The following is a 282,500-nucleotide window of genomic DNA, read 5'->3' on the forward strand; positions in this document are numbered from 1 at the left end:
CTGATTTCATACTTTATGCATTTTATTCCCCAAAACATGAGGACATTTTTCTGGGTTTTGACAGTATTTTCTGATTTAAGGATTATATGAAGATATCCAAAATCTCCTCTGTAAAATCCTTTAAATGTATAACCTAAAGACTCAAATATGAACTGAAAATATACAACATCAGAAACGCAAAATATCATAACAAATGTCATACAGGAGAACAACTGACAAATGCGTTCAAATCAAAAGGGAACACATACTAAAAGCATGTTTTCTTCCAGTTATTGTTTTCTAATAACTATTTCGAGTATGTAATTAATTATAATTTATTTAGTTTAGCTTGCACTTCTAGTTCAGTAGACGCAAAAACAAACAAACCGTATGAATATCTTTTTAAGTGTCTTAAGAATTTTTAGTAACACTATTTCACAGTGTCCTTGTTACACATGTAGTTACTGTAGCAATAACTATAAATTATGCATAATTACATGATGCAACTAACCCCAATCCTAACCCTATAAGTACATTTAGTTCATTATTATTCCTCGGTACTAAAATGCATAATTATACACTGTAACAGGGACACATTAAAATTAAGTGTAACCGACTTTTTAAAAACGCCTGCATTATGACTGAGTGTCACTTGCAGAAAGTTTGTATCACATTTTGCAACATCTATATCCTCAATACTTCACCCATATCCACACCTCGAGCTCTGCCAGAGAGAAGCTCATGTATATCGCTAATAATTCAAGTTTGTAACGTTTCCCTAAATGCACGAAGAACGGAAGCCCGTTTGCCTGAAGTAGTTTCGCAGTTATTTTTACCTGTTGTTGTGAGAAGCGTTCACGTCCACCGCCGCAGAAGCCGCTCCATGATCCGCACAGCTCGGACTCTTTAAAGAGCTCCTCATCCACTCCTGAGCACCATTAGTATCACCCAGATGAGAGCTGGTTCTGTCGCCGAGGCTGTGCTGCAGTAACGCGGACTGGACCGAGCCGCTCTCGCATTTATCCAGATCCACACTCCTCACCTTGCGCCTCCACTGAGAGCTCTCGCCCGCGCTCCTCTTCGCCTTCCCGCTGCTGGTCGACACACTGGTCCCGCTGGAGCCACTGGGACTGTCCTGGGCTCCGGTCCCGGTTCCTGAGCCGCTACTGGGGTCCAATAATCCGCCTAACGACGACGTCCGGCTCCCCGCCGTCGCCATTTTCTGACCTGAATATTTGCCACTTAATAGATTCTATGTGAGAGGGAGTGGCGGGAATTTGGGGGAGGATGAAAGGGAGGCGCTTCCGATAGATGGGAGGGGTCAAATACAATGTGGGAGGGGCCAATGGACCTCTTTTGGGAACCTACGTGCACGGTGTCATACAACTTCAAGGGGCCATGTCATAATAATTCGAATTTGTGTGTGTATATACTGTATATCATTTATGTAATTTTTATATTTTTGCTATGTAGGTCTACTTATATTTTTGATACCTTGGTATTAATAAAATAATAATAATAATTCGAATTTTCTTGATCTTTAAAGATGAAAGTTGAAAACTACACTGACTTTTTTTTTTTTACTTTAAAAAAAATTCACTCAGATATTGCTAGTAAATTTAAGCAATAATTTCAAAGAAATGGCAAGTAACACATTGAATTAAACATGACATTTTGAAGTCGAAGGACTAAATTTGCATTTTCTTGTAAAATAAAGGTTTTTTTATTGGCATTGATGGTTCCGTGAAGAACATTTAACCATTTCGAGGTCCTTGGGATCAGGTTGACCCCATTTGAATTTTCCTTCTTTGAAGAACATGGTTTCCTTCATCTCCGTGGCATGAGAGTTTGTTTTTTGCGACATACCTATCTATAAACACACGAAATATCTGGGTTTGATTTGGTTGTTCTGAAGCTCCCACATCAAAATGACCCCACATTTAAAATGAATGGGAAAGATGAAAAAAATGAGTTTTTTATTTTTCATTTGTCAGAAAAACACAAAAATAAAGCCAGCATAAATCAGAAAATTTCCACAACGAAATAAAGGCCTGTTATTAGAGCATAAATGCAATGTGGAAAGAACATGTTCACTCACACTGCACAGTCACACACAGTCACACACAAACACACGCACACATACAGACACACACACACACACATATGCACACACACACATTCAGACACACACTCAAACACACATGCACACACAGAGACTCACACACACATGCACATACGCACACGTGTGTGTTCACTCTTCACTCCTATTCAGATATGTTCATATCTTCTTATTCATATCTTCATTTCTTTAAAAAAAATTTTTTGCTGATTGTTGGTTTTATTTACTTTTTTATGATTAATTTCTTATTCTAAAATTAATGATTTTTTTACATTTGAATTATTGAAATAAATAATATGTGATTACAATCAAGTCTTGTCTTTTACTGGCAACTTATGTGGTATTTCTGCAAATTTATGTGGCATTATTGCACTGTAAAAAAAAAAATTACATCCCCAAGTCATAAATTTCTAGTGACTGATAACATCTAAATTTTTCAATAAGTCTGACGTATTATTTCTCATTGAGCCAATCTTAACAGACTATTGCAACAAGAATTGCACTTGGGCCAATTTAAAAATGTAGATGTGACCAGTCACTAGAAAATTTTGACTTGGAGAGGTTAGAAATGTTTTACAGTGTGCAAAAACAGACACTTCAGAAGACCTCAAACAACAACAACAACTAATTCTAATCTTTGAAAAAAATACAGATTTTAACCGATTTTAAATGTTGAAATGTATATTCACAAAATATATTACAAAAGTTGTGAGAGGAGCAGTTGGCCACATCCAGATAAGTGCATGGATCTCTATGCGCCTCTGCTGGATATACGTATATGGTCATTTGTTCTACAACTGTAGTTCCTATACAGGTTTTCCTCTAATCAGCAGATGCAGAATTCTGCCCCTGGATCAATATCCAGAAATAACTCATATTTGCTCATAACAATCGGTTTGACACATTTCTCTAAACTCAGATGTTCTCAAAGCAGTTACAGGTTTTTTTTATTCGCTTTGGTACTATTTTCACAAGTAAGGTGTACATTTTCAAAACTCTTAGTACAAAAATCCAAACTGATCACACTTGTAACACAGCAAGTCATTCTTTCAAAACCTGATCTCATGCTTTCATTACAGTTATACACTTTTCAGTCCACATAATCATTGTTTCAAACACAAGATTATTGTAATATGTAATGAGAACATTTGGTTTAATCCCAGAAACACAACAGCATGATCTTCTTTCAATTTACTTTAACAATCAGTTCATTCAACAGCAAACAATGCAAGAGACATGTTTCAAATCACCGTTGTTGCTGAAATAATTACAGTAATACAGGCTATAGTTGCCACATCAGAAGGAATTGAATCCATAATATTTGTAATAGTATCTATCCAGTGTCTTATCAAAAGGTGTGATGAAGTACAGCCATGAGGTTCTGTGCTAACAGAGTTTGCTGGCAATACAGTAAATGATTTCACTCTATACCATTTGACTGAATCTATACAGTAGTGGACCTTTACAGATGAAGGTTGAGTTACAGTAATTCGGCAGTCTCTACCATGATAATCTGTTTACAGTATTGCATACATACTGTAATGTAAAATGCTGTATTTGATGCCATCTGTCTCCCTTCTACTGATGCATCTCTGATCAATGTGATGTTTTACAGTTGTTACAGTATTTTCTCTCTCTCTCTCTCTCTCTCTCTCTCTCTCTCTCTCTCTCACACACACACACACACACACACACACACACACACACACACACACACACACACACACACACACACACACACACACACACACACACACACACACACACACACACACACACACACACACACACACACACACACACACACACACACACACACACACACACACACACACACACACACACACACACACACACACTTTGAACATCATGGTGGTTATTATCTATAAATCACTTATGTAAAAATAATTCATTACATTTGGTTATCCATATCAGAAATTGCAAACAAGTTCTATAGAAACTGTATATAGAATCAATATCTATAGAAATCTATAGGTGTACCAAATGATTCATTGATTAACCATTAAGATCAGTTGGATTAAATAGTTTAAATATCAAAAGTTTGATAGTAAGAGCTTTATGAAAGGCAGTGACTGTGAATGAAACATGTAGATGAAACACTTATGTTTTGTTGTGAAAAGGATACTTTGTGATTTTGTGTATTGTACTTACACAATTGAAAACATGATGAAATGTTTGAAAAAAGTGCACTTTTGATGATCTGTTGTGATATTAGCACTAAGAGTTTTGAAAATGTACACCTAACTTGTGAAAATAGTACCAAAGCGAATAAAAAAAAACTGTAACACACTAACCTGAACACTTGTAATTGTCCTAAACAGGTTATAAATTGTCCTCCATTTCATGCATATTACAGATCACATGCATCATTTTCTCAAAACACTGCACCAGATTGTTTTCACAGTAGATCATACAACCAGTCAAAACTTTAATGTATCAGGAAAAACAATTGCAGCTTTTTTTCATTGGTTTCACAAGAATCATTTGTGCACCATTTTTACAAACACAAGAAACAAAACTCTGTTATTTGTTAAATTCTCAGTTGCACTAGGATGTCCTCACTTAGCCCCAAATAAATCTCTGAGTTCCTATAAAAGAGGAAAAGAAAAAGAAAAGGAGAAGAATGGGAAATGAAGAAATGTAAGAGTAAGATATTTTGGAGAGAATAGAGGAAGAGGTAGAAAGAGATGATGGGAAAGGAACAGATGGTATAGGAAGAGGAGATGGAGCAAGAAGAGCTGAGATGTAGAAAGAGGAGAAGAGGAGAAAGTAGAGGGAGAATAGATGGTAGAGAGGGGGCAGGGGAGGTTAAGGATAGGGTACAAACTGCACTGTAAAATAAAAATCGGTTAAATTTACGGTAAAATATCGGCAGCTGTGGTTGCCAGAAATTTACCGTAAAAAACACGGTAGCAACATTTTAGATTTTACAGACTTTACTTAAATTAACAGTACTAAACCATATTTAATGATCTGATATAATGTTAATTTACTGACCTATTGAAGTATTTATATCGGTTTTGTACCGCAGTAATACACTGATAACCACCAATCACAGTGGAGATGATTATCACATGATAATTTAAAAATCTTCACAAGCAGCTCTTTCACTAGAAAGTGAATACTAATATATAGAAGCTGCACAGTGTCATTCACACAAACACTAAACATGGTAACACATGTGAAATTTTAAAAATGCAATTACCGTAACATGAATTTAACAACATTAAATGTAACATAAAAGCCTTATATCATAACTGATTAGAAAAAAACTAAGAAAACTATGAAGAAACATAGTTATTTCATCAATAATACATCAAATGTGAAGTGTCACGCAGGGAATTGTGGGAATGTCAATTTACGTTTTTTTCACAGTAAATTATACAATGACTTGTTCTTTTTCACTTCCAAAAACTGTAAATTTAATGGTATTTTACAGTAAAATTACATAAAATGTACCGTTAGATCTATCACAGTTGTTTACCGTATATAGTAAGGAAACTTTCTCTTATCCAACCATGTCATTAATGATGGTCTTTCCTTGAGAGAAAAGAGAGGAGAGAGAGTTCAGCCCAATATAAACATCGGCTCACAGTCAATGTCCCTGTACAGATGCTGCAGTCCAGAAAGGCTCCTCAATGTTTTAAACTCTCTCAATAAAATCCACTTTTAGCAGGGTGATCAGGAGCAAAAAATTGTGTAGTTGTTTGGGACAATGTCCAATTTCACCATTCAGCACTGGTGCATCACTCACGTTTCAGCATGGTGTTCCTCCCGCATATTCTCCTCGTGGAGATGGAAAGAATACGATCATACCAAGTAAGTCTTCAAGTGATGAAGAGGTCTGTGGAGAAGTGGAGAAACAAAATGAGAGTCAAGATCTGTAAAGTTCATTGATTCAATGATCGCAGTACATTTATTTAATTACTTATTTTCTTTGGGGGGGGGGTCGAAAACTCATCGTTATACAACTAAACTCGTCATTACAGAACTTTGAAGAACACGATTAAATAACACGAAAAACATGTATTTTCTTTCTTGTATTGCAGCTGAATTTGTTATTAAACCAACAGAGAGCACTTGTAGTTTTGATGTTAGTATTTATTTTTGATAAACGCATTACTAGAATAAAATGCAGTGCTTCATTTATGAATACTGAACTGTTTTGCCAACATAAGAGTGTTTAGTTTGCTGCACTAATTGTTTTGAGAGCAACTACATTCATTTGGAGAAATGCATCAAATCGATTGCGAAAAACTGTTATTTTAAATCAACATTAAAGTGCTTTATGGATAAAAATTATATATTTCATAAGATAATGGTTTAGTTGAGTAATTTTGCGGTAAATAGGTAAAAACAAAACAAAAAAACAGCACAAACGTATAGTTAAGAAGTAAATAAAAGATTTGATATTTCATTTGTATTATTAAATTTTATCGCTCTGTAAAAGTTTGAGGTCTAAATGACCCCAAAGACCCTAAGTGTTGACTATCTACGAGGACCGCTACTAACATTCATGGACCCTTTCCATTCCACAAAGCTTCTTATAGAGGAAAAGGGTTCTCAAGTTTTTTCGAATATTCTTCACACTAAGGCAAAAAAAAATGGTTCTTTTAAGAACTGTTAACTGAAAGGTTCTTTGGGGAACCGAAAATGGTTCTTCTACGGCACTGATGCTAAAACACCCATTTGGAAGCTTTATTTTTAAGAGTGTACTTCAATAATCTGTGTTTATGATTTGGATCTGCGCTTCTCGTCCGGTGTGCGACCCCCTTTTAGCTCCAACTTGCCTCAACACACCTGCCTGGAGCAGACGGGACTGAAGAGCCCCACGGCGGAGCAGAGGACCACCACAGCAGAGCAGACGGGACTGAAGAGCCCCACGGCGGAGCAGAGGACCACCACAGCAGAGCAGACGGGACTGAAGAGCCCCACGGCGGAGCAGAGGACCACCACAGCAGAGCAGACGGGACTGAAGAGCCCCACGGCGGAGCAGAGGACCACCACAGCAGAGCAGACGGGACTGAAGAGCCCCACGGCGGAGCAGAGGACCACCACAGCAGAGTAGACGGGACTGAAGAGCCCCACGGCGGAGCAGAGGACCACCACAGCAGAGCAGACGGGGCTGAAGAGCCCCACGGCGGAGCAGAGGACCACCACAGCAGAGCAGACGGGACTGAAGAGCCCCACGGCGGAGCAGAGGACCACCACAGCAGAGCAGACGGGACTGAAGAGCCCCACGGCGGAGCAGAGGACCACCACAGCAGAGCAGACGGGACTGAAGAGCCCCACGGCGGAGCAGAGGACCACCACAGCAGAGCAGACGGGACTGAAGAGCCCCACGGCGGAGCAGAGGACCACCACAGCAGAGCAGACGGGACTGAAGAGCCCCACGGCGGAGCAGAGGACCACCACAGCAGAGCAGACGGGACTGAAGAGCCCCACGGCGGAGCAGAGGACCACCACAGCAGAGCAGACGGGACTGAAGAGCCCCACGGCGGAGCAGAAGACCACCACAGCAGAGCAGACGGGGCTGAAGAGCCCCCTGGGCGGAGCAGAGGACCACCACAGCAGAGCAGACGGGACTGAAGAGCCCCACGGCGGAGCAGAGGACCACCACAGCAGAGCAGACGGGGCTGAAGAGCCCCACGGCGGAGCAGAGGACCACCACAGCAGAGCAGACGGGACTGAAGAGCCCCACGGCGGAGCAGAGGACCACCACAGCAGAGCAGACGGGACTGAAGAGCCCCACGGCGGAGCAGAGGACCACCACAGCAGAGTAAACGGGACCGGTGACCACAAAGGCGTTACTGAGGACCTTCACGGTGGAGCTGAAGACCATCACGGTGGAGCTGAAGACTGAATTGGTCCATAACAGGGCAGGAGAATCAGGAGTGATGTCTGTGGCAAGGCAAGCAGAGTCTTTAATCTCGGCTTCCTTGGCCAAGACTGGGGAGTTAGGTTAAGTCAAGTCAAGTCACCTTCATTTAAATAGCGCTTTTAACAATATAGATTGTTTCAAAGCAGCTTTACAGTGATAATAGGAAATTAAAGAGATTGTTTTGGCTTTACAGCAGCTCTAGAATAAAGTTATTGTCCAGCTAAAGTTAGCTTTGATTGATTCAAAGTTGCAAAGATCATTAGTTATTAATGATCGGAGATCACTAATAGATCGTTTTAGGGCCGCTCACACGACACCGTTCTAACAGAAAACTCTTAATGCGCTCCAGCCGTTCATTTACACAACAACAGTGCCTGGTGGCTTGAGAACGCAAACCTTGAAACAGGTTCCAAGGTGCAAGTCTTGAAAAAAAAACAAAAAAAACTCTGCGCAAACTTTAAAAAATGCAAACCTGTGAGTCCGCTGACGTAGTGCACATGCGTATTAGGTGTTTAATCTATAGGTATGCGCATTTTAAATATATATGTGTGCAGGGCGCAGGCATGTAGTCTCTTTACAAATTGACCTCAACAAAATTACTTGTCTGGCCTTAAAAATTTATAATACAGAATTTTTGTATTGCTTCCACGTAACCATGTGAACCGGAATTATTTTGACAACATTTTATCTGTGCAGAGTTAAAGGGAAGGAGGTCTTCACAGGGGAGATGTCCGAGGCGAAACAGGCAGGGCGTTCAGTAACTGTCTCCGTGGCCATAACAGGGCAGGGTGCTCCAGACTGACCTCTGTGGTCATAATAGAACAGGCTACAAGTTCCAGGGTGACCTCTGTGGTCATTTCATAGTAGACCGAGTTCATGAGCGGGTACCGCCGCCTCGGAAGGAGTAGATAAAGTGTGTCCACACACACGAGATGGCGGTTGCCATCACAGGAAGCACATCTTAGCTACTACTTGAGCTGCCAGTTTGCTAAGTATCAAGTAATAATTAAACAGCAAGCACAAACAATGCGAAAGCATTGCACTCAGTATCCGAATTCGTTTTCATTCACTGCTTCAAGTGGACTACATTAGTTGAGTAATGTAGGGGATAGTGAATGTGGGTATAGGGGGCCAACCTGGCTAACGTCAGACCTCTTCTCATTGAGACGTGGTCTGGGAACCACATGTTCATTTTCTCGTATTTGAGGCGTGGTTTACGAATGCCCAGAGCCGTTTATTGGGCGCTACGAATGTCTATCAAATGCGCCTGTACGTAGCTCATAGCCAATCGTTTCAATTATACCAGATGACGTATGTAGAGCGACAGAAATTAGACGAGGAAGACGACGAAATAAACTTGCGTTCTAAACTACTTAGAACACTATCTAAGGCTGCATCGAAAGGTAACTTCGCGTCTGATGCCATGTTGGATCCATAGATATAAACAAACTGCCTCGGTGTGTTGCATAGACGTCGTCATCGATTGGTTCCCTTTTTGAGGGGAAAATCTGGTCCATGGTGTCCAGGCTGCCTAGCAGCGTGAATAAAATCACGCTGCGCCCAAGGCAACATGGGGAAACCCAGGCTAATAGGGGGCGATGTCGAACACAGCTTAGGCAAGACAGGAACAGAAACATACACAAAGAACAAAACATATTCCTGACAATTATCTACAAGTACAGTTTTATATATTTGAAGTACACGACAAATGCACATTCAATAATTTAATAAGACATCTTTTTCACACAAGTATATATAATGTAGCATTATTTTAATGACAAATACATTTTAATGACAGTTCCACCTCATGAAATAGACCACATTTTGAAGATAAATGTATAGGTATTAAACCTAAAATGGAATCCCTGCTTTTCTTCTGGGTTTAAAATTGATTGTACGTGTTTGAATTGCAAGCAGTCCAGATCGAGAGAGAGGAAAATCACTTTAACTGCAATCAGCAAGTCCCTGAATCAGCAAAAAATAAGCCTTTTAAAGCAGAAGTCCAGTGGTTCAGCCTTCTGTTGGATGAACACAAGTAAGCAGAGCATTGGTTTAGGGGAGGGCTGCCAGAGGAAGCAATTTCCTGTTAAAGTAGATCCACTTCATCAGTAAGTGTTATTCTTAGCCAGTCAGGCTTCCTGCAGCTTCTGTGTTTTCCTGTTCACGCTGACCACGATACAAAATATTTTTGCCTCAACTTGCAATGCAGTTTAATCTCAAATTAGAGTTTAACAAAATGAGTAAGACAAATGATGGAAGAAAAAATTAAGCATAAATTATGCATAACAGTTCTTTTTTAGAGATTTGTTTGCACTGAATTACTGAGAAAACTGCCAGAAATGATTAGGCCCGTTCTAAAAGGTTACACTAAACATATTTCAACCTTTCTGATTTTTTTTTTCTTTAATGCAGAGATAGAGATTAAAGAAAATTTTGCTTCGATTTCTACATTTCTGTGACTGTCCAAGTAAAATACAATGCCATTTCAGCAAAAAGAAAACAAGACAAAAGACTTCCTGGACTTCCCACAGTAAACGACTCGACTGCAAACAAAGAGCTGGCTTGACTGCCATGGTAATCAAATGGTTTGAAGCAAATGTTCCTTAACAGGATCTATGCAAGATTTCTGCAGTCATGCACAGTAATACACATACTGAAATCAACTACATATTCCATATTCTGAAGACATACTATAGCTTCATTTGACGAAAAGAACAATATTGTTCTTCCCCTCTACGGTAGCTCTCAAACCAAATTTGTATTTAGGCTAATCAGAAATGCTGGTACACTTACAATGTGAATATGCAGAAGTACAAATGACATTTGAATGCTACTGCGGAGGGAAAGATGCAATGGGCTCAAATTTACTTGCATATTGGTGTCAGTTTGTATTGTAACTCTGCATGAAATAAAAACGGACATTATTTTCTTAATGCGTCAATCTTATTATGAGCAATTCATCTTTTCATTTATTATTTTATTAGCCTATTATTATTTTTGGACAGCGCAACTTGTAATCAAAGTGTAATAACTAGCTCTTCCTGTGATATGACACTATACGGGGCTCACTGAATTCAGCCAATCACATTGAAATCTGCCTCAGTTTCAATATGCAACACTCACTTTTCACAATCCAATCAAAAACTAATGTATAATAACAAATACTCCCCTAGATTTCCCCCCTCTTCAATATCCGTTTCACTTGATTAGCTTGTAATAAAGAGTTTTCTTAGTATAATTTTAGAGTGTACAATATTTTCATAATGCTTTTCAAAAGTACAACTTATTTCTTTAGGGTTACATCTTTTTCATACTGAGTGCACCTAAAAATATAGGTTGCAAATTCGGTTTCGTGATGACTTTAAGTTGCATCCAGTATGACTGAAAAAGTTTTACTCTACGACCACAACAAAATTAACAATTCTTTTGACTCACACGCTTTTTAAAACTTTTCCTCTCTCCTTTGTCCTCCTCCTTCATGAACTCGTAACAGCTGATGACTTTGCCACATTCTTCATAAATAAAACAACAACAATAACCATCAGCTGCCAATTCTCCACAACACAGACTGACAAACACAAATCTTAACAGCAAACACACACACTCCCGCACTCACTCATATCATCAACACCTCTCTGGAGCAACACCCACAGCATTTAAGCTCGGGTAACCCCACTGCTAAAGAAACACACTCTAAATCCAACACTTTTAGAAAATTACAAACTAGTATCCCTTCTTCCATTCATTGCTAAAGCACTTGAACAAGTCGTGTTCAAACAAATCTCTGCCTTTCTCACACAGAACAGTCTGGTTTCAGAGAGATCACTCAACTGAGACGGCCCTGCTCTCAGTTACTGAAGCCCTGAGACGGCAAGAGCAGCTTCCACATCTTCAGTACTCATCCTTCAGGATCTGTCTGCTGCTTGTAACAGTTAACCAGCAGATCCTCCTGTCAACACTCATGACGAAGGGCATAAGACACAACATCTAGCTACTGGGGTGCCTCAGGGCTCAGTGCTGGGACCACTTCTCTTCTCCATCTACATGTGCCCTTCAGAGCCATGCATTCTGCAAGTGAAGTGTGGTATCATCCCAAATATAACAGAAATCAGGTAACATAGCCTAGACATTAACAGGAACACATATACGTCGACAGACACTAAACAGGACTAAACACGGGGCTTAAATACACAGCAAACAAGAGACACACCCGAACCGAACTAACTCAATCAGTAACCAAGGATACAAACAGACAGGGTACTGAGGAAGACTGAACTAATTAACACACAGACAGCAAAACACTAGAACAGAACTACACACATGAATCAAAACACTAGAGCAAGCAACAGTACTGTGCTAAACTAACTGGGACTTAGAAGCCAGGTCTGGAACTCTCTGTTTTAATTATTATTATGCAGCAGTTTACAGCATTTGACTGATCACAGAGTATCCTCCAAGTATATCCACCTGTTATTATTTGATGTGAAAGTGAATTTCACATGAAAAAAAAAACTGGAAATAAAAAAATGGAAATCTTCCTGTGGAATATAACTTAAATAGTGCACCAATACACAAAAGCATTCAAAGGAATAGGAGGCCAGTTTGGTCAAAGGCAGGAAACAGCTTTGTGGATAGATGTTATTGTTTCCAACTAATGAAAGGAAAAGTGTGACGCAAAGAGCTGTGATGTGAATCGGAGTGGGTGGTTGTACATTCATGAAGAATTGTGGGATAGTTTTGCTTGGATAATCTTCATAAATTGGAAGGTTAAACTGGACCCCTGATGGGTGAAATGTATCTGTAATATCAGAGTAATGAGACATCAGACTGGTAGCATAACTAAGTGATTCAAACTAAGGCCAATTTAAGTGCAGTATACTAAAAATATAAAGTAAAACGGTTTCATTAGTAAGAAATTAATATCATATCAAGGTTGTCAAGATAATGTTTTGTCAGATAATCATGTTGGTTGAAATACCAATATCACCTGGACTGTAATTCTTACTAATATCTATTATCTTGATTGTAATATGAATGATTCATATTATTGTGAGAATTTATATTTTATATTATTGCCTGTAATTACGTAACGGAGCATTGTCAGGAAAAAAGGCTTGTCTTATTTTGAATCGCTGCATGAAGGTCCAGACACAAATATCTTCTCACATTCCTCTACAGACAGTGACCTCTGAGCACCTTATGACTCGCATATCAGCATTTCGTGAGTTCACACTTACAAATCATCAGATAGATTAGGCGATAAAAGAGTAGGCGTATTTGGCATGCTGTCCGAGGGGAGGCTCCAAGCTGGGAATGTGACCCAAACCCAGAGTACTCCCCCGTATACCTGGCTGGGATAGGAACCAGCCGAGAGTGAGGAGTCGGGGGGGAGGAGGGATGCAGAGAAAACTGTCGAGGATTGTAAGCGAGTCAGCTATTTATATAGGACTCCAATCGTACTGATTGGGTACAGTAGATCATTTGAACGTGCCCCTCCCGAACTTTGTTAATGAAACACCATGTCTATGGCTGCACTTGGTCTTGATGCCCACTGTAAAAAGTGATCAGTTGACTCAACTAAAACATTATGATTAGTTCACTTCAGAATAAACATTTCCTGATAATTTACTCACCCCCCATGTCATCCAATATGTTTATGTCTTTCTTTCTTCAGTCGAAAAGAAATTAAGGTTTTTGAGGAAAACATTCCAGAATTTTTCTCCATAATAATCGTCCCCTTGGAATTATAAGGTTCTATCTGCGTTCTGAGCAGTTTTGAGATAGTAAGCTTTAAAGTTTTTGCATTCCATTCGACTGTTTAGAAAGAACCTTTTTATTTTCTAAATAAAATGTTCCAAAATGTACACAACTTAAAAAACAACATCACATAATGTAAAGAAGTGGTCACAGAATAAGAATAATAATGTGAATAACTAAATTTTGACAAAAATGTCAGATAGAACCTTATAATTCCAAGGGGACAATATAGTGACTTCAATGGGGTCCAACGGGTTGTAGGTCCAAATGTGAGTTTCAGTGCAGCTTCAAAGTCTCTACTACACGATCCCAGCCGACGAATAAGGGTCTTATCTAGAGAAACGATAGGTCATTTTCTAAAAAATTATAAAATTTGATATACATTTTAACCACAAATGCTCATCTCTCTGCGATGCGCCCTGCATTACGTAATCACGTTGGAAAGGTCACGCGTGACGTATGCAGAAGTACCGCGGCAGGGCGAAAAACTATAACCCATATAATTTTCTCCTCCAACTTCAAAATCGTCCGACATTGTTGTTTTACCTTTTTTGTAAAGGGCATTTGACTTGGTCTTTGCATGTTCGCTTTGTAAATATTGGATGGTACTTTCGTCTACGTCGCAATTGACCTTTACAACGTAATTACATAATGCGTGGTGCATCGCAGAGTTCTGCAAGACGAGCATTTGTGGATAAAAAGTATATACATTTTTATTTTATTTTTAGAAAATGGCCGACTGTTTTTCTAGATATGACCCTTATTCCTCGGCTGGGATTGTGTAATTTGGACCTTCAACCCGTTGGACGCCATTGAGAACCACTATATGGAGGAAAATCCTGGAATGTTTTCCTCAAAAAACGTAATTTCTTTTCGATTGAAGAAAGAAATACATAAACATCTTGAATGACATGGGGTTGAGTAAATTATCAGAAAATTTTAATTCTAAAGTGAGCTAATCCTTTAATTGGGAAAAAAATAAGTAATGTGGAATTCTCAATTTCACATAACTTAATTTTTTCAATTAAGCATTAAGTTTATTTACTTTATAATTTTAAGGCAATGGGTTTACAAAAAAATTTGAAGTAAGTAAACTGAACACTTTTTACTGTCGACTATATCCGGAAGGAAGTATTTGCAATGCGATTTGCAATGGACGCAGACGAAATGATAATACAAGCTTTTGCTTTTTCAACGACGTACGACTCGCATTGACGGAAATATCAGATCTGTCTGCTTACTTGGCAGAAGCAAATGCACGTCTTCGATTCATATCAGTTGTATTTCCACATGCCTGTATGACAGAGGCCTGAAACCGCATGAATGAGCTAAACTCTGCAGGACAGTGGATTTTGAGGGCCAGAGTTGAGAACCCTTGCAATACATATTATTAAAAATGTGACATTTAGTTCATAGCACAAAAGATTAATTTAAGATAATTCTATAAAATTGTATTTTGTTAGTTAATTATTTAATTTGACTTATTTCAGTTTGGTTTTCAGATGTGAGTTGAGGTTAATGTTAAAGAGGTCCATGTGTCGAGGAGGGCAGGCTGAGAGCCGTGGGAAGTAATGAGCGTCAGCTGAGCCCCACACCGGCCTCGAGTCTCACAGAGGAGCTCCTGAAGGAGAAAAAGAGGAGTGACAACAGTAGCCAGTTTCCACTACCCTTCAAATTGCGCAAATTGGAATTGAAAATTGAAAATACGCCCAATGGAAACATGTCAATTTCGCAAAAACTCCCATTTATCGCAAAACATTTTTTTACGCTCGCATGAGGTGTTTTTTCAGGCAATTCGAAAAAGAAATATTTCGCAAAACTGCAATGGAAACAGTTTTTGCGCATTTACAGTCACCTGACGTAGATGAAGCGGTGTGTTTGGACAGAATACGAGACAGAGTTCTTTACATACAGAAGAATTGCTGTTAATACAGAAGAATTACAGGAATAATGGATTCTAAACCTCAAATAAATGCCACAATCAAGACCTCGGAGCAGATCTGAGGGAGAAACACCCAGAAACACCTCATATGTGCCGCTCACAAGTATAATAAGGGTCGTTCCTTACAATTAATGCTTTGAAAACACACATACATCTTCTTCGATTAATAATAATGGCTAGTGCAGTGGCTGGGATATAGTACATAAACCTACCAACGTCCGTTGCCATGGTTTTTGGAATGATTTTACTTATAGCTAAGTTTTAGTCACATAACATCGGTTAATGGAAACGGTGTCATTTCACAATCGTTTTTTGTCGACATTTAGAAAAAAATCGCAAAAGTTTTGCGCAAATCTGTAATGGAAACGCGCCTATTGAAGGATGAGAGAGGACCAGGTCTGGACTTCATGTTGTGTTTTACAGTTTTTCAAAAATGATTACACACTTTTTTTTATTTATTATGGCACCATTTCTCAAAACTCTACACACAAAACCACAAAACACACACACAAGATGCAAAACGCCACTCATCTCTTGCAAAAGTAAACACTTCATTCAAAACTATGTTAACTCTTCTAAAAATGCTATTTTGTGTAGTAACTTTACACAAACATAAAATGATTAGCCACATACACATACAAACTTTACGTTGATTGTTCACCTGTACAACTACTTTAAAGACTTGGGGTTGGGCTCATCTGTTAGCAGCCGCCCACAACACCCGAGCAGGATGACAAGTGTAGCATCGCAATTTACCATTAGGATTCTCTTCAGAAAATTGCATAATTTGCAGTTCTGTATAATCAAAGAATTCACTGTTTTGATTAAAACGCACCTGATGTCGTAATTATGAATTCCCAACTCGTAAATATGAGCTTCCCAGGAAGACTTAAACACACTCTGTTACTGCCGTTTCGGTTTCATCCGCAAATTACTAATCTAAATGGACAACTGCACTATATTGTCTGAGCAGGACAGCCTGTATTGGAAGCAAAAAGTTCATTTCATGCTCATTTCATATCAGAAAAGCTTCTGAGGACATGAGAGACTCTGGCATTTTATATAATAACAGCAGTTGCTCTTTTACTGCTCGTGGAAATAAGGCCATGATGACAGATGGGGGAAGATGAACCGAACTCCCCTACGCCAGTGAGTGCAACAGTGGATTTCCAGTGCTTGATTGTGTTTAATCCATTACCGTGAACAAAGAGAAACAAGAATGTTGTCAGAAAAATATACTTTCTACAGTTTTGTGACAAACCAACCATATGGAAAAAAATATATATTTTTTGTCCAAAATATATATTTAAAAACATGCTAAATATATGCAGTAAACAGCAAAAAAAAAAATTTTTTTTAAATATATTTAGTTTAAACCAAATATCAAAATATACTACAAACTTCTATGGGCATGTAAATACATTTATAATCTTAATACACATTTTGGGTAAATATATTTTCCCCCTAAATATATTAATATTTAAACAAACAAACAAGCAACAACAACAAAACACTTATTTGTATTGACAATATATAAAAATGTCCATAAAATAGGCAGAAATATAAGTAACTAAAACTTATTGAAAATATGTTTGAATGTTTTTACTTTGGCAATTTTTTAATATGTATATTTTGAAATCTATGTGAAAATCTATGTATATTGTTTGCCGTATGGGACTGCAGGGGAGGTTAATATCAAAGCAGTGGTATGCATCCCCCCCAGCTCAGTGCCTGGTACAGCCGAGCCTCGTCTACACACTCCTCTGTCCTCCACCAGAGCCCCGTCTACACACTCCTCTGTCCTCCACCAGAGCCTCATCTACACACTCCTCTGTCCTCCACCAGAGCCTGTTACCAGAACAACCAGTGGAGCATGTCAAGCGGCATCACACACATTATACAGTGGCTACACAGCAGTGTGCTATAGCTCTGCTTTTACAGCTCTCGACAATGGCCAAGGCGTGATTTCTAGAACTTCTTTAAACTCTACACACAAAACCCCAAAACAAACACACGGGGTGGGGGCTCCTATTATGCATTACATTCACTCATTGTCCTATTCTCACACACAACATGCAAAACATTACATATCTTTTCAACAAGATTGTGAGTCAGGAGGTCCTCTGTGTGAAGTTTGCATGCTTTCCCCGAGTCTGCGTTGGTTTCCTCTGGGTGCTCCGGTTTCTCCCACAGTCCAAAAACATGCAGGTTAGGTGAATTTGAGATGCTAAATTGTCTGTATGTGTGAGTGTGAGTGTGAGTGTGTGTGTGTGTGTGTGTGTGTGTGTGTGTGTGTGTGTGTGTGTGTGTGTGTGTGTGTGTGTGTATGTATATGTGTGTGTGTGTGTGTGTGTGTGTGCGTGTGTGCGTGTGTGCGTGTGTGTGTGTGTGTGTGTGTGTGTGTGTGTGTGTGTGTGTGTGTGTGTGTGTGTGTGTGTGTGTGTGTGTGTCAAGCCATGTAACCTACCCTAGAAAAAATCATAGCCTAAACATTTCATGGAGTCTCTCGCTTTTGGCAAGATGGTCATAGAATCACCAAGAGTCAGACATGACTGAAAAGGTAAAAAATAAATAAAACTATTATTGTAACGAGGAGAGCAAGGAAGGCTTGTGGAAAAGTGAATTTAATTGCAGGAGATTTTAATAAATGGAAGAAGAAGAAGAAGAAGAAGAAGAAAACAAGAAAAGAAACAAAGAAAAAAAACAACCAGGAACACAGAAGCACTTTCTGAGAACTTAATGATTTTAGATTTGTGGAGTTTATAAGTTGGCAAATGAGCATTGTGTAATTGGTAAATGAATGTGTCATTTTGAAAGCCAGCATTTTCCAAATAAAACAAATGAGCTGTTTTGTAATGTTGGGAATACCTTAACCACACACACACACTTAATTTTCGAAAAAAAATTTTGTATGTACAGGATGTTTTTTTGTTTTTTTATCACAGTAATAAGAATGATATTTTTTCACAGATTGATCATTTTGGAAGAAATGCCACTAAGCAAAAAACAAACCAACAAACAACTCTAATATTTTGAGAAAAACTGACTCTCAAAACCTAAAATGTAACTGATTGTCTCCTGAACTGTTCAGTATTTCTGTGAAACTTAACTCAAGCGCAGTTTCAGTCCGTCTCTAGATGTTGTGTAATTGGACGGGATCAGTGAGGACAGAATGAATCGGCTCAAGGGCTGCCTGGGTTTAGGTGGGAACTGCAATTAATCAGCTTTAATCACAGCGGTGGGGAGATTCAAACTCATACCCCACGGACAGCGTGTTCTTTTGGCTCGGCCAATTAGTCGACAAACTAATCTTATCCAACTGGTCCAGACAGATTTTCTCCCAAAACAAGGGCCATATATGTCGGGCAGGTTTTAATTCCACAGCAGTCGTCAATGACATCATTGTTTGATGCAATAAAAGGAGTATTATTTGTCAAGTTGTGCACTGTTGATAGAGGAACTCTGCTGATACATGTTTGAACAGGCTGAGATATTGGGCAGTCGGAAAAAAGTTTTACGATCAGGAGATACAGCAAATTAGCTATATTTCTGCATCTGTAAAAGTTGTATCTATTCCTGAGGAGTTGGTCTGGCCTCATATTGACACAGCAATGTGTTTTGAGCTAACTATGATGGTGCTAATGGTTTAATATTAAAGTGTACCCTCTTTAAGTACACTTAAGTTGCTTTTTATTTCATTAATATTATATCATCTACATGTCAAGTTTAAAAAAAATAATAATATCATTTTTAGATTTAATATTTAAAGTACACTACTTAGGACTTCCTTGTCCTTCTTTTCTGAGTCCTAACAGAACCAGAGCGGGAACTTTGAGACAGAAGGCAGTTGTCACAGTCATGTTTAGTTGCATTGTCTTGTTCTGAGTCTGAAATCGCCTCTCATTTGTAGTGGTGTCCAAAACCATAGTGGACGTTATCGAGTGCACTCTTTCAATCCCACAATGCACTGCAATAATACATTTTAATTTTACTCATTGTGCACTTGTAGTGTACTTTAAATCTTAAACTTATATATATTTTTTTAACTTGACTTGTAGGTAATATAATGTTAATAACATAAAAGACAACTTAAGTGTACTTAAAAGACAGTCTGACTTCCACTATACTTATACACATTGATGGAAAACACCAAGATTTGAATAAAATGCACATAAAAAAAAAAAAACTTACATTCACTTGAGGTGGATATGGTTTTTGTTTGATAAGAAGAAATGCACATAAACTATGATAAAATACTACATTCATATTCAAAAACTTTATGTGACTGAATAATTTTCTCAGAATAAGAGAAAATTCGTGTTCGACAGAGCTCCATCAATTCATGTGAAGTGACATGATCTTGTTAAAATTTCACTATAGTGCGTGCACATGTACGTATTGTGTGGTTATGCAGTTTGTCTATTTATTAAATTACGTTTACTGTATCATTTGGCAGACACTTAAAAGTGACTCACTGTGGCTGGTATGCATTGTTTACAAGCTGTTTGGATTGATGTACTTCTCGAAAACTTGAAAGTAAACTTAGCATGCTGATTTAAATCTTGCCATTAAAGACATGACATCAGACTGTGGTGGTACTGGTGGTTAAAGATGATGACTGGTTGGTCCAGTTGTGCCTGCAGAAAGGGAGCTGTAGATTGATAGCATTTGTTTTATTGGTTTGCTGAATGCAAACATAACAGCTGCTTCAGTGTCAATGCATGTGAATCAGTATGATAGTTTACAAAATGTTTAGTACAGAGATCATGGGCTCAGGAAGTTTTGAAATAGTTGTCCTGGGAGGTTAAGTTACAACATGCATCAGTCTACAGCCTAAGTTTGAGGTTTTGAATTTAAAGACCTTTTTATTTTTGATCTTAGCAAAGACGTCAAAACTTTGGAATGCCACAAAGTGGAAAAACTCACACAAAAGAAACCTGACAAAGGCAGTTTGCTTCTGAACAACTACCTGTTGATACCCTCATTACATTAGATTATTTCATGATCTGCAATCCCAAGGTGAAACAGTTTTGAAAAAGAACAAATACAGTTGCTTCTATGGTTTTAGTTAAGGGTGAAGTGTGTCGTTTTCGATGCACCTAAACTTTCTGACTAGTTTTCTAAACAATGTTTGAGTTACAATTGTTATTCTTGTTGATTACAGAGGTGGGAGTGTGTGTTCCCTTTCGAAGTGTAACTCAACACTGCGTCTTGGATCGACTCTATAGGGATGCCATCAGCGTGACCAGTGTCTGAAGCATGTGTGTAACGATAAGTATACTCAGAGAAGAGATGCACAGATGACGTTTAGCCATTTATAGAAAGCAGAGCACAAACAAACATGTAAATGACTGTGACTTTGAGCAGGTTGAATGGTGCATTCAAATGGATTAATCAGTCTCTTATTTTTGCAGGTTGGTTTGGAGATCGTGACAGCTGGATGGAAGCACAAACACCTCAGTTGCTGTTGGTAGGTGAAATCCAGGTGAGTGACTGAGTGAATGGTGCCCTGGAGAAGTAACAATGGAGATGGAGAATAACGAGGAACACTTGGATCTGGAAATGCTGGAGGAAATACACAAGGTCATTCAGGTAAAATGAGTGCAACTGAGGTGTGTGCTTAAATGCTGTGGTTGATGGCAGTGCTGATGAGGGACAGGTGCATGTGATTAGTATTCAGGAGTTGGTGGACGTGTGCTGAAGTGAGGGTGGAGCCTGGTGAATCAGTGACAACTTGTGCCAACACAACAATTTTACTGGCCAACGATTTTACTTTTTGAAACCGGAGGACACACACAACCTGTCTATTATGTGTTTTGGTGAGGAGAACACATTCAGTTCTCGAGGGATCTGAATGTACCCGTTGTGAAAGATTCATAATGAGTAAGCTCTGTTTGTGCATGGCCCTATTCTCAAGAGATGGGGGACAGGGGGTCACAGAAAAACTTGGGGACCTTCGAGAAAGGAATGACTCTCTCTCGTTCCTCAGTCACTGGCTGGAGCGATCCGCTGGATCAGGTTGTACTCTCTCTTGAGTCCTCTGATCCAGCAGGTAACATGTTACTGGCACCATCCAGTCAGGATGAGGCAGACGTGGTTGAAGAGGGCGAAGATATTGCTTGCATTGAGCCCTCTCAACCTGTCAGCCCTGCATGCGAGGAGTTGCTAGAGATAATGGCCTGCGCCATGGCTAGATTGGATCTAACTCGTGGCAGACTCGACGAGTGGTTCCTGTCAAGCCATAACCATCCCGCTCCAATGAGCCATCCTTATCTTCCTTGCCTTCCTTAAGTCGTGGAAGAGCCCATTTTCAGCTCACATCTATCCCTTTCAGCATTCAGATTATTAGATTCTGGAGGGATCGTGTGAATGGGGTTGTGTAAGGATGCCTCCTATTGAAGAGACGCTTACAGGCTATCTCTCTCAAGGTGATGCATCCTCATCACAATCAATCAATACAATCAATGTATGGTTTTATGTGAACGATAAAGCAAGACTATTTTCACATAATTTTGAAGAAAAAACTATAGGCGACGACATCCATAAGTCAAAAGTCTTATTGCCACATATTTAGTATGTGTTTTGTGGTCTTATTTCAAAATTTTTAATTTTTAGTTTTTTCGATAACCACGCATAAACATTATTCTCTCAAAAATGAAAACATGTACATACATGTGGCTCACATATTATTGTAGTCCTGTTTGTGCTATATAGAGTGAATTTACACCTTTGCCATTAATATGTTTATAAGCAACTGAAAAAAGCACAAATGTCAGAGCATGTCAGAACACCCCCAGGGCCCAAAAAAACGCTCAGACTCCAGAGGGTTAAAGGAGTTGAGCTGATTGAATCAAGTATTGGCCCTAGATGAGTGTGTTAAGAGGGTTGAGCTGCCTCCCCCAGGATTCTGGGGTCTTTAAGTAGGGTAGCTCCCCGGTGGCTCTCTTTTAAAAGGGCAGCAGTATCGAAGGAGGTAATTTGCCTTATGGCATCCCTTCTTGTTATCAGGTACCTTTGCAGGTGATTGGAGTCTTGGGATCCTTGATGGTCCAGGCAGGGTTTGAGCGTTTCCCCCCCGATTGTTCTGTGGTAGAAGAGCTGAAGCTTCCATGCAGTTCCTTAGTGGTTGGAGTTCTATGTGACGAGGATGGTAAATAATGATTCTAAATGCAACCCTTGTATTTGCTCCACCTAGAGGTAGTTATTGGCCAAGGTCACAGTCTAAAATGTTCTCCCTGGGCCAGTATTCCTGATGATCTGTATCAAGCAAGAGAAGTTGACATAGCTAAACCTTCAAGTTCTGCTCTTGGGCCACATGTGGCTAATGCCTGACCCACACAAGGAAGGGAGGAAGGCTGTAAAGGCTGGAACTTTCCTTGTCAGGGTGACGGAGTATAGGAGCTTGGGTGATGGCAAAGGGAATATTACCTCCTGACAGCTATGAGCCTTAGGACGTGCACTACAGGTGCGAAAGGGAACGTCTCAGGTCACGACTGTAACCACTGTTCCCTGAGAAGGGGAATGAGACACTGCGTCTGGAAGATGCTATGGGGAATGCCCCCAGTGTCTGAAGAGCATGTTTAAACTCGACAATTACATTGGCCGGCAACAACCCATGGCGTCACTACCGGTGCAACCTGAGTATAAAAAGGAGCCTGAAGTACACGTCATTCACTTCTTTGACTTAAGGTGACGTGAGCAGACAGACGTGAAGCATGGCAACGAGACGCAGTGTCTCATTCTCGATCTCAGTGAACCAGGGTTACACTTGTAACCGGGACGTTCCCTTTGTTCCCTTTCAGCCAAAGACTTGGACTTTTTTGACGGCCAAATCGCGGCCAAAATTGCGCAGTGTGCACCCGGCTTAAGACCAGAAGAGCTCTGAGCCTTCTTTTGTCAGAAGATGATACAGGGGCCAGACAAAGTACTGACCACGCCATTTATAATGAATTAGCAAAATGGGGCAAAAGACCACTTCTTGTCGGGTTCTCAAGATCAATCAAAGTACTTATCCCAGGGACTGGAGGACCCTACTTTAAAGCTACACTGTGTAACTTTTTACAAATTGGAAATTCAAGCTTCGCCTTTCGCGTTTTACACTCAGTGACACCGTGACGAATGCGAGGGGGAGATTACTCGCGACTGCCGGCAGATTTGAAAGATTGCTGAAGATAGAGGATCACGCCTATTTTCGAGGACATGTAGCAAGGAAGCGAAAGAGAGAATTAAAACGTCAACGCGACAGTCAATCTCAAATTGACTGTCCAAATCAGCAAGACCAAAGTCAATATTGGAGTAACTTTTCACAGATGGAAAGAGCTCATGAGGAGCAAAGATTTTAAAAAAACGGACGTCGAGGTTGCCTGCTTTCTTCTCGACAGGTAATTCAGCCTATTTGTGTAAATTCAAAGTTTTATAGTTGCTCGTCTAACCAAACAAGTAACCTCATCACTTGAAGGAACACTCATGGACGAAGTCGAACTGGAAGCCATGTTAATCTTGGAATAATATCACACAGTGTAGCTTTAAGACCTGACGAAAGGGGAGGGTTCAGCTCTACAGTCAAACCCGAGGAAATTGGGCTCTCTAAAGTCCATCACTCCCGAAGGTGCCTCCAACTAGGAAGGGTTCGCAAACTAGGGTGAAAAGAGCTGCCATCACTGAGCTCTTTCTCGAGGAGTGGAGAACCCTACTATTAAGAGTTCTACGACACAAAAGTTTCTCTCTTTCTCCCCCATGTTGGCCAGGTTCACCCACAGATGCCTCTCCATGGCCACCATCACTGCCATCTATCGACTGATCTGTGGTCTGTTTAGTGTTTCCGGAGAGCAATATCTGTAGTGCGGCGCAGCTTGGCCACCACCTCAGGGGAAAGACCCTGGTCTTGGTCCTTCAGCAGGTTGGCCTGGTAAGCTTGCAACATGGTCATCTTGTACATGGCAGTCCCAGCCTGACCCACTGCCACGTATGCTCTGCCATTCAAATGCGATGTAACACGCAGAGGCTTGGATGGCAGAGCCGGAGTCTTCAATGTCGATGCCTCGCCTACTGAGAGATAGCTAGCCAGCGTCTTTTCCACGGAGGGCAATGATACATATCCATGCTCATGCATCCCCTCTACATTTGCGTAATTCCCGTGCTGAAAGAGGTGGATGTGGGATGAATATGGTTTCCTCCATGACCTCAGCGTGGAGATCCAGAAGAAACTGAAGACTCAAGGGAGCGGGACGATTATGTCCAGACAGAAATATCGAGGAGCAAACCCATCTAATCTTTCAATCAACAGCCAGAGTATGTAAGCAGCCGCTTACCTCTCTCTAGCTTCAGCTGTTCCAGCATCCCTCCACCTCCCCAAACTCCACCTTCATCTTAGGTACCTTGCCCTTCATAGTCATATCCCACATTTAGCCACTCTGGGGGGTATATCAGCGCTCGAGTTGAAGCTGCTTCATCGAGCCCCTCATCAGGGGACAGCAATCAAAAAAGTTTAACCCTAATATCTTAAAGGAACACTTCGACTTTTTGGGACTTTAGCTTATTCACCGTATCCCCCAGAGTTAGATAAGTCCATACATGCCTTTTTCATCTCCGTGCGTGCTGTAAGTCTGTTTGACGCACCCACCGCTAGCCTAGCTTAGCACAAAGACTGGATGTAAATGGCTACAGCTAGCATACTAATCCCAATAAGTGACAAAATAACACCAACATTTTCCTATTTACATGTTGTGATTTGTATAGTCACAGTGTATACAAATAACAAGGTCATATGAGACACAGCCATTTTTTAAACGTTTAAATACTGGGAACTATTTTCTCAGAAGGCGAAGCACTGCTACTTGTGCGGAGTGATTAGCGCAGCACCCGAGAAGCGCCGTTCTGTCAACAAAACCAACGTGACTAACTAGCTAGTAGCGAACGTGATTCGTGATCATGGCTGGCTTTGAGGAATTGTCAGAGGATTTTTATTTGGTATCAAACCAAGATCCAGAACCATATCGTTTTGAGCCAGAATACACAGACGAGGAGTTACAAACTTTGGAAGCTGATAGACAAGATGCTACTATTTCACAAACAAGGTCACTGTTTCTCAAAAATTAAAACTGCCCATCCCCCCCTCCAATTCATTAGCAAGTTGAAGGCTACAGTCCTGAAAGTTACCTTTAGCGCCGCTTATTTGTTACTGTGGCAATAGCAATAGTTTGTGTGACAACACAATACTAACATTACAGGGGATACATGGAGCCCCATGAACAACTATAATAGTAGTGAGCACCCTATTCATGTGTCACTAAGGTTACATTACATCTAGCTAATGGCACTGTAACAGTAGGCTAGTCATCTAAAAACATAACGGAACACTTACCGCAGCCGCAAGTGATCCACTTTTGTCCTGTCTTTACTATCGATGGGATGGCCGTATCCTTCAGCACACGTTTCATGGTCCGTGTGGCAAATTCCATTTTTTCTAAATAGTCGTCCTCAGTGAAATGTTCTGAGCAAACGCGATAGTCCTTGATGATGTCTACAGGTGTGTTTAGATCTACATGCAGAGTAGCCATTGATTCATCAGGTCAGTGTTTTTGTTTGGAATTCTATGAAACATCATGGTATTACCTGGTCTCCCCTGTTTATTGTCGCAGCTCTTTACAATACAGTGAACGCACATGATTGTAAACTTTGCATTTACTATCTAGTAATTGCTGACTCTATTACTCCAACTCTGAGCGAACTCTCTGCTCCTCACCACGGCGCTTCTCGGGTGCTGCGATAATCACTCCGCCCAAGTAGCAGTGCTTCGCCTTCTGAGAAAATAGTTCCCAGTATTTAAACGTTTAAAAAATGGCTGTGTCTCATATGGCCTTGTTATTTGTACACACTGTGACTATACAAATCACAACATGTAAATAGGAAAATGTTGGCGTTATTTTGTCACTTATTGGGATTAGTATGCTAGCTGTATCCATTTACATCCAGTCTTTGTGCTAAACTAGGCTAGCGGTGGGTGCGTCAAACAGACTTACAGCACGCACGGAGATGAAAAAGGTATGTATGGACTTATCTAACTCTGGGGGATACGGTGAATAAGCTAAAGTCCCAAAAAGTCGAAGTGTTCCTTTAAGGATTTTATGGGCAAACAAACTCGTTAACTGAACTGTGTGTGAATGTAACCGTATTAAGACTCAAATGCTGGACTGACAACAATATTCTGTAGCTGTGTAAATCTGGTCAAAGTACACCTGTGAAACACAAATTTCTCTAACATCCTCTATGAAACCTAGTCCCATCTGAATAGGGCTCAGACAGCTTTAAGTATGACATTCATAGGATTTTCCTGAAAAGTGTAAACACTGTGGCTCGGTGATGCTTTATTGAAATTTTATTGTTTTTGCAATGGTAATGGTGAAATTACTTCTGAAATCGTGGAATACTGGTCAAGAGCAGCACTGGATGCCTGATATATAGCCTAATTATATTGGCAGAATGAACTGCATTTGTGTGCAACAATCATAGACCTATTAGTTTTCAAAGTGTATTTCATGTCACCTTCATATGATAACAGATTATTTCAACTCCCCCTGTTTCATTGATTTTCACTAAATAGCCTATACATAGTTATCATGATAAAATTCTGTGTTTTGCATATGATGAGTCACTCTTGCTATACAGCGCTGAATCCCTCAATTTTATCATAATCATGAGTGACAGCAGAGGTCAAGAGACCTTTATAAGGCTGTTATCACCTATTCATTCTGGCCCATACAACACTGTAACATGCTGAATTATTGCTATGCCAAGATATGTGCTCAAACTCTGCTTTCTGCTTAAGCAAACTGCTCTGGCCTTCTGTTGCTAAGATAACACCTGTGCTGGTTTTATGGGATGTTGATGAAAAACTGGAAAATACAGTGTTCTCACTAGCACAAAAAACAGCTTTTATTTGTTCAGCTGTGAAATAAGCCACTGCTACAGAAAGACACTATGGGAGAAAAAGCTATAACATTCTGTGTGTGTGTGTGTGTGTGTGTGTGTGTGTTTGTGTGTGTGTGTGTGAGAGAGAGAGTTTCATATTTAAAAATAAAAAAGTAGTAGATGAGAGGCTGTCATGATTTAATAAACTTCGGAGTTAGTGGCGCTTCTCAAAGATGCAGGTCATTTGCATGACAACTGAAGTAAAAAGTTACAGCTTTATTTAAGATGTAAGCAATTTTGGAATAACAATAATAACTAGATGTACCGCATCGCGGTACAAAATATGACCGCCGCTCTATGGAAGCAGATTAGTCTCAAATATAATTCACGCAAAAAACATGATTCACAAATGCGTAGACAATTTCACATGCATGAAACCTAATTCACGTGCACACAAAAAAAATCCACGTGCGTGAAAAAAAATATATATTCACAAAAAGCAATTCACATGCGCAAAATAAAATTATATACTCATAAAATACATTTCACAAATGCAAAACACAATTCGTAGATATACAACTGTGCACAAAAACCTTTGAATGTTTAAAATGTACGAGTGTATCCTTGCATTTGAATGTGCAAATCGTCATTCACGTACGGACCAAACGGAATTTTTCCGTAAAAGTCTAGTAGACGAACATACCATAAAAATTTCTTCATCCTCGGTGCCACGGTTCAGGTAGTTATTTAGGAAAAACTGAATTTTTTTGGGTTAGGGGGGGCCCAGCGCGGGGGGGGGGAGTGGCCCCCGGGGACCAAACGAAATTTTTCCGTAGAAGTCTAGTGGGGCTACATGCCCACCAAATTTCATGTTCCCCGGTGTTTCGGTGTCCCTGGTATCGTTGACGAAAAATTTACGAAGTGGCCTCCGGGGACCAAGCGAAATTTTTCCGTAAAAGTCTAGTAGACCAACATACCATAAAAATTTCTTCATCCTCGGTGCCACGGTTCAGGTAGTTATTTAGGAAAAACTGCATTTTTTTGGGTTTGGGGGGGCCCAGCGCGGGGGGGGAGTGGCCCCCGGGGACCAAACGAAATTTTTCCTTAGAAGTCTAGTGGGGCTACATGCCCACCAAATTTCATGTTCCACGGTGTTTCGGTGTCCCTGGTATCGTTGACGAAAAATTTAAGGGGGCCCCAGGGCGGGGGGGGAAGTGGCCCCCGGGGACCAAACGAAATTTTTCCGTAAAAGTCTAGTAGACCAACATACCATAAAAATTTCTTCATCCTCGGTGCCACGGTTCAGGTAGTTATTTAGGAAAAACGGCATTTTTTTGGGTTTGGGGGGGCCCAGCGCGGGGGGGGAGTGGCCCCCGGGGACCAAACGAAATTTTTCCTTAGAAGTCTAGTGGGGCTACATGCCCACCAAATTTCCTGTTCCCCGGTGTTTCGGTGTCCCTGGTATCGTTGACGAAAAATTTAAGGGGGCCCCAGCGCGGGGGGGGAAGTGGCCCCCGGGGACCAAACGAAATTTTTCCGTAAAAGTCTAGTAGACCAACATACCATAAAAATGTCTTCATCCTCGGTGCCACGGTTCAGGTAGTTATTTAGGAAAAACGGCATTTTTTGGGGTTTGGGGGGGCCCAGCGCGGGGGGGGGGAGTGGCCCCCGGGGACCAAACGAAAATTTTCCTTAGAAGTCTAGTGGGGCTACATGCCCACCAAATTTCATGTTCCCCGGTGTTTCGGTGTCCCTGGTATGGTTGACGAAAAATTTACGGGGGCCCCAGCGCGGGGGGGGGGGAAGTGGCCCCCGGGGACCAAATGAAATTTTTCCGTAAAAGTCTAGTAGACCAACATACCACAAAAATTTCTTCATCCTCGGTGCCACGGTTCAGGTAGTTATTTAGGAAAAACTGCATTTTTTGGGGTTTGGGGGGGCCCAGCGCGGGGGTGGAGTGGCCCCCGGGGACCAAACGAAATTTTTCCTTAGAAGTCTAGTGGGGCTACATGCCCACCAAATTTCATGTTCCCCGGTGCTTCGGTGTCCCTGGTATCGTTGACGAAAAATTTACGGGGGCCCCAGCGCAGGGGGGGGGAAGTGGCCCCCGCGGACCAAACGAAATTTTTCCGTAAAAGTCTAGTAGACCAACATACCATAAAAATTTCTTCATCCTCGGTGCCACGGTTCAGGTAGTTATTTAGGAAAAACTGCATTTTTTGGGGTTTGGGGGGGCCCAGCGCGGGGGGGGAGTGGCCCCCGGGGACCAAACGAAATTTTTCCTTAGAAGTCTAGTGGGGCTACATGCCCACCAAATTTCATGTTCCCCGGTGCTTCGGTGTCCCTGGTATCGTTGACGAAAAATTCAGTAAGGTGACAAAAAAAAAAAAAAAAAAAAACTTTGACAATCCCTATATGACCGGCTAGCTACGCTAGCGGCGGTCATAATAATGGGTTAATGGATTAACGGTAAAGGAACAAAAGTGTACATGAACACTCAATGGCAGGTCTTTTTTATGTATTTACAATACAATGTCAACAAATACATCACCATGTATGTTTATTTGTGAATGGTCTACTATAAGAATGGAAGATTTAAAGGGATACTTCACCGTTTTTTCATATTAAACTATGTTATTCCCTTAACTAAGACGAGTTGATACATACCTCTCTCGTCTCAGTGCGTGCACTAAATCCCTCTGTCTTGCGGCGAAACTTTGTTAGCCCAGTTCATTTAATATGGGCCAAGCAGAGAAGATACCAAACACCTCCACGTTTTCCCTATTTAAATACAGTTACTCGCGAAGTGTAACTCGACCTAGGACGGTGACACAAAACAAAACGTTGCGCTTTTCTAAGCGTGTAAAATGGATAACTATTTTGTATGGCGGAATACCATAGCAAGTGCTTGTAAGCACTTCGACTTGGCGCAGTAATATCTTCACTAGAGGGAGCGGGGGCCGGTGAGAGGATTTTTCACGAGTGAAGATATTACTACGCCAAGTCGAAGTGCTTACAAGCACTTGCTATGGTATTCCGCCATACAAAATAGTTATCCATTTTACACGCTTAGAAAAGCGCAACGTTTTGTTTTGTGTCACCGTCCTAGGTCGAGTTACACTTCGCGAGTAACTGTATTTAAATAGGGAAAACGTGGAGGTGTTTGGTAGCTTCTCTGCTTGGCCCATATTAAATGAACTGGGCTAACAAAGTTTCGCCGCAAGACAGAGGGATTTAGTGCACGCACTGAGACGAGAGAGGTATGTATCAACTCGTCTTAGTTAAGGGAATAACATAGTTTAATATGAAAAAACGGTGAAGTATCCCTTTAATCACTTGCAACGACTATTACATTCACTGTAAAAAACAACAACTATTGCTTCCACTGGAACAAAACAGTTTAGAAGATTTCCAGAGCACACTGCTGTAGGATTACATTTACATTTCCCTTATAAAAAACTACATTTCTGGTAAATTTCCTGCAAGCTCATATTTTCACATGCTAATGAGATTTGTGGTAAAAGTTTGCAGTGGCAAACAGTAGCCTAGTAGCAAAGCTTTGATGATCACAAGTGCAATACAGGTGGGCAATTGCATTGAATGTGCACTTGTGCACTACAGTCTTAAAAGTATATATTAAAAATCTGTACTTGCAGAAAATACATTAATTAAATAGAAGGCCACCTATGTACTTAAAATACACTATAATACATTTTCATTTAATTGTAAAAAATGTGCAATTTAGTGTCCAAAGGCATTACATTCAATTCTTGATTCTTTTAAAGTAGGCCTTTATTATTTCTGCAGTCACCTTTATTTATATACAGCTTTATACAATAGAGATTGTTTCAAAGCTTTACAGTGATAAACAGGAAAATAATGATTCAATGTTGCAAACAAGTTCAATTCTGCTGTAAAGCAGCTCTAAATAGACAATAGTGTCATTGTTCAGTTCAGTGTTGATTCAGTTCAGTTCAATAACTGTAAAGATCATCAATTATGAAATGAGTTTAAAGGGATATTTCACCGCTGGAAAGATAATTTATGTAGTAGAAATGTGAAATTATTTTAGAAGTTGGTGCCTTCTAGACTGAGAAAATGTATTTTTTGCTCATGTGGATGAAAGACAACAACTCCCAGAATGCACTTGCTTCGCTGCCCTACGAGGCCACTCCCAAACCACGCCTACTGGTTACAGAGGGCAGTATCGGGAGAAATGATATAACTAGGCTACTAGTCGACTCGAAACTGAAAAGACGCCGTTTTATCATGAGATCCTCCTATGGGCGGGTTGAAAACATGCGGGCTCTTTTTATTATAAGACAAACGTATGCCATTTTACTGGTATTACTTGTTGGACATGAAGAAAACTTTTTAGTGGTGTTAGGTCTCTAGTGGTGTTTAGTGGTGTTAGGCTCTAGCAATGTTAATTAAGGTCATGGGTTTGATTCCCAGGAAATTAATGTTCTGATAAAATGTATATTTTAGGGGAGACTGTTATGGACTTCATCAGATGTATGTGATTTGTGCTTCAAACTGATCTGTGGTGAAATGGTAACCAGCCACTTCTTTCTCAGATTGTCTTGGGTTGGTTTAAAACTTCATGTTTTAATGACTTGTTGGACACAGTAATGTTCAGAGAATTCAGAGTAATCTTACGGACACACATTTTAAGTGGTGTTCATGAAACTAGGCAACTACAGCACATCCAAAACATACATAACTAGAAATTATCAAGTCGCATTACTTGAAGTCGGAAGCCAGTGACAGAGCTCAGTGCAGACCACTGGAATTACAGTGATTGGTATAAATGCCCAATATCATGGCTTTAGTAAAGTACCAGTAAGTCCCACCTTCAAAATAAAAGAGCTAATTACCATTTGATGTGATATTGCTTATTTGAAATATGTTTATAGCTTTTGAAATGTCAGTGTTTCCCCATTCAATTAGTTAGAAGTTGTACTTTTATGACTGAAAATTGCTGCCCAAGTGCGTTTCCAAGATGGCCTCCAAGTGAACTGACTTGTCTTGAAGGGGACTTTGGTTCTAGTAGTCCATTAGTGGGGCTGTGTCTGTATATTGTAAATTACCTTTCAATCAAGTGGCAGCTTTTGTAGCAACACAACCAGACCTGACCAAACGTCTCAACCAGCCAACAACCCATTGGTCCATTCGACCACTGAAAGTGTCTGGCAATGTCTGGTTGTATAATGAACTGTCTGTAAGTAAACAAGCATGCCAATGTGTACTTCTGACGGCATCTGCTTTCTATAATCTCTGTTTTTCTTTTACTCTGGCCACAGGCAATGTTTTCATGCTGATATACCTTCACAATATGTGTGCAGCTACTGCAATGATTATTAGAAAAGAATTGGTTATACATTTTATGTTCCACTTTATACACTCTACTAACTAAGTAACTTTGCAACTGCATGTCAACTTATTCTACTTACACCTAACCCTATATAACATAACAGTTCACTAACAGTCTACTACTGTCTAATACCGTAATGAGAGATATAGTTGACAAGTTACTTACAGCTAGAAGAATGTCTAAAGTGGACCATCAAAATAAAGTGTAACCAAGCATTCACCCAGCAAACCATTCAGAAATGATAGCCTTTCCTGCATCGATATGACCACTCGTTAAATCTCTGTCTTTCATTGCAGGATTTTGTGCTGCCCTAAGCAGCCTTTGTACTCTGTTGACTGCAAATCATCTAGAGGTTGGCAAAGTTTACTGCAGGGGAAAAGGGCCCTTTTCAAAGCCTCCTTTTGTCTTTTCCTTTCTTTCTCCTCCACGCCCAGCCTACGCTCTCTCCTCCCTCCCCTTGCCTTTCTTTCTCTGAAACACAAATCACAAAAAAGTGGCAGCTTCAGGTCAGGTCATGTAAAACGAGCAGACATCAGTTTCTTCTTTGTCTTGAGGGAGAATACCACAGGTTGAGGGTACGGCTGCATTTGTGAGATAATGACCCTTCATTGGCCTGAGGGTGATGCTATTGAACTACAGCAACTATACAGTGCCTTAGAGTTGAGATCCTCCCTGAGGAAACTTTTATGGCTCAGAAGCTTAGACTTATTGGAGACCTTGACTTAGTTTTAGATGTTTCTCTTCAAATTTCTTATGGGAAATAAAAATGGACATGAATTAGTCACTTGTTGACATATAGTAAGTGCAGTGCAAGGGTGTCTGATCCTGCTCCTACGGGTCACCTTCCTGCAGAGATTAGCTCCAACATGCCTGGATGTTTCTGATCCTGAAGACCTTGATTAGCTGGTTCAAGAGCGTTTAATTAACTAAACTCTGCAGGACAGTGGCCCTCTAGGAGCAGGACCGCCTTTAGTAAGGGTATAGTCATGGAAGAAATATGCCAAAACCAATTATACAGTGGTTCTCAAACAGAGAGTAGGGACCCCCGCTTAAATCATTTAAAATCTGACAAAAGACACCTTTTTAAATTCTAAAAGGCTACACTGTAAAAAATGGTAATTATTTCTACCTGACTTAGGCTACTCAAAAAAAAATCTGTTTTGTTGGTATTAATTTGATTGGTTCTGTGATTATTTTGGATTTTAATACAACCAGTTAATTCAGATGTGACCATTTTTTCAGTGTAAAACAGCAAAAAATTAAGAATCAGAAGCATTATTCTTATTTTAACGTGTTCCCTCAACATCTGTCATTTAGTTCCCACGGTCTTGGAAAAGTTTGATATGTGAGGGAAATTTAAAAGTGTGATTTCTAGACCTGAAAATGTCATGGACATTAATATAAAGGAATACTACAGTAGAATTTTCTGTATTAATTTTTTCTAGTTACGTCAAGCTTTAAAATATTTTAGCAGGTAGAAACTGCTATTTTTGAGTAAACTATTATTAATTAAATGTAAAATGTAAACCCGCTCTCAGTGCTGGGTTGCGTAAGGAAGGGCATCTGGCATAAATCCAGTGCCAAATCCAACATATTTGCAGATAATTCCAATGAAGCGGACCCTGCAAATGAACGGGACCAACGCTAGGAAAATATATGTATTTAATTAATGAATCATAATTATTTAATTTTATTGTTTTGCTTAAGTATTGACAGTCATAGTTTCTGTAAATACAAAAGGTTGAAAATGAGCAGCTTTGTCTTCACAGCAGGAGTACCAGAATATCTTTGGAGGCTTTTGAATGTTGTTTTGGACAGCGTAGGACCATGGAGTCAAGAAAGTTGGGAATCACTGCAATAAAATATCCAATGAATACTGCACATTTCATATAGTGTTTTCATGTGAGAACAAACAAATGTATATGGAATCTGCTTATTATCAGGCCATTCACGTATGTACTATGGTAGTGGGTCTACAAGCAAGTGGAGTTGGGATATAACAATCACACAAAAGAAGCACACCTTGTCAATGAAAAGCTTGGCTCAGTTAGCCATCAGTTAGCTATTGAAAAGGGAACAAGGACCAGGTGAAGCAAGTTGATTGAGGGGGTTCAAAAGGGTTACAAGGTGAGTGAACAGCACAAAGGTGCCTTGTTTTGTTCACCCAGATCAAAAGATGGGTTCAGCCAAATAATAAGCAACTCCATTAACTTGAACCCCAGAGTGTCTCCAACTGAATTAAAGTGGAAGAAAGGAGGGATTGGAAGAAACACACAGATATATTTGGTGGTGGGCTAATACCTGGGACACATGAGACTCTTACAAACAACCTAACAATGGCCTAACAATTACCAACACTGCAGAAACTCCTGTGACTCCACTGGGCTTCTCCAGCGGTGGAACAACAGTTTGCGGTTGAACCCCACCAGACAATGCTGTCGGTTGATTGTTGTCTCACACCGTCATATTCAGCCACTGACATAACAGAATCACTGGGAGTTTCTGATGTCTGGTATACCCCTAGTGGTCATAAGGGGCTTTTAAACCAGGTAGTTCTAGGAAATTAAGCGTAGCGTCAGTTCTGGCAGGTCACGTTAGTCAACTCGCATCAGCTGACTCTCAGCTGATCCACGTCTACCTATAGGAATACGACACCTATCACTGTATATTGTATATATATATAAGCTCCTTCAGTATTATCAGCAGCTATCGTGTTTTTCAGGAGCCAATTACCCTTCTCCATCCCCAGCTCCTCCTCTCGTCAGTCAGGATTTGGCATTCTGGTTCCCCCTGAATCAGGCTAAAATTCTCTAATTATGTTGTACCATACCGGCAATCCTAAGTGTATGTAATTCTCAATCGTATTTGACGATTGTGGTCCTGACAGAACTTTGTTCTAGAAACTAGCCACCAGTTCCCCGAGAACTAAAGGTTCCCTCAGAAACATTTTCCTGGTTGCATTCGCACCGCCAGTAGGAACTCTGAAGGGACGTAAGCCGCACTTGTTTTTGTGACTTTTATTTTGACAGTGCTGAGAATGTCAGAGCCTGAGCACACAAACAGCACTCACATTCTCCGAGTTCATTAGTTTACGATCTGTCTAACAGTCCTGTCTAATACATTACTAGATAGAACTGTTATACATATAAAGTAGACATCTAACACTGTTTTCCATGTTCGTAGAGTTAGTTTCTGGAGTAAATATATAGGCTATAATCTGTGTGTTTACACAGCCTTTTTTTAAATGGCGGGTGCTGGTGTTTCACGTGCGTTCGGCCAGTCAGCGTCACTATTGTCACTGTAGTTCCTATAGCGCTGGTTTAGACCGACTCTGAACTAGGAGTAAATTAGTTCCTCCAAAAGGAGTTCCTAGAGCTAAAATCTTTCACAGTTCCTGCGGTGCGAACACGACAAAATCCGGGTACTTCCGCCAATAGTTCTAGGAATGATGAAAAGGTTCCTCCGGTGCGAAAGCCCCTATTGAGAGGTGGTCACAACAAACGCTTTTCTCCTTGGGTGGATTCACAGGGGTGTTTGTGGCCATTTGTCTCCAGTTCAGTCCATGGACCACATAAACCTACTGGAGTTGAGTGTGGTTTTCCCAGCCCTTCATTATTTCTTGCTGTCATGTGCTCATTCAGTCTGACAAAACCACTGTTTAACCTGAACCATTAAGGTAGCACAAAGTTGCTCAGGTCCCTGCATTTCAATCACAAGATTCTCACTTAATCTCTTCCTCGACTAGCATTGCTGAAGGCTCCCAGTTCACCTCCCAGGGTCGAGCAACTCACTGTCACTTGTGGTTTGTGAGAACAGAGACAATCGGCCCGATGCTGAGGCCATCCAGGCCTTGGTTTCTCATGCGTCTGAGACTATTGGTGGACAGGCCATGGTTTCTTCTGCTCTGGAAGCATTTGTTGTCACAGATGGACGGCGCTGTTTGATACCCGGATCTAGCCTGCCTGCAGCTTTGGGTGCAAAACTCTCTTTTAACTGATTGTGAACCTGCCGTTGTTCATACCATCACTAGTGTTAGAGCTGCATCTGCACGTCTGCTCTATGCAGTACATTGGATTTTCTTCTCTTCATGGTGCAAGGATGATGAGCTGGATCCTATTACACTGTGAAGTTCCAAGAGTTCGGAGTCTTTTGCAGCAACTTTTGGATTCGGGCAAAGCAGCCTCCACATTAAAGGTATATGTTGTGGGCATTTCTGCGTATCGTACCAATTAATTGTTCTTTTCTTTGTGCTCATACTCCTTATTGTATTTTTTTTTTAAAGGGAGTGAAGCAGTTAAGGCCAGCTTGTAACCCCCATTTTCCTGGGTGGGATTTACCTTTTGTACTTGACTTTGTCACCATTTGAGCATTTGCATACAGCTGGTCTTAAGTGTATAAAGTGTATAGCTTTGAAAACTGTTTTTGTTGTTGTTATTGTTGTTGTTGGCCATCACTTCTGCTAAGCATGTTATTGATGTTCTGTCTTTTAGTGAATTATGCATCCATTGGTTGATGGATGATTCTGGAGGTTTTCTTCGACTAAATTCATATTTTCTTCCTAAAGCTCTGCTTCCTCGGTTTATAAATCAGTTGATCAATTTGGCTGCTTTTTAATCTCAATCAGATCAGATCAAAGGATAACCTCTTGCATCCTGTGAGAGCCTTTAAGAGTAATGTGGCTGCTGCCATTCGCCTTAGACAAACATATAAGCTTTTTGTTCGTTAATTGTTGGTGTCTGGAAAGGGGCCGCTATATCAAAGCAGAGATTATCCAGTTGGATTGTGGAGGTGATCACTATGGCATGCAAGAAAGCTCAAAAGCCTTTGCCAGAAGGAATCTCTTGTCTTTCCAATAGGGCTATATATACATCGTAGTCTCTATGGCGGATATCTGTGCAGCTGCATCTTAGGCTCCCTGTACTTTTATCCGCTTCTCTGAGGCCCTGTTTACAGCTGATATTAAGATGAGTTTTGGTCGATCGGATCACAAGTGGTCGAGGCTAATACAGGTGTAAACGGGATCTAAAATGTTTTGAGCTTGTCCACTTTTGACCACTTCCAGAGGTAGTCGAAAACAACACCCCAACAACTCCTCCTACTGACCAAAAGCGTAAAGATTATGGGAAGGGCACTAGCCAGGCGGGATTTAAACTTTATCGACTGGAGACACAAGTTTTACCAAGCACAATGTTCTCTCACCATTCCTGATTTCTAACACACACTCACAGTGTTCGTCTGGTCTTGTAATTATCGGAGCAGAAACGAAAGCTGATGTGCTCCAACTGTCTCTCCATGTGTTTCTCCGTGCGCATTCATATGTTAATTGTGCAAGCTCATTTTGTCCATTAAATTGAAAGATCTGAAAAAACCCATAGACCCTCCCCTTTGAAGAAATCAGGACAGAAGTGGTCTAAAGTGGACAAAAGAGACGGATTAAAACACCAGGTGTATACGGGAATGTTTCTCCCTCGTCCACTTGTGATCCGATCGACCAAAACACATCTAAATACCAGGTATAAACAGGGACTAAGTTCAACATTGCAATCCTTCTTCCTGTCAGTTCAACGGTTCTTCAGGAGCAACCTAATCCAGTCCAGTCCACTTTTAGATACACACTTGCAAAATTCCCTAAGCACTTCCCCTCGGGGGAATCCCTGCCGCCATTTTGAAGTGCATTCGACTTCGTGAAGTGGACGAGGGAAGTTTATATGGACAGACCCTCGCTCCCTCGAATTTTGACTGAGGGAGCGAGTCTTCATTTGTACACTTCAGGCAGCTCCATATACCACAATGCAACACGATTGTGACATCAACGCATATTGCGTTTAATTTACCCCACCACAAACAACTCTATGATTTATTTATATAAAAAAAAAAAATTTAAACAACTCAAACACACCTATATACATATAGAAATCTGCATTAAACAATTTCGTAAGGGACATTTTTTAATATTAAATCAACCCCATAGTGGATTCTAAGTGATCAAGGGCTTAGCTCATTCGAGTTCAGCCTATTGCAAAGGTTCTGCCAGTAGTGGGCACTCATGCAACGTAAGCAATGACGCACATCCGAGTGATCGAGACGGAGGGAAGTTAGCGAGTGAAGGGCATGGAACGCAGCCCTTGACTTTTTCAGGTGAGTGGTGTTCCTCACCACGTGGTAAGAGTCCTCCACTAGTGCTTACACACTGCCTCTGGTGGTCAGGAGGAATGAAACAGAACACTGTGAATGACTGTGAAACAGGTTCTGTGAATGACCACCAGATTTACTTGTTACTCTGAATGCGCATAGACATACCAAGACTGAATGCTGAGCTAATTTGGCTATGAATATTTAGTATTCTGTTAGCAGATAGAAACTCCCTCTCAAATATGACTTGATGAACAGTTAGTGAGGCAAGTTCAAATTCACTTGAGAGATCACAGTTCTTGTTCAACCTCAGATTCGAAACTCATATACAGCATAAACATTCCCCTGATATAGTGACCGTGGATGTGCATGTCCTTGTGCAGATAAGAGTGGGGTGTGTATTAATGAGAAGAGGATGTGTGCTGCTACATCCACCAGCAGGACGCCCCTCCACACACTTCCTGATCAAGAGTTTTCCCCATTTCACTTGGCAGACACTTTGGAAGCTTTTTTGTGAAGTGCATCCAAAATCGTCCCAGTGGTGCTGGCACTGCCATTTCAAAAAAAATGCTTAGAGAGGGAATATCAAAGGCATTTCTGAAAAACAACTCTGGTCAGATGCAAAACACTGGAACATTCCTTCCTTGTTCAACTCTCATGTTCTGGTTTGCATCTGAGAGACCCCAAGGCCCTTTAAGAGCTTAAAAATATACTTTATATTTGAAGAATCAGGCAGATGAGCACTGATTAGATACAAATTTTGTAAAAATACTGTATTATGTAAAATTATTTTAAAAACGAAATAATTTGGAATGCTTATGATACCCCAGACAAAACATGAATAAATGCAATTACATTTATTTTTTTTATTTGATGAGTTGATTAACATTTGAACTGTATAATGTGTTATTCGTTGGTACCTTTAGGGTTAATATATTTTAAATGTACTAAATTGCAACTTCATCACTACAAATGCATAATTACCAATATATTTAAATGCATGACATACATGTTTCAATGGAAATTACATCAAAGTATATTTTACTTTACCATGAAATTAATTACATAAAAAAATGTAGTTTACTATAAATTAAATAATTATAAAATTACTTATGAAAATGCACTAAAGGGCTTTTTAAGTAGCTCTTTGTTGAACTAGTTGAATTTAATATATCTAATATTCAATATTTTAATATTTAATATATTTAATTTTCATTTCAGTTTGAACAAAAGCATTTTCTTTTATATTATATAGCATATTCTTATAGCATTTCTAATATTATTTTTTAAAGTATACATTTTAAAAGTATGCTAAAGTGCACTTTGTCACTAGGGACAGTTGTATATTTTCATTTATCTTTATTATTTATTTATTATTATTTAGAAAGCCAGTTTCAGAATCTCATCATGTAAATATTTCTATGAATGTCCAGGAGAATGGGGAAAGGCATATACAGTAAGTTTAATCACATAATGGAGTTTTATCACTATTGCTGTAAAAACATACTGAATGTGCACAAATGCATGTACTGTAAACCCACGTAGCGTCTGTGCTGCTCCCATCCCCCTAAAACACACCCACCCTGCTCCGTCTGGCATCTGGGACAAGCCAGACATCTCCCACACAACTGACGTTCCCATTTCAAATTCCAAGGAACAAAAGCTGCTGCCCACAGCCGGCACAGACGTGCAGCCGGCCCGCAGTGCTCCAGTGGACACCGGCCCTGGCAGAGAGCCACTCACTGTACAGACCCAACATGAAGAGACCCCCACCTCTGTAGAGGAATGTGTTAATAATTCACTTCATAAAGATGAAAGGGCCTTTGATATGACAAGGAAGGGGAAAAACATTAACATATCTCAAAGTCTCTTTCCAGTGCGCATACTTATGCAGTGTTTTGAAGACTTCTAGTTACTGTTTGCTAAAAAATGCTCACAATAGCGCCTTGTTCACACTCATCAAAGTGTAATTCTCACAGTTTATACAATTTACAGATTATTCAAGACCTAGCTGTTGTGATATTGGATCTTTGTTGGATTTGTAAAACAATTTGTAATATTTTTATTTTTTTTTGGATTTAGGATTTCAGCCAGCGTATCTCCATGAAAAAATTGCTAAATTATATGTTTACTGATTGTTGATATCAGTCTTCTCTTCTCTTCTCTTCTCTTCTCTTCTCTTCTCTTCTCTTCTCTTCTCTTCTCTTCTCTTCTCGTCTCGTCTCTTCTCGTCTCTTCTCTTTTTTTTCTTTTTACAATGACATCATTTCCCGAACTTTCTGGTGTTCTTTGATTTCATCTGTTTATATAGCAATGTTTATTCACCATAATTGCTCAAACTTCCAGTGTGCTCATAAAGGCGGGATGAAGCAACTTCAGCCATGAGTTTTGCAAAGAACCTCGAGCTCATTTACATACAGACAAATGCTGATATGGTGAGTACAAGACTGAATAATACGTTTTATTTACGGCTGCATAGCCATGTCAGAATATATCATCTATTGACATTTGACATGATTGGCCTATATTTATTTGCTTGTGTTATTGCGCCAGCTGCTGGCCCAAAGGGGATCATGCGGTTTCTACACTAAAGCGTTCGGTGTCGTTAAATGGCAGCTAAAATGCCAATAACCTTTGCGTAGGCCTAATGAATTCATTTGTTGACTTTTTTTTTTCTTTTTTTTTTTTGAGGAGCTGTATTAAGAGTAGCTTATTATAATGGTAGCAAGATGCTGCAAGGTCAACTTAGTTTCTTATTAAACGAAAAAAAAAAAAAAAAAAAATACGGACTAAATCTGCACACACACACACACACACACACACACACACACACACACACACACACACACACACACACACACACACACACACACACACACACACACAAACTAATTTGAAAGAAATCACACACACGCACACAACACACACAAACAAACAAACAAACAAACAAACAAACAAACAAACAAACAAACAGCACACACGTTTACTTAACTTAACTTATATAAATAGGGACATTCCATAGACGTAAACTGTATTCTCTCCCCTTGCACTAACCCTACCCCTAAATCTACCCATCACAGAAAACTTACTGCATTTAAAAAAAAAAAAAATCTTTTTTTTTTGGATTTACAAATGAGGACGTCCCAAAAGGGAGTTTTTTGGAGATTTTGGTCACTTCTGGGTACACATTTGTCCCAAAAATATAGGAACACACACACACACACACACACACACAAACGGGGGCGCGCGCGCGCACCTCTGGAACGCCCCCTTCCACTGGCAGAATGCAGCTGCTGCTGTTATGAATGAAACATTTCATTCTATTCATTGACGTCACGTCACTGTCACAGAGTGTAATTAGAATCACAATTGGATTGAATTGGAACCCTGTCAGAAACGGGCTTTATTCTACACGTGACTGATTCCTACAGAGAACTGTGATGTGGAGGTCGTGAGATATTTGAGTTAATCTGTGGAATCAGTGTGTGAGGACATGGACTCTGCTGCTCAGTGACTGCCTCTCGTGATGTCCTCGAGGGTTCCCATGGCGACAGGCTGCATGATACATATGAATGAAATGAAAATATGAGTGAAGGACTGGTGCTGGAGATTCTGTTTTGACAAGATCGTAACAGGTTTAATCTTGACATTAAAACCTGACAATTCATGAAATTACTATAATGACACAATAGAACAGAATGACAGAAGAATGTAAAAATTAAGATAGGACATAATAAAATAATATAGAATAGAATATAGAACAACAGAATAGAACAGAAGAATGTAAAAAATGATGTTGAGCATATAATAAAAAGTTGTTGATTAATACTTCAGTCCCCTGGAACTTGCTTGAGTTCGCCTGGGTTGTACTTGTTAAAGGAATCACTGGTTAAAGGGTTAGTTCACCCAAAAATGACAATTCTGTCATTAATTCCTCACCCTCATGTCGTTCCAAACCCGTAAGACCTTCGATCATCTTCAAAACACAAGTGAAGATCTATTTAATGAAATCTGAGAGATTTCTGTCCCTCCATTGACAGTCTAACCACTTTCAAGCCCCAGAAAGGTGAAGACTTCATTAAAGTAATCCATGTGACTAGGTGTTTAACCTCAATTTATGAAGCGACGTAAGTGCTTAATTTGTGCAAAAAACAAACAAACATAATTTACCACTTTATTTACAAAATATGAATCTCCAATGCCCATTCACAAGAGCCCGACGCATGCGTGCTGTGATGATGCGAAAACAGCGTGAGCGCGCGTTGGAGGTTAATATTTATAGAGTCACATTGATTACTTTAATGATGTGTTTACTACCTTTCTGGTGCTTGAAAGTGTTAGTTGCGTAACTGTCAATGGAGGGACAGCTAAGCGCTCAGATTTCATCAAAAAGATCTTCATTTGTGTTCCGAGGATGAATGAAAGTCTTAAGGAACTACGTGAGTGTGAGTAATTAATGACAGTTTTCATTTTTGGATAAACTACCCTATAAAATAATAACTGCTAGAGTGAAGAACACACAGAAACAGTCCTGTCTCTGCGTGTTGTGAAGTGATCACACACACACACACACACACACACACACACACACACACACACACACACACACACACACACACTAGTGATGCCAGCAGGCTTCTGCACATGCTCAGTGTGTTCCCCATCATCACATCCCGCAAAATCAAACGGATCCGCTGCTCGCGCATCTGCGACACCTGAAGACGCGCTCTCGCCTCCCGCGTCCCCGCAGCGTCTTCTGCGCGTCCGTGCTGTCGCGTCGCGGTTCTCCACGCGAGCGGGTCGAGTCGCGGTGTGTGTGTAAGCGGACAGTGCTGGAATCAGGAGCCGAGGGACATCATCATGTCGTGGGCACTGGATGGATTTCTCTGAAAGCTGCTTTTGATTATGGAGTTCAACACCTCATCCGTATTTGAGCAGCACAAAGGTAAAGCACTGCACACACACGCACACGCACGCACACGCACGAGCTGATAACAAGAAGGTGTTGCCATGGTAATGCTTATCAGTGGGGTTTGCCATAGCCCATCATTTGTTTATCTTGCCATCTGTTTGTGTGTAGGTATAACCCACCAGAATGAAGAATACAGGCGACTATGATTATGTTGATTAGTAAAACATGAGAGTGATGGTCAACATCCAAAAGCTTCACGAGAAACCCCAGGGGTTTCTGCTGTAGTCTGATGAGGTCTCTGTCAGCGGATCCTCCTTTGCAATATACCCAACAAGCTCCCTAGACAATATATATAAGCTCAGAGGAACATGATTGGATTTCTCTGTGGTTGTTAAAGCCGTAATGATTTCTCAGTATATTCCTCAACGTTGTCTCCATATCTCCTTAGGAGTTAATTAATTTTCCAGTAGTTGACAACAGTAAGAGTACTGTGCTATAAAAGCTTAATAAATAACATTTTATTTAGGAAAAATTTGGAGAGAAACGTTTGAATTCATATTGAGATTTCTCTACTTTTGATTGCAGGAAAACGGAAAAAATCTCCAGTCTATTTAATCTCATTGGTTTTTAGAAGAAACATCTGAGAGATCTAAATTCTTTTCAATAGGAAAGCCCATGGCGTCAAACACCTGCTTCTCTCGACCTGTTCATATATTAGGAGTGGAAATATAATTGTAGCGTACGTTGATTAATGTGAAGCTGTGACAACTTCCCCTTATTCTTCTGTAACTCAGTCCTGAAATGTTCAAGCTCAAATGTGTCAGTACACCGCATTTTATTTACACCCAACAGATGTTGTTGAGTGATCCGTTTGATCCGTTTCCCTCTCAGAAGCTGCGGAGGAGGTTGATCTGAATGTGGTGTACCAGGCGGCAGCGAACGGAGACGTCAACACGCTGACCGCCACCATCCGAGAAGACCCCTCCATCCTCGAGTGCTGCGATGGGGAAGGTGTTCTCTCACACCACACACTGCACTTCTGTCAGATACTCAAACTGTTCTACCCTTGTGAAAAGATGCACACTTAATCGTATTGAATGTGCCCTTGTAGGGTACTTTAAATCTTAAAAGTATATTGTATATACTAAAGTATTTTTTATATCACAGAAGACATGTATATTAATGACATAAAAGGCCACTTAAGTGTACTTAAAGATGCCCCTTTTGACAAGATGTAATATAAGTCTCAGGTGTCCCCAGAATGTGTCTGTGAAGTTTCAGCTCAAAATACCCTACAGATCATTTATTATACCATGTTATAAATGTTAACTCATTTTTGAGTGGAAGGAAAATTACTGATATTAGATCTGTGTATCAAATTGAAATAATACAGTGTAATATACAGTACCTACTGCTATATGCTGTAAATATGAATCAAAGAACAAAAGAAAAACTGAAAATCACTCACTGCTCTTGACTGAATAACTTTAGTAGCTTTAATAAGACTATATTTCTTATGTGAATGCTGCTGTTAAATACTCTGGTGAGGAGATAAACATGGCTGACTGTGTACAGCTCACTGAGGGCGGGGTTTATGCTAATTGGGCGGAGCCTGAGCAATGTGACGTCACAAAAGCCAGAATCTGCAAACGGCTTATTCCGAGCCACTGCACGATTTATAGGGATTAAAAAAGTGGATTTTTACCATTATAAGGGGGTTGTGTACACACACTGTTTTTTTTGTTTTTTTGGACACACATTTATATGTTCAAACATCATGTAAAAGTGAATGTTTAAATCATTATGTTTTAATAATCTTTTGTCATGCTGTAAAGAAGTACACTTATTTTGATGGGTTGACTAACTAAACTTTAGCTATCATACTAAAATATGTATTTGATTAAAAGTATTTGATTATAATTTAACTATGTTATTCAGTATTACATTTTAAGTTAATATATTTTAAATCTACTAAATTGCAACTTCATCATTGCAAATATACAATTACAAAAATATTTTCAAAAGAAATGACAGAGAAGTAATTATGAAATTACATGAATATGTATTCTTAAGCAGGTCAAAAAAGCACTCTAAAGTTAGTTTAATATAAATGTAAACTATAATACATTTTCATTTAATTACAATTCCAACATGCAGTTGTGTCCGAAAACATGCAGTTGAGTAGGCTACTGTATATATTTTAAAGTTTATTATTACAGTAGTAAGTTCTCTTTTAAAGGTATGATAAAGTGGTTTTTTTCACAAGGGTTGATACAACACTGTCCTGAAACTAAAGGCTGTGGTATTTGCAGATGCAAGTTGACCATTGTGATTGTGTTATTGGTGGTGTTTGACAAGGCAACTATCATGTTGCTTATAGTTAGAGTTACCAATTTGAACAAACCCCTCAGCCCAAGTATTGAACTTTGATGCATAATTTGTTAATGCTGCTCACATGAGATACGTCAGATTATGCAGAATGTTGAGGAGAGCTGTGCTTTTACATTTGTGCAATATTTAGAAATGCGTGATTGAGGGTGGGATGTTTTGCTATGCCAAGCAACCACCAGCTGGCAGACACCCACCCACAACCCTAATTAGGAAAAAATATTTCATGAGAGCATTCATCATTCAGAATCTGAAAACCTCTGATCATTGTCATACAATCATTCACAAATATTTCTGAGACAGAAATAATCCACAGATTACAGTAGGGCTAACCTTGAAGTTTTGATGAGAACTGCTGTTAAGGTGTGTGTTTCTGACTGTGTGTGTGTTGACGACAGGCTCCACGCCGCTGATGCATGCTGTGTCTGGGAGACAGCTGGATACGGTCAAACTGCTGCTGAAGATGGGAGCCTCTATCAATACACAAGACGCCTGTGGACGGACCTCCCTCTCTCTAGCCACATACCTTGTATGAAAACACTCTCAGGATCCACTTCCTTTAACACGGCCATATTATGCCCTTTTATAAAGTTTTGATTTTGTTTTTAGGCTCTACTAGAGTATGTTTTCATGCTTGAATGTTCAAAAAACACATTCTTTTCCCCATGTCTGACATTGTTGCAGCTCCTCTCTTCCCAGTCTGTCAGTAATGCTCTGGGATGTGTTTCCCGAAAGCGTTGTTAGCCAAATATGTTCCGTTGTTATCAGCATAGTTCAACGAGTCAGTGTTTCCCGAACGAATATTCGCAAGCAGCATCGCACAGTTGTGTGTTTGGAACGGCAGATCTCGAGCTGTGGTTAGAAGCAGAGTTTCTTGTTTGCATGACATGTGGACTCAATAAATCCTTATCTTGAGCCAAATAAGCAAGCTGACATTCAGTACAATCTATTTATTTTATTTCGAATACATACAAATGCCATTTATGTCTTTTAGTTTGTCAAGAGACTTAAAGCTGCATTTTTGAAGAGTGTGCATGTGCGAACGTGCTCTAGTGCGTAAGAACGAGCCTATGATTGAATCTGGAAATAAAGCAAGATAACTGAGAAAAATTTGAAATAGTCTTCAGATGCCATATCCATAATTATAGCAAAAAAATATAGTATTAATTCAATCTCTAACAGATTCATTAAAGTCCCCCTGTAGTCAATAATTGTATCCCTTAAAACTCATCTTTGATCACCAAAATGACATATAAAAAACACACCCTTGAAAAAATTTTCTTTATGTCTTAAAATATCTTGAATGTAACTCGACACCCTTGCCTTATTTAGTATGCACAGTTCTATAAATATGCAAATGAGCCCCGCCTCCACTCACTCACTCAGCTGAGAGATCCACTTGTTGACGATCACACGTTGATCTGATTGGTTACAAGGTAGTTTGTGACGTCAGAAACACCAGTGATTTCAAAGCGTGTTTTTGAGACTGTCTTTGGTTCAATGCTAGTCTGGCTATCACCAGACCAAGCTCAATCTTTTAAGACTGAACATTAGTCTGGGATTCTGTTCTGTATTTTCTACCGCACAAGAGGCGTGATCGACGGGCAGAGTTCAAATGACTCTGTACGCAATTGGATAGTCCTTCAACCAATCAGACCAGCGATCCGGGTGACGTACTTTGCAGAGCGACACTAAAACTCCAGGCAGGAAATGTGTAACTAAACGTGTTGATCAGCGGTTTGCAGAAGCAGTGATGGAGTCAAGCGATTTTTGCAGGTTATGCAAAAAAAAACATGAAAGTTAGTGGTATTTACACCCACTCGAGTGAGTTGTTTGCTAAAAAGAAGCCATTGAGCATCGTCGAGAGGTTAAAAGGAATTGGACAGAGCCGTAACAGCTCTGGATTTGGATTGGATTAAACCCGCCAATAGTGCGCCAAGTGGATGAGCCAGTTTGTGATTGGTTCCCGCAAATTTGTAAAGGAAGCAGCAGAGATAAATGAACAGGTGTCCAGCCTGAGCTGCAGGGCGAAATCAAATCACCGCTAGATCAGGCTGGGTTTACCCAGTCTAGTTCACTGCAGTTTTAAGGAGAAAATACTCAGCAATGGTGTCGACTTATGAATTTACACATGGTTTGTCTTAAAGCATATTAAAAACACCACATAGACATAATAACAACATTAAAACCTTGATTTTCACCACAGCAGGACTTTAAAAGACGTTATTACTTGAACGACAAATTTGCGACAATACAGTTTCGGGGAAACAGTCGCAACTATCTAGTGAATTCTTCAACGATGCTTTGTACTATGGTAATTAAGCAGCGAGTAACGTCATTGTACGGGAAACGCACCCCTGTTTAGTTCCTGTCTCTATGAAGCCCCTCCTCCTGAAAAGCACACTGTGCTCTGATTGGTCGGCTGGATCAGTGTGTTGTTATTGGTCGAGCGCTTCGAGTGTGTTTGGGATATGTCCCGCCCCTTACCATAACCGCCAGTTTGAACACACTACTAACTAACTCAACCAGGCCCCGCCCCTTTATTCTGCGTATGAATTATTTAAATGAGGAATATTGTGACGTGTTCGTTCCCGGAAGAAACTCAAGACTACATTAGAGGCGTTAGAGTTCAGAAACACTGACACTGATATAGAGAATAACTCCCGCTGGAGGGACTTTGTGCTTTAGAATTTAACAGAGCTTTTTCATGCTCAAACAGCAACATTACACAGACTATAGAAAGATGAACATGGAAAAAACATCTTTAAAAATTCACATTTCTGCCTTGTTTGTGTGCACTGTTGTCAGTGAATTGTGATTCTTCAGCATGTTTATGAGCTGTCATGTACAAAGTTGCAGTGACCTTCATTTCTTTGACTGAATGAAGTGGTTGCTTATTGTTGTGTCGGACTTGTACTGTAATCTGTTGTTTTAACTTCTGCAGGGTTGGCTGGAAGGCTGTGTGTGTTTGCTTCGGAACGGGGCAAAGCAGAACATTCCCGATAAGAACGGACGCTTGCCAATTCATGCTGCTACTGCTGAAACTGACTTCAGGTAACAAGGAAAATAAACAGAAGTTGTTATTGCAAATAGGTTAATGAAACAAGAGGTAGCGAGGAGTACAGTCAAATTACTTGCTGTGCATTTGACAAGATGAAGAGATGGTAATTAGAAAACAGGAGGAAATCAAATCTCAGCCAACAAAAAATTGGATTTTTACACTCATTTTTTTTATTATTATGTTCTTGTTATAAACATCCATCAGTAGATAACGTACTGGAAATAATGAGTTAAGACAAGATATGTTGTTAAAGTCAACATGAGATAAAACATTTATTTTCTTAATGTACATTCCTTGATTCATCAGTGCACGTCATTCTGATTTTTTTGTAATTTTCTTCAAAATAATAATAATTGTCACAATCATGTTGTGTTTAGGTTCATTGTCATGTTCTGTTTATAGTTTTCACTTCCAGTTCTTGTTGATTGTTGGTTGTCATGGTTTCTGATTAGTTCACACCTGTTCCTGGTTCCATTGATTATCATTCATTGTGTATTTAATCAGCTTTTCAGCTGCCATTGTTCTGCACTGTCAATCTTTAATGTGCATTGTTTATTGGTCTTGGTGTTCAGTTTAAAGTATCTTTATCGTTCTGTCTTCATCACACATCGTTTTGGGGATTTTAAACTACATGCATCGTGAGAATAATGTGCTCTTCCTCTGAAATGAATGCTCGATTCCAGCTGATGTCACCAGTCACTTTTAATTTTCAACCCCTCCCAACCACCATCCAAATCATTTCCTGACTTTTAGAAAATCAGGGCCTACATTTTTTTTCCATTGATTATCTGGTTCGCATTGTATGATGGAATTAAAATGGTGTATTTATGGAGTTATAAACATGATTTGTTTGTTTGTTTGTTGAAGGCTCATGGCTGTGCTGCTACAGCAGTCAACACTGTGTGAAATCAATCATCAAGACAATGAGGTGAGTCACAGCACTACGACTAGTGTACTTCAAATCTTAAAAATATATATTATTTAAAGAAACGAATTGCAGGTAATATACTTTAATAACACTTTTTAAAAACATAATTAAGAACACTTTTAACCCTCTGGTGGCCCTATCGTGGCAGTCAATAATGGCTGAATTCTTTTTTTTATTTCAAAGAAATTAATGTACTATATTTTAGTTCAATAATGGGTTTTTTTATTCAATATTTGGTATTTTTAGGGGATTTTATGGTACTAAATGATATTTATGCAGTAGTTATACTCCATTTATAACCACTTTTTGAGCATGGACCTGCAAATTAAATTTCCAACTTAAACTGTCAAACCGGCGAAGTACACTTTGGGCTTTGAGCTTGGTCTCTTTTTAAAGACAGCATACTGGCTGAAGCGGCGTTGTTCAGACCGATTGGTGTATGATATTAAAGTACCGCTAGAGCATTTAGAGAACAGACGGCTCTGTGTGCTGTCCAATCCCTCTCGTGGTACTTTGATGTCATACAACGATCGGTAAGTTAGTAGTTTGTTGAAACTGACAGTTATGGTAAGGGGTGGGACATTTCCCAAACACTCTGGAATAGGTGTATTTAAGGCAAACACACCTATTTTCATAAAGGCAAAAAATCTTAATGTCTATAATAAGCTTCTATTACTTTATTTTGATTGTAAGGTGACAAATATTGATGACCTGGATGCACATTGCTGGGATTTGGTGAGAATCACCCTTGCAGCAATAAAAATGCTTCCTTTCACTGTGGTCATACTTATAAGTTTTCATACACTTTCATCTATTTGTAAAAAGCATGGTCATCATTGTATCATGCGGTACTGTCATTTTGGCCTTTAGATAACAGTAGGATTGTTGTATTTTTGCGGTTTGTACTAGGATATTTGCTATCCAGGATCAGATAATCCATTTTACTTTTGTGCCGGTTTTTCAAAGCAAAATTGGATTGGATCACCTTGATCCAGATACACACTTACATATTTCGATGCTTTTCAGAAAAGTGGTAAAAAAATTTTTTTTGAATTAAATATAATTTTTTGTTTGATATTTATAGCTGTTTAGGGATTATTTTATGGTGCCAAAATCAATTTTTTTACTTTACATTTAGGCTACTGAAAGGCTTAATATGTACCCTAATGTCTACTTCTAATTTATTACTTCAACAGTTAAAATAATCACGAGGAAAATAAAACAATGTGTGTGTGTATATATATATATATTACATGATACAAATGTTGTATTTTTTTTTACCAGTTATAAAGTTTTATAAAATTTTTGTTCCTGAAATCCACCTTTCTGCTGGGATCTGTATAATCCTGATGTTGTTGTTTTTTGGATCAAAGGTCTCCCGATCTTACTAAAAAGTTTTGAACAACACAAACTGATGATTTGATCCAGATCAAAACCAAGATTGGATTTTTTGATCTAATCTGATTTCCAGAATGCAGAATTTTCAAGATTTTATCCAATCTGATCAGATTAATTTTGAACAACTCATTCTCCATTTGCTACTATAAATGAACAGCCATGAGCACTTGTGTAACCCGTGTAACGCTCTGATTGTTGTTGGGCAGGGAATGACAGCTCTTCACTGGGCTTCTTTCCACAACCGACCGGAGCATGTGCAGGCCCTGCTGCAGAAAGGAGCCGACCCGACACTAGTGGACAAAGACTTTAAAACAGCGCTCCACTGGGCTGTGCAGGTACAAATCATAAACATTACATTGTAATGGTATATTATAGCAAACTAATTCATACTCTATGTTATAAATAATGTACTGAGATCTATATTTATACATAATTATATTTATAATTGTAATATCAGAAATTTCATTTCCTTGTGAGGTAGAAAAATGTAATTTTTCATCATGCAATTTAATACTATTTATGTCTTAAAAATTCATTGTAAACAATGTACATTTTATATGTGCAAGTTGATTATTAATTTACATGTCTCATTGTTTTATAACTATGTGGCAGAGTGGCAGCCAGTTAATGTGTTCCATCATTCTTGACCATAATCTGGGCTCCTCTGTGATCAATTATGATGACGAGAATGGGAAGACCTGCGTTCACATCGCCGCCGCTGCAGGATTCAGCGACATCATCTATGAACTGTCTCGAATTCCTGAGACCAACTTGCAAGCTTTAGATGTGGATGAACGGTACAGTAAACATGTTGTGTGATATGTGAGTGGCGTTGTGTGAGTCAGTCTGCGTTCAAGTGCTATCTTGCTCACCATAGGAACAACTAAGACAAAACTTGGTTTGAAGGAGTGTTTAACAGAGAATTTTTGTCACTGGTTTGGAGGACATCATTTCACTTTTATTTGTAATGAAACTCTAGTATCACCATAGAAGCATTGTGGCAGAAATTGTATTAAAATGTCAAATTTCTTAAAGGGGACATATTAAGCCCTTTTTCAGTTCATTTCATTTCAGTTCATTTCTAAAGCACATTTAATAACAGCAGCAAGGCTGACCAGAGTGCTGTACAACACAAAATAAAAAGGCCATAAGATAACAGATAAAACAAGACATTACAATGTATTAAAAGCCAACGGAAAGAGGTGTTTTAAGACTAGATTTGAATGCAGATAAAGTTGAATCAGTCCTAATGTGGTTTGGAAGGCTGTTCCCTAAAGTGGGACCGGCCACAGAAAAATCTCACTTTAAGCAAGTTCTTGTAATTTGGAGTAAGTTTTGATCTTCAGATCTTAGGCTTCATGAGGGATTATAGGGTAAATTAGACAGATAGCTCGCCGTTTGATTATGTGAAGGTTTATAGATAAGCAATATGATTTTAAACTTGATTCTGTAATTAACTGGCAGCCAATGGTCTTCCAGAAGGGGAATTTTTTACATCCTTTCAGAAATCGCGCTGCTGCATTTTCAAAGTCTTGATTTTGTTCCTGGGGTCTATGCTTGAATGAATGCTAATACATATTTGACTTTGTTGCAGCTCGTCTCTTCCCAGGCTGTCAGTAACGCTCTGGGGTGTGTTTCCCGAACAACGGCGTAACTCGCTGCTTCACTACCATAGTACGAAGCATCGTTGAAGAAATCAACTAGAGTCACGACTGTTTCCCGAAACCTTATTGTCGCAAATTGGTCGTTCAACCATGTTGGTTAATGATGTCACGCAGGTGGTGGAGTAATAACTACTTTTAATAAATAGTTTGAGATCGAATTAATGCTAGATGTTTTGCTATAAATTTCAGACATGGCACCTGAGGACTATTTCTCATTTTTCTTAGTTATTTTGATTTATTTCCAGATTCAATCATAGGCTCGTTCTTACGCACTAGACTCTAGAGCACGTTTGGACATGCGCAGTCTTCAAAAACAGCTATTTTAATCTTTTGAGAAACTAAAAGACGTAAATGACATTTGTATGCATTCTAAATAAAAGATATAGATTGTACTGAATGTCAGCTTGCTTATTTTACTCAAGATAAGGATTTATTGAGTCCACATGTCATGCAAACTAGAAACTCTGCTTCTAACCACAGCTCGAGATCTGCCGTTCCAAACACACAACTTTTACGATGCGGTTTTCAAATGTTCATTAGAACTGTAGTTTCGGGAAACACAGATTGGTTGAACTATGCTGATAACGACAGAACTTGCGAACATAGATGGCTAACGATGCTTTCGGGAAACACACCCCTGTTTAGTTCTTGTCTCTATGAAGCCCCTCCTCCTGAAAAGCACACTGTGATCTGATTGGTCGGCTGGATCAGTGTGTTGTGATTGGTCGAGCACTTTGATCGTGTTTGGGAAATGTCCCGTCCCTTACCATAACCGCTGGTTTGAACACACTATTAACTAACTGAACCAGGCCCCGCCCCTTTATTCTGCGTATGCCTTGGTCGGGAATTATTATAATGAGGAATATTGTGACGTGTTCGAAAAAGCGAGACTACAATGGAGGCGTTTCAGGGAGTTCAGAAACAGTGACACTGATATACAGAATAACTCCCGCGGGAGGGACTTTGTGCTTCTGAACTTTGCAGAGCTTTTTCCTGCTCAAAAAGCAACATTACAGACTTTAGCCCTTTAAAATGAACCTAAAAATTTGTAAGCATAGTGCATTTTTACGTCTGAACACTTTTTTCCAAGTTACTTACAGTACAGTATACTTTGTTGATAATACTTCACTTTTAGAGCACATTACTGATGGGTAACAGCTGCAGTTCCTGAGTGTACTTATCATAATGATGTCACATTCTTAACCATGAGCCCAACACGCCCATGTTCTTTATAATCATACAGCATGATTTCTGTTTTTGTGTCAGGACCCCGCTCCACTGGGCCGCCGCGGCAGGTAAAGATGACTGTGTGCAGGTGTTGCTGGAGCTGGGAGTGGAGCCCAACCCTCGAGATATTAACGAGAATACGCCACTCACATACGCCATGTACTGCGGTCATACTGCATGCATCAAACTCCTCTCCACTGAAAACAGGTTTGTCATTTAGTTTTTTTGTTCAAATGTTCTATTTTGTTGGCAATAAAAAAATGAAAAATAAATGTTGAGTACATACTGACATATCTGTGACTGTTTAAAGGAAGCAATGCCCCCTTATAGTGTCAATAACTGCCCCCCCCCCCCCCCCCCCCCCCCCCCCATTAGCATCAATAACCGCTGTAGTTGAGGAATTTTGGCGAAACTATTTAGCAAAACTTCCCCCAATAGTTTATTGAAAAGTTAGGCAAAAACGCACAGAAGGCAGATCCCCAGGCATAGAGACCGAAACAAAACCGGAGGTTGGCGGAGAGGAATGGGATTCTGAGAAACAACTGAGAGCCAAGAGAATAGTCCATTAAGACATCAAGAGAATGGCAGTGTGTCATAACCAGAGAGAGCACTCTGAATACCGGGCAGAGCTGGAGAGCGAGAGCAGGGCGGGAGAGAGGACGGCTCCCACCACACAAGGCAAAATGGTATCAGGAAGTGAGAGAGAGAATCTGGATTGGTATTTTTGCAGCCGGACGATAAGACAACACAAGTCAAAGTGCCCATCAATCCGGCCTCAAATTTAGTCTTTTGGCTGACCTGATGTATTTGAGGTTCCTGTGATTGGTCCACACCACAGATGGGACCACAGACCCTTCCAACTAGTGATGTCACTCACCCGGAGCCAGCCAAAAACTCCGTTCTGTGGGGGGTGGGGCTGTCAAAATGGCTGAAAAGCTAAATTTGAATTTCTTTCTTATATATTAGCAAAATTTGAATTATACTCGAATTCTAAAGGCAATACTTAATGTTAGTCCTATGCCCACAAGAGGGTGCAAGCGAGCCCAATAAGCAAATATAAGTCAAATCATGCATTGCATCTTTTATTGAAATGAAATGACATTTGCTTTTTAAAGTGCATTAACCTTTCAAACTATTTTTCTTAAATGAAATGTAATTTCCTTAATGTGCATGCAAGGAAAATTAGGTAACGAAAGTGCATAAAGCAGCGTGACAGCGTAAAACTGTGACTCTGACAGCGTAATGAACTACATGAACACAAAATGGCAAACTGCCATTCAGAAACAATCCACTTCCACTCACTACATCTACATATTGTTCATCAAAAACACCAGACGCTCAACTTGATCTGCAGTGAGTGCTGAGCGTTTTCTGTTGACAATGTTTCCAGCGGATGAAACACGCTCAGCTCTAACTGATATGGCAGGTATGGTCAAATATGTCTTTGCCAGCTGCGCAATACCTGAGAGGGTTTTCGTCAGCAGGAAGCCTTTTCCCACCATTTTTCAAATTAACAAGGCAGCCGCACTGCACTGGATAAGCTAACATAAGCTAACATAAACCGCTTCAGTTACGTCATCATCATGTCTCGTGCTTCTTGACACACCAAAAATTCGAATGCAACATTTTTTTATTGTTTACATTTTTTTATTTGATGAAAATTCAAAATTTTTATTTTTATTTGACAGCCTTACTGGGGAGACAGGCATTGGGAGAAGTAGGGGCATTGGTGACCTTACCATCCTCCGGGAAACTCTGGCAGAAAACCGGCCCAACTCCTACCTCTAACTGCCTAACAGACTCGGTAGTCCTCAAGACCGGGGCCAAAGTAAATGTGCCTTAAGACCACTGGAAGGAAACTGGTGGTTATCATTTCTAATAAAGCGACGATAAAAGTTATGGTTTCACTTTATTTTGATGGTACTTTTAACACATTCTGTTGACTATGTATAAGTAATGTCACGCCTACTTGTCTAACTCTCATTAGAGTATTAGTAGACTGTTAGGGTTAGAATAAGTTGACATGTTCTTGCAAAGTTACTGATGTCTGTTGAGGAGCATCAAAATAAAGAGTTAGCAGATATTAAGCAGACAGTCTACTAATACTCTAATGAGAGTTAGTTCACATGTAGTTGAAAAGTTACTAATAGTTAACAGAATGTTCAAAAGGGACCATCAAAATAAAGTGAAACCAAAGTTATCAAAGCCAAAGCCATATTCAAAATCCCTGTGGAGGTGTTAAATACAATATTCCAATTTTTGCCTTCCGTAATCAAGACCAGATCGTAAGCATTGTGAAAGGGCAGTTTCATGAATTACCTTGCCCACTGCAAGATCTTGAAGGCTGATTACATAAGAGGTTTTAATGGTTTTTAATGGTTCAGTCCTGCATTGTCATTGAGTCCCCAATAATCCGCTCAGGGCCGCGAGGAGCCACCCTTCTTCTTCACGAAAAAGAAACTTCCCCACCAGAGAAGATGACTTATGGATAATGCCTGAGACTGATAAAGATGGCAAATTGTTGATGAAATTCTTTGCCCAGTTGATGTGGGGGTTATGGAGGGATAGCCAAGGATTGCCTTCAACTATAGAAGTGAATGTGGAGTCCAACACATAAAACACCAGTTCCTCAGTGTGGTTGTCATTTGTGAGACTCACTGGAGCAGCGACCTGTGAGACACTGGCCAATGGATGAGCATTTAGTGCATGAGCTGTAAGTGGGGCAGTCAAAACCTGAAGCGGAAGCCCCCTTTCCTTAACCCATGAAGCGTCAATAAAACTCCTTGTCCAACCGCAGAATAGCCGGTATGCAATGGTTAGTAGTACTTACCAAAAGTGGTGGAAGGAAGGACAACTGGTCATGGGTGCTCAAGGCTTATTGATGTACGTATGGAGCAACGGCTAGCCCATCTGGTCCAATCACACAGAAGAGTTCCTGTGGCCCAAATTGCTGAAAAACGTAATGCTGCCAATGATAGATAGGTGTCAGAACACACAGACTGGTCAGTGCCATGTTGAACCCAGCCGAAAGCACATACAATGGGCATGTGAGCGCCAGAACTGGACCATGGAGCAATGGAAGAAGGTTACCTGGTCTGATCATGTTTCTTTTAGATCAGGTGGATGGCCAGGTGTGTACACATTTTACCTGGGGAAGAGATGCACTATGGGTAGACGGCAGGTCAGCGGAGCCAGTGTTATGCTCTAGACATAAACATTGCTGGTAATCATCTGGATGTTACTTTGACACGTACCACATACCTAAAGATTGTTGTAGACCACGTACACCCCTTCATGGCAATGGTGTTCCCTGATGACTGTGGCCTCTTTTAGCAGGATAAGGATAAAAATATAAAAATGGTTCGGGAATGATTTGAGGAACATGACAAAGAGTTCAAGGTGTTGCCTTGGCCTTCATATTCCACAGATCTCAATCCGCTTGAGTATCTATGGGATTTTCTGAATCCATAAATCCGATCCATGGAGGATCCGCCTCGCAGCTTGCAGGAGTTGAAGGATCTGCTGCTAATGTTTAGGTGCCAGAAACCACAGAACGCGTTCAGAGTCCATGCCTCGACACATCAGAGCTCTTACACAATATTATGCTGGTGGATTTAATGTTGTGGCTGATCAGTGTTTAATGATACTTAAATATATGAAAGAAAAGTGGTCATAGATGTATTGACATGCCTGGATTGCCTCTTGAGGGACAGTGACAGTAGGCCATCATTTCACTGACACTTTATTAAAAATGGAACAAAAATGTGAGTTCAAGCTTGTTTGCATGAAATGCTTCCTTCTCAGTTTAATGATATAGTGCAGTCAACACTTTTTTTGTTTGTTTATTTCTCATGAAATATGCAGCATAAAATAAGAAATATACAACTAAAAGTGACATGTGAAGGCAATTTGTCTTCTACATTAAACCAATCCAAGTTAGTGCACACACGAGTAGTGAATAGTGAACACACACACACACACACACACACACACACACACACACACACACACACACACACACACACTGCAAACCATACTTTGTTCTTGTATCATTCAGATGTAAAATGCAGGAAGAGTTTCATAAGTATTTATGAACTAAACTAAAGATGGCCATATTTTTTCACAGGTCTGACTCAGCAAGGCCACTGCATGCCCAAAACAGTGACTCTTCTATGCGCAAGGAGGGGAAATTTCGCATGCTAAATCACATCTTCTGCAAGAAGAAGAAAGACCTGCATCCTTCTCAGCAGACAGACTTGAGTCAAGAATGCCAGCTCAAAGAAGAGACGTCTGAGGTGGACGACATCATCACAATGTTCGATTGTGTTGTTGAGCCGTTAGCCAGAGATGAGAGTGAAAACAGCTCTACTGTCAGAAAGCGAAATAACGAGTCTGAGAAAGCCCACCTCATTGAGGACACATCCAGCAAAGACTTGCTAAGTCTCCCACCCATACGCACACAGAGTCTTCCTCCAATCACTCTCGGTAAGTCTTTGCTGGCAGACTCTCAGGCTTTGGCCCACAGGACCGGCGGAGGTCACGCGGTAGGACATTTAGCGCACAGGTCGCAGAAGAGCAAGAGCGAGCATGACCTGTTTGATGGTAAAAATAAAGATGAAAAAGCTGTGGGACTTGCATGGAAGACTGAATCCAGTCAGATACTGACTCACAAAGCCTGGATCTCGACTCCATCTGAACGACTGCTTGATAAGCTGCTGCAGGGAACTTCAAGCCCTTTAGATGTGCTGTGCTCAAATCACTCACCATACATACAAAGAAATGACCAAGGTAAGATATTCCATATTGGTAGTTAGATGATTCTTCAATTAGGTGAACATTTTAGACTCTTTTACTTTATTTATTTAAAAATTATTTACGTTTTGAAAGCTGAAAATTTTTCCTAGTTTTTAGACATTTGGCAGACTTGCCAGAGCCTTGCCCCTTACACATACTTTTTAAAGAATACTTATTATGTAATATGTATGCACTTCACCTACTTAAGTGTGACTGTACATTTATAACTGTACATTTTATCTATTGTCTTCACTGCTAATTGAATGCACTGATAAGGATTTATGGTAATCTAAAATATATGTTTAAATATATATGTGTCATTACTGTACATATTTGTAATGATGAAGTTGCAATTTAGTACATTTTAAAATATATTAACTGTGTAATACTGAACAATACACTACAAATTATAATCAAGTACTTTACATGTGCTTTAGTATGTTAGTAAACGCATTAAAATACTTCTTTAAAGCAGGAAAAATAATTATAATTGTATAAAATGTGCTTTAAAGTAAACTTTTAATTTGACTATTTCAAAGTGCACTTTTAAAAGTGTTAAGCATAATTGAACTCTCTTTAAGTGGCCTTTTATGTCATTGACATTTTTAGAGTTTTAAGTTTTGACGTGCATTACAAGTGCATGCTTTATCGTATGAAACATTATTTTGATAATTTTTTTAAGACTTCATGACTAAATTTTCAAGATTTCAAGTAGTCAAGTGTCTTTCAAGCAGATATAAATGAGTGAATTAGTCTATAAAATGTACACTTACAGAATTTCTGCAGTGTTTTTTTTTTTTTGTGTGTGTGTCTTCTCCTCTAAACAGCTCAAAATCATCTTTTCCCTCTGAGGGTTCGAGAAACTGCTCTCACACGAAACAGTCTTGCTCCCATCCGTGACCACTGCACTCACAGATGTAAGTCTAATCCTTGTGTCCTAACGTCATGTTTTCATGGTTCATCCAATACCCTGTTCATGATGCTAAAGAAAAACAGGTTTATTAGATTATTGCATTTTTATTGGTTTGTTCAGAAATCTACAGTAGATAGACACATAATTGCACACAAAAAGTCTCTGTGTAAAAATGTAAAAGATTTGTGACAACAAACAAAAACAAGATGTTTGAAAGTAAAACATCTGGTTAACATCCACACAAGCTTTTCATCTAAATGTTTGAAATAAAAATATAAAAATATCATCATAACATACCCTTTTCTTACTTCATTTAACCCCAGAAAGATTGCAGAGAATGCAACAGTATATAGGGCTACATTTGCAACAATTGAGAGAGAGCTTAATTCGCCTATGTTGATTTTATTTATTCCATATTTACCAGGTATTTGCTTTTTTGCTGTCTATATGTTTCGTTATTACAATGGTCCATATTTGATGAAGTTTAAACAAAATGTGTTAAACACTTCCCAATCTTCCCTGCATGGAAAACATACAGTTGTAATCAAAATTATTCAATCACCATTGCAAATCAGTGTTAATGGCAAAATGTACAGACTTTCAGCTGTTTGCAATAAACAAATCAAACAAAAGTAATTGAAATAGCTCGACACAACAAATGTTTCAAGTGGTTTCCCCAAATTCAACTGAAAATGCAACTTTTAATGACTTCTGCAGTCTCAAAATTATTCAACCAAGGCAAGCATCTTTAGTACTTAGTAAAACACCCTTTTGTTGTTATGACCTTCTGCAAACGAGATGTATAACCAGACACTCAGCGTTTCTGAGGAATCTTAGCCTATTCCTCAAGAGCAATGGCCTCCAGTTCAGTAATATTCTGGGTTTGCGTGCTGCAACTGGCTTCTTCAAATCCCACCAGAGGTTTTCTATGGAGTTTAAGTCAGGTGACTGTGATGCCACTGTAGACTCTTCCATGACTTCATCTGCAACCAAGCCTTGGTGGAATTTGAGGTATGCTTGGGATCATTGTCCTGTTGGAAGGTCCAATGACTCCCAAGCTCAAGCTTTCTCATTGACGGCATGATACTTCAATGAATCCATCTTGCCTTCCACACGTTGCAGGTTTCCAGTGCCAGAGGATGTAAAGCAGCCGCAGAGCATCACCTGGCCACAACACGCTGAACTCTAGGGAGAGTGTTATTTTCAGCATTTGCTTCATTCTTCTTCCTCCAGTCATACCGCTGATCCATAGGGCTGAAAAGTTCCACAGAACAGACTCCCAAAACTTCTGTGGCTTATTTATATGATTTTGAGCACTTTTCTTGTGCTTTTGGGTCAGTAGTGGTGTACGTCTTGGAGTTCTGGCACTGCATGCGTTTAGTAAACGCCTCACTGTGCAGCTGAACCCTCAGTGCCTATTGCTACCAATCTTGCTGGAGGTCTTTTGCAGTCACTCAAGGGTTTTTCTGAACCTGCCTTCTCAGAAATCTGGTTGCAGCCATCGATAGCTTCCTTTTTCTGCCCCGTCCAGGTAGGGTAACCACTGTTCCTTTAACTTTGAACTTGCGAACTAAGCTTCCAACGGTGTCTCTTGGAACATTTAGGGCCCTATCTTGCACCCAGCGCAATTGACTTTGCACACCGACACATGTATCATTCCTATTTTGCACCCGCGCCAAGCGGGCTTTTCCCTCCACAGAAGCACGTCGGTTAACTAAGAAATACACTTGCGCTCCCGGGGGCGGTTCAGCGCAAAGTGTTCTGGCGCAAATGTTCCTTCATGCTATTTTGCAGGTTTAGAAAACAATTGCGCCACTAACCAGGAAAAAATAGTTTAAAATCAGTGGCGCGTTATTATTCATGTTATTCATATGCTATTTTAAGGGCGCATGCTTGGCCATAATCAATGTAGCGTGTGCACAACGCGCACTTTGATTCTCTCATCTACACAGAAGCAGCAGTTTTCATTTTTGCAAATCATACATTATTACGATAGATAGATAGATAGATAGATAGATAGATAGATAGATAGATAGATAGATAGACAGACAATTTATTATAAAAGCATACATCTAGCTTACACATTTACCCAAATTATCATACGCCTGTTTAACCGAAGTTAATTTGGGTGGGTTTCTCCATCCCCAATGTCCCTGATGAGAACGTCGGTCTCCTCGGCTGTGAACCGCTCCTGGCGCGCGCCTGGCAAATCCGCCGTTATAATAGGAATCCGCTTTAGAACAAGCACGCCTGCTCTTAAAGGGAATGTGAGATGTCGCTCTGATTGGTTTATTTCACATTACGCCCAAACCACACCTATGAATAATGAAGCTACTTCAGACCAACCCCTTAGATTTGCGCCGGGCGCAAGAGGCATTTATCCTGCCGGGAAAATAGCAACAGCGCCGGAGATCCGCCCACAAAGTTACTTGACCTTGACACTTGCGTTTCAGATCGTTAAAATAGGGCCCATAGTGTCTTCGCTATCTTTTTGTATCCTGTTCCTTGTTTGTGAAGGGCAATGATATCTTCTCTTAACTTTTTGGACCATTCTTTTGACTTCATATTTCATATTTCTAACATGCAGTCAAACGTGACACTCAACAAACCTAGCCAGTTGAGATATTTTGTGTGTTCTAGCTCAAGCACACCTGGTGACACTAATGAAGCCCTTGATTAGTTGCATCAGGTGTGCTTGAGACCTGTTTTGCAGATGTGTGCTGTTGTGAGGGATTCTATTCAGGTGGTGAATCATTTTGAGACTGCAGAACTCATTAAAAGTTGCATTTTCAGTTGAATTTGGGGAATCAACTTGAAACATTTGTTGTGTTGAGCTATTTCAATTACTTTTGTTTAATTTGCTCATTGCAAACAGCTGAATGTCTGTAAATGTTGCCGATAAACCTGATTTGCAATGGGGGTTGAATAATTTAGATTACAACTGTATATTGGAACCAATCAAATATTCAGTTTAACAAACCCAGCTTTCATGTTGTCCACAGTTTCTTTACCACCTGACCAGGTCTCCCAGGGAGTGAAGAAGTCCAAATCCTCTCTAGGAGCGAGTCTGACTGTACTTCCACCCCCGTTTGCATCCAAACTGCACCGATCCGGCATTCCCCAAAGCCAGTCGCTCGGCTCCTTCCCGACTCCACTGACAGGAGAACCTTTACGCAACATTCAAGTTCTTCCAGCCATTCCTCCGCAGAGAAAACGCAGCCCATCTCCTCTCGCGACCCCGAGACCGCAGAATCACTCTGACAGCAGAAACTGATGGAAATCTGCCTGAAATGAGAGACCAATTGAAAACTGTAATTCTGTTCAGCTTTTCATGGTCATCTGGATTCATTTCAATCATGAGGACACTGAAGAATCACTGTTTGATAAAGTTACTTAACAACAGGCTATTTTTTCATACAATTTTACAACTTTGATCTTTTTCTATGGTATGCATATGGTTGAACTTTTAACTGTAACATTTAAAGATACTTTAAGCTTATCGTTTACTGTTCTTATTAATAAAGGAAATTGTTGAAGTATAGAATAGTAATAACTTACAAAATAATACTCTGCCCAGCCAAAAGATAAAAGTCGCTGTTTGGATTTAAATATGCAAATGCTTAAGAGTCTATGATTGGATTATTATTGCAGTGATTATTATGTTTCTAGCATGTTATAAGTTTGGCAATACCCTAATTGATGGGTTGCCATCTATTTAACCATCATTTGTTTTGTTTTTCTAACCAAACATCAATGCACCTTTTGATGGAAATAACATCACAATATTTATTTCCAATAATAAATGACTATTGACTATTGACAGTGCAAGAGTCCAGCACTCTGTAAAGTCTCCTCCAGCACATCCCAAAGACTTTCAGTGAATTTAAGATCATATGTGAAAATGATTCTTCATGCTCCTCAAAACTATCAACTCTTTCACAATCTGAGCTTGATGAATCTTGGCATTGTCATCCTGGAATATGGCCATGATGTGTTTCCTACATAGTTGTTTAAGATATTAAAAGCCACACACTCCATTAGAAGAACTGTTGCCAAACATATAACATGCTAGAAACATAATAATCACTGCAATAATGATCCAGTCATAGACTCTTAAGCATTTGCCTAATTTAAATCTGAACAGAAACCTTTTTTGGGGGACCGGGCATAATCAGTATGATAAATGGTCTTAATTTGATTCTTTTAAAATCTAGGCCTTGAAATATTAGATGAAATGTTGTAAGAGGGTATACAGCTCTCTTTGGCATACAATAACTTTAAGGTAGTTTCCAGATAGTCCCGCCCCCAAACTCAGTCCATTGGCTGAATCAGAAGATGACCCTGCACAAAATTAGAAATGGTTTAATTAAAGCAACACTATGGAACTTTTCCTCTTTGCAATGAACGATGTCCACAGACAAGAGTATGATGCATTGCGAAGAAATGAAGAATAACTAAATAATGACTATTGTAACGCTTGCCATAAAGCTAGTCAAATTTGTAGTTTTCTCATGTCTCATTAGAACTACAGAAACACGACCCGATCTGGCAATCTTACATAGTGTGGTTATAGCAGATAAAGGATCGCAAAGCGGAGGCATAAGTGCCTTTCACCCTGTTACGACTTGATGAACCACTGAAACGATTTTGGAAACATTATTTTAAGGTAAAAATGTTTACATAGTGTTGCTTTAATCTCATTTATAAAGGTTAATGCATTCAGTTCCTTTAGCTGGCTTGCCCCATCCCACCAGTAACCCTAACCTTACTGAGCCTACACCACCAACCAAAAAGGCCTAAATAAAACAAGAATCAGAATCTCTTAATGATTGTTCAAGAGATATAGATTTATTTTGTCAGTCTCGGTTTTTTTTGTTTTTTTGGTCTGCATTTTAACCCACACAATTAAAGGCCTATTGATTTGTGTTTATTTGGAACCACTTTGACTGATATTTTGCATTTCTCTGCCAAGCAACTTATATGTCACGGTTAGTTCAGATGAAGATGATGAAAAAGGTTTCTACAAACAAAAGTTCTTTAATACATCAAAATCACGTAATACAAAGGCAAGCATGCGACATAACTGAGTGTCTATACAAACAATACCAGACAACAAGTGAATGAAAAGGAGTAACTTAAATAGACAGGGTGATTGAATTCAAATGATGAACAGGTGGTGACTCTTTTCAGAAACCATATTTACAAGTGAGGAGCGGGAACCTGGAACAAAGGAAAACGGGTGACTGATAAAAACAAACAGAAAGTTCATGAAAATGAAACAAAAACAGGCAGTTTGTGACAATATTCAGGTTCACATTTGATCAGTTTATGCATTTTCTGAGAATCAAACACATGACTTTAGCTTGGTGGCGCCAGCGAGCTATTTTAAGCACACACACACACACACACACACACACAGCCACACACACACACATATACTTCTATAATTAATTACTTGTTTTCCCTGATTCAGAGCATAGCTGAGCCAAAACCCATCTGTCACAGGACAGATCATAGTTATATTTGGGATCTTCAAATTTCACTGTGATATCCATGGTTCTCTTAAACTGTCATTATTCATGTGCCAATGCACTGCAGGCATTTACTGGTGATGAGGGCTATTTGGAAAAGTGATGTTTTCGTTTAAGCTTGTCATAACACGTCCTAAACAAAAGCACCTTCATACTATTAAATGTCCGTGGATTGCACAATACTGTGACAGCTAGAGCACCAATAAAGTTGGTAAACTGAAGTTAATCATTCGAAAACGTTTTTTTATAACGAGAATAGGCCCCCAAAATAGCATTAATGTGTCTGTCAAGCATTTTCATGTTTTTTTTGTTTTGTTTTTTTATTTATGTAAATACCCTCAGGAAGCAAGATCGTTTTACAGGGGTTTCGGGCAGTGGGCGAGGACTAACTGGAAATCTAATAGATTATGAATCACGAGGCTTATTTAAATGACCGACCGCTCTGCTGACCAATCACGAGAAGAGTTTCGGTACCGAAGAAGTCTTGGTTCTGCGCATGCTCAGAATGCTTCGATCTATAGAACACAGTAACGTCTCCAGTGAACGTGAGCGTGCTTGCAGGTCTTTCCGGATGAAGTAATCCTCTGTTCAGATGAAACCGGAAATAACTGACACAGGACGGGCAGAACAGACATGTTGACTTAATCCTCCGCGATGACTTCCAAGTATTAAATTCACTGTAAACCGTATAATGTGAACACCTCGAAAGGTAGGAAACCATTACAATGTCTCCAATTTGGTTTTATTATTATTATTCTCTCATTTATGATCCTATAATGTCGTTCAGTCTGTTACGTTTTATTTTCAACGTCCGTGTAACGTTAGTTGACAGGGATCGTGTTACTGGGATATTTCAGTTACGTAAAGATAAACCTTTTGTGTTTGTTAATTCTAGCTCATTAAATAAAATATACTTACTATATGAATTATTTTCTGGAGCTTGTACATGTACAGACATAATGCTGGTTTCCTTCCCTCTGAAATAAGTGTAATGGAATATAATTGGAATAAAAACCATATATACTATATTATTATAATCGTGTGTAGGTTTAAGGAGGCCAAAATTGTGATCTGTGGTTTAAAAAATGTTGTATTATGTATTGGATTATTATTTATGGATTATTTATTTTATAAACTTAAAATTAAATCAAGTAGCAAAACAGTATGATCTGCAATAGAAAATACTATAAAAGATAACTTTATTACTTATGGAATCTCAACATTAGGCTATATTTAAATTTATTGGTAAAAAATAATGATTATATTCTGTTTGCAATATTTGTATATTTATATAACAAAATATTGTATATATATTGTATATTGTATATTACAACCAGACACAGTTTAAAAAAATAAAAAAATAATTTTAGTTCTTTACAAAGTGCACGTATTGCGCTCTAGTCCTCTCAAGCTTCAAGCAGCAGTGTTTTCTCTTGCTGTGTACATGTGTTTAAAGGGTTAGTTCACCCAAAAATGTAAATTCTGTCAGTAATTACTCACCCTCATGTTGTTTCAACCCCATAAGACTTTCGTTCATCTTCAGAACACAAATTAAGATATTTTTGATGACATCTGAGAGCTGGCTCACTGCTTCATAGGCTGCGAGGTAATTCTGCCGGCCCAGAAAAGTTAGTAAAGATATCGTTAAAATAGTCCAAGTGACTACAGTGGCTCAACCTTAAGTTTATCAAGCGACTAGAATACTTTTTGTGCGCAGAAAAAACTAAAATATCGACATTATTCAATTATTGATTTTCTTCTGTGTGGGGCTCTGAGTGAGTTCACGAGAGACACGACGCATGCGAGAGAACTGAGGAGATGACGCAGATGGGTCTCGATGTAGTGTTTACAATGGTTCTAAAGTGTGTATTTCCTGGATGTCCAAATCGTGAGTAACCAACAAGAAAACGTAAAAGTGCCTTACCAATGCCGCAAAATGAATGGCTTACCTTTCACACTTTCCCATCATATGATCGTGAGTGTCATCTCCTCAGTTCTCGCGCATGCGTCGTGTCTCTAGTTTTTTTTGCACACAAAAAGTATTCTCGTTCATTTTTGTGTGAACTAACTCTTTAAATTCTTCATATAGTAGCACTTTATTTTACAGTCCTTAAAAGGTTAAACTAATATATTACATAGACTCGTTATATGCAAAGTGAGATATTTCAAGCCTTCATTTGGTATAATTTTGACGATTATGGCTTACAGCTTATGAAAACCCCAAATTCAAAATCTCAGAAAATTAGAATATTACATGAAAAAAAAAAAAAAAAAAGGATTTTACATACAGAAATGTCGGCCCTCTGAAAGTATAATCATGCATATGTACTCAGTACTAGGTTTGGGGCCCTTTTGCATGAATTACTGCCTCTGGTGTTATGAAGACCAGGATGCTTCAATAGAGGCCTTCAGCTCTTCTGCATTGTTCTGTCTCATGTCTCTCATCTTTCTCTTGGCAATGCCCCAAAGAGTCTCTCTATGGGGTTAAGGTCAGGCGAGTTTGCTGGCCAATCAAGCACAGTAATCCCATGGTCATTGAACCAGGTTTGGGTTCTTTTGGCAGATGCCAAGTCCTGCTGGAAATGAAGTCAGCATCTCCATAAAGCTTGTCTGCTGAAGGAAGCATGAAATGCTCTAAAATGTCCTGGTAGACGGTTGCGTTGACTCTGGACTTAATAAAGCACAAAGTCCTCTTTTCTGATGAGAAACCAAGGTCCCAGAGTCTGGAGGAAGAAAGGAGAGGCACACAATCCAACATGCTTGAAGTCCAGTGTGAAGTTTCCACAGTCTGTGTTGGTTTGGGGAGCCATGTCATCGGCTGGTGTTGGTCCACTGTGCTGTCCACTCAACGCAGCCGTCTACCAGGACATTTTAGAGCACCTCATGCTTCCTTCAGAAGACAAGCTTTATGGAGATGCTGACTTCAGTTCCAGCAGGACTTGGCATCTTCCCACACTGCCAAAAGAACCCAAACCTGGTTCAATGACCATGGGATTACTGTGCTTGATTGGCCAGCAAACTCGCCTGACCTTAACCTCATAGAGAATCTATAGGGCATTGCCAAGAGAAAGATGAGAGACATGAGACAGAACAATGCAGAAGAGCTGAAGGCCGCTATTGAAGCATCCTGGTCTTCATAACACCTCAGCAATGCCACAGGCCGAGAGCATCCATGCCACGCCGCACTGAGGCAGTAATTCATGCAAAAGGGCCCCAAACCAAGTACTGAGTACATATGCATGATTATACTTTTCAGAGGGCCGACATTTGTGTATGTAAAATCCTTTTTTTTAATTGATTTCATGTAATATTTAAATTTTCTGAGATGTTGAATTTGGGGTTTTCATAAGCTGTAAGCCATAATCATCAAAATTATAACAAATAAAAGCTTGAAATATCTCACTTTGCATGAAATGAGTCTTTATAATATATTAGTTTCACCTTTTAAGTTGAATTACTGAAATAAATTAACTTTTGCGCGATATTCAAATTTTTCGAGTTTCACCTGTACATACTATGTACTTACTATAGTATAGGGCTGGACCCGAATATTCGTTGGGTGGGTTGGTATTCGATGTGAAAATTTGACATTTGAAGAATTTTTTTTTTTTTTTTTTTTTTTCACACCTGGGTTCTCATTCGCGCTTGAATAAGGCCGGCGACACACTGGCTGCGTGGCGTGTCCGTTTTTATTTCGGCTCCCATGTTAACAGGTTGGAGTTTGCACACTGCCTGCGTGAGACACTTATATTAAAGGAGACTCAGGCGCGACTCGAGCCACGCGGAAAACGCGTGCATGCTAGAAATAGAACCAACGCTATAGTGTTCCAGCAACGCAGAACAGTGGAGTTTGTATGGACCGAAGTGCATGCCTGAGCTTGTGTTTTGGGTTAAGCTGCGTTGCTTTGACATTGTGGAAAATAGAATAATAGAAACAAAATGTATTAGCCTTTTTAACTGTTATTATCAATCTAAATTAATCTCGGTTTTAATGTAACTTAATTTCGTTTTTCTTTATTTAAATGTAGTTTTTTCTTTATTTAAATTTAGTTTTTCTTTATTTAAATTATGTCAGTAATTTGTTAGTCAGAAAAATATTAGACTACCTTAAAAGTATTGTTTAATTTAACAGACCTGTGTGTGTGTGCGTTTTATATAGGCTTGGGTATCGAGTATCGAGTATCGATTGGAACCGGAATCCGTGTATCATTCGTTCAGTCCTTTTTTGAATTAATATTGAATATAGAAAAATGAGAAAACGGTTCCTTTTTCGTTTTTTCATTTTTTACAAAAAAACGAAAAACAAGAATTCAGCTGGATTTCTCGTTTTTCGTTCCCATTTAGAAAAATTAATAAACAGCTTGAATATTCGATTTCTACACGTGGACGGAAATTAAACTCCCCTTTCCTCTGATTTGTCAGCCATAGATCAAACTGTTCCGTCATCAGTTCTGCACAGCAGAATAAGAGTCCTCCGTTGTGCGGATTCTTAACGTATTTATTGCAACTACATTTAATATTTTTCTCATCAAACCACCAGACTAACGAATGTCTCGACACAACCCGTACCGGGGAATAGACTAGATAGGGCTTTCTTCTGTGTAAATATAAATTCACCTACGCTTTGCATCAGCTGGCTATATGGGCAGGGTAAATGACGGCTGTTAGCCTATCATTGTCGCCCTCGCCCAGTAATTAAAAAAAATATATATATATAATATATATATATATATAAATTAAGATATAAATCAATATAATTAGTTGTAAATTAAATCTTTTTAACTCTATTACAAAAAGAAAAGAATAATGCATTGACTATATAATTGGCCTATATTAACGTTAACGTATAAACTGTCATTCAGACTGACTAGCCTATCTAACAACTGGAGAAGTTTTATGATGTAGGCCTTGTGTTTTATTAAAATGTATTATAATTTATATCTCTAGGATGCACGCTTGTGCGTGGCGCGCCGGGTCATGTTGAGAGGGAAACGCGCGCGTCACATCGTTGTAAAAAAAAGCATATTCATAAATAGTGTAAAAGACCGGTAAATAAAATACAACATTAACATTATAAACACTATTAATAACATAATATGCGTATTTTAACGAGAAACTGAAACTGTACAGAGCAGACGTTGGTTTCGGGCATCTCTCATTCGTCCAGTAGCCTATCCATATTTGCAATGTAACATTTGGATGCTAATTAATAATGTAAAGAAGGCTTCGTACTTCATTTGAGTCCCAATATAGGCCTACACGTAAATCAGCATCTTCATAGCAAGGGAAATTAGTTTGGAATGTCAACAGACCAATTAAGCAGAATAACGTTTTATATGTTTGGTTGACTGTGTTTTATTTTAATAACGAACAGGCTGCGACAGTCCCGACATCACTTGGATGTGTTGCTCAACAGGGGATTACTGTCGTTTAATACTCTCATTCGAAACAGTAACATTTATATGTCTATTTGTGTACTTTCAAAATGACTACAACATATCATGCCTTTGAAATGATTATATAAGAATAATTATTATTATAAATGATTAGGCTATTATATTCTTTCTGGCGCACACCAAAAATTAACCAAAATAGCCTACAGCCAATAGCCTTCTTGGCGCGCCTATATATTTTTGAAGGTCAACATTAAGATTAATCACAGCGTGCTTCATGTTAACCCCCCCCCCCCCGTGACTTGACTTTACAATCCGGAAAATTGCTAATTATTTCACGGACCCCCTGGCACTTGAGAACTCCTGGTCTACACAGAAGAAAGCCCCATCTAGTCTATTCCCCGGTAAATGTAGTTGCAATAAATGCGATCCGCACAACGGAGGACTCTTATTCTGCTGTGCAGAACTGATGACTGAACCGTTTAATCTTCGGCTGACAAATCGGAGGAAATGGGCGTTTAATTCCCGCCCACGTGTAGAAATCGAATATTCAAGCTGTTTATTCATTTTTCTAACTGAGAACGAAAAACGAAAAATCCAGCTGAATTCTTGTTTTTCGTTTTTTTGCAAAAAATGAAAAAACGAAAAAGGAACCGTTTTCAAAATGTTCTACTTTCAGTATTAATTCAAAAAACGACTGAACGAATGATACACGGATTAACCGGGACTAGCTTTGCGATTTTCCCGGAATCGTTCAAAAGTTTAAATTTCGATTCCTAGTTTCGATTCACAGTCCGCCAACCGGAAGAAGAAACTGCTGTCTAAGTCATTTCTAGCCCTATTCTGAACTGAAGTAACTACATAATCGATTTCAAACTGCCAAATGTTAACTCGCTGACACTTTAGTTAAACATTTGTAACGTACAAACGGCATGGTAAATGCGTGTACTAGCACAGGTGTAAGCGTATATTGATTGTTATGCTAAACTGCGAACCGACACATTTTATGAGACGCTGTGTGAGTTGCCTTATTAACTCACACAGCGTCTCATAAAATGTATTCAGAGCAAACAACCCTGACGTTAAACCTTAAAAACGTACATATGATGTTTTCTTATTCTTCGGTATCTTGCAAGTTGCAACCATATTCTCTCGTCCTCTGCTCGTCCGTTTGAAAACTGCGCGCGATGCCGGCGAACGTAAAAAAATATATATTCATGAAAACACATTTACGAGCTGCCAACTCTCACGCATTTACCGTGAGACACACGCAATTGACACTTCTCACACCACACATCCATTTTCTCACGCACAATAAAATCGTGAAGCAAAGAGGACACGGAGACCGACAGACTAGACAGAGCAGTTACTTTATGATATACAAAAAAATCTCAGCTCTCAGATTCTGTCAATTTTATTTCGAAATTCAAACAATAAATACCGTTTTGGCGCTTGTAAATGTGACGCGACAGATCCCTAGCGCACGTGAACCGATCATCTCGACTAGCTAATAGTAAATAAACACGAACACTGTTGAAAGATACAGTAGACTACAACTTACCTAACTGTATATTCCTCATACATAATATCGATCAATCAGTGTTTTTTATCAGCGTGAAGAGGTCAATAACATAGCTGGAGAACAATTATGTCATATTTACCTCAGGAAAGAAATTTAATGAACATATAGGCTGTAGCACATAGTTGGCAAGAAAAAAAAGAGCTATAGAGAGTATTTTGCTAAATATGTGTACTATATTACATATTTATTATATTTGTCATTAAATAAAGTTGTTATTATAATTGAAAAAAAAACCGCATTATATTTATTATTAACCTTAAATAATACTGCCAGCTGATAGGGCTCTCTGTATGTTTACAGCATTAGGTGAGTTGTTTTTTTCTTGAGAAAAATTAAAGCCTATCTTGAGTACCTAATATTTATCCAAATGAGTCAATATTAAATCAAATCACAATAACTGAATTGAAATGAAATAATAAAAAAGCGTAGCTTACCAGAAATTGTACCATGTAAACATTGTAACATGTTGTCACTAAACCTAATAAAATTCAGTTTAGTTACTAAAATGTTAGTGACAATCACATACAATACAATACACTTATTGTGATGCAATTTTTTTTATATTTCAATTGATGGAGAAGGTCAGACTATTTCCTTCAGAAAGACCGTTGGTTAGCTAGCTCATTTAAAATGTCAAAAAAGTTGTTTAAAATAGATTTGATATTTATATTGTAAACAGCCCTGTGAGAAATTCATAGTAAATTTCATAAAAAGTAAAAAGTTCATAGAATTAAAATTGATCTAAACTTTTTTGCCCCTGCCCCTTAAAAGAATCGGAATCGAGAATCGTTAGGAACCGGAATCGAAACAAGGAATCGGAATCGGAATCGTTCAAATTCAAACGATACCCAACCCTAGTTTTATATCACTAGTGCAGTGTCCGTTCTCGGAGCATAAGCCCTGTCCGTGTGAGGTGCTCCGCTTCCCGCTCGCGCTGTTCTGTAGTTTACTAAAAGTTTATTAATTCTGAATGTGTCACGTCTCGCGTGTCCATCTATATTGCACCAAATGCTGCACTTGTGAAGTCGATTGGATGAACGGTTCTCGAAATAATCTAAATGCCGTTTTACCCGACATACAGACACATAGATTCCTGCCTTTATTAGAGAGAAGAATATGTTCAGCACCCTCTCTCCGAAGCTTCGAATATTCGATGTTCATTACTACCGAAGCTTCGAAGCTCAAAAAATGGTATTCGGACCAGCCCTACTATAGTAATTGCAATATTTGTGTAATAACTAGGTTCTAACCCTGAACCTAATCCTAACCCATGTAGTTGCCTTATATTACCCAGTATGTTCTTAAGTACACTGTAAGTGCACATACTGTAAAATAAAGTGCAACCCTTCATATTGTTCACAATGGTCTCTTCATCATCAGCTAAGTGTTAACTCTCAGCAATTGCACGTTTCAGATGATTGGTTGTTCGCTTCTGATGTCACTTTCCTGTGAACAAATCACAAACTGAGGATCAAAATCAGTCAAAAGTTCAAATAGGCGCTATCTTTATTAATAAACTGCATGTATGAAGTTTAAACAACTATATTTTCTTCTGAAAAACTCTCAAAACTACATTCTGTGACAACAATTTTGAAACAATCGTTTCAAAACTGATAGTGTGTTTTCGCCTGTCCAGAACACACAGAGACGGACCGACATTTAAGAAAAATAAGAAAAAACAGAAAAGGGGTTCGATGTAGATTTTTTTTGTATTAAATAATTGGTTCAAATACTGTATGTAAGGCGACAATTGTATGGAGGTTTGAGGACCAAACCTGCAGAAAGTAAAAATATAAATAAATATATAGATAGATAAAGAAATGTAATAAAAGGAAAATAAACAATGGAATAAATTACTTGATAAAAAAAAAAAAAAAAAATTTAATCCAAGCTTTCGGAATTATCTCGAAATTGTCTTGCTGTCATTTTGGTTCTTTTGTTTTATATATTGTTATTTTAATTATTGATTTATTTAGTTTAACATCTTTGGATGTTCAGTTTTTGTAGTGGCTGTGTTGGTGTATTCTCTGGTTTGTGGGTGAAATAAGTTCAAAATAAAATAAAAAGTTGAATGAAAATAAATAAATAAAATGTAATCCTGCAGTTCTGGGCTTGATGACGATGCAGCTTCGTGCTTCTGCTTCTGGACAACCGTTTTTGAATCATTCAAAAAAACAACAACTCTGATCTCTATCACTGTGGCTTCTATTCGGTAATTGAGCTCTCAACCAATGATGCACTGGAGCTACACAAGCACCGCCTCCCTCATTTACATGTTGCACATGGAAAAGTAAATAAATACTAAATAAATACATGTAGGAATAAATAAATATATACACATAAATGAACGCATAAATACATAAATGAAAGAATAAATATATAAAAGTTAATAAAACATAAAAATACATTTAAAAATAAATACAGAAAATAATATATGGTAATATATTCCATATATTCAAATAGGAAAAAATGTGTTCTTTATTAGAAGATATAAATTCAAAGATTACACTTTATTAAAAATGATTTATATTTGTTTAGTCAAGTCATTTATTCCTTTATTGATTGTTCTATTATTACATTTATTATTTTCTCTATATATTTACTTATTTTTTTATTTCTGCAGGTTTGGTCCTCCATAAATGAGTTGTACTTGTTATTAAATATGGTTGTCATATATAAGACTGTGTTGAAGAACAACATTTTGGTCGCTATGAGCTAATAAATAATACTAAATTATGGTTTTTTGTAAATGTAAAATCCATTGCAGAATGTTTTCTATTGGTTTAGGGTTATGGTGTAGAATGTAAAGATTGTAAAATCATTATATCTAAGGAGAGTCCTCATAAAACACAAAATCCCAATGTGTGTGTGAGTGTGTGTGCAAAATGCATTTATGCTTTGTCCAGATCTATTCATTTATCCAAAAATACGTTAACAATGTTGTTCATGCAATGTTTTGAATACACATCTTCTATGATAATATTGCTTTTAATTTCTAATTGAAAATAAATTTTGATATTTTTGGTAGACATAAAGAGAAAAAAGATCAAATGATACAAATATCCAAAATTTCTGGTAATTTTACCATTTTGTAAAATCGATTTTCAGAGGAATTTATCTTTTCTTTATTGTGGAAAAACTGAAAATGCTTGTGTTGGAATTTAAGGAAGTATTAAAGGAAGTATTAAAGGAACTATAACTTCCCTCATTATTCTAACTCTATTATTTGAATAATGGTATGAAAATGAACATACCGGATGCCTGTCAGGAGGGAAATAAGGGGCTCGAGTTAGCCGTTGCTCAGTGAGAGATTGACAGTTAGCTTTCATGTCTTAGTTTATTTAGATTTTTTTTTTTAACCTTATTTTAAAATTTTCATATCATGTTGATTTCTTTAAATCAAACAAATTAATCTCAAAAACGCGGTTTGAAATCGCTGGTGTTTCTGACGTCACAAACTACCTTGTAACCAATCAGATCAACGTGATCGTCAACCAGTGGATCTCTGAGCTGAGTGAGTGAGTGGAGGCGGGGCTCATTTGCATATTCATAGAACCGCGCATACTAAATGAGGCAAGGGTGTCGAGTTTCATTCAAGCTATTTTAAGACATGTAGAAAAACGCTTAAATATGTCACTTTGGTGATCAAAGATGAGTTTTAAAGGATAAAATTATTGACTGCAGGGGGACTTTAAATAAAACTTGGCTGTCTATTCAGTATAAAGGTGAAAACATTTTTTGAAACGATGCTACATTAATAGAAAAGAGCTGTAGAGTTTGTTTGCCAAAAACTTTCACTTTTGATTTTGGTGCCGCTCCTCTGTTGATCCGATAAAATGAATACAAAAATGTGCAAGTTTGATCTGGAGCTTTTACATACACTACCAACATTGTAACAATACAAAGCTGGTTGAAAATTGGCAAACTTTTAAATGTAGATGAGATTAGATGCTTGCAGTAAAGGGGATGACCTGAGAAAGCCTGAAAAGTCTGATGTTCGGGTATAAGCTGGAAGAAAGTAATTCAAAGTTTTAGATAATGGTGGGTTTAGTTGTAAGCCAGAGTAAACAATTGTCATAAAAAGGGTAATTAAAATTTAAGAGACTCAAGTTGCTTCAAGTGAAAATAGCTGATTGTCAAAAATGTTGCCTGACGCACTACACACTTCTACTCTATGTACTTATGCACTGTATACTCATCTGTGTAGTGTTTGAATTTTATAAGCAGGGTTCCCACGGGTCCTTGAAATCCTTGAAAGTTTGTGAATCTGAAAAAATAAATAAATCAAGGCTCTGGAAAGTTTTTGAAAATAAACATGCATAGATACAGGTCCTTATAACTGCTTGAATTTATTTTGTGCGAGAAGTTTTCTGGAAAAAATTCCATATTATTCCCTCAAGTCCACTAATGTGTTATTTCGCCAACACTTGGTGGCCTATGCATACTAGCTAGCTTGATTTACGTTAGTTACACGCATTTACGCGTTACGTTAAGTGTTTCCCGTAAACTACAACGATGGTACCTCAACGTTTCATGCAAAAGTTAATATCAGATCATTTTAGAATACAGTATAGGATGGACCGAATATTCTTCAGTTTTATGCAAATCAGAAATACGACAAATAGAATATCTTGATCTCTGTCATATGGCCAAAAATCAATGCAAAAAAATGTTTTTTTTTTCATAGTTGTGTTTGACACAAAAAACTGTAACAATGTATCTTACAAGGTAACACGATGTAACCTTGCTCTCACTTGAAATGTGTCCCCACATAAATTTGAGGATATTGGACCTGGAAAGTTCTTGAAAGGTCCTTGAATTTGAAGTTAGCCAAGGTGTGGGAACCCTGTATAAGATTATAACAGTTTTCCCCCAGTTAATTATATGCATCATCCGGGTATTTAAAGTGGTCTTTTTCTTTTTGTAATTTTCAGTGTGAACACACTACAACAAAACGGCATAGAATAGTGCATATGTTTGCGAGTCGGGACGAACACAGTCTGAAGTGAGACTAGACAAAAGGGAACTGGAGCGCTGCTGGTATCCCTTGTATCCTCTGGTGCTCTTGGAAGGGTTAAATGTTCAAAAAAAAAAATTGGAAAAAATCCAAGTCCAGGCACTCAGTAGGTTACAAAAAAGTAAAAAAAACTTTATTGATTAGTAGAGGGCTAAAACATTGAAGATAAAACACCAACGCGTATCGGCCCACTGGCCTTCATCAGGGTGTTGAGCCCTCTACTAATCAATAAAGGCTTTTTTACTTTTTTGTAACCTACTGAGTGCCTGGACTTGGATTTTTTCAAAAAAAAATTTGAACAGTCTGAAGTGAGTTTAACATTTTCCAAATTGAATTAGCAGTGATTGAACCGACAGTGATGTCCTTAATATTAACCTGAAAATTAATCAAGAAACCATTTATTTCAGTGTTCTTTATTACTAATTTCTTGGATAAAAACTTTACTTCATTGAAAAATTGGTGGTCCAGTGACAGGTACATTTGCAGTTTTTTTTTTTCTGACAGTGGAGCGTTATTTAAAAACATGGCAGTTTTCACTTGTAGAGGTTTTTGATTACAGCATATAGGAGCTATCCTCTCGACCCACAGCAGGGAAATCATGTAGTTTAATCTAAAGACATACATTACAGGGATATGAAATGTTCTGAGTGGGAATTACCACTATCTGTGTTCACTATATCTATATCTTTTGATGTCCATATTTCATTTTTTCCAGATATATCCAGTTTTGATGTGACAATGGACGCTTCACATCATTTCTTCTTACTCTTGATGTTTTTGCACTATACAATAGGTAAGCCATGTCACAAGTCATTTACTCCCATTTAACAGTTTCTTAATTGTTCTTTAGTGATACTCAATTTTATTGTTTTGTCCACACAGGAACCAATACAACCTGTGTAAAAATTCTTCCAGACTCCAACAGTAGTATTCCTGTTGAGGTGGGAAAGAACTTCACAGCGACATGTCACCTGCGGGAGGGATCTGAGTACACCTCAAATGACATTGAATGGTTTTTGGAGGATAACCGCAGAATTGAAAAGCAGCATTATCATAAAATAAATGAAACGGCCGTCAGTGTTACTGTTAACGCCAACATAAGCATGAAAGGCTGGTTGAAGTGCAAAGCAACCAGGAAGTCCTTGTCATACATACAACCATGTTCCTATGGAATCTCACTTTTTCCAGGATGTGAGTGTCTTCTTGCTGCAATCACATCATGTGTTACTTTCTAATTAAAAGGCTGGAATTCTTCCACACTCCAGTTGTGTTTTAGTTTTGTACGTATTGTAGGGATAGTCCCCCTAAAGGGACATGGTGAAGGAAAAAAAGATGAGATGGGAGGAAAAATTATATGTCAATGCTTTTGCATTCTCTCGTAAATGTTTTGCTTTCCCCTTAGAAACTTTTGAGTTTTTTGGAGGAACACAAAAGTTTTGCGAGCGAACGCAGTGTCTCTCAGGGAACGAAAAACGTTTGCGAGAGAACCTCAAAAGCAATGCATAATTTATTCTTTTATGTACAGGTATTCTGTTTACATTCAATGTTTTTCTGTTTATGACCTCCAGATCCTCCGTTGAAACCAAAGAATCTGACGTGCATTGCTGAGCAGAAGGGCAATACTATTTCCCCTCTCTTACAATGTTTCTGGGATCCAGGATTGCCGGATCCGCTGCTCGACACCACTTACACCATTCATGTTAAAATGTATGTGTAAGAGTAGCTGTTGTACCTAATAACACTGCATCAGTTGTTACACCTTTAATTCAAGATGAAAGACTAGAGTATCATTTACTTCCTCTTCTTTTTCTTTTTATAGAGGTGATTTAAGCTTTTCCAGCAGCTGTAAACAGCATCTTGCAAAAAGTTGCACCGTCGACCTGAGCTCTTTTCCGTTTTACTCGACTGTGACTCTGTGGGTTGAAGTGAAGAACGGGTTGGGGTCTGTACGGTCAGACGAAATTCAATGCTATGCTTCGAAGTTTGGTAAGATATGGGCTTTTTGCATTAGGAAAGAGTTATTATACACTCTATGGATGCGTAACTTCAGCTATCTTCTTCACTTTTTAATAATTTTTTGGTTTTTATTTGTTTTGTAGCGAAACCCAATCCACCATTGGATGTCAAACTTCTTGCTGAAGCTAACTTCTCCACATCTCTCATGGTTACTTGGAAACGTCCCATTGAAAAGTTAACTTTGCAACTCTCCTATTTCATCAGATACTGCCAAGTAGACTCCGATGTTTGGACCGAGGTACGAGAAAGCCAAAAGCAATTCAGATTTTAAAATGGTCAAGACAAATTATTTTATTTTTTTATGTGAATAGTGATTGCTAGTGAAAAATGTGATGTGATCTTTAGTTTTGACCGATCAAACATTTTATTTACCTACCAAAGCATTTCATTATGGTTCAGAGGGGGTTTCTTATTTCAAACAATGCAGTACAAGCTTGAATTATGTTAATCTTGCATTCCATGTAGTCCTCACATCAAAAAAAGTCACAGTGTTTTATTCATGAATTGAATCCCTCTTTCAGGTGCCTGAGAATTACACCCAAGCGCACACGGAGTCGTTTAGACTGCAGTCGCTGAAGCCTTACACTGAATACGTGGTACAGATGCGATGCATTGAAGATCAGGATGGAGTGACAAGCTACTGGAGTGAATGGAGCGCCAATGCTACAGTTCGCACTGTAGAAGCCAGTATGACCTGTATTATTCCCAAAGTTATAAAATTTTTCTGAAAGGGTTGTTTTTATTTGGACAGCTGATGGAAGGATCCTAGAATTGCAAAATAAAATAAATATTCCTAAACACTGAGGATGACTTCAGAACAATGTTGCGGGGAAACTACTTTGAAGCTGTAGATTTGAAAAGTAGTTAAAGTTACGAAGGTTCATGCGATTTTCAAATAGCGTTTTTATTGCCAATTTATGAACGGCTTGTAAGTAGACCTTCCCCGACTTCCTGGGTTGTCTATGAAAGCCTGTGGGCTGATTTTTATGTGAAGGACTCTGGAAGTTTTTTCCGGGACAATCCAGAAAATGTGATGTTTATCTGTCTTCCGTTCAATGACACATGAAACGAATGCTTCTACAATGTTGAGGGTAATGTCGAAAGAGCCATTTTGTGTTGTAATGTCAATGTGTCATGCAAAGAAAATGGATTAATTCAAACTATAGTCTCATAAAAAGCCAGATCTAAAACTATCAGAACAGTGTAATTTTACTGAACTCATCTGTCGACATGATGCCGGTGAACTGCAGAGGTCATGGATCGCTAAGATCAGATGCTTTCTGAACTGCTGTTTTCTCACCGTTGTCATTTTTTTGTATTTATTTTGTTATTGAGAGGAAAGCGCACAGCACATATTTACGTTCATCTAAACGTCGCTCTCAGCGGTTTTAAATACAGGAATACGCGGAGAATGAATCAGAACGTACCATTTTACTTGAATTGGAGAAGATCATTTACAGGTGCAATGTGAGACTAACCACTTCAATAGAATGAATCTGACTTTCCAATGCAATAAATAAGAGAGTGAGTTTGATTATTCTCTGGACTTGCTTGACAGTAAAGTGTGTAGAAACAGTAAAGCATGCACAAACAACATGACATTAAAAAAGTGATGTAAAAAAGCAGCTGAATTGCTGTCAAGCTGCTAAAATGCATATTTAAGTTAGCAGAATCACTGCTTAATTACTTCCCAACATTCAAAAATATTATTGAACTTGCATCTGCGTTAATATTTATCAGTAAAAATTTTTTAACCATCTATTTTTCCTCAGAGCCAGCAAGCGCACCAGATCTGTGGAGAATCATCGAGCCCACTCGTGATAATAGAAATGTCAAATTACTATGGAAGGTAAATTCCTTTCTTTTCTTTTTTTTTTTTTTTACCTGGCAAACAATAAAATATCTTACAGTGTTTGTACTGGGTGGAAGTCTCTGTTAGTGTAATATTCAATTTCTGTTGACAAAGTTTAATATTAAACATTTTATTATTGTCTCCTATAACAGCCTCCTGTGAAAGCTAATGGAGTAATAACTAAATATGAGCTGTATATCAACGGGAAGCTTGAAATAGCACATAATCAGATGCATCAGATGCAGTTGCCACCACGAAAAGAGGCAACCATTGAAATAACTGCAGCCAATTCAGTTGGAGCGTCTCCTAATGCAACTTTATTCATTCCAAGATCAGATCAAGGTATATTAAAGACTTCAGTATTTTTCATTAGTTATTTTAAACAATTTATTACTTTTTTCATTTCATTATACATGTAACATTTTAACCCTTCTGTTGTCGCCTTCAGAACGCCAGATAGTCAAGTCACTTTCATTTATATAGCGCTTTTAACAATATAGATTGTTTCAAAGCAGCTTTACAGTGATAATAAGATATTAAAGGGGTGGTTGATCATGATTTCACTTTTCTAACTTTAGTTAGTGTGCAATGTTGCTGTTTGAGCATAAACAACATCTGCAAAGTTACAACGCTCAAAGTTCAAAGCAAAGGAAGATATTTACTTTTAAAGAAATTGTTTTTAAGGACTTCAACAAATGGCTGGTAGGGACTACAGGACATTCTTCCCGGGTTAGTGACATCACTAACCCTAAAATTTACTAACCTTAAAAATAACCCCGGGAACATGCAAGCAATGTTGAGAAGAGGAAGAGTTGTAGTCGAGCACATTTGTGAGTCTGCTCAAGCTGTCGCATCCGTCTTTTCACATGCAATACAGTGCATAACACAAATGCAATAGCATATCACTCTGTAGACATCTTACAACAGTTCCCACACGAGCAATTTTATAGATTATCATGACAGAATATGCTAATCAAAGACTTGAAGATAGTTAACTCCTCATCAGCAACATAAATTCGTCAACTAACCATTCGGAAACGTCCTGTTGCTTTCTACATGTTGTCACTTCTTCTTGAGTGTCTTCATCATTGTCTTCAGTTTAAAAAAATTTTTTTTAAATGTGAACATTTTAGTGTTTGTCTGCGTGAGGTCATCGGAGCTGTTAACACACACACACACACACACACACACACACACACACACACACACACACACACACACACACACACACACACACACACACACACACACAAAAGCTCTTGAAGCCCCGCCCCCTGTGCCAGGAGCAGCAGCTCATTTGCTTTTAAAGGGACACACACGAAACTACGCGTTTTTGCTCACCGTCAAAAAGGGACAATTTAAACATGCTGTAAAAAATGATCTGTGGCATATTTTGAGCTAAAACTTCACACACACACTCTGGGGACAACAGAGACTTATTTGACATCTTGTAAAAAGTGTCATTATACGACCCCTTTAAAGTGACAGACTTTTTTGGGTTTACAGCAGCTCTAGAATAAAGTTATTGTCCAGCTAAAGTTAGTTTTTGATTGATTCACTTCCATTGCAAAGATCATAAGTCATTAACTTAGGGGCCGCTATCACGACTCCGTTTTAACTGAAAACAGAAAACATTTCATTTGTAAAGATAGTGTAATATAAATGGTAATAAATTAATTTGTTATAGATGTGAAAAGTCAGCCATATTGATATCATAATGGCCATGTGTATGTGATATACATGAATTAAAATTCTAGCTCTAAGATACACAATAAAATATGAAATTCCAAAAGAACTGAAATTAATTTGGAAAAGGGACACAAAATTTTAACCGATTATACGATTATAGGACAATAGAATGGTTAAATGTAAGAGCATATATATATATATACATGATTTGGTATGTATCTGTCTATCTATCTATCTATCTATCTATCTATCTATCTATCTATCTATCTATCTATCTATCTATCTATCTATCTATCTATCTATCTATCTATCTATCTATCTATCTATCTATCTATCTGTCTGTCTGTCTGTCCATCCAATAGTGCTGTATTGTAGAAGGTTAGATAAGAGAATAGGGCATATGAAAGGTGTAATGTGTGTTTGTGGTTCATCAGAGCTTCCTGGCGTGGGGAGTGTGAGCTGGTCGGTGCGTGATGAAGAGCTGCAGGTGGAGTGGACTCATCCTGGAAACGCTCATCTCTCTGAATTCCTGGTGGAGTGGGTGAATCTGCATGAGGAAGAGCCTCAGCCACACTGGCAGAGAGTTCCTCGCAACGTCAACACCACCACACTAACCGGTACCTGTGCTATATTTTCTAAAGCTCGACTGGCTTATAAGCTGGCCTTCATGGAATCTGTGCTTTTTTATTTACATTTGAATCCACTGATTGTCGGAGGCACAGCTGAATGAATAAAAATGCTAAATATGTTGACTTAAGCTGTGCATATTACTTTGTTCAGTTTGTCCCTCTTATTTAAACAACATTAATTCAGTCCTTAAAATGCAAATATTGTGTGTAGAAGTTGTGAGATATAATATTGTCAGTAAACACTGTAAATTTGCTTTGTACTTATTAGACCTGTTTCGTGCATCTTGTGTCTGTAGCGGGTTTGCTTGCAGTTATTGCTGTTACAGCAGTGTTGGTGGTAGCAAGCAAGGGGAAGTCACTGTTTCACACTGTGATACGGGGTGTTATGAAACCTTCTAGAGCTGCACGGTTTCGGATAAATTGAGAATCACGTTGTTTTGTTGTTGCTTCAAACATAATCACGATTTTCCCACGATTCTGAACGGACAACTAAACAAAATAACATATGATTTACTAGAGGTTTGGACAAAATGTTAATTGCGGTAATCTATTTAAAATGTTTAATTAATCTGAATAATTAAAAAAAAATCAGTTTGAATGAATGATTCAATGGCAAATACATTTTTAACACATTGATGTAAATGATACAATCATTATCATTATTATTCTGTGATCATTTGAATATTTGTTACACAGAAATAATGATACTGTGTGGTTGAAAAGACTGTTTGTGAAGCTGTTTCATGCCTGTACATGACAACTGCTCTCTCTGGTTTAAAGCGCAGATCTGAATGTTCGCTGTGATTTTGTCAAAGGTTTGATAGACACAGCCGAATCCCTGTTGTTTAGGAATGAGATCTGAATCAAGATCGCGATCTTTTAACAATTAATCTTGCAGCTCTACAAATTTCTCAAATACATGAAAGATATTCAACAATACAGAAAATCAGTCAGGGCAAACTATTTTTCACAGCACCGTTTAAGCTGAAGTTTTGCGGAAGAAACACTTCAAGTTTTGGTTTTGACTCTGTTCTTGTCTCAATGCCCCAAAAAATTGAATATTATGTTTGTATAAAAATATTATAGTAGTGCCAACTATATATATATATATATATATATATCACAATGCACACACACATATAGTTGCAGTTTCAGTGTTTGAGAGCAATGTAGCTGGCATTTAAAGGTGACCAAAGTCTTTTCCCCTTTCCAAAGGTTTAGTAGAACTGAAGCGGTACAACATATCAGTGTATCCAATTTACCAGCAGCGCTTTCACACCGCAGCAGGAAGACAAGTAAAGCGCATCCAAGCGGGAAGAGCAGTGACCAAAGCAGCCTACATTAAACAAGGAGGTATGTAATGTATCTCAGATGTGTCACACATTCAAATGGCACCGTCAAGTTAAGTTGTTAATGTGAAGTTAATACAGTTTTCTCATAAAGGACAAGTTACTGAAGTACACTCTTGTAACAGCTTTGTGGTGTGGTGTTTTTTTTTTTTATAGCTCCAGAAAAGGGCCCTACTCTCAAAGTTACAAAATCCAAGAAAAATGGTGCTGAGCTGACATGGGAGGAGATACCCCTGGACAGTCGGCGTGGGTTCATCACCAACTACACCTTATTCTATAGGGCCGGGAACACCGAGCACTGGCAATGTATGTTCAACACATGATGGTTTTGTAATGTGTGATGAAATGAGTGTGATGATTTCACTAGCAGATCTTTATCAAATGTTTTTGGCAGCTGTGACGGTGGGTCCTAATGTCCGCTCGTATGTACTGACTGATCTGGCCAGTGAAATGGATTATGTGGTTCACGGCATGGCATCAACAGTGGCAGGCTCCAAAAACGGATCAGACTTTAATTTCAAAACAATGAAGTATGGTATGTCTTTCAGCCTCATTTTATACATTTCTTATTAAATTCTTAATGATGCCAGATTTTATTGTGATTTTTAAACAAGCTTAAGCTACAAAAGGATGTGACATGCGTTGACGCTTTTAATGTGCATTTGTTTCTTGACTGTAGGTGATGGAGAGGTGGAGGTGATAGTAGTCGTGGTTTGCCTCGGCTTCCTGTTCCTGACCGTCTTTATCATAATGCTCTGCCTTCGGAAAAGAGAAGTGTGAGTCACTACTTTTCACCACTCAAAATGAAACTTCAACTTTAACTCGTCACTTCAGTTTAGTTTGGAGAACCCTTGCTCTGGAAATGCTAATACAAGATTGCTTTAAAAGTGCCTAATTGCCTAAACAGTCTTTGTAAACTTTGTGCACACTGTACACAGTTCAAAAGTATATTTAATATGATTAATTCAAGAAGTAAATACAGTAAAAAAAAGAATTCACACATTTAAAATTTTCACTAAATGAAAACAAGAGAAAATGATGAAAATATTTTATTTATATTACACAATATAACAATACATGCAGTTTAAATAATATACAATTGAAACATTTCTTTATTAAAGGTAAATTATGTTGTTACTTACTCCCATCATTATGATGCCATTACTGACTCTTATGTTGTTTCATGCATTTGACAAATATCTTTATGCAGCTTTTATTCACTACAACGGCCGTTCATGGTGTTGTTCATAGTGTTTCATCTGTTGAGTTCCAAAAATCTTTTTTTCTATATAATGAAAGTAAATTATGACCAAGTGCTGTTAGGCACTCAAAAAAGACAAAAGGCACCAAAAAGCACCATAAACGTCCGTGTACCTTTGGATAATTTGTTTTCTCATTGTTGTCTTCAAAACGGGAAAACTATGAAACCGTTCATTTATCACATATTTGGCCCTTCTCATGAACATAAAAAACTGATCTTGTTTGTTTTTGGGGGGTTTATTTTAGTTAGTGTAGCAAAACCATGGTTAATTTGTGGTTACTATAGTTCAACACCATGTTTTTTGGTTTTACTGCCCGATCCACTGCCGTGTAAGCTTTGCCTCACAAACACTAACTTTTATAGTTGGTCAGCTAAATACACAGGCAGTGTGCCAAATATGTAAGCTGGGAGTAGTTGTGTGTGGAGATGCGAAGTAAATGAATATTTATGAGATAAATTAATATTTCACGGCGCGTAGGTGAATTTATGTCTAGACAGAAGAAAGCCCTGTCTAGGCTCTGCCCCGGTACAGTTTGTGCCAAGCCATTAGTTAGTCTGGTTGTTTAATGAGAAAGATGAAATGTAGTTGCAATAAATGCTTTAATAATCCGTACAACTTGCAGCAGATCGTAGGACTATTATTCTGTTGGCACACGGTTTGATGTTGACCAATCAGCGGAAAGGGGCGTTTCATTCCCGCCCATGTAGAGTTCAAATATTCAAGCTGTTTATTCATTTTGGTTTTATTGTGTTTCCATTTGGTGAATTAGAACAAAGTATGATGAATCCGAAAATAAAAATATGAACAAACCCACATGAGATTAGTTTTTTATGTTCATGAGAAGGGTCGAATAAGTGATAAATGAAGAAAAAAGTTTTGAAGAAAAAAACCCCCAGAGAAAACAAATTATCCAAAGGTGCACGGACCCATAAAGCTAGTACATTTTATTCATTTTATATATTCCAAACCTTCTTTGAGTCATGTGACTTATGTGGGGAAACAACTGAAATTGAAGTTGTTATTCATTGATAATCTTCTCTGGCACAGCTCGTAATTCTCATTCTTGTGTGTATTTAAGTAAGGCAAGTCGAACCATGTCAGGTTTGCACCAGGTTTGATGTTAATGATGCCATACATGATTGATTGCGACTTTATGTGTCTTGTAACGGATCACAATGCACCAATTTTTATATGTGCTTATTCAGATAGCTTGAATGAGACTTTAGAGTTATGCCATAGAGGTATATTTTAGGGCAAGTGTCCTGCAAACTATATTATGTTATATTATTTACCCAAAAAATCCCACATAGAAGGATTGTAAAACTAGTCTAATAATATGCTCTTTGGGTAACTTAAAAAAGCACCAAATAAAAAATATCATGATGGCATTTATGATATTGTTTATCGCCATAAATCATTCTAAATATATTGTGAATTCTGGATATATCACCTAGCCCTGCTTATAATAGAAGTAAATGGTGCTGTGTGGTGTTGAATTATTTTCTTTCTCCTCTGTTCAGGATTAAGCAGCTGTTGTGGCCACAGGTCCCAGACCCGTCTGACAGCTCTATTGCCCACTGGTCACCTGATTTCCCTGTAAAGGTCAGTGAGCTACTGTATAAAGCATCAAAATAACTTATGGGTGAATCTCACAAAAACATGTCCAGAAAAGAAATTATATTTTGCATATGGAAAATGAAACCTTTTAAGACCTTAAAGTTTTAGTTTCATTATGACATTGACGTGTCAGTTATGCTTTGAGTTTAAACCCTCACATTTTTGGGTAATGTGTCCGGAAGTTGTACTTCAGTAAACCCCTTTAGGCATTAATGTGTTTTATATGTGTAATGTATTATGTTTGTCATTGATGCTATGACTCAAAAGACTCTGCTTCTTACCAAGTTCTCACTCAGAAATGTTCATGCTTGGGCTCCAAGTTAAAAATACAGGTGTAAATGTAAATAAAAATGCAGCCATGTCATGTGTCTTTTGACATATGCAGATGTGCCCCATTAAATAGTATGTGAAATGTACAGTGATGTACATTTGCCACTATGCCATACTGAAAAATTCCCGTCCTAGTATGAATCATGGTGAGCACAAGCTTAGGACATCAGAGTCCAAGTCCAGGCTATACATTTTTTTAACTGTGTGCGGAGAGGCCCAGCTCGCTGCATCACACACTTCTTGAAAGGAAACCCCCGATAACAAAGTCTTAGAGGCCGCACACTCCTAACTGAGGCGAAGGAAGGCCACGTGCCTCATAAGCCACATACACCTTCAGAGTGGAAGGAGATGGCCCAAGAGATAAACAATCCTGACGGATCTCCGACACTGAACCGACCAGGCAGTTAACTGGATCCAACCGGCATTCTCTGCACCATGAACTGAAGAGTTTCCACTTTAAGGTGTAAAGGTTCCTCGTAAAGGGAGCTCTAGAATTTAAGATGGTCTCAACAACCTCAGTCGAGAGACCAGAGTTCACGAGTTGGTCTCCCTCAGGTGCCAAACCGACAGTTTCCATAACTCCGGGGGAGGGGGAAAGATTGTGCCCTGGGAAAGGAGATCTCTCCTGACAGGAATCTCCCAAGGGGAGCCGTCGAGGAGAGACATTAGATACGAGAACCATACTAATAACAGCAGACAAACCCTGTAATGAAAGCTCTCTCTAGAATTACCAGTAGCAGAGCGATTGTGGGAAATGCGTACAGATGCAGCCTTGGCCATGTCTGCAAACCCCAGTGGAGCTGGATGCATTAGAGAAAACCAAACCAAATAGATCCACTTCCGCTTATCCGGACCTCTCCCAAATAAACTCCACTGTCTTGGGGTGGAGTCTCCATTCCTGTCTTGACAGAATGTCTGCTCCCTGATTTAGGTGCCATGGGATGTACACTGCCCTCACCGAGAGCAACTTGCCCTGGGCCACTTAGTGTGCCGGTCTGCTAAAAATGCACGACCACAGAGCCCCCTGATGATTTATGTATGAGACTACTGATGTCTTTTTCTTTTCCGGATAAGCAACCATGTGCCTCTGAGGTCTGGGAGGAAGTACCTCAGTGTTAGAAATCCAACCATCATCTCCAGGCAATTTATATGCCATGAAAGATGATGGCCTCTCCACCGACCCAGAATTGAGTGTTCATCTAGAATCGCTCCCCAGTCTGCCATAAGGGTTCTGTGACGACAAGGCACCCCCAACACAGGTCCCTGAAACAAGAACCAAGGCTTCTTCCACATCACTAGAGTACGAAGGCCCTGATGATGTGAAATAGGTTGCCCCTCAGGGAAAACCCCTTGGTCTTGAACCACCACTGTAATGGTCTCATGTACAGAAGGCCAAAAGGAGTCATGTTGGACCATAGGCGTAATTTGCGGGTGGGACGGGTGGGACATGTCCCCACCACTTTTTGCTAAGGTCGAAATTGTCCCCACCACTTTTGAAACATCTCGCTGCACGAATGTACCAATACAAATAAATAAAATATCTCCAGTTAACTAGCAGAGCATTCATTTATTTCGTTTGTTAAATAAGAGGCGATCTAGCACTGAAATGTGTTGTTTTTGAAATCAAGTGATCAAAGTGGTCGTTGCCGCTGCGATCAGTGGTGCGGAGACTGTGTTCTCTTGTGGCTCGCGACCAGTCTTCACTCGGACCCGCGCTTCAATCCATTGTGGAGACTCTCTATTCGTTCCGGTGAAATATTACAAAACAAAATGCACACAAACGTGTCCCTGCCTGATATACAACCACTGATAAACATAATCGGTTTTGATGAGGAAAAAAAAAACCTATTCGGTTGTTAAGTCGTGACGTAACCAATACTCTTTCCGGGTCCAAAGTCCAGGTCCTCTCTACCTACCTACCGCTTTCGCTGGTGTTTTGGTTTTTATTGAGTGTTTTTACAATGCCGCAGTGCTGTGTCCCATGTCCCGAGCTAACTCACTTCAACCTCGTAAATCTTCTTTTTCATTGATGCCTGGACTCTACCCTTAATTATGCCACCTGAGTGATGAGCTACACTAACCGCCAAGGGTGCCTCACTAAGAAGGACGTGATCGTAAATAAATGTACAGGTTCCACCGTTGTTATTTCTGGACGAGAGGAGCGCTTGGACCCAAAACGTCACGCGTGACGTCAGACTTAACAATCGGATACGAGTGCGGATTAGAACCCAGAACCTCTGACACGCTTGGCAAAAGTTCTGCCACTGGACCATTTAAATACATGCTTGATGTTGTCGGATCTATGTATTTATTCACGTGAAACTTCTCACCACTAACAACATATATTAGACCTCATTAAACGACAAATTAAACCCAATGTACTATTTAAATCGATTGCTGGACATCGTAATGTTATTGTACATACATCTGATTTATGATTAGCATTGTGTTAGCCCCCATCTATGGCCCCATCTACCCCCCATCCCCCCGTCCCACCCACTTTTTAAAACAAAACTCGCTCGTAACCGCTTCGCCCCAAAACATCAGAGGTGGCAGTATGGGCCATTTCTCAGATTTAACCAAGGGTGCCTCTCTGTAGCCACCAGGGATGCCATAGTCTGTCCAATAGCTCTGGCTCTTTAATAGTATCTGGGCCCACCCCTCGCCTTCATCTAAGTCTCTGAGAAGGCCTGCCTCGTATGCCTGCAATATTGACATTGTATGCAGACATGCACCAGCCTGATCCACTGCCATGTAAGCTTTACCCACCAAATCCAAAGTTGTTCTGCACAGCTTGGTGTGTAATGTCGGGGACGATGCTTCCTCAGGGGAGAGGTAGATCACAAGCATCTCTTCCACCCATAAATGTGTTCATTAAGCCTCATAATTGACTATTAGTTAGACACTTGAGTGCTGAGAAAAAGAGCAGGAAACGGTTCGCTCCAAGACCTTGACACCTTCGTGCCCAGCTAACTTATATTTAATTTGGCAACGGCATGAGTCACAACCTCCACTAGCTCCTCATAGGGCGGAGAGGGAGGTAGCGAGTCTCTGGTCTTCCCTGCCTTGATGCTGAGCAAATCCACCTCCTTAGAGCTGGATACATCAGCACCGGGCCTTCCCTCGGGGCAGAAGAAACCACAGAGCATTCCGGTTCCCGAATGAAAGGGCTAGGTCCAACGGGTGAGAGCTGAGAAAGGGCAGAGCCCATCTCAAACTCCTCTGCTAGATCAATCTACGAACCCCGTGATCTAAGCCGCCGCTCTGCCTCGGCAGAAACCACAGAGCTGACTGTGCAGTTTTTTATGATTAACTACTGCTGTTGTGTGGAGTCTGAAATGAGCTCATCTCATGCAATTTAAAGAGTTTCTTAAACGTTAAATTACAAATTTTCATCATTTACTCACCCTCTTGTAATTCCAAACCCTTTCAAACCCATCATCTTCAAAACATAAATGAAGATGTTTTAAATTGAAGATTTCTGTCCCTCTATTGAAAGTCAATTTACCCAAAACTCTGATGCTTCAAAAAGACATTATAAAAGTAATGTAGACATATAAACCAGAACACACATATAGAGCTCACCAAACATGTTAAACGGAAATTCAAACTTGCTTGACGTGTGAGAACAAACCTCACTGGTTCCTGGATCAAACAAGCATGTTTGATGAGCTCTATGTGTGTCTGCTGGTCAATATTTATAAGGGAATAGAAGTTTAAATTAGACCTGTTCATCATATAAAGCAATCCTCTCTTCAGGAGATTTAAAGAGTCTCTCTGTTTATAAGGATTATTTTATCATGCCTTTTATGATCTTTTTAAAGCAGCAACATTTTGGTTGCATGGACTTTGAGTGGAGGGACATACATTTATCAGGTTTCATCAAAACATATCTTAATTTGTTTTCAAAGATGAAAAAAGGCTGATGGTTTTGGAACAACATGAGAGTGAGTAAACGATTTTATAGTAATTTATAAACTATTCCTTTAAGGCAATAAATGCAATAAGAATTGATTTTCAAACGTTTGTCACAGCTGCAAAGCTTAGAAATTAAGTTTTAAATCACTAAATTATAGATAATAAAAACAGTGCCTACATTTACGGGAAAAATAAATGACAATCTACTACATTTTTAAGATCCCATTACAGTTACTCTTCTTTTTATTAGGTACATTATTTTTATGATACATGAAAATGCATTCCTATTTTAGTGGAAATTGGTTTGCATATTTCTCTGTTGCAATACAAATGCGTTTTTCAATACTGTAAGTGATTTTACTGACAGTGCTTGTATTCAACTAATTCACAGAGAATTTCTCACCCTCCTTAGTGGTCTGGGAAAAATAGACCAGTATCTGCCCTGGTTTGGGGGCACAAACATCCATCTCACATCAGTTTCTTAATTTTCTCTGACTGTCTGGTGCTTGTGGGAAAGTCCTGTGAGCATATTTATTTTGCTTTGTCTCGTTGTTTGGCATGAGATTTAGTTGGGTGGAGTGTGAGAGAGCCTGAAAACATGTTTCTCATGCCAAATAATTGAGAGTTGGCAACCCTGCTAATACAATTATTTTAATTAATACAAGTATAAAGGCAGAGTACAACCAGTTGAACAGTTATATGACTTTTTTGACTTTGTGGTCAATTATGACCTACTAATTATGAACATGTACATGCCACATGTTCAGTTTTGTGAGATTCACCCTTATATAAAGGTCGTCTGTAAACCATGTATATTGTAACACAAATAATGGCATACTGCTCAAAACTGCATTATGGTGTGTGGGGTAATACTGAAGTAGTCTGGTACTAGGGTTGGGAATCGTTTGAATTTGAACGATTCTGATTCCAATTTTGATTCTGCTTATCGATTCCGATTCTTGTTGATTCCTAATTTCGATTCCAATTAGGTAAAAAAAAAAAAACTTAGAACATCATGAACAAAAATCAACAGACTAAAGAACACTTACACAAGGAATGTTTGCCAGTGGTTTTAAAATACCATAGAAAAACAACTAGCCTCAAACAAATAAAAAAGAACAAAAATAGCAATAGCAACAAATAGATACTGAACAATACGATTGAAATAAACAGTGTTTTAAGATTTTTAGGTTGCAGCAACTGTAATCAAATGTAAAATAACACTGCACTTTATAAATAAAATATACATTACCAATATAGTTACAAAAGTTGTCAAGAACGAGTGAATTTTCTGTTTGTCTTTTGTTACATATGCCTACAGCACTGAAGACAGCGCGCAAGTCATCTCGCGCTCGAGTGGTTTAAAATCGCTTTGAAATCACTTTTGATCTGTGCACATCACAGAAAATGGTTTGCGCGTGAATGGTTTGAAATCACTTTTTCTGTAAGCGCGCTTGAATTGTTTAAAGTCATATTGAAATGTTCACAAAGGAATCGATAAGAGGAATTTAAATTTTAGTTTTATAGCAAGTATCCAATTCCTGACTGCAAGTATTCGATTCCAAAATTGGAATCGTTTTTCGATTCCCAGCACTACCTGGTAAACAAACGAATGCCTTGTAAACCTCTCAACAGGCCGATATGCCCAAAGAAGACGTTAGCGTGGTGGAAGTGGACGTGTTTGATGGGAAGTCTTTGTGTGAGGAAGACAAAACGATGCTGCCTCTGAAGAAGGACAAGTATCTCTCTGAGGAGCACAGCAGTGGCATCGGAGGCTCGTCCTGCATGTCGTCGCCCCGCCACAGCGTGTCGGACAGCGACGAGAGCGACTCGGGCCAGACCACGGCCAGCACCGTGCAGTACTCCTCAGTGGTGGCAAGCGGGTACAAGGGCCAAACGCCCAACCATCCGCCCCCTGTGTTCGCACGCTCCGAGTCCACCCAGCCGCTTCTGGACTGCGAGGAACATCCGGACCATCTCAACGAGAGCGGCGGCCACTCCAAGAACTCTTACTTCAGACGAGGCAGAGAACTTGAGCCGGGCGTCCTCACTCAGGACTGCGACGAGTCCAATGGAGGCTCTCTTATTTTCTGTCCCGTGCAGGAGGAAGAGGTGTCTCCCACCGTGGAGGATCCGCCTGCCTCTGGTGTGAGTTACATGCCGCAGCAGAGCGGCTATCGACCTCAGTAAAGCTAAACTCATGAACGTTAATTTGAATGGGATTTGTAGATGAACTTTCACATTTTAATGGGATTGCAAGCTTACGCCAGAAATGTATGGTAACACTAGACCGCTCCCCAGTGAAGCTGTCTGCACTTCAAGACGTCACACTGCCATGTGCCTTCTGTGGACTAATGTTTGTTGCTATTTGTTGCTTCCTTGTTTAACTGAAATGAAATGTTGCTGTTGTTTTGAGGCACATGCATAGTTGTAGCATTGCCTTAAATTGTTTTGCTATAAATTTATCAAAGTCTGTTTTTATACCAATGGATTTCCTTTTGATTTGACTGTTAATGGCAGCTTACTAAGGGTCAAGTTGCGATTGTAATTTTCCTTGCTCACGATATAGACACAGTGTTGTTCAGAAAAAAAATGAACACTTTGTGCCATGGTGAATTATGTTACTGACATGTATTATGGATTGTGGTATTGCAAATATTCATATTTTCAATAACATGCTACAGAATGTCAACCCTAGCTTGAGTTAACCTTGCTTCCAAGTTCCTCGTGATAATTTTCTCCAGGATAAAACTAACACTACACAAATGTCAGTTATGAAATGCAAATATTTCATTGTATGCCTTATCAAATGTATCCATGTATCTCTGTGTGATTTATGTGTTTATATCATTGCATCACTTGTATGACTGATACTAGGTTAAATAATGACTTTATTCAAATGTTTTGTAGTCTTATGGTTCACTGGTGGCACCAAACAATCACTTCTATCTACCATCTTTAGACACCTTTACTTCCATCTCAGGCTTTGCTTACACCTTCAATCTATGGATGTTGCTTGGATGCATTTCCATTGTAACAGCAGCTTCTCTTGATTGGTGAGTCCCACTTCAGGATTGTGGGTAACTTTGCCTGTAATTTGGCAAGGTTCTAGGTTTGTTACTTAGTACAACAAAGTTTTGAGAAACTATGTTGTATAATAAGCAATGAGAAATTGAACCATTGTAAAACGAATATGCATGATTTGAATATACACCAAATCTTATTAAAGTTACAAAAGTTCAGGCAAGAGTAGTATGTGATTTTCTATATATATATATATATATATATATATATTATACTGTATATCACTGGTGGATCCAGCTGAAACCTGATTGGCCCATGAAGTCAAGTCACATTTATTTATATAGCACTTTTTACAATACAGATTGTTTCAATCTGCCTCTGCCCTGTCACTTATGATCACTGATCTGCATCAATTCAACCCGCGTAAACATCGCTCATTCAAGGACTTGCATTTATTTATTGCATGGACGCCCTAATGAAAAAGAAATGTATTCAAGTGTGCTATTAATATACTTCTTTTAAACAAAAAAATAAGAAAGTATACTTTCACTCTACTTTTTATGTTTTTCTAAGAAATATACTCTGTAATATTCAGAAATATATTTTAAATTGCGCTTAAGTACACTTGACTTGTACTGACAAAAAAGTATAAGTATATTTGGCCTTAACTTGTACTCAATTATACTTTTAAATATATCTCGATCAAAAGATTAAGGATTCTAATTATATTTGGCTTGTAGTTGTGTTTACTCTTTTGATTGAGTAGCCTATAAAAAAAATTCACATAGTTTTACATTCTGTCTTATAAACTTACATTGTTTGCAAATATTGATTTATAAAGAAAACATGTGTTCCTAATTCTGAGTATCTGAATTTCTGTTTAGGTTAGTCCACTGGTAGTGTGCATAGGAATTTACTTCAAATCTACTCTTTCCCCGCCAATCTTCCGGCTATCTGTGTTTTCACTGTTCTCAGCGTTTTCTTTAAAATGTTGCTTTTTTATGAAACTTACCCACATTCAAGTGTTGATCAAAAAGCATGAAGCTAGAATAAAATGTTTTTAAAATAGAAAGAGTTGAAGCACAGCTAAAGTTATACTTAAAGACAGTATAAAAAAATTAACACCTAAATAGGAATATAGTAATATAGTTAGTGCAAAAATAATTTATAAATAAATAGTAAACTACAAGTATGATGTTCACTTAAAGAAAACTTACAAGAATATTTGCAGCATAAAACTACTAAACTAGTAGTTACTGAGAGTATACTTCAAAGTGGACTTTCATAAACTAAACAAATGTGCTGCAAGTGTTAAAATAGTAAACTATTAGTAAACTTATAAGTTCACTTGTATTACAGATGCAGTACAAATGAAAAACGTGAACTAGTTGTGCACTTAAAGTTTACTATTGTTACACTTATAGTACACTTTAACGTATACTTTATACACTAAAAAATAGTGCACTTACAATTATACTACTAGTAAATATTAGTATGCTCACCACATAAAGTGTATATATACTTGAACATTAAGTATTCTTAAAGGTGCTCTAAGTGATGTCACGCGTTTTTTAGGCCAAAACATTTGTCACATACAGCAAACATCTCCTCACCATCCGCTAGCTGCCTGTCCCCTGAACACACTGTAACAAAACGCGGTCTCTGTAGACAGCCCAGGCTCCACAAACGGCAACAAAAACAAACTGGCCCAGCCTGGACCACGAAACATAACAAACTGTTCCAGCCAATAACCGACAAGAAGGATTTGGGAGTGGGGTTTGGGGGGTTAGTGCGCGGATGTGATTTACATTGTAATAAGATTTTACTGTTTTTACTGCATTTTTGGTCAAATAAATGCAGCTTTGGTGAGCAGGATGAGGAGGAGGGAGGGTCTAGCTAGCCTCCATTTTGTTTGACAATACTTTAAACGTCAACAAGAAGTGACGTCACCCAACATCACTTAAAGCACCATGCGGAACGAATGACTGGAGAAGTGGTCAGCTGGAATGCCGGATTGAATCAAGATGTTTTTAAGGTGTTTTTGGAACCAAAAACGTGTGACAGGGCGGTTGGAGTCATCGACGAAGAGTGGGCCAGATGGCGATTCAGCCTGTGCGTTTCGTAAGTGTAGATAGGCTGAGAAGGGTTTGGTACGGCTGAATTGGTGCGGGCAGATTAAAGATATAAATTAAATGGCCTTTTTTCCATTTTGTCTGTTTTACTTTGTTTAATGAGGTAAGAGATGGTGTCGCCGTCTAGCACTGATCGATCTGTCATTGTCGGGTGGATTTTTGGATTGAAGCTGGACGTGATGGTGAGTTCTGAACATCTGAGAAAAACCAAAGAAAGCCAGAATGAACATAGCGTCAAGAGTGCGTGCTGTATTGATGGAGTAGTGGCCTCGGCGGAGAGTGGAGATACATTTGGTGAGGAGGTGTAGCGTTATGGGTTTCCTGGTGTCCTGGCGGGTGGGTTGGGTTCTTTGGATGCCTTTGATGAGAAGAGATGTTTGTGAATTGGCTATTTCAGAAGATGGTGAGCCGAAAATAAGTTTATGGAAGAACTGTATTTCGCTTAGGTAGCCCTTAATGGAGCTGGCTTGGAGATTTTTAAAGCCGTTTAGATAAGATATGAATAAAGTAATGGTGAGGAGAGAGAAATTGGGAAAAGGCAGACTGTAAGTGAGATGGAATGACTTAAAACATCTCAATGCGGTCAAATATGATTGTAAGGTTCTGGGCGAGACAGCTTGAAGAATGTAGTTGAGGGAGGTGTCATGGAGCATTTTCAGTTGGTGGTTTACGGGAATATCAGCTCTGAATAACGAGGTACTGGGGTTGGGAATGGGTCCGCCTCTGGTGCCAATAGCTTGAATTTCTGAGAGGATCTGTGTTCTGATGTTGTTGGCTACTGGGGCTGGATCCAAGGCTGTAGTGTTTGGTGGGATGGGCATCGGTGTTGCGGAGTATAGAGAGAACGGTGTCTTTGCTTGTGGGGCAGTGTTATTTTTCAGTGTTTGAGAAAAATAACACTAAGGGCAGTGTTTTTGGCATGTTTTTGTCGCTTAACAAAGAATTCACCGAAGCCATCTTGATGAAGTTGGACAAGGAGTTCAATGCTGGTGACATCATCATTCATCAGAATGCTCAACCTGACAATATGTTCTTCATTGACTGTGGACGGGTGCTGGTGAAGAACGAGGCTTTTCAAATGGAGCTGTGTGATGGAGATAACTTTGGAGGTGATGTATGAGAAACTTACTGTTGTGTGATTCAGTTGAGAAGTAGTCTTGTGTAGAGAAGTTGGCACCCCACCCAACGCAAAACGTCATCAAAATAGGCTCAATCGTTTGTGCTGTAAAAAGTTTCGTTTGTGCTGCTTCGGTTTTTTAGATATTAAAATAATATTTTTAGGTTATTCTGAGGTCACCTACCCAAATTCACCCAAAATAGTGTTGTTCGTTTTTGCTCCGTTTGTGCCGGTAAAAGTTTCGTTTGTGCTGTGTCGGGTTGGCTAACTTCACGCAGGTGTGCTACCCAAGTCAAATTTTGCGCTTTTCAAATTCACATTGTTTCAAAGCAGCTTTACAGAAAATCATGTTAATGTTTATAATATCTGAATTTCTGCATGTCACATTTATCAGATTAGAGCTGGGTGATAATATAGTTTACATTTTGCAACAATACAGGCAATTAAGCAGTTGAGATCTGCTATATACATTATGCTGATACTGTATGAATGCGAATAAAGATGGGCATGCTTAAATATCCAACCTTATATAAAGAGCTGGGCAAATTTTTATTTTTATTTTATATGTTAAAAAATATCCTATTTTTAAGAAATGTTTAAGAATAAGAACATTTGGACATCAAAACATGCACACTTAGAGCGGGTGTTTAAACTTTTGCTTTAAATACAATTTGTTTCATATGAAAAGGAACTTCTTGTCTGTCGCCACGTTGTCAGTGTCCTCTTTACTTCCGCAATGTTTTTCACTGCATGAGAAAACAGACGTGTGGTGTGAGAGCGTGAGAACAGCGTCAATCACATGAGTTTCACACTCAAAAATGCTCAAAATTAGATTACAGAGCTTGCCAGATCAAGAAAATGTTTTCCCAGATTTGTGTGCAGTATTGATCAGATGGTCAGTCAGATAATCGTTGCTGTGAAACTCCAATGTGTTTTAGACAACCAGCCTCATCCTCACCATTTGAAGAGGTTTTGTGTTTCTGCAGAGATCAGCTTCCTGTTTGGTGGAAGGAAGTTGGCCACAGTTTCTGCGCTGACCACCTGCAGCCTTTTCACCCTGTCATTATAAGAGTTTCAGGAGATTGAGGAAGAGTTCCCACATGTTGTGAATGAACTGAGGGGAGCAGCTCAACAGCTCAAAAATGATCTAGAAAGTAAGTCTTGCATTATGAGTTGCTTTGCACGGTCATCGGGAGGGGACATGTTCGGTTCACTTAGTTTTGTCATGGCCATGACACATTAAAGGAACCGTATGTAAGATTGTGGCCAAAACTGGTACTGCAATCACTTTCAAATTACTGTAGAGCGGTGTATCCCCTCCCCCTCCCCCCTGACTTGAGGTTGCCAGTTAGGCTGCAGGATCCAGCAGGAACGTCGGCTGCTACAAGGAGCTTCCAATGGCAAGTGACGAGTCCTACACAGTACGTTTTTTTTTCGGACTTTGTCACAACGTATTTCGGATTCATAACGAGGTCTTTTAGGATTCGTAACATTAGACATTTTTTATCCAACACGTTTGTATCTGCAGCTGTGGTAACTAGAGCAGAGCTGGCAACCCGGATGCCGAAACACTTCTGACTTCGTGATTGGTAGATAGGTGGAGGGTGAAGCATCAGGCCAAAACACAACATGACAACATCAACATCAGTTGAGGGCTGCAACTTCACTTTTACATGACAATATCCTGGCCGAACTACTGTTGTCAGTGATATAAGTATTTGAAATGAACATGATTTCTTAATGTCTAGTGACATATCAGGGCCATTTTATGATCAATTGAAATACATTTCTTACATACGGTTCCTTTAACTTGTGGGAACGTGATAAGTTGTTGCTACGAGATAATTTTGTCGAGTGTAAGAAAAAATGATGTGGACGTCGAAGATCTCAAAAATGAAGTTTATTACAGCATAGCAGTGACAAGGTACACGAAGCACCTTGGGTTCACCGGCGTCAGAATGAACCCAGAACATCCAAATCTTAAACCTTTTATCCTGTTCTTAATATAAATTAAGTTGCTCTTGTTGCAACAGCTGTGGTCTGTATGTTAATGAAGTTGTGACGCCTCATTGTCTGAGAAGGTTCTCTGTGTCCCTCACCCATTCTCATTCTACAATTGATGAATGATGAACACTTGCTCAGGATGTGATCAGCCCAAATGACTTGACTTCCTTCATCTCTATGATAATTAAGCCATTTTGGGGATGAGCTCATTCTAAAATATATTTTGGAGTGGAATCTGGGTCGAGGCAGACTACAATTTCGCCTCTCTGATGCTCTTGGCCCAAAAGAAGCATCACATCCACTCCCTTCTTACAGATTAGATTACACCTCCCTTCTCTATCGGGCAGATGCCCAGTGGTGGTGAAGCCCTGGCTTAGGTTATCCTCCTCTGGCCACCGGAGAATCTGACCCGTCTTTGGGTCGACACCTCATGCACACTGGGTTACAGCTCCATCAGATTGGGCAGAATTATCAAAGATACTCTTCTAAAATTTGGCAATATGATATACAAACAATCCTGAGATGATCAGCAATCCTGATCGATTGCTCCTGTCTGCCTCGCTGCCTGCTGTGAGTGTGTCTGCTTCGATGCTGTAAGCTCCTTCTTAGCCTCGTATTTCCTTGTTTTAAACCATCATTTACTACAATTTCTAGTTGTTTATACTACTACTACTAAATACAGCTTACCCAACATCTCAGATTAACCTGACATCGCTAGCTTCCGTTACTACTAGCACAACACGCTAGTAATTCGCTAGCCTGTTAACGCGCCACCCGTGCGCTCAGCTATTTTTTTTTATTTTTTTTTCTCTCGCGCCTTTGAGTTCATAAAAGCTCAGGTGAGTAAGAATCACTCAACAAACACGGTGAGTAATGTCTTGTCCTGTTATTGTCACCTGCACTTCATGTCACATGTTTAGCATAGCCTTCTCTGTTGGCAATATAGGATTTATCTGTGATAAATGCAAGGAGACAGTTAGGCTGACAGAGAAGATTTCAGAACTAGAAACACGCATCCAAACTATAATTGAGGATAGTAAGAGTGCTAGAGCTTCAGATACTATTTTGGATGCGCCTAGCATAGTGAACTCTTTACATGATGCGGTTCCAGCTGAACTAGTGCCTGCGCAGCCGGGCAAATGGGTGACAGTGAGGGATCGCTCTAGTCGCGGATCAAAAAACCACTCTTCCGTTCCGATTACCATAACAAATCGATTTGCCCCGCTCAGTGAAACACCCACTGAGAATGATTGTGCCCTAGTTATTGGCGATTCTATTACACGGAACGTGAAAATAGAGACACCAACCACCATAGTCACATGTTTGCCGGGAGCCAGAGCGCCTGACATCAAAGCAAATGTAAAAGTGCTGGCTAATGCTAATCGTAAATTCTCTAAGATCATTATTCACGTCGGCACTAATGATGTTCGACTCCGCCAGTCGTAGATCACCAAAATTAATATTAAAGAGGTGTGTGAACTCGCAAGTACGATGTCCAACACTGTAATTTGCTCTGGCCCCCTTCCTGTTCGCAGGAGTGATGAGATAGTTAGTAGATTGTGTTCTCTTAACGGTTGGCTGTCTAAGTGGTGTCCGCAACATAATATAGAATTTATAGACAATTGGAAAAGTTTTTGGGGCAGACCTGACCTGTTGAAAAGAGATGGTATTCATCCCTCCTGGGATGGTGCTGCTCTTCTCTCTAGTAATATGGCACATAGTCTTAGAGCTCAAACATGACAATCTGGGGCTCAGGTCAGGAAGCAGACAGACTGGCTAAACCAACCGTCTGCTAGCGGCCTCACGTCACCAAGGTCAGAAAAATCCCATCACATAGAGCCTCTTTCACCTAGCTATCATCATATAGAGACTGTGTCTGTTCCCCGAATTTGGAAATCCAAAAAACGTTTAAACCCATCTAAGGTTAAAAATGTAATTGATGTTCAACAAATAAAAAACAGCTATAATACAGATGAGCAAATGCTAAAGCTCGGGTTGCTGAATATTCGATCGCTTACTTCAAAAGCACTCATTGTTAATGATATGATTTCAGATAATAATCTACATGTGCTGTGTTTGACAGAAACCTGGCTAAAACCAAACGATTACATTACTTTAAATGAGTCCACCCCGCAAGATTACTGTTATAAACATGAGCCTCGTCTGAAACGCAAAGGGGGAGGTGTTGCTGTAATTTATTGTAATATTTTCAAAACCACTAAGAAATCAAGTTTTAAATATAATTCTTTTGAAGTGTTAGTACTTAATGTAAAAATATATAGTATAAATGATAAATCACGCTTGAGATTTATGCTGGCTACTGTATACAGGCCACCAGGGCATCATAAAGATTTTATCAAAGAATTTGTGGACTTTCTATCAGAATTAATATTGACTGCAGATAAAGTACTAATTGTTGGTGATTTTAATATACACATCGATAATTTTAGTGTCTTTGTTTATCCCGAGGTTTTCCCGCAGCCTGCCGGATCCAGGCCGTATCCAGATCTGATGAAGGACCTTCGCCTGGACCCGATGACAACGCAGTGCTGAAGTGCCAACTAGTCTCTCCCTATGGAGGATCCCTTTACCACTCTACAGATAAAGCGTTGTCGGGAAACTCAATTCGCGTATCTACCCCGAATTGATAAAATAAAATAAATTCTGTATCAAAAATTATAAGGAAACACCAGTACTTTGTTTAGGCTTGGTTTGTGGGGAATTACAAACCTGCGTACATATATTCAAACGCACATAACTATAGAACCAATTCTTAATGCGCATGTGAACGCCATCAGCGTTTCTCACAGGTTCGCGTTTAAAGTCTATGTAGAGAGAATTGTGTCGTCTTAGCGGCTCCTAATTTAATAACAAATGATTGTTGCGACGGAAGCGAATCAATCATAACTAACCTTAGCTGGAAAATAACTTTACTAAAGAACCGATATAAAGCCAAAACAATCTCTGTTACCATAAATTATACGTTTATCTCTGTAAAGCTGCTTTGAAACAATCTACATTGTTAAAAGCGCTATATAAATGAAGATGACTTGACTTGACAAACAGTTTCGTGGGTGTGGGTGAGAAGACATTCAAGAGCCATCACAGCCAGTAGGAGTGTCCTAAAGCGATCCTTACGTTATCTGCAATTCGACGTTTAAACAGAACTCTTAACATAATGCATTGGCATATAATAAGAAAGATACATACACATACACATACACATACACATACAGCCGTTTAAAAAGGTTACATTCCAAATTAAACCAAAACAGGCCAGATATAAGTCTCCATCATGCATTTGTTTTGCAAAAATCTTGTCTTCTTCAAGGCCTTGTTGGGCTCTCACAGTGTGTATCAGTGATGTCAGCATATTGTTTGGTTTTGATAACTCAAACAATCAACAATCAATAGACAATATAGTGTGTGTGTGTGTGTGTGTGTGTGTGTGTGTGTGTGTGTGTGTGTGTGTGTGTGTGTGTGTGTGGTTTTTCATTTTGTCATGGGTTTTGTGTCCATTTTCTCAGTGTGGACATCCTTAATCCACTTGTTTGCCCTCTATGTGGAAAGACTGCTGTCCGTAGTCTCTGAAATGGTTTGTTTCTGAAATCTCTTTTTTCTCTTCTCATTGTCCATTCTTTTCCACTTGGAGCGTAAGTCCTTCTGGAAGAAGCAGTCACTGGTGTTGTTCGAGTCTGTGCCTCTTCATCAGTTCCACCCATCCCATGGTGGGTCTCAGGGTTTCAAGGTCTTTTAGGCCTGGGGTTCTGGATCTTGCAGGTCTGGAAATCTCTGTATTCTGTTCTTTTTCTGGAGAAAATCCCCTGGCTCTCGACCTGATCATCTTTCTCCAGGAGGTTACACATTTCAGACAAACATCTCGATGCTTATATCTGAAACTATAATCAAAAGAAGAGGTTACCCCCCCCCTTTCCCCACAATAATCTTTTCACATTCAAAACATTAAAGTCACAAGATTCATCTCAAAATATCAAACATCGGTAATGTTTTTTAAAAATGATTTCTCAACATAATGCCATTAAAACATTTATTATAAATCATAAAGAATCACCCCCCTTTTGATAGTAAACCTTTTTATAAAATGTGTTACTATCGTAAAACTACCGGTAATTCTAATTTGCATCCGCATTTGCTTTTGACTGAGCTACAGTCATGTTGCTGGTGCAGTGATATGTTTGACAAGGTGTAAATGGCTTCTTCTTTATTTCCTTTCAACAGTGCCAACTGGGTTTCTAAATGGCCTGTTTTCTTAAGCAAATAACGATAGCCCATCTTTCTTTTGTGTGAAAAGTGGCACTGTCTTGCCTTGTGTCCCATCTGATCTTTTCTTCTTTCCATATCATTTCACAAGGTGAATAACCTGGTAGTTATTATTATTATTATTGTTTTAATTATTCTAAAACTGAGATGCTCATTTTCAGCCTCTAACTCTAACTCTAACTCTCCTCCTAAGCACAAACAGCTTGAAGCGCATTAGCGATTTTTCCTTTTTTTGTTCCTAGGCAATTTGGGATAATTTTCAAACTTTGCCCAATTATATGGTTAATCAACAATATTCTCTATTCCATCAAATATTTCCTGAGAACCATGTTTAGCGATGTATTTCACAAGCATTTCTTAATTTTTCAAAAGTCTTAAAAAGTATCTCATGATCTAATAGTTATTCACAAAGTCTGATTTAGATGACTACACGTTATCTAGTTCCTTTTAAGATATCCGCTAGTCTAATTATTCACAGCTCCAGTTCTTCGGATGCAAATGGACAAAATAGCCACACTACCCGAGGCTTCTAAACTTAACCACGGCCACAATCCATTGGGCCTTAAATTTCATTACACAAAACAGTTAAGAAATGTAACACTGTCACTGTACGTCAGACGAAACCACACTACATCGGGTTTTATGTTATTTTCTTAAAACAACTTACTTAGCCACAGTACTTCGGGCTTAAACAATATTTATCAAATTTAAAACACTGCCACAGTACGTCAGGCAAAACCACACTGCTTTGAGTTCTTGTTTTAAACTTCAGAGTCACGGCGAGTCAGACTGACTAATCTACACTAGAACACACAATAGTTGTGAAATAAATCTGTGGCCACACTGCGTCTGGTCTATTCAATTACTTTAGAATTTCCTCAGAATTATTACAACTTCACAATCGGTTTCAAGTACGTTAGAAACATAGCCTACACATTTGTTTCAGTTACTTTAGAAACAACCAATGCAATACAACTCTGCCACCACACTACTTCGGGCTGATTCGGTTCTGTTAGAATCTTAAACAAAATCGTACGGAATAGGCTTAACAACTCCTCTAATAACACAATAGTTGTGAAATAATTGTGGAAATTATTTGTGGGGGTCGCCCAGAGGGGGAACCATGCACATGGAGGCACCTAGCCAAGCGCGAATGCTGCCTCTAATACACAATAGTTGTGAAATAATTCTGTGACCGCGTCTGGTCTATTCAATTACTTTAGAATTTCCTCAGAATTATTACAACTTCACAATCAGTTTCAAGTACGTTAGAAACACACATTGGTTTCAGTTACTTTAGAAATAACCAATGCAATATAACTCTGCCACCACACTACTTCGGGTTAATTCAATTACTTTAGAATCTTGTCAGAATTATAAGAGACCACACCAAGTTTCAGTTACTTTAGGAACTTTACACTTAAGCACTTTGTTTCAGTTACTTTAGAAACAACAATTCCAATACAACTCTGCCACCACACTACTTCGGGCTGATTCAGTTCCGTTAGAATCTTAAACAAAATCGTACGGAATAGGCTTAACAACTCCTCCTGCTAATACTGAATAAACCAAATTCTCTTCTGTCCTTAAAATTTTCCTTTCTAGAATTTTTTTAAACGAGGGGGTTTCCTGACAAAAACCAGCATAAATGAAAGAAAACGTCTCGGTTACGTATGTAACCCTCGTTCCCTGAGTAGGCTGACGTTACGTCAGTGATGACGAAATGGGGTTTCGCATTGAAAGCCTATCACCTTCGAGATTTAGAAAACGAGCCAATGGCAGTGGAAATTGGAGGACTCTCCCTCGAATGAGATCATTGAGTCTCGACCGTAATGTTGCGATGGTCATGTTCCCACAGTGAGAACATGACTCATCCACAAACGCTGCCTTAGCGTGATCAACGGCCAAACACGTAAGGCAGCGATTGTGCCCATCAGAGTCAGCGACAGTCCGACCGCAACCAGAAGTGCACGGGCGAGGCATCTTTAAAAAGACGTGCCGCGTGCAAGCTTTTTTTGTGAGAGGAAAACTCTGCGGATGTTGAAGCGGCCAGGGAGAACACACTTAGGCTACGTTCACACTGCAGGCTGAAACGACCCAATTCCGATTTTTTTGCCCCTATGCGACCTGTATCTGATCTTTTCATGACAGTCTGAACGACACAGATCCGATCTTTTCAAATGCGACCCAGGCCACTTGGGTATGTGGTCCCAAATCCGATACATATCCGATCTTTTCAAATGCGACTTCAGTCTGAACGGCCAGGTCGCATGTATCCGACCCGCACGTCACTGATACGCGAAAAACGTCATAATCCTGCGTTGAAGTAGTCGTCGTTTTGAAAACGGACTGCATATTCGTCGAGCTGAGGTAAATCTGCCGAACGGGTCGACCTCGACGAGCCCGTTAATAAAAAAAATAAATAAAAAAAAGCCCACGGCCATTATATATACGTTATGTTAACTTATTTGTGCTGAATCTGATATTAGATAGGTCAGCGGCTGCTGTCTGGCTCTTGTGTAACGGTCGCTGCGCGCGATCGTGTGTGTGTGTGTGTGTGTGTGTGTGTGTGTGTGTGAAGCCCCTTTCACACAGAGATTCCGGAAAATACACGGATAAAGTGACCCGGGATTTGACCCGGGTTCGTTTGATTTTGGTTCATTCACACTGCCAGTGATTTTCCGGAATCAGAGAGTGCGTTCACACACAACCCGTAAAAATGCCGTAAAGACACGTGACATCGATGTGACTTGTAATCTCAGCAGCGTCTTAAGTTTGCTTATGAGCTGCGATCTCTCTCTCGAGAAACCACGCCTGTGCATTTGTTTCTCTGATTCGATCATAAACTTGCGCATTACGTGCCGGGTTCAAAGCGCTGTGTGAAAGGGGCTTGAGAGAATCACAGTTAAAGTTTAGCTACTTCCGCAAACAACAAGTGACGTCGTTGACCGTTGAGTACTCTTCTGCGCATGCGGGTCACTTCTGGGTCATTTCACGTTCACACAGGAGATCACAAAAGGTCGCATTTAATTGGAAATGTGAACGGCCTTGCAAAAAAATCGAATTTTTTCAAAAAATCGGAATTGAGCATTAAGCCCTGCAGTGTGAACGTAGCCTTACTGGCAGATCGCTGGAATCGGAGTCACACTAACACCGGAGAGTTGCTCGTCTCGAAGAGGTGAAGAGAAAAAGAATGAAAACTCAGGATTGGCTTGTGGAGTGAAGAGATGCTCTTGGCTCTGAAGCGAAAACATACTGCACTATGCCAGCGTACTTCCTTATATACCCATGAGGTGGGGCGGAGTTACGCATGCAAAATCTGCAGACCCAAGGCATTTCCATTGCCATTGGCTCGTTTTCTAAATCTTGAAGGTGATAGGCTTTCTATGCGAAACCCCATTTCATCGTCACTGACGTAACTCGTAGTGACGACGAAAGGGAACAGCTTTTTCTTACATTTCCCCACTTTTTGTTGGAAACTCCTCCTGGCTGGCTCGCCAATGTAAGTAAAAATGATGTGGACATCGAAGATCTCAAAAATGAAGTTTATTACAGCATAGCAGTGGCAAGGTACACGAAGCACCTTGGGTTCACCGGCGTCAGGAACCTTTTATCCTGTTCTTAATGTAAATGAAGTTGCTCTTGTTGCAACAGCTGTGGTCTGTATGTTAAAGAAGTTGTGACACCCCATTGTCTGAGAAGGTTCTCTGTGTCCCAAATTACAATTGATGATGACCATTTGCTCAGGATGTGATCAGCCCAAATGGTGAAGAAACAATATAACTTGACTTCCTTCATCTCTATGATAATTAAGCCATTTTGGGGATGAGCTCATTCTAAAATATATTTTGGAGTGGAATCTGGGTCGAGGCAGACTACAATTTCTTACACAAGGTAACGCATCCTTATTTCGTGTAGTAGTGGGAAGTTCGGATCATTTTACTAACTCGGATATTTGAATCTGGTTCATCAAAATGAACAAATCTTTTTTTCGAGTCATTTCGTTCATTTCAGCAGAATGTATTTAAAATGTTACATGTTAGCCAAATTCCCCAAACACATCAAATGTTGATCGCATTTAGAATAAGAATAAAATTGCAATGCAAGGAAAAGGCCAAATTATGAGAAACAGAAACGATTAATTCATTGATCTTGGTCTTCAGGCAGTTGAGTCTGTTAGTTTACCTCACCTCCCGAAGCTGTTCGTTCATCCCGTGACATCCTCATAAACTGAGCTTTGCAGTCTGTAGTACCGGATACAGAATTGATTAGTTCATGTTTCGAGTCTATCGACTATGGGTTCGAGTCATTCGTTCATCATGTGACAGAAGAACGAATGACTCAGAATAATCAGACCCGAAGACTCGAGAGGTGAACTAATCATTTCTCTTTCCGGTACCGACAGCAAAGCCTCTAACACAAATTGAACAAATCACTCTCTGAGACAACTCGGTAGTCCCGAGTCATATTACACAATGTCCTAACTACATGCGATGCCGCGATAAAAGGTATCTTTTCCATGTTAATCAGAGATCTTGTCCTAACCAGCCGCGACGGTGACATGCGATGATTCTATTTTAGAAACGGTTTCTATTTTTCTGCGACATCGCGCTGGAACAACAAACACAAAGTGTGGCAATGATAATCACAGGTACTATTTATGTGTATTTATATATTATTTAATGTTAAAAGCATGCAATGTGACTTTGAATACCATTTAGTGCTCCAGCTTTGTAAAAGCAACAATGAATCTGGAAATGAAACAAATGGAAACAAGAACGTTTAAACTGTGAACAAACATATATTCTTTGTTACGGCCTAAGCCTTATGAGTGTCGTATTTGTATTTTGTGTGTATCTGTTTCTGTGCTCTGATTGGTTTCTTTCTCTTCTTTCTCTTGTTAGGCTCCGCCCCTGCACACCTGTGCCCGGTTGCTCTAATGGCTCCTGTTGAGTATAGAAGAAGAGTGTGAAACAGAATGAGGCACGCAGCGGTGAAACCCGGCTTTAATTAGCCTTGAAATAAATGTTTAAACTGCACTTTGCCTCGCGTGTCCTTTTATGTTGCTTACCCCTTTTTCAACGAGCATTTTAAAAACAGGGGTTCATAACATCTTTGACAAAAATTGTTTTAGTAACTCAGTAGCCTATGTATTTTTAATAATGTTTAAATGGTGTAATATTTGTGAATTTGATTATGTAGCTACTTATCCATTTTCTTGTGAGTGCCGTCAAGATTACTCTCTGGTGCTGTGAACCTAATTCTATTCTCAGGATATTTTTATACCCTACAATTTTTAATCGTTTAAATATTGATTGCAAAGGATGGAGATCGACCCAAACAATCTCTGTCATACCCTAGATCTAATATTATTATCACACAGAATCAATGTTGATGGCGTTGAAATTCTGCAGCAGAGCGATGACATCTCAGATCATTATCTAGTGTCGTGTAAACTTCATTTAGCCAAGGCTAGTAGGGAGGCATCGAAACACGAGAATGATTCTGATTTTATTACATTCAGTGAGGGGTTACCTCTCTTTTTTTGTGGCTTATTTTATCTCTAAAAGAAAACTTGCCTAATAATTATGCATACCTGAATACACAGCGTTTTTCATTTCCAGCTTTCATGAACAATTATATATCACTTATAAATAATTCAATACAAAATGAATAGTAGTTATTAAGATTAATGTGGTTTGGAATTGGTAAAATGTGCCTGGAGAAATAAAATATGATCAGAAAATCAACGTGCCTAATTATTCTGCTCTGTATTTTTTTTTTTTTACGCATGTGACTTGAGGCTGAGCTCTAATTGGTTTGTTTCATATTGGCCTTGTTTATTTCAGCGAATCAAAGTTTTTTTTATATATATTTTGGCCTTGTGTGATTGGACCATTCTCGACTTTCAAGGTAAAGCCAGCTGCAATATCTCTTTCAAGATGAATTTAAAATCGGTTTGTAAAGACAAAATCCTTTCCCAGGGCGTTCAAACGAAGAAAAAATAAGGATGATGGAGCTTGGACGGAGTCGGCTAGCTGGATGCGATGTAAGTCATGCCTTTTATTGTTTTAGCTGTTTGCTGTTTCACAGTCCTGTCACGTAAGCGTTGTGGGCAATGACACAGAAGGTAAATGAAACAATGCAGTTTAACTTGAGGCGATCGTCGGTGTTCAAGCACAATGGCTTGTGTTCATGATATATAGTTATACAATGGACATGTCTCTTTTCAAATAAAATATGATTTTTTAATTGTCTCTTTATGGAAGTATTAATATGTACTATATAAAAGTAGACAATTAATATAGTGCCTCTTCTTCAATTGGACGTAAATGTTGTCAATATAATTAAAATTATAAAAAATAAATAAAAAATCATGGTCTGTAAGTTTTTGCAAACTCATTATTTGGCTTTATTCAATTATAATGAAACTATAATGAATGTATCTGCTATTTTGACTACAAGTTATTGTACCGTTTTCATAGTATTTTAATTTGCTGTTCTGTGGCTCCCTCTGGTGGACAACATTAGTATTCGTCTCTGAATCGCATTGACATAAATGTCTAATACTTTTTTGAACATTACAATTTTTTTAAATATTTGTTTTATTACTGATATAATAATATACACACATCAAACTCAAATTCACTGATTCGTGGTACCTTATTTCATGCTTTAACATATACAATTTTTAGCTAAGCAGTAATTATGCATTATTATATCACTTGTTAAATGGTTATTTAACAATAACATTCAGTCCTGATTCAGTTTGTTTCCAGATTCGATGTGCGCTCACGCTCTCTGCTCACGCGCGCGACTTCCGGTATTTCGAATAATGCTGTAACTGTAATGCTTCGAATTTATGTTGCTAAAGAGATGCGTGTTTTGAATTCGTTATTGCGACGAGTGTTATGAATTCTGTCTGCAAATATCAACTGGCCAGATCGCTTTCTGCTTGTTGAGACGAGGCGAATTCAGAGACTGTTGCTGAATATTTCTGTGCTGATCTTGCGATTTTGAAGCTGTTCGGAGGATTTCAGAGAGGAGACTTTTATTCTAGAAGGATATCGGAGGATATAAGCATTTACATCGTTTGTATTTATAGTTTTATCATATTATTTCTGAGGACACTTCTATTTGATTGTTCTTTTCTAATTATAGAGGGAGTTTGGAGTTTTAATTAATTTTTGTTTTGTTTTGGGGAGGGGTATTTCTGAGAATTGTATTTTATTTTATTGTTTTGTATTTTGTATAGTTTTTATTACAGTTTGAAGGAGGATGCCAGGCCCGAGCCAGGAGCTTATTCCTGCAGATTTAACACCTCTGTCTTGTGAGTTTGTTTCTGTGTCCACAGGTCCGGCTCAGAGGAAGAGAGAGTTGCAGAGGCCAGATGATGGACGTCCGTCCACTTCATCCAAATGCTCTCCTAGAGGTCAGAATAGGCTTTTATTAAACGTCATAAATTATTTGTCATTGAAAATAGAAAGTTGCATTTTTTTGGGTGTAACCACTGACATTGATTATTAATATTATTAAAAATGTCTGGTATATTCCAGCCTCAGGCAGATCCAGTGGAGATGCTCCCACAGATTCTCCACCGGGCATCATGTCCACACCATCTTTGTCCGACTGCGTGAGGGATGTGGTGCGGCGGTATTGTGGGTCGTCGTCGAGTTTGTCCAGTTCCGACAGCTTCCAAGAGTGGATGTGTCCTCCACTGCCAGGTCAAGTTCCCGTCGAGCCAATGAAGACTTCAGACGTCCCGACTGCTCCGGCTGCCATGGAGGATGTGAACAAGAGCTCCACAGGTGAGACTGAAATAAGGCAGAATGGTGACTGCTTAAAATGTTTGATAAGTTAAGGTCTGGTCACATTTACTGTTTCTTAGTAGCCTGGGAAAACCCAGACAACTTCCGGCAAATTTAGATTTGCTCTGCATGTAGTCTGGCAAAGAGCCCATTCAAGCCCATTTCTAATCCGTTGAAATCGCGGCACCAATCAGAAACGTTGGGGCGGGCTTTACACAATGACGATCTGCTCTGATTGGTTTTAGGTCTATCCAATTGCGCCCAGAGGCATTTGAGTGACGTCCGTTGGTGACGCCCCTTTGGAAATGAGTTATTAATGAAGCTTTGCCAGACCATAACTCAGTTACTTCTGAGAATGGTCTGGTTTTAACCAGGCTAGTTTCTTAGCGACATTTTTCTGAAATATTTTAGTTGGACAAAACGTTCTTTGAATATATTTTTGTTAAGCCAATTAGCCATGAACTCACTTGCGCTGTCTGACACACACCCGAAAACACACACACGATCCTAAATAGAGTTCTGTATTGCGTTTGCATGGTCAAATACTGACAAAATTGTGTCAAAATGGCTGTTGTGACCAGTATTCATGTAAACAGAGTCGGTTAAGTTATGTCTTTAATAAGACATTGCTGTATTTAATAAAATCAATGTTTATTTAAATATATTTTATTTCATAAAAAATAAATGTGAAATATATTTTAAGACATGATGGCTCATATGACCTTTACCATTGCCAGAACTGTGCCAAATGAGGCCTGGAAATGTATGCTCTCTTTTTAATAAAAGATCAAGTAAAATAACAAAAAAATCATTATCGTGAAATAAAATGATTATTACTTAATATTGTGAAAAAAATGTTGGTCACCGCTAAGGGACATTTATGCAGGTATTATGCAGAAACATGGAGTCGTCAGGCGGATAGCTTGGAAATATTTGCATTACTTTGGATTTGTGACATTAAAGATAAGAATTTAACAGTAAAATGGAAGTTATATCATTGTTAAATGTGAGGTCAGAGATGTTTCTAATTTATTTTATAATTTTTTTCAGGAAAACCTACAAAACAGAAGAAGATGGAAAGAATTCGTTTGTTCATCAGGAACTTGTGGAGGAGTCTGTCCCGCTGCTGTTCTGGCAGTAAATCTGTGGATGTTGTGGAGCGTTTCGTTCCTCCACTAGATCTGGACTCAAATCATGGTAAATCTGCAGTCATTATTGTTTTAAACAGTATTATCGTCTTGTTTTCCACTAAAGATATCTTGAGGCTTGTTTTCAGAGAATATTAATATTATTTTTTCGACCTGCACTGATATTTCTAATATAAAACAAAGGATCTAGCAAGCTCATATATTTCTCATATTTTCCTGTTTGTTTTTCAGACTCCTTTGAGTGTCGGGAGAGATGATTGGAGCCGGAGGATTCGGAAGAGTGTTCGAGGGAACAAGGTTTTTGCTGATTTTGTCATCAGGTTGTCATCAAGCGGATGCGCAAGACTTGCAACAATCTTTATCTTGCTATTGTAAGTTGGCCAAAAGCTGAATGTGTATTTAGTTGTTTAAGTGCTGATTACTGTAGTTAATACACCTGTAGGAAGCATTAGGTGTAAATGTAATAGACAAATAAGCCTGGAAAGGCTCTGTTGAGCGTATCTACAAAGATCAAAGAAAAGTACCTTTAAAAATGAAGTTTTCTTCAGATTTTTACCCAGCTAATCTTCTGTCTTCTTTTCTTTTCTCTAGCCTGGGCGTCCCGAACCTCTCATTACAGAAGTGGCTCTGTTGCTAATGATGAGGCAAGAACCCATAAGCCCCTACGTCATACAACTACACGATTGGTTTGAGCAGCCTTGAAAATTCCCCCTGGTGATGGAGTATCCCGAACCCTGCGAGAGCTTGCTGGACTTTATCAATCTGAATCCTCAACTGGACGAAACAACCGCACGGGTCATCATGCGACAGGCTGTGCTGGCAGTGCAACACTGCATTGATCATGACGTTTTTCACAATGATGTTCATGCACACAATTTCCTGTTGAAGAAGGATGTAATGACACTTTGAAAAAATTGCTCAACAATGCACAAATGTCTTTCTTACAGGAGTCCTGGATTACTGCCCTCCTGAAGTCTTCACAGAACCTCGATTTCACGCCGTCCCAGCAAATGTCTGGGCTCTAGGAGTGTTGCTGTACGAGATGGTGAACGCATGTCCTCCTTTTCACAATCCAACGGAAATCAAAGAAGCCAAAGTTACATTTCAGAACACCAGCTTATCCAACGGTGAGTGAATGATATTGATAACATTAATAAACACACACATAAAGCAAAAGGCTCAGTACAGACACAGTTAAAGGTGAAGTATGTACAATTTTTGATATATAGTTAAATACTATAAGAAATGTAGCTTTAGTCACAGAAGTGAAAGACAAAATTCACTGCATTTCTACTTTCGGAGATTAAACAGGTCATGAACTCGTCAAAGTGAACAGATTGTGATGCTACACGCTATAAAGCATGCTTTAATACCATACAGCATCATCATGCATCCGTTCAGAAAGACCAATGTTCATAAAGACAAATGCAACACAGTGTCACGGTTTGTGTCTCGTGTTTTCCTCTCCTTGTGATGACGTCATGACTCTGTGTTTTTTTCCTGTGTCTGAGTTTATAATTAGGTCCGCACCTGTGTATCATTATACACCTGCGTCTCGTTGGAGTCGTTTCTGATTCACTATAATAAGGACGCTGAAGCGGAGCATGGCAGGAGAGAGGAGAACCAGCAAACAAGCTTTTCTTTTTCTTTTTGTTTAGTTAAATTACTTTGCTGTTCGTCTTGTTAATATTTGTTACCTTCATATTATTTGAAGTTTATTATGTTTCTTTATCTGTGATACGTGTTTCTTGAGTTTTTACATGTTTGTGAGTATAATAAACGTTAACGCAGCGCACTCGTGTTTCACGTGTCCTCCTTTATGTTGTGAAACCCTTACGTAGCCACTTTTAATAAAAGGGTTCGTAACATAAATTGGGGGCTCGTCGAGATTTCGGATTACTTTAATTTTGTTTGATGAGCAGATAAAGTTAGTGGTGCTGGGCGATCTCCGGGTAGGTAGAGTAAACCAGGGGGGCCGTGCTTAGCGCCGGTTCTCACTAGGGTTTACTATTTATTGTTTTCTTTATTATTTTAGTTTGTTGTTTTTGGAGGTACTCTGGGGGAGAGGCTTGCCTCTTAACTGGTACCCTCTGAAGACTAGAGAGGTCTTAGTTAGGTCTCGGTTAGGTAGGTTTAGGTCCGGAGTCGTTCGTAGCCTACTAATTTACTATGTTTGTTTTTTTGCTCATCAATTTATTATGGCGACGTTTGATTTAAATGAGTTTGTAAGTCAACCTAGCATTGCAGTGTTGGAAACATGTAGAAAGGACGATTTGTTCCTTATTGCTCGACATTTTGAAATACCTGTTTCTAAAACATTGCTTAAGAAAGACTTGAAAGCTTGTTTGTTAACTGGTTTAATTAATGATGGGGTGTTGTCTTTATTGGAGGATGTTCCTGAATCAGCAGAATCAGTTGCAGCTGTTATGGATGAGGAACAACTCCCACTGCATTCTTTTACCTCACTGCGTTCTCTCGCTGGCAATCCAGTTACGCCGGGTGCCGGTGGTGGGGCGAAGGTAGGACCACCACCTCTTTCTTTGTCTAAATTTGAGCCTTTATCCCTCTCTACCGAAGAATCACCTGTACATCAGGGAGGTTTGCGTTTAAAAGTACGATTAGCTCGTTTACAGCTTGAGACGCAAGACAGAGCTCAAGCACGGGGTGGTGGTGGCGCAATGGATAAGACACATGCCTTTGGTGTGAGAGACCCGGGTTCGAATCCACTGTGAGACACCAATGTGTCCCTGAGCAAGACACTTAACCCCTAGTTGCTCCAGAGGCGTGCGACCTCTGACATATATAGCAATTGTAAGTCGCTTCGGATAAAAGCGTCAGCTAAATGAATAAATGTAAATGTAAGCACGGAAGGATGATTTGCAGCATCAGCTTGAATTGCAACGTATTGATGCGGAGATGAAAATTAAAATGCACCAGTTAGAGTTTGGTCGAGATGATCCAAAAAGATAAAAAAAATTAGCTTTCAAAGATAGACCTAGTTCTGAGGTTGAAGCTGCTGAATTAGTGCCAAATATTCCTGCGATACCTATAGTTAACTCTTTACCTGTGTTAACGGATTCTCTTGATCATTCGACTTCGTAAAATATTGTAATTGTTCCACCTTTTCGGGAGAAAGAGGTTGAAGCTTATTTTCAGGCATTTGAAAGAATAGCATCTGCTTTGAAGTGGCCAACAGAGGTCTGGTCATTAATGTTACAATGTAAGTTAACAGGGAAAGCGCAAGAAGTTTGTGCATCTCTTCCGTTAGAGGAAAGTGTTCAATATGAGACAGTAAAAAATGCGATTCTCCGTGCCTATGAGTTAGTACCTGAACATTACCGACAACGTTTTCACTCAACGAAAAAATCTGCCTCTCAGACATATGTCGAATTTGCCCGTGAGAAGGGTATACTTTTTGATCGATGGATAAAGGCGTGTAAAGTCGCGGATTATCAATCTTTGTGTGAACTTTTGCTCATTGAAGAGTTTAAGAATTGTGTTCCTGAGCGTACTGCTTTATATTTAAACGAACAAAAGGTTACTACTGTGCAGCAAGCAGCTGTTTCAGCAGACGAGTATGCACTCATTCATAAACCTGTGTTTGTAAAGCGTGCGAGTGATTTAGGATACACGTCACAAAGAGAGAATGAAGTTAATTCTTCTGACTTTAAAGTCAGGCCTAGTCCATCTAGCCCGAAAATGCGTAAAGAGTGTGGCTATTGTCACAAGGTTGGACATATTATTGCTTATATGCAAAATTCACTTTTACATAGTGTTTGAACATAAATGTGTGTTGGCAGTGTGTGAGCAAAACCACCCTAGAATGATAAAAATCCAATCTCAATAAATCACAAGCACTGTCTCAGAACGCCCTGTTCTAGATTTCCCTCACTGTGATGTAGAAATGTGCTAAGCCCCACCGACGCGGTTTGATTGACAGTCTGGTTTTGGCATAGACCCCGCCCTCGGTGATCTGCATCCTCCATTGTTTCAACGACAGCCGGTGTAATGTCTCATAAGAAGTGTAACTTAGCTGTTCTGTTGAGGAATTTAAGAATGGACATAGTAGTCTTCACTGACATCAGAGCCACTGAAAACGCAGCGGATGGATTTTATTTATGAAGAAACGGCGCCACTTAAACTTCCTTCATTTTCTGACTGACTGTTTAGTGAACGAGGGTCAAAGTTAATCAAGTGTGGATCATTGCCTACAGTTCGCGATTCAACGTCACCTCCAGAAGTAAGTGTATTTTATGATTTTTGAGCAAATAGTCATTTCAATCGATGTCAGCCAGTTCAACAACAAATGCGTCTAAAGCTATTTATTGTCGTCGTCATAGATGTCTCAACAAACAACGTCAGACAGTTTTATGTCACGTAGGCTATCATTTTTGCAGCAATTACAAATGTAAATAAATTAAGGTCTGCTCTATCTCCATAGACAGTATATAAACGTCTATCTCCCTCCCCTTAAGAAAAAAATAAATAAATCGTTTGTACTTAGCAAACGTTATCACGGTATTTGTGTGTGTGTGTGTGTGTGTAGTTTCAAAAAATTGCGCGAACGTTATCACAGTTCGTGTGTGTGTGTGTGTGTGTGTTGCACATCCATAATTGCAAAGGGGACGCGATTAAAACTTTGTAAGTACATAAATGTATCAAATAACCATTCCGAGACGTTTAGTCCATTCTCATTCGTGTCTCTTCATCATCTGGGTCCAGCAGCAGGGCGGGGATATGCAGCTCATTAACATTTAAGGTGGTACACTCCAAAACAGCTCTTTTTAAAACACGCCCCAAAAATGACATTTTCAAATGGTTATAATAAATTAACTGGGGGGTATTTTGTGCTGAAACTTCACAAATGCATTCTGGGGACACCCAAGACCAATATTACATCTTGTAAAAAGGGGCATAATAGGTGCCCTTTAAAACGAAAGCATGAACATCAGAATTTTTCAGCTCAACCTCGCGGTTCAGTTTTAGTAAAAATTGTGTCTCCACAGACCATGATTTCAGTAGCTCCTGATGAGTGTTTTCAGCCTTTCATGTTTGACGGTTATGTATCATTGACTGGTTGTGTTGAGGATCAGAAAGCTGTGAAGATCTTACGTGATACGGGAGGATCTCAGTCTTTTATACTGTCTGACACTTTGCCTTTTTGTGCAAGCTCCGAATGTGATACTAGCACTATCGTGCAGGGTATAGAAATGGGTTTCATCACTGTCCCTCTTCATCGCGTCTGGGTGACGTCTGAATTAGTTTCTGGATGTTTTAATGTAGCGGCTCGTTCTTCCCTACCTGTGAAAGGTATTGATTTTATCATGGGAAATGATCTTGCTGGAGGAAAAGTGATGCCAGTTGTGCATGTTACCAAAATCCCAGTTACTGATCAGCAACCAGATGCGCTCGCACAACATTTCCCAAATGTTTTTGCTTCTAGTGCAGTTACGACACGCGCTCAGGCGAAAAGTCTCGGTAAGGAGAATGAAGTGAATTTAGGTGAGTCTATCTTTGCAGAGATTTTTGAGAAAAATGCTGTGACAGAGCATGTGGATGTTAATTCGATCCAAAAATCTGTTTGTCCCGATCCTGACGTATTTTTGCCTATTTCGTGCGATGTTCTTACTGCAGCACAGAAAAGTGATCATACGTTAGAGAAATGTCGTTTGAGTGCTGACTAGAGCCCGACCAATAAAGGATGTTGAAGGCCAATACCGATACAAATATTTGTTGGTTTTAAAATCCGATATTCCGATATATCGGCCAATATTATTATAATTTTTTTACATTTCAGAAACGCGCAACAAAACATTAACAGATTTCCCTAACATTAGTTATTTGTAGTTATTTATGAGTTTTAACTAAAATAATATGATAATGCATTTTAAAAAGAAACTTGTTTCTTTTATTGTCACAACAGAACATCAAAATATATTAAAGTTCTGATAAATAAAATGTATAAAAATACAGACTTAAGATACGAAACGTAAAGTCCTTTGAACAAAAACAACAACAACCAAATCAAAGTTACCAGTTTTAAAAGACTTGGTTCATAAATATAACATTGAATAGGACTGGAGACAAATTCTGTTAAGTTCTGATAAATAACAACAACAGCAAAATATAAATTGCTAACAGTATATGAGGTAGTGTACTGAATCAGTCAATCCTCAATAGCTCCAGTCCAGCAGAGGCAGGTTGTAGTACAAGAAGCAAAGTTTCTCTGCATTCTCTCCTTTCAAAGAGCTTCGCCTGTCCTCATAAATATTCCCTATGGTGCTGAACACTCTTTCGCTCGCCACAGAGGAGGGTGGACAGGAGAGGTAATGCCTTGCCAAAGCTGACAGTCTGGTGAAACGGCTGGTGTTGTGTTTCCACCAATCATATGGATTCCCACTCTTTCTGTCAATGACAGGCTCTCTGAAGTACTGTTCTAGCTCTTCGATGATCCCCTCTGGTTCCACTGCCTCACTGGTGGATGGAAGGAGCACAGTGTCATACAGCAAGTCTAAGAGACTGGGTACTTGGTCCTCTGTTCTCTGCCTTTTGGGATCGGTCTCCTCAGATGGAGTTTCCGTGGCAGAATCTGGTGGACTGGTCTCCATAGCCTCTTTTAGCCAGGTTTTCACTTTTACCAGAATTTCTGGTACCAAAGGCCGCTCTTTGTAGCGTGGGTCCAGGACACAGGCAAGCACCACCTCTTTAGCGTCTTTAACTTTAGCAAATCTTTTTTGCAAACTGTCCAGCATGAATTTTCTTGTGGTTTGAATACCCCTGGTGGTTGGTCCCTCTGACTCCAGTAAACATTGTAACACTGCTAAACATGGTATAATGCAGGATGTGGATGAGTCCTCTCTGCTGAATTCCAGTGTCACCTCCTCCAGTGGTCCAAGGGTCTCTGCCAGGTTCGACGCAATGGACCATTCCTCTGCTGACAGACATGAGAAATGTCCATAGTCGCTAGCATACGCAGTGATGGCTCTTTTCTGTTCAGTCATCCTCACCAACATGTGCAGTGTCGAGTTCCACCTTGTCTGTACTGCCTGTATGATCGAATGCTGTGGGACACCTAGCTCCTCCTGAATTTTAGATAGGTGTTGCTGTGCCGTAACAGAGTGGTTGAAGTGAGTTGCAATTTTCTTCAGCTTTGCCAGAATGTCCACCACCACTCTCTGGGAACTGAGGCCATCATTGATAACAAGGTGCAGTATGTGAGCACTGCAGCTCAGGTCTGGCATCTCAACAAGGCGCATGCCTTTCACGATATTTGCCCCACTGTCCCTGAGTACAAGCATGACCCGCTCCTCATCAATTTCCCATTCTTCAAGCATGGACAGGAATGTCTCTCCAATGTACTGTCCTGTGTGGGACTGTGACAAGGATTTCACGTTCAAGACAAGTTGGACCTTTTTCCAATTCTTGTCAATGAAATGAGCAGTCAGGCTCATGAGTGCCTCATTTGACCCTGACCAACAGTCGGTGGTAAAAGAAATGCTGTTTCCTGCATTTTCAACTGACAGCAGTTTCTTTATTTTGTTTACAACTCCTGTGTAAATCTCATCCATCTTCTTTGTACGGAAAAATGTCTCTGTCTTTAATGGGTATCTGGGCTCTGCCTTGGCCAAAACCCTTTTAAACCCTGCACCCTCAACAACTGCAAAAGGCAGGATGTCTCTGGCTATCATCTCCATCAGGAGTTTGTCCATTTCTTCAGTTCTTGGATCATTTAGAGTCCATTTTGTGGTTTTCTCTAGCACTTGTTTTAGGGTTGGCTGTGTCAATGATGTGGTTGGAACTTGAGGCTGTGCTTCTTTTTGCGTCTTCTCGTAGATCTCTTTGTGTTTTGATCTAAGGTGTGCCCACAAGTTGGATGTATTTTTAAATTTGAGGCTGCCAGATCCCTGGCTCACAGAGGCTGTACAGATGTTGCATGTGACTGTACCTGATGGGCCTTTTGTGAAATGCTCCCATACTTCACTTCGTCCACCACTTGCCATCTGTCCAAATAAAAAGTAAACAAGCCAGGTGAGATATACAAAAAACAACATAACATAAAACGTAACATAAACATACAAATAAAATGATTGCTGCTACAGCCACAACTATTACTACCAGCATTATTATTATTATTATTATTATTATTGACAGTAATAATTACAAAAAATAATGATGACATTATTACTATCATCATCATTTATATTATCATTAAACAAGATAAAGGTCACTCCTAAATGTTTATGTGCGTGTGTGTAATAATTAGTCCCTACATTGCCTTATAAGCTACCTTATAATTACCGTATACCCGAATATAAGACGACCCCCCCCCATTTTCCAGACTTATTTTTGGGACAACTTGTTTTGGGGTTTTCAAGAGAAAATATATATTTTTTTTTTTTTCTCTCTCTCTCTGCGTCTCACGCACACACATCCATCTCTCTCTCTCTCTCTCTCTCTCTCTCTCTCTCTCTCTCTCTCTCGTTTTAATTCAGTTAAACACAGATATTATGTTGCTTCTCTAATTTTAAATGCATATTGGAAGGGAGAGCTGGTTTTGTCTTAATGGGTCGCTTTTCAGACACTATTTCAGATTAATTCCGTTGTTCTTTCTCCCTTTCCCCCCGTGATTTTGTCTATATCGCGAATATAAGACGACCCCCCATTTTTCAACCTATTTTTAGGACAAAAAACCTCGTCTTATATTTCGGTATATACTACAATGTCAGCTTACTTATCCCTTTACCTGCACTTTTTTAATTCTTTCCATCAAGCTACATCAAACCATTTTCAATCATCAGTTGCTGCCTGCCTTCTAAAACCTACTATTTAGCGATCTAAATCCATTATGTGACTCGTTAATGCTGCGGCTGAACGACAGTCTGCAACGCACACTTGGCGTCATTGGATTTCACACACGTGTAAAAGAAAAGCTAACTTTTATGCACAAGCTACCTTTGATACTTTTTCTCTATGTCTATGTTCACTCCTCGCAAGTCTAACTTACATTTTACAATGCAGGGACTGTAACTAGAGATATGCTAGTTATAAATACAGTAATCATTACTTTATTTAGGCAGAATAAGTTCGTTGTGGTTTCCAAGCTCGTTAACGTTAGCGGTCTTCCACTGATAGTGGCATTAGCTAGTCTATGATGAGCCATAATTTAGCAATGGATAACGTCATACTGCAAATTGTAAAACATACATTTTCAATATAACAGGCCAAGGAGAGATGATACGTCTCATTGCTATAACTGTCACGCTATTAAAGAAATACTTCAGTCACATTATCAAAAGTTAAAAGGACAGTCAGTCAACTACACTTAAAATGTTTGGAAAATGCCTAATATCGGCCCACCGATATATCGGTCGGGCTCTAGTGCTGACACTAAAAAGTCACCTTCGTATAACCATCAGTTCTATTGGAACAACACTGTGTTAATGCGTAGCTGGAATGCTCGATTATGATGAAAATTCGGATGATTGTACGTGGTCCATCAGATTGTGGTACCCTCGAAATTTCTACAGCATATTTTAAGCTTGGCACATGATCATCCTTGGTCTGGACACCTTGGTATAAATAAAACTTACCATCGGGTGCTCCAGCATTTCTTTTGGCCTGGGTTGAAAGCTGATGTGTCTCGATATTGTAAGTCTTGTCATGTATGTCAAGTAGTAGGAAAGCCCAATCAGATTGTGCCATCTTCTCCACTTCGCCCTATTCCGGCTGTAGGTGAACCGTTTGAACGCGTCTTGGTAGATTGCGTCGGGCCGCTGCCGCAAACTAAATCCGGTTCTCAGTATATTTTAACAATTATGTGCGCTGTCACACGGTTTCCAGAAGCAATTCCGTTACGGAATATAACTGCCAAAAGCGTCACTAAAACTCGAATAAAATTTTTCACAACATTCGGATTGCGGAGAACTGTTCAAACAGACCAAGGAACTAATTTCTTGTCAAAAATATTCCGAAATGTGTTGAAAGATTTGAGCGTGTCACATCCAGTGCCTACCATCCTGAATCGCAGGGGGCACTGGAGAGGTGGCACCAGACGCTGAAGTCCAGTTTGCGAAAATATTGCCTGGAGGCAGGGAATGAGTGGAATGAGGGAGTCCCTTTGGTTTTATTTGCACTGCGTGAAGCGCGACAAGAGTCACTTGGTTTTAGTCCGTCGGAATTGGTCTTTGGACATAATGTACGGGGTCCTTTAAAAGTACTGAAAGATGAATTTTTCTCTACTGGTGTGACATAACATAATGTGCTTGATTTCGTTTCTCGTACCCGTGAACGATTGTGAAATGCTTGTGCTGTCGCGAAAGAAGCTCTTTCTCTTTCGCAGAAGAAAATGAAGCGTCATTTTGACAAGATCGCGGTTGTGCGTAATTTTATGACTGGAGAAAAAGTACTAGGGCCCTATTTTAACGATCTGAAACGTAAGTGTCAAGCGCAAAGGGCGCTGTTGCTATTTTCCCGGCGGGATAAATGCCTCTTGCGCCCGGCGCAAATCTAAAAGGGGTTGGTCTGAAGTAGCTTCATTATTCATAGGTGTGGTTTGGGCGTAACGTGAAATAAACCAATCAGAGCAACATCTCACATTCCCTTTAAGAGCAGCCGAGGAGACTTACGTTCTCATCAGGGACATTGGGGATGGAGAAACGCACCCAAATTAACTTCGGTTAAACAGGCGTATGATAATTTGGGTAAATGTGTAAGCTAGATGTATGCTTTTATAATAAATTATCTATCTATCTATCTATCTATGATTTGCAAAAATGAAAACTGCTGCTTCTGTGTAGATGAGAGAATCAAAGTGCGTGTTGTGCACACGCTACATTGATTATGGCCAAGCATGCGCCCTTAAAATAGCATATGAATAACATGCGCAACGCGCCACTGACTTTAAACTATTTTTTCCTGGTAAGTGGCGCAATTGTTTTCTAAACCTGCAAAATAGCATGAAGGAACGTTTGCGCCGGAACACGCCTCCTCTTTGCGCTGAACCGCCCCGGGAGCTCAAGTGTATTTCCTAACTTACCGACGTGCGTCTGAGGAGGGAAAAGTCCGCTTTGCGCGGGTGCAAAATAGGAATGATACATGCGTCGGTGTACAAAGTCAATTGCGCTGGGTGCAAGATAGGGCCCCTAGTGTTGCTTCCTTTGCCTGGTTCTGCTTTAGCTGCGCGATTTGCAGGTCCGTATGAGAACTGAGAAGACTGATGAGGTGAATGATTTGTCCCAGAGTGAGGTACAGTCGGTGTCAAATGTAGAACGAGTATCTTTGCTGTCCAGGACCATGGGTGCTGAAGATGTAGATGATGGGTTGAAAATGTCAACGGAGATGTTCAGTGGTGGTCATCTAAAGAATTCAGAGATTTTAAGAGTTTTACCATCTCATTTGTCTTATTTATCTAGTGAACAGCGCCAGGATGTGATTGACTTAGTAGAAGATTATCCTAACTTGTTTAGTGATGTTCCGTCTGGTACCTCTGTCATCCAGCATGATATTGAGGTGGGTAACGCAGTTCCCATCAAACAGCATGCGTATCGTTGTCCAGTAGGTAAACGGGAGATCATGAAATGTGAAGTGAACTATCTGGTTCAAAATGGTTTCGCCAAAAAGAGTAATAGCCCGTGGAGTTCACCGTGCATTTTAGTACCTAAAGCTGACGGTTCATTCCGTTTCTGTACTGATTTCCGCAAGGTGAATTCTGTGACTGTGCCGGATGCATTTCCGTTGCCTCGAATAGAGGATTGTATTGACAACCTTGGCACTGCTCGGTACATTACGAAATTAGATCTTTTAAAAGGCTATTGGCAGGTGCCATTGACTGAACGTGCTTCTGAGATCTCCGCATTTGTGACTCCCGATTCTTTCTTTCAATATACGCGTATGGCGTTCGGTCTTCGGAACGCGCCTGCTACCTTTCAAAGGTTAATGTCTACAGTATTAGGTGACGTTCCAAACTGTAATATTTATCTTGATGATGTTATTTATTCTTCTACGTGGACTGAACACATCTCTTCCTTGCACAATGTTTTTAGCCGATTAACAGCCGCCTCTTTAACTTTAAATTTGACTAAATGCGATTTTGCGAAAGCCTCCGTTACATACTTGGGGAAACAGGTTGGAAACGGTCAAGTACGTCCGGTTGACGCAAAAGTGACCGCTATTCTTGCATACCCTGTGCCCACTACGAGGAGAGAGTTGCGACGATTTTTAGGCATGGCTGGCTAGTACAGGTGTTTTTGTAAAAATTTCTCGACTGTGGTCGCTCCCTTAACGAAGATGTGCAGCTCTAAAGTTGTTTTTAATTGGACTGATGAATGTCAAAGTGCCTTTCTGTGTGCAAAGTCTCTCCTTTGCAGTGCTCCGGTGTTGTCTGCTCCTGACCTGGCTCGTCCGTTCAAGCTTGAGGTAGACGCCAGCGCGACCGGAGTTGGAGCTGTCCTGCTTCAGAGTGGTGCTGATGGCATATCCCATCCAGTATCTTATTTCTCAGCTAAATTCAACCGTCACCAGTTGAATTATTCTACTATCGAAAAAGAGACTCTAGCTATGTTGCTTGCTTTGCAGCACTTCGATGTGTACGTTGGATACAGCTCTACTCCTGTCATCGTCTATACGGACCATAATCCATTGTTTAAAAAAAAAAAAAAAGTACAATCATAACCAACGTTTGATGCGCTGGACGCTAATGGCTCAATGTTATAATCTTGAGATCCACCACAAGAAAGGAACTGACAACATCGTGGCAGATGCCCTTTCTCGGGGCTAGGTAAATGTATAATTTAATTTATATGTAGGCGTGTAAGTTTGTATTATTATAACTATGTTCTTGGTTGCTTTTACTGTTCGCTTCATCCAGAACCTGTCTAAAAAAGAAGACTGGTTCTTTCTTTAAGTGGGGGAGTGTTACGGTTTGTGTCTCGTGTTTTCCTCTCCTTGTGATGACGTCATGACTCTGTGTTTTTTTTTCTGTGTCTGAGTTTATTATTAGGTCCGCACCTGTGTATCATTATACACCTGCGTCTCGTTGGAGTCGTTTCTGATTCACTATAATAAGGACGCTGAAGCGGAGCATGGCAGGAGAGAGGAGAACCAGCAAACAAGCTTTTCTTTTTCTTTTTGTTTAGTTAAATTACTTTGCTGTTCATCTTGTTACCTTCATATTATTTGAAGTTTATTATGTTTCTTTATCTGTGTTGAGGGCAAATGTGGCTGAGTCGTCGTGAGCTGATGTAAACACTCAGGAGCAGTTGGATGAGTTGGAAACAGGTGCGATCTTTTTATTTACCCCAATTAAGGCCAAAGAAAGGCAATAAAAATGTACAAGAAAAAAAATAAAAAAAATAATACTGTTTAGTAAATAAAGTAAATTGAAATGAGAGTAAAAAAAAAAACCCCACAATCAAAATTTTGCAGCTGCTTAGAAAATGACCTTTGCACAAGCCACTATACATAGAGCATCACACAGACTTATGTCCTCTCATCTCACGCTCCTCCCAAGAGAATGAAGCTACTAGTCTTTATAGAACTGAAGGCACCCCTGAAATTGGCACATACCAACACAATATTACAATACAGGGGTGGCTCAGGTGAATAGCCATAAATGCTTAAAAACAGCCGAAATGCTACAACTATACAACTAGAAAATTACAAAATATTATTTATATGGTTCCAGCTAACATTTGGCAAAGCCACAAGTCATATTAACAGCCAAAAATGTATAATTCAAACTCCGGGTCACTTCCAATTGACCCGGAAGTCATAGCGTCATTTAAACCCCACAATTGCGGCAAAAATTCCTTTACACAAACAAACCGGAGACGCCAGTAAGACACAAAGACGGTATGTCAACGCTATGTTCCTTTTAAACTAAATAAACAGATACATAATTAACGAAAACATGTGTTGCGTGGTTCTTGAAACTGATCATGATTGTGAAATAAATGGCATGATTTTAAACAGTAAGATATGTATTGATAGTAGTAGCTATAGCAAATAAATCACCGTAGTATTAGATATAAGTGTGCACACGAAAACTACGGGATTACTGTGGGGGTTTTGATAATGGTTAGGTTACCGCTGATTTGAAACCGTATAAGGATTAACAAAACACATTGACACGCTTGACAAACAAATACAGGCAACATTTGCACTGGAATAGGTAGCGCGTCGCTGCCGTGACGTAGCTATGCGCCCCGTCACAATCTGCGATACGTGTTTCTTGAGTTTTTACATGTTTGTGAGTATAATAAACGTTAACGCAGCGCACTCGTGTTTCACGTGTCCTTCTTTATGTTGTGAAGCCGACAACATCATCCGCAAAGAGCAGAGACGAAATCGTGTTTCCCCCAAACCTGACACCCTCCGGCCCCTGGCTGCGCCTAGAAATTCTGTCCATAAAAATTATGAACAGAACCGGCGACAAAGGGCAGCCCTGCCGGAGTCCAACATGCACGGGGAAGAAGTCTGACTTACTGCCGGCAATGCGAACCAAGCTCCTGCTTCGGTCGTACAGGGACCGGACAGCCCTTAGCAAAGGACCCCGGACCCCATACTCCCGGAGCATCCACAGGCCGCCATGAGGGACAGTCGAATGCCTTCTCCAAATCCACAAAGCACATGTGGATTGGTTGGGCAAACTCCCATGAACCCTCCAGCACCCTGTAGAGGGTATAGAGCTGGTCCAGTGTTCCACGGCCTGGACAAAAACCGCACTGTTCCTCCTGAATCCGAGGTTCTACTATCGGCCGTATTCTCCTCTCCAGTACCCTGGCATGGACTTTCCCAGGGAGGCTGAGAAGTGTGATCCCCCTGTAGTTGGAACACACCCTCCGGTCCCCCTTCTTAAAAAGAGGGACCACCACCCCGGTCTGCCATCCCAGAGGCACTGTCCCCGACTGCCACACGATGCTGCAGAGGCGTGTCAGCCAAGACAGTCCCACAACATCCAGAGACTTGAGGTACTCAGGGCGGATCTCATCCACCCCCAGTGCCTTGCCACCGAGGAGTTTCTTGACTACCTCGGTGACTTCAGCTTGGGTGATGGACGAGTCCACCTCTGAGCCCTCAGCCTCTGCTTCCTCAATGGAAGACATAGTCCACTTGGACTCAATATCTCCAGCCTCCCTCGGGATCCGGTCGAAGCTCCGCCGGAGGTGGGAGTTGAAGATCTCTCTGACAGGAGACTCGGCCAAACGTTCCCAGCAGACCCTTACACTATGCTTGGGTCTGCCGTGTCTGTCCAGCTTCCTCCCCCGCCATCGGATCCAACTCACCACCAGGTGGTGATCAGTTGACAGCTCCGCCCCTCTCTTTACCCGAGTGTCCAAGACATACCGCCGCAGGTCAGATGAAACGACCACAAAGTCGATCATCGACCTACGGCCTAGGGTGTCCTGGTGCCACGTGTACTGATGGACACCCTTATGCTTGAACATGGTGTTCATTATGGACAAACTGTAACTAGCACAGAAGTCCAATAACTGAACACCGCTCGGGTTCAGATCAGGGGGGCTGTTCCTCCCAATCACGCCCCTCCAGGTGTCACTGTCGTTGCCCACGTGGGCGTTGAAGTCTCCCAGTAGAACCACGGAGTCCCCAGTCGGAGCACTTTCCAGCACCCTTCCCAGAGACTCCAAGAAGGCCGGGTACTCTGCACTGCCATTTGGCCCGTAGGCACACACGACAGTGAGAGACCTATCCCCGAACCGAAGGCGCAGGGAAACGACCCTCTCGTTCACCGGGGTAAACTCCAACACATGGCGGCTGAGCTGGGGGGCTATAAGCAAACCCACACCAGCCCGCCGCCTCTCACCATGGGCAACTCCAGAGTGGTGAAGAGTCCCTCCTCTCTCAAGGAGTGTGGTTCCAGAGCCCAAGCCATGCGTGGAGGTGATCCCAACTATCTCTAGTTGGAACCTCTCAACCTCACGCACAATCACAGGCTCCTTCCCCGCCAGCGAGGTGACGTTCCACATCCCTAGAGCTACTTTCCGTGTCCAGGGATCGGGTTGTCGAGGCCCCCGCCTTCGACTGCCGCCCGATCCTCTCAGCACCGGCACCTTACGGTCCCTCCTGTAGGTAGTGAGCCCACGGGAAGGCGGCCCCACGTCGCTCTTTCGGGCTGAGCCCGGCCGGACCCCGTGGTGGGAGGCCCGGCCACCAGGCGCTCGCATACGAGCCCCAACCCCGGGCCTGGCTCCAGGGTGGGGCCCCGGCTGCGCCATACCGGGTGACGTCACGGTCCTCGATTTATTTTTTTAACCACTCTTAGTCTGACCCGTCGCCTAGGACCTGTTTGCCTTGGGAGACCCTACCAGGGGCATATAGCCCCGGACAGCATAGCTCCTAGGGTCATTCGGGTACTCAAACCCCTCCACCACGTTAAGGTGGCAGTTCAAGGAGGGGGCCTCGACAATCCGATCCCTGGACACGGAAACTAGCTCTAGGGACGTGGAACGTCACCTCGCTGGCGGGGAAGGAGCCTGAGATTGTGCGTGAGGTTGAGCACTGAGTACTGAGCCTTGCGGTACGCCATACTGAACCGATTCTGAACGGTATGACATCTCTTCATTTACTTCTACAAACTGATAACGGTCAGATAAGTGTGATTTAAACCATGCTAATGCAATTCCATTAATGCTAACATCATTTTCGAGTCTATTCAAAAGAATGTTGTTATCAGTTGTATTAAATGCAGCACTGAGATACCGTAACACTAATAGAGAGATACAACCACGATAATAAGAGCAAATCATTTGTAACTCTAATGAGAGCTGTCTCAGTACTATGGTACGGTCTAAATCCTGACTGGAAATCCTCACAGATATCATTTCTTTCTAAAAAAGGAACATAGGATACTTGTCTAGTATTTTTGACAGAAAGGGTAGATTTGAGATCAGCCTGCAATTGATTAATTCTCTAGGATCAAGATGCGTTTTTTTAATAAGAGGTTTAGTAATAGCCAGCTTAAAAGTTTTTGGTACATATCCTATTGACAAAGATGAATTAATGATTTTAAGAAGAGGATCTATGGCCTCTGGAAGCATCTCTTTCAGTAGCTTAGTCGGTATAGGGTCTAACATACATGTTGTTGATTTAGATGATTTAATGAATTTAGACAATTCTTCCTCTCCTATAGCAACGAATGAATGGAACACTACAATGCACTGCCTGATGCGATACTGTGGTAGGCAGTTGCATAGTTATAATTTTCTCCCTAATATTATAACCTCTAGGTTTGTTTTATTCCAGCTGCTTAATTTTTCTGGCTGCTCTCTGGAAGGCCCAAGTGTGCTCGTTGTACCACGGCGTTGGACTATTTTCTTTAATCTTCAACTGTGTCTAAAGTGCTGGAAAAGAGAGAGTCAGTAGTTTCTGTTGCAAATATCGAGTTCTTCTAAGCTATCTGGGATGATGAGGAGATGAAACTGATCAGGAAGATTATTTATAAAGCAATCATTAGTGGACCAGCACAAATGTCAAACAGGATTTATCATTTACACTAGATAGTGTTACATTAAGCACCAACACTTCAAAATAATTCTATTTGAAATTCGTCCAAGACTTCTCAGTAATACTGAAGATATTACTATAAATTACAGCAACACCTTTGCCTTTCAGATGAGGCTCATGTTTATAACAATAGTCAAGAGTCAAACTGCCTAACTAAAGCAAACACTGATAACCATAATGATGACCAAATATGTTCACTAAATCATCAACATCTAAACCTCTGTTAATTCTCAATAAGAACTTCTGAAGTGAAGCTGGTAATGCTGTTTGTGTAGTTTTTTAATCCTCCTCAGTTGAGATCTTGAGAGATTATTTTATCTTCATCTGATTTCATCTAAGGCTGTGGCCAAAGTCAGTTGTAGTTCTTGTTGTTTCTTTTTCCTTCAGTGATTCTGTTTGTTAACAGTTCTTAACATGTTCTTCCTGTAGAAGGTGAAAGAAATCATGACAGAAGAGTTTTATAATCGATCATGGGGAATGGTGAGCCATGAAGAGTTCAGCTAGTTCATAATTCCTATTTCTGATATGTTTTATCTCCGTCAGATTCCCATCAGCTCACTCTGGATCTGAACACCGGAATAAACACCTCAGTCTGTCTGAGAGGAACATTACTTACACTGACACAGTCCAGATGTATCCTGATCATCCTGACAGATATGATCAGTGGTATCAGGTGTAGAGAGAGTGTGTGTGGACGCTGTTACTGGGAGAATGAGTGCAGTGGGTTGGATGTGTATATATCAGTGTCATATAAGAGCATCAGCAGGAAGGGACGGGGTGAAGAGTGTTTGTTTGGACGTAATGATCAATCCTGGAGTTTGTTTTGCTCTTCCTCCAGTTACTCATTCTGGAATAAGACTGAACTCCCTGTAAAGTCCATCAGCTGTCGTAGAAAAGGAGTGTGTGTGGATCACAGTGCAGGAACTCTTTCCTTCTACAGCGTCTCTGACACAATGAGCCTCATCCACACGGTCTATACTACATTCACTCAGCCGCTCTATGCAGGGTTTTGGGTTTGTGTTGGATCATCGAAACTGTGTTGATGACTCAGAATAGATTGTAGAGAGATTTTACTCATAATACTTTGAGCTGCATGATAAAAAGTAAAAGTGAGATGTTACAGTCTCTTATTTACTTATTTTCTCTTAATTACAGTAATGCAGCTGAATTTTTTTCCACTGAAATAACACAGAATAAATTTGTTTATTACAGTTTTTCTGAATTGCTAAAACACTAAACTCTCTGAACCAAATTCTCAATAGCCTAAACAAATTTGTAGAATAAATCACTCTTCCTGTAAAACATTAAACAAGTTCAGGTAGCCTAGTTAAAACATTGTTTGCAAATCTCCTCTCTTTTTGCAAAACTCCAAACACATTCTCACTCATTAAAACACATGCACTGTGATGCATTTATGTTTCAAAATGCTAAAACACAGGCAGGAAAAAGTTAAACACTCAAAATTGTTCACACTTATCTCTAATGATGTTCTGTTGTGTTATCTATATTCACAATAACAAACCAAGAATGCTTGTGATACTCAGAATCCCATGTCCCCAATTATATATCCGTACTACAACAGTCTGCTTACACATAGTTCCCATTTCAGAACATGACCAAACCAACTACAAAATACAAGTCAGTTCAGAGTGCCAAAACAGACTCAAAATGTTGCACTGCATGTATGTGTATAAGAGGTGGTGAACAAGGAGGAAGAGGATGACGAGAAAGAGCAAGGTGTGGAGAATGTTGTCGAGGCTGGATCTGGCTTTAGGGTTTTTCCCTTTGCCTGCAGAGATGATAGTGTCTGTGATGTGGACAAAGGGTTACACTTTATTGTAACATGTAGCTCCAAAGTTACTTATAGTTAGTAGAGTGTCTAAAGTGGACTATCGAAATAAAGTGTTACCGGACAAAGTCCTCAGGCTGGACCAACATGAAGACGTGATGCTGAAGCAGAGTAAATCTCTCACTGACCTTGATTTTGCAGTTGCACATCTCTTCTAAGTGTACATGCTTTTCATTTCATTTTTTACTGTAACCTTTTTGGCTTTTGCAGTTGGGTTACTGTATTTTTACAGTATGCAAGTGCTGAATATACAGACATTCAATAGGCTTACTATGCAATATTCAGTACAATACTATATAGTGTATACAGTATACAATTTATTCACCTTACTACTGTAATTTATCTTTACTATACATTTTTAGGTAATTGCTAAATTTGTTTACTTTGTTACAATATACTTCTTTCTGTAACTGCATGCTTTGGATTCTGTGTTCTCCGTTTTTTGATGTAGTGTCTAATGAATGATCTGTAGTGTTTATATATTGACTGATGTGAGTATGATCTGAAAGCGTTTGATTTTGAGCACAGATAAAATGGTTTTGTTGTTGATTGTTTGATTGTTTGAAGATTCAGAGGTTCTCTGAATGTGGTTTGAAAAACACACAGACACACATATCTTACTGTCTATATGAGGAGTTACAGTTTTTCTGAATTGCTAAAACACATTTCTTGAAACCATCATTGACTTTCTCAAAACCTTAAACACAAACCTGCTTCTCATGGTTCTGGAGCTATAGAAGTTAGTTCCTTCATGTCAAATTTATTATCTGATTTTACAAGATCCCTCTCCTTTACATTGGTTTCATTCTGTTAACAGTGATTAAAAAGGAAAATGAAGTAAGGGATTAATTCTATATCACATCTCTAATTACTTCTAATGTATGTATGTATGGGTGGATGGTTGGATGAATGGGTGGATAAATGTATGAATGGATGGGTAATGGATGGATGTATGAATGGGTGGAAGGGTGGATGGATGTATCAATGGGTGGGTGGATGGATGGATGGATGGGTGGATGATGGATGGGTGGATGTATGTATGAATGGGTGGATGGGTGGATGATGGATGGATGGATCAATGGGTGGATGGATGATGGGTGGATGATGGATGGATGGATGTATGTATGTATGAATGGGTGGATGGAAGGGTGGATGATGGATTGATAGGTGGATGGATGGATGGATGAGTGAGTGGATGGTTGTATGTATGAATGGATGGATGGGTGGATGTATGAATGGGTGGAAGGGTGGATGGATGTATCAATGGGTGGGTGGGTGGATGGATGGATGGATGGGTGGATGTATGTATGAATGGGTGGATGGATGGATGAATGGGTGGATGGGTGGATGATGGATGGATGGATCAATGGGTGGATGGATGATGGGTGGATGATGGATGGATGGATGTATGTATGTATGAATGGGTGGATGGAAGGGTGGATGATGGATTGATAGGTGGATGGATGGATGGATGAGTGAGTGGATGGTTGTATGTATGAATGGATGGATGGGTGGATGTATGAATGCGTGGATGGATGCATTGATGGGTGGATGGGTGGATGTTTGAATGGGTGGATGTATGAATGGGTGGATGGATGCATTGATGGGTGGATGGATGGATGGGTGGATGTTTGAATGGGTGGATGGATGGATGGGTGGATGTTTGAATGGGTGGATGGATGAATGGGTGGATGTATGATTGGGTGGATGGATGGGTGGATGTATGAATGGGTGGATGGATTGATGGGTGGATGTATGAATGGGTGGATGGGTGGATGGGTGGATGAGGATTTGTTCTTTGACACAGCGCTTTCCTGCTTTCCTTCTGAAGTGAACAGATTCTCCAGATCCAAAAACAAGCGATGAAGAAGCAGAAGCAAGTGATAGAAGATTGCTTACACATACGTATGTAAGCTAACGTGATCATCAAACATTCAACTGCATATAAATCTAAACTGCCTAATGTTACTGAATGAAATGTTTCCCATGAAGAGGAAATGACTGTGAAGCTTTGGGGGTGTTGATGCACTCATCTGTGTTTTCATCATCGTTCTGATTCCAACCTGCATTCAGTCTTTTACAAAAACTAGATTTTTTTGTTCAAAATGTTGCTTTGGTTATGAAACTTACCCACATCCAAGAGTTTATTAAAAATGATATGGAAATGTGGAAATGATCAAAAATGCTGGTACTGGCTTGCAACTTTTTAAAAATGTTGGCGGGGAAAGAGTTAATGTGCGTTCACCAAAAAGATTGTTTCCTGGCAATAGACCTGAAGGATGCATACTTTCATGTCTCGATCCTCCTCCGTCACAGACTTTTACTGAGACTGGAAAGGCGAGGATATTAGTATAAGGGTACTGAAGGACATCAGGACGCCCGCTCGTGAAATCAGGTCTGTGTTCAAAAGGACGAGAGCCGTCTCTTGTCTCGGTGTGGAGTTAGACTCTGTGTCACTGTCTGCAGAGTGTTGTGCTGCCGGACTCGATCAGGGGTCCAGTCTCAAAGGCTCCTGAGTCCTGGGTCATATGGCATATGTGAGTCCACAGTCACGCCACAGGGGTTGCAGTGCACACGATACTGCTTCAGCACTGGCTTCAGACTCCAGTCCTGAGATGGCCATGGTCCCTCGGCAGAAGTCTGGTCCTAGTCTGATCCTAGCCAGATCTTGCATTTCTACAGACTGGTGTAGTTTTGGAGCAAGTCTTCAGGCAGGTTGAGGTCAGAACACTGAGGTGCGTGAGCTTCAGGAGTCGGGACAGGGCCCAGGCTGAGGTGGCACATCAGTATTAGGCACCTGGGGGAGTTTTACCCCTTCTCCCACTAAATGCCAGCGTGATGTATCTCAATCTTCAAGCAGAAGGATCTGGATGAAATATTCTGAATGATATAAATCCACAATCTGACGTGATGCAGCCAGGAATAAATCACATCATGTTTGTTCATTTGACCAGAGGAGAACTGGTTTCTCCCAAGGTTTCTTCCTTCATTTCTGTCACTGATGGAGTTTGGGTTCTTGCCACTGTCGCCTCTGGCTCGCTTAGTCAAGGAACACTTAATATTCAACAGTATTATTGATCTGACTGTTGTATGAGAACTGAACTGAACTGTTTTCTCCAGAGCTGCTTCATAGATTAAAATGAACTCATTTCATAATTGATGATCTTTACAATGTCCTGAATAAACACTGAACTGAACAATGACTCTTTAGTCTTTTTAGAGCTGCTTTACAGCTGAACTGAACTTTGTTTGCATCATTGATCATTATTTTCCTGTTATCACTGTGTCTGTATCATCTAATCCAGTCCTTCAGCATTACTGAGAACTACAGGTGTGTGTGTGTGTGTGTGTGTGTTGGTGCAGGTTCGGGACTAAACTCTGCAGGACTGTGCATGGCTCCCCTGATTTAGACCGTAGTGACAGTCAGAATTGAAACAGGTCTTCATATTTTGAGTGATGAATAACTATTAGTGAGGTAAGATTGTGTGAGATGTCCTTCCAACTTTTCTTCTGTCCATATATGTCACCAATTTCAACACATTTATTGAATGGTTATTAATTTAGACTTTCTATCTTAACACCAGCATTGGTGAGATTCATTACACCGGATCAGTTTTGCCGTTCTCTGATCTGTTATTGTCGTTGGAAAGAGTGATCTGTGAATTTATATTTGTTTTCAATGGAGATTTGCAGGGGAAAACTTTTTAGATTTTTGTTTTGGTGTGAAAATGTGGAGTTAGATCTCTGGGGGTAAGATGACCCACTCAGAACTGTCTTGTTTTGGATTCTGTTACCTATAGGAAATTCTTTAGTCTTCATAATAGGCTATTTAAATGAGCAGAATGTATCTCTTTTGACACTGTTTTTAAAGTATCAAAATATACAGAGAATATCTGATTTAGTATTTTACAGAAATCAATCAATGGTGCCTTTTCTTTCAAAGTAAATTAGCAAATGTTTCCATTTATTTCCTGTAACAATATATTGAGTGATGCACCATCATCATCCTGTGCCTGCTGTAATAAATGCAGACTGTTTTTAATAGGTTCATTAAAATCATTAGCACTATAGTGTAGTGCAGTGCAGTGTGAATTTTCTAAAATTGATAATTCAATATACATTTAGGAAACTTTATACAACTGGTAGAAAGAAGTGATGCTTTGCAGACACTTTATTACACAAATAACATTGTTACTGAAAATAGTTTTCTTGCAATAAAACCTCATTATCACAACAAATATCAGACACATCTCACATTAGCTTTGAAAATGTAGCAAATACAGCCTTAAATATGTAGTCATCTTTTTTTCTTATTCTTTTATACGATGCAAAAGAACCGAACTCAAATCACAGGTGACAGTAGCAGCTCTTAAATATGTGGCACATCTGTAGTAATATATAGGTGCTGCGAAGGCGAAACACGTAAAAGGCACAAACATACAGAAATGTTATGACACAAAATGCCTGAATTATATATTAATTGCACTGCTATCAGATTGATAAATTATTGGAAGAGATTGACTAGCTGTTCATCATTAAAACTAAATAAATAATCTACGTTTACCCTCCTGTTAAAAAATTATAATCAATTGTCTTTATCCTCAAAATGACCAGTGCTTTGTATCTCCACGTGGTCCCTTAAAATCATAAATTAAAGTGGCAGTCGTAGGTCTCAAAGAGAACGTTTTCACACAGAAGATAAAATGTTTCAGCAGCCGATACAAACGATTACAGGGGAGCTTAGAGTCGGTCCCGACAGCGCTTAGGACGAGGACACCGGGGGTGGCGGAGCGGAGTACTCTTCATTCTCAGAGTCGGTCCCGTCCTCCTCGTCCTTCTCCAGGTCGCTGCCCTCGGTGCTGAGCCGGTCGAAGCCGTGCCGGGTGTAGCCTTTGTGCGAGGCGAAGAAGTTCCCCAAGTTCAGGCCTCCTGCAGCTTTGCCTGTGGACGAGAGAGACAGAGAAAGAGGGTTAATTAATAAATGTTGAAATTAATTTTAACTAGTATTGTTCATTCTTAGTTCATGCTAACTAATGTTAACCAATGAACCTTATTGTAAAGTGTTACCAAATTATTTTACGTTCTCTTTATGAATGTTTTAAAGCGTCAGAGATTTGTGTCAACGATTTCATAAAAAAACATCTTGATTTGTGTTTCGAACGATGTCTTACAGGTTTGGAATGTCGTGAGAGTGAGAAAATGATGACAGAAGAAATTATTTTAGTAGAACTATCCCTTTAATTTTGTAAAGTTATCACAAATCTGTTTTTTGTTTTGTCATTATGTGGTATGGAGTGTCGACTGAATTTTTTTAATTTCAGCATAAGGCTGTAATATCACAAAAATAAAGGGGTCTGAATACTTTCTGACTTTCACATTCTGTGTAATTCTTCCAATAGTGTCTGTATAAATACAGTAAGATACATTTTGTAATATAACTAAATACTTTACTGATTAGCAGTTAACTTGGCGAAGAATACGGAAAAAAGTACAGTTATCTACACCAGGGTTATTATCATTAACAAAAACCTTAAAAAAACATTTTAATTAATTGAAATAAAATAATAACTCACAAAAAATATTGAAAAAAAACCTACATATTTTATTAGGGCTAGCACGGCAACATTTCTTATTTTTGTATAGTTTAAGTACTAAAATAATTAAACTAAAACCAGTATAGACATAAAAAAAAAAAAAAGACAATTAAAAAATCTAATTCAAAATACTAACAAAAACTATAATAGTGATACTAAAATAATGCTGATGTGTTCGATGTCACAAACACATTGCCAAATTGTTATTTTCTTGATTGTTACTGCAGCTTCTCTGGACTTAAGTGTGTATTTTTAGAAACTATATATGTTTTGTGCTAGTATTTATATGCATTTAAATATCTGAAACACAAAGTCGAGATGTGAAATCAGATTTGACTTCAGCCGTATGGTTTCGTCCCGCACTGAACCGGCTCCAGAGACCAGCCACAAGAAAGAGTTACGACACACACACATTTCTGTTTCAGAAGCAAGATGACCATGACGTCAATAATCCCTCTATCTCTCTTACCTCTGATTTTACCCAAGATTCCACCTGTAGATCCTGATGGCTCCATCTTCACTTGACAATCTTCTTAAAAGTAGAAATCGATCAAAAACTATCCGACATACAACACATGGCATGAACAAGACTGTCATGGACAAATTCCACAATTACCACTGTACATCCTGCCCTTCCTCCAGCGGATGAAGACCCCGATGGCGATCACGACCACCAATGGGATGAGCAGTAGAGTGGTGATGACAGCAGGTGACACGCCCTGAGCGCTCTGATTGGCCACGCTCGGGAGCTTCTCCTTCTCCTTATTCTCCTCAGGAGCTGCCAGCGGCTGCTGATGCGCTTTCTGCGCCGGCTCCTCCATCTTCTGCACAGCGGCCACCGGAGACAGGGCTGGAAGCTTGGGTAAGGGCTTCAGATTGGCCTGCACAAACGTCTCAGTTTCTAAAACACAAGATAACAACCAATGGAATATTGAGTACCAATTTGAGGGAATGCTTAACTGTTATGAAAACAGGTGAAATATGACTAATGTTTTCTTGACTGCTTTTGGTAGTTTCACCCATGAAGTCAATTGTGGAATTTTTCTAATAATAATGTTTATTTATATAGCGCCTTTCCAACACCCAAGGTCGCTTTACGAAGATAGGTTAAGGAACAGAACCAAATAAACATCAAAGCAAAATACACATACCAAGGGCAGAAAGTAATATACAGAAGTCGCTAACAAAGTTATGTTAAAGATACAAACAAAGAGGGATTCAAACAAATATCATATCCATAACAAAGTACAATTGCTGAAGAGTAATATTCAGAGAAAATACGTGTTTTTAAAAGGTTTTTGAAGGAGAGAAGGGTAAATGCTTGATAAGTAAGTAGGACCAAGGTTATGGAGAGCTTTGTAAGTGAGAATTAGAATCAGTATAAACCGGAAGCTAATGAAGGTGATAGAGGATTGGAGTAATGTGCTCATTCTTTCCTGTGTGAGAGATCAAGCGGGCTGCGGAGTTTTGAACATATTGTAATCGTTTGATATTTTTAACTGAAAGGCCATAAAGAAGTGAGTTACCGTAATCTAGTTGAGCTGTGACAAATACATGTATAACGGTTCATGCATCCTGCAGACTAAGAGAAGATCGAATATGAGAGATATTACATAGGTGGACAAGCGGTCTTTACCACTTTACCAATGTGATCATTAAATGAAAGAGTGGAATCAATGAGAGCGCCGTAGAGCCGTATGTCGTAGAGGGCATTATCAAGTCACCATCCAAATCTATCAGCTGACCGGATAATTAAGATACCACAGATTTAGAGCCGATCAATATTACCTCCGTTTTACTTGAGTTAAATTTAAGGTAATTTGCCTCAAGCCAAAGCTTGAGTTCCTTGATGCAAGTTGTTAATGTAGGCAGAGGAAACACTGAGGTGGGAGGTATACATCTGAATGTGATCAGCATAACAGTGGAAGTTAAACCCATAGCGTTTAATAATTTGTCTAACATATAAATAGTGAAAAGAAGAGGGCCCAAGACAGAACCTTGAGGGACACCAGAACTGATGGATTTGGTGGATGATTTTGCTTCTGGTATATAACAAATTGTTGCCTCCCTGTCAAACCATTGTCCCTGTCATTCCAATTGTTGCCTCCCTGAGGAAAACCAGTCAAAGGCTGTGCCAGTAATTCCAATTGCTGAAAGCTGTGACAGGAGTATCTCAGGACTAATAGTGTCAAAAGCTGAGGTCTAGCAGAAGGAGAGCGCCAGAATCAGAAGCTAGGAGGAGATCATTAAGAGCCTTAACCAGGGCTGTTTCAGTACGGTGTAACAGACGAAAGCCAGACTGGAAAGGTTATGTGCTGTTAAATGAGGTTCAGTGTACCTGCCATATCATTGATGGTTGCAGGATGTGTTTGACATAAGGCTCAGAGGCACAATATGCCCTTTATGAAGGTTTCATTGCTTCATTGATGACATACTAAGATCATTATTTCAAGAGCAGCACTGAAACCTTCACAAAGAGCATATTGTGCCTCTGAGCCTTATGTCAAACACATCCTTCAACCATCAGTGATAGGGCAAGTACACTGAACCTCAGTCCTTTCTTAATGCAGTGTATGGGCCCTATTTTAACGATCTGAAACGCAAGTATCAAGCGCGAAACGCAAGTAACTTTGTGGGCGGGTCTTGGGCACTGTTGCTATTATACCGACGGGATAAATGACTCTTGCGCCCGACGCAAATCTAAAATGGGTTGGTCTGAAGTAGCTTCATTACTCATAGGTGTGGTTTGGGCGTAACGCGAAATAAACCAATCAGAGCGACATCTCACATTCCCTTTAAGAGCAGGCGCTCTTGTTCCATGGCGGATTGATATTATAACGGCGGATTTGCCAGGCGCGCGCCAGCAGCGGTTCACAGCCGTGGAGACCGACGTTCTCGTCAGGGCCGTAAAACACAGAGAAGTGACATTGGGGATGGAGAAACACACCCAAATTAGCTTCGGTTAAATAGGCGTATATTAATTTGGGTAAATGTGTAAGCTAGATTTATGCCTATTTTTTCACATCCTCATGGACACAACAATGATTTCCCTCGTGTGGTAATATTTTTCCTTGTAATAATGTATGATTTGCAAAAATGAGAACTGCTGCTTCTGTGTAGATGAGAGAATCAAAGTGTATGTGCGTTGTGCACACGCTACATTGATTATGGCCAAGCATGCGCCCCTAAAATAGCATATGAATAACATGCGCAACGCACCACTGACTTTAGACTAGGTTTTTCCTGGTCAGTGGCGGAATTGTTTTCTAAACCTGCAAAATAGCACCAGGGAACGTTTGCGCCGGAACACGCCTCCTCTTTTCGCTGCACTGCCCCCCGGGAGCGCAAGTTCACTCCTTAGTTTACCGGCGTGCGTCTGTGGAGGGAAAAGTCCGCTGTGCACGGGTGCAAAATAGGAATGATACATGCGTCGGTGTACAAAGTCAATTGCACTGGGTGCAAGATAGGGCCCTATATGTTTCCGCCTGTCTTGGCCAATCACAAATAGTGTGTTTTCTCAAGTTTTAAAGGAAAGGCAGCACCAAAATGAGAGTTTAATTTAGAAGCCCATACACGTGAAATGTTTAAAATTTCCAATTGGTAAATATAAGCCCCTTAAATGTAACATCGAACCTTTAGTAATTAACAAATTATTTACAAAAATTCCATGCTCTGCTCTGAGAACTGGAATTAGCATTAGGCTAGTACAACCACTGTTTGTATATGCTCTTGTTTCGGGAAGTCAGATGCTAGTTCTACCTTCTCTATGACATCACGCACATTGTTAAAGACGGCTAGCGATGATTGGTCGGGAAGCTACGGGTAGTCTGACATGTTTCATGTCCACGACATGACATTAGTACTCAAAATCACATAATCTGACACAGTGACGTGACATTACCTTCAATTTCTTGGACCTCAATTCCACCTTTTTTAACGGAGCGATGTTCTGCTTCTGAAATGAGGGAAAAAATCTTCAAGCTTAATTTTTTGTTGTCAGAAGAGACAAAAAGCATAGCTTTTCTCATGTACATATTTTTATTTGAAATGTTATACTGCTATGTTTACATATTAGTATATTTATATATATTATAACTTACTTGAAGACTGAACAAACTTCATTACAGAATCTGATCCTGCGTCTCCAACAAAGACGCTCCCATCTGCTGTAACAACAATGTCATGTGGTAATTTAAATTCCTAAAGGAAAAACAGAAGGAAAAGACCTCAGGTGTCAGAACAAAATATAAGAACGGGTAAATAGATCCATAACAAGACATTATATTTTGTTGCAGCAATACGGAATATTGCTAATATTGCTTGTTTTTCCTCATTTGGTAAATCGGTGTGGCCAAAAGCATCTACTAAACGAATAAATGTGAATGTTAGGCGTAGAGAGTAGAGAAACCTATAACTCTATATATATTTGCTTATTAGCATGAAAATAAATCCTAAAGAAAGATGTGAGCACTCCTTAAACATCATTATCACTCTTCTTTAAATCCCCAAAAAAGACAAGCTTTAAAGGCGCAGTAAGCTATTTCTGAGAAAAGCTGTTGATATTTGAAATCACCAAAACACATGCCCTACCCAAAAGCTCTTTATAGCTCCGCCCCCAATGCAACGCAGGCACCTCCGCCATAATGAGTGGACACACCCCCTAATGTGTGGACACGGCCCCTAATGTTGATTGGCTACAAGTGTGATGTGCTGCTCGGTTTGATCCACTTTCAACAGTGTTTCTCAGAAATCGCTTACTGCACCTTTAAGCCAGACAGGAAGCCACAGCGCTGTCTGATGAGAATGAGAAGGCAAGAGGATGCTATTATTAGCAGATTAGAAAACAAATCTCATACTGGTGTTTCAAGAGATTTAGGATATTTAAACAAATCTCTAAAAGCACAAGATCAGAGCGATAAACGGCACAACAGTTAGATATATAATGGTTTTGCTCATATACATTTAGACTCATGCTTCTTTCTTGCAAGTGTGTCTATCTGTTTTGCATACTGTTTCCCCCCCCCACAAATAAATGATATGAATTTATCCTCTTATTTGCAGACATAACGTGTCATCAGCATCTAATCTGAACTTGTATTTTCTGCTAAAGCCTCTACCGTCAGTGGCGCACCGTTTTGACCTCCACATGAAAAGAGTTGCAGGAAGCAGTTGTACAGTACATACACATACAAGATCAGTCTCCATGCTGTGTGTTTATTTCCACCCATGTAATCTAATGAAAATATTCATGTCTGAACAATGGCTTCACTTTGTAAGGTAAATGAGTTGAAATAGTTTGAAACAAAGTTAGCTATTTGTGCAACACTGCTACCATTGAACTCTGTATTGGGCAACGTTGATCAGAAAGAGTTTTTACTATGTGCTGTTAACAACTAACATACAGCTCTCAGCAATATCACTGCTCCTATCATGAAGAGCACTTCAAGCGGGTTTTGAGGAATGTTGTGTTGTGCTCAGCAGGGTTGTGTAAATATTTCTTAATCAGCACCTGTGTGTCTGGACTGAAGGAATCCAGGATTTCCTTGGTGGAATAACTGATAACAAACCCTTGAAGAGGAGCAGACTGCCCATACGGAGCTTCTCCATTCACTGCGTAGATGAGACCGCCTGCAACAACACATGAGCAACATGACTGCAGAGTCTACATTACTACTGAGTTTGGTTTAGCGTCAGTCGTTGAAGGATTTGTATGTTTTTTAAACATGTATTCACATTATAGATCAAAGGACATGTGAATTCACATGGTTAGGATCGAGATGCTCAGTGAACTATTGAGCTTTATGAAATGAATGACATTAAATCCAAATGTTCATTCATTTATATTTACTCATAAGTCATACCAAAGACTTTCTTCTGCTGAACGCGAAGGGATACATAAAGCTGCAATCAGCAATACAGGGTCAAGCATGACAGTAGCAGATCAGTTACACGAACATTTAACCGGACATGGCATCCCCTGGTGATCATTTTAGGAAAAGCCATGAAAATCCTTATGTAGAATCATAACATAACACAACTGCTAATAACTGCAATAACCAGTAGGTGTCATGATCATCCAATTAATAGGAAATTGACAGGGCATTGTGACATTTACACACATAAAGTTGTGTGTCAATTTGCCAAAGCACTCCCTGAGTGGAATTATCAATATGTGACCCGGGACCACAAAACCAGTCACATGTGTGAATTTTTTTAAATTGGGATTTATACATCATCTGAAAGTTGAATAAATACACTTTCCATTGATGTATGGTTTGTTAGGATATGACAATATTTGGTCGAGATACAACTATTTCAAAATCTGGAATCTGAGAGTGCAAAAAAATCAAAACATTGAGAAAATCGCCTTTAAAGTTGTACATTTATGTTCATGATTGTGCTGCATTCACTCACAAAAATAAATGTTTAATATATTCACGGTAGGAAATTTACAAAATATCTTCATGGAACATGATCTTTACTTAATATCCTAATGATTTTTGGCACAAAAGAAAAATCGATAATTTTGACCCATATAATGTATTGTTGGCTATTGCAGCAAATATACCCGTGCGACTTATGACTGGTTTTGTGATCCAGGGTCACATATGGTTTGGTTAATCAAAATCCTGTAGCTTTTCCGGCATTCTGTTAAGATGATCTGACACAGATTTGGTGAACGGAGGGATTCACTTCAGCATCAGCCAAGGAATCAGAAGAAAAAATTATGTTTCTAGACCATACAGTTCAAAAGTTAACGGCAGAAACATAAATGCAACTTTGCCATTTTGGTTGAACTATGGTTGCTATCGAACTATGGTTCGAAATTTGACTCATGACTCCAACAAGTCTTTGTGCTTTTCCTAAATTTCTCCTTTTGTGTTCCACTGAAGAAAGTTATACAGGTGTGACATGAGTACATTATGACAAACTATTCCTGTGGTGCTGCAGTCTAATTCCAACTTGAAATTTACATGACAACGTAATAATAAAAAGATCAGATTTATCATGCTCTCTGCATGCATACCTTGGACAGGCGAGTATGCGATGGCAAATACTTCTCCTCCAAACACGTCTTTTTTGATCTCCTTCACAAACTCGCCAGTCTCTGCCATGAAGCACTGAATCCGTCCATTGTCCCGGTCGGCCACACACAGCTCCCGTTTATCCGGCAGGAACGCCAGGCTGTGTGGGATCCTGAACGGGACACGCCGCTTTCTGTCCGAGGAGCCTATGCCATCAGCAAAAAAATCATTATTAATAAAGTCTTAAAGCTAAACTATCCAAACAGTGTTCTGAAATATCAACCAGGTGTTGGATGTTCGCCTTACTGAATCAATTCTAGTTAAGCTGTATCATACCTAGCAGCAATATCAGAGTATTGGTAATTGTAAAGGTTTTGTAATATCATGTCTGATAAAATATTGTGCCACGTGTACCTGCTCCCCAGTGTGAGATATATTTGCCCTCTGGTGAGAATTTGAGGATCCTGGAATTGCAGTATCCGTCTGAGATGAAGATGTTTCCAGTAACAGGGTCCACGGCCACATCTGTAGGTTGGCAGAAATGATTCTTGTCACTTCCTGGTTCAAAAGCTTCTCCCAAGACCAGAAGCTGCTGGTCTGTGCCGCTACTGCTCAGCTTGAATACCTAGATATGGAGAAAGAACGCTTCAATCGCACCAACTTTATTATAGTTTAAGAAGTCATATTCCTCATTTTGCTTGACCATTATGATGTGTTTTTTATTATATATTTGTTTCTCACACAATCAATACATTTCCTTTGCCATTCTGATTAACCTTTTTACATCCACTGACATTTCTGTCTTATTTTTGTGGACCTCTCATTAAAATCAGCGTATGAGGAGTCCAAGTTTGAAACAGAATTTGAACAATATAGCTATATATATATATTTATAATGTATATTTTATTTATAAAGTTCAGTGTTATTTTACATTTGATTACTTTCTGTACCTGAATACTTGAAAACCTTAAAACTGATTATTTCAATCGTATATTTGTATATTCAATCGTATAATATGCGATTGCTCATTTTTCATTTTTTTTGTTCTTTCTTTTAATAACTGAGTGTTTACTTGTCTTTAATAATGATTGAAATGTATATTAGTTAGGCTAGTTGTTTTTCCATGATATTTTTAAACCACAGGCAAACGTTAGTGTTCTTCTAGCATGTTAATTTGTGTTTATGATATTCATCTACAATTAAATGTTTTGCAATAAGATGTGAATAATATCCGTTTTTTTAGTTGTTTTTTTACCCTATTGGAATCGAAATATGGAATTGATAAGAATCTGAATTGATAATCAGAATCAAAATCGTTCAAATTCAAACGATACTCAACCATTGTATCTTGACTGAACACACCCATATTGAAAATGTGAATTCTGAAGCAGTGTATTTTTGAATAAATAAGCATCTAATAAGTAATTAGATAAGAAAGCTTGGGATGTGAGTGTGTGCAGATTACACTGTAGAACACAACGTCAAAGTATCGCAGAGTTAAGCTTATCACAGGATTTATTTCACTCATAAAATAAAAAAACTCATTATAAGACCCGATAGGAAAATCTCGAAGGAACCAGCGGCAAAATAGACTTCCGAGTTCTGACGTCATCCCTGTCCCACTCTATTGGTTAATATTAAAAGTGCCACAACTTCTATTGTGTAGATAACCAACACACAGCTAACTGACGCTTAGTGCCAATAAAAACGAAGAGTTTCCCAATATAATATATGACTTGTACCAAACATAGCTAAATCACCCCACTCGACTAAACCTGGTTTCACTCAAGTTTTTTTTTCCGTTTTTCATTTGGATATTAAGATATCTAGTAGCGGGGTTTCTTAAGTTCATTGGAGTGTCTGTACCTGATGAAGTGCTACATCGGTCACCCAGTAATTATCGTTCTTGTCTGTAGTTATTCCATGCGGCAGATAAAACCTGTTCAAACAAACATCTCATTATCAACAAGCACAATGACTCAAAGATAGAAAAAAATAGCAGTCGAGTGTTTACACAGCGTCACTGATTATAAACGGGAGGATTCCAGTCTGTCAAACTGCATTGTGCCGCATCTCTGAACTGTAGACACGCTGCCATAACAGCATCTCATGGACTTACATATTCCTCCCTGAAGCTCTGAGCACTCGTCCTTTGACTGGATCCACCACCATGATGGCGGGCTGCTGGATGGGGCCCAGTTTCTTCTGCTGGTACATGCCATTCATATCAAAGGAGCTGCAGGAGAAAAATACTTCATTATACAATAACAGCATATTGTTTATCAGCAGTATTTGCATCTTTACAGGAATAGTTCCCTGTCACGATTTACATTCATGTTGTTCCCTTCTTTCTATTCTGGAACAAAAAGAAACTGAAAGAATGCCTGTGCTTTTCATGACATGACCTAAATGCAGATGGGTGCTGTCTAGCTTCAAATACGGCAAAAAAGCACTGCCAACTTATTCATTTTATTCCAAGTTCTTCAAAATCATATCAAAGATTTGTGTGAGAAAAAAGGCTGAAGTTTAGTTGTCGAATGTCATCGAACCTGAAGTATAGCACACACATCATATGAACCACTTCCATGTTCCTTTTTGTGTTATATTTGGAACTATTGCATGGAGAACAGAAACATGGACATTCTGCTGAAAACGTACTTCTCAGAAAGGACTAAGTCAGAGATTGGGACTTGGTTGAGTAAATGATGACAGATTTTTTTTTTTTACTGGGTGAACTGCAAAAATCATAATTCAAATATGCAAATCATAATTCAAATTGCAACGGACAGTTCATTAAAAAATTCTGTCATCATTTATGCACCCTCATGTCATTCCAACCCCCTTCAGAAGACTTCAGATGATCCATACGGATGTATTTTACAATCACTTCACAAACTTTTTGAAGCTTAAATATTTTGTTTGTGTGATGATGAAAAATGATGAGAGAATATAAAAAATATATTCATTTGTGTTCTGAATAAAAGACCCACTGTGGTGAAAATCCAGGTTTTAATGTTTGGTGTTATTAATGTGCTTTAAGACAAACCACCTCCACCATCACAAACTAACTTGTAACCAATCAGATCAACGTGTGATCGTCAACCAGTGGATCTCTGAGCTGAGTGAGTGAGTGGAGGCGGGGCTCATTTGCATATTCATAGAACCGCGTATACTAAATGAGGCAAGGGTGTCGAGTTACATTCAAGATATTTTAAGGCATCAAGACATTTTTTACAGGAAAAAAACATTTAAATGTGTCATTTTGGTGATCAAAGAAGAGTTTTAAGGGATAAAATGATTGACTACGGGGGACTTTAAGGATTTGGAAGGACATGAGGGTGAGTAAATGATGACAATGCAATGGTAGCATTTCCTTTATATAACCTTTCATCAGACAGTAACATTATGCCAATGACAACTTCATGAGAAAAAGGTCAGTGTTCATTACATGTCTAGACAGAGCTCAATTCTACATCAGCAATGTTTATCGCTTAATATGCACAAATTCTCTTAAAACATTTTTTTTGTCCAGAGCCTTTGGGTGGAGAATGCTTAAATGTATGGAGTGGGTTAATATTCCAGAACGTACTCCCTTCCCCATATGTGATCTCCTCTGTGGAAGATGATCAGGTCACCCTTAGAGTTGAGAGCCAGACCAGACACCTGTCCAAACTGCAGCTCCGCCTCAGGCCAGTCTGACACCTCCACCAGATGGGCACCTGCACACACACACACACACACACACACACACACACACACACACACACACACACACACAATTTAATATAGGTTTGGATTTGAACATGGAATGAATGAAGAATGAGAAAGAAAAAACATTTAAAATCTGAGGGTTCTGGTTTGAAACAACACAGACATCTATCGAAGGTTTTAATAGTTTTGAGCACCATTGATTCACATGAATGGATCAGCGGAGCACAAAGAGAACTGGCTCAAGGGTCTAAAAATAAAAAGACTGTAAAGAATAATAATACATTAATTATTGATCCACATTGAAAAAATAATAACCTGTTGGCAAACTAATGAAAACAGCCTCTGAATAAGTTTGTCATGTAAAAAGCAGAATAATGACCACATCAGATCATGCATCAGTGCATCATAATCACACAAGCCCCTCGACTGAGCCTGGTTTCTCCCAAGGTTTTTTATTCTCCATTTCTGTCACTGATGGAGTTTGGGTTCTTATCACTGTCGCCTCTAGCTTGCTTAGTTGGAGAAACTTAATATTAATATTCAGCAATATTATTGATCTGCCTGCATTGACACCATTGTATGAGAACTGAACTGAGCTGGACGATGACATCACTGTTTCCTGCAGAGCTGCTTTTAGGGATGCACCGATGTGGCAATTTTGGCTGATACTGATAACCGATAACTCTTTATATTTGAAAGCCGATAACCGATATATTGGCCGATAAATCTAAATCCAAATTTTTTTATATTTCATTTCATTTAAAGTCCTGATTACAAAAACATAAAAAGCCATGTCCCAAGCACGCAATTATATATTATATATCATTATAATTTTATGTAGTCTATATGATAGTACGTTGCACTTAACTATATTTTCCTTTTTTGAAGTGATTCCAATCATATTTCAGGCAAATGAAACCCATCATGATGAACAGTGCGCATCTGAAGTGTCTCAGCTGAAGGAAATAATACATTATTTATCGGCTTTAATATGTTGGCCCTATAATGATAACATTAAAAATGGACATATATCGTCCAATACCGATATGGTGTCCAACATATCGTGCATCCTTAGCTGCTTTATAGATGAAATGCATTAATTTAGTAATTGATGATCTTTACAACGGAACTGAATCAACACTGAACTGACCTCAGCTGAACAACAGCCGAAATGCATAATTTTCCTGGTATCTCTGTAAAGCTGCTTTGAAACTATTTGTATTGTATAAAGCGCTATATAAATAAAGGCGACTTGACTTGACTTTTACACCGCTAGACGCGACACAATAGAGACATTCTGCATGTGAAACATCATAAGTCAACCTGTACTCGACTCCTGTATCTGAACACCTTTATGAGCTGAACTCTAGTGGGAAATGAGGAATTAGTGTGGATTGCAGGGCACTAAAAACTATACACTATGCACTTATACTATACACTCACTTATACTATAAACTATTGTTAAATTAACACTATGCACTTATATTATGCACTTTTACTATGCTCCATGCACTTATACTATACACTATGCACTTTTACTATGCTCCATGCACTTATACTCTACACTATGCACTTTTACTATGCTCCATGCACTTATACTATGCACTTAGACTATGCACTATGCACTTAGACTATGCACTTTGCACTTAGACTATGCACCATGCACTTATACTATGCACTTAAACTATGCACTATGGACTTATACTATGCACTTATACTATGCACTATGCACTTATACTATGCACTTATGCACTATGCACTTATACTATGCACTTATGCACTATGCACTTTTACTATGCACCATGCACTTATACTATGCACTTATACTATGCACTATGCACTTATACTATGCACTTATGCACTATGCACTTATACTATGCACTTATGCACTATGCACTTTTACTATGCACCATGCACTTAGACTATGCACTTATGCACCATGCACTTATACTATGCACTTATACTATGCACCATGCACTTATACTATGCACTATGCACTTATACTATGCACTTTTACTATGCACCATGCACTTATACTATGCACTTTTACTATGCACCATGCACTTAGACTATGCACTTATGCACCTTGCACTTAGACTATGCACTTATACTATGCACCATGCACTTATACTATGCACCATGCACTTATACTATGCACTATGCACTTTTACTATGCACTTTTACTATGCACCATGCACTTTTACTATGCACTTTTACTATGCACCATGCACTTATGCACTATGCACTTTTACTATGCACCATGCACTTAGACTATGCACTTTTACTATGCACTTTTACCATGCACTTTTACTATGCACTTTTACTATGCACCATGCACTTATACTATGCACTTATGCACTATGCACTTTTACTATGCACCATGCACTTAGACTATGCACTTAGACTATGCACCTAGACTATGCACCTAGACTATGCACCTAGACTATGCACCTAGACTATGCACCTAGACTATGCACCTAGACTATGCACTTATACTATGCACTTATACTATGCACTTATACTATGCACTTATACTATGCACTTTGTCAAGGGTTGGAAACTACGAGGAGGAATAATCACTGACACGTGACAATAGCTAAAGAGGTGTTTGTATTTAATTTAAATAAAGTCCCTCAAACTTGCATACGGATGTACATTTTAAGTTAGGAGCTATAAATATTATTAAACTGTGAGATTATAACCTGCGCTAGCGCACAGATCTGATAAACCATTAGCGTGACCCGAGGTGCGCACTCCTGTGATTATTCCTCCACGTGCCTGGATTGTAGACCCCGTGCACTTTGTACTCAACCGTCTATTGTACTTTTGAACTTTATTTAGTTATTTTGGTTATTAAAGGTTATTTTGTCATTCAAGATGGTAGTCTGATGCCCCTGCCCTCGGTTACGCAAGGAAAGCTGTGACAGCTGAGTGCAATGAAGTGTCCAACACTTTGTTTTTCCGGTTAATTAAGTGCATCATCTGGGTTATTTAAGTGCACTTCTTCTTTCTGGAATATCAGCGTGATCACACTACTCACACTACTTACACTAAAACAGCATAGAATAGAGCACAAGTAAGCAAACTGGGACACACCTAAGGTGTATAGTGTGCTTAGACTGCCAACTGTCACTTTTCAGCAGCAGCGCTTCAATGTGACGACATACCATTGAACCATACCATTATTTACATGCGTGTAAATAATGTCAAGAAAACATGTCTTTCTCGAAGTTGTCCTCAAACAGATGGACTGGGTGTGAATCAGTATTAAGAATCCTTCACTGAACAAACTCACAACTGACCACTAAACTGCAAGATATCAATAACTTGTTCCCTGTAAACAATGATAAACCTGCTAAACACCCAAAGATGTCAATGATATCTATTATTCTTTATTTACAGAGTCCCCAGAAGAAATTGTACATAAGAGACATTTAAAATGGATGAATGTATTTCATTCTATTTAACAAAGTATCAAACCAAGTGTCATTATGTAAAGAAAATATAGAATGTTTGTTCGAGTTCAAACTAAAAAACTATTTATATATGGTCAAAAATTAAGGCAAAAAATATTTGCCTAGTATCTGTACTAAGAAACATAAAACCACATTTATTTACTCTTTTTGCATATGCCATAATTCTGAAATGGAAGAAGTCCATTTAAACAACCAGGAGTCTTCCTAGAGCTGGCTGAACAATGAGACTGCCGGTGAGAAGGGCCTTGGTGAAAGAGGTGACCAAGAACCTGATGGTCACTCTGGTTGAGCTCCAGAGATCACGAGTGGAGATGGAAGGAACTTGCAGACGGACGACCATCAGTGCAATACTCCTCTGATCCGAGCTTTACTGAAGAGTAGCCAGCTCTCTGACTGTGAGAAACTATATTGAAGGTTGACCCTCCAACAGGACAAAACGCCCCTAAGCACACAGCCAAAGCAATACAAAAGTGTCTATAGGGATAACTCCCAGCCAGAGCCTGGATTTGAACCCAATTTAACCCCTCTTTAGAGACTTGGCTGCCCAAGGATGGTCACCAACCAACCTGACAGAGCTTGAGAGGATCTGCTCAGAAATATGGCAGAAAATCTCCAAAGGAGGGCAAAGCGTGTTGCATCATACCCAAAAAGAATTGAGGCTGCTTAATACTAAATACTGAGTTAAGGGTCTGAAAATTTATGTCAGTCTGAATTATTTTTTTTTTATGAGCAAAGTTATCACAAAATAAGCATTTTAGGGCTGCAACATAACAAAATGTGAAAAATTCTGAGTGATAATAAAACATGATGATATTTCTCACCAATATGAAAAGCTATCTCACGATATCAGCATGAAGGAGTTGAGTTTGTGTCTTTTACAGCTTATGATAATTCATATTCAAGGTAGAACTAAAGTGACAGCATTTTTTGTCAAGACCATGCAAAATACCGGACGTGGCACATCCCACAGACGAGAACACATCATCAGACCGTTCTCTGAGGCTGCATGATATATTAAGACCATTTAAAAGTCACAATAAAGCATAGTACTGTTGTGAAATCACAAACGCTGCGATTCAATTAAACATATATGCGCTGTTGTATTGTTATCATTCACACGCGCACATGCGAGGAGCACGTCTCAGCAGCTCGGTTAACAAACTCCAGCTCTGCATCTGCTGAGAGTTTGATTATAATGTTTATCTGGGAATGCAACGTGCGCCATTTCACCAGATTTGTAACATAATGATAATTAAACACACCAATACAGGAGAAAACATCAATATGTTTCTAAATATGCAAATTGTTGTTCAATTTGAGCCATTTTCAAAATAAAAGTCTGTGTGGCAAGTATTCGCTGAGTTTTGGTTCATATTTGTCACGCGTTTCAAAAAGAAGTTCACAAGCAAATAAAAGTACCCTACAGTTTTGAATGATGTATTGCTCGTTTCTGTATAACAGAAAATGTATTTTAAGTTGTTTTCCGCTGCTTCCGTGCCGGCGTGTCCATCGACCCCATAGGATTAAACCCTTGCTCTGATGTTATGATGTCCACATATTGTTGTTCAAGAAATTAGATTGGCAGTAGCATTTCTATCATAAAGAAGTGTCCAAATATTAAAGATATTTTTTAATGAAATGTTGTTTGGCCAGAACTGATCATGCTGTAAAGTGTAACAACAACAATCACAGGCCGTTGGCCTGTACTCTGTACTCTAATCACAGGCCGTTGGCCCTCTGGAGGCATTTGTTATAATATGTAATGTACAGAAGTTGAGTGGTGTTCAGTAAAAGCATATGATTACTCGCTTTTGATACTTTATTTGAATCAATTATTATTGCCTCATTGTTATTGGATATGTATTTAAATAGTTTTAAAGGCTGTTCACTTAGGTTATTTCTATTACGACTTTGTTTTGCATTTTGTGACTTTCAGTCGAATTTTTCCAGTCATGTTTTGTCATAATTTCTTAAAAATAGTGTTAAGATATTGTCTTGTCTTGTTCTCGTGAACCCAATATCTGACTGTTTTCTGAATGCACTTATGTATGCTTGTGTACTCCTGACAATCTTTCAGTGAAATCAACTTCAGGGAAAACTGACCAAATATATTGATGTCTCGTCTTGCACACAGGGGTGATATTTTGACCAACGAGATGAAAGCAGTGCATCTTGAAATCTATTCTATAGCAATCCTCATGTTCCAGATCGTTCATTAGAGAATTATTAAAACCACATGCTATAACATTACACACTCAGCCAACACTCTGCGCAACCCAACGTATACATGATAGCAGTGAGATGGGTGGAAACAGGCATCAAAAGGAAAACAAATGGATATGTGGGAGACAAACGCTTGTCTCAGTTGACACTGTGGCCCATGGGTTGACAGCTTACTGTCCACACAACACTTGATACATTTGCTCTTTGTTGGGGTAAGAAACGAGGCCGAAACCCACCTTGTTGGTCCCTTTGAGCCTCCCCTGTGGTCGGCTGTCTGGTGGGTACAGTCCTGCTCCTTGAGGGGCTGACAGTGGACTCTAACTGGTGAAACTTGTGCACTCTGTCCCTCACCAGAATTGCATCCTCTTTTGTTTTGTAGCCTAAATGTGGCCAGCCTCGGTCTTTTTTTTGCATTATGCTATCAATCTCTGCCATCAGACGTGTCTGGGCTCGGGCCGCATCTGCAGGGTCGTACTTATGCACGTGGACAACATCATCTCTCTCCCCCAGCAGTTTAGAAAGAAGGGAATAGAGGTCACCTGCACAGGAAGAAAGAGGAGGAAAAGCGGAAAGACAAAAGAGGAATGGTGGTGTGAAAAGTGAGAAAGTCCTGCAGTGGAGGAAGGGAGGTTGTGCTGGTGGTGTACTGGATAAACTCAACGGCCGATTACACATGTGCTATTTTTGCCTGTCCTTTATCAGATTGAATGACGCCCTCCACTTGTGTAACAGGCGGACTGTGCAACATCAACGGTCTTTTATATCAGACTGTACCACATCTATTCTGATAACGACAGCTGGGTGTTGTGTTCTGACACAAAATGAAAATGGTCAGAATGCTGCATTACAAGATGTATTATGTTCATGCATGCATTTCAAATTTAAACTATTTTAGTCAAAGCCTGTTTCACACATCATCGGTCCAGTGAAATGCATAAGATGTACCAGTGCGAGCCAAGCACTATCATCACTATAATATTTCACTGTAACAGTGGTCAAATAAGGAAGCTAGTGAATTTACACTTTTCTATGACTATTTGTCAAGATTCAATGTTATGATGCATGTCCATGCACAGACATTTTGAGGGTCAGTGGCTCAAACTGAGAAAGAGGGCACCACACTTTCCTATACTACACACACAACTACTATTCCTGCATTAAAACAAACTGGTAGTCATTTATTGAGATAGGATGCCTGTCCCTATATCGAATGTATGATGAAATGACTACAATTGTGCTTAATGTTGAATGGTATTAGTGAAATGATTAGACTTCACTTACTGAGTAATAGAATAGCACTGTCTATTCCAGTAATCAATTTTAAGTGTTAAGAAACATGTCAATTTTAAGGACTTGGAAGTTTGTGAAAGTAGCTAATGCTTGTGGGAGATGCTTCAGGAAGCATGAGATGAAATCTGTTCAGATTACTTTATTATTTGACGTTTTCATGGAAAAGGTGACATTTCTAAGTGACCCCAAACATTTTAAACAAGTCAAGTTGTGATACCAAACAGGACCACATGACCATGGCAAAAAATCGAAACAAAACAACAACGCCTTGACCTGACTGCATATACCTACTACATTACACAGATCCATTCAGAATTACTAAACACAGCAACACACACATGACAAATGATAAAAAAAAATGATCCTGAATATGTGTGGAAACAATGTGAATGTACTGAAATGTGTCTGTGCACAAATACAATGTGTGATCAGAGCATCGATACATGGTTTGTTTGTGCCTCAATATACCGGACTCGCGTGTGCTTACTGTAGGACTCCTATATGTCACTGCATTCGTCTTTACCTCGATTGCAATCCAAACCTTTACTAGCGAGACGCTGGTTTGCTTTATCCAGCCGAGACACGTAGTTTGCGTATCATCTGGCCATACAGCGGTGGGATGTTTTGACGTTGCGTTCAGTCTGTATTTCACACAGCATGATGCCTGAGGGCTGACACTCTTCAGAAACAAATCTTAGAATATGACAACGCTCGTGTTTTAAAGCTTAGTAGACACTGGACTGAATAAGCGAGCCACTGTTCTCTCTGCCTTCTCTGATGTAATCAACCTGGACCTCTAAGATCATCTAACTGCGCGACGTAAACTACGTTAATTGCTTTAAATTAATTTAATGTCCCAAGGATTTTGAATTAATCGCTTTAGTTAACACATTAACGTTGACAGTCCTAATTAATAATAATTCGCCACATTTATATAGCGCTTTTCTCTGCACTCAGAGTGCTTTACATAGAAGAGGGCCCCAATTTGCCTTCAGAACTGCCCAAATTCTTCGTGGCAAAGATTCAATGAGGTGCTGGAAAGATTCCATAGGGATTTTTTGGTCAATGATTTCATCAGAGTTGCGGAAGATTTGTCGGCTGCACATCCATGATGTGAATCTCCCGTTCCAGCACATCCCAAAGCTGCTCTATTAGATTGAGATCTGGAGACTGTGGAGATCATTTGAGTTTATTTAACTCACTGTCATGTTCAAGAAACCAGTTTGAGAAGATTTGAGCTTTGTGACATGGGGTGTTATCCTGCTGGAAGAGGCCATCAGAAGATGGTCCACTGTGGTCATAAGCGATGGACACGGTCAGTAACAATACTCAGGACGGCTGTGGTGTTTAAATGATGCTCAATTGATACTGAAAGGCCCGAAGTGTGCCAAGAAAATATCCCACACCCCATTACACCACCAGCAGCCTGAACCGCTGATGGATCCATGTGGTTTACACCAATTTCTGACCCTACCATCCCAACCCTCTACCACCTACCAATCCAGGACCCTGTTTAATAGCGTTCCCCTGACCGTCACAGTGGTGAAATATTTCATAGATTTCCATTGGATCTTGGACTAACACAAACAAATACCCAGTGCCACCAGATAAGGCTGCTAAAACAACTGCTAGACATCTCTTACTGGGCAAAAACACGACCCCTCTACCAGGCCTTGAAAAAAGGCTTCTCATTGGTCCACATGCAGGTTCTTATGAACTAACTGCCTTTTACGCATCTCGACTCTCATCCCGAGGTTCACAACAGGGTGGCTATAAATAAACCTCCAGATGCAGCCAGGTAATTGACTGGCCACACCACAACAGTGGCTGGAACAAAGCAGGACAACTCTCCACACACTCCTGTACAAAATGAATACAATACTAAACATTCAATTCATACTAATTCAGAGAAATAAGTACTTAACAACAGCTATGCTTAATAACAGCTAGTCTAAATGAAAGCATACATGACAGTTGCAACTTTTTCAATTATGTTTGGATCTATGCATTCAGGACATTGCCAAAATCTCAGAGGTGGTTTGGAAAGCAAGGTATAATTCAGTCACGGTTCTAACTGTGAGCTTTACATTATGTAAATGAGCTCCACGTGGAGATGCTAATACATAACATTTATAAATCTATTCTGTAAAAAGCAATTAAAATACCATGATATGCAAAAGACCAAGTCATTTTTACAATGAGGCTTCATTTTTTAACATTAGTTATCTTAGAATGAACAATACTTCTACAGCCTTTATTAATCTTAGTTAATATTAATCTCAACATTTACTAATACACATAGATCAAGTTCTGTTCAAATTTGTTAATGCACTGTGGACTAACATGAACATTTGTATTAACTAACATTTAAAAATGTTAATAATGCTGTAAAAATATATTACTCATTGTTAGTTTATGCAATTCAATGAATTAACTAATGTTAATAAATGAGTCCTTACAGTAAAGTGTTGCCAATTTTCTTAAGGAGTTTTGGGATTATACAAGCTCTCAGCTTTTTGGTGAGTGAATCATCTAAAAAATTTGAACTCCAAAGAATCTCAAAAATGTTAAAAACGTTGTTGTGAAGGCAGTCGTGCAGTGGTGCATTCATCATCAAAACATTGAGCAATTAAGAAAATGAAAGAAAATTTCATTCATGTCATGATGTCTTTAAAACTAATCTCTGATAAACCAGAACATAAACATGTCAAAGCACACAGCTTACATTTGCACAGCCTCCAGCCTATTCGCATCAACAGTAGATTTTCACGTCACCAATGAATCGAATGATGTGTTTAACAGTTTATCAAGCCATATGCCACTTGAAACATGATTTCCTTTCTTTTATGGAACACAAAAGGAAAAATCTTGCAGAAAGTCATTTTCCATGCAAAGAAAGAAAATGAAATGGATGTTATTAAGCTATAAACAGGCCAAGAAATGAGCACTGAAAACATAGTGACAAATAAATAAGATTATAAAATGAGTTTGAGAGCTGTGTCAGAGCGGAAGGCTTTTAGCATTTGTTTATTGTATTACTTTTAAAATTTTTTTATATATTATGTTTATTATTATTATTTCGTATTACGTTTTTTATTCGCAAATTGTGTTGTTGTCATTTTTGTAAACTTCACTGTGAAACCTTCATAGTGTTTTTATGATGCTTTTATCCTTTTTTCCATCTTTCACTGTATGGAAAAAAGCAACAAAACAACAACTTTCATGTCCCACTGAAAAAAGAAAGTCATGCTCCGTTTGGATGACGATGACTCCCCTATCGGACACTCATTTCCATTCTCGGAGCCTCTATTGAGGAGTTGTACTAAAATTCCATTGTGTGTTTTTTTCCGGTAAAAGAGTGCCATTTCAGTGTGTCAAATTAGATTTGTAATGGTATTCCAGCACTGACTGTGTTTCAGGACAGTCTCTCTTAGTTTTGACTCTGTCTGTAATTTGAAATGATTTTTAAACATCTTACCCTGATCCTGAACTTCCTCTTTTCTCTTGGGCTGCTGCAGCTCCAGAGACTCCACAGCATCTGTGCAAATCAAAACACAAATGAGAAAATGAGAATATATAGAAGAGAACAAATCAAATTAAGTACATTTCATTTGCTAAATATTCAGGGTTAATAATGTAAAGAAACTGGTCAAAAGTTTTAGATCGGTAAGATTTTTTATGTTTTAAAAGAAGTATCTTCTGCTCACCAAGGCTGCATTTATTTGATAAAAAAAATTTAAAATTGTGAAATATTATGACAATTTAAAATGACTGTTTTCTATTTTAATATATTTTAAACTGTAATTTATTCCTGTGATCAAAGCTGAATTTTCAGCATCATTACTCCAGTCTTCAGTGTCACATGATCCTTCAGAAATCATTCTAATATGATGATTTGATGCTCAAGAAACATTCATTATTATTATCAATGTTGTGTACAATTTTCTTTCAAAATTCTTTGATGAACAGAAAGTTCAAAAGAACAGCATTTATTTAAAATAGAATATTTTCTAACATTATAAATGTCTTTACTGTCACTTTGGATCAGTTTAACTCAACAGTATTGATTTATTTTATTTCTTTCCCCCAAAAATAAAATTAAAATTCTTACTGACCCCAAACTTTTGAACGGTAGTGTATAATGTTACAAAAGCTTTAGACTTCAGATAAATGCTGTTCTTTTGAACTTTCTATTCATCATAGCATCATGAAATAAAAATGTAAAAAAAAATATTTTCAACATTGATAATCATAAACGTTTCTTGAGCATCAAATCATAATATTAGAATGATTTCTGAATGATCATGTGACACTGAAGACTGGAGTAATGATGCTGAAAATTCAGCTTTGATCACAGGAATACATTACGCTTAACTATATATTCACACAGAAAACAGCTTGTTTACATTGTAATAATATTTCACAATATTACTTTTTGTTTGTATTTTTTTTATCAAATAAGTGCAGCCTTGGTGAGCAGAAGATACTTCTTTTAGAAACATTAAAAATCTTACCGATTTAAAACTTTTGACCGGTAGTGTATATAATATAATGCAATCATACCATGATACAAGAGTTTGGTCGTGCTGCCTATTCACACTATTGCGTGTGCAAAATCTTGAAATGTGTGTGTTTGGACGGTACCTTTCTGAGGAGCTGCCTCGTGCTTCATGGACATCATATGGTCTGGCCTGACCGGGATGGGAGTATTGGCCTCAGAGGGGATGTTTCGGAAAAGCTCACTGCTGCCGCCATCTCCGCAGTTCATGTAAGGCACAGCATGGACGTTGTCCATGTAGTACATGATGTAGAAGTTACACATCTCATCATTGGAGGTGCCTCTGTGAGGAAAACAACAACGGGACATGAACAAACTACCAGCATAAAACACATATACAGCTCCAGAGCTTTAGTATGAAAATATCCAACAGAACTACAGTAGCCTTTGCCTCAAATGACACCCACAGTCCACTAACCCTCTACATACAGTAAAATGGCAAGATATTTCTCAAAAAAGCTGTTTTTACGACTTAATAGGATAAAGATGGACTTACTATGCAGGATTTTCAGTTACTCTTTGTAAAAACAACATTCAAACGTGGCCTCTCCTCGGGGGCGGGCTCAACACTGCCAGAAGCCACGCCCCTGACCAGGAGGCCACACCCCTCTCCCGTGACATCACATCAGGTGCCACAACACTGCGGCAGCATCTCAAGAGCAGTTTCAGACTCAGTCAGGTGTTTTGCAAACATTATTTCAAACACTTATGCTAATAATCGATGACTGGCTGTAATTTGCGAGTGAGTTTAGCGATCTTCTGTCTAGCTCACTAATAAACAACAATTACGTGTCATCATAAAAACATAGTAATCTGATGTGTTAAAGAGTGCTGTCAATAAGGGAATAGCAACATTATCGAATTGGTTTGTGCCGAGACAGGAGAATGTAGCAGAGCTTCCCGAGCTTCAGACACAGACGACACACTCACTGGCCAAAGGAAGCAGCCCAGAAACATCCCGAGCACTGCAAAACACAGACAAGCAGAGGACAGTGTCTCTGTACACACAAACACCACCACACACTTCCAGTGCATCACAAGTCCTGATTGAGAGGGGTTATGTTTCTATGACTCTGTCTGTACTTTATTTTTTGCGAAAATCCTGCATAGTGCAACTTTAACGGGATATCACAGCTATATATTTTAGCTTTTGTTTTCAGATGTACTCCTAAATAAAGAAAAAAGTCAACTGTTACGCCATTTTTGTGTGTGTGTGTGTGTGTGTGTGTGTATATGTGTATGTATATATATATATATATATAGGAAACAGTTGTGCTGCTTAATATTTTTTTTTATAACCTGTGATACTTAAAGAAAAAAATACTTTTATTTCAGCATTTATTTCAAAATAGAAATCTTTTGTAACATACACTACAGTTCAAAAGTTTGGGGTCAGTAAGTTTTTTCTTTCTTTTTTTTGTTGAAAGAAATTCATACTTTTATTTAGCAAGGATGTGTTCAATTCATAAAAGGTGATATTTAAGATTTAGATTGTTAGAAAAGATTTCTATTTTGAATAAATGCTGTTCTTTTTAACTTTTTGTTCATCAATGAATCTTGGCAAAAGTATCACATGTTCCAAAAAAATATTAAGAAGCACAAATAATAAATCATCATATAAGAATGATTTCTGAAGGATAATGTGACAATGAAGACTGGAGTAATAATGCTGAAAATTCAGCTTTGATCACAGGAATAAATTACGTTTTAAAGTATATTAAAATATTTCACAATATTATAATTTTTTCTGTATTTTTGATCAAATAAATGCAGCTTTGAGCAGATTTCCTTCAAAAACATTAAAAATAATAGTTTCCAAACATTTGACCCTTATATATATATATATATATATATATATATATATATATATATATTATTTCTTAATCTTTAATCAAAATGTCATCACACAGTTCAGCCATTCACATTCTGCTTCCGCTTCAGTATATAACTCTTACTTTTCACAATCCTGCCAACAACCAATGGATACAATTAAGCCCTGCCCGATTTCTTTTGCCTGTTCGAGAAGCCATTTCACTCAGAAATTCTTCAATAAACACAAGTAAAGGTCACAACTTCCATTTCAAGCCAACTTCAAGACTAAGACTAATGCATTTCTGATGTTTCCCACAGTTATCGCACCACCGACTGTCAGATCTACACCAAGTTTTACACTGCACCTCAGAATCACATCGAGTTTAGTGAAATCTGATATTTTGTTGAATAATATAACACTAGATTAAACAAGACACACCTTATTATTTCTACCATAACAAGGTTCTATAATTTAACAGGTTTAATACGATTTTTGGTTGCTTGGACTCCTAATTACACTTCTCATGGGGTGCACATACTTTTTCACAAAATTGTATGTATAACGAGGCCTGTAATGTATTCATGTCTGTGTGCTTGTGTGCACATGCTTCTGGCCTACGCGGGCAGCTGACAAAGACCTGACTTTAAGTCAACAATCATCTTATCGTGTGGCCTTGAGTCGGGTGTGTGGGCTTCCCGGGAGATGCGTCAATGCACTATTGTGTGCTCGCTCTGTCACCATGGTAACAGGAATGGCAGGGCACAGGCAAACACACGTCCGAGGAGTCACGCTCAATCGGGATATGATGAAACACACACACTTCGACGAGCTGACCTATGCAGTGTGTTTCATCACTCTCACACACACACACACACACACACACACACACACACACACACACACACACACACACACACAGCCACCACCTGTCGCACCATGTGTCACTTTGTCAGATAGACGTACAGTAGTAAGACAGGTGGTCAGAGACACAGCGACAGGAATCAACACCATGCAAACAGAGTGAAAGGAAGACGGTGGAAACGTCACCAGCATGCACACCGTCATCACTCATCTAGCACACTTACTGCCACTGTAACTCTACATAGGAATGAAAAATAAAAGATGAAATCTCTTACAGAAAATCTGACGTCAATTATACATTTTAAACAATGTTATTAAGTTTTAGAAAGCAGTTAGAGTCTAAATAAAACAACTTAGTCGGCAAGAACTTACCCGATTTCGGTATTAGTGGTTCTTCCTTCTCCTGTGAACATACATCGGGCCGCTAGGATGTCTCCATTTTTTACGTCAATGGTATTGGTGGCTGGATAAAAAGCCTGAAGTTTAAGTTCAGGGAGGAGAAATCAAATGAAAGAGTTAGTTCAGCCAAAAATGTTTTATATTTCTGTCCCTTCAAATGAAAGTCATTCACACCAAAAAAAGCCTCAAAAAGTTATAAAATAAACTGTAAACATAATCCAAGGCTTCTTAAGAGACACGATCGCTTGACGGACAAGTTTAATTTAGGCTTTTATTCTCAAATAAACATTGGACAACACACATTATATGGTAAACGGAAGCTCAAATGTGTTTGCTTGACGAGAAATACAGTTGTGGCCAGAATTATTGGCACTCCTGGTAAATGATCAGAGACGGCTGTGAAAATAAATCTGCATTGTTTATCCTTTCAATCTTTCATTCAAAAATTCGTAAAAATCTAACCTTTCATTGAAGTAAAAGAATAAAGGGGGGGGCATTGTGGCACAATTACTGGCACCCCTAGAAAATCTTATGAGTAAAATATCTCTGAAGTTTATTCCCATTAATATTTAAATTTTTTAGCACACCAGGGTGAACAGGAACATGACATTGTCCAGCTACTGTATGACTTCTTGTTTCACAGAAGTATAAACACACAACGGCCAAATTCTCTGAATCATCCATCACAATGAGGAAAACCACAGAATATAGTTCTGATGTGCAGCAAAAGATTGTTGCTAAATAATAGCTAAAGCATTGAAAATTCCCATTTCCAGCCTCAGGGCAATAATTAAGAAGTTCCAATTAAGATGTTACGAATCTTCCTGGAAGAGGACGTGTGTCTATATCATGGTGAGGAGGAGAGTTTGAGTGGATCACAGATGGAAAATTGCTGAGATTAGTTGAGCCTTGGAGGTCTTAAAAAAAAATTTAATATTAAAAAAAAATCAAACAACCCCTACATCACCACATGTTGTTTGGGAGGGTTTCAAGAAAAATCCTCTGGGCTCATCCAAGAACAAACTCCAGCATATTCAGTTGTCAGACACGACTGGAACTTTAAACGGGACTGGTTTCAGTGGTCAGATGACACACCAGATACACCAAAAAGTGCCCCATGCCCACGGTTAAATATACCACTGCCTGGATCTTTAATGTTGTGGACTGGACATGGTCCTGGACATCTTGTTGAGATACACGGTATCATGGATTCTAGCAAATACCAACAGATAAAAAAAAAAAAAAAAAAAAAAAACTGACGGCTTCTGCTAGAAATCTTATAATGGGCCGTGGTTGGATCTTCCATCAGGACAATGATCCGAAACAAACATCAAAATCAACACAGAAATGTGTAACTGAGCAGAAAATGCAGCTTCTGCCATGACCGTCCCTGTCCCTGAGCTGAACCCTATAGAGGAGGAGTGGGCTGACCTGAACCCTATAGAGGAGGAGTGGGCTGACCTGAACCCTATAGAGGAGGAGTGGCTGACCTGAACCCTATAGAGGAGGAGTGGCTGAACTGAACCCTATAGAGGAGGAGTGGGCTGACCTGAACCCTATAGAGGAGGAGTGGCTGAACTGAACCCTATAGAGGAGGAGTGGGCTGACCTGAACCCTATAGAGGAGGAGTGACCTGAACCCTATAGAGGAGGAGTGGGCTGACCTGAACCCTATAGAGGAGGAGTGGGCTGACCTGAACCCTATAGAGGAGGAGTGGCTGAACTGAACCCTATAGAGGAGGAGTGGGCTGACCTGAACCCTATAGAGGAGGAGTGGGCTGACCTGAACCCTATAGAGGAGGAGTGGCTGAACTGAACCCTATAGAGGAGGAGTGGGCTGACCTGAACCCTATAGAGGAGGAGTGGCTGAACTGAACCCTATAGAGGAGGAGTGGGCTGACCTGAACCCTATAGAGGAGGAGTGGCTGAACTGAACCCTATAGAGGAGGAGTGGGCTGACCTGAACCCTATAGAGGAGGAGTGGGCTGACCTGAACCCTATAGAGGAGGAGTGGCTGAACTGAACCCTATAGAGGAGGAGTGGGCTGACCTGAACCCTATAGAGGAGGAGTGGCTGAACTGAACCCTATAGAGGAGGAGTGGGCTGACCTGAACCCTATAGAGGAGGAGTGGGCTGACCTGAACCCTATAGAGGAGGAGTGGGCTGACCTGAACCCTATAGAGGAGGAGTGGGCTGAACTGAACCCTATAGAGGAGGAGTGGGCTGACCTGAACCCTATAGAGGAGGAGTGGGCTGACCTGAACCCTATAGAGGAGGAGTGGGCTGACCTGAACCCTATAGAGGAGGAGTGGCTGAACTGAACCCTATAGAGGAGGAGTGGGCTGACCTGAACCCTATAGAGGAGGAGTGGGCTGACCTGAACCCTATAGAGGAGGAGTGGCTGAACTGAACCCTATATAGGAGGAGCGGGCTGACCTGAACCCTATAGAGGAGGAGTGGGCTGACCTGAACCCTATAGAGGAGGAGTGGCTGAACTGAACCCTATAGAGGAGGAGTGGGCTGACCTGAACCCTAAAGAGGAGGAGTGGCTGAACTGAACCCTATAGAGGAGGAGTGGGCTGACCTGAACCCTATATAGGAGGAGCGGGCTGACCTGAACCCTATATAGGAGGAGTGGGCTGACCTGAACACTATAGAGGAGGAGTGGGCTGACCTGAACCCTATAGAGGAGGAGTGGGCTGACCTGAACACTATAGAGGAGGAGTGGGCTGACCTGAACACTATAGAGGAGGAGTGGGCTGACCTGAACCCTATAGAGGAGGAGTGGGCTGACCTGAACCCTATATAGGAGGAGCGGGCTGACCTGAACCCTATATACATTTACATTTACATTTATTCATTTAGCTGACGCTTCTATCCAAAGCGACTTACAATTGCTATATATGTCAGAGGTCGCACGCCTCTGGAGCAACTAGGGGTTAAGTGTCTTGCTCAGGGACACATTGGTGTCTCACAGTGGATTCGAACCCGGGTCTCTCACACCAAAGGCATGTGTCTTATCCATTGCGCCACCACCCCTATATAGGAGGAGTGGGCTGACCTGAACCCTATAGAGGAGGAGTGGGCTGACCTGAACCCTATAGAGGAGGAGTGGCTGAACTGAAGAGGAGAAGCACCAACATGAACTTGTGAATCTGCAGGATCTGGAGAGATTCTGTATGGAGGAATGATCTCTGATCTCTCGTCAGCTGTTCTCCAAACTCATCAGGCATTACAGGAGAAGACTCTGTTATCTTGTCAAAAGGAGGTTAAAAAAGTATTTAATAAAAGGGGGCAAATAATTATGGCCAATGTGTTTTGGAGAAAACCATTTATTTCATAATATGATTTACCCCCCACTTTCACATAATTTGACTTTTTTTTTTTTTTTTTTATCAAAAGGATAAACAATGCAGATTTATTTTTATATCCATCTTTGATCATATTTACCAGGGGTGACAATAATTCTGACCACAACTGTATCTATATTTGTGTTTCGAAGATAAACGAAAGTCTGAGCGCAGAATATAAATTTTGAGCGAACTATACCTTTAACATAAACAAATCTGCAAACTCATTAACATGACTGACAACCCTTATCAGTGAAACATGACGCATTAACTTCCCTCTCTAGGTGCCACAGAGTAACCCATCATAATAACCCATCATGCTCGACCAAGCAGAGAGGACTTGTTAAACGTACCTGTGGCAACAGTGGAGACTGGCGCCCGATCTCAGTCCACTGTCCATTGCGAACCCTGTACCCACTCACAACTTTACCTGAAGCACAAGACATGCAACATGTTTCCTATTACCATAAAAAGTAAAAAGAGAATTCACAATGAACTTAGTAGATATAACAAGTAAATGCATAAAAAATGCAGTATCTCACCAAGGCTGTGTGTGTGTGTCCTGAAGGCAAACGGATACATCGGGAAAGATGTGTAAGTGCAAGCGATGTCTGCATTGGTAACTGCAAACATAAAAAACATCAGACGTCAAAAAATAACATAACATACGTTTATAAGGTGACAAGCATTGATAAACTGATCACAATATTCGAGGTAAAGCAAAAAGTTGGAATACCTTTCTTCCCTGGAGGAATGACAGTGTCCAAAGACATCATCAGATACATGCCAGCAATAAAGGGCTGTCTGCACAGAGGACACAACATCCATCACACTTCAAGGGATTTCAGCTAACTTGACAGCTATATGATTAAGTAAGGAATAACTGATGACAGCACACTTATTATTGAAAAATAATGTACACCTGAAGGACATTGTTTTTCCAGTAATTCTACTGTTAGGAGTCAATTTTATCCACGTCTCAAGATGGATAAAGATGGGAGTTTTTCTCCTAAAAATCGCTCTTGTGTGTAGAACTACTTTCTTAACATTTGACTTTTAGATATAGTGTCGAGCCCGATGAAGACAAAGCTCATCTCGATACAGGTGCAACCACAAATGATGTCTTAGTAGTGGGTGTTCACATATCTATTTTCTGTTTATTGGGTTCAGGTCGATTTACAAAACTGTTTCCAACATGATAGACTATCATCAAAATCCTCCTATTACCCACGACACAAAAATGGTCTACTACATGTGACAAACAACAAATAATGTGTGACTTTTAACAATAATTGCATTTAATGAAATTAATTTTGATTACATAACATTATGTATTATTATGCATTGGTATTACAGCATTAAATGGAGGAGTTCCTCCTGCTTTCTCATACAGTGTCTCTCTCTGTGATTGGGACACTTGTATCTTGATCACCTGACCCTCCTGTGCCACACTGACAGCCGGTTCTGCTGGTTTTAAACATGCCTCTCCCTCAGCACTCTCACTACTCATGCCAGCGAGTCACTGGCCAACTGCAACTGAGAACAAGTTTGAATCTTAGATTTTCTCTGCGTTTCGTTTCATTGTTGACTGCTATTGTAATTCCACGTCAAATTAAGTGAGACACATAATAATTAAGGCTTTTGTATTTATTTATTGCCATTTCAGGCTAAACGCTAACGTTGGCAAAGGTTCCTGTGGAGCTGTTCTCCCTTTCCCCATTTCCTTGAAATATCTTTGAATACTCATATCAGCTGAGTAAACGCATACAGAATGTGTCCGCTTACCTTAGCTAAAGTTAGTAGTCTTTGTCTTTCTAACTGCCACAGGCCCAAAATAGTGTAGTTGCTGCTTTTTGAAGATTTTTCTTTTAATGGTTTTAGCAAATTATAATAACCTTTGATATTTGTAAAATCTATATATTGAATAATATGCATAAAATAATGTTCTTCATCTTTTCTTCCTGTGGGGGAGCAACCCAGCCAGAAACTACACTAGTTTAATATGAATTAAATGGAAATTAATTTAAATTAAACACAGTTTACTATGTAACCAAAATACCAATAATGGCCAGAGAAAAAAAAAAAAAAGGTACACATATTGTGTGAGTTTTAATTATAAACAAGCCTGAAATACACAGGGACTCTTATTTTGAAATGTCTATACTATTGCAGGCTGATCCTTCAAAGTCAGATGAGGGAGATAAAATATGCATTCTTACAGCCGTCTAAAACATATTACAATAGACCATAAAGTAGACATTTTCATAATTCATCAAATGAGTTCATAAGCAATCGCTCGGCATAAATGTGCGGCATTCGTTGATTGTGAACCACTCTGATGCAGTCTGGAACACTGTTGCACGAGATAATTTCATTAACATTATACAAAGTGCATTGAGAAACAATGTTTTACTGTACTTTTGTATCTTTCTTTGTAAAATTGCTTATCCAAACAGTTATAACTAACCCACAGACTCTCTGAAAGCTTGAATATATGCTTTTTCCTGTGTTTCAAGGTTTAAATAGAGAATTTAACAGCTGCTCAAATTTAAACTCAAACTATTTATTGGCACATTACAAATCTGTACCTGTATGGGGGGGGGTCCCCATATAAATAAATAAATAAATAAAAATACAAAATCGTAATGGATGGTGATTTGTTCCCAAGCTCAAAAATTATTTAAAAAAAAGTAGTCCATTTCTTCATAATTAACTGATAATCTTCCCTTTCTGATGTAGATCTCAAATCTCATTTTGCAGTTCAATTCAAAAACAGGTTTGGAACAACATGAAGGTGAATAAACGATGACAAAATGTTTGGGAGAGCAACAAATCTGTCTTATGAATGACAAGTCACAGTTATGTTAAAATCTAGTGGCAATAACTTACGGTTTGGAAGTCATTCTTAAAGTGAGTCCTGAGCAGTCTCTATGATGATCTACAATCAAGACAAGATAAACACATTAGTCACATCTCAAGACACAGAAACGCTGCTTTTCATCACCGTCACAGCCATAATACTACAGTTTTCAATGGGCAGGGCTGCTTAAACCAGTACTAGCAGTGATTGACAGGCATCTCGGTGCATACAGACTATTGCCAAAATGAGATATAAAATAAATTGTGGCAAAAAAAATTTTTCGGTGTACTATTCTTTTAACTTATCATAGTAACTCGTCTGATCAGCATGTCAAGTGTGGTGGATGGAGCGGACAAAACATGCTGATGTCACAATACTGTTGCGTTATCTCTGGATCTGCTGTATCGCTGTGCTTACCTCGGAAATTGTTGACGTCACCATAATGTATTTGCAGCACGAAGTAGTTGATTCTGGTGTCTCCTCCAACTTTAAAGCCAACATCTGCAAAATAAGATGACACTTCAGAGATGCTTTTATTATTTTTCAGAAAGGTGCATTTACTCATCATGGTCACTTATAGGTTCTACTGGCTGCTTTGAGACCGAGAGAAGAGGAGGGATGATGAAGAGGACGGTGAGCACCTTTGGGTAGTTTGGTTGGAGGAGCATTCCTGGCCCAGGCATACATGATCTTGGCCTGATCCCGACAGGTCCCCAGCTCTCTCCCACAATCCCTGAGCAAACCAACAACAATAAAACATCAGAAATGATCCTCCAGCTTAGCATTATTACTCATTTAACACATCCATTCACAGAGGTAAAGTTCGAATTTTGTTATATTTAAACAAATTTTAGTGAAAATAAAAAATGTTAAGTGAGAAAATGCAAGCAAATAACCCCGCCTCAAACTCCAGTGCCATTGGTTGAGCCGATAATGTCAGACTGGTTGATATGCTTAAACAAAACTATCATCAAGCACACAGATGCATGTTTTCAGCCATAGTGTTTATTGGCAAATCCACCGAGCAGCACAAATTATAGGAAATTATAAAAGAGATTATTACTTATTAAAGAGATAGTGAACCCAAAAATGTAAATGTTGTCATCATTTACTCACCCTCAAGTTGCTCCAAACCTGTACGAGTTTCTGTCTTCTCCTGAACACTAAAGAAGATGTTTTGAAGGATGTTGGTAATCAAACAGTTGATGGACAACTTTAACTAGTATTTTATTCCATACTATGGGAGTCAGTGGGTCTGTTTGGTTCCCCATATTCTTCAAAATATCTTCTTTTGTTTTCAACAGAAGAGAGAAACTCGTACAGGTTTGGAGCAACTCTAGGGCGAGTAAATGACAACATTTGCATTTTTGGGTGGATTATCCCTTTAAGATGTTACACCTTTAACAAATAAAGAACGCATATACGTGTGTGTGTGTGTGTGTGTGTGTGTGTTAATTATTTCATAAAATCATAGACATTTTTTATTATAAGATTTTATGAAATAATTACACTTACACACACACACACACACACACACACACACACACACACACACACATATATATGTATATGTGTTCTTTATTTGTTCTTTATAAGTCAGCACAGATCAGATCAGATCTAACGTTTGCAGACATATAAAGATATGTATTTCATCCATAATCCTCTTGGCGGTAAATGGAGATGGATTGTTTTTACTTGAAAAAGAAACAAATATAAATTTTTTTTTAAAAAAATTACAATACCGTACTTACTATAGGTTCTATGTGGTCGAAAGCTTGAAGTTTAAAGTCTGTAATTTTAATGTGGGTGTGGTCGTGTGGATATTTAATGTTATCTACATATTCAACATTCAGTTCTGAAAACTTCTCATTTCTGCCTGACATAAATATGCTGAAGCCCTAATCAGATCTGATGATTTATACACCTCGTAAAAACCTCTATTGACTAGTTTTGAAGATGTATCCAAATATTTCCCCCCTCATAAACGACCCAGCGACCCGACAACCCATGGTCCCACAGCACTGAGGCGGCACATGACTCATACTGTCTTCAAAATGACCTATTTCTAGACATTTGCTGGTTTGGCATATTAATTAGCCTATTTCCATGCTGAGCTTCAGAAGCCTGAGATCAAACACCACGAGAAGCTCCCTGCAGCATCTGCATGATGAATGCTTTACAATACAGAGAGAAGCTACTGGAAAACTGATGGCAGGGGAATCAAGCCATTGTTGTTATGAGGCAGAGATGCGGTATATTTCAAATATATTTTAGCTTTATCAAAGCATGCATAAAAAAAAGATTATTTCTTGAGTTGCCATGTATTGAGGTTTGTTTATCAGGTGATATTTATTGAGACATTTTAAAGTGAATGATTTCTAATCACGAAGCTCATGGAAACTGAAGAAAGGATGAGAGCCCCCCCATCCCCCCCCCCCCCTCCCTCAGGTCATCTCTCAGATGCTACCGTCGTCAAGGTGCACACGGTTGCCACGGTAACAGGCCGTTTTATCACTTTATCACAATGAGTAAGGTGCTGTTGTTGCACATATTACCCAAAGAATTCAGTTTAATCGTGGTAATAATGCAGCAGCGTTACATTACAGGCTTACAGAGATTTGAGATTTAATGACATTTGCTCGACTTGTTTTCAAAATCGTATGACTAGTTCACCGAAAGAATTCACTTCTTTTAAGTCCGCATTTGAGGAAATGGCTAAATCACGTTTCTACACGGAGGTGAGGCTGTTATATACACGTGTGCTGGAACAGAGACTCATTAATATGGTAATGTTTCTTGTGCCACTAGCATCACCAAAACAGAAAAGCAAGAATATGAATTGTTTCCCAAACACTCCCACATTTGTTCCCAGACAAACAGGACCTGTTAAAATCAGTCTGAATCAGGAGGTCAACATGTCAAACGCTCAAACAAAGAGATCGATGTTTTGAAGGTCCCACAAGGCCACACTGTTCACAGTCTTCAGGAACTCAACAGTCGGTGGATTATGTACAGTTGGATATGTACTTAAACAGTGAGAGGAGTTCAGTGCCTTTAACAGGAAACAACTGAAACACTTTCTGCAATTGTTGACCTTATTTAACAGAATTAAAATATGCATGAGCTCGCCAAGATTTTAATATATTTGAAAAGAAATGATCTGATGTATAGAAAGCTCAGCATTTATTTGTAATAGAAAATTCTGTATTAATGTAAAAGTCCATACTGTCACTTTTGATCAATTTAATGTGTCATTGCTGAATAAAAGTATTCATTTCTTAAAAAAACACAAAAATTCAGCATTTCAACGGTAGTGAAACAGCATATATGCAGATTTTGTTTGAGCATCCCAACCAGCTTGACAATGTTATTACAGTGACACTAACAATTGTGTCTGCAGATTAAGCTGGGACAAAATAAAGTATGGAAACATCAAAGAAAAAACTAGGCTAAAAATAAAAATCACACACACACTTCCTCATGAACCAGCAGAGACACACTCACCAGTATCCTTGAGTGGCGTAAGGGGTTTTGCAGCCATATAAAATCATGTGGTGGGCTGTGTCCATACTGGCATGAGGAACGAAGTCCACTGAGGAGAGAAAGGTTCTTGAAGTCAGTAATGAAGATGGAAAGGTGAGCATCTTGAAAGATGATATGAAAGCTGGCGCAAGCTATATGAGCCCTAGATCAAACACAGAGAACTGTAGACTGGGGAAATCTTCAATGTTTACTCAGAAATCGCTGGTGCATTTCACAAATAATTAAGTAATACAATGAATTAAACATGACATTTTGAAGTACAAATTTTCCAATAATCTTTGTTTTATTTACAACTTCAAAAACAGCATGAATCCTCTGTGAAGAGTTTGAACGGGTGAGTGCTGTTTGCTAGCTGGCATAAACCACAGTGAACATCAATGTGCTGTCCTAAAAGTGATGGATATCTTCAGGAAAGGCCTCTCTCGCTCTCTCTCTCTCTCTCTATTGTGGTTATGAATAATAGATGGGATGTTTGATTGATGGCGATAGCAAGACACACATAATGTATCTCTCAGAAGTCTGGGTGGACCTGCTTTCCCTGAAGACCACCACAGAGTAACACAACACATTAATGCACAGTTACAGATTCAAAACAAGTCAGTTCCACACAACCAGTCAACAGTTACAATTCATTCATTTCCACGATCCCTCAACTTGCTTCACTGCAAGACGGGTATGGTTGAATGTAATGATAAAACACAGTTTAATAAGTGAGATGTTGATTCAGTAACCGCTCGGACTGATTCAATGAGTTCATTCACTGAGCGATTCGTCTGACTCCTTGTATTCGAAAGCCGATGACCGATATATTGGCCGATAAATCTATATCCAAATTTTTGAGAGCCTGATTACAAAAACAAAAGTCTCACCATCCCAAGCACACAATTATGATGTCCATATTATAATTGTATGTAGTCTATATGAGAGCACATGTTGCACTTAATTGTATTTTCCTTTTTTGAAGTGATTTTAATCATATTTCAAGCAAATGAAACCCATCATGGTGAACAGTGCGCATCTGAAGTGTCTCAGCTGAAGGAAATAATACATTATTTATCGGCTTTAATATATTGGACAAAATCGGGTCGATAACGATAATATCAAAAATGATCATACAGTACAGGCCAAAAGTCTGGAAACATTACTATTTTTAATATTTTTGAAAGAAGTTTCTTCAGATCATCAAGCCTGCATTTATTTGATCAAAAATACTGATTTTTTAAAAAATATTGTGATATATTATTACAATTTAAAATAATTGGTTTTCAATTTATTATACTTTAAATTATCATTTATTTCTGTGATGCAAAGCTGAATTTTCAGCATCATTACTCCCGTCTATCACATGATCCTTTAGAAATCATTCTAATATGATGATTCATTATCAAAGTTGGAAACAGTTTTGCTGCTTAATATTTTTTCATAACCTGTGATACTTTTTTTAGGATACTTTGAATAAAAAAAATATATAAAAAAAAAAAAAGAAAAAAAAAAGAAGCAAATGTTTTAAAAATAGAAATCTTTTGTAACAACAATATCCACTACTGGTCAGTCATTTTTTTCCTTTCTTTTTTTGAAATAAATCAATATTTTTATTCAGCAAGGATGTGTTAAATTGATAAAAAGTGATAGTAAATAAGATTTATATTATTAGAAAATATTTTTTTATTTTGAATAAATGCAGTTCTTTTTAGCCTTTTATTCATTAAATATATTAGTCAGCAGAACTGTGTCCAACACTCATAATAAATCAGAATATTAGGATGATTTCTAAAGGATCATGTGATAGACTGGAGTAATGATCCTGAAAATTCAGCTTTACATCACATAAATAAATGATAATTTAAAGTATAATAAATTGAAAACCAATTATTTTAAATTCTAATAATATATCACAATATAAAAAAAAATTCTGTATTTTTTATCAAATAAATGCAGGCTTGATGAGCAGAAGAAACTTCTTTCAAAAACATAAAAAATAGTAATGTTTCCAAACTTTTGGCCTGTACTGTATATACAGTATATCAAAAATAATGTATATTGCATCACTAATTCAAACCAGTAACTCCTGATTTTTTTAGTCTTTCTGAATGATTCATCAAAAGAGCCATTTTCAATCAATCAGATTACACCTCTTTCACTGTGTGTGTTTGGATTAGCTCGCATGGACAGGACCGTTTTATAGACAGACGTCCGTTGTCTTGTTATCTCAAGCATTCAATACAGACTGCAATCTCACATTCATTTTACATTTGCCAAAGCGATGGAGATTCAGAGCTGCAGGAACGACTGGCGACTGTGAAAGTAACAAAAATGAATGTCTTGTACTGGCTGACAAATTCATACCGGTTTAATCGGTCCATTGCTTCCCCCACTACAATTATTAATATGTTACAAAAGTATTCAGATAAGAGTATACAAAAGAATATCAGATTGTCTCTAAAGCCTGAATAAACCATCACCACCCATACAGTAAATGATGAACTGTACAAGAAGACCAAAGGTCTTCAACATGGCAGTGAGTGTTGAGGTTGCACTGTGGTGGTGAATTCAACGGACACGAACAGCCTGTCATTACTCAGTATCATGGGATTTACTGGCCCGGATGACTTGTGTAAAGATCTGCTTACGCACACAGCAGGACACTGAGACTCAGTGAGTCTCATCTGAACATTAAACTGGAGAGACTGACCTGAACAAGATTATATCTTTAAAGCCTGACCAGATTAAACATTCATATCATCATCGAGATCACAGATAACAACTAACATTCAAGCTTATGATATGCAGGTTGGGGTAATGCTTGGAGTGAATTCATATCCACTCCTTGTCCAAACAAGACAGTGCATATGCACTCATAAAAATAATGGTGGCAGGTTTCATTCATTGTGTATTTAAGAACTCATAACTTCCTAGTTCGGTCTCAAGTCTGGTCTATTTGTAGACGGTTCATGTGGTGAGTCTTAGTTCTTGTTCTCTCATGTTTGTGCCTGGATCTAGAACTGTTGATCTACTCACCTATATAGGCTTCCCGGGACGTTGGGACGGGAACAGCCATACAGAAGTAGCTGTCAGACTGTTAAGAAACAAACACGTATTAGACCGTTTCTACCATACATACACAGATTCATTGCAGGCCATGTATACAAAATGCATTCTGGGCGATGTTGTCATAGTAAATATCATTAAGGAAATGTCATATAATCATTTCCCATTGGATGTTAAGCAATATCTACAGTGTGTGTCTCCAAAAAATGTTTAGGAACAGTCATCATCTGGCCTTACAACCATATAGCTTATTGCAAAATATTGACTTACTGTACACAATTTTACACAACATGCAATTGGCATCACGTAACTTCATAACATTGTACGTGTTATTAACTAAATGGTCAAAAGCTGAGACATTTCATTCAACACTGGATTATTTATACACACTTCATATAACACTGGATTAAACATTTAAAGATTGTCTAAGAATTCTTATATACAACTATATAGTATAGTAATGTTAAAAAAGTTTATATTTACATAATGCATATTTTTTCCAAATGTGGGACAAGATTCAGGTGATCTATATTATAAATACTGCTATTGCTTAAACTGTGCGTTTGTATGCATAGTATTATATAAGCTGCATTAATTGGGTTCATTATTTTATATATAAATAATCTGTGTATATATATATATATATATATATATATATATATATATATATATATATATATATATATATATATATATGTATATATATATATATATATATATATATATATATATATATATATATATATATACATGCAGTATATATATATACACATACAGTATATATATATATATATATATATATATATATATATATATATATATATATATATATGTATACACAAATTTATAGGCCATTCCAAAGCTTTCATTTTCTTGTTTTTCAACCATTTTGAGGTAGGCTTGCTTGTAACACTGTAATATGATCTTTATTTAACACATCCTCTCTTCCTCCAGACTCAGTGCACTCAGCATCATCAGACATACAAAAAAAAAAAACGTAGCTTAAATCTGCAGAAATGAGTACAGCTCTATTCATTACAAAGTGTGAGGAGACACAGTCCTAGCCATGCAGAAAAACTGTTAGTACCAAGAGATAATGAATCATCTGGAGGCCATTAAAGATCAAATACAACATGTGCCTTTAGAGACCATACTTGTCTGCTTTTTAAGGGGAAATTGATCTTTTTATGTTTTTTTGCACTATTTTTGTCTTCTGGATTTAAAATCGTAATTATACCTACGGCACAGATCGTCAAAACATTCGATTTAATTAACAAAATAAGCTCGTGCAATTCACACATGAACGCGACCGGAGATGACGGACACACACACACGGAGAGCATGAGCTTTAGTTTCTGCACTGATAACCGCTAGATCACGGCAAACGCTGCGAGTGTGTGTTAGAAATCAGGAATGGTGAGAGAACATTGTGCTTGATACATTTTTCATCTTCAAACAAAACTTGAGTCTTCAGTCGACAAAGTTTAGGCCTAAATCCCATCTGGCTGGTGAGCTTCCCATAATGTTTACACATAAGGTCAGTGGGCGGTCTAAAGCGGACCAGTTCAAAATGTTTTAGATCCTGTTTACGCCTGTATTAGAGGCATCTACGTGTGATCAGATCGAACAAAACACATCTTAATAGCAGGTGTAAACAGAGCCTACTGTACATCTATGACTCATCGGTGTCTCATAATTATTCATGAGACTTTCCTGACAGATGCTTCAAAATGCAACGGCGTGAATATATGCGTTTGATACAGAGCACAAATGCAAATTTGTGCATTAAATTACAGCTATCACAGTATGTGTGTGTCTTTGTGTATTGTACAATGAGCTTACAGAATCATAATATATTTGCTAATTTTGATTAATGTAATGATGAACTGCAGTGTTTTTTGTGGGAAACTTGAACTCATTGACAGAGTAATATATCTGCCTTGATCAGGAGCCGCTGTGTTGTCTGTCTCCCCCCTCCCCCCTCCCCCCTCCCCCGTCCACTTCACTTTTAGCATTTTTAAAAACTGGTGAGAACTAACCAGAGATGAAACAGTGGGTTTCATGACCTTTAAAGAAATGTGCAAAAAACAAAGATGATGTACAGAACTCTTACCTCTGCTGGAATTACTCCTGGTATGCGAATATCGAGTGAAAAATTGTACGGATTGGACAGGACAAAAGGCTGCCTGGTCCTCGAGCAGTCATTGGGGTCTGACCAGGCATGTTCCTGAAACCTATCAACAACAACAACAACAACAACAACTTCAGTGTGCATTGCTATGTGGTTGCTATTACTATTTTGAGCAGAGACGAATCTGAGCTTAGATATTCCTGTAGCTCAAACAGTAGAGCGATGGCGCTTGCAACGCCAAGATCATGGGTTCGATTCCCAGGGAAAGCAAGAACTGATAAGAATGTAAATGTGTACCTTGAAATGCAATGTAAGTCGCTTTGGATAAAAGCGTCTGCCAAATGCATAAATGTAAAGATATCAATTTACTAAAATTAACAACACTTATCGATTTCTTCTGCATTGTGACATACATCCAAGTGACAGATTATTGGAAAAGAAAACATGTATGGCGGGGACTTGGTTCATGCATCAGTTGTCGTTTGGATGTAGAGATGTGGGAGTGGCAGTAAAAACTCAATGTGATCTTGTACTAAACCATTGGAGAAGTCTTACACACGTCACCAGAGACGAGTCAGTCGTTTTCACCGGAAGATGACATTTTGATGAAACGTTACAAGGTCAAAACGTGAAAAATTAAACATGCTTGGATGAAATGTTCACAATAACATGCATTTGGAAAACAGATTGAACTTTTGTTTCATGCCGATTTAAAGGAAATTAATTGCCTCACCTCTTGAACCTGTCCATGGGGTTTAGGATACTGTGGCTGTGGCACTGAAAGAAGAGCGCAAGCACGAATACGCCGCACCCCAGCATGCCCATCTCTGACTGGATGGAAGAACGATCAACAACAGAACTGAAAGTAAGCCAATGCGTTTTCCGCGTCAATCCTGCCCTGCCGCCATAAGCATCGGCAACACTCCGGTTATTCTCTCCTCACTTGCTCAATCTCTTCAAAGAAGTGCCATAAAACCGTCCACCGTCTCAGTCGCCTCCACTCTGAATGAAACAAGGGCTGTCCGGATACAGTACGACCACCAAAGGAGATGAAGAAGAGGAGGAGGAGGAGGAGGAGACAGGCTTTCTGGTTCTCACGCCGGGCAGAGCATATCACACATGCAACATCAGGCTTCTCTCACAACCTGCAAAAACAGCAGTCAAAAAATGAGAATAGATACAGTAAATAAATAAAAAAACAGCACTTTCAGAATAATGAGCGAGAGCGATTCTTACACGCCCTACCAACATTCATGAAATATACATGCACACAGAGTCCGTCTCTGAAGAGAGAGACTGAGGGAACGGGTGGAGAGAGGAGAAGTGAGAGAGCACACAATGATCTAATCACAGAGGATTCCCATAACAATGCTCTGGGTTTGCTCCCTAGGAGACACCGGAGTGAAGGGGCCTCAGCAGTGCACAGGGAACGACCGCTGGAGACGTCACTTTACTGGGAATCATGGGGGGCGTCAGCTGAGTGCAGTTTTAATGTGTCGTGTGTTTATCCTGAGCGTACCATCACAATATGCCCACGTTCAGTCAGTGTCAATGGGATGCAAAAACAGACGCTACCACGCTAATCATGACTGATATCCTTTTTGTGATGGCAGATGTCTCAAGATGATGAGGAAAGGCCTAACCAAAGAAAGATAAATAAAACAACCAGACGGGAAAGAACTGGAAGGCTTTCAAGAAATGGGCTTAGAGTCTTTCAATCTAAGCTTGAGCTAATCGCTGAAATAATCCTCATGACAGACACTGTTGGAAATTAACATATTGACAAGGAGCTGTTTGGTGTTTCTGGGCCATATGATAATCAAAAAAATTAATGCACACTCAAATAGACACAGCAAATTCAGATTCCTTCCCTTGGAGATTCAGAGAAATAAATTGGCATGAAAAATGTCTGTACAAGTCATTTATTCATGGGAACAGACCCTATTAAATGTCAAAGACATTTTTGCAACAAAAATGAACCATCACTGAACTTACTTAAGCTGGACTATGATGCTAATTTCCTGTAGAGCTGCTGTACAGCAGAAACAAACTTTGTTGCATTATTTTCCTGTTATCACTGTAAAGCTGCTTTGAAACGATCTGTATTCACTGATAGTCATCAATAAAAGTAGGCAGCCGTGAAAGCGAAACAATGTACGTCCAAGTTGCATCAAATGCATTCTCAGCAATCGCATATCCTCTGAGCATCAACACAGAGCATCACTTACAAGATGACTGGACTCCATCATTAACCATTATTAATAATAATCATCATTATCATGGTTTTACATAAACACTTTGTCAAGGAATGCTATGGGACAATAACTGAATGGTTCATTGTGAACTTTCCCTGCTTTTGGAACATGAATGATTTCCACTACTTTCCAATAAATTCTTTAAAGGAAGTTCAAAACAGTAAATTCTCTAAAAACTGACTGTGGATGTTGTCCCCCCCAAAAGGTTTAAGCAAACATATTAGCAATTTCTTGTTTTCTGATTAATATTTCATTTAAAACATATATTTAATACGCAGAATTTGAGTGCTCATCACACCGCAAAGATCAGACTCATTAATACTCTCTGTGCTTATTTTGATTTCATGAGGTTCCCAGTTGTTCTGAAGAAAGACCTTTGTCTTTCCAGTGTTTATTCCAGTTGTCTTTGAACTATGCCATGGTGATATATGTGAAATAGTATTATTTAAAATGGACTAGCCTATAAATTCGAAATATCTCTCATTACACAGGACTGAAAAAGGTACCAGTTTGCTTTTTTAAAAGCAACACTAGGCCCTTCTCTTCTTCCTTTAAGAATTGGAATAAGTGGGAAATGGTCACTAAAACTCTTCATTAAGCTACTATACATTATTTAAGCCTATTCTACTTGAGCTACTGATATCGTAACTGTATCAGTGCTGTGAGAAAAGAGAAAAACATTAGCATTTAAGCTGTCACAGACTGATCCCATCTTCCATTTTATAATATTAAAAAAACAGAAGCTGTAAAACAGAAAGCGCATGATCTATTGTGCGTTCACTAGGTATGAATCATCTCACGCGCGCAAGTCTGCACGTCATCCATACCTGTTATGAAATGCAAAACTTGCAGTCTACAATCTCAAATAACTGAAAAGATGCCACTGTAATCCAGGGAAACATCTACTTTTCAGCAGCCCATGATGCCTTTTACTTCAAGAGAAATCTGACCCAATCATGTTTTGATGAGGATGGATTATGGATGGCGGGAGACAAGTACCACTCTGAGAAACAAACATCTAATGATCCCCTGCACCTTCTCAAAACATACGCCATTGATCATCCAGCAAATATCAACCTGCCACACGGCTCAGCCTCTCAGAAGTCGCAGTAAATTATCACTGACGCAATAAATCCACTCAAAGCACTGCACTATCTAGAGCCGCTCTGTCACGAAGCATTCTCTCTGCATTAAACACACTGTAGCACAGGGAACAATAGAGTCTGTGAGAAGGAGAAAGACAAAAATTCATAACAGACTGCCTACCTCACTCGCTCGTCACATTGAGATCTGAAGCACGACAGAAAACGAGAGAGAACTGGAGAAAAGAGAGGGACGTCTGCTTCAGTGCAGCCTGACTCATTCATAGATAGAGAGAGAGAGAGAGAGAGAGAGAGCGAGAGAGACAGTCTAGCATGCTGGTTGACATCATCATCATCACACCCAAGACCTGAGGAGGTAACTATGGTAACCGCTGCACGCCCACAGGATTCACCATCAGTTACCATAGTTACCGTCCCCATGAGTCTCTCTCTCTCTCTCTCTCTCTCTCTCTCTCTCCACATTGATCCATCCGTGTTTAAGCCGCTCGCTCTCACACGCAGCAACACACTGTGAAAACAGAGGCTACGCCCATGCAGTCAGTGTCAGAGACTAACAAGTGTGAGAAACAAAACTATGATGCTTTGGTTACGTGAGCAAAAACAATATTATTTAGGTCTATTGCTAAAATCAAACTATATAAATAGCATAATGTTGGGAGAGTGACTCTGATCGCATCATTGACGATGCTTCACAGGAGTGGGCGGTTGCCGAGCTCTTTGACGCAGTCTCCGTTGCCATGGTAACAGCAGCCGCTCAGGTGGAGCTCTCCTCTGAACTCATGGGTAATGTAGTTCTTCACTGGCAATTTGGTTATTTTTTAACAAAGTTAAAATCACTCTGACTTATGGCATGCAAGCATTAATCATCACTTGCTTTCAGAATTCAAGGTAGGTCTGTGTTGATACAATTCAATTTGCAATTTATTTTAAAGATGCATTCAACCATGTATTTAAATTCAAGAGCAATCCAGAATTACAGTCTTGTATTACAGTGTTTGTTGTCTGAATCAATTTCTCCTAAAATCCCAGATATATGCTAGAATTTCTTTACTGTAAAACATCCAATAAATCAAGATAAACATGTAACTGATGAAATGTTAAATGGCATGGCTTAAAGGGTCATGAAACACTTAATTTGGGAACTTTTGTTTTTTGGGGGGGCAATGATATGTGCTTTATAAGTAATAAACAGACAATATCATAGTAATATTCATGCTAATAGCAGTTAATAGTGAGAATTTGACCCTAAACTAAAGTGTTATCAAACATTTACATCGTGTCAGCAACATCACAGGATGAGACGCAGGATGTGGCGCTTCATGTGACACACACTATACAGTGAGTGATTAGAGATTAGTTGAGAGATATGACTGATGTGTTGCAAGGCTTTCTCTGCAGTCACTGTTTCAGTAGCAGCATTAAAGTGCCGTTATTGTGCTTTTCAGATATTACCTTTCATGTAGTGTGTAATATAGCTGTTTGTAAATGTCAAAGACCTAAGTGCAGATAAATGGAGTTATTGTCTCCTAAAAAATAAAAAAATTAAAAAGATTCTGAACTGCTTGAAACGAGTCTTCCTGTTCCATACCTTCGTAACAAATTTGCATAATGCCAGCTTATGGTCTTCATTTCAAACAACGCCTGCTTTGAACCTCAAACACTGTATCTGCAAGCTGAGACTGGAAGAGTTTGGCTCGTGTTATTCATGTCGAGAAGCGGCTGTTTTCTGCACGGCAAATCCGCTTTGATGCACTTCCAAAAGGATGAAGACTCGCACTCAAATTGATACTGTAAAACTGACACTATCAATATTGTTCATATCTAGGGCTGCCCCAAAATAATCGACTAAATGTTAGTCGATCAAGATTTTATTAGTCGGTTAGTCGCAGAAAAAGAAAACTCCACAGGAATTGGCGAAGTAACGCAGTCTGTGACGGACAGATCGTTAACGGCGGGTTCTTGTGGTAATTACAGTATGTCGGGCAGTAAATCCAAACGTTCACCTATCATCCATCAACCTCAAATATGGCTTATCATTTGAAACATGAAAGTAGTAGCAACTTTACATAACTCTATCATTCTCCAAGATAAACGTGCGCTATTATTAGGTGCACATCCAAGTGTTTGAGCTGAAGTGTTTTACTGCATGACATGGAGGCGCCGGCGCGATCACTTGCATTTTTTCCTGATAACAGCAGAAACAACCAAATATTAATTTTGTCCACTTGCCTCACAGACATGAGAAATATATCTATAGAAAGCTTGAAATGTCTACAAATACTCTCTGCTTATGTAATCCGCATGAAAGGTGCATTTCTCTCTAAAGGTGTGTCCACTTTACTGCGGAGATGAGTCAGCATCGTCAACTTCATCTTTGCAGCGACACTGACTCAGAAAACACTAGTTTATTAATAAACAATTAAAATGTCTCCTTGCTATTTTTGCCAACACATTTATAATCATTACTTTGGCCGATGCTTTGCGGCGAGCTTTTTGTGTGCGCTTGAGCGTGAAATAGGCCAAATATTCCACCCCAGTATATATTTAAGCAATTCAATTAATATAAATGTGTTAAGTCATCTAATGGCTTAAATGAACGACTACAATTCGACTAGAAAAATCTTTAGTCGGGGGCAGCCCTATTCATATCACTGTGTATCAAGTGCTGAGGAACTGAAATTCAGATATGGTAATGGTCATTTGTGTCCGACACGAACTTTAAGTGGTCGACCAATCACAACAGACTGGGTCATCTGACCAATCAGAGCAGAGTAGACCAATCACAACAGACTGGGTCATCTGACCAATCAGAGCAGAGTAGACCAATCACAACAGACTGGGTCATCTGACCAATCAGAGCAGAGTAGACCAATCACAACAGACTGGGTCATCTGACCAATCAGAGCAGAGTAGACCAATCACAACAGACTGGGTCATCTGACCAATCAGAGCAGAGTAGACCAATCACAACAGACTGGGCCATCTGACCAATCAGAGCAGAGTAGACCAACTAACAAATAACCCAATACACTTGCTACCCTCTTAACGGTCTTAATTTAGTTTATCTTGCGCTGCTCAATGTTGGACTAACTCACACTGACAGCTGACAGCGGCGTGCATAAAGCATCATGCAACGATAAGGGTTTCCTGTTACAGATGCCACTGTTGATGCAGTATTCGTGTTAGTGCCCCATGATACATATGTGATGCGGTCGGGGAAAACCCATCATGTGGTGAAATTTGACCTATTACAGGTTTTGATACCATGTGAGAGCTGGTTTCAAGATATTCTCAGAGATGATAAACAAGATGTTATAGAATAATAATTTAATGAAAAATAAACTGTGACTAAAACAGGGTTTCCGTTGTCCGGTAATTACCGGACATTGGCCGGAAAAAAAATGAAATGTCCGACAAAATTAAATCTCTCCGGTCAAATTGTCCGATTAAAATTACCTAATAATCCCGCCCCCCTAACACAATCTGAATTTGAGAATAAGCCTAAAATGTATAAAACAAAAATACACCGACCTTTGGCTTTTATAAAGGAACAGGCTCTACCGTTTGAAAGTTATTAAACAACATCGCATGCTGCATTTCAAATAAAGCGCACGCCTAAAACGGCTGTAATATAGACCTAAACAACGAACGAATGAGTGAGACGTTTCAAATATGGCCAGGCCCAGGCAGACTAGCCGTAAAAGCTTTTTTCAGAGGCCAGACGCGACGGACGATGGTGAATCAGGAACGCCTGAAGCCTCAGATGTCCAGACAGCTCCACCACCACCGGAGAAAAAGCAGAATCGGATCAAGACGAAGCAGCGAAGTCGCCTTGCGGAGAACAAGGTTACGCGGCTTATGCGCATTGCAAGTTGCGGAGAGACACTAGCCGCGTTTCCATTAGGCTACCCTTCAAATTGAAATTGCGAATTAAAAATACGCACAATGGAAACACGTTAATTTCGCAAAAACTCCCGTTTATCGCAAGAACGTTTTTATGCTCGCATGAGGTGGTTTTTCAGGCAATTCGAAAAAGGAATATTTCGCAAAACTGCAATGGAAACAGTTTTTGCGCATTTGCAGTCACCTGACTTAGAAGACGCGATTATTTTATTATATTATAACATTTAATAAGCTATATTTAGAAGACGCTTTTATGCAAAAAAGGAACAAAGCTGAGTGTGGAGCGCGCACTGCATGGCACGGAGGCGCGGGCGTGACCACTTGCATTTTCCTATTAACAGTGGAAACAACTTAAAATACTCTGTCATTTCTGGTCATACAGAAAATAATAATACATTATTCTCAACTACTTTTATTTGTGTAAACTCACAATAACAAGAAAACGTTGTGCTTTTGTAAAATAAAAAAAATAAAAATCAGACGCACTTTCATGATCTCCATAAACAGGAGCGTGAGAACTGAAACAAAATATAGCCTATGTAGGCTAAAGCTTGAAATGTCCACTTTAAAACGAACAAATTCGAATCGAAAGCTAATACCTTCTGATTATGTACCTAATCTGTATGAAAGGTGCATTTCTCTCTAAAAGCGCATCTGCTTAACAGCGGAGATGGAGATGTGATTTTAGCCGACACTTAGAAAACAATAGTTTATTTATAATAGGCTATTAATGGCTCTTCTCATTCAGCACTGCGGGAAAAACATCAATTCCAGGTTCTAATTTGGCCTTTGAAAACCAGTAAAATCGACATGTTTTCCATATTAATTTGTGAATATGTTAAATGTTTAATAAAGGGGCAAAAAGTCATAAACAAAAATCAGAAAATGCGTCGGTATTTACTTTTTTTGCGCAGCAGTTTGTGTAGCCAGTTCAAATTAAAATTTTGGTGTTCAACTTTGCGTTTTAAAAAGACAACCGTTCATTTTTCGTATTTCAATTACGGGTTAAAAAAGGAAAAACGAATGGACAAAAGTAGCCTACATGGATCGTTTGGACAGAATACGAGACAGAGTGCTTTATTAAATTCATAAAAGAAACAATAATTAGCCTATAGGAATACTGGATTCTAAATCTCAAATAAATGCCACAATCAAAACCTCGGAGCAGAAATGAGGGCGAAACACCCAGAAACTCCATGTGTCTTTCGCAGTACAAGGGTCTTTCCCTGCCATTAATGCTTGGATAACACGCCACGTCTCCTTCCATTAATCATAATAATAATGTCTAATGCGGTGGCAGTGATATTATATAAACCAACGTCCGTTGCCGTGATTTTTTAAATGACTTATCGTGAGAGAAAAAAGGACGTTTAGTCGCATAACATCGGTTAATGGAAACGCCGTCATTTCGCAATAGTTTTTTATCGATATTTAGATAATAGCGCAAAACATTTGCGCAAATCTGTAATGGAAATGCGGCTATTTACACCGCGAGATATTCAGATATTTTATGTGGGGAAGGGGGATTGGTTTGTTAAACTATGAATGTGAAACCATAGTAAAAACAATTGGCGTTGATTGACGCCAATCGGACGTTCATGTTTTTTTTTTCCGTCTATTTGAAAGTTAGGCTAATAAACATGTTGCATTCTATACGGCCTGATTATGTCATTTTTTTAAGTTACATAGCCTGCCTCCAGTTTTCCTCAACTTGACTAATTAAGAGGCAATATATTACCGGCATATCATCAAAATGTCCGGAAAACGAAATGTCTGCCGGTCACTTTGACCGGCACCATTTTTTTCTAGCGGAAACTCTGGACTAAAAACTGACATTCAAACTATTTTTTGATCTTCCTGAAAACGGCCCAGCGCGACATCCGACGGGTTTTCCCAGATCGCATCACATTTATTCTGTGAGGTTTATTTTTATTTTTAGAATTGGCCGTTTGTGTGATCAAATACATATAATAGCACTGGTCTTACATTACACTCAATCCACCGTCGTCTCAGAGAGAACGCGCCGTTAATGCAGTGAAAGCTCAGTCCGTTTCTGCTTTCATTTTCAGGGAATGAGGGGCGTTTACATGCACGTTATTAACTTGATTATGCTGAATAAACAGACAATGTATGTGGTCATGTAAACACATTAACCCGTTTTCCTTTATCGGAGTCAAGTCATAAGTTTAAGTATAACCGATCGACAACACATTAACCCGTGTTATTTGGGCTTATTGAAGTGCGCTGCGCATATGTGAAGTGCATCCAGACAGAGAGAGCACTGGTAGGAGGACATATATCGCAGACTCCGACTCTTTCTAGACCTAAGAAATTATTAAAACGTGTTCTCATCTCGTGCAGAAGTACAGTCAAAATGCTGCATCTGTAACGGCATGAGAGGATAATGTGTGTCCATAAATTTTCCGCTGACATGTTGAAATACTCCGAGTCAGATACGAGAATGATTAGGATCTTTTTTTTACCTCACTATACCGGGAAATAACCTGATTTAGCCTATTAATAAATACTCCACCTTTGCTAGCAAAATAGAAAAAGATTCTCATATATAAAACGAAATAATAAAACAAGCAAATTGATGAGTAAATAAGCAAGTTAATAATCAAATAAGTAAGCCCCGCCCCCTCACGATAATATCGTGTATTGCCGATCTCACAGGTTGACGATAGGACGATATGGAAATGGAGCATATCGCCCAACACTATTACAGTCACAGCAATGTGTAATTTGAGGACGTGCAACACTAGAGTCTTTATGTAAACAGGTCACGTTCTGCGCTTGCCCAATCAGTGACACTGACATCGCACATAGGCCTAGCCTATGCAAATAAGGACGTCGTAAACCCAGGATTTAGAAACATACAGTGTGAAACAGCAGTTTATGAAGAATACCCAGGATTAACAGTTACATTTTGAGCAGTGTGAAACGTGAATAAAGATAACCCAGGATTCCCTTTAACCCGGGATTTAAAATGACCCAGGGTTAACTAATTCAAGTGCGAAAAGCCCTTTTGTGTGGTCACAGAAACTCTGAGTTTCATACTCCAGGGGCCTGTTTCAATAAAGAGGTTCAACCAACTCTGAGTTAAAACTTGAACTCTGAGTTGACTTACCCTGAGATGGGAAACTCTGAGTTTTTGGTTACAGAACAGCTGAAATTAGTTAGTTCAATCAACTCTGAGTTGACTGACTCTGAGTTAAGCGCGTGCACCACAACTATAAAAAGCCATTATCAATGGATCACAGATATTATGAGTCACCATGGCAACAGCGCCAGACAAAAAGAGGTCTGCATATTTCTTCACATTTTAATTACTGTTATACAGTGTTGGGTGTAATTAATTACTAAGTAATCTAAATACTGTAATTTAATTAAAGGGATTACTCTTAATTATTCTGTAATTTAAAGTTAAATCTGATGTAATTGTATTAGACTATAGAACAATTCTGTATAGGCTATTTAACATACATTTTTAAGTTATATTTTTAATGTAACCTTCTCCCTCTACACACTTTGGTCAATTCAAGAATAATTCATGCAATTGTATATTGTTTATTTGAAAGCATTAAAAGTGCTGTTTCTTGTCTCTCCTTGTATTGTTCAAGTGTTTAAGGTTGACATGGGATTTAGCAATTAGTAATAAGTAGACCAATAATTTCTAAAGATAGTCATTATTACATTAATCTAATTACAATGTTGAAGATGTCATTTGTAGTTAGTAATACAAGTAACTTGCCCAACTGTTATAATATCAGAGGTGAAACTGGAAGAACAGTATGTTATTCAACCTAATTTTAATTTTCATGTAGGGGCAATCCTGCAGGTATTAAAAGAACATGGCAGCAGCTGAAAATTAAATATAAAAACATAATTCAGTCAAGTAAGGCTTGAGCATATCATGGGTGTAGGCTACCTGGCTTTACAAACATGTGACATATTAAATAACTAAAGCATCCAGTGTCTAGCAGTGCAGCAGCATTTACAGCTGAGGGAATTCCTGGACGGACTTCAGAGCCAGTCACTCCCAAAGATCCTTCATAAAATGTAAGAGGTTTACATATGTGTTATATTTTATATAGGCTATTTTTTATATTTCCATTTATTTTACTTTGGGTTAGGATTTTTGTTGGTCCCAATAGATTCTGATGGTAATATCTGTCTTTTGGAGCCTCCTGTCCCAACAGACAGGAGGCTCCAAAGGGACTTTTCCTGTTTAAATAAAGGTTATATATATACAGAACCACAGGCAGTTGTAAGTCGCCTACTCAATACACCAGAAATTATGACAAATAGTGTTATAAAGTGTACTCAACCAAATGCTCATCACATGGGGATAAAGAGCTACAGAGTCTTTCTGCTGCTACAGAGGTAATGTTAATATTATGTGTCTACACATTCACATTTTTTCACGTGGAGTAGCCTATAGAATCTACATTTACGCATTTGGCAGACGCTTTTATCCAAAGCGACTTACATTGCATTATCCTATACATTTATACATAGGTATGTGCAATCCCCTGGGATCAAACCCACAACCTTGCGTTGTTAACGCAGTGCTCTTACCACTGAGCTACAGGAAAGCTACTTTTCAATCTAAGTCTAAATCTAAGTCTAAATCTAAGTTTAAATCTAAGTATAAACGGGTATTCTTATCTCTCCCTCCCTCAGAGTGTGGAAGAACAGCAGGAGGACGGTCCATCCACTTCTGTTGCACAGATGAACAGTTCAGTGATTTCCAGTAAATGCCACAGTTTAATTCTGTTGAATTTGTTTAGAACTACATTATGTAACTCTAATATACTACTGTGTTTTCAGTTGCCAGTTAAGGAGTTATATAGACTTCATCTTATTTAAAAAAAAAAAAAAGCAATATTTTATTTATTAATAAAAGATTAATTTTATTAATAAAAATGTACTGAAAGAATGAATGAGGTGTTTAAACACCACTTCCTCTTTAAAAAGGGGAGGAGACCGAAAGAAACTCTGGGTTTACTGAAGAAAACCTGCTCCCGACCAGGTTAGGTTCACAGAGTAAGTTACCATGGTAACTGACTCTGAGTATAAGTTACCTCTCTTTCTGAAACAGGCTTGACTTACTCTGCTTTCTCAGGTTTAACATACCTCCCATTCTGAAACAGAAAACTCAGAGTTTCCCTCATTTCAGGGTTAACATACTCAGAGTTTTCACTTAACCTCCTTTCTGAAACAGGCCCCAGGTTGACTGAACTTCCTGCAGGTTTTGAGACCTGCATACCTCGAGTGAGCAAGCTTTGGGTTAATCAACCGAGAGTTCAGGGGATTTGTGACGGCAAATTAACCTCGCTTCCTAGATTACCCCCTTCTCTCTCAAAGACTTCACTGTGTGTGCACGCAATAATATTTTCATGTTAGTTTGTTTTTCAAAGGGAACACAAAGTAACAGCACACAAGTTGACGTTTTGAGATACAAAGAGGCTATATATTGATACAAAAAGTGAGATGTTTTTGAGTAACACCAGCTACAACCTGTGCGGTTTCGGCAATCCTATAAGATCATTACAAATCACACTGTACAACATGGCTCTAATAGACTGGGGTATGGCATGTATGTAGACTGTCCGATGATGACACCTATTGAATCATAGGCTACGACACAAGTTAGTATAGAAGAATAAACAGTCATCAGCATGAGCTAGCGGTGAACAAAGAGAGCAAGATGAATCGTGCTTTGGCAATTGTGGTTATGTTCGCTGAAAAAAGAGGAAGCGAAAGAGGAGAATATAAATGTGATTATCGCTGGTTATCTGTGGTCGCAAGACCGTGACAACAGCCGTCTCTGAACCTCTCTCGCTGTACGGTGCAGGAGTGCTGTTTAGCAGCCATGATCACAGAAATCAACACGACTGGTCATCTTTAGTCTGGGACAACAGCACAAAATCACACAATGTGTACCGGGCATAAGGTGTTTATAACGCCTTCTCACTTTAGAGCAGTGTGTCCTTCACTCTCACTACACTTCCGGCTTCTGAACTGGTTGCAGTTCCACTCTGATTCCATATGAGGGCGCTCACAGGACGAGTGCAGAATGAATGGAGGTCAATGGCGGTATACCCCTCAAAATCCACTTTTCTCAGGATATAATTTTTTGTCTAGTAATTTGAATGTTGTATTCGAAAGGAGATGCAAAGAAATTACACATTGCTGGGTGTTAAGATTTTTTAGAGTCACTTATTTGATTTAAAAAAGTCTTTCAAAATGTCAATGACGTCAGAATGCTGACGTCATTAGCAGAATGCTAGCGTGTTATGGGCAACAACAACTCAACCTGTAAGAAATCAAAACGACATAAGTACTCGTTCATTCAACTTTCGACCTAAAACCCATGTTGAACTTGCAAAATCTACAATCACATCTGAGATTTCTCAACGGCAATCGGGTGAAAGAGACAAATTTAGCCGTCTAGCCCCATTGACTCCCATTCATTTTGCACTCATGGCGAGCGCCCCCAGTGGAACTCTGGTGGTACTACAACCAAAATTCGGTACAATAGGGCTTAATAGGGAGTGGACAGGCTCTCCGTAGACGGGCTCTGGTATCATCAAGGTATGTTTACATAACAACCTATTAAAAATGGATTCATAAAAAAAAAAAATGTTAGCACATATTGGTGACTATGAACATGAAATTGTCCAGCTATGACTTCTTGTTTCACAGAAGTAGGAATATGAGGACACGTAAAGGCTAAATTCCCAGAATCATCCGACCATCACAATGAGGAAAACCAGCAAAAGATTGTTGAGCTTCACAAAATAGAAAGTGGCTGTAAGAAAATAGCTAAAGCATTGAAAATCCCCATTTCCATCATCAGGGCAATACCTAAAAAGTTCCAACTAAAGATGTTACGAATCTGCCTGGAAGAGGATGTGTCTATAATTTCTTAAAGTTTTGGGGTCAGAAAGCCTTAAAAAGGCTGTAAAAAAAGAAAGAAAGAAAGAAAACAGCACCACAATCTCCAAAAATAGTTTTGTTTTGTTTTTTTCATCCAAGAACACACTCCAGCACATTCAGCTGTCAGACACTGGACCTACACACTGGACCTACACACTGGACTGGGTTTTGTGGTCAGATGGCAGCAAACACAACAGATGGGTTTGGGTCACACGGGGATAAAAATGTACTCCATGCCCACAGTTAAATATACTGCTATATAATATACTTCTGATCTCTTGAATCCAACAAACAGTAATCCAAAAATAATAAATTACACAATTATTTCTTTAAAGACGATAATTTAGAATTAAGTAAAACCTTAATAAACATTTAAAGCAACAGATGTATCTTATCAATAGTCACATCTATAGCTCTCATTTAATAAAAGCTCGGTTTTAATATAAAAGTAGTCTTCACATTAAAGTATGATTTCGTAACAGTTGTAATAAGTAAGTAATTAAATCTTACATATTCAGTTTTCAGTATGAAATCCGCCAGTATGCTGTAACTGGCTAGGCTGCTTTGCTAACCGATGACGTCGTGTGAAGTTCAGTGAACTTCACTGAAACGGTTCAAAAGCTGAGAAAACACTCATATGATGAAACGACAGGCTTGTGAAAGACTTAAAGGGAACAGAGGATGTTTATATTATGTTCAGAAACATAGCGGTTATTTACCTTAATTTTCTGTTCTTGTTTTGTCATGTTCAGTGTTCAGTCAGACCAGTGTAATCGATACGTGAGTTCAAGAGTGAGAAAACCACGTGATAGTGTTTGGAGAGTGACATTAAAATTAAACTAGACTAAGCTAGACATTTAATAATCCAAATGTAAAAATAGAAAAAAACACTTTTTAAATTGACAAATAGACACGTTTAAATATAAATAAATTCATATAAAATAAATTATTTTAAAATTGAATTTGTGGATGTGCATATTTTAATAAAGTCTCATAACACGCTCTTTTGTCGCCACTTACTGGCGTGGATATGTAAGCTTCGGATCACTGAACGAAACTAAATTAATCTTTTTTTTTTTTTTTTTTTCTTTTTTTTTTGGTGGTCAAAAGATTTGAGAATCTAAACTCCTCGCTTTGAAAATAGAAGAGGGTAGGAAGAGAAAAGTGAAATAATGTGCTGTCAAAATATCTCGTGATTCACTCTAAAGTGCTCAGTTGCAAATAAACTGAATGTCATTTAAATTCTGTTGCTTTTATAGGAAAATAAATACGATGAACAAGCCAAAGAACCTGTTATTTAATTTCAGTTTAAAGTCCCAATGAAATCAAAATGTACAATTTTTGTTGTTTATCATGATTTATCCGTGCACATTATTATTATTATTATTATAAGTATTATTATTATTAATCTGCACTCGTAATCTTTAAGCAAAATAACTTCCTCTCCCTCTTGTTTGTCTTCTCCGATGGTGTGTTGACTGGCGTGAGGGCGGGGCAACCTGTCACTCACATGATGAGATACACCCATACACCAATGGCAAACCCCAATCATCCAATCAAAAGAGTGCAACAGTGCCCGCCCACATTTTCATAGGCGGTGACTCTGGAAGAATTTTTTTCCCCTTCAGTTCTTACATAGTAATCTTCGTAAAAAAAAAAATCTTCGTTAAAGAGTTATAAGCTATGAACCAAGCCAAACAGCAACGAGGTGAATCAAAACATTACAAACTTTGATTTGAAGCAAAAAAATTAAAAAAAAAGTATTAGAAAATTGGACAAAACTAGGCTACAATGGCTTTAGTGAGGGAAAGAAACTTCTTTAAAAATGTTGATATAAATTTATTGCAAATTTTTATGCAGTTTGAGAGCTTAAAGGGATAGTTCACCCAAAAATGAAAATTAGCCCATGATTTACTCACCCTGAAGCCATCCTAGGTGTATATGACTTTCTTCCTTCAGATGAACACAATCAGAGTTATATTAAAAAACGTCTTGGAGTTCGTCATTACGTTGTGCGTCGGATCAAGTGTGACTCTTTTGGCGTGAGTCGACTGGCGTACGGCCGTCTGCCGGAAGCTATAGTTATTTTAGTCGATAAAGTTTTAAATATGAATATTTTTACCCCAACGCATTACTTTGCTTCAGAAGGCCTGTATTAACCCCTCAGAGCCGTTTGGGACACTTTTTCACAAGGATATGATGCACTTGTATGGACTTCAATAAATAGTGCCCATTCACTCCCATTATACAGCTTGGATGAGCTAGGACATTTTTTCCGATTGGAGCAACTCCGGTTGTGTTCGTCTGAAGGAAGAATGTCATATACACCTAGGATGGCTTCAGGAGGAGTAAATCATGGTCTAATTTTTGGGTGAACTATCCCTTTAAGGAGGTCGACTCGTTTACTATATTCGCAGTGCTTCATGGGAGTGGGCGACGCTAAAGAGCTATTTTGGCGAAGTGTTGCTTTGACTGGTGCAATTTTATGCACAGCATCATGGGTAATAAGCATTACTAATAAACATGATCCTTTAAAAAAATAATTTGAAATATGGGGTGACGGCTTCAACAGAAGCAAATACCATTGATTAAAAACCTTAGCTTACAGTTTTTACTTCCGGATCCCAACTGTTGCACTCTATTCCACATATGCAAAATCATGCTCAAGAAGCCTTTTCACTCAAGTATACTGTACGTCACAATTGGGAAGGAAATACTATTGCAACTTCCATTTCATGCCAACTGTAGTAAACATGACAGAAGTGACCTATCACACGAGGCCCGGGACAGAAGATGTGAATGTCAGTGAAGCAACGAGACAACAACAGCAAGGTGGATGTAGTACCTAGATTACTTTCATATCACACAAATTCATACTATGAAGAACATCATTTTTAACGGAACGAAGTTCATTTCCCATCAAATGTAGTCCTGCTTAGTATGTGATTTCAGAGTTTTTTTGCTCATCTATAAGGAGCCTCTGGTTGTTAAATCTGATATCACGCGTTACTGTTTCTGAGTCCAGTTGCTCCATCAGATGAAAGCAGAGTGATGCAGGGATTACATATTTTTAGGCCAAAACCCAAGAAGTAGCATTTTAGCACTTCTGCATCATCTTGACACTGTCACAGTGTCTGGTTTGTGTTTCCCCGGGTGTCCACTAGAGGTCTCTCTCCCTTACAGTCACCATTCATTCTGGAACTGCATTTCCCACCATCCTTTGTCTGTTCTCATCACTCATCATTGCACGCAGCTGTTTCTCATTACATTGTTTAGTTTCTGTGTATTTATTCCCTGTCTGGTTAGTGTTTGTCACGGAGTCCTTATGGTTTGTCACTACACTTTTGATGTCGGTTTCCTGGTTTGTTCTTGTTCATTTTATTGTTTTGGACTGCTTATTTGGATTTTGACCCCTGCCTGGATACTACGATATTGGATTACCCTAAATAAAGGACATACTGCTTTTGGATCTACTTTCCCTGTTTCCTGTGTGTGTGTATCGTGACAGACACAAGCTCGAGATATTTTCACATTTAAATCTACTCACGATGAACAAAACGTGTAAGAATCACAAGCGTTTGTTGGTCACAGAGCTTGTTTTCTGCAATAATCCAAAAGTTGGCTTTTGTCGAGGGAACCAGGATAATGATAACTTATGGGTTGGCCTACAAAAATACATCAACCCTATCAGTATAGGGCACAACGGGGCCAAATAAACGCCTTAAGACAATGTGCTTTTCACTACTCGCATAGTGTATGATTACCCCACGGACACACGGGGCAAAACCAGCACGGGGCAGAAGACAGACTGTCTTTATACAAATACTTCAGCTAAAATAATACGTTTTTAATAAGTTAATACTTGTTCAAAACAATCACTTTAGCAAAGTTTGCACAATTTTCTGTTTATTTTGATAAATAAAAGAAGACATTTTTTGTTCAATACTGTCATTAAAATATGTTAATATAAAAATATATTTTAAAAATACATAAACATTTTTTTTACATGTTTTACATAAATTTTTTTAAATATGGTGGTTTCTTTATAAATATGGTGATCATCTAAGATGGACACCCAACTTAATATATTGTATTTACCATCTGAATCGAACCACATCAAGAAATGTAAAAGTCTGCTGAGGCTTTGGGGTCAAAGAAAGGGTTCTTGATATAAAAATGTTTGAGAACCCCTATTATAAAGGCAAACGGTGGCCATGCTAAATACTGATTTGATTCAGTTAATAAATTGATCAATCTATTTGTAGCATTATTTTTTTGAAAACATCCTCACTTCACAGCATTGTTTAACAGCAAGTGCCTGACTTTTCCAAATGCTTTCAGCTTTGCATGGTAAATCTCTCTAAGCATGTTGACACAGTTCAGTTTAGTCTGACACATTGTTTTCAGTATTCATATGTCAGACTCCATGATGGTTACATCAGATTACTGACTCAGCATATTCAAAACTTCTATTCTCCTAAAAGAATACATTTACAAGGCTTAAGGCTTGATTCGATTGAATGATTATGAAATGAAGCACGGTTATTATATCTCTTTCAATGAACAATCATAAGGATAGAAACATAAAACATAATGGATTTGCTTACATCAAAATATGAAATAATAATATAGGTTATAACCTAATAATAAGGTTAAATCATAATCATAATAAGTCATCATAATGCATAAAACAATTGCAGTTTTTTGTTAATTATAAGAAATATAGCCCAAGTAAAAGAGGAAGGCATAAAGGAGACTTTGGCCGTTTTTGCTTGTGAATTTGATTTTGCATATGATTATTAGCATATTGGTGAAGTTATTCCTGTACGCGTCACAGAGAGAGAGAGAGAGAGAGAGAGAGAGAGAGAGAGAGAGAGATGGGCGTGTAGCCGCTACAGGAGGACTCGACTGTTTTCTTCACATCTTCAGAAATATATTGATGTGCAAAATGCGGTTTACACGGAAATGTTGGACGATATGCACCATAAGCGTTCTGCTGATATTCTACAAAACGACAGATATTGGCAGAAATGAAGTGCATCAGAAAACTGGATTGACAGGGTAAGGGCTCTTCTGCTGTTACTGAACGTCGAAGTCTGATTCAAGTCTATGCGTGTCTCTGTGAACTATAGGCATTCATTTATGCTATATGTTTATTCATTTGTATCGTAAACTTCAGTTCGTGTGCCATAGCCTACTGTTGTTCCGCCTTTACTGAATTAGATCGAGTCACAGTCTTCGTTTGTTTTAGTTGAAAAGGCCATTTTATTCTTACACCCCCTTGTGAAAAAGAAGTGCACTTAATTGTATTGAATGTGCACTTTGCATATATATGTGTGTGTGTGTATATGTGTGTGTGTGTATATGTGTGTGTGTGTGTGTGTGTGTGTGTGTGTGTGTGTGTGTGTGTGTGTATGTATGTATATATGTATATATATATAGAACTAATTGCAGATAATGTAATATTAATGATTATAAGTCAGAGTACACTTTCATGACTATGTTTTAAAAAGTGCACTTGTAATAATTGCACATTAAAAGAAGGCATACCATAAATGACATTTTAAATAATTATGTTTTAATAACATTACATAAAAGTTTCAAAGAAATTACATTAAAGTATATTTATAAAGTATATAGTTATAAATAAATGTTTCTCAGTACATTCAGCACTTGAACCTTATTTACAAGACAATAGAAGTAATTATGAAATTACAGATGTACTTAAACTTAAGTAGGTCAAAAAGCCTTACTTTTTATACATTTAAAATATAATGCGGTTTCATTCAATTAAAAATAACATGCAATTACGTGTGTGAAAACGTCACACGTTACAATCAGTTTGCACTTCATTCAAAGAAAGTGCCATTTAAAGTATATTGTTTAAGCAAAATATGGTAAAGCATACTTTTTTTCAGGGCTAAAAAGTACGTAGCTAAAAATAAAATTCACTTTTCTTTTTTTTTATGCACTTTCCTGTCATTGACTTGCATGTCTTTTCAAATCCTAGCTGAAGTAGATCAAGTATTATAATACCCAAACATAAGTGTGTGTCAAAGAGAGTTTTTTGGGGGGCTTTTGAAATTATGCAATGCGTTAATTTGAGCTGAATGTTTTAAGTTTAAAAAGCAATGTGTTATTCACTGAAGAACTTGCTTTTGTTTTGTTTCAGGAACTGAAAAAAATGTGGTCAAGTTCATACTTGCTGAGATGCTTTACTTTACATGCTCTGCATTGAGGCAATTTGAGTTTTTCACAACAGATCATGAGTTGATGGCTTTTAGTTCAGTGCCAGAAGATCATACACATTTCGAAATAGAGACTACTTTGTTTGTGATTCGGCTCTGACGTGTGTGCGTGCGTGTGTGTGTGTGTGTGTGTGTGTGTGTGTGTGTGTGTGGTGTGTGTGTGTGTGTGTGTGTGTGTGTGTGTGTGTGTGTGTGTGTGTGTGTGTGTGTGTGTGTGTGTGCGCGTGCGTGTGTGTGAGAGTTATGTGTTGTCAGGTAAGTGAAAGGACAGCAGACAGCTTTTGCTCATTAGATGTGGTTTCCTTTTTCTCATGCAGAGTTGTTGCACATGGTTTTAAAAACAGAAGTAGAAAAAAAACCCACAGTAAATGTCAACTACATCTGAAGTTGAGTTTCGATTTGATTTTACGAGATATAAATCTTTTGGCATTTGTGCAGAGACATTGTGCTCATTTACAAATTGCAGATTTGTACAATCAAACAAAATCGTGTTTACAGTAAGTTTTTCCCTCACAAAAAAAATATGAAAATGATTTGTTCTCTTAGGTGAAAAGTTCCAGAAGAATATGTTGTTTCTGTTTAAAATCATGTTTCTGTGTAAAATCATTAGCAAAAAATGTAATTTAAAATAAAATAAAGTTTATTTTGCCTCCCATTGCTTCTCAAGTATCTTGATTCAAAAATGTTTTGATGTACTAAAAACTCAAAAACACTGAGTCAGAAAAGCACTTTTTGCAGTGTAACGCTGTAACGGATGAAGCAGAATCAGAGGTGTGGATGTAAACGCAAGCTGAATTTATTAACTAAAACAAGACCCAGGAACACGGGGATCCAAAGAATATAACAGCATCTTACAATCTTATAGACAAAGGAAAACAAGACAACTGAAACAGAGAGCTTTAAACACGTACTACTGGATCCAGTAGAGAACAAGAAACAGATGTGCAGGGTTCTTATTGTTAGCTGAAATTAAAACTAAAAAACTACTACTTTCACTACTTGAAATACTGAAATAAAAAACTGAAAGTTAGCAAGTTCATCCAGTAGCCAAGGCAGCATTTTTGTTAGTTGAACTACTGAAAACTAAAGCTTAAAGTCCCCCTGTAGTCAATCATTTTATCCCTAAAAACTCTTCTTTGATCACCAAAATATTTTTTTTACCTTAAAATATCTTGAATGTAACTCGACACCCTTGCCTCATTTAGTATGTGCGGTTCTATGAATATGCAAATGAGCCCCGCCTCCACTCACTCACTCAGCTCAGAGATCCACTGGTTGACGATCACACGTTGATCTGATTGGTTACAAGGTAGTTTGTGACGTCAGAAACACCAGCGATTTTCAAAGCGTGTGTTTGAGACTGTCTTTGGTTCACTGCAGTTTTAAGGAGAAAATACTCAGCAATGCTGTCGACTTATGTCTAACTTACAGAGATGATAATGGCAAAAATACACAACAAAATTACTAAAACTTTATATAATTTTATTTTAAAAAATATAATCTAATTCAAATGATTAGCAAAAACTATTATACATAGTATATCAACTATACTAAAATAACTGATGTGCAAAATCAGTATAAAGAAACAAGACAAGAACACAGGAAAAGTGAATGAAATTAATACAAAGTTAGAGTCTAGAAACTCTAGATAGCGCAGACTGACAGGTCCTTAACTCAATCTGCTTGTGATCACATCGTTATCTGTAGAGCACAGCTGATTGGTTCCTGCTGTCTCAGTAGCCAATGAGCTCGCTGCTCAACCTTCAAATACTTGGTCAGCATTTGCTACAGCAGTGCAGCGCTTTCAGAAACCCTCCACCCTCCCCAGCTCCACCTGTCTAGATCTGCTACGGGTAATTCAGTTATGTTATATCGTAGGGGTTAAACGACTTCAGGTCGACATTTATGTGTTGAAAGTCGAGTCGACGTCGACTAGTCGGTGATGACATCACTGATGAACAAATAAGCCTGAACCTCGAGCTGAGACTCGAACGCGTGTTGCCTTGTGCACAGATATGGCATACTACACAGATTTCTGCTCGTTCTAAATCAGATACAGATCAAGTAGAATATAGTAGAAGTAAAGTACAAGGTTCATTAGCTAACATTAGTTAATGTATTAACTAACATGAACTAACCATGAGCAATACATTTGTTACTGTATTTGTTAATCTTTGTTAACATTAGTCAATAAAAATACAGTCATTATTATCTGGTGTTACCAGATTACATTTATATGAATGCATTAGTGAGAGAGAGAGCGATTGCGTGTGACTTGCACATGGCAGCTTCCCTCTACACCTATGCTGAGGCCACGACTCAGTTTCCAAATAGTTTCTGAATTTGATCGACTCTTTTGATCTGAGATAATGGGTTAAAGTTGGGCCATATATTAGATCTGGTTTTATCATATAACGTGCACATTCCGGACACTGTGATTTGATGAAGTAATTTAGTTTTTCTGATCACAAAAAGGTGTTTTTCAATGTATACATTTGTAGGTACTGAGGATCAGAAAAATAACCGCTACGACTAATGTTGAGTTTGCAGAGTAATATAGAAGTCATTGTGAATCTACTTTATCTGAAACTTTTTTCTATCTCATTAAATATTGATGCACATCTGAAGCAATTTGATTCCACCTGATCTGAAAATGTGGAGACTATTGCTTCTTTTAAAGCTATGAATTGTAAGCCAAATTCTCGGCCATGGTTAGATGAAACGGGCCGTACTCTTAGGAAACATACTCGGCAAGTGAAAAAGAGATGGAAGAAAATACAGAATACAAGTTCACTATGACATCTTTAGAGAATCTCTGCTAGCATTTCAGAAGTCTTCGAAAGATGCAAAACATACATTCTGATGTGATCTCTCGCAAGGCAAATAAAATTCTATTTGCTACTATAAATTCAGTTGTTAACCCTGCTCAAAGTCTGTACCCAGATCCCTCTAATTTAAGTTGCAAAGATTTTCTTCGCTTTTTCAATGGGAAAATTGCTGCTCTACGCTCCAGTATACTGCAGTTACCAGCGGCTGTATCTGTACCTGTAGTGTTACTGAGTGGAGAGTCTTTCAGTCTACAACTCCTTCAGCTCTGGCTGACACTGTTCATCTCAAACCCTCTTCCTCTAAGGGTGATGTTATTATTGCTTTTCCATTATTGCACCAATATAATTTCCTCTCTACATGTTGCACTGTAAAAAGGGATCAGTTGACTTAGGAAACCCATTGCCTTAAAATTAAGTAAATAAACTTCATGTTTAATCGTGATGTGGAATTGTCAAGTTTACATAATTTCATTTTTTCAATTAAGCATTACGTTTATTTACTTAATAATTTTAAGGCAACGCGTTTACTAAAAAAAATTTAAGTAAGTAAAGTGAACTCTTTTTACAGTGTGCCTTTAGGATCCATCTTCTGAAAATACACTGTGATGCGGACGACACTTCCAGTGAGACAGTCGAACATGAACATGAACATTATCAATCATTTATTGGCCTGTCTACAGGACATCAAAGCCTGGATGGCTGCAAACTTTTAGAAATTAAATGATGATCAAAATGAGGTCATTGAGTTTGGCCCTAGATATCAGGAAGTGGCTCGATGTTTAAAATCGAAACAAACAAATAAACTCGGTGGTCAGATCTAGTTTCTTTACCACTGACTCTTAGCCAAAACTAAACTGAAAATCTTTGCAATGATCTCCCTCTTGCTGTAAGGTCAGTAAAGCCACTATCGGACTTTAAGGCCATGTTAAAAGCACATCTTTTAAAGACTTCCTGGGCATCTTCATGATGGGTGTTTGATCATTACCTTGTCTGTTTTGTGCATTTTTTTCCCCCTTTCTTTCTTTCTTTCTTTCTTTCTTTCTTTCTTTCTTTCTTTCTTTCTTTCTTTCTTTCTTTCTTTCTTTCTTTCTTTCTTTCTTTCCCTGTACTCCTCTAATTTTGTGTTTATTAGTGTTTGTCAAGCACTTTGGGCAACAGCTGGTGCATTAAATGTGCTATATAAATAAATGAATGAAATGAAATACTAATAGTGAAGCTGTGGATTTTAGTTACTACGACACATATGCTAGAACCTTTCAGTTTCTAAGCTATTTTATTGATAAATCACAGAACAGAGTTTACAATACATTTCTGCTCTACTGAATGTGCGCGCGATCTTCACGTGATGTGCGCGCTACTGTGTGTGTGTGTGTGCGTGTGTGTGTGTGTGTGTATGTGTCTCTGTGTGTGTGTGTGCGTGTGTGTGTGTGTGTCTCTCTCTGTGTGTGTGTGTGTGTGTGTGTGTGTGTGTGTGTGTGTAATGCAGCAGCAGTTTAGAACGGCGATGAACTTACCTGTACAATAAGCTGTGTAAAACATGCATTCACGCGATCAATGTTGAGCATCCAGATGTGATAATCAGACATATATCTTGTGGAGCGCTCTCTCAGTATGCATTTATTTGTCATTTTAACTGAAACGGAGCGTAAAAAATGGACTTCAAAGATTCCTTATCCTGTTGCGCCCTCTATAGGCCATGAATGATCAGCGACTAGTCGACTCGACGTCAAGCTTAAAGCGTCATGCCAGACCATTAAAGTCAACTAGTCTGTTCAACCCCTAATATATTGATGAATAATATATTGGTAGTGCTGGCCTTTTTTTTTGGATACTCGCTGATAGTGTGACGGATGGGTAATAGTACACTACATGTTTCTGCTATCACACTGTATGAATGAGTTTGACTACATGAGCACAGTATTGAACCCACTGCTAGTCTCAGTACTGGTGCATATGCTGGAGTTACTAAACCAGACCCGTCTTCTGTCTGAACAGGAACTCGAGGGCGAGCAGCACTCGACTGATGGTCAACGGCTCCGAGACGCCTCTCGGCAGTGGTGTCAGTGATCTGAGTGACCTGGGAGTGGATTGGAGGCTTAATGCCACCCTTGTGACCATGATCAGGTGAGGAACCTGCACTATATATTAAAAAGTTTTTGTTAGGTAATCTAAAAATGTGCTTAATGTGAGACTTGTACGTTAATCATAGGCTGAGTTGAGAGGGATGAGTCCCTCTTAGTGTCCAGAAGTTTTGTCAGTTTCTGTACTTTTTTGATAAGCACAGGAACAAATAAAGTTTGTTTCTATAACATCAAAACAAAGCATTCTTGAGGTTCATCCCGGATTTAATGAGAACTAATGAGAAATGTCAGTATTAGCCTGTAATCTTTTCCTTTTTTAATCTGTTTCAACACATGGAAAGGAAGGACATACTTCGCTTCTTGGATGCGGAGAGAGACGTGTCTGTTCTCAAGAGCAGTTTTAAACTGGGCGACACATACCACTACGTTCTGGACAGACGCAGGACCTTCAATGTTTCTCAGACCCTGTACAGTTTACTTCCCGAAGTCTCTCCTCTGAAGAACAAGACGTTCAGAACATGTGCTGTGGTGGGAAACTCGGGCAGTCTCCTAAAGAGCGGATGTGGGAAGGAAATAGACAAGCATGATTTTGTTATACGGTAATGTATTTCCTTCTTTGCAGTAATTGAATCATTACCGTCTTCTGGTAAGGCAGAGTCTATTAGGGTCTAAATGGTCATGTATCTCTCTCACTGTATCCGTGTTTTCACCGTCTTCACCTTAAATCACATTTTTGGAAACCTGAACCAGGGACAAAAGCTCAACGTCATTTAGAAACTTTTCACCCCAAAATAAAAAAAAATCATGTCATTATGTTAGTATAATTGATATACTATTGTAGATTTTAATATCATTGTATTGTAAATATGAATGTTTTTAATATTTCGATTTAGTTTTTTAATAATTAGATTAAAAAAATGTTTTTATTGTTTTTAACAAAAGTTTAATAATTTTGTTGTGCTTTTGCCATTTTCAAGTCAAGTCAAGATTTATTTAGCCATTTCAACATTACAGTTGATAGGAATTTGTCTTGGTATGCTCACATATACAACTTAATTAACAACAATACACTAACACAACACATTCCACACGTAAACCTCACATATACCCCCCAATAACATCAAATACACAGACATGAACAACACATATTGCACATTAAGTGTGTCAGCGGGTTATGAACCAGTCCATAAGTGCTTGGTGCAAAAGGCACAAGGCAAATATATTAATAAAGCATAAGGAGTTAAGATTGGGATAAGTAAAGGTGAGTGGTGGGGTGGAAAACATCCAACTAGTTCGTGAACTTCATTTAATATAAGCATTGAATGTTCTAGCTTCAGAACATGTTTAGATAACGTATGGCTTGGGGATAGGTACTATCTCTGAAGCGTGATGTTCTACTGACGATGCTTCTGTACCTCTTCCCCGAGGGCAGTAAAGTGAACAAGTGATGTGCTGGGTGATAGGGGTCAGTGGTGATGTTTTTCGCCTTCTTAATAATTCTGGAGTTGTAGTGTGAGGCTATGGTAGGCAGACTACAGCCAATGATCTTAGAGGCTCTTCTCACCACTTTCTCTAGCTGTTGCTTACCCTGACTGGTCGCATTACCATACCAGGACAGGATAGAGAAGGTCAGCTCACCTTCTATGGCGGCTCGGTAGAAATGAGTCATGCCTTTCTGGCTAACCCCAAATTTCTTCAACTGACGGAGAAAATAAAGTCTCTGATGGGCTTTGCTTACAATGAGACTGATATTCAGGTCCCATGAGAGGGATTGATGAATGCTGGTGGCCAAGAAACAGAAGGAAGAGACCCTCTCCACATCCTGATCATTGATGGAGAGGGGAAGATGCCGAACTGCCTTCTTCCTAAAGTCCACTATCATCTCTTTAGTTTTAGATGTATTGAGAATTAAGTTATTGACCTCACACCACTTCACCAGCTGTTCTACTTCACCCTGATAACCAGATTCATCCCCATCAGAGATAAGACCTAGTACAGTGGTATCATCTGCGAATTTGAACAGTTTAACTGATGTTAAATTGGATGTACAGTTATTGGTATAAAGAGAAAATAAAAGAGGAGACAGGACACAACCTTGTGGGGCGCCAGTGTTAAGAACCCTGGTTTATGACACATGATTATTAATTTTAACATATTGTTTCATGCAGGACAAAAAATTCAAGATCCATTGACACACACACACACACACAATTTATATATATATATATATATATATATACACACACACACACACACACAATTTATATATATATATATATATACACACACACACACACACACACACACACACACACACACAATTTATATACACTGTTAGACTTTGCCGTAATTTTACAGTTACTTACCGCAAAAAAGCCCAGTAAAATACCACTTATATTATTTACGGTTAACTACTGTAATATGCACTGCGTTATGGGTATTTTTTATGAAATTTACAGTAACTTACTGTATATGGAATTTACAGTACTTTACTGTTTACGCAAAAGCAGTAGTGCTACTGTAAATGAAGAAGACAGATTTTTTGAAATTTGTATATGCATATTGTATTTATGTTTTAGGCATATTAAAATATCATATGATAATGTTTTATATTTTCCCCCCCATCTTGTTCTGCAGATGAAAATCATGAATCTGCATTCTAATTTTTAAGCTATGCAAACACTGGATGTTTATATACATATACAAAAATTCACAACTGGTTCCCATACAGGCAATATAAATGTATTTTTATTTTATTTTAAATTAATATAAACTTTATATATATATAAACTTTGCTTACACCTCACAAAATTTATATTGTTGCAAAGCCCGCGCAACAACCTGGCAGAATGTAAACTGAGGTTTGTGTGACGTCACGTGTCGAGTGCGCGCTCATAACGGACGTCCCTGCTGAGAGTGGATCGCTAGACGCCAGCTGGGGTTTTTTCTGAGGTAAGTACTTTTTACTGAACAAATTTATTTTATAAGTTACTTTTACAAAGTAAACCATTACCAATACTAATTAAATATAGCTACATTTATGAAGAAAGTAACTTAAATAATAAAATCTAATAGGCTTTTAATAACAGCACAGGACAGTCTAATTTTCCTCGAAACTGCTGCTTTAATATCCCATTAAATGCCATAGAATTGACTGACTGCCTATTCCAGTAGATGGACCCAATCTAATATTTACACAAACAAAGGTTTTCTGTCCTTTTTACGACCAGTTATGGCATATTTTACTCGTCAGTTAAATGCGTTTTGAAGTAAGGCCTAGCGCGTTTTTTCAAAGGCACTCTCTCGCGCTCTCTCTGCCCCAGGCCCGGTTCAAACGCAAGCAAGAGATTGCTACTTTGAAACTGTTACTTGATACTGTTATAATATATTGGCGAAACAGATTTGCCAAACCAAACGCTCCAGTGCATATTTGTGCTTATTTGTTTTCGCGCTCTGGAGAACGCAGGAGTTTTTATTCAGTGCCGAATTATGCAGGCTCGCGAAAACTCTCATTAACAAAGTGTAGACACGATGTAAGAGATGTGACAGCTACGTATAAATGCTGGATTCACTCTGCACAGGACCGAAATATGACATGTTAAAATAGTAATGCATTTAAAGCAATGTAAAGGCAGACTAATTGAAAAATATTCATTGCAAAATATTAATTTTTAATTCTATGCCAATTATTGGTATTTAACTGTCATCTGATTGATCAATCTAGCAGTAGTCCTAGATCTGTCATTTATCATGTTCATAACATATAGTCATTTGCCAATAATCATTGCTGAAAAATAATGTTTCTTCTATTTCTCTCTTTTCCCTGTGTCAACAGGAGCTAACTACAGCCCAAAGGCTCTTTTAAAAGCCTCAGCACTGAGCATCTTTGGCTTTGTAAGTATGTTTTGACTAACTATCAGATGCATTATGTGATATTGTAACATAACTTGCAGTACTTGCAGCATAACTTTTTTTAGGAGCACTTTCTGATTATTTTCAGTTGTACACCTTTTTTTTCAGGATTCTTTGAATAAAAAGTTCAAAAGAACAGCATTTATCTGAAATAGAAAGCACTACTGTTCAGTCAGTATTTTTTTTTTTTTTTTTTTTGGGGGGGTTGTTGAATGAAATTAATACTTGAATTCGACAAGAATGCATTAAATTGACTTAAAGTGACAGTAAGAACATTTGTAATGTTACAAAAGCTTTCTATTTCAGATTTAAGTTTGAAGGGCCATAAAGTTACTCAGTGTACCTTTAACGTAATTGTACATTCAGGCAATTAATAGAGTTCCCTAACAAGGGATGTGCAATAAAGCTATACTATTTAAACTAACTCGACTGGTAATAACTGCTGTTGCACAAGTTGATTCCTCATCTGTCCATGAACAAATTTAGATTAAATAAACTCCAAAACTCCAAACTCAACCATTTCTCACACATTTTCTCTGTTTTTTTTGTTTGTTTGTTGTTTTTTTCAGATCAGCCATCAGTGGTTTACCGGTATGGAGGCCAGTCAAGACCAACTGGGATGCTTTTGTTGCGTATTGTCATGATCCCTGCTTTGATTTGTTATGAATCCAGTTCTATTTTTGCCGCAAGAACACCACAGACACAGTGTAATCACCATGGGAAAATCTCAGAGTAAAACTGGGAGTTGTGAAAAATATGATACACCGGTGTATTGCCAGATGAGAAGTTTATCTATGTATTATCTTTTTACTCTTTTAATTCATTTTATAACTGTACTGAACATTTTTTTATTGTTTTTATAACTGTTTTAAAGTGCCCCTATTATCCTATTTACTACAACACTTACCTACAACAGGTTTACGTGCATCAAAGGTAAAAAAAACTGTTGAATTTTCTCATAATATACATTTGCACATCACCACATTTTTCAAAGATTCTTAAACGGCTCGTCAGATGAATCAATCTCTCTAAATCCCTCCTTTCCACATGCTACTGGCCAGACAGCTCAGTCAGTTGTGTTTGGTTTACTGCGTACAGTGCGCGTGTCTTAAACAAAAACACCCATTGCCATAACAACATCAGCTGTCCTGAGGCTTCCTACACCGTAAACTAAACACAGTAACGAACAATGACATCGATTTGACCATATCCGAACGCGAGTCCAATAATGAAACACTGGGAGAACTAGTTATTCAACCCGAACCTCCATCACAAGGACGACACAAGCAGGACGTTTCTCAGTGATATACTGCATTAATAGACACAGTTATAGATAATCGTGGCCCACAAAGTGATTAGCATAGGTATTTAAAGGGTTAGTTCACCCAAAAATTTAAATTCTGTCAGTAATTAGTCACCCTCATGTTGTTCCAACCCCGTAAGATATTTTTTTATTAAATCTGAGAGCTGGATCACTCCTCCATAGGCTTCTAAGACATTATAACTTGCTGGCCCAGAAAATGTATTAAAGACATCGTTAATATAGTCCAAGTGACTACAGTGGCTCAATCTTAAGTTTATAAAGCGACGAGAATACTTTTTGTGCGCAAAAAACAAACAAAAAATAACGACTTTATTCCACTATTCATTTCCTTCTCTCTGGGCCTCGAGTTAGTTCACGTATTATAACTGCGCAGCGCTTCTGTATTGTACGTCACACGCATCACACACATGACCAGCGTCGGCCAATAGTGTGCCTACGTGTGACGTACAACACAGTTATACTACATGAACTAACTCGAGGCCCAGAGAGAAGGAAATGAATAGTGGAATAAAGTTGTTGTTTTTTTTGTTTTTTGTTTTTCGTTTGTCCACATTCCTCTCCTACGACGAGACAACGTTTTGACAGGCCATCCGTCCCATCCGTCACATATCCGATTTATATCTGATTTATTTTCACATATGAATGAGGCCTGAAACCGATCTCGAAATATCTGAATGCATGTGTTTTTTTTCCTGTTTACACTGTCATAGAACACATCCGATCTGTGGCCTTAGAGCTGTTACACACTACATGAAAGGTCATTTTCAAAAATCCATAATAGGTGCACTTTAATTTTCCTTGCTTTTATTTTGTGATTATTTTAATTCCTTACTGTGTAAAGCACTTTTAATTGCCAAAGTGTATGACGTGCTATATAAATAAAACTGCCTTGCCTAATGTTGCATCACAATAAATAAATAAAATGGATGTAATTGATTGTGAGAGTGAATAAAGAATATGCTGATGTACATGGACTCAAGTTGATTTTTTGGAATTTATTCAATTCAATAGCATTCATGTAAAATATAAATAATAATATAGTGTAAAATGGGCTGTAATACTGTAAAATGAAATTGCGGTATGGACATCATACTGTAAAATTAAATTGCGGTAAGGGCATCTTACTGTAAAATTGAATTGCGGTAAGGGCATCTTACTGTAAAATTAAATTGCGGTAAGGGCATCATACTGTAAAATTAAATTGCGGTAAGGGCATCTTACTGTAAAACACATTTACAGGTAAGCTACTGTAAAGGGGAACTTACAGTAACTTACTGGCAATAGTGCTGCCAGTAAGTTACCGCAAAAATACGATAAAATGTCTAACAGTGTATATATATATATATACACACACACACACACACAATTTATATATATATATATATATATACACACACACACACACACACATTTTAAAATGGCAAAAGCACAACAAAATTATTAAACCTTTGTTAAAAAGAACAAAAAAAGTAAAAATAAAATCTAATTATTAAAAAAAAATCGAAATATTAAAAACATTAATATTCTTTATATAATTTTTTTTTTTTTTTACTTTTTTTAAAACTTTTTTTGTACTCACCAAAAATGAGAAATGTTGCCTTGGCCAACAAAAATAAAATAAGTTAACATTTTTATATTTTATTTAATTCTAGTTTGTTTTATTTCAATTAACGAAAAGGATTTTCTTTTAAATTATTATTACGTTTTATTTAACAACAACAAATAAACAATCAACATAAAAGTAGTATGTACAACTTGTGCTCTATAATTCGAGTCTCCAGAAGCCAAACTATAGCTTTGTGTGGAGGAACAAACTTAAATTTGAAGTAATTATTCACAGATAATCTTTCCTTCAAATCTCCTCACACTCACTTTTCCCCTAGAGAGTCGAGTTCAGCCGGAAGGATGACCTCTGACCTGACAGCTCTTCTCTTATAGCGAAATCCTCTGACATTTTTCATTAAATCTTCCCATTTTAGACTTCCCATTCCTGACTGCCATGTTGTTTTGCTCTATCCTCTGCGTTTCCACATTTGCCATTTCTCACCTCCGCACGTCTTCTTACAAAATCCCACGGCTTTGCTTCAGAAGGCCTTTATTAACCCTGGAGTCGTGTGGATTACTCTAATGATGGATGTGCTTTTTGGAGCTTCAAAAACTTTGGCACTATTCAATTCCATTACAAAGCTGGGAAGAGCCAGGATATAATTTAGGGATTAGTTCACCCAAAACTTAAAACTCTGTCATTAATTACTCGCCCTCATGTCGTTCCAAACCCGTGAGACTTTCGTTCTTGAGGGTCAGTAAATTATGGGATGATTTTCATTTTTGGATGAATAACCCTTTAAGTTTCACATGGTTGAATGGGATCTTTTGATGCTCCGTCGCCTCAGTCCACATTATTAAAAAGCAGTGACATCTGTGTTTATAAAATAAAGTGAGGCGGAAGTTTGTTCCTTAAACTGTAATATCTCTAATCTTATTTTCCACCTGGTTCTTGCGCAGGTGTAACCTCGCTCCTCTAGAGGACTTTGCAGATGATGTGGGTTTGCGGTCAGACTTCACCACCATGAACCCCTCAGTGATCCCGCGGGTGTACGGTGGTCTTCGGGATGAAGCGGAGCGGGGGAAGCTCATCCGGCGCTTACAGCAGCTGAACAGCAGCGTGCTCTGGATCCCGGCCTTCATGGTGAAGGGCGGCGAGAGGCACGTCGAAACCATCAACCTGCTCGTTCTCAAACACGGCCTGAAGGTGCGCATGGCCTATCCTGCGCTCCGCTTCATCCATGCTGTACGAGGGTGAGTTGTAACGTTTCAAACTCAATTACTCAATTCGAATTGAGGTGGAGAACTGTAATTAAAATATATATGTAATGAAGTGTAATTGAAAATTGAAAATCAGGAAAATTTATATCACTGTGATTTTTAACTAGAAAAGGGAAAGTTTGTCAAGACATACTTTAAAAGTGTAAAAAGACTTAATGTTTGAAGGGTTTTAATCCCATTGTTGTTGTAGTTATTTTCTATATTTCATAAAATTTCATAAAATCAATTAAGTTCATAAATAAATAAATAATTGTAGGGATGCAGCGATATGACATTTTTTATTATTCTTTATATTTTAAGCTGATAAACGATATATTGGGAAATAATTCCCAACTTTATTTTACAGTAGTGTTTTCATTATAATTTGATGTAGTCTATATGACAGATTTGCACTTTACTGTATCTTCCTTTTCAAAGTGATTTCAATCATATTTCTAGAAATTCAAAGCCATCATGTCGAACATCTGAAGTGTCTGTTGAAGGAAACAATACGTTATTTGTCGGCTTTAAGATATCGGCCTAATTTTCTTATCAGGGTCGATAACGATAACATTAAAAATGAACATACTGTATTTCGGCCGATGCTGATATGGTGGCCGATATATATCGTGCATCCCTAACTTCACTTCCCAGAATGCATTAGCTGTGTTTAAATTCTTGGAATTGCAATTCTGTAAGTTGCACTTCCTCTCGCTGCTCTTAAATATAATTTGTGTAAAGAGTAATGTCTCAGTGTTAGCTTTCATTCACGTAAGATGCCCTAATGAGCACTGGCTATTCTTCTGTTTATATTGCACTGGTTGATATGGCAGTTGTCTTGAATTTATACCAGGATTGTACATTTGTAGGAAAATTATTAATTGTCCTTTATTGACTTGTCTTCAAAATAATCAAGCAGTTAATCTGTGAATCATTAACGTTGATACTGCAAAACACATGTGGAGGACTCCAAATATAATGTGCACGTAGCCTACTTTTATATTTTAACGTGACTATATAACGTGAATATAAAGGGGATTTATGTTTATAGTGCTATAGTAGTTAGTGTAGTAATGTGTAGAGACCTGATGACCTCTAAATGTCAAAATATCATGAAGAATTTGATTCCCCATTTCATGACCCCTCTCAAACTTGCCTGGGCAATTGCAAATGAAAGAAAAGAATATATACATATTACACATTTACAGTTAACAGAATCTGCTTCATTCTTACTGGATGTTCGTTTGCAGTACGTTCTGTCACTTTTCACAATACTGTATTTTCGGTTAAAGTCTCCCTGTAGTAAAAATCTAGTTTTTAATGTTGTTTATGTGTCTATGTGGTGTTATTAATATGCTTTAAGACAAACCATGTGTAAGTTCATAAGTCGACAGCATTGCTGAGTATTTTCTCCTTAAAACTGCAGTGAACCAAAGACAGTCTCAAACACACGCTTTGAAATCGCTGGTGTTTCTGACGTCACACACTACCTTGTAACCAATCAGGGGTGCGTTTCCCAAACAACGACGTTACTCGCTGCTTAACTGCCATAGAACGATGCATTGTTGAAGAAATCAACTAGCTAGTCACGACTGTTTCCCGAAACCATATTGTCGCAAAGTGGTCGTTCAACCACGTTAGTTTATGACGTCTCGCACGTGATAGAGTTATAACTTATTTTAATGAATCTGTTTGAGATTGAATTAACGCTAGATGTTTTGATATAAATTACAGATATGGCATCTGAGGACTATTTCTCATTTTTCTCAGTTATTTTGCTTTATTTCCAGATTCAATCATAGACTCGTTCTTACATAGTAGAGCACGTTCACACATGCACACTCTTCAAAAACGGTGCTTTAAATCTCTTAACGAACTAAAAGACGTAAATTACATTTTTATGTATTATAAATAAAAAACACAGGTTGCACTGAATGTCAGCTTGCTTATTTTGCTCAATGTAAGGATTTATTGAGTCCACATGTCATGCAAACTAGAAACTCTGCTTCTAACCACAGGTCGAGAGCTGTCGTTCCAACCACACAACTCTGCGATGCTGTTTGCGAATGTTCGTTAGAACGATGGTTTCGGGAAACACTGATTCGTTGAACTATGCTGATAACAACAGAACTTGCGAACATAGGTGGCTAACGATGCTTTTGGGAAACGCACCCCTGATCAACGTGTGATCGTCAACCAGTGGATCTCTGAGCTGAGTGAGTGAGTGGAGGCGGGGCTCATTTGCATATTCATAGAACCGCGCATACTAAATGAGGCAATAATGTAATTTTGGTGATCAAAGATGAGTTTTAAGGGATAAAATGATTGACTACGGGGGGACTTTAACAGATTAAAACAAATGTACCGATCTCTTACACATTTTAATTATTTTTCATTTCGACCAAAAATATTCAAGCCACCATCCTAATAATTATAATGTAAATATTATCACACTTAATACTTAACAATGTATTTTTCATCTCTTAGGTTCTGGGTCACAAATAAGATCAATATCAAACGACCCTCTACCGGATTGCTGATGTACACGATGGCCACACGCTTCTGTGATGAAATCCACCTGTACGGATTCTGGCCTTTTCCAAAAGACACCGACGGAAATCCTGTTAAATATCATTACTACGACACACTAAAATATCGGTATTTTTCCAGTGCGGGTCCGCACCGCATGCCACTGGAGTTCAGGACGCTCAAAACTCTGCACAACAAGGGTGCACTGAAACTCACAACGTCCAAATGCACATATTCTTGATCCGCAGCTCGCGGACGAACACTGTGATGAGGAGACGAGGAGGTGCCTTCAGCTGGAAACTGTGACCGCTTCATCTTGGGAGAATTTAGATTGGTTTACTATTAATAATGTGCAATGTTTTAGATACTGAATAATCTACTCTGGTTTTAAGATGACAGGCGAAACTTAGTGCTGAGATATTACGATCTATATTAATGTCTCACACAGAAGATGACAAACACACTGTTTGAGAGATTGTTGTCTGTTTCTCTATACTGTACTTTTTTAGTATGTAGAAATGGTTATATTTTAATTTATACAGAGATTCTGTATGTATGATAGACTATATGGCCTTCAAAACCCTCGAATTTTAAAACTACTTCAGACTTTCGGGTCAGCATCAAAGTTTGTCATGATAAACTTTTATTATCTAATGATGTTTTATATCATACAGTTCCAAAATCCTCAACCAGGTAAACATGTCCAAAATACAAAATTTGTGTAAAATATACATTTTATGAAGTTGCTGTGGATTACAATCAAAGGGCCTTTTTTTTTAAAGTGATTAATAATTGTAAATGATCTCTTTTATAAATTATACTGAGTTCAAAGGAACACATTTCTGGTTCGGTGTGAATGAATCTTATGTTTACACCTAAAAAAATTATTTTAAAACTGACTGAATATATTGTATGTTGTCCAAGTCATTTGAAATCATTGTACTGAATGTCATAATGTGTTGGCATGCTTGAAACAGATGTTCATTTATTGTTCTCTACTTTTTAAAAATCTTTTATTTATGTATTTTATGTTTTAATGTATTTTTGAACATGCTGGGTGCATTTCTAAGTGTTTTTATACCGTTTGTATTGCTGTCATTTTTTTTTAAAGCTTTAATGTTGATTTCAGTTTGCCAAATTTCTATGTGGAAATACATTTTATACAAAAGCAAAAAATCAACTTGATTTGAATTTGTTGACACTTCTGATTACTTGATTTCTGATTGGCCTACATATCACATATAATACATATAATTATTTTGAAATATTGCAATATAATCTAACCTATGCAAACCGTTTCCACCACAGTAAAAATTCATGATAATGAAAAACTTTCTCATAATAATGACTTCTAATTTTTACAAGAACTGTTCTGGTAATAATGACTTGGCATCTAATGTAACTAGCCCTGTGTTGGTCTGGCTGTCCATCCATGGTGTTTCCCAGCCCGAGACCCGAGACACGGATACACTCCGGCATCCCTGCGACAAGCCGTTTGGAAGTTGGATGAATTTTCTTTGTTAACAGGACTTTGGTGGTGGCATGGCAAACATTCAAAAAAAAAGCCTAAGAATACAAACCTCAATCACATTTTTCAGATATTTTCAAATATAATCTGCATTTAAGTGAAAGAGATTTATTCCTTTTATGTATTTTTATAGTTTTTCTACATTCACAGAAGCGCTGCATGCACGTGTGTCATGTGACGATGTGAATCCTTATGTTCTGCTGCTTAAGATGCTATTTGCCCATGTAAAAGTGAACCAAAAAAAATAGGTATTGATAATGGGTCGTAGACACATCCATTCCAATTCAATTCTAATTTAACATAATTGTGTCAGTTAACGGTTAATGATCTGTTAATGAGCATTGGTTGTCAGTCAGGGGGAAAAAGAAATGAACTTCCCTAATGTGACCGCCTCATTTTAAGATGGGAACCCCCCAAAAATAATATACTGGCTATGCCACTACTACCACGTACACCCCTTCATGGCAACGATGTTCCCTGATGACTGTGGCCTCTTTTAGCAGGATAAGGATAAAAATATAAAAATGGTTCGGGAATGATTTGAGGAACATGACAAAGAGTTCAAGGTGTTGCCTTGGCCTCCATATTCCCCAGATCTCAATCGATTGAGTATCTATGGGATTTTCTGTATCCATAAATCCGATCCATGGAGGATCCGCGTCGCAGCTTGCAGGAGTTAGAGGATCTGCTGCTAATGTGTAGGTGCCAGAAACCACAGAACGCCTTTAGAGTCCATGCCTCCACACAATATTACGCTGGTGGATTTAATGTTGTGGCTGATCAGTGGTTATATATAAATTCATACAAAATATTTCACCCCTCAATGACACCGTTGACCTGTGTAATCATGAAACTTGTATTACAAGAACAACTTTTGTGAGGTAGAACATAATGCAAGTCTGTATTTTGGCAAGCTTTCTTAGTAGCATTGGGTATTAACATGCAATACAAGCACTTAAATGAACAGACTACATCAAATTCTAAGCTAATCATTAGGGAATATTTACACTTGATCAATTCATATGTTTCACTGATCAGACAGCCATCCAATCATCAAGTGTTAATGCATTTGAGATGGGTAGCAATCCAAGAAGTGACCAGGTGTAAATACTCCCTTAGTTTGGTAATAATTATTATCCAACTGTAAACTGGAACTGAAAACATCCGGTACTATTAAAAAAATATTAATACAAAAAGCCAGAAATGTATCCTTATTTATACAAAGAATAGGAAAAATTCATAATTTTGCCATACAAATAGTACAAATGAGCTAAGACAAAGCAATAAGATATTTTACTGTGGGTTATATAAAAATGACTAAATGTTTTATGGAACTGATCTAGACAGCAAAAACCAAGAAAATGTGCATTATGTACAAAAGCGGTGGCAGCGTCTTCACATAGTTAGCAAATCCTGACACATAATCAGAAGTGAAAGTAGCTATGTGACACAAAAAGGTTTACAGGAATGCAGGCCTGAATGCAAAGAAACATAACTTAACGGTTAAGTGGAACTAAAACGAGATTATGAAAAAGTACAATATGTATAAATGTGAAAGAGAAAACAGTTTAATGGGAACAAATAATTCATTCTTGAAGCTCTATATAACATAAGCTTGGTATGCGATCTATTAAATCGCTGAGGTCTGATGGTGATGCCCTAATACTGTATGTACATTTTAGTATGAGTTATGCTTCTGCTTCTATGCTAGCAGCCGTCACAGCGCAGCGGGATCTGTGCAGGATCTGGTTGCCATGGCAGCTTCATGCGCTCGCGGCTGCTCTGCTGTCATAAAGCACTTGAATATTATATATGGAGTTACACTTATTTTAGGTTTTATCATGAGATGATCAGCAGATTCCATCTTAATTTTTTAGGTACTTTTTAATGTTCTCATCAAATTGTATAAGTTCGTTAAACAAATGCAGCACTTCAAAGCCATTCTCCAGATCACTTCAACATATGTTTATCAAAATGGTAAAGATCCTATCACATCTTATTACTTACAACTGATCTTTCTGATTTTGTATCTCATTGCCAGTGTGGTGTGATACAGTACGTCTGTAAGGCTTTACAAGGCATAGGATCTTCACCATCACGTTCCCTCCACCGCTAAACTTGTTGTGAAACGCCTCGTGGCAAGATCTGTCTTGTTCACATTCTTGTTTCCTCTGGTGGGCGACTCATGTAGTCTTGAATTGCTTGATGCAATGGCAGCCATTTTCCTATAGAAGATTTGATTGCACTAATCCATCTAGGGAAACAGTGGAGAAAAGGATCATGTTATTAGCCACCTTGATAAAGACAGCATGGACTATCATTTAAATACCCGACAGCAACATAGTGTCGGCCCAGATGCGGTACACATCTGGTATTCGTGGATTCCACACGGCCCAGATGTGGGCCGGATCTGGGCCGACATTATGTTGCTAAGGTATGCAAGATACACTTGTTACCAGAGCCTTTCTAGCTTTTCATCAGTTCTGGGGAACAGGACTTAAAAAATAAAATAAAAAAAAGTTGATACTATAAATTGTCTTGCCCTGTCGTTTACAATCTGCCGGCAATAAAGTGCTGCTTAATAACTAAAAAACGATAGGAGACAGTGGACTGTAGGAAAATACAGCATATATGCAGCCTAAATATCCACCTCATCTAGTGCTCTTTTTGATTTCTGTCTGATAAAGTATCCTGTCACTATTTCAGTGCGAAAAACCACTTCAAATGATTATTTTTCAATCCCGTTGAACCGTTTAGAATCAATACAGTGATTAATTCGTGAATCTGGCATTGCTAGTTCAGATTCTGAATAGCTGATAGCAAACATATGGCATGATTGCTGAAATATTGTCAAGGAAAATAATTCTCAGGTCAGTATATGTAATCATCAGAAATATATTTTATCGGGGTCTATTGACGCACCTGCTCGTTCCAGACCTTGCCTAGATCTGGCCCACACGTGGATTCAACACGACCCAGATGTGGGCCGGATCTGGGCCGACACTATATTGCTGTCTGGGTTAGTAGGGCTGAAAACATCTAGGTTACGACTGTAACCATGGCTCCTTGAGAAGGGGAACGACACGCTGCGTATTTACGCTGTGGGGAATGCCATCAGCATGACCGGTGTCTGAGGCACGTGAAAACAAACAGCAATAATCATTGGCGGACGGCAATCAATGGCGTCACACGCAGAGTGCCCATGAGTATAAAAGGGTGCCTGAGTTACACGTCATCAACTCTTTTGGCAAGCCCAAGGTTTGCGTCTCGCAGCTTCTCGTTCCTCTTCTCAGGGAACTAGGGTTACAGTCGTAACCTAGATGTTCCATTTCAAACTTTGACTCTGTGTCGTGGTATTGACACTATGGGGAAACAATCCCCACTACACCATGCTGAGGGAAGGCCTGTCTCACTAGGCTGTGTGAATATGCACAAACATAGTGGGCACAGCATAACTTGACTCTACAAATTACTCAGCCGGAGTCAAAAGCATGTCAACCCCATGGGCACATCCCATGTGACTCATATGGTGGCACTACTCCCTAAGGCAATAGTCCCAGGTACCGGGAAATATCCCCCAGGTTCCAAGGCAAGTCCCGGCTGTAGCCCTACACGGCCCAAAGAGCAGAGCTCGAAGGAGAAAACACCCAACATAGCCTCAGCTTCTGTCAGGCATATCTTACCAGTATTTCGACAAAGGGATCAGCCTACCGAAGGGAGCAACATAGTGTCTTACCAGATCCGGCCCACATCTGGTTTCCACACGGGCCCGATGTGGGCCGGATCTGGCCCGACACTATGTTGCTGTCTGGATTCCCAACTACAACCTTTAGCATACAATGTGCTAAAATCCTCAGTAATTTAACACCTCAGTATAGAGAGAGTAGGTAACCACTTATTCTCCTGCACAGGCTATACCCTTCAGGGTGCTATACACACTATAACATTACATAATGCAGTTTGGCCAATAACTCTCCTCACCCAGGCTCAAAAGCCCAGGAGAGCCGCAGGGGAGCGAGACCTACTTAAAGACTCCACTGTAACGGGAGAGTAACATGCCCTGTCTTGAGTGAAAACACCTAAGACTGAGTTTAGGCTCAAAGCTTTTGATTTGATCATTTTATGCACTTTAGTTAAAAAGGAATGCACTCTTGCTATCAGCCATGCTAGTTCTTTGCAATAAACAATATTACATGGTGCTGTCTGGCTTATGGATTGTTGATTTAAAAAAAAGAATTTAGATTCAAAGACCTATTTGCTAGAAATACTAAATTTGTATTGCTTTTGGTGCAAGAAAGATTGACTTCATAAAAATTAAAAATGCTTAAAAAGAAAAGTTTAAAAATGGCAAACTTTAGTCTGTTAAATCTTTTGTCAAAGAATATTGGCATTGCTGGACAATATTTCAAATCTAGTTCATTACCGCTTGTTCTCGTTAGCGTTCTCTGCACAGAGGTAGAACACTTTGAACTCTTCAGATGGAGGTCTGAGCTCAATCGTGGATCTCTTGGACCCCAGCGGCTGATCCCTCACTGTGTAACCGTGCAAGTAGATTCCTCCTGCAATCACACAAGTGGAGCTTTTAGTCATAGCATAGCATAGCATCTACTAAAATAAAATAAAATAAACATTTGCATACTATTAACAAGAAATATGTATATTTATATGTTTGAAGAAAATAAATAAAACTGTTTGTTTAATATATCCTAATCAAAAGAGAATCATTTACAGGTCTACACAAAACTGAATATGAGCATGGATAAACGTGCTTCTTGAACAATTCTCAAATCTGGCACCTAAAAGAAAACAGTATTTTAAACTGTAAGATGTTTAACTTCAGGATCCATTGGCTCCCAAGTCATTTTATTTTATCTGGAGCCCAACTTTATGAAGAGATAATTCACATGAGATTGTGTTTCATTAGCAGTCGTACAACAATGTGCCAGTTCAAACATTTGCACTGTGAAAGATCCCAGACGTACCGATGGCGCAGGTTGAGCGAATGCTCGCATAGAAATAGAGGCATCCATCTTTGAGCACACAGTAGTGCTGCACCCATGAGTCCTTGTTCCGGTCCAGCTGGTGGAGCAACCCAAGGCATTCTGGGGTCTTGACTGCCAGCGGGGGCAGATTCGAGTTGTGTCGAGTGACGTCCACCCACACGTGATTCTGCTTCAACAATCACCATCATTAGCATTATGAGCATTACTTCCATCTCAATCAACCAATGGTATTCTGTTTAGCAAGACACTGATTTATTAATTGATCATGTGTATTTACATATGAAAGGTAATAATGCCACAGCAAATACTATGTACACAAATGAGTAGGAAGTTACCTGAGTAATGGGATGAACAGCTCGGCCCATAGCCTCCAGCCACCTGAGAAACAAACCAGTGCAAACTGCTTATTTCAAGTTATTTGTTATTTCATTTCATTTTATTAAGGATAACCCCTTGAGATGAAACATCTCATTTTCGAGGGGGTCCTCAAGATAATTTAGCAGAGGGCTTTTAGTACGTACGTACGTACGTTATTAAATCGCCTTACATTAATCGCCTTAATCCATTGGACAGCACAGCATTTAAATTAGTTTCAATTTACAATTTGGCTTAACATTTCAATTACTACAAAAATATAACTAATACTAGGGAATAAACAAACAAACAATTTAACTAATAAGCTCACTAATATTAATCACTGCCATAATAATGCTTTGTAGGACTGACCACAAATACACACACAGCTTTTCTGTAAAGCTGCTTCGAAATGACATTAGACATGAGGTATTGTGAAAAGCACAATTCAAATAAACCTGACTTGAATTTAGAAATAAATGAGAATATAAATAAATATACATTTACTTTTAATGCAACAGTCACTAAGATATTAAGACTTACAGTATTACATTTTTTAAAACCTTTATATGAGTTAATTTTGTCTTCCTGCACTGGCAGATTAAAAAACACGTTAAATAAAAACAATTAAGTGAAAAAGTCTGCGAGTGCAGTGACACAAAATACACATTTATTACAGTATGTCTTTTAAACAAAGTCTTCATTTTTTATGCAGTTTCTTATTTGATTAAAGCAAATAATTATTATTTTGCCCACTCTCATTAATAAGGTTTTATTAATCAAAAATTTTTACAAAATAACAACAAAACAAATCTCTTAATTTCAAAAAGCACTGTATGTTCTCACCTTTTCATCTCTTGGTTTGATGTTGCATACAAGTAGTAAACTCTGTTCCCAGACACAGGGCAGCATCTGAACACAAAGGGCTTTCCCAAGCTGGTGTCGGCCTCCACCTGCGCCCCTTCCAGACTCACCACCGACAGAGCGCGGCTCTTCCCTTCATCCTGCCAGGAAGAAGGAAAAGTCACTGCACATTCACATTTTCCAGGTTAAACCCTTCTGGATAAAACAGAAAACTGAACTTACACGCTTGTTTCTGTAGTAATAGAGGCAGCAGTCGTGTCTGAGCACGAACCACCTCTTTCTCCAGCCCTTCAGCAAACTGGATTGAGTTCGCTTATGCAAGTAACCCCTGCATGTCGGCCGTGGAGTGTTCGGCATTCGACCGATATCCGAGCCAATGGTCAGAGTTAATATGTCCGGGCCTTTAAACATAAATCACACGAAAGAAAATAACACAAAATGAAGTTATACAATAGCATCTGCTATTTTGTTGAGCTCCAGTCCCACAAGAGCAATGCATTTCCATATAAATCATGAGGGATGCGAGCATGATTTCGCTCAAAGGCTGGAATACACTACACAACTTTTAAAATCTGAACAGATATCAAAGTGGTGTAGATGGGCAAGCCATGCAATGCCAGAATTAAGGCTAATAACGGCTGAATACAAACAAAAGTAAAATTTGATATAAAAAGAACAATGAAGATTTGTTTTCATACCCGGGAGAGGTGTGAAAGGTTTCTCGAGTGAGAACAATAGAAACGTGAATGGGACAGTTCGCCTCACTAGACATAGACAATAGAGTGCAAGTGGATGTTTACAAGGCAATATGACATGGTCTTAGAAAATGTTTCATAAAATTCATAGTTTAGGAGACAACATCCTCAGATTCTAAATGAAAAAAGACCACACTTGTGGCTACACTACAGCCACGTCATATTTTTATACATTTAACATTTATATTGTTAAGATTTTATATGTTTGAGATTATATATCTCCATATTAATTCTGAGTCTTGAACTGTAAACAACAGATTATTTACCAGTGCATGAGTGTCTCCCAGATAAAATGAATAATAATCTCTAATAATGTAGTCTGAGTGTCCAGCTCACCTTGGCGTGCGAGGTCAGCTGCTTCTGAGTGTGGTACGCTAGTGACATCAGTGCCGTTTACTGCCAGCACATAGTCTCCGACCTGCAGCCCGGCCTCCTCCGCTGCTCCATCTGAAGCACACCAGCATCTTCATCTTACCTCATCCCAGGTCTCAACATTTACAAGAACATGGCTCATAACAGCACACTCTATGTCACTCAGAATCAAACTGTATGAATTCCTGCATTGTCCATCTGCTCAAGGTTGATAGGGGTTTTAGTTCATAAGTATGAGTAATGTGATTACAGAGGGCACAATAATATTACAATCAATCTTTCAATTGTACATGAAACATACAATTTGTATAAAAAGCCAGAATGAAGCTCAACCCCTAAACCTAACCCTCAGTAGGGAAGAAGCAGATCTTACGAAAACATACAAATGATATTTCAATTCGCCAAAATGAAAAATAGTTACATCATGACATTTTTTGGGTCTTCCCGGAAGGCTAATTTAACTATGATTTTAGAACAACAAACAGGACAGCTCTTTAAGCAAAGCAATCCCAAAAATCTAGAAAACCTACAGTACATTTACCTTTATGCATTTGGCTGATACGTTAATTCACAGTGACTAACAGTGCCTTAAAACTATTCCGTTTTATAAAATATATTTTATAAAACTAAAACTTACTTGTATCCACCTCAGTAACCACAATGGGTTTGGAGAACTGAATTCGGAAGCCCCAGGGATACTCGCCCATGCCTTTGCCGATTTTTACTGTCCGCTCACGAACTGAAATATATAATGCATCTTTAAACGCTGTAAATAGCATTCTATGATGAATGTAGGCTAGAACTGGCTAAGAACCCACTTGCTGCTGGTCGGGTACAGCTGGTGAGACGGTGTGGACTGCAGTTCTGGTTAACATCATCTCCATGGTAGATCCATGATACTGAGTGAAACGTTTCTGTGTAAAATCCTCTGTCCTCAAGATCTCGCATTGACATGTCCACTGAACGAGTGTCCTCAGAATTCATTGTGTCTTAATGACAGAAAAAAAAAAAAGAAAAAAAAATCCGATTTTTGATCAACATTTTGTTAGTCAATAGTTATTGTCACAATACATTTCTCAATACACAAGCCAAACTTCCAAATATATACCAGAAATCAGGGATATCAAACACTCTGGCTGTAAGCGAAGTTCAATATGAACTCAATGGTTACACTAAGGTTTAACAAATAAAATAATCAACACCCAAAAGGAGATATTTAGTCCAGTAAAGCTTGCGACCAAAAAGGAGTTTGACATTCCTGCCATAAATAGTATGGAATGCATTTTATATAATTCAATTTCCTACAGAGCATTGCAGGTTGCACAGAAACTTCCTTAGAAATCAATCAGATAATTCACATATGGCAAATTAAATGAGCATACGTAAGTGATTACCTGATTCATCTGTGATGTTGCTAGTAATAGAACTTCCTCCTGCAGAACTGCGTTGTTTGCTCTCCTTGAAGAGCTTACGTCTCTTCGCCCAGTGGTCTGAGTGTTCCTCTGAATCTTTATGAATGGAATCTGTTGGAGGCCTGAGGTGCTCTTTGACCTCTAATGAATCTACAAATGATAAACAAAAGAATAGGCTTCATTACAGGAACAGTGTAAAACCAAAGCCAACAAAACAATGTTTTTATGGTTTTCATCCAGTTGTCATCTTCAGAACCCAGATTTTGCATTGGACATTAAGTGATGACCCAACACAGTGGCAAATTTGATAATTGTGAATATAGGTGATGATTATATGCATGATCTGCATAGGCCCGAACATTATGCAAAATGATTTAAATGACAGATTTAATAGGAACATTTACCATTTTGGTGTCTAAATGTCTCTAAAATTGGTTTCAGCAAATTGGGGTCAGCACAAACCATGATTGTCCTTGCTGCAATTGGACCTGCATTTTATGAAGTATGGGTCTTTTTTTTTTTTTTGTACCTTGCATAGTTTTGTTAATGGTTGTTGAGGGTGTCAATCAACCTGCACATTTATTTGGCTACATAGCTTTCTATGTTAACATTATTGGAAGCATTTCCTCTTTCAATTTGATAAGATAATTGAATCTGAACTATGCACACATTCTTAATCCTGTCTGATGTGACAGAGACTGATCCAGTGTTGTTTCGTTTCATTGCTGGACTTGGAATGATTTTCATGAAGTCTTGAATTAATTAAAAACGGCTCTAATGAACATTGTGGACATTTCTATTACACGAATAAGGAGGACACTTTGCATAATTCAGTGAAGCTAGCATAAAAACATCTCAGGTTACGACTGTAACCCTGGTTCCCTGAGAAGGGGAACGAGACGTGGCATCATGGAGTCGAAGTTACGGGGAATGTCTTCGGTGTGACCAGTGTCTGAACACGTGTACCATTGGCTGACGGCAGTCTTTCACATCACGAGCGCCGGTGAATATAAGTCAATTAATGTTAACTTAAACATAGCATATTTTAAATAATTAATTTATTATTTATATAATTGGATAAAGTATAAAATAGTGATTATCTTAAGGAGGATACATTTGCTTCTGGCTCATGGCTGTGGTAATAGGCGGACATGATATTTCAAAACCTCCATCTGTGAGAGAGTGAACAAGTTACAGTAGCTTTCAATCTCTCTAGCATTCAGAATTTTTATTATATATTATTATAATTCTTATTTTTCTACTTTTGTCTACTATTAGGAGTTAAGTCCTTATGAGGTTGTGACCCACCGATGAAAACCAATGTTAAGAAAGCATAAAATATTTCAGTGCTCACTTTTTGAGGCACTTTGCCGTTCAGACAAATCATTTTGATAAAGTTTGGGTGTCATACAGACATCTGCACTTATTTTTTCCAGGGATTCATTTGTGTGCACTTCTCCAGGGTGCTGACTGGATGTGTCCATCTGTAAGGTCAGCTCAGAGTTTGTAGAGGTTGTGGTTTTTTGTGCCTGGGATGAATCCTGGAGCTCTTCCACAGCTTCTCTGAAGCTGCCCTGGTCCTCTATTGGAGACCCAGCAGGGGACTCGCTCACAGGACTCAAAGTATCTACTGGATGTTCCCCTGAAATGTCCTTATCAAGTGAGAAGCCATATTTGCCATGTAGAAATCTCTGCTCACAGTCCCCAGTGATTATTGTCATTACTGAACCTCTTCGTTTCTTTGGGGCATCAGCCTCATCTCTGTAGCACATGATATGATTGACACCGTTGGGTGTTCCTTCATTGATTTTTTCTTCAGAGTTGCTCAGTGAAGGTGGGATGACATGAATAAGAAGTTCCCTTTGATGGCTGTCCATGGTGTCACCTGGCGAAATCGACTCATCCAGCTCCACCATCTCGTCTTCAAAGCCACTTTCATTGACTTCATTCAGCTCAAGTTGGCCCGCTAAACTGCTGTCTTGATCAACAACAATCAAACCAGCAGTGGCACCATCCGAACCCGGTTGCATCATCTCATCTAACTGTGCTGTCCCATGATACTGTTCACCTCTAAAGAAGACTTCTTCTGGACTCTCATCTGACCTGAATGGATAGAATGGGTTTTTGATTGTGCTGTAAGCCTTACATTTGGGATTAAATGAGTCAGGACCAGTTGTAGAGCTCGAGCTTGGTCTATAGCTGCTGCTACTGGAAGATTTGCGGCTCCCGAGTGGACGAAGTCTTTCGTCTTCGAGGTAGAATCTCCCCCTCCTCTCAGCTTGAGAGGGAAGGGACTGCATGAAAAACGAGGACAGTGTGCCAGAAGAAAATGACTCTTTGTATGAGGGAATGCTCTCTCTGGCCTGACTCATATGATACGCCACTCCTGGGTAAGTCTTTCGTCTTTTGGGTGGTATGTCCATGTAGCCTGGAGGATGCGTTTGGGTTTCTAGGATGGCAATGCTGTTATTGCGCAAACGAGTCTTCCTTTCATGTTTGTCGATGAAGTGTTTAGTGAAGGAAGATCTATTCATTGAAACTCTGGGATTCATGAATAAATGTTCCTGAGGACTCAAATCGGATAGCCATTCACAGCACCTGTTGTCCGCATCCAGTGTATTCTGGCATATGAACTCTTTGCACAAGGGAACCTCAGATGCTGTCTGTGTAAAATTAGTGTTGTCATGGTCAATGAATTTTTCTTTCGGACTGATCTGACACGATGCAACATTTTCTGCAAGAAAATCAACCTTCTTATCAGCAAATTCATCAGGGGGAGGGATATCCCATAGTGCCTCGTTGCTGAGACTGGTAGGCAGTGGTCTCTGACGTTGCCAGAAATCAGAGGGTGATGAACAACAGGAAGATCCATCAACCAGTGTGAAATCAGTGTCAGTCTGGCCACCTGCGTTACCCCAACCAAAGTTATTTTTACAGCAGCTTTTACGGCAATCCACTTCTTCGGGCTCGTCCCATGAGCAATGACTCGTAGAAGCGTGTGTTTCCTCAGCATTCAGCTCTGCAATGCTAATCTTATAGATAACATTCTCATTGACATTTCGTTTGTAATCTGCTCCTTGTTGGTTCCATGAATAGCCTGTGGGATTTTTTGAATTTTGGTGTCTTTCAGTTTGGCTTCTAAAATGAGTCTCTTCTATTTTGTCTTTGCGTTTTTGAAGAACAATAGTCGTCTTGATATTTGAATCATCTGACGTCACCACTTCACTGATCTCAAGCCTCACATTTGGGGTCATGTCCTTGACCTTAGTGGTTGTGACTGCGATCACACTACTAACTGATCCTCTTGCAGAAGCCTCATAGCATCGTTCAAACACAACTCTGGGAGAAGTCAGTCCAAAATTATCAAAGGTCACAGAATGTGTTATTTTTAACCCTGGATCTCTGTCCACTGGTTCCAGGTTTGACTTTTGTCTGTCTTTTTTCTCTTTTTCCTGGAAAAAATCTTCACAACTCCCTGGTCTGTTTTCTTTCTCCGTGGTTGGAGTCTCGGTCTCTTTCTCATCTTCAGACTCTGACAATATAAGCTCTTTACAGAATGAGTCAGTTTCTCCTTTCTCTGCAGCTTCCTCCCCTTGAACCTCAGTGTCCACCATAGTGTGCTTTTGAAAGTTATATGGAGATATGCATTCTGTACAAAAAAGAAAAGAGGTTTAAATGCATTACATTGCACATGCATTTCTTGATATTTTATTTGTAACACAATCCTTTTAAAGGAAAAGTCACATTAATTTTACAGTAGTAATCATAAAGTAGCTTAAAGTCACTATGAAATCAAAATGGACTATTCTTATATTTGTATGGAATATTGCAGTATTATAAATGATTTATCCATGCACATCTCTCATCTTCTCTGATGATGCGTTTACTGCGCAAGGGCGGGGCAACCTGTCACTCACATGATGAGATTCACCAATAGCAAACCACTAACCATCCAATCATTTCCCCACAGACAAAATCAAACCCCGCTCTACATTTGTTCTTGTTCCACTCATACGTCACCATAGAGAAGAAAAGACTATCACAACATTCATTTCATGCCGACTTTAACCAATTAAAGAAATTATTTATAGGCATACTGGCCCTAAATGTATTTGGACACTTCAGCGAAAAGCTCAACATTTATTAGAAAAGGCCTCTAGGTTTTATATTTTTTACAATTTACTTTGTGTATTGATTTGTATAATGTGTGGCTTAGTGTCATAATACTTTTCGGGCCAATAACTCTTACATTCCAAAGGCCCGTTCACACCAAGAACGATGATATAACAATAATGATAATTATATTTAAATGCTCGAGCTCTTGTGGATTCTGATTGTTTTTATCGTTTATCAGCTGGAAAAAAATGGCTCTGAAAGTGATTCCAACATTATAATTTCTCTGTGCCATTATCATTGTGGTTTGAACTCTTTGGTATGAACTATATCTTTATCGTTATAGTTGTAAAAGGCCTTCAATAATGTGAACTGCTATATTCTAAATTCTGTATTTCAAAATTTTAATTTACTTGCATTTTAGAGATTTTTTCCATAGTACTTTTAAAAGTACCAATCACCCAGCAGAAATGATCATTATTATTTTTTCCGAAGCATATGTTTGTGTGACGCCGAGTGCTGTATAAACAGGGCTAATCCGGCACCTGTTTGCAGGCTGTGCTGCAGGCATGGGTTAAGCGTGAGTCAGACAGCGTTTAGAGGATTATTCTCCACACATGGCCTAGGAGCCACATATAGATCAACACTCACGTTTACTAATGCTGGAGCTCTTCCTTCTGCGACTGTTTCTCCTCTTCCTCCTACTCATTCTGCTGTGTGACGTGACATCTACAGTCCTTTCAGCTAAAACATTTAAAAAACATGGTGCAATTTCATCATCTATGTTATTGTTTATTTATAAATATATACTAGTGTTCATTGTGAATTCTTATTAATTCATAAACTAATGACTAAACTAATGAATTAATCCAAACTAATGGTAATTTATACAACCCAAAATTGTAAAAATGTACTATTATATGTAGAAATAAATGCTAGATTAATAAATACTCAAATGATTACTTCATACATTAATGTTAACAAATTGTTTTGAATGTGTTATTGAATTCAGTAATTTATTTTAAATGATCGTGTTGCAAATTCATTTTTAAAAGTCCTGTGTGCTCTCTCAATTAATATAATCATAAAAGCTGTATGAATTAAACTCAGTCAACAAACAGACATTTCCCTGCTGGAACAGAAATCACTCCATAAATGCAACATTAGTTCATAATTCAGGTACTTTAATTTCATTTTATTGATGTTCTGAATTTGTTTTTGTGGAAGACGGGAAATACGATGAGAGGTTTTATGTGTCTTCCTCACCACATTTTGCAAGAGACAGCAAAGTCCTAACCTTGCCGTGACAAACACTATACCTCGAAAGAGAAACATCCAAACAAATATATTATATATTCTTACCTTAAGGCAGTCCGGTATGTTTCCACAGTGATGTCTTTAGAGAAGTGATGATGAAAAGGGGGTATTTGCACAAACAGCAGCATTAGATGATATCAGAGCACTGCTCCACTTCTTATTGTTCTATTCTTGACATAAAGCCCAGAAGGAGCTTAATTGAACTAATCCCAAGAAGCTCCTCAGACCCAACCCTGTATCAGTGTATGAAACTCCCTTCAGAAAGATAGATAGCCAATAGCTTCTCTCTTTCTATTTTGTCTTTTGTTTTTTTGCAAGGAAACATTTATTTCTTTATTAATTTTATAAAATAAATAAATAGATAAATTAACAAATTAATCAATCAAAATTGAAATAATTAACTTATCAAATAGGCCAACGAATAGACATATTGTCACGTTGAGTGTTTGTTTGCTATGTTTTTAATGTGCTTTTGATCTGTTTCCCGTTCTGTGATTGTCTGTGTTTCTAGGTTAATTTGATCCATTTCACCTGTTGTCTTGTTAATTACTCGTTAGTTCATTTTCCCCTGCTGTGTCTCGTTTCCCTGATCTATTCTGTGTATTTAAGCCCTGTGTTTCAGTCTGGTCCTTTTCTGTTGTTGCTGCTATATGCTAGGTTGTTCTGTTGCTTGTCTAGAGTATTTGGTTTCTTTTATGTTCTTTGAAAATAAAGTTAAGCTGCTGCAAGTAGATCCTGCATCCTTTCCTGTGTGTGACAGAATGACAAACCTACATTGGATCTAGCAGCAGTAAAAGTGGTCACTATGTGTCTAGTAATTGAGATCCCTGAGTCAACCTAGTGAGTCTCCAGCCAGGATGGTGGCCACACCTGATTGTTCGTCTCAAGACGCCTGCCATTCTTAAATCCTGTCTTCTCCCAAGATGGCCGCCGCCGTTCCAGAGTGGCGTGAGAATGCAAACCTTGAAATGGGTTCCAAGGTGCAAGCCTTGAAAAAATGTGAAAAATGTATCTCTGCGCAAACTTAAAAAACGCAAACCTGTGAAAACACTGACGGCGTGCAAATGCTTATTACATGTTTAGTTTATAGGTATGCGCGTTTGAATATATAACTAGTAGAGACTAGTTGACACTTCAGGACTGCGTTGTTGTCGTGTCCAGGCACAGGTCCTTCATCATATCTGGATATGGCCTGGATCCGGCGGACTACGGTAAAGCTGATGGTGTGCACATGCGTATTACGAGTTCAGTCTATAGGTATGTGCATTTGAATATATGTGCGCAGGCGTGTAGTCCTTCCCTACAAATCAACCCTCAACATACTACTTGTCTGGCCTTAAAATTTATAATACAGAATTTTTATCGCTTCCACGTAGCCAAGCGAACACGAATTATCCCGACAACGCTTTATCTGTAGAGAGGTAAAGGGAGGGGAAGGAGGCCTTCACAGGGGAGAGACTAGTTGACACTTCAGGACTGCGCTGTCGTCGTGTCCAGGCGAAGGTCCTTCATCAGATCTGGATACAGCCTGGATCCGGCAGACTGCGGTAAACCTCGGGATAAACAGAGAGACTAATATTAGTGTAGACACCATCCTTCTAATGATGTAATGAGTATATCAGGATTTATGGGAAGTGTTCCCAGTTCCAGCTGACCTGATCTATGCAGCCTAACATTGAATTATAGAAGTTTATAATGTGTTATGTGTATGCTAGGTCAAAGAGATGTGTTTTTAGTCTAGATTTGAACTGACAGAGTGTGTCTGCTTCCCGGACAATGTTAGGAAGACTGTTCCAAAGTTTTGGTGCTAAATAGGAAAAGGATCTACCGCCAGCAGTCAGTTTTGATATTTTAGGTTTCATCAACTGGCCGAAATTTTGAGATCGCAATAGACGTGAAGGACTATAATGCGTTAAGAGCTCGCTCAAGCACTGCGGAGCTAAACCATTTAGTGCTTTGTATAAGTAATCAGCAATATTTTAAAATGTATACGATGTTTAATAGGCAGCCAGTGCAGTGTTGACAGAACTGGGCTAATATGGTCATACTTCCTGGTTCTAGTAAGAACTCGAGCTGCTGCGTTTTGGACCAGCTGTAATTTGTTTTGTTAAGCATAATAGCATTACAATAATCTAGCCTTGAGGTCATGAACGCATGAATTAGTTGTTCCGCATTTTTCATTGAGAGCATATGATGTAATTTAGATATATTTTTAAGATAGAAAAATGCGGTTTTACAGATACTAGAAACATGACTTTCAAATGAAAGATTGGTATCAAAGAGCACACCCAGGTTCCTAACCGACGACGAAGACTTGACAGAGCAGCCATCAAGTGTTAGACAGTATTCTAGGTTATTACGTGAGAACGTTTTTTTTTTGTCCAATAATTAGATTCTTTTTTATTATTTTTTTATTTTTTATTTTTATTAAGTTGTTGGAAATTACTAGTCATACAGTTTTTTATATCAGCTATGCATTCTGTTAATTTTGTGAATTGGTAAGTTTTGTCAGGGTGTGAAGATATATAGAGCTGAGTATCATCAGCATAACAGTGAAAACTAATGCAATGGTTCCTAATGATATCTCCTAATGGTAGCATGTAGAAAGTGAACAGAAATGGTCCTAGTACTGAGCCTTGTAGTACGCCATACTGAACTTGTGACCGATAAGACATCTCTTCATTTACTTCTACAAACTGATAACGGTCAGTTAAGTATGATTTAAACCATGCTAATGCAATTCCACTAATGTCAAAATAATTTTCGAGTCTATTTAAAAAAATGTTGTGGTCAATAATATCAAATGCAGCACTAAGATCGAGTAACACTAATAGAGAGATACAACCATGATTGGATGATAAGAGCAAGTCATTTGTGACTAATGAGAGCTCTATGGTACGTTTTAAATCTTGACTGGAAATCCTCACAGATACCATTTCTTTCTAAAAAGGAACATAGTTGTGAAGATACTGCCTTTTCTAGTATCTTTGACAGAAAAGGTAGATTCGAGATCGGCCTGTAATTGACTTATTCTGTAGGATCAAGTTGCGTTTTTTTTAACAAGCGGTTTAATTATAGCCAGCTTAAGTTTTTGGTACGTATCCTAATGACAAAGATGAATTAATGATATTAAGAAGAGGATCTATGACCTCTGGAAGCATCTCTTTCAGTAGCTTAATCTGTATAGGGTCTAACATACATGTTGTCGCATCAATGCATTTAGATGATTTAACAAGGTTAGAAAATCCTTCCTCTCCTATAGTAATGAATGAATGAATCAAATTTGTCCTCAAGGTGACTACAATGCACTGCCTGATGCGATACTGTAGTAGACTGTTGTTTTTTTCTCCCTGATATTATCAATCTTGTAAGTAAAGATTATTGTCATTATTGCTGTTCTGCTTGGAAACGACTGGGGTTGACGCTCCATTTTTCTGGCTACTCTCTTAAGGGCCAGAGTGTGCTCGTAGCCTTGTACCACGGTGTTGGACTATTTTCTTTAATCTTCTTTAAGCGCAAAGGAGCAACTGTGTCTAAAGTGCTGGAAAAGAGAGAGTTAAAAGTTTCTGTTGCAATATCGAGTTCTTCTAAGCTATCTGGGATGCTGAGGAGATGAAACTGATCAGGACTTTTATTAATAAAGCAGTCTTTAGTGGCAGAAGTGATAGGTCTAACATATTTGTAACACAAAGTTGGCTTTGCAGCCTTGGCTAAATGAAGAATACACAAGACTAGATAATGATCTGAGATGTCATCGCTCTGCTGCAGAATTTCAAAGGCATCAACATTGATAATATTAGATCTAGGGTATGATTACGACAATGAGTAGGTCCTGACACGTGTTGTCTAACTCCAATTGAGTTCAGAATGTCTTTAAATGCCAATCCCAATGCACCTTTTTCGTTATCTACATGTATATTAAAATCCCAAACAATTAGGACTTTATCTGCAGCCAGTACTAACTCTGATAGAAAATCAGCTAATTCTTTGATAAAGTCTGTATGGTGCCCTGGTGGCCTGTATACAGTAGCCAGCACAAATCTCAAAAGTGATTTATCATTTACACTAGATATTGTTACATTAAGCACCAACACTTCAAAATAATTATATTTGAAGCAAGACTTCTCAGTAATTCTAAAGATATTACAAAAAATTACAACAACACCTCCCGCTTTGCCTTTCAGATGAGGCTCATGTTTTTAATAGTTGTCTTGGGGGATGGACTCATTTAACCCCCTGGGGTCGGCAAACGCGCCGGCGCGTTTTGCTGGATTTTCTTCACTAGTAGCACAATAATCAATTAGGCTACTCCGTCATTTATGGTCATACAGAAAAAAGAAATATGAAAAAAGAATCTGTGAGATGTCTACTTTTGTATGTGTCCACTTACAATCAAAACAAAACATTGTGCTTTTGTAAAATAAAGAAAATAAACAGGGTGTGCTTTCTGCCTCTCTGTCTCTGTGAACTTTTTTTTCTTGAGCACGTCTATAAACTGAAACAAAACTCAGCGAATCACACATTTAGAGCCATATATCTTTATAAACATTTAAGTGTGTACTTTTAAATGATCGGATTCAAAATAAAAACAAATATTCTCTGTTTAAGTAATTTGTATAAAACCAACAAGATGTCCAGTTTGTCAAACCCTTGCTCATTATTTTTAATGTGACCACGCCCATGCGCAAAAAAGATTGACATGCAAATCTCCACGTGAAGGAACGCAAACGCGCTCATTACCTCAAAAACAAAGCACCAAACTTCATCAGTCTCTGCTTTTCGTCGAGTTTGGAAGACACGCTATGAGCTTAGTCAGCTTACATTGGATTTACCTCAGAAGAAGAATGCGATTTGAAGACAAGAAAGATGTAAGGTAAGAAATGTATTTTGAATTATATTAGTTAATATATTGCAGTATATGCAGTTATTGTTGCATAAACTTCACATTGCAGTTGAACTGTTGCTAGATATATGCTGAATATTATAATGTTTAGACCCGTGTTCACTGTTAAATACTGTGTTTGTGGATATCTGCTCAAATGTAGATATGTATATGGCAACAATGTTTCATATAGTTTGGAGCGGCTCGATCGTTTCAGTAAATAACGCGCTGTGCGTTTGAAAAGCAAAACGCACCAAACATTTGGCTTCATGTTTTTACTCCAATCTCATTTCATAATGTCATAACGAATGGAAAAATTTGAAGTGACATATGATAATCAATATATTTTTCTCTAGTGTAGTGTTACTGAAGTGTTCCTTTTTAACGATTGATAAGCCGCCTGCTATAGGTTATTGTTATTATTATTTTATGCAGCACTGCAGCCTATGCCTACAAGGCACAACAAACCTGGTGTTCATTATTATATATACATATATATGTATATGTGTATATATATATATATATATATATATATATATATATATATATGTGTGTGTGTGTGTGTGTGTGTGTGTGTGTGTTTTGTGATTTTTAAAAAGCAATTTTAACCAGAAAAATCAAATGTATTCCCGAAATTTTGCAGCCCTATAGTTTCTCTTGATATCAGCATGTTCACAGCTGTTGTTGTTGTTGTTGTTGTTGTTGTTTTTACAGGGACCAGGGGCCTGTTTCAGAAAGGAGGTTAAGTGAAAACTCTAAGTATGTTAACCCTGAAATGAGGGAACTCTGGGTTCCCTTTCAAGGCGGTAACTCAACATTACGTCAGCTATGACGTATATGGGAACTCCTCCCTTCTCCACTTTCGCTGAAATCTTATGAGGTAACGCCAGCTGGGGACAGCTGGCCAATTGACGCGAAGCATGCAAATACTGACAGGTCAGCGGGCAGTATAAAATGCATGGGTGCGAAAATTACGTCAGAATTTCTTTCTTCACGCTAGAAGTCTTATCTAAGTCATCGTGGAAGTTGCAATAGAGGACTACTCACCCCTGTTTTCCTCTCCGCATCCGATGGCTGCTACATGCCAGATTTGTGTTGGTCCCATTGACCCGCCCGACCTTCATCAGTTCTGTGTCACCTGCCTGGGCCTCGCCCACGCCTAGGCGGCACTCACGGATGACACGTGCGCCCACGGCGCCGAGCTGCCAGTGCGCGCCCTCAGAGCTAGAAGAGAAGTGGCTCGGGCAACAGCTTCGTCTTCCTCGGAGCTGGCGAGGAAGACGACTCCATGTCGCTCTCGGCGTCAGAAAAGGATTGGGCGTCTCAGTCGGACCGCCCCGACCAAGAGGGCCCTACAGACCTCCAGGAGGAGCTCATCAGGGTCCTCGGCAAGGCCGTCACGGAGCTGGACCTCACTTGGAACGCACCTGACGAGCCTGTGAAAAGTAAGCTGGACTCGTGGTTTCTCCAGTCGAGCCGCCGCCAGGCCGCATCGAGGAGAAGAACCCCATTCTTTCCAGACGTGCACGAGTGGTGAAGTCGTGGGCTGCACCCCAATCGGCGCGCACCCACTCTGCCACGCAGGCCATGTTCGCGCACGTGGACGGGGCGGAAGCCCACGGGTATGTGCGCATGCCCCCCGTCGAGGAGACTGTTGCCGCGCACCTGTGCCCGTCTTTCTCTGCATCGTGCAGGTTCACGGCCCACCAGGCAGACAAAGCCTATGCTTCTGCAGGGGAGGCAGCTTCTGCTCTTCACGCCATGGCAATACTCCAGGTGTTACAGGCAAAACTGCTTCAATCCCTCGACGGTGGCGCAGCTGATGCTGACGTCATCAGGGATCTGCGCACGGCAACTGATCTCGCGCTGATGGCTACTAAGCGCTCTGCTCCAGCCATCGGCCGTTCCATGGGGTTCATGGTCGTCCTTAACAGGCACCTATGGCTTACCCTAGCTGACCTGAAGGACGCGGACCGCAAGACGCTCTTAAATGCTCCAGTCCCTCCGGCCTCTTTGGTGACGCCGTGGAGTCGGTCACGGAGCGTTTCTCCGAGACGCAGAAGCACGCCAAGGCGATGAGCCACATGATGCCCCGTCGCTCACTCCAGGCATCATCTGCGAGGTCCCGCTCTTCTTTTGCACCCGAATCGGACATTCGTTTCGGCCGAAACAAGCAGTGGTCAGGGCCTGGAAGGAAACGTCAGGGTCAGAAGAGGAGCCCGCGCTGCGAGAGAGCCAGCGCGCCATCCTCGGCTACCAAGAGGAAGGACCGATAAAGAGGAAGAGAGAGCACGCTGGAGGCCCCGCCCCCAAGCGCCATGTTCAAATGCATCATGTCTCCCATGTTCCTATGAGTCTCCTGTTGTGGGCGGACCGACACTTTCTCTCTATAAGAGCTGCGCACATCCCCGGTATCCTGAACCGTGGATTGGACATGCTTTCGAGGAACGGGATTCCTCAAGGAGAGTGGAGGCTTTTCCCAGGATCAGTTCAAACGATTTGGGATCGATTCGGGAGGGCGGAAGTGGATCTGTTTGCCACAAGCGAGAACACGCACTGTCAGACGTTCTTCTCGCTATCTCACTCCCCGCTGCCGGGAGATGCTCTGACATCGCGTTGGCCGGAAGCCAGGCTTTACGCGTTCCCTCCGGTGAAGATTCTGCCTATGGTGTTGTGCAAAATCAGGGAGGAGAGAGCGTCAGTGATACTCGTGGCCCCGAACTGGCCAAATCAGCCCTGGTTCGCGGACCTGAGAGAGTTAGTGGTGGCTCCCCCATGGCAAGTCCCCCTCAGGAAGGACCTGTTGTCTCAGGCGAACGGTACGATATGGCACCCCAGCCCCGAGCTGTGGAACCTTCATGTGTGGCCGTTGCAGGGACCCTAAATGAACGGGACGCTCTGCACTCACGAGTGCTGAGCACACTTACGGAGGCGCACGCACCTTCTACCAGGCGCCTCTACGTTCTGAAGTGGGGAGTTTTCACAAAATGGTGCCAGGACATTGGTACTGACCCAGGGACCTGTTCCGTGTCGGATGTTTTGCGCTTTCTACAGCACAGAATGGATTGCGGGAGTTTGCCATCCACGCTGAAGGTGTATGTGGCCGCTATTGCTACTTTTCGTTCCCCGGTTGACGGGCAATCGATCGGTAAGCACGCTCTGGTAATCAGTTTTCTGCCCTCCGTGCCGCCGTGGGATCTAGCTCTAGTTTTAAGGGCTCTATCTCTACCACCGTTCGAGCCCTTAGCTTCGATTGTGGTTAAGGATCTTTCCCTGAAGACTGCCTTGCTTCTTGCTCTCGCCTCGGCGAAGCGTATTGGAGACTTACACGCGTTTTCGGTGAATGATGATTGCATCTGTTTCGGACCTGGTGACTGGTAATGTCACTCTCCGGCCGAGACCAGGTTACGTTCCGAAGTCACTCAATACACCATTTAGAGCACAGGTTGTTTCCCTGCTCGCCTTATCTGCTGAGCCGTCAGCCTCGCGTGACGCTGATGCTCAGAGCACTGTTTGCCCTGTTAGGGCTTTGCGGATGTATGTGGATCGCTCGGCCGCCTTTCGTCAGTCGGACCAGCTGTTCGTGTGCTTTGGTGGATGTAATAAGGGACGTGCTGTTTCAAAACAGAGACTTTCTCACTGGATTGTGGACACTATTGCGTTGGCTTACGAATGCCAGGGGAAAGACTGTCCCCTCAACATCAGAGCTCATTTTACGAGGGCAATTGCTTCCTCATGGGCCTGGTCTAGAGGTATGTCTATCCAGGATTTATGTCTTGCTGCTGGCTGGTCTTCCCAGAACACATTCGCCAGGTTTTACAAGCTGGATGTACCCTCTGTAGCGTTGCATGTACTTTCGGTGAGTTAAGTTTTATTCATGTGTTGTGAACTGTTATAAACAGCTATACAGTAGTTACCATGGCTGCTAGCTCTGTGTTATGGTTTATAAGGTTTATGCAGTTGTCACCACAAATGCCGTCAACTCTGTGTTTAACTCTCGTGCTTGAGTGCTTATTGTGATGTGTCTGCCCTATTCAGTGCAGCCTTCGCATTCATTGCATTAAGTTATGCAAATTTTGTTAGGGTCGGAGCAGATGTCTCATTGGTCTAGTTCCACCTATCAGATGTGAGTACTCTTAGCGACGCGGCTATTGGCTAGAACTGTCTTGCTTATGTGTGGGTGTGACTGACCCCGTTCAGGGCTTATCTTCACTGCTCTCACGGCGGGATTTAATACAGTTTCCATATACGTCATAGCTGACGTAATGTTGAGTTACCGCCTTGAAAGGGAACGTCTCCGGTTACTATCGTAACCTCGGTTCCCTGAGAGGCGGGAACGAGACATTACGTTAGCCGCCGTGCTCACTGTTTGATCAGCTGTGCTAGCGTTCAAGTCGTGATTCTGACGTAATTTTTGCGCCCATGCATTTTATACTGCCCGCTGACCTGTTAGTATTTGCATGCTTCGCGTCAATTGGCCAGCTGTCCCCAGCTGGCGTTAGCCCATAAGATTTCAGCGAAAGTGGAGAAGGGAGGAGTTCCCATATACGTCATAGCTGACGTAATGTCTCGTTCCCGCCTCTCAGGGAACCGAGGTTACAATAGTAACCGGAGACGTTTTCTGTTTAAGAATGGGAGGTATGTCAAACCTGAGAAAGCAGAGTAAGTCAAGCCCGTTTCTGAAAGAGAGGTAGCTTATACTCAGAGTCAGTTACCATGTTAACTTACTCTGTGAACCTAACCTGGTCGGGAGCAGGTTTTCTTCGGTAAACCCAGAGTTTCTTTCGGTCTCCTGCCCTTTTTTAAAGAGGATGCGGTGTTTAAACACCTCATTCATTTTTTCGGTACATTTATTCATTGCTGTTTTTACTGCTGTTTTTTTCAAATTTTTTTTAATAAGATGAAGTCTATATAACTCCTTAACTGCCAACTGAAAATACAGTAGTAGATTAGAGTTATATAATGTAGTTCTAAACAAATTCTACAGAATTAAACTGTGGCATTTACTGAAAATCACTGAACTGTGTTCATCTGTGCAACAGAAGTTGATGGACCGTCCTCCTGCTGTTCTTCCACACTCTGGGGGCGGGGGGAGAGATAAGAATACCCGTTTATACTTAGATGTAAACTTAGATTCTATAGGCTACTCCACATAAAAATGTGAAAAAATCTGAATGTGTAGATTGTTTGATGTGTAGACACATAATAATAACATTACCTCTGTAGGCCTCTCTGTGGCAGCAGAAACTCTTTCTGTGAATCGTCCTGTGAAGATGAGCATTTGGTCGAGTACACTTTATAACACTATTTGTCATAATTTCTGGTGTATTGAGTTGGCTACTTACAGATACCTGGGGTTCTGTTGGGACAGGAGGCTCCAAAAGACAGATATTACCATCAGAATCTGTTGGGACCAACAAAAAACCCAACCCAAAGTAAAATAAATGGAAATATAAAGAATAGCCTATATAAAAAATAACACATATGTAAACCTCTTACATTTTATGAAGGCCCTTGGATCTTCGGGAGTGACTGGCTCTGAAGTCCGTCCAGGAATTCCCTCAGCCAAAAATGCTGCTGCACTGCTAGACTTTGGATACTATTTAGTTATTTAATATGTAAAATGTTTGTAAAGTCAAGTAGCCTACACCCATGATATGCTCAAGCCTTACCTGATTGAATTATGTTTTTATATTTAATTTTCAGCTGCTGCCATGTTCTTTTAATACCTGCAGGATTGCACCCACATGAAAATTAAAATTAGGTTGAATAACATACTGTTCTTCCAGTTTCACCTCTTGATATTATAACAGTTGGGTAAGTTACTCTAAAACAGTTATTAATTACTAACTACAAATGACATCTTCAACAGTGTAATTAGATTAATGTAATAATGACTATCTTTAGAAAATATTGGTCTACTTATTACTAATTACTAAATCCCATTTCAACCTCAACCACTTGAACAATACAAAGAGAGACAAGAAACTGCACTTTTAATGCTTTCAAATAAACAATATACAATTGCATGAATTATTCTTGAATTGACCAAAGTGTGTAGAGGGAGAAGGTTACATTAAAAATATACCTTTTAAAAATGTATGTTAAATATACAGAATTGTTCTATAGTCTAATTCAATTACATCAGATTTTACTTTAAATTACAGAAGAATTAAGAGTAATCCCTTTAATTAAATTAAAGTAGGCTATTTAGATTACTTGGTAATTAATTACATCCAACACTGTATAACAGTAATTAAAATGTAAACTTACGCATTGACTCAAGCAACTATTTTCTCCCTAGCTAACTCTCTGTCCTTCGCTGCCGATATTTAAAAAATAATAATAATATATGTTCGTACTCTCCATATGCTTGCAGAAGCTCATCCAGTTCTGCTGGTGAGAAATATGCAGACCTCTTTTTGTCTGGTGCTGTTGCCATGGTGACTCATAATATCTGCGCTCCATTGATAATGGCTTTTTATAGATGTGGTGCACGCGCTTAATTCAGAGTCAGTCAACTCAGAGTTGATTGAACAAACTCATTTCAGCTGTTCTATAACCGAAAACTCAGAGTTTCCCATCTCAGGGTAAGTCAACTCAGAGTTCAAGTTTTAACTCAGAGTTGGTTGAATCTCCTTTCTGAAACAGGCCCCAGATGCCACTGATGAGTCCTGCTGACCAGGTTTCTGTCAAACACAGCACATCTAGGTTATAATCTGTAATCATATTATTAACAATAAGTGCTTTTGAAGTAAGGGATCGAATATTCAGCAACCCGAGCTTTATCATTTGTTCATCTGTGTTATATATGTTTTTTATTTGTTGAACATCAATACAAATTTTACCCTTAAATGGGTTTGGGAGTTTTTTATATTTCCTAATCCGGGGAACAGACACAGTCTCTATATGATGATATCTAGGTGAAAGAGTCTCTGTGTGATGGGAGACAGTTAGCAGATGGTCGGTTTAGCCAGTCTGTCTGCTTCCTGACCTGAGCCCCAATTCATCATGTTTGAGCTCTAAGACTATGTGCCATATTACTAGAGAAAAGAGCAGCACCATCCCAGGAAGGATGAATACCATCTCTTTTCAACAGGTCAGGTCTGCCCCCAAAATCTTTTCCAATTGTCTGTGAATTCTAGATTATTTTTCCAGAGAGGACTCTAGTCCCCATCAAGGAGAGTTCAGAGGGGACTCCATCTCCCGTCCAGGAAAGTCCAGAGAGGACTCCGTCAGAGCGTCAGAGAGGACTCCGTCAGAGCGTCAGAGAGGACTCCGTCAGAGCGTCAGAGAGGACTCCGTCAGAGAGGACTCCAGTCCCCGTCCAGGAGAGTCCAGAGAGGACTCTGTCAGAGAGGGCTCCAGTCCCCGTCCAGGAGAGTCCAGAGGGGACTCCGTCAGAGAGGGCTCCAGTTCCCGTCCAGGAGAGTCCAGAGAGGACTCCGTCAGAGAAGGCTCCAGTCCCTGTCCAGGAGAGTCCAGAGAGGACTCCGTCTCCCATCCAGGAGAGTCCAGAGAGGACTCCAGTCCTCGTCCAGGAGAGTCCAGAGATGACTCCAGTCCTCGTCCAGGAAAGTCCAGAGAGGACTCCGTCAGAGAGGGCTCCAGTCCCTGTCCAGGAGAGTCCAGAGAGGACTCCGTCTCCCATCCAGGAGAGTCCAGAGAGGACTCCAGTTCTCGTCCAGGAGAGTCCAGAGAGGACTCCAGTCCTCGTCCAGGAGTGTCCAGAGAGGACTCCAGTCCTCGTCCAGGAAAGTCCAGAGAGGACTCCGTCAGAGAGGGCTCCAGTCCCTGTCCAGGAGAGTCCAGAGAGGACTCCGTCAGAGAGGGATCCAGTCCCCATCCAGGAGAGTCCAGGGAGGACTCTGTCTCCCGTCCAGGAGAGTCCAGAGAGGACTCTGTCAGAGAGGACTCTGTCAGAGAGGACTCCGTCAGAGAGGACTCCGTCAGAGAGGACTCTGTCAGAGAGGACTCCGTCAGAGAGGACTCCGTCAGAGAGGACTCCGTCAGAGAGGACTCCAGTCCCCATCCAGGAGAGTCCAGAGAGGACTCCAGTCCCCGTCCAGGAGAGTCCAGAGTGGACTCCGTCAGAGAGGACTCCAGTCTCTGTCCAGGAGAGTCCAGAGAGGACTCCGTCAGAGAGGGATCCAGTCCCTGTCCAGGAGAGTCCAGAGAGGACTCCGTCAGAGAGGGATCCAGTCCCTGTCCAGGAGAGTCCAGAGAGGACTCCGTCTCCCGTCCAGGAGAGTCCAGAGAGGACTCCGTCAGAGAGGACTCCAGTCCCCGTCCAGGAGAGTCCAAAGAGAACTCTGTCAGAGAGGACTCCAGTCCCCATCCAGGAGAGTCCAGAGAGGACTCTGTTTCCTGTCCAGGCCACGAAGGCCATCCTCAAGATGCTCAACACTGGACGGCCGGCTCCACCCTGCAATTTTCAAAAGTCTTGTGAAGAAATAATCAGTATGGGTTTCATGACCTTATTTCAGTGACAATTTTGTTTTGTTTTTTCACAACCCACGCATAAACATCATTATCTCAAGACTACAAACTTTCACATACATTCTGCTGACATATTATTGTAACAGAGTTTGTGCTGAATACAGTGTAATCAGACTTTAGCCATGAAAATGTCACAAATAAGAACAAATGTCAGAACACCTCCAGGGCCCAGAAAACACCTCAGACCCCAGAGGATTAATTACTTGTTAGTTAATTTGCCCCAGCTGTGTCTCATTTCCCTGATCTGTTCTGTGTATTCAAGCCCTGTGTTTCAGTCTGTTCCGCAGATACCATAGAATTGAACCAGTGTTGTAAACTGAATGCTACCTGTTGCAAAATTGTCTGATTTCTTTAATAAAATATTTTTGCAAACTCCAGATAGTAGCTCACCCCAGGATCACTATTTAATAGCAAACACGTAGAAGATTAGCAGACAGGCTGTCAATTCATTAAGTGATAAGCTGTTTATAAGCTGTTTCACGAGTTCACAGTTACAAATAATCACATAGAGTAGGCGTATTAGGCGTGCCGTCCGAGCTCGGAAACTGGCCCGAACCCAGAGTACTCCTCCCGCATCCCTGGCTGGGACAGGATCAGCCGAGAGTGAGGAGTGTATGTATAAATAGGCCTTCTCTCGTGAGGAGAGGATTTGATGGTCAGGTAGGGCAAGAAGTCTGTAAACTTCACTGGGTTAAATGCACTTTCAATCATCAGGCATGGTGGAAAGTGTTACACTGGCAAAACAAACTGGTAAAATACAGAGTGACAGGCCTAACATGGGTAGACAGTTTATCAGCTAGTAAAAACTGGATTGATTGTCATTCAATGTTGTTATCAGATATCTTGCTGAGGCATTTAATGTTTTGTATGGCTTTCACTGCAGCAGTACAAAAGGTTCAAAAACAGAGACTGGCTAAATGCTGGATGAAGTTATGGGGAAGGACCTTATCTTTCAAGTCTTGGGACAAACATCGATCAGATGAAGGAATCTCAGGAGACAGGAAGTGAAGCTAACAATGTATTTTGGGCATGTTTTGATGCCTTCCTACCTTGCAAGCTTCAGCTGTTGCAGTTTCAGGGGTGTTTATCATCTTACCACTGTAAGTGTAGACAACAGTCTGGGACACGGTGGGAGTTGGGACTAAAGAGAAGATGATAATCAAAAGTTTGCTTAATCAGTAAAAAAAAAAATGTGTTGTTGAAGTTTTAATCAATCTGTCGAATGTTTTGATATATGATTAAGATGGGGGAAATTACGGATCTAAGGATTCTTACAGCAACCTGTGTGTGGTTTCAAGAGTGCAAAATACATATACTCCATTTATGCTATCTTTTTTCATATTGCTTTCATTTTTTTTATCATATATTAGTTATTAGTAAATTAATGTCTCCATCTCAAGGGTTGTAACATCCTTTGTCTTGTTCAAGCTTTGGTCTCATTCGACGCACTGCTTGGCTCATTTTATCAGAGTTTGACTGACAGGTTGGGAGCCATGGGTGTGAGACTGGCTGTTATGAATATGATAGGGCTGCACTTCCTGTCTGGGTCAATTAACACCAGTTTGATGATAATATTTAAAGCAGCTTGCCAAAGTGTTCAATAAAATAATACTCTATAGTGTTTAATATTTTATTAAAATTAGGGATGCACTGATACCAGCACACAGCAGCACAGACGCACAATCTTGTTGAGCGCATCCCTTTTTTTACAGACAGCGCTGGAAAGTTTGTAGTTTGGTCTGATATGTCAATAGCAAAGAAAGTAAAATGAGGAACATATTACTAACGTTAACTGGCGGTAAAGAAAGAGAGGTGAATAGCGGAAAAAAGGGCAAACAGCCTACTGCATTGACTTTCTCGACTTCTTGCGCTTGAACAGACAAATTCAGAAGAGAATTATGTCAAAATGCCCATTTGGCGAGTATCCTAGTGAAACATAGTCGGTTATGTCTTAAGTGAACATAAACAGTTGAGAAAGAAAACACGTGTGTAACAGTATGTTGGATACGTGCAGGTCTTAAAGGCCCAATGGAGTGCTTTGAAACGCACAGCATTATTCAATGGTTGCATTCGAAAACTTAAAAATGCTGCCTTCTGAGGATTCATTCCAAGGTAGGAAGGCATCAAGGCACGTCTGAATCCAATGTTATGTGTGTCCTGAAAGACACTCCTGTCTCCAGCAGATACCTTCATCTGATCGATTTTTGAAGGCAGCAAATGTGTTAACATCATTTCCACTGAACAGGAAGACAGGGTGGGACATATCGAACAGCTCCTCCCCTTTTTAAAATAGCCAATAGCGTTTGGTTTATATCACAGCTCGGCCAGAGCCGTTGAGCTCAGTAAAGCTTCAGTTTCCTCCTAATCTCTAACCATTTCTCCTGATCTCCTCCATATCGCTTTAAAATACAGCATTCTGCAGAATTCAAATGGGTCCGATATGTTTTCTGGTCTGCGGGACTCGATCACATGATCTGCTCTGTGTATCGTGTCTCTGGACCGGAGCTGCGGCGGTTCACATGACACTAATATGAAACCAGACTTCATTCGCCCTGATGGAAAACATATTTACACTGTCTGAATCACTCTCTATCCCCTATGTAGTACACTATCTGCCATTCACCATGGAGAAAATAGTAAATAAGTGAACAAGTGACCGATTTCAGCCGCAGCTTCAGCGTCTATTCATAATGTAGGGGGCGGAGCTTCAGATGCTAGAGAGCATTTGATTGGACAGAAAATCTGATGAGAAGCTGAAGTGCAGAGTGATGTCATCAAAATCATTAATCCATAGTTTGCGGAAGTGAGAGACTGTACGTTTTGAATGCTTATATCTTCTAAATGTGAATTTTGTCATTGTTTAGGGAGCACACTAGCTTATAGATAACAGTAAGCTTTTAATTTATAGTAAAAGCCAAACAACGATTTTGATTTCATTGGGACTTTAAAGGGATACTCCACCGTTTTTTCATATTAAACTATGTTATTCCCTTAACTAAGACAAGTTGATACATACCTCTCTCATCTCTGTGCGTGCACTTAATCGCTCTGACGCGCGGTGACCCTTTGATAGCACTTAGCTTAGCCCAGTATATTCAATGGTATCTAACAGCAATGAAGTTAGAAGTGACCAAACACATCAACGTTTTCCCTATTTAAAAACAGTTACACGAGTAGTTATACGACCAAGTATGGTGACACAAAATAAAACGTGGCGCTTTTCTAAGCGGGATAAAAAGGATAACTATAATGTATGGCGGAATAGCACTTTTGGGAGTAATTCGACTCGGCGCAGTAAAAAGTCACGCCTGATCCTCTTCCTCTCACTTCTGTCAATAGTGGGGAATAGTTATCCTTTTTAACGCACTTAGAAAAGCGCCACGTTTTATTTTGTGTCACCATACTTGGTCGTATAACTACTCGTGTAACTGTTTTTAAATAGGGAAAACGTTGATGTGTTTGGTCACTTCTAACTTCATTACTGTTAGATACCATTGAATATACTGGGCTAAGCTAAGTGCTATCAAAGTGTCACCGCGCGTCAGAGCGATTAAGTGCACGCACTGAGATGCGAGAGGTACATATATCAACTCATCTTAATTAAGGGAATAACATAGTTTATATGAAAAAAACGGTGGAGTATCCCTTTAAGGGACAGCAGCCTAATAAACCTACTGCTGTCTTAGTCCTTAAAGGGATAGTTGAAAAAAAAAAATTTGCTGCTAATTTACTCACCCTCAGGTTATCCAAGATGTAAGTGTTTTTTTTTGTTTGTTTGTTTTTTAGTAAAAATGTAAAGAAGGTTTTTAGCTGAAACCATGGTCCTTGGTGATATAATGACGATCATATAATGACAATCATATAATGCAAGTCAATGGTTAGTGTCACTTATACAGGCAAAACAAAATTAATACAGAGATTCTGAAGTATATGATAGACACTTTACTATCCCATGAGGCCACGGGAGAGGATTTGTGAATAGCGGTGACGCAACACAACTGACGCTTGTAGTTGACATGATAATGACAACATGGCGGATGTAGTACGTCCGGATTACATTCATACTGCACTCATTCATATTACAGTATATAGAACGTATTATTATTATTACATATTTAAAATAAGTACCCACTCGAGAGTATGTGATTTCGGACACAGCCAGTCATGTGTTTCCCTTTCTCCTCATGTGATCATGTCATGTGCTCTCCTTGCTTCATGTGTTGTTTTCATTAGTTGTTCTAGTCATGTGGTTCTCTGTTCTGTTTCGTCATTGGTTCATTGTTCATTGCTTTTAGGTGTCTTGTCAAGACATTAGTATTTGTGTATAAATAGCCCTATGTTCCCATTGTCTGGTGTCTAGCTTTGTGTAAACGCTGTTGATGAGTTTATATTTGTTCAAGTTTATTTCAAGTCTTAGTTTATTTTGCATTTGTTTTGATCAAGTTTTGTTAAATAAATCTGCACATGGGTTCAGTTCAACTTGCCTCCAGTGGATTCATTACAAGCTGGATTGGCTAAGGGAAACCACAAAGAAAGAGCTCAAAACAAATAGGAAACAATGGCATTATTCCTATTTTCTACCTATACTTAGCAAATTCATGTCAACTAACTCTCATTAATTCAAGTGTGGGTATCTGCCGGTCGGAGTAATGGGCATGCCATAAGGTCTTTACAATTGGTTGCAAAAGCTGCCTTATGGTGCAGGGTTAGGGGTTAGTTTGTGTTGTAGCATTGTGTAACTTTCGCCACACCCCTATCTTTTGACACACACATGTCCACGACCTGCAGCTTTCCCTGTTTCCCTGTCTTCATTAATATGAAACTACATGCCAACAGACTCTCATTAGAGTATAAGTAGACTGTAGTACACTGTTAGGTTCGATTTAGGGGTCTAAAGTGGACTATCAAAATAATCTAAAATGGAGGCATTCTCCTGTCAGATTTGATGTCAAAGTCATCTGATATCATTGTTGTTTATAAATGACAGCATTTTTTGTCAGATGAATGGTGTATTGTGCTGGTGGTGCTCATCTTCATGAGAGAGCTGTGTTTCCGGCCTGATGCTGGTTAAGTGCTGGCAGGTGCTCCATTATACTGTAGGACACTTGACTTGCCGATAATGAGCCTCGCGGGCTTTATTACTCAGACATGTCTAAATAGCACAGAAATTCTTCCCCTGTGCACCTTCCCCCCCCCCCACACACACACACACCAGCATCATTTCTGCCCAGAGTCACACCATTCATCTGCGGTTTGAATAGATGCACATATAAACGTGGCAGCTGCTATGATCTTAACACAATTGTTTGAAAACAAAGGGAGCCGAAATTTCTATTACAACCATTAAAATGTTCTTTCATGTGAAAATGATGGATTCATTTTCTAGTTAAATTCTTAAATAACTTTACGAATGAAGACTTTAGATCAAATGCATAATATTATTTATTCTTGTGACCTAAAATACAATCATATAAACTTGTAGGCACACATGATGTCTATACAGGCATTTCATCAAAACAATTGAACAATTTTTATATCAGAACTCCACCTGTATAACAGAAACCCACTGTAAGCTTTGGGTCTTAGCAGTTCCTGTACCCGTGATACACATTTTCACTAGCTACATTTGCACAGATTATGCTATTCAAGTTAAATATCACATTTGATAAAGCTCTCCAGTACGCTACTACAGAAAATATGCAGCTGTTTACTTCACTCTAACCAGACAAGTGAGTTTCTTCTTGTAACAAATATAATATAGCACTTGAACTTGATTAATAGCTCACTGTACAAGAGCTGTCATGCTAAAATACATAATTAGAAAAGCTATCCTCTCAAAAGCACATGTTGATATTTCACTAAATATGTGTAAACGCATGTAGATGATAGATCATGTTATTTCGCTTGAAAAAAACCCTGCCAACTGTAATTTTGTCAGCGATTAATATTATTATGTTTACCGTGTTCAAAAATGAATCTGCCAATAAGGTTTACAATTAATGTGACTGTGTTGTAGCTGATCTTTCCTTTGATACTACAATATCCCTTCATACAAATACTGTATATTACTGGGAAAATAGTCAACTCTGTGTTTGGAAGAGCACATTTATAAACTCATTAATAGACAGAAAACCTAAAAACCCTGAAAATAAAACTAAAGCTTTGATGCAATCCAATCGAAGGCATATAATAAAACTATGACAGCCATCCTTAAAACCTTGACAGTGAGTTGCACAACTAACACAGTAACAACCATTTAGCTTATTTTAGTTGATTACTACTGGCCGCATGCCTTGACATGTTACCATTCAGTTGATGAACGCGATCATGAACTGCCATATATGACATCTCTGTTATAAACACGTTAATTTCACGTTAAAACCCAGCCTGTGCTGTAAGAGTTAGCTGTTCTCCAACACAACGGCTATAAAGCTAAAGCGACTATTTCAATCGATCTCGGGAATAGCTAGTGTTTTTAAATAGCTTTTAAAACCCTTGTCCTGATTTTACTGCTTTTTGAAATGCTTATTGATTTAAAAAAAAAAAAAAGGTATTGGTACTGCCACTGGGTTAGCCTGGGGTTTTCCCTTTGAGTTTGTGGTCTAGAAGGGTGTAAAACTGAGAGCAGAACAGGTTGCCAGGCACTGATGTTGCTGTAAACTTTGATTACACCACAATCACATCTGTGACAAGCTGGCGAAATTATGTCATTACAAAGTGTAAAATTAAAGGATTAGTTCACTTCAGAATAAAAATTTCCTGATAACTTACTCACCCCCACGTCATCCAAGATATTCATGTCTTTCTGTCTTCTGGCGAAAAGAAATGAAGGTGTTTGAGGAAAATATTCCAGGATTTTTCACTATATATTGTCTTCAACGGGTTGAAAGGTCCAAATGTGAGTTTCAGTGCAGCTTCAAAGGCTCGACACGATCCCAGCCGAGGAATACAGGTCAGATCTAGCCAAACCATCACTCATTTTCTAAAACAAAAAAATTATATAGGCTATACTTTTAAACCATAAATGCTCGTCCTGCATGTCCATGACTTCACGCATTACGTAATCATGTTGGAAAGGTCAGGCGGTAACCTGATGTATGTGGAAAATGTAGGGCAGGGCGGAAAACCAACGTCAAAATCGTTCGACATCGTTGTTTTACCTTTTATGAATGTATTTTCTTTACACGTTCGCTTTGTAAACACTAGGTCAGTACTTCCGCCTACCTTTCAACGTAATTACGTAATGTGTGGCGCATCGCAGAGCTAGTGCAAGACGAGCATTTGTGGTTAAAAAGTATATAAATGTTTCTTTTAAAAAAAAAAATGTATGACCAATGGTTTCTCTATAAGACTCTCATTCCTCGGCTGGGATCGTGTAGACACTTTGAAGCTGCACTGAAACTGTAATTTGGACCTTCAAACCATTGATAACTGTCCACTATATGGAGAAAAATCCTGGAATATTTTCCTCAAAAACCTTGATTTATATTCGACTGAAGAGAGAAAGACATGAACATCTTGGATGACGTGGGAGAGTAAATTATCAGGAAATTTGGATTCTGAAGTGAACTACTCCTTTAAAATTTTATGAACATTGGTTCTCTAGGAATTTCTCTACGGAGCCCCTAAAGGAACATGATGAAGGAAAAAATATGAGATGGAGGAAAAATTATTTGTCAATGCTATTGCGTTCTCGCAAAAACGCTTGCGTTCCACCAAGAAACTCAAAAAGAGAAAAGAGAAAGAGCTCAAAATGTTTTGCGAATGAAGCATTAAGCATTGACTTATTGTTTGTCCTCCCATCTCATGTTTTTTTCCACCACCATGTCCCTTTAGGGACTCCATATTTCTCCACAGAAAATAAAGTCAAAGAATAAGTAAAGAATGTATATTTTGCTCACTCTTTTGCATAATTGCATATAATGTTGGTGGATGGGACTAGTGCAGTCAGGCTCCTAAATGAAAAGGCATCATAAAAGTATCATAAATTGACAAAAGATCTTCCCCTCCAGTAAGCGAATGACTTCAGTAATATTGCGCATGAGTCATATGAACTGTTGTTTGTCATTTTGGACATTACCCCGTTTACTTAATATGGAAAAGAGCGCCCATTCTTCGTAAAAAAAAAATAACATTTGTGTTCCACAGAAGAAATAAAGCCTTAACGGTTTACCACATTTTCATTTTTGGATGAACTCTTTCTTTAAGATATCCGAGTAAACAACAGATGTCCCACTAAATCCTTGCTCCTCTTCCAACGTTCTTGTCTTCAGGTGTAAACAGTGCATTAAAACCATCCGCAAAATGCTTTGGTTTTCCAAACACACTTTGGTTTTTCACATGACCACACATTTGCCCTTCAGCTTCTCAGCTCGTTTTTGCTGCTTGCTCTTCTTGCTGTCGATCTGAAGGCTCACAGTCCTGCTTTTCTCCAAGTTCAGAAGCTCCTGAAACAGCTCCTTGACGTTGTGATTGGTCTTGGCTGAGGTCTCCATGAAGGCACACTTCCACCTCTTGGCCGTGGCCTCTCCGTCCCCGCTCTCCACTTCGCGGCTGTTCAGCTCGTCGTTCTTGTTTCCCACCAGCATGATCGGGATGTTCTCGATGTCTCCCTTAATCAGGCAGATCTGCTCAAAGATGGGCTTGAGCTCCTCCAGAGACTGTTTGCTGGAGATTGAGTAGACTAAGATGAATGCGTGGCCTTTAGTGATGGACAGGCGCTGCATGGCGGGGAACTGGTGGCTGCCTGTGGTGTCCGTGATCTGAAGCGTGCAGATGCTCTTGTCGCAGCTGATCACCTGCCTGTAGGTGTCCTCGACGGTGGGGATGTAGCTCTCGCGAAAGGTTCCCTTCACAAAGCGCAAGACCAGGGAGCTTTTGCCCACTCCACCGGCTCCAAACACAACCACCCGGTAATCATTGCTTTGTTCTGGCATAGCGGCGCTTAAAAAGACCTGGATGGAGGCAAAGTGAAAGGAATGTTTATGAAATACAAACACCAGAAGTTTGACATCCCATCAACAACACTGTATTTGCATTATAAATCATGAAATGAGCCAAACATTATATTATAATATTATTATGATATTACATTATTTTAATTCTGTGAAGTCTGTTTTAAAACATGATTTCGGTAGCCTACAGAGAGCTTTCTACAATATAAACATATAAAAAATATATAAAGTAGGGGTGTAACAATATATCGTGTCACAATACTGTATATCGCAATACAAAAATGCATCAATATGTATCGTGGATAGTTCACCCAAAATGAACATTTCTGTGTCAGTACTACATTAAACTACTATAATGTTAAATATAATGTATAATAATGCAATGGGGGGGATATTTGTGGGTCCTGATAATGCATTAACATACATACTGTACGTCTGATGTTACCAGTAGAAAGTGGCCTACATTAATTTAAATATATCTAGTGCAAGTGCAAATATATTCGTCTAAAATAATTCTGTATTTTCAGCTCCAGAATCATTTTTTTATTTAATTTTTTTATGTCTCTATTGGGTTTCCAGCACCGAGTCCAAGCCTATTCATTTACACCCACAATGTAACACCAAATTTAGTGTGTCAATCAACTGTACATTTTTGGTTAACCTTTAAGGCTACCATGTCTTGGAGTATCGCAATCGTATCGTGAGTTCAGTATCGCGATATGTTCGAATCGTGACATGAGGGTATCTTTACACCCAGAGCCGGATTAACGCAAAGGCAAACTAGGCACGTGCCTAGGGCCCGATTGGCGGGATGGGGCCCAGACAGAGGGACAAAAAAAAAAAAAAAAAAAAAAAAATGTACAAATGTCCTATCTACAATTTATTTCAATATTTATTAATTAACTAAAAATAGTGACGATGTTTATCTTAACCATAGACTGTTACATTACTGCAGTTAAACCAATTAATGTGTCCGTTACAAAGCGGGTGCCGGCTTCTGAAAGTATGTGTAACGAACATCCATCAGGTGCTGCGAGGCAAAAGCCTAATAAGCACACAAAGAAGCACAGCTCATAATGCAGGTGTGTGAGTTGTCGTCATCTATTTTGGAGTGATTGCAATGTATTCTAAATATAAACTTGTACTGTAGATCAGCGTCATTTCTGGAAAAATCATTCACCGCTTTATTACGAGTTTAAAAGAGCGCGAGCGTCATTAACGTGCCCAGACGCGACGCTTTGAATTTGCGCGTACAATGAATAACATCGCGTCGGGAGCTGACTAGTAAAAAAGCTACAAAATTAAAAGACAAGACGTCTGTATTCCAAGTTAAAAAGCCAACACACTCACTACAACATTTTTAAATGTTTCAAATAAAGGATCTCATATCTATGGGTCTATCTTCTAAATTCTGCTGATGATTAGATTATACCCTGACATTACGCCAATAATATCAGTTTATATATTTTTTTCTGCTCAGTAGCGATCGTGTCTTTCTCTTCCACTTGATTTGTGTATAGCATATTTAAGGTAGCAATGCAATATAAAAGCACTTATGCTCATCTACTGAAGTGGGATTCTGGAACTGTGAATAAATCGAATAAAACAGCAAAATAACAACAACAACAACAATAACATCTTCATTAAACAAAAAAGAGATTACCTTAGATAAAGTTTGATTAATATGTACATACAGTACCGGTAAAAGTCTGGACCCATTACTATTTTTAATGTTTTTGAAAGAAGTTTATTATTATGCTCTACAAGCCTGCATTTATTTGATCAAAAATACAGAAAAAAACAGGAATATTCAGCAAGGATGTGTTAAATATATAAAAAGTGATAGTGAAGACTTTTTTAAAACAACTTTTTAATAATAAAAAATCCTGAAAAAAAGTATCACAGGTTATAAAATAAATATTAAAGGAGAAGTTCACTTTTAAAATGAAAATTCTGTCATCATATACTCACCCTCATGTTGTTTCAAACCTGTATGAATTTCTTTCTTCTGCTGAACACAAAGGAAGATATTTAGAAGAATGTCAGTAACCAGACAGTTTTTGGGTCCCATTGACTTCCATAGTATATTTTTTTCCTACTATGGAAGTCAATGGGACCCAAAAACTGTCTGGTTACTGACATTCTTCTAAATATCTTCCTTTGTGTTCAGCAGAAGAAAGAAATTCATACAGGTTTGAAACAACATGAGGGTGAGTATATGATGACAGAATTTTCATTTTAAAAGTGAATTTTAAAAGTGGTGCTTCTCCTTTAAGCACCATTTCTAACATTTGATAATAAATCAGAATATTATAAAGTTTTCTGAAGGATCACGTGACACTAAATTCAGCTTTGCATCACAGAAATATAAAGTATAGTAAAATAGAAAACCATTATTTTAAATTTTAATAATATTTCACTATATTATTTTTCTGTATTTTTGATCAAATAAATCCAGGCTTGATGAGCATAAGAGACTTCTTTCAAAAACATTAAAAATAGTAATGTGTCCAAACTTATGTACAGTGTAAGTAAAAATATACTGCTTTTAAAATTAAATGTTGTATAAATAAAAAGGTTAGGAATCATATTTGCTTCAAGTGTTTTTTTATTGGGGGTGGGGGGCCTCCAACATGAATTTTGCCTAGGGCCTCCTAATGTCTAGAACCGGCCCTGTTTACACCCCTAAAATAAAGCATTCAAAATTCATGCAATTCGAAATCCAAGTAAACTCAGCTTTCTTATAATGAGAGTCAGTGGAGATACTGGCCAATGAGACCTCTGCCAGTCTGACATGTAGGTTTCCCTGATCAGTTCATCCAGCAGGACGAATATCAAAGCCTCAACACAGGAGCAGCACAAGCTCAGTGAGCACATGGATGCAAGCAAAAACGGGACATATATCTGAATGCGTCTTTTATTTGACGGTAAACGGGTCAGGATGTGATGCAGCGCTGTTTGGTGGAGGCAGAATGCGCAAAACAACACGGACCAAACGGCACTAAACTGTGAGTACCACTATACTATACCTTTGATATTCCTTGTTATATAATAAATTATATATAATAAATATGGTGTATTTTAAATAATAAATAATACATAACACGATTTAATACGCTGGTTTGAATGGATGCGCTTCAGAAACTCACCCTAAATGCTGATGTACAAAGGCGTAATTTTAAATTCCCGTTGTCATGTCGTGGTGGACGATGGAGATGATGGGATATGGGTTGTTTTTCCTGAGGTCTGCTGCGATCCCTCTAAAGGTCCATCTGAGGCATGATGACTGTGATGTTTAAAGGGAGCGTGTGTTTCCTGAGTGTCTGCTGACTCTCTCCCGTTCTCTCCCCGTGACGTCATCATCTGGGATTTCAGCCCGTTGCAAAACACACACGAAGCCCTGCCTCATTATATTCCTCATATTCATCAGACCCGTTTTTATAGTGGGCTATTTATATAATTCATCTGTAGATGTGCGTTAGGCTTTTGTGAAGTTAAGAAATGTAAGATTAAAATTAGAATTTCACTCGAAATGTAAACAGATAGCAATGGCATTGTTGAATGGTCTTCATACTGAACTGTGAACGGCTTTTTCTTCCCTTCTTTAAATAATAACGTCCTCTCCAATGTGATTGGCTAAATGTCAGTTTTACAATGTGTTTCATAGAGTTTCATACTGTACGACTAATGTTTGTTACAAAACACATTCTCAAACTATACATCCTTTCAAGCTTGGCATCAGTAATGTATCCTATGTAAACAATAGAGATGGGTATAGGTTACTTACAAATTGTAATCAGTTACTGATTCCAAATTACATGATCAAAAAAATTGTAGTTAGTAACGTAATCCATTACATATTTAATGTAATATAATATGACTACTTTTTGATTGCTTTTGACCTAACTCATTTATCATATTGATTTGAATAGTATAATCTTGTACCAAATTGATATAAAAATACAAAGAGAAAGAAAATATATTCCATTCTCTGTTACCAGCAGCATGAAGTACATTAAAGGGATAGTTCACTTTGAAATTAAATTTTGGTATGTTTTAGCTTATCTCAAGGGCATCCAAGATGTAGGTGTCTTTTTTTCCGCAGTAGTTTCAATTTTGATATTTTTAGGTCAAACCGTTCTTGTCTGTCAGTCATATAATGCAGGTCGATGGTCACTTGTCTCAAACAGCATGCACAGAGTCCAAATTAAAACAATTCCCCGTCGTCCAAATTAAACAATTCCCCATTGTAAGTACACATTGATGGCCTAAGTATAGATATATACATTAGATGTCGCCTTGGATACTGCGAAACCGTAGCCAAGGCGACATCTATTGTATAATCTATACCCGCCCGTGCTCTCAGATCACTTGGACGTGGCTGAGTTAAAGAGGTAAAAACGATATAAAAACTGTTCGTTTTCTCACACAAACCGCTCGTTTCGTGTCTTAGGCCATCAATGTGTACTTACGATGGGGAATTGTTTAATTTGGACGATGGGGAATTGTTTTAATTTGGACTCTGTGCATGCTGTTTGAGACAAGTGACCATAGACCTGCATTATATGACTGACAGACAAGAACGGTTTGACCTAAAAATATCAAAATTGAAACTACTGCGGAAAAAAAGACACCTACATCTTGGATGCCCTTGAGGTAAGCTAAAACATACCAAAATTTAATTTCAAAGTGAACTATCCCTTTAAATATTATACATTATGTCAGAGTTTCCCAGACTTGGGCTCGTGAGTTTAATGAAAAGCTATTAAGTAATTAATTAAGTCACCCTAACCCTAAAATAATCATATTAAAACAGATGATCAAAATGAATGATGAAATGAAATTTGTTTACTTGCATGTCATGTGACTATTAACCATCAGATAACCATAAACTTAAAGGTAGGCTACAATATGTACGATTTTTGTAATAAAATATCCAAAAATCACTTGCACAGTGTGATATATTTCCGGCCGTTGTGTACTTACAATATCTCAAAAGTTCCCAAAGACCCCTAGCGGCGAATTTTTTTAAACATATTGTAGCTTTAATTTGATTATTATTGGTATTTATTATTTGCCTAACTTATTAACTTAAAATCTCAGGAAGTATTTCAAGTAAATATTTTAGGTCAAAGAGGTTCAGCTGACAAAAAAAGTTGGGGAATCTCTCCATTGCATGTAAATATGAAATGATGTGTTACAATGGTTGCAGCAATGGAGGACGTAGGATCTAATTGCAGCAGTCTTTTATTAAACAATTCTTACACACACAAAAAAAAAAAAAACTCTGGATTCTCAAGAGCAGGAACAGAGAACAAGACAGAACACAGGGTTTAAATAGACAGAGCAAATTAACAAGACACACCTGAACTGAACTAACAATCAATCAGAAACTATAGAAACAAACAGGTATGGGTGGAGGAAGACAGAACTGAACTAATTAACAGATTAACTTAACACAGACCAGAACAGAAATCAAAACAAACTGACAATGTGACCATTATGTGTATTTGGACATTGGTTAATGTGTTTAAAAGACGAAAGCTTTCCTAAGACAGTAATACATGGTTAAATGACTGACTGAGTGATCATTCAGATAATAATTAATGTGTTCGTCAGGAGCTGCAAAAATGCAATGTTAAGAAAACACTTGTTAAAAGTGTAATGACTTCTGTAAATCTCAGTTTGTCTCAGTTTTCAGTGAAAGTCACATGACTAGAGCAATTCCACAAACCTGGAAGAGCTTCTGATAAGCAGTAGGCTTTTTTTTTTAGAAAGGAAAATGTTAAATATTAGAAGTATATAAGAAATATAAAATATATAAGAAGTAGTAGGGGGAATCAATGAATTATGAATTATTTACTGCCATTGTGAAAATAACATATAATCATGTAATCAATAAAAATTAACTATAGTCTGATTATGAATATTTTAAAACGTAATATCTAATTACAAGTACTTGATTCTTGGAATCTAATTACGTATAGTTCAGATTAGATGTAATCCATTACTACCCGGCACCAGCTAACAAGCTAAACGAGGTGTAACAGCAATATCTGTGAAATAGTTCAATGGTTTATATTTGTTTCAAAAAGCTTTATCCACACATTTAAATTATTTTTTATTTTTTAAATTACTTTTGACAGTTATTTCAAATATCTACTTGAATCCATTCTGCATGTGATAGTTCCTCACCGGTGTTGATCTAAAAGCAGCTGTAATCCAACCAATCAGCACCAGAAGAAACCTATAGCCGTCCCTCCAACCAATCAGCACCAGAATAAACCTATAGCCATCCCTCCAACCAATTAGTCTCCAACCAATCAGCACCAAAAGAAACCTATAGCCGTCCCTCCAACCAATTAGTCTCCAACCAATCAGCACCAGAAGAAACCTATAGCCGTCCCTCCAACCAATCAGCACCAGAAGAAACCTATTGCCGTCTATCCAACCAATTAGTCTCCAACTAATCAGCACGAGAAGAAACCTATAGCCGTCCCTCCAACCAATCAGCCTCCAACCAATCAGCACGAGAAGAAGCCTATAGCTGTCCCTCCAACCAATCAGCACGAGAAGAAGCCTATAGCCGTCCCTCCAACCAATCAGCACGAGAAGAAACCTATAGCCGTCCCTCCAACCAATCAGCACGAGAAGAAACCTATAGCCGTCCCTCCAACCAATCAGCACGAGAAGAAGCCTATAGCCCTCCCTCCAACCAATCAGCACAAGAAGAAGCCTATAGCCGTCCCTCCAACCAATCAGCACGAGAAGAAACCCATAGCCGTCCCTCCAACCAATCAGCACAAGAAGAAACCCATAGCCGTCCCTCCAACCAATCAGCACCAGAAGAAGCCTATAGCCATCCCTCCATCCAATCAGCAGAAGAAGAAACCTATAGCCATCCCTCCAACCAATCAGCAGAAGAAGAAACCTATAGCCGTCCCTCCAACCAATCAGCACCAGAAGAAGCCTATAGCCATCCCTCCAACCAATCAGCACGAGAAGAAGCCTATAGCCGTCCCTCCAACCAATCAGCACGAGAAGAAACCTATAGCCATCCCTCCAACCAATCAGCACGAGAAGAAGCCTATAGCCGTCCCTCCAACCAATCAGCCTAAGAAGAAACCTATAGCCGTCCCTCCAACCAATCAGCACGAGAAGAAGCCTATAGCCGTCCCTCCAACCAATCAGCACGAGAAGAAACTTATAGCCGCCCCTCCAACCAATCAGCACGAGAAGAAACCTATAGCCGTCCCTCCAACCAATCAGCACCAGAAGAAACCTATAGCCGTCCCTCCAACCAATCAGCACGAGAAGAAACCTATAGCCGTCCCTCCAACCAGTCAGTACCAGAAGAAGCTTATAGCCATCCCTCCAACCAATCAGCAGAAGAAGAAACCTATAGCCGTTCCTCCAACCAATCAGCAGAAGAAACCTATAGCCATCCCTCAAACCAATCAGCACCCGAAGAAGCCTATAGCCGTCCCTCCAACCAATCAGCACCAGAAGAAGCCTATAGCCATCCATCCAACCAATCAGCACCAGAAGAAGCCTATAGCCGTCCCTCCAACCAATCAGCACCAGAAGAAACCTATAGCCGTCCCTCCAACCAATCAGCACAAGAAGAAACCTATAGCCGTCCCTCCAACCAATCAGCACCAGAAGAAGCCTATAGCCGTCCCTCCAACCAATCAGCACCAGAAGAAACCTATAGCCGTCCCTCAACCAATCAGCACGAGAAGAAGCCTATAGCCGTCCCTCCAACCAATCAGCACCAGAAGAAGCCTATAGCCGTCCCTCCAACCAATCAGCACCAGAAGAAACCTATAGCCGTCCCTCAACCAATCAGCACGAGAAGAAGCCTATAGCCGTCCCTCCAACCAATCAGCACGAGAAGAAGCCTATAGCCGTCCCTCCAACCAATCAGCACCAGAAGAAGCCTATAGCCGTCCCTCCAACCAATCAGCACCAGAAGAAGCCTATAGCCATCCCTCGCCTCTGTCCCTCCTGTTTTCCAGCATCCCTTATTTGTTTTGCAGATATTGGCCAATCAAGGCTCTCTGTCAGGGATGGAGAGAGAAGTGATATGATGTCTGTCTGCTGCGTATAAGCAAACCTCACTTCCACAGTCTTTGAAGGTTTACATTTCATAAGTTCATGCAATTTCCTGGGAGTCGAATGCATTGACCTGCACATATTGTTCACTGTGTGAGCTGCAGAAGCTGTGAGAGAAGGGAATCGGCTCCTTATGATGACCTGTGAACGGTCTACTCTTCTACACACTCGCTCTGTTTACAGAGAACCGCGGTTATGTGAGTAACCTAATGTTTACTGACATTTTACAGAGACCTCGGGGAAAATTCAAATAAAGTATGTCATGACCCCTTTTATTTATTTATACCACCAAATAAACAGTGTTATCGATAGACATAGCATTATGTTGCCTTGCAATCCTGATTGAAAACACTTTGCCTAAGGGGAACCTTCATACAAAAACATAAAAAGTTTGGTCCACATGAATCCTCTAAGAGGAGTATTTAAAAGTTGTGTGAGTTTCATTTTCACAAAACCCTTAATGGCCGACTTCCTGTTGGGTAGAGTGCCATTTTTAAGATGTTCGGCTCAACAGTATGAACAGTATTTATGTACAATATACCAAGTTTTTAGCACATTTGTTTTATGCACATCTTAATTATCCCCAAGTTTTGCCTATGCCTAACGACTGATGACTACGACTTTACGACCGAATTTCATGAGTTTTTAAGCAAAATCTAAAGCAGTAGTTCTGCACCCGGGGCCCACTTGAGGGCCTCAAGATAACTTAAAAGACCAAACAAGCTTGAAATAAGCTAGAACAACAAAAAATCGAAATACTGTATTTCTTATTATTTGGTTATTTTTATAATGAATATACATCTTTCTAGTTATGCCGCCAAGCTATGAAATATTTTATCAGTGGAAACCGTAAGTGAGGGGAGGCCTTCAAATATTGTTGTGGACAATGGGGGCTTGAAGTCTAAAACAATTATTGAAAAGTTTCAATAAGATGCTTTTTTTAAAACAAAAAGATGCTTTTCAAATCATCACCTTTATTTATACAGTGCTTTAAAATACAGATTGTTTCAAAGCAGCTTCATGGTGATAAAATCATCAAATATTAGACAGAAGAAGATTATTCAGATCAAGTCAATTCAGTGTTGATTCAGTACAGTTGTGGTGGGTTACACTTTAATTCAATGGTCCACTTTAGACATTCTACTGACTATACGTAACTTGTCAACTAACTCTCATTAGAGTATTAGTAGACTGTCAGGTTAGGTGTTAGTAGAGTAAGTTGACATAGTTGCAAAGTTACTTACAGTCAGTATAATGTCTGTTGGAGGATCATCACAATAAAGAGTTAGCAGATATTACGCAGACAGTCTACTAATACTCTAATGAGAGTTAGTTGACAAGTTACTTGTAGTCAGTACAATGTCTAAAGTGGACCATCAAATGAATGTGTTGCACCAGAATCACAAATCCGATTCGCTGTAAAGCCAATAGTGTCATCATCAATTTAGCTTGTGTATAAAATTGTACATAATCATATTTGCATTGGAGATTTCAAACATTAAAATGATAACAGACTGAAGGCCGAGATACAGTACGTGTTGGTCTGATAAGATCAACTTTGATCAGTTTATGAAAATAAAGGACTGCTAACCACAGCAACAGATGTGGTTGCTATGAAGGCGTTCCAGTTGATCTCGGCATTGTGCCGCCCTCTGCTGAGAACAGATGAAACTTCACAAAACAAGTTTGATTTCTTCAAAACTCACCGCATTCTCTAAAAATACACTTCAGGCACAAGAGAACTGCATGCGAAAGAAAAGGAGGAATATATTTTGATCCAGAATCCCAAATCAACGGCGGCCACCATTTGCAGGGTCCCCCACAGTCATGATAAGCTGTGCCTGAAACATATTTAAATACAATGCAGTGAGTTTTGAAGAAATGATTTCCCTCCGAGAGCGCAGAGCCTCAAGCCTTGCTTTAAAATGCAATTCTGAAGCTTAAAATGCGACTCAGGGTTTAAATGTCAGTCAGTTGCGAAATTCTCAGATGGTTGTTCTTGAAGCTGTGTGGCATTTCTCTCTGTTGCTGGAATCAAACAGTCCTCTGTGTCGGCATTTGCAACATAAGGTGTGTGATTTTAGCATTTATTATGTTTATTAAGATGATCTCAGTTGTATATAATCACGGACAGGTGTAACTCAGAACACTCAGAACTAAAGTAAACAAAGGAGGCTATATAAATTTGTACAGTTGTCATCACAGCTGGGTTCAGCTCAATGAACCGCATAACACATCTGCTCTTACAGCACTGTGGCAGATTCATACGCTTCATGCTTCATGCTATATTGTACAGGTTTTAATAGTTTGTGGCTTGCATTTTCCATCAGTTACAGTATGTATTTCATTGCTTGCATTTTATTTTTCAGTGCATGCACTGAAAATACTGGGTAATAAGGTTAGGGACAGGGTTAGTTATTACATAATTATTGCAACTACTATAAAAAGTACATGGGGAATATGCCTGTAAAATAAAGTGCTACCATTTCATCATTATTAATTGTTAAGCAAAGCATTGCTTAGTTGTTATCATATTATAGTATTAACTCAATGGAGGTGTACATATTAGAAGTTGGTCTATTCTGATGAATACACAAGTACAATGTAGAAACATGTTTGTTCACAATCAAATTATTGATTTAAATGTAAATACATTACCTAAATTGGGAGCATACAAACCATGTGATTTGATTTTGACTTTATTTTACAGTACATGCCCTTACAGTACTGGCTAATAACTACATGGAGGTTAGGCTCAGAGTTAGTACCTAGTTATTACACAATTATTGTAATTAGTATAATAAGTATGTACATGGGGAACAGGACTGTAATATATCTGGAATTTTACAAACTGTACAATGAGATGTTTGTTCAATGCAAACTATAGGAAATTAAAAAATTGAGCAAGGCTCATGGACTAAATATCTGCTATTATGTGTTTTCATTCTGAGAGAGAGGGGGAAGTTAAAGATAGGACAAAAAAAATAGCAAAGGAAGTAGGCAGAAGTTTCTTAAAATGAGGAAGTCTACAAATAGTTCCATTTACTTACTGAAGTAAAAAGGTTTGTGTCAGTTCAATAACAGCAACACAAAGTTGAAAAAGCAATGCACACATCAGTGTACGCTCACAGTTTCTCACAGAAGTAAGTGCTCCCGAATCGACAGCTTCTTTTGAACTATCCACTGAGTTTTTGGTCATACCACATCCTGTTCAGTTAGAGCAATTTGAACATGCTATGTAGTCCTTGTCCAAAGTGAGGGGAGTTCAACACACTTTGTACGGTAAGAATATTGTCTAATTCTCTACATGTTTTACGTATACGTCAGATTGTGTGATCAAGTATGATGTTAAATTGAACAAATTCATAAGGCGAAGTGAATTAAGTGGCCTAAATTATTGATGTGAGACAAAAAAAAAAACTGAAATACTTTTCATTACAGTTTCACATGATTTCTCTTTGAATATTTCATATGCCATGTTATATTATACAATTGTAAATGCTCATCATATACATAAATATTATAATTTTCTAATATCTTCATTTATTTATGGTACAGTGAAAATAAAAGGGAAAAGAAACGTTTTAAATGATCTGTGTAATATTTGCGACAGCACTTTGTTGTGGCAATAACTGATCTGTCATTATTACTTTGAAGTAAATTTAAAAGCAAAGCTGTTCAGAGATATCAGATGTTTCTCTAATTGTGGACTCAAATCTCTTAAAGAAGGCAATTATTTGTCTTTAATGATTTATTAAGTTACAAACTTATTTTATGCATGTGTTAAAAGTTCAGCAATAATTTATTGTTGTTGACAAAAACAAACGTCTAAATGGGAGACTATACAATGTAAATGTTGCTATTTAAAAGATATTTCTAACCTGGAAATAATTAGAAATTTATAGGGTTTTGATGACAAACTTATAACAAATACTAATAAACGCAGATTTTTTAACACTTCACTTATAATGTTACCAAATTGGCATTATATTATATATTATAATTTATGATGAAAGAATTGTGTAATTTAAAACGGCTTTTAAAAATGTCAGAAATCCTTTCATATATATATTATAGTCCACAGCTCTTCTATAGAACAAAAAGCAAAACAATTATAAAATCTTAATATAGGACACAAAAATATTATAATATAATTTTGCCATTATAATACACCTTATTATAACATTTTCTGTAGAACTATAAAATCCCCAAATTACATCATTTAAACACACATCTGACCAGTGGCTATTAATGCTTTATTACTGCTTTTATGGATTTCTGCTTTTTCTCAGAAAGCTGGAGAAAAAAAATTCCATTACAAACTTTACATTTTGCTGTTTGGTTGCAATAACCTGACCATGTCTTCTTCTTTATGGAATCTTTTGTGGTTGAATTTGATGCTCTTCTCGACTCGCTTCTCTTTCATGCATTAACACGAGACCCTGAGGTTTTGCATTAGTGCTTGTGTTTGAGGTTGCTTTTTAGTTAGTAAAAGGGCTAGAGGATGTATTTTCTGTTTGCTTCATTTTGTACTTCAGGCACATTAATTTTGCATTATAATGGGAAAATTAAAAGAAAAACAAATGAAGCATGATGCATATAAATGTAGCATAATGTAAAGCTGATACAGCGTACTGTATTTCAGTCATTCATTTTTTTAGTCAGGCCATTTGATCAGACTGTAATCTGGCTCGCTTTGACCATATAACAGAAGTCTAAAGAGAGACTGAACTGGGGTTATATTGCTGAGATAAATTGTTAGTTATGAGTTAGCATGATTACTTTTTATTTATAATGATTATGATCCCACACTATTTTCTACGTGTTTTTCCTTCGTGGTATACCACATATGAGCATTTGGGAATTTGTCTCTTGAAGCATGAGATCTGTGATTTCCATGTAAAGTGTTTAATAGTGCGACCTTGCCTTGTTGCAGTAGTAGTCATCTTTAAGCAACCATGATGGGAATGGGCTTAAGTTATAGTAGAGTCTAAATGTTATTGCAAAAGACTTGACCGCTTCCTCTTTCTGCGTGAACTAGTTTCTCAGAGGCGCATGTCGTTCATCTTTTAACTTCTTACACAAGTTAGAGTTTCAAATTTGCATACATTTACACACACACACACACATACTTTGTGTCATTTACTTTGTAAGAAAATTTTTGCTACAAAAAGGGGGGAAATTAAATAAAATACACTGCCAGTCAAAGGTTTGGAAAGACTCTCAAAACCTTTTTAATCTTAAATACTTTAAATTCATTTTATATATATATATATTTAAAATGTGGCTACGTATAAATTTAAAAATATATATTTTTAATGATTTGGACATGGTGGTGAAGGTGAAACAACCATTGATAATAAACTCCTGTTTGACAGACTATAATGATCCGTTTAATTGTTTTCATCATTAAATGATTCTCACTCTTCCATTTTTGTGTTATTTCATAGTTTACTATTGTAGAAAATGTGGGAAACATTAATAACTGATAGCCCCATTAAGTCATTTGAGTTTTGTTCTTCTCTTTAACTCTAATTGTCGTGACAAGTTTTGAATTTTGAACTCAAGCTTATGCGTTTTCAAAAAAATTTACTTGAAGTAATCCATTGTCTTGACTATTTGTGACTTGAAACAAAGGTTATATAAGTTTAGTTTACTCATATTTAGTTGAGTTTTCTCAAGTTTTTCCACCTGGAAATGTTTTGCCAATTCATTTACTTGTAGTGTAAATACATAAATAAACAAGGAAATAAACAAAATTCATATTGATTTGATAGCTCTACATTTACAATACATTAAGTGATCATATCACAAAATGATGAGAAACAGATTAAAATGAAACAGTAAAGATAACAGTGTTAAAGATGACAGAATTAAAGAACACACAAAATTAGTAAACAGTGTGAGAGAGTGTGAGTCAGCAGAATGCATCAAAGGGACAAGTGTGTAATAAAGTAAAGTAAATCGCTAAAAGAATGATTCCCGCATTGGTCCAATATTTTATTTCTTTAAAAATGTATTACGCTAATGGCTAATTGCAGTTGTAAGGCACAACATTCAGTTTGTAATGTCGTATGCCTACAGTACATAACAGCCTACATATTTCAATATTAATATTCTTTAAAACATAATTTTATGAAGTGAAATGATTAAATGGCATCTTGTATAAGGTTGGCATTATCGTCACAGGGTTAAATCTCTTAAATGTGCACAGTACTCGTGGGTGTGTGATTGAAGCCTCACTGATTTTTCTCAAAAAATATGAGTAACATAATATTTTATTTTATTGTCCTTGTTACATATGTTACATGTACTTACCATAGTAATAACAGTAAATTATGCATAATTACATGCAACTAACCCTCAACCAAATCCTAATCCTACCCTAACCCTATAGTGAGTACATGTAGTTGCTTAATATTACTCAGTACTTAAATATATAATTATATATATGTGACCCTGGATCACAAAACCAGTCACAGTCGCACGGGTATATTTGTGGCAATAGCCAACAATACATAGAATGGGTCAGAATTATAGATTTTTCTTTTATGGCAAAAATCATTTGGATTTTAAGTAAAGATCATGTTCCATGAAGATATTTTGTAAATTTCCTACCGTAAATATATAAAACTTTTATTTGTGTGAGTGAATGCAGCACAATCGCCAACATAAATGGACTTTAAAGGAGATTTTCTCAATGTTTCCATTAGTTTTTGCACCCTCAGATTTCGATTTTCAAATAGTTGTATCTCGGCCAAATATTGTCATATCCTAACAAACCATACATCAATGGAAAGCTTATTTATTCAGCTTTCAGGTTATGTATAAATCTCAATTTCAGAAAATGTAATGTGACTGGTTTTGTGGTCCAGGGCAGGGTCACATGTATATATCACATATATAACATATATAACATACACATATATACACACATGTATAATGTAAATGAACATTGGAGCAGTATTTTAGTTTTGATTCTTTTAATTGCAGTTGTTAGGCACAACATTTAGTCTGTAATGTTTTATTGTCCACATACAATCTGGGTTGTTTTAACCCAACTTTGGGTCAAATATGGACAAACCCAAACGTTGGGTCAAATTTTTTTATTACATTTTTAACCCAACGTTTGAGTTTGTCCATATTTGACCCAAAATTGTGTTAAAACAACCCAGCATTTTTAGGCAACAAAAGTGTAGCCAATTTTTTTACATTGAGTGTAGCCAACAATATTTTCTTTTCAACAGTATTTTTTTAAGCGAATTCATTAAATGGCATCCATAAGGTTGGCATTATTGTCACAGGGTTTCATCTCTAGATTGTAGCCTATTTAAATGTGTAGGCCTACAGTATACGTGTGATGTGTGTGATTGAAGCCTCAATGATTTTTCACTAATTTATGATAGAAATGATCTCCACATTGTCCTTTCGCAGGTCATTAGCGATCCTCTAGGCTTTTCGCAGTCATGGTGGACAAGGTGCAGATGCTGCCGTACTTCTTCGGCAACATCACGCGCGAGGAGGCGGAGGAGTACCTGCGTCAGGGCGGCGCGGGCGACGGGCTGTACCTGCTCCGCCAGAGCCGCAGCTTCCTCGGCGGGTACGCGCTCTCCGTGTCCTACGGCCGCCAGCTCTACCACTACACCATCGAGAGGGAGCTCAACGACATGTACGCCATCGCAGGGGGCAAGTCACACAGAACCCCGATAGATGTGATCGACTACCACTCGCAGGAGTCTGACGGGCTGGTGTGCCTGCTGAAGAGGCCCTTTAACCGGCCACGGGGCACTGAGCCTAAAGTGGGTCCCTTTGAAGACCTCAAAGAGCAGCTCATCCGCCAGTATGTCAAACAAACTTGGAATTTACAGGTTGGTGTTAGTTTAAAGTATAACCACATAACGATAACTATATTATCATCCACACCAGCGGACGATATCTTGTTTAGATCTTTGTCTAAGCGAGTTCTCTAGTTTTGTTGTCTGTCACTTTAAATGGTCGAGCTCTTTACAGCAGGATGGATTCTGATTGGCTGTCAACGTTTTTATTGTTCATCAGCTGGGGCGAAAACGTTCTGAAAGTGATTCCAGCGACAATATCGTTTCACCGTGCCGTTATCGTTATAGTTGTTGTGTGAACTACGGTTTTTAGAGCTATATCCGTTTTCATTAAAGAGGTGTTATAAAGACACTTTTCACAAGATGTAAAATAAGTCTCTGTTGTCCCCAGAGTGTGTATGTGAAGTTTTAGCTCAAAATACCCCACAGATAATTTTTTACAGCATGTTAAAACTGTCCCTTTTTTAGGGTGAGCAAAAACGCGTCGTTTCGTGTGTGTCCCTTTAAATGCAAATGAGCTGCTGCTCCTGGCACAGGGGGCGGGGCTTCAAGAGCTCGTTTATGTGTGTGTAGATTACAGAGCATTTGCAGCAGTTGTGAAAACATTTAGTCGCCTCTGCGCTGCATTAAGGGAGTCATCGGATGCCCATTTTCCACAAGTTGATATGATTCTTTGGGGTCTTCGTGTACATTTTGAAAGATACTTTGGTTAAAATTCCTCAATGGTTGTGTAAAACAACACCCTTTTACCTCCTCAAAAACGACCTGTTTCGGTGCATGTCTCTTTAAATGATAATGAGCAACTGCTCACCCCACCCCTCTCTTCCGTGGGGCGTGTCCACACAAGACACAAGTGCTGTCGGCAGAAAGTATACAAATGGCTGAGGGAGGAAAATGCTAATACGGGACAGTCTGTCAGTGGTCGAGGGGTGTAAATATGCTAATACGGGACAGTCCGTCAGTGGTCGTGGGCGGAGCATGAGCAATATGACATCATATTGCTCAGAAAATCCAAACGGCTTGATTATTGAGTGTTTAGGCTTTAAAAAAAAAAAAAAAAAAAAAGAGTGAATGGATTTTTTTTATTGTATGGTGGTTGTGTCCACACACTGCAAAGACACATTTGTATGGATTTTTTTTATTGTATGGTGGTTGTGTCCACACACTGCAAAGACACATTTGTATGTAAACACCATATAAAAGTGAATTTAGCATTCGATGACCCCTTTAAAAAGCAAGCGTAAATGCACATTATGTGATATAAAAGAAGCAGTTAGTTAGTTGTGTTGTGTGTCAGGGTTCGGCTCTGGAGCAGGCCATCATCAGCCAGAGACCTCAGCTGGAGAAGCTCATCTCCACAACAGCGCATGAGAAGATGCCCTGGTTCCATGGCAAGATCGACCGCGAGGACTCGGAGCTACGCCTGCGCAGGAGCTCACACGTCAACGGAAAATTCCTGTAAGTCCTATTCACATGACTTATCCAAGATCAAGAAAAATGAGAAATGATCTTGGATTTCATCACATCTTCTAAGAATCACCCAGAATACATATTCACTATAGGCTATAATCTAGATCTACTCTACAGTTCAAAACTTTAGTGTCAGCAGGATTTTATTATTTCTAAAGAATTATTTCTTTAGTATCATGATTAAGATTTTATAAAACACTTTGAGTAAGTCGCAAACCTTACAATTGAAATCCCAAAACTATTGGAAAGAAATAACTTAGATATAAATTAAACTGATGACTGTATGTGTGGCTGTATGAACTAAGCCCGGGTTTGGACTGTAGCACCACTGCTCTAAAGTGAAAGAAGCGAGGCAGAGAAGAGGCAGTGTGTGGTTTCCGCTGTGACACTGTTCGAGAGGACTTCCTGAAGTGACCGAAGAACACACTGTGTGTGTGTGTGTGTGTGTGTGTGTGTGTGTGTGTGTGTGTGTGTGTGTGTGTGTGTGTGTGTGTGTGTGTGTGTGTGTGTGTGGAGGCGGAAAACAAGAGCAGGGCTGGGTGGGGGTAGAGAGGCAGTGTACTCCACCTGCTTTAAATAGATCACTGGCTACCATCTTAAAACATGCGTGTGTGTGTGTGTGTGTGTGTGTGTGTGTGTGTGTGTGTGTGTGTGTGTGTGTGCAATGCAGTCTACAGAAACATGGAAAAAATAATTTATTTACAAAACAAATACGGTTTTATCATCGTGAGGACTTTGTCATTAACTCTCAACTTTCTCGTTTTTTCTAAAGCTAAAAAAAGAATGAAAATGATTTATTGTTTATTTCTATATTTCCACTTTGATTAAACATTTATTAGTTTAACTACATCAACTGCATGCTGAATCTGAATAGCGAATCTGTGTTTTAAAAAAGCATCTACAGCTCCATCTAGTGTTGATCTGTGTATAAGCAGAGGTCCTACTGCAAGAGCTGTCTTCTGCTTAACATATGCTGTATCATTTTCTCTCCTCCTGACAGAATTAGACAGAGAGAAAACGATGGCAGAAACGTGTCCTATGCTCTGTGTCTCCTACATAATAACCAAGTCATGCACTATCGCATTGATAAGGACAGGGCTGGCAAACTCTCCATTCCTGATGGGAAGAAGTTCGACACACTTTGGCAGGTAAATAAAACCTGTCAAGAGACACGTCAAACCTGCTTATGACTTCAGAGCGTGTGAAGTCTGTACAGTATGTGTAGAAAATAATCATCTCGGATAATTAGCAAAAAAAGTCATTTATTTATATTCAGGCTTGTCTATTGCATATGCTATCACCATCTGTCATAAAACCATCTTTGGTTACACTTTATTTTGATGGTCCACTTTAGACATTGTACTAACTACACTGAACAAAATTATAAACGCAACACTTTTGTTTTGCCCCTATTTTTCATGAGCTGAACTCAAAGATCTAAGACTTAGACAAAGATCTAATGCACTGCCTCATGTTGCAAGGATCTGTACACAATTCCTGGAAGCTGAAAACATCCCAGTTCTTGCATGGCCAGCATATTCACCGGACATGTCACCCATTGAGCATGTTTGGGATGCTCTGGATCGGCGTATACGACAGCGTGTTCCAGGTCCTGCCAATATCCAGCAACCTCACACAGCCATTGAAGAGGAGTGGACCAACATTCCACAGGCCACAGTCAACAACCTGATCAACTCACTGGTTTTCGGACCCCCCCCCAATACAGTAAAACTGCACATTTTAGAGTGGCCTTTTATTGTGGCCAGCCTAAGGCACACCTGTGCAATAATCATGCCGTCTAATCAGCATCTTGATATGCCACACCTGTGAGGTGGATGGATTATTTCGGCAAAGGAGAAGTGCTCACTAACACAGATTTAGACACATTTGTGAACAATATCTGAGAGAAATAGGCCTTTTGTGTACATAGAAAAAGTCTTTAAATCTTTGAGTTCAGTTCATGAAAAATGGGGGCAAAAACAAAAGTGTTGCGTTTATAATTTTGTTCAGTGTATAAGTAACTTAGTACAACTACATGTCAACTAACTCTCATTAGAGTATTAGTAGACAGTTAGGTTTAGTAGATTAAGTTTACATGTAGTTACTTACAGTCAGTAGAGTGTCTGTTGAGGATCATCACAATAAAGTATTGGCAGATATTAAGCAGACAGTCTACTAATACTCTAATGCGAGTTAGTTGACATGTAGTTGAAAAGTTACAAGTAAACATAAGTACATAAGTAACGTTTTCTAACATGTCAACTCTCATTAGAGTAATAGTAGACTGTCAGGTTAGGCGCGTTAGTAGAATAAGTTGACATGTAGTTGCAAAGTTACTTATAGTCAGTAGAATGTCTAAAGTGGACCATCAGAATAAAGTGTAACCTAGTCTTGTAGAGGTAGACAATTGTCTTGAATATGGTGACCAACAGGGCAAATGACGTGTTATATTTAGATTTCCTGGTTGGGGGTGAATAGTTGCGTGGCTGTGCATGATGCACTGCATCAAAGCTTTAGCAAAGGTTAAGCTACAGACAGGCCATTAACTAGCCTTGACAAACATCTATCACTTTGTGATTAGAAGAGCGGTGCATGGTTCGTATGAGGTGGGTGTGCATTAAAAATGTTTTTTAATATATATAGAAATTGCTTGATATTGGTGATGCGTCACAACACTGCGTTACTGTGTAGCGTTTCAAGTGTGTGCTGATCGAGAGCATGTGAAGAAGCAAAAAATGAAAGGAAGGTACACTTGGCGTTAGATAGATGATAGTTTATCCATCATTTGTCAAAAACAATGTACTGAAACAATGAGACTGTGATGATGCCCAGAATTTGACATCGATGTGCAATGTATTATAGCTGGTAGAACACTATTCGTACAAGCCTGACGGCCTGCTCCGAGTGCTAACCGAGACCTGCCCGAGACCAGCAAATAATTCAGCGGTGAGTACTTTCACAACTACAACAAACACACGGGTGAGAATGTGTTATAATACCAGTTTACGTGAACATGCTTTGACATTAAAATGCACTGACATGTGTACAGTATGAACCACTCTGAGGGCTATTGTACTGTTTTAAATATCCAAAAACAATTGTTCATTGTTTCACACACAAATAATTAAGGAAATGAAACTTTTTTTCTGCTCATTCATTTAAAACAATGTTATTGCTAGTGTGATAAAGCATAGAGAAGTGGTTCTCAAATGGTCAAGTCAAGTCACCTTTATTTCTATAGTGCTTTTTACAATATAGATTGTTTCAAAGCAGCTTTACAGAGATAACAGGAAAATAATGCAACAAAGTTTGTTTCTAGAAGAAAATAGCATCATAGTCCAGCTTGAGTAAGTTCAGTGATGGTTCATTTTTGTTGTAAAAAAGTTATTAATTTAGTTAATTTGGGTCGTGTCCCAAAAATGGTGCCACGGACAATAGGGAAAGACAATGCAATAATGCACAATGAAATATATTTAAATGCTTTCTCACAAAAGTTGTGCAGAGAAAACTTTGCATTTGTTTGCAAAAGTTTCGCTTTCATCCAAGAAAGATTGCGTTTGTTCACAAGAAAGTTTTGCATTAATCCAGGAAAACATTGCGTTCGCTCACAAAAGTGTTGCGTTCATCCCAGAAAGACTGTGTTTGCTCGCACGTTCGCTTGAAAAACCTTTACTCTGAGAAATATTGCGTTTGTTTGCAAATGTTTTGTGTTCCCTAAGAAAAACGTTTTAAAAGCAACTACAACGTTTCTTTGAGGAACGCAAAACTTTTGCGAGGGAACGCAAAAGCGTAGACATTTTTCCCCATCGTGTGTCCTTATGGTGGCTCCGTGTAATCTGACTTGAGATAGCAAAACATCTCAAAGATCCTCAAAAACCTAAGCAAGGTACAAAAAAATATGCAGATGATGAGTGATTTAGGGATAAACATGATATGTTCTGACAAAAATATGTTTTATTTTTTCTAAATTATTGGCTGCCAAGAGCATGACACCACTGAAGTTCAAGAGGCAATTAGAAGCCATGGTAAATGGTCATTTTTCTTATTCATTCAGCTTATGGCATGTTAATTAATTTGGGTTTTGACAGTTTATGTAATACATTTCAAAATTTCATACGGACATTTTTATCTACTTCAAAACAATAAACAATTCTGACCCTGCGTTGGGACACCACTTGTAAAAGTGTAAAATCTAGGTCCTGAAGCAAAGCCTGCTGAGAACCACTGACCTAGACTGTACCAGTCCATTTAACACAATGGCCACTGGAAATGTGAATGTACATTTGAATTGGTGAATTTGCAGAGTGAATTATTTATTGAAGAAACTCATTTTGTGTGCGTTTAGCTTTGTTGTTGTAATGTATAACACAAGACTAATGGCTCATAGATGTTAAGCATTAAATATAAGCATCAAATAGTGTAGGATAAAATAACCTTATGCTCTTTAAAATTGTGGTTTCTAGCAAGGTGCCACAGGTGGAATTCTCTCCAGAATCAAATCATACTCCTTCCCCAAACCTGGCCAAAAAAAGGTGCACTAACACCCCCCTCTCGTCCTCCTTATCCCCCACTGGCAGTGGTAGGACACCCGTCTGCTTGCGTGTGGTTTTTGCTTCTAACTTTGCCTGTGGGACGCCTTACACCCTCTCTGATCTCTTCCTCCATTCACTGCCCTGTACATCACATCCAATCACCAGCATTAACTCACATTCACTGTTTTCATCCGTATAAATATGGATACGTTTATGATAGTTTACTCTCCGTTCAGTTAAAAGAATAGTTGCCTTTTACACAGTTTTTGTTCAGTCCATTTTACACATCATTTCTTCTTGATTGCCTGTCCACCTTATTTTTAACGCAAGACGATGGATGTGTCCATATCTAGCTTGAATGTGCAAGGCTTCCGGTCTCATTTGCTCCCAGATATTTTTTAGAAATCCAGAATTATGCTGCTTAATGTTGTAAACTTTTATTTGGTATGATATTTCAATTCAATATCAAAATCATAAACACGCTGGTTTGGAGCGCAAATAGTTATTCCGTTTACTGCACTTTGTTATTCCTCTGGTTATTTATTGCAGCTAATGAATCGGAAGAGTTGTACATTCGTATTTCTTTGATGCAAAATAAGGTGGATAAATCAGGGCACATTGTATTCCCTTTTACTTTTCTGTAGTTAAAAGTGTTTATAATACTTTAATATTAATAATAGTTTATATTATATACAACATTTACTCTGGTTTGCTGGTCTTGGCTGATTTTAGTGGGGTTTAGTCGACCAGCTAGACTTGTTTAAGATGTTTTACCATTCTTCTTCAACAATAAAACAAAAATAGAAAATGTATTTACATTCTAAGCTCCATTGACAAGGTTGGTTACAGTATTGGGGTCAGTACGTTTATTTTATTTATTCAAAATTATTATTATTACTTTTATTCAACAAGGATGCATTCAATTGATTAAAAGTGACAACTAAGACCTTTACATTGTTATTGACCTTTGCATTTTTCATATTAACTACTTTAATCCGAATAGCAACTGGTTACAGCAGCCAGCCCAGACTGCAACATAGTGTCGGCCCAGATCCCGCCCAGATCCGGTACACGTGGATTCCACACGGCACAGATGTGGGCCGGATCTGGGCCGACATTATGTTGCAGTCTTGGAAGCAACATAGCAATTTGGCACATCAATATATAAAGTGTGGTCACAGACGTTGCCTTCAGTCACATCTTCACAACGGCTTGTCCAGAGCGGCTCATCCAATGAGAAATTAGATTCTGAACTATACATTTGATAATGTACATCATAGCACATCTGGCTCAAATACTGGTCTAGAAAGGGAGGTCGCATAATTGATCTCCCTTTTGAGACACCTTCAATTGTCCACTGATATTAGTCAATGGACAATAGTGTATAAGCAGTGTTATTTATTATATGACTCACAAGTTGCTCAGTGTTTGGAACAAAGGCAATGATTTTTTTTGGAAGAGATGGCAATCATTTGTGTTGATATTGTCTAGATGCTTTTCTAGCTTCTAACAGTTGAATTCCCCTAATCATACATCCATATTTCCATTCTCCTTTTCTATCACTCCTTTTTAATGATATAAATCACATAATTATCAATCCTATCTGCAAGAGATCTCTTTTCTTGTGTTGGCTTTTTGACCTTTTGGAAGAAGGTTCTCCTCTTCTTCATGGACACTGACCACATCATGTATAATGCTGAAGAACTGCCATTCACTTACTGTTCCATTGAAACATCTCAGTAAATGTAATTATGCATTTAATTCTGATTTAAGGTGCCATGAAGAACACAGGAAAGTTTGGTTTGAACCTGTCCTTCTTTCCCATTGATGCATGCAGGCGTTTCAGATAACATGCCTGTGTCCTATCCGCTTTTTCTGTGTGGATTAGTGTATTTTCGTAATTGTAATTGTGTTGTGTGCTTGTAGGGTCACCACCTTGAAAATCCCTATAACATTAGATCAAGGGGTGAACTTCCGAATCCTAATATCTTCGGCACAGGTTAGTTTACTTAGTTTTGCTTCAACACTTACACTTCCAGTCAAAGGTTGCACACCTGAGTCTTTAAAAAAAAGCTGATCTAAAGGCTTTTGGATTGACAAATATAAATTGTGCCTATATATGGATTTCTTAATGGATGTAAGTAAAGTAGATGGTGAAGGAAAAGATATGTCTGGCTCACTATTTTACTATTAAATGCAGCTGAGCTGTAGTTATACTTCCATTTGTTTGATTTTCATAGTTGTAATAATCAAGAATGATCAGGTGTGTTGAAACTTTGGACTGGTAGTGTTAACCCGAGCCCGATGTAGTTCTTGTAATCCTAAACTCTGTGCTCTTGTGTGTTTATAGAGGCTATGCCAATGGACACACAGGTGTATGAAAGTCCCTATGCAGATCCTGAAGAGCTGCGATCGACTACGGTGAACCGGAGCGACCTGACTCTGGAAGATGGAGAGCTGGGATCAGGAAACTTTGGCACTGTCCTAAGAGGGGTCTACCAGATGAAAAAGTTAGTCAACCAAATTCATACAGAAAACTCATTCAAATCTCATGTGGATTGTTTAAATTAGTATTTTAAGGATCAAATCCGGTGCCCAAAAATTCACAGTCAATCAAACAAACTTTTATCTTAGATCTTATAAGTTCTTTTTCTTGCTTTTAAAAATTGTATCCAAAAGAATGATGTATTGGTATTGTATTCTGAAAACCTAAATTTTCTTTTTACTTACTCAAAAAACAAACAGTACACTACTGGATTAGCAACTGCGTCAATAACATGCAACTAAAGTTGCCGTTTATGTTTATTATAGTTGCTATAGGTAGTGTTTTATTGATATTTCTCAAACATTCTGGAAATTGTATTTTAAAACTTCTGCAATTTATTCAGTCTCCATTTAAACGTTGTTTTGTAGATAAGTTTAGCCTCTATTTTTTGTAAACTTTAGAATTTAGAAGTGATTTTGGTCAGAAATGAAACGTATACTTGACATCTCTCTTCTTGTCAAAGACATGCTTTATCTACAGTTGTGGCCAAAAGTGATATCCTAGGAAAATTGACATCTACACCACTTATTCAAATATCATAAACAAATGTGTTAAAGATTTTGTATGTGCTTGGAGTGAGTTGTTTTATTTGTGATAATAACGCAATGAAAGATGCCAAACTTTGCGGACATCAGTTTTGTCAGGCTGCCATACAAAGAAAATAAGCACTAACTAACTAAATATTAATAACTGATTATGTTGAAGTCAATGTATGCCTTTTCCTGTGAGCTTTTTTGTTTTTTTTAATGCATTTTTTGGTATAGGAATAAAAACTGTAGTGGTAGTTTGCCTTTTTTGCCGAATAATTTTGTCAGGTAAAAACCTTAACCAAGTGTTTTGTTCTTCCCTCATATTTAAAATATTTTAAAAAGATATATAAAATATTTTCCTCATATTTTGATGGTTTAACTTGTAGGGTTTTGATCGAACTTCTAATACCCCCTCTGGACGTCACTTTTGGCCACTACTGAATGTAATTTCTTGACACAAAGCATAATGGGAGACACAGTTTGGTAGTACAAGTGTGCTTCGTCATGTATTGCTATTCATCAACAGCACAAAATGCGTAAAAACTAAATTGTACCATCAACATTCAAATGTTCCCCTTGAAGATCAATAAAGATCAACACCAATTTGTAATTTAACTGAAAGATCATTTTACGGGTGGGAAAAGTTTCTTTAAGCCCTGAGTTTGGGGGCATTTCAGTGAAAAATGACGATGTAGCTGACGATGGTAAATGTGTTGAAATTAACTCTTTTTCCATTTACAATAAACCTAGCAAAGTCGCCAAAACAAAACAAAGTATGAGAGAATATATAGCAATTTAGTTTACAGTGGCTTCATTAATAAATGAAAAAAACAAAACCTGATGCCAGTCCTTGTTCTTAACTCTTTCCCTGACAGCATTTTTGATACTTTGATAATAAAAGCACACAAAAGTAACAAAAGTCTCATAAATGACGGAAAATTCTGAGAGAGTTCATTTTGTAGAAGTTAAGTTTTGTAAAAAAAAAAAAAAAAAAAAGGTACACTTACTTACACTTACACTTTATTACACTTATATATCACTTCATTACAATTTCCCACCTTGTAAACACAAACTTCCCAAGAGGTTCTGAATGCACCACAAGTGTTGAGTTTTCCTACGCTAAACTATCATTACATTGATATAAAGCTCAGAATCTCTCTTTGCTTACTGAATTGTGACTGATCTTCCTTTCCCTGGATAAATTAAATCCTTTACAGACACATTTGCACTGCATAGCAATAGCAATAGCAACTTTATTTACAGTATAAAGCACAATTAAAACAACACAAGTTGACCAATGTGCTTTACAATGTCACACAGAAAAAAAGAAGAGAAAAAAGTATTAAATAGGCAACACATATAATAAAATGGTCACTGATTAAAAGCTATTGAAAACAGATGTGTTTTCAGTTGTCCTGTAAACCCCTGTACAGTAGCAGCATCTCTAATGTGTTTAGGCAAACCGCTACAACAAAAGCGCGATCTCCTGTAATGGCCTGTAAATGTAAAACTCATGCAAATGCAATCTATCTGTGAATGCATGTTTCTTTCAGAACGCAGAAGGTTGTTGCTGTGAAGATCCTGAAGAACGATGATGATAATGCGGCGGTGAAGGATGAGATGCTTCGGGAAGCTAACGTCATGCAGCAGCTGGATAACCCCTACATCGTCCGCATGATCGGCATCTGTGAAGCGGAGAACCTCATGCTGGTCATGGAGCTCGCGGAGCTCGGCCCGCTGCACAAGTTCCTTCAGAAGAACAAGTAAGCTTCAGAAAATATGAGAGGCTGATGTTCTGGGTGCAGTTACTTATGCATTACTCTGTTTGTTGTTAGGATGACCAAAAGTCTTAAAAGTATAATTTTTAGGCTGCGGTCTAACAGCGCTCGCCAGTGATAGAGATGACCAATCAAATAAAAGAGAAAGCTTACTGTTCACAGAGGGCGAGTGCGATATACAACATGACACTTTAGTTTTAGCAGTGGTGAAGTGTAAGCTAAACGTTTAGCACATGATTCGTGTAATGCACAACTGAATGTGACGAGACTGGAAACGTTTTGCGTCTGTGACATATTAGATATACAAATAAGAGTGAATGTATATTAAAAAATAAAATAATAAGCCTATTTGCAAAAAGCTATGATTATTTCATAACTACAATTAGACCTAGAACTTCTTTTACCGTTTATGTTTTTTTATGTATAAAAACGTTTGGTGTTCAAGACAGTGTTCAAGACATGTTCACAGCCTTGCCTCAGTGTGAATATTGAGGTTTGCCGTCACTTCTTAGCGTTTGATGGTCCCTATCGTTCACGTTCGGTTTTTGCCCTCTTTTCTTCTTGCTGATGAAGTCTTGCCATGCTTTGTGGACACAGTAATATTCATTAAGACTGTTGTTCTGAAAACTACTGTTGCTTTTTGGACGTCTGACTTGTCGCCCGTTTCACATGTGGTCTGCCGGAAACAACTTATACTGCATGGATGCACAAACTAGACAATATAAACAACAAAATGATAAAAGATAATCACAATGTTTGTTTTTTTCACTATAGCCTACACAAATGATATTAATCTCTATAATAATGGGTGTTCACGTTATGTTGTCCAACCCCTGTATGTTCACAATATAGCATGGTCACAAGATTTTATTTATATTAAAGAACTCTTCACAAAACTCTTTTCAATACAACAACGGTTTAGAGTGAGCACAGTGAGCACGGCATCATTTCAAAAATGCCCCATAGAAACACCATACAAACTGTGCACTTTATTCCAAGTCTCCTGAAGTCATGTGACCGCACTGTGTGAGATGCTCTGCGAAATTTCGTCATCCATCCCGTTGGATCAGGAGTTCACAAGGTGAAAAACTGTGCCATCCCAGACAGCAACATAGTGTCGGCCCAGATCTGGCCTACATCCGGGACACGTGTGGAATCCAGGTGTGCCAGATGTGGCCCGGATCTGGGCCGACACTATGCTGCTGTCTGGGATGTGCCATATAGAGTCAGGACTGAACTTCAGGTCATAAGCAATAGTAGCAGTGTCATTATTCACATAGAAGCCTAAAAGTAAATGGATTTCCCTTGCGTTTTCAGACACATCTCTATGAAGAACATCACAGAGCTGGTCCATCAGGTCTCTATGGGAATGAAATATCTGGAAGAGCACAACTTTGTTCACAGAGATCTTGCAGCCAGGAACGTGCTTCTAGTCACTCAGCATTACGCCAAGATCAGCGACTTCGGACTCTCTAAAGCCCTGACAGAAGATGAGAACTATTACAAGGTATAATAACCACAGTGTCCTTCATAAGTATTGGCAAAAGTACAGAATGTCACCTTTTATTTCTGGATGTTTCCACACGTACAGTACATGTTTTACCAGCTGAGAGCGACATCGCTTTTAATGCCCCCCTAACATAAGCTGCAGTCTCGTCGTTCGTACACCAGAATGAGTGTTAAAGCACACTGACCACTCTTTGTTCCCTGCTCCTCTAGGCCAAAGGTCATGGTAAATGGCCGCTGAAATGGTACGCTCCCGAGTGCATGAACTTCCTGAGGTTCTCTTCGAAGAGTGACGTGTGGAGCTTCGGGGTCCTGATGTGGGAGGCGTATTCATACGGACAGAAACCGTACAAGGTGCGAAACTCCATAAGCAGTTCCTCCCAAACACACTGTATTCTTAATCGGGCTTTGAGATATATTGATTATAAAAAAAAAGTGAGCATTGTGGATATTGTGACTATCACAGTGCTTTTAATGCCTGAAAATAAATACGATTCTTCCTGGTGTTCCTTTAGTGACAAAAACAGTGATTATTTTATTTGATCTCTTTTAGTTTTTGCATGGTAAATCTGCATTAATTATTTTGAATCTACGTGAAAACAGTGGCTTTTTGGTTTGAAAATTAAAAAAATCACCCATTTCAGAGCAAATGTACGGAGCCCCACACATGACATGCAGACGACAATATATTACGATATAAAATATGACGATTTAAAAATTCGTTCTCTCGTTTTAGTAAAGCGTGGTCACGAATAACTAAAATAAGAGAACAAATTATTTCAACGTGGCCATGATTTACTAAGACAAAGGAACTAATTATTATATCTTGTGAACAATTGACTTAAAACAAGTG

At 38.9% G+C, this 282,500-nt stretch overlaps 10 protein-coding genes and 7 long non-coding RNA genes across 27 annotated transcripts in view; 10 read left to right on the forward strand and 7 right to left on the reverse strand.

Moving 5' to 3' along the window:
- map3k1 (mitogen-activated protein kinase kinase kinase 1, E3 ubiquitin protein ligase) overlaps positions 1-1,230 on the reverse strand; it is a 72,120-nt gene extending 70,890 nt beyond the window's left edge. Inside the window, exon 1 of the mRNA XM_082156826.1 lies at positions 816-1,230. Within this exon, the coding sequence (XP_082012952.1) occupies positions 816-1,198 (383 nt within the window). The 5' untranslated portion in view covers positions 1,199-1,230. The remainder of the gene's footprint in view (positions 1-815) is intronic.
- A 42,565-nt stretch (positions 1,231-43,795) lies between these two features.
- ankrd55 (ankyrin repeat domain 55) lies at positions 43,796-64,079 on the forward strand. Its single transcript, XM_082156850.1, has 11 exons — positions 43,796-44,060; positions 44,919-45,038; positions 46,814-46,944; positions 49,360-49,469; positions 50,344-50,404; positions 52,009-52,137; positions 52,415-52,599; positions 54,733-54,900; positions 58,820-59,481; positions 60,315-60,404; positions 63,403-64,079. The coding sequence occupies exons 1-11, from the start codon at positions 44,021-44,023 to the stop codon at positions 63,672-63,674; spliced, it is 1,968 nt and encodes a 655-aa protein (XP_082012976.1). The 5' UTR covers positions 43,796-44,020; the 3' UTR covers positions 63,675-64,079.
- A 2,403-nt stretch (positions 64,080-66,482) lies between these two features.
- On the forward strand, positions 66,483-95,832 carry il6st (interleukin 6 cytokine family signal transduce). Of its 2 annotated transcripts, XM_082156849.1 has the most exons (17): positions 66,520-66,640; positions 77,841-77,911; positions 78,639-78,716; positions 78,806-79,114; positions 79,492-79,630; positions 79,743-79,909; positions 80,023-80,177; positions 80,461-80,626; positions 81,712-81,788; positions 81,944-82,133; positions 83,915-84,097; positions 85,325-85,462; positions 85,615-85,764; positions 85,853-85,993; positions 86,138-86,234; positions 88,241-88,322; positions 94,221-95,832. In XM_082156849.1, the coding sequence occupies exons 3-17, from the start codon at positions 78,662-78,664 to the stop codon at positions 94,773-94,775; spliced, it is 2,604 nt and encodes an 867-aa protein (XP_082012975.1). In that variant the 5' UTR covers positions 66,520-66,640; positions 77,841-77,911; positions 78,639-78,661; the 3' UTR covers positions 94,776-95,832. The 2 variants fall into 2 exon arrangements, with proteins under 2 accessions (XP_082012974.1, XP_082012975.1); XM_082156848.1 differs by lacking the exon at positions 77,841-77,911 and having other exon boundaries at positions 66,483-66,640.
- Positions 95,833-98,694: 2,862 nt separating this feature from the next.
- Positions 98,695-110,663, forward strand: LOC309488626. The gene is made up of 3 exons (XR_014202220.1): positions 98,695-98,850; positions 99,845-100,012; positions 110,048-110,663. It is a non-coding gene; the product is annotated as an uncharacterized lncRNA (long non-coding RNA).
- LOC309488625 lies at positions 103,830-112,592 on the reverse strand. Its single transcript, XR_014202219.1, has 3 exons — positions 112,409-112,592; positions 108,259-110,089; positions 103,830-107,206 (listed from the first exon to the last, which is right to left on the reverse strand). It is a non-coding gene; the product is annotated as an uncharacterized lncRNA (long non-coding RNA).
- LOC309488611 (uncharacterized protein) lies at positions 112,422-114,256 on the forward strand (the record flags this gene model as incomplete). The annotated part of the gene is made up of 3 exons (XM_082156876.1): positions 112,422-112,575; positions 112,700-112,951; positions 114,002-114,256. The coding sequence occupies 3 exons, from the start codon at positions 112,422-112,424 to the stop codon at positions 114,235-114,237; spliced, it is 642 nt and encodes a 213-aa protein (XP_082013002.1). The 3' UTR covers positions 114,238-114,256.
- A 6,016-nt stretch (positions 114,257-120,272) lies between these two features.
- Positions 120,273-122,099, reverse strand: LOC309488886 (zinc finger BED domain-containing protein 4-like; the record flags this gene model as incomplete). Its single annotated transcript, XM_082157304.1, has 1 exon — positions 120,273-122,099. One exon carries the CDS (start codon positions 122,097-122,099, stop codon positions 120,273-120,275), a length of 1,827 nt encoding a protein of 608 aa, XP_082013430.1.
- Positions 122,100-137,621: 15,522 nt separating this feature from the next.
- Positions 137,622-194,373, reverse strand: pam (peptidylglycine alpha-amidating monooxygenase). Of its 5 annotated transcripts, none has more exons than XM_082156845.1 (26): positions 194,276-194,373; positions 180,084-180,495; positions 179,333-179,453; positions 177,190-177,247; positions 174,133-174,220; positions 171,270-171,361; positions 171,046-171,129; positions 170,658-170,706; positions 168,505-168,572; positions 168,311-168,391; positions 168,122-168,198; positions 164,393-164,496; positions 161,433-161,629; positions 160,267-160,326; positions 155,735-156,037; positions 149,678-149,807; positions 148,208-148,324; positions 147,955-148,027; positions 146,502-146,712; positions 146,090-146,293; positions 144,572-144,690; positions 143,163-143,262; positions 142,964-143,017; positions 139,679-139,963; positions 139,532-139,591; positions 137,622-138,409 (listed from the first exon to the last, which is right to left on the reverse strand). In XM_082156845.1, exons 2-26 carry the CDS (start codon positions 180,173-180,175, stop codon positions 138,231-138,233), a joined length of 3,006 nt encoding a protein of 1,001 aa, XP_082012971.1. In that variant the 5' UTR covers positions 180,176-180,495; positions 194,276-194,373; the 3' UTR covers positions 137,622-138,230. The 5 variants fall into 5 exon arrangements, with proteins under 5 accessions (XP_082012971.1, XP_082012968.1, XP_082012969.1 ...); XM_082156842.1 differs by having other exon boundaries at positions 139,532-139,594; XM_082156843.1 differs by lacking the exon at positions 194,276-194,373 and adding an exon at positions 194,067-194,264 and having other exon boundaries at positions 139,532-139,594.
- Positions 138,416-138,774, forward strand: LOC309488628. The gene is made up of 2 exons (XR_014202222.1): positions 138,416-138,620; positions 138,693-138,774. It is a non-coding gene; the product is annotated as an uncharacterized lncRNA (long non-coding RNA).
- Positions 149,830-152,423, reverse strand: LOC309488621. Of its 2 annotated transcripts, XR_014202214.1 has the most exons (4): positions 152,303-152,423; positions 151,573-152,037; positions 151,452-151,536; positions 149,830-150,461 (listed from the first exon to the last, which is right to left on the reverse strand). It is a non-coding gene; the product is annotated as an uncharacterized lncRNA (long non-coding RNA). The 2 variants fall into 2 exon arrangements; XR_014202215.1 differs by having other exon boundaries at positions 149,830-151,536.
- A 4,053-nt stretch (positions 194,374-198,426) lies between the features above and the next one.
- On the forward strand, positions 198,427-216,463 carry st8sia4 (ST8 alpha-N-acetyl-neuraminide alpha-2,8-sialyltransferase 4). The gene is made up of 5 exons (XM_082156865.1): positions 198,427-198,617; positions 204,628-204,756; positions 205,055-205,312; positions 212,455-212,748; positions 215,242-216,463. Exons 1-5 carry the CDS (start codon positions 198,496-198,498, stop codon positions 215,522-215,524), a joined length of 1,086 nt encoding a protein of 361 aa, XP_082012991.1. The 5' UTR covers positions 198,427-198,495; the 3' UTR covers positions 215,525-216,463.
- Positions 198,624-200,459, forward strand: LOC309488624. The gene is made up of 2 exons (XR_014202218.1): positions 198,624-199,960; positions 200,044-200,459. It is a non-coding gene; the product is annotated as an uncharacterized lncRNA (long non-coding RNA).
- On the forward strand, positions 207,114-210,924 carry LOC309488622. The gene is made up of 3 exons (XR_014202216.1): positions 207,114-207,665; positions 208,549-208,607; positions 209,195-210,924. It is a non-coding gene; the product is annotated as an uncharacterized lncRNA (long non-coding RNA).
- pdzph1 (PDZ and pleckstrin homology domains 1) lies at positions 216,432-231,460 on the reverse strand. The gene is made up of 13 exons (XM_082156841.1): positions 231,047-231,460; positions 230,336-230,428; positions 226,926-229,220; positions 225,554-225,721; positions 224,978-225,148; positions 224,797-224,898; positions 224,124-224,234; positions 223,255-223,433; positions 223,015-223,172; positions 222,150-222,192; positions 221,794-221,980; positions 221,235-221,370; positions 216,432-219,065 (listed from the first exon to the last, which is right to left on the reverse strand). Exons 2-13 carry the CDS (start codon positions 230,391-230,393, stop codon positions 218,966-218,968), a joined length of 3,708 nt encoding a protein of 1,235 aa, XP_082012967.1. The 5' UTR covers positions 230,394-230,428; positions 231,047-231,460; the 3' UTR covers positions 216,432-218,965.
- An 18,358-nt stretch (positions 231,461-249,818) lies between these two features.
- diras2 (DIRAS family GTPase 2) lies at positions 249,819-256,671 on the reverse strand. 2 transcript variants are annotated; one of them, XR_014202207.1, is made up of 3 exons: positions 256,486-256,671; positions 251,735-253,336; positions 249,819-251,690 (listed from the first exon to the last, which is right to left on the reverse strand). XR_014202207.1 is itself a non-coding variant. In XM_082156882.1 (2 exons), the coding sequence occupies exon 2, from the start codon at positions 253,316-253,318 to the stop codon at positions 252,719-252,721; it is 600 nt and encodes a 199-aa protein (XP_082013008.1). In that variant the 5' UTR covers positions 253,319-253,336; positions 256,486-256,671; the 3' UTR covers positions 249,819-252,718. The 2 variants fall into 2 exon arrangements, 1 of the variants encoding a protein (XP_082013008.1); XM_082156882.1 differs by having other exon boundaries at positions 249,819-253,336.
- A 7,821-nt stretch (positions 256,672-264,492) lies between these two features.
- Positions 264,493-282,500, forward strand: part of syk (spleen tyrosine kinase) — a 24,558-nt gene continuing 6,550 nt past the window's right edge. Inside the window, exons 1-12 of one of the 4 annotated variants that reach the window (XM_082156851.1) lie at positions 264,493-264,733; positions 268,886-269,319; positions 270,584-270,744; positions 271,757-271,904; positions 273,619-273,702; positions 274,740-274,781; positions 275,220-275,288; positions 277,215-277,287; positions 277,639-277,798; positions 279,917-280,126; positions 281,459-281,648; positions 281,861-282,001. In XM_082156851.1, the coding sequence (XP_082012977.1) occupies positions 268,918-269,319; positions 270,584-270,744; positions 271,757-271,904; positions 273,619-273,702; positions 274,740-274,781; positions 275,220-275,288; positions 277,215-277,287; positions 277,639-277,798; positions 279,917-280,126; positions 281,459-281,648; positions 281,861-282,001 (1,680 nt within the window). In that variant the 5' untranslated portion in view covers positions 264,493-264,733; positions 268,886-268,917. The remainder of the gene's footprint in view (positions 264,734-268,885; positions 269,320-270,583; positions 270,745-271,756; positions 271,905-273,618; positions 273,703-274,739; positions 274,782-275,219; positions 275,289-277,214; positions 277,288-277,638; positions 277,799-279,916; positions 280,127-281,458; positions 281,649-281,860; positions 282,002-282,500) is intronic. The other 3 variants (XM_082156852.1, XM_082156853.1, XM_082156854.1) reach the window with 3 other exon arrangements.
- LOC309488618 lies at positions 270,751-271,418 on the forward strand. Its single transcript, XR_014202210.1, has 2 exons — positions 270,751-271,208; positions 271,273-271,418. It is a non-coding gene; the product is annotated as an uncharacterized lncRNA (long non-coding RNA).

The sequence above is a fragment of the Leuciscus leuciscus genome (assembly GCF_965113295.1).
Source record: "Leuciscus leuciscus genome assembly, chromosome: 24".
Classification (NCBI taxonomy): Eukaryota; Metazoa; Chordata; class Actinopteri; order Cypriniformes; family Leuciscidae; genus Leuciscus; species Leuciscus leuciscus.

Bases quoted from the DNA above. Each gene is read 5' to 3' on its own strand.
- ankrd55 (XM_082156850.1), top strand. From the start codon at position 44,021: ATGGAGTTCAACACCTCATCCGTATTTGAGCAGCACAAAG. The intron at 46,945-49,359 runs GTATGAAAACAC...TAACTTCTGCAG, and splicing joins TCTCTCTAGCCACATACCTT to GGTTGGCTGGAAGGCTGTGT. The intron at 50,405-52,008 runs GTGAGTCACAGC...GTTGTTGGGCAG, and splicing joins TCAATCATCAAGACAATGAG to GGAATGACAGCTCTTCACTG.
- pam (XM_082156842.1), bottom strand. From the start codon at position 180,175: ATGGGCATGCTGGGGTGCGGCGTATTCGTGCTTGCGCTCTTCTTTCAG. The intron at 177,248-179,332 runs GTAAGAGTTCTG...GTTTCTTAACAG, and splicing joins CAGGAGTAATTCCAGCAGAG to TCTGACAGCTACTTCTGTAT. The intron at 171,130-171,269 runs GTGCTCACCGTC...CTTATTTTGCAG, and splicing joins TCCAACCAAACTACCCAAAG to ATGTTGGCTTTAAAGTTGGA.
- il6st (XM_082156848.1), top strand. From the start codon at position 78,662: ATGGACGCTTCACATCATTTCTTCTTACTCTTGATGTTTTTGCACTAT. The intron at 79,115-79,491 runs GTGAGTGTCTTC...TATGACCTCCAG, and splicing joins AATCTCACTTTTTCCAGGAT to ATCCTCCGTTGAAACCAAAG. The intron at 82,134-83,914 runs GTATATTAAAGA...GTGGTTCATCAG, and splicing joins CATTCCAAGATCAGATCAAG to AGCTTCCTGGCGTGGGGAGT.
- pdzph1 (XM_082156841.1), bottom strand. From the start codon at position 230,393: ATGAGTAGGAGGAAGAGGAGAAACAGTCGCAGAAGGAAGAGCTCCAGC. The intron at 225,149-225,553 runs GTAATCACTTAC...TCTGTCATTAAG, and splicing joins CAACATCACAGATGAATCAG to ACACAATGAATTCTGAGGAC. The intron at 219,066-221,234 runs GTAATGAACTAG...CTGTTTCCCTAG, and splicing joins AACGCTAACGAGAACAAGCG to ATGGATTAGTGCAATCAAAT.
- st8sia4 (XM_082156865.1), top strand. From the start codon at position 198,496: ATGTGCAAAATGCGGTTTACACGGAAATGTTGGACGATATGCACCATA. The intron at 198,618-204,627 runs GTAAGGGCTCTT...CTGTCTGAACAG, and splicing joins CAGAAAACTGGATTGACAGG to GAACTCGAGGGCGAGCAGCA. The intron at 212,749-215,241 runs GTGAGTTGTAAC...TTCATCTCTTAG, and splicing joins TTCATCCATGCTGTACGAGG to GTTCTGGGTCACAAATAAGA.
- diras2 (XM_082156882.1), bottom strand. From the start codon at position 253,318: ATGCCAGAACAAAGCAATGATTACCGGGTGGTTGTGTTTGGAGCCGGT.